Source organism: Scyliorhinus canicula, chromosome 14 (genome assembly GCF_902713615.1).
Source record: "Scyliorhinus canicula chromosome 14, sScyCan1.1, whole genome shotgun sequence".
NCBI classification, from domain to species: domain Eukaryota; kingdom Metazoa; phylum Chordata; class Chondrichthyes; order Carcharhiniformes; family Scyliorhinidae; genus Scyliorhinus; species Scyliorhinus canicula.
This window is the reverse complement of record NC_052159.1, coordinates 83,745,744-83,994,980: the sequence shown is the minus strand read 5'-3', so window position 1 is coordinate 83,994,980 and position 249,237 is coordinate 83,745,744. Positions and strand designations below refer to the sequence as shown.

The following is a 249,237-nucleotide window of genomic DNA, read 5'->3' as shown; positions in this document are numbered from 1 at the left end:
AGTTGTGGATGGATTTAGTGCCTTCTCTGGTTATCATCTCACCGTTACTAAATCTGAGGCTATGCCAGTGGGTGAGTTGAAAGGTACACCTCCTCTCGATAATTTCCCTCTTTGATGGTCCTCCTTGAGATTTAAGTAACTGGATGCTTCAATTACCTCTTCCTTTAGGCAGTCATTAGGGTCAATTTCCCTTGGTTGATTGCATCTATTAGATGGGACATAGCCGGTTGGTCAGCCCTGTTGCTTTCCTGGTTGGGAAGGATCGCCCTGATAAAAATGAACATGTTGCCTAGATTGTTGTATCCTCTGCAGATGCTGTCTGTACTACTGTTGGCTTCAGTTGTGAAGGAATCCAATGGAATGATTTGTTACCTGGAACAGAAAGCTTAGGGAGGTTTGGCTGTCCCGAATATTAAGCTATATCAGCTAGCCTCTCATTTAAAGTTTATAAGGGATTGGGTTAGGAAGGATCCTTTATCTATTTGGCTTGATATTATTTGGCTTGAAGCAGACCACTCAGTTTATCCTCCACAAGTCTTGTTGTTTTATGGTGACTTTAGGCAGGTTCTGCTGAGCGTGACAATCCTATTATTCTTAATACTTAATGGAAATTAGTCCGTCGACTAGAAGGGAAATCTAAATTGACTTCCGCTCTCCTATCCAGAGCAGTAGTGACTTTAAACCCAGTTTAATCAACCATGGATTTGACACTTGGAGAGATAAAGCCATTTGTATGCTGGGACATTTGTTTAGAGATGCTTCCTTGTCGTCCTTTGAGCAGCTATTCAACAATTTGTCTTCCCAAGTCTCTCCCTTTTTAAGTATTTACAACTAAGGGACTTTATCCTTAATAAGACAACTTTGCATCTTGACTGCTCAATTTCCCTGGTGAAAAGAATGCTAAATTCTGTAGAGCCTTAACAATTAATTAGCAAGTTCTATGACACTTTTAATGTTAAATTCTGCGTTAGCACGCTGTGTGCTTTGCAGTTTTGGGAAAAGGGCTTGGCAATCAATACTGACGAGGAGACATGGGGGAATATATGGGACAATGTTGGTAAAATTTCGGTTTGCAATAAAATGGAGACCCGGTTTAAGATATTACACCGTCTGCATATAACGCCTAGTCTTAGACACAGGTTTGATCATGCTATATTATGTATTATGCATCACAAGGGTGATTACATTTAATTTTGCACCTTTCCTTTTAGTTTATAGTTGAATTCTCCATTAGTTGGGTCCCGTTATGAAGAGTGCACTTTTGTTTAATGGGAAGTCCACAATGCCTGCTTGTTGGCTTGTTAGAAAAAGCATGGTGTAGTGCTGTGGTTACAGGAAACCTTGGTACTATGTCCAGTTCTGGTGGCTGAAACAAAGGGAGACATCCAAGTGCTGGAGAAGAGCCAGAAGCTGATCGCTATTACTAATGGTCTAAATTATAAGGAACTACTGGAGAATAACTTGAGCTTCTCAGCCTGAAAGGAGTTATTTGAAAGGTGAATTTGTAGATTAAAATCTTTATTTTTTTATAATATAATCTTTATCATTGTCACAAGTAGGCTTACATTAACACTGCAGTGAAGTTACTGTGAAAAGTCCCTAGTCGACACACGCCAGTGCCTGTTCGGGTACATAGAGGCAGAATTCAGAATGCCCAATTCACCCAACAAGGACGTCTTTCGGGACTTGTGGGAGGACAGCGGAGCACCCGGAGGAAACCCACGCAGACACAGGGAGAACGTGCAGGCTCCCCACAGACAGTGACCCAAGTGGGAATCGAACCTGGGATGTGGCGCTGTTAAGTGAAGCAACATTGCTAACCACTGTGCTACCATAAAATGGAAAAATGAACAATTAAACTGTGAGATTCATCCAGGATTGAGCGGCACACTGGTTAGCACTATTACCTCATAGCGCCAGCGACCCGGATTCAATTCTAGCCTTGGGTGACTGCCTGTGTGGAGTTTGCATATTCTGCCCGTGTCTGCGTGGGTTTTCTCGGGTGCTCTGATTTCCTCCCACAGTCCAAATATGTGCAAATTAGGTGGATTAGCCATGATAAATTGTCCTTAATGTCCAAAGGTTAGGTGGGGTTACGGGAGAGGGCAGGGGAATGGGCCTAGGTAAGATGCACTTTAGGGTCAGTGCGGACTCGATGGACTGAATGGCCTCCTTCTGCACTGCAGGGATTCTATGATTAGCTTGTGAGAGAACAGAGATGGTAGACAGCCCCCTCTGGTGGCCTAGTAGAGAGATTCGTCTCACATACAATTGGAAAATAAACGATCGCTGTTGGAATTTAAAGCTGTCACGACAATAATATACAACAAATAATTTTCAAACTATATGTTGGCGAACCATTTTATGATTAAATATTATTTCCAACAGCAACTGAGCTGCCTACAATTAGAAGCAGACACAAAGCACAGTTAAAACAACTTTGATCTAAGCTAACATTTTGAACAGCTGGATTATGGAGGATTATGACTAGCATTTAATGGAGGTGATGGAAGTCTCGTTCATTAGCTGGAGAGTCAGCAAGAATCCCACTTCATCTCTTTTCGGGAGGACCCACTGCATTAAGTGCCACTCAGGCACTTAACTGGACAGGAGTGGGTCAGCCCCGGGATCAAGTGCTCTGGCGAAGAAGTCCCACCTGTCGAGCCCTGCCAGCCAATCAGCGACCAATAGCTCTATTAGACTGTCTTCCCCAGTTACTTTGGTTACAGACATCACTTCTGTTCAAATAGGTACCTACACGCTTACTTCTGAATGGAAACTTAAAGGTTTTCCACACCATTAACAAAACTGTAGGTTTCTAACAATTGATATTATTGAGTGCTTTTGATGGAAAACGTCTACAGTAAACGGCATGCTTCATTATTGCTTAAAGAGAAGGAGGAGAAGATATGGAACCACTTTTAGGACCTATCACCGGTTCAAAAGCCGAGGAAAAGATAAATAAACAATGGAGTAGTGAAAAATAAACTCCATTCTCAGACTTACTGGGGAGGTCTTAGTACATAAAGCAGGTATGCGTGCTTCCCATCCTCTCCGCCATCCCTTCTCGTCACATTCCATCCATTTGCCTCCATGCAGGCCAAGCATGCCCAGAACAAGAGGGAGAGAAACCAGAATGGATGACGGACGGCTGACTCTCGAAATTCAAGGAGGATGCCTTTGAATTGTCCGGCGAGGGCAGAGATCGCTCCTGTAGGAAAAGCGAGATCGGCCTCTCCCAGCAAGTGAGTACGGATGAGCCCTCCATGACTGCATCATATCCTGACATTCTCAGTGAGTGAGCGGCAATGCTGTATTCAGTCTGTTAATTAACTAAATCTACCTGCTCTTTCTTACAGTCACCAATGGGTCCAGGCACACCACCAGAGCCAACTTAAGCTCCAACTCCCAGCCCGCCTCACAAGAAAATGCTGAGGATTCATATGAAGAAAACCCATCACTCCATTCACCTCCAACTTCCACCAACGCAGAGACACAGGCCCCAGTGGGTCATGGATCTAGATTAGGCTCGCAGTCACATTCTGGGGAACACCTCACAGACATGTCTCCACAGCAGTTAGAGGCAGTAACAGCGCAGGTCTCAGTGCACTCTGAGGACTGCGGGAGATCAGGCACCTAATGAGTCTGAATCAGATGATGATTCTCTGGAAACAACTGTCGCACACATACTGGAGATTAAAAGTCGCAGAAAATCAGGTCAAGTTGTGAGAGGCAGTGAACAGATGAGTCCGTCCACATTCTCGCTGATGTAATGGCTCTGACATGCAAGTGCCTCGAGGTCTCTATTGGAAGGGTGGCGCTGCCTTGTAGACCTTGGTCAACAGGTTCTGCCAGATTGATGCTCAGACCTGCACTCCACTGCTAAAAGCATTAGTGGGATCCATCAGTGGCTAGGCAAGAGGTGTGGGGGGGGGGGGGGGGGGGGGGGGGGGGGAAAGAGGTCGGGGGGGTCCCTCCAGGCACCCCCGCTCCTCAGGGAGTCAGGCAAGGGCCCTCATGTGCTCATAGGAAGGAGGACAGCAGCTGGAGACCCCAGGGCCATCCACCCAGGTGACTCTTGAGTCTTCAGCCAGCTTCAATTCTCTCTGTCTGTGTCCTCATTGTCTCCAGCTGTACAGGCCGAGAGGGTGTACCTGCCCCATAGTCATCACAGCCAACAGGACTTCGCAGTCAGCAAGATGCCACCACCTCTGCTGCGAATATCGGGCATGCATCAAAATTTAGCAGCAGGGTTAGAAAAAGTAAGAAACTTTGACATCCCTTCTGGGTCCCAAATGTTCATTCATTTAAAAAAAAAATCTTTAATCTTTTTATTCTCCACATTTTCATCAAACAAGCAAAAGAAAAACAAACAAAATAACAATTCCAAAGAACAGGCCCCCCAATATACAATCTGATACATCCATCCGTGCATTCCATGTAAAAGTTAACAAAACAGCGAGAAAGGGAACCCCCCCCCCCAGTGTTCAATGGGAACGAGTTCCCTAAAGCAGGCATTGTTGAACTCAGCGGCGCGACCCGCGGGTGAATCGCGGGCGGGTGTTGAGAGGGTCGCAGAGCCGTCCGTCGCGGTGCTCCCGATCGCACAAATCCACGCGCAACAGCCACGGCAACTGGCTTTTATTATTGCCGGCTGCGACGGCCTTTAAAATGGCCAGGAACAGGTTTTTGAAATGGGGCCACACTGCGCATGCGTGCTCGATCAACGGTGTGCATGCGCAAAACTATGCGCAACGCGCACTGATGATCGGGCACGCATGTGCAAAACTATGCGCAACGCGCACCGATGATCGGGCACACATGTGCAGTGCAGCCGCATTTTTATTTATATGGTCGCAGCCTTTTTTTTCCAAATTCGGGGGGCCAAAGGGACCCAAAAACATTTCCTCCATTTTTGTCAGCAACAGACGAGGTAAAAGAAAATGGTGGGTCGCACAGGTTGGCCGGTGTGGATCGCAAAAGTCGGGCGGCGTGGGTCACGAAGTCGGCCGGCGTGGGTCATGAAGGTCGGCCGGGTTGGGTCCCGAAGGTTGGCTGGTTGGTAAAAATGGGTCCCTGGAAAAAAAGTTTGAAAACCACTGCCCTAAAGTGCATGATTATCAGTCCCCATGAATTGTAGAACCCCTCCTTTATCCCCCTTAGCTCAAATGCCACCTTCTCCAGGGTCAAGAATTTAAATAGATCCCCCACCACGCTGAGGCACAAGGTAGAGAAGCTGACCTCCACCCCAACAGGACCCGCCTCTGAAAAATCAGCAAGGCAAAGGCGAAAAATTCTGCCCCGCACCTGCCTGCAGCTCGGGCCAGTCCGACAGCCCGAAAATTACTCCTAAAGGACTCGGTTCCAAATCCACATGTAGTACCCCCGAGATGATGCTCAAGACCACCTTCCAATGCCTCTCAAATTTCGGACAGGACCAACTCATATGTACATGATTTGCAGGTCCCCTCCCACACCACTTACAGATATCCTCCACCCCCTCAAAAAGCTGGCTCATCCTCGCCCTCGTGAGGTGCTATCGAGAAGCTCGGAATCTCCTTCCTTGCAAAATCTTGGAGCTGCAGATACTTAAACCCTGCCCCTTGCCCAAGTCCGTACTTCTCCGCTAACTCTTCCAACCTCACAAAATGTTCCCCCGGGAACCGGTCTTTTATTACCCTGATCCCCCTCTCCACTCATCTCCAAAACCTCCCATCCAACCTTCCCGGCTCAAACCTATGGTTCCCCCTAATCGGCATCTGCCTTGACCCAGCCCCCAACTTAAATTGCTGCCTCAACTGCCTCCAGATTTCAGCGGTGCCACCACCACCGGACTCCCAGAGTACTTGCCCGACGCCATCAGAAGCGGTGCCATTGCCAGTGCCCTGAACCCCAACACCTCGACACAAATCTTCCTCCATCCTAACCCACCGCCACTCCCCCCCCCCCCCCCCCCCCCCCCCCCCCCCCCGAACGAATTCCTCATCTTATCTGCGTTCGCCGCCCAATAGTAATATAGATTTGGGAGGCCCAGCCCGCCTGCCTGCCGCCCTCTCTGCAGGACCACCTTCCTGATTCTGGCTACCTTTCCCCCCCCCCCCAGATGAAAGAGGTGACCACTTTTTCCACTTCCTTAAAAAATGACTTGGGTAAAAAGACTGACAGGCACTGAAACAAAACCAAAAATCGCAGCAATGCATTCATTTTAATGGCCTGCACCCGGCCTGCCAATGACAGAGGGAGATTGTCCCATCTTGTTGAGTCGGCTTTCACCTTCCTCACCAAGCTAGTGAAATTGTACCTATCGGAGCTCCCCCCTCCACCCCCCCTTGCCCTCGCCTCCCCCCAGTCCCACGCTACCTGCACCCCTAGATAGCTGAAGAGGGTTGCCGCCCTGCGAAACGCCAGCCCCCTTACTCCCGCCCCCAATCCTGGCTGGGACACCGTTAAATATTCACTCTTCTTTAAAATGATCCAAACCTTTGGAGAAGTGCCAAAATGTTCCCCACCAGCATACTGGAAAGTAAAAATGGGAAAATATGTAATTTGAAACATGGAAGTCTGGCAAAACCTGACCTGAGGGTATGTGAGAAAATGTAAGGAAAAAATCCCACAAAGGGTTAACAGCAGCTGCAAAAGAAGGTTTTGAAATGCAGATAGCTTTTATCAAACAGGTGTTAAGAAAACAGCTTGCAACAGCTCAAGTGGTAAAACTGATGCCTGTCTTTCAAGTTAAAGCAGATTGAACTTTTAGTTACATGAAGGAAACCGTATTTTGCACCTTATTTGAAGTTAATTATTTTAGTAAGCTGTTATCAAAGAATTGCCAGGATCTTCAGTTGAACTAGGTGACAAGTGCTTAGGTATAAAATCCTGCTGACACCAGGTGAATATGGGAAGCCGGAGACGATGTGTCCACGAGACCACAAGTTAACCCCAAATCGGAGTCAGAGTTCTGACAAGCTAAGGGCACTATTTGGTAATAAAGCAACTTTAGAAGTGACAGGAACTAGATGTAACATCCCTCTAGGATCAAAGCACTTTTGAACATTACAAGGGAAAAAATGTAATCAGAGCTCAATGAGCTAAAGGTATGTTCAACATGTATACATAGTCGTGTTAGAAGTAATTAAGATTAAAGGTACCTTGAACAATCAAGAGTAAAACAAAGTTACTTTACGATAATGTCATATAAACTTAATAACTGCTAGAAGGGAAATATGAACCCTAAATCGATTGCAGCCAGCAGAGTCAGCTCTCATAGCTGCCCTCGGTCGTGGGAAGGATGGAACACAGAAACTGAGCAAAACAGCGAATCCATCAGGAGAAAACCAAAAGCTAAAGAAGAAAGATTGTCAAGGCAGACCTGAAGGTTTAACAACTGACCAGGAGGATCCAAAGAAAAGATTTTTTTTTACCTTTCTGTAAAAACAGTGATTTCATCTTTTAAAAGAAAAAATATAATAATGAAATAACTTCAAGACCTGAAACAGTGGTTATTACAAAATATACTTTACTTACTTAGCAACTCGGGACCCAGGATCGATGCTACTAAGTGGTAAGTGGATGAAATCTTCTATAAAGGTATGGGTTATACCGGGGGATAACATGAAAATATAGATTGACCCAAATAGCACCCACCTAAGTCTGCGTAGGAGTCAGGGAGTGACAATCCCTGTTCACCATTTAGAATGTCTTATTGACCCTTTTTGGTTTAGGGGGAGTTCTAAGAATAGTGGTGAGTTTTTTACTTCAATATTCGGCTCTGAAATATACAGCAGTAAATTGTCCACATGCAAGGATACCCTATGTTCCATACCCCCTTGCACTCTCCCCTTCCACAGTCCCAAACTCCTTAAGGCGATGGACAATGGCTCTATCGCTAATGCAAATAGCAGGGGGGGGGGGACATAGGACACCCCTACCTAGTACCTGGGTGCAGAGCAAAGTTCCCCAAGCACATATTATTTGTTCCCTATCGGTTCCCTATACAATAGCCGTACCCATTCTGTCAACCTCGGCCCAATCCCAAATCTCTCTAGGACCGCCATCAAGTACCCCCACTCTACCCAATCAAACGCCTTTTCCGCATCTAGCGCCAGAACCACTTTCGTCTCCTTTCCCTTGGCCGGCGTCACGAACATTCTGACATTTGAGAATAGCTGCCTTCCTTTCACACACCCTGTCTGGTCCTCCCCTATCACCTTCAGAAGGCACCCCTCCAGCTGAGCCACCAGTACCTTCACCAGTATCTTGGCATCTACATTCAATAATTCTATGGGCCTATATGACCCACGCTACATCAGGTCCTTGTCCTTCTTTAACAACAGGAAGATCGAAGCTTGTCCCAAAGTTTGTGGTAGTACCCCCCTCCCTATTGCCACCTTCAGTGACACCAACATTTCTTTGAACTTCTTATAATGCTTCACTGGGAACCCATCTGGCCCTGCTGCCTGCCCCGATTGCATCTTCCCAATTGCGTCCTTTACTGTTCCTCCACTGATCACTCCAACCTTGCCCTATCTTCTGTCTCCAGCCTCAGATACTCCAACCCATCCAGGAACTTCCTCATCTGTCGGCCCTCTCCCGATGGCTCCGACCTATACAGCTTTTCATAAAACCCCTCAAGCATCTTATTAAACTGTTCCAGAACCACCACCACTTTCCCTGTACTATCCCGCACCTGGGCTATCTCCCTTGCTGCCGCCTCCCTCCGAAGCTGTCCTGCCAACATGCGCCTTCTCCCCATGTTCAGAAACTGCTTCCCTCGCCCGCCTCAGTTGGTGTACCGCCTTTCCCGTAGACAACCGGTCAAACCTATCCTGAAGCTCTTTCCTCTTGTCCAGAAGGGCCGGATCTGCATCCTCTGCATACCCCTTGTCCAACTCCAACATCTCCTCTCCCCCGCTTTGTTGTTCCTCACTCTCCTCTATCCACTTGGCCTTAAACTACATCACCCCCTCTCTCACGACAACCTTCAGGGCCTCCCACACCAACGTCTGCAATTCTTCCCCCCGTACAGTTAAAAGCTACATACCCCTCAATCACTTTCCCGATCTTATCACAGAAGCTTCTGTCCCCCAACAGCCCTGCATCCATTCTCTACCTCGGCCTCTGGGCTGCCCCCTCTCCAGGAGCATATCCATCCAATGCGGCGCATGGTCAGAAATTGCTATTCCCGAATACTCTGAGCCCCTAATCTCAGCCAACAATGCCTTCCCTACTACAAAAAAGTCTGTCCTCGAATCTACTTTGTGAACCGGGGAAAAGAATGAATACTCCCGCTCCCTCGGGTGCAAAATTCTCCACTGGTCCACCTCTCCCATCTCCCTCATAGGCCCAGCCAGCACCTCCCCCCACCTTCTGGGCAAGTGAGCGCAGCTCTGATTTGTCCATCCTTGGCTCTTGCACCATATTCCAATTCCCTCCTACTATTAGTTCATGTGATCCATGTCCGGAATGGACTCCCAGCACCCTTCTCACAAATCCTGCATTATCCCAGTTAGGGCCATTAACACTCACCAGAGCCATAAACCTCCCCTCCACAATTATATTGCTACCCCCCCGTGGTCCAACACCACCTTCTCCATATGGAACCTCACACTCTTGTCCACCAACACTGCTCTTTCCCCCCCCCCCCCCCAAGCCCTACTATTGAACCCCAAATTAAATGCTTGGTTCACCCAGCACTTCCTGAGCCTCACCTGGCCCTTCATCTTCCGGTAAGTCTCTTATAACATGGCTACATCGGTCTTTAAGCTTTTAGATGCACAAACACCCTTGATCTCTTCACTGGTTGCCCACAAACCTCTCACATTCCACATTACTATTCTGACCGCCCCCCCCCCCCCCCCCCCACCCCACCCCCGCCCCCCCCCTCCTATCCTCCATCATCATAACTCCGGGCCCTGCACACTGGGCCTGGCTCGCCCCGGCTCTTTATTACCATCAAACTCCTCCCCCTTCCCAGAATCCTTCCATCCACTTCCTCAGGTAAATACCCCTCCCAGTACCTGTCCAACACCGTTGGTCACAATTAACAACATCAAATAGAACTATATACAATCTTCCACCCCGCTACCCAAACCCAAGTCACATTTCTCATTTCTGCCCCAATCCCTCCTGCCTTCACAAAAGCCTCCGCCGCCTCCACCATCTCAAAGCAAAAGTATTTTGAGTTGTAGGCCACCCTCAACTTCGCGAGATACACAATGACAAACCTCACACCTCTGCTGTACAATGCCGCCTTTTCTCGACCGAAGGCCACCCGTCTTCTTGTCAGCACCAGAGTTAGGCCCTGGTAGATGCATGTATAAGCTCTTGCCCTCTGTACCTCACGCTTCTGTTTTGCCCATCTTAGGACCTTCTCCTTCACATGGTTCTTGTGAAAATTAATTATTACTGCCCTTGGCGGTAATAGGCCTCAACGACTGATAAGCCTGATCCAATTCATACAGGAAAGGATCTTCCCCCTCCCCCAGCAGCTCTGCCAACATCTTGGCAAAGTACTCAGTCGGCCTCAGGTCCTCCACGCCTTCCGGCAGATCCACAATTCTTAAGTTCTGCTGCCTAAACCTATTTGCCAGCCCTATACCTTTGCTCTCAGTCCTTTGTTGGCCTCCACAGCTACTCACGCATCAAGGTGAACTGGGCACTGTGCCGTGACAAAGCCTCTTCCACCCTCTTCAGCTTCTCTCCCTGCTCCGCACCACGGCTGATGTCTTCTACACCGGGACAATCGCCTTCTCCACCTACACCTTCATTGCTGCCATCATTTCCTTCCTCATCACCTCCATGTGTTGAGTGAACTGTTTCTCAACTTCCACGGCCATCACCTTGGCAATCTTCTTTGCTGAACAGCTGCACCCAGTGATCCAGCCCCCTGCCACCGTTCCTGCTGCCAGGCTGACCCATTCACTCGATGGCCTTCACTTGCCCCTTCTTCCCGATGGCTTTCTTCTGGTTTTTAGACACCCCCCTTCTTCTTTATGTCTTTCTGCACCTGTTTGTTTAAGAATTGCCCCTGGGACCGGGCATTAAGTTCTGAAAAATCGAGCCTCGATCAAGAGCTACCCAATGTGCGACTTCCACTTACATGCCACCACTGAAGTTCCCCCCAGGTGCTCATTCATTGTCTGTATCATGCACCTTTGTAAATACATTTGCTGTTCATTAGAATGGTTTTATCATTTGAAAACATTGTGCATAGAACAATACAGCACAGCAACAGGCCCTTTGGCTCTCCAAGCCTGTGCCGACCATGGTTCCTGCCTAAAGTCAAACCGTCTGCACTTACGGAATCCGTATCCTTCCAGTGCCACCCTATTCATATATTTGTCTAGATGTCCCTTAAATGCCACTATTGGACCTGCTCCCACCATCTCCCCAGGCAGAGTGTTCCACATATTTACCACCCTCTGTGTCAAAAGACTTGCCTCGCACATCTGTTCTAAACTTTTCCTCATGCACTTTAAACCTATGTCCCCCTCATTATTGATTCTCCTACACTCTGTCCATGCCACTCATAACCTTGTACAGCTCTATCAGGTCGCCTCTTAACCTCCGTCATTCCATGAGAACAGACATCTAACCTCTCCTCATAGCTAATGCCCTCCATATCAGGCAACATCCTAGTAAACCTCTTCTGTACCCTCTCCAAAGCATCCACAGCCTTCTGGTAGTGTGGCGACCAGACTTGCACACGATATTCCAAATGAGACCTAACTGAGGTCCTGTACAGCTGCAACACAACTTGCCAATTTTTATATTCAATGCCCCGACTGATGAAGGCCAGCATGCCGTATGCCTTCTTGACCACCTTATCCACATGCGTTGCCACTTTCAGTATCGGTGGACATACACGCCAGATCTCCCTGCCTGTCAGTACTCGAAAGAGTTATACCATTTACTGTGTAATTCCTACATGCATTGGACCTTCCAAAGTGCATAACCTCACACTTGTCCGGATTAAACTCCATCTGCCATTTCTCCGCCCAAGACTCTCTGACAATCCTCCTCACTATCCCCAACTCCACCAATTTTTGTGTCATCTGTGAACTTACTAATCAGACCAGCTACATTGTCTTCCAAATCATTTATATACACCACAAACAACAAAGCCCCCAGAACTGATCCCTGTGGAACGCTGCTAGTCACAGCCTTCCATTCAGTAAAGCAATATGCATCCATGTAATCTCTTATCGCGAGGGTGAACCATTCTTCCACTCGGGGTTCGTCTCCCTTTGTGAGCCTCACATTTATGTGATATGCAGCTGACTCGTGATAGTTACTCTACCCTTGTGTTATGTCAGGGAAATGTGTCAAATTCTTCACTGGAAGTGTCTGCAAAATGCTGTTAGTAACATATAGTTCTTACAAGACAAGGTAAGAGGAGAGGTATCTGTATTTTTTTCTCAGAATGAGAAGGCTGTTTCCAATTGTAGCCACCTGGGGTGGCCACTGCCCAACACAAAATGGAAGATTACAAGGAATGCAGGGAAAATGGACATGTTGCAAAAGCAAGCAGTTTGCAAAAGCGCTTGTGTATTCTGGCTACTGCAGAAACCAGTTCTGACTGCTGCAGAAACCAGACAGCACTGTGAAAGAAAACAAGTTAGCATACTAATGAGGCGATACCGGGCGATCCCCAGGTACAATGGAAACAAGTTATCACAAATCGATACATTAAATGGAAGGCCAGACTTCTCGGCGCCAAAGGAAGTCCAAAACAATAAGTCCCAAGAACCGCCCAGTGACCCTGGGGAATTGGGGAATTCAAATCAATCGATTGGGAAGAGACCCAATCGATTGCGAGTGAATAGAGGGTCTGCCCAGACCCTGAGAGAGGTATAAAACAGAGACCCCGACCCCAGCTCTCTCTCTCTGCCAGCCTCTCCTTGACCAGCCAGCCCTCCCAGCAGAACACCGTTGCAGCAGAAGAACCTTGAGGAGGAGAGGTCTGGACAGCAGCCGCCAACAAGTAAGTGTCACAATGCACGCTACAAGAGTAGACACTCCTGACCCCCTTTAGTCCATAACTACTGGAAGCCTGCGGACCCAGGACAAAGCTAGAGGCCGTTGTTCCCTGATCCGGCAGTCCCCTTATCCAGATAAGTATTTGGCCTATTAGTGGTAGAATTAGCCTAGTCTTATAGTTTTATATGCATGATTAGTAGATTACTGTAATATAATAAACGTGTCTTGTTTGAACTTACTAACTGGTGTATGGATTTATTGCTTTGAACTTGAACTTGAAACTTGTGGCGGTATCTTAACGATACCTGGTGACTCCAAAGCTAAGGAACTAAACAGAGCCAAATTGAGTGTTAAGCACACTCACCCAGAACGAGCAACACAATGGAAGTGCCAAAGCACCTGCAGTTACGATGGTCTCTCCAACCATCCGTGCCTCTCAGTGCCTTCTACAAGTTTCTTATTAAGGGGTGACAATTGCATCAAGTTCTTTGATGCAGCGTTTTTACTGTGTTCTTTTATTTGTTCAAGGGACGTGGGCATCGCTGACTGGGGCAGCATTTATTTCCCATCCCTAATTGCCCTTGGAGGACAGTTAAGAGTCAATCACATTGCTGTGGGTCTAGACTCACATGTAGGCCAGACCATTAAGGATATCAGATTTCCTTCCTTAAAGGACAGTAGTGAATCAGGTGGGTTTTTATGACAATAAATACTGGTTTTATGGTATCATTAGACTTTTAATTCCAGATTTTTATTGAATTCAAATTTCACCATCTGCAGTGGAGGGATTTAAATCTGGGCCTCCAGAGCATGAGCTTGGATTTTTGGTTTACTAGTCCAGTGACGATACCACTATGCCACTGTTTCCTTGTATTGTGCCATCTATTACTTTCTAGTGCACAATTATACTGTTATGACACTTTGGGCTTGGGCTAGGAAGTGGTCAGTTCCAGCGCCGCCTTGTCCCGGACTTGCAACACAATTGAATTAACAAAAAAGTCTTTGGCCCTTGACTGCCCAATAATTATAACACGGACATAATGAAATACACAGCAAATACAACACAGCAAATTCAACTGTTTAATAATGATCTTAATTCTAATCTCCCACTTTAACTTGCCCCCCACCCTCCACACACACCACAGATAAACACAGAGGTGAGGAGAGGGGTGAAAATAATAAGTAAAAAGAAAAATAATCTTTGATTCAGGTGATTGTCTTTAAGTACCTTCTTTCAACATAAGCTTTCAGATCCAGGTCTCTGTTTGCAGCCTGTAATGATTTTACTCTAGATTCATTCAGGTTCTCCATAGGTTTAGAAATACATCATCTCACAATGTTTCTATAGAGAGAGAGAAGGTTCTTGTTCCTGGATGTCCAGGTCTCAACTCTGCTTTCCTTAGGTCTCTGAAAATCTTCCCACTCGGGCAGGATCCACTCATCACCTGTTACCTGGCAAAATATGGCATTCTTGGTGTGGTAGTATGACTAGGGGTATTACGGTACCTTAGAAGTGAGTTGCTATTGGTGCAGAGGACTCGCTGCCCATTGGCCCGGGTAAGTCATGTGCCTCTCAGCCGATTGGCTGAAAGGTAGGTAGCTCCGCCTCCAAGGTGGGATATAAGAACCCGTGCTTCCCGGCAGTCGGCCATTCTTCTGTACGTCTGCTGCCGGGCACACATCTTGTGCATTAAAGCCTATTGTTTGGATCTCATCTTCGTCTCGTGTCCAATTGATGGTGCATCAATTTAATGCACAAGTTTTTAAAAGATGGAGCTTCGTATCAAGCCGGAGTGCTTTCGACTCAGCCCGCACACAGCAAATGCAACAGCAGCATTTAAACACTGGCTGGCGTGTTTCAATAGTTACTTGAGCACAGCCGAAAACTGCCCGACGAGAGAACAAAAACTGCATATCCTCCACTCGTGCGTTGGCACCGCCGTGTACACGCTCATAGAGAACACAACAAACTATGACGCAGCTATGGACTTGCTAAAGGGACATTTCATCCGGCCGGTGAACCAGGTCTACGCACGGCACTTGCTGGCCACGAGACAACAATTCCCTGGTGAGTCTTTAGATGAATTCTACCGGGCCCTCCTTGTTCTGGGGAGAAACTGCGCCTGCCCACAAGTTTGTGCGGCCGAACACACCGAACTTTTAATTAGAGACGCTTTTGTTGCGGGTATTCAATCTTCCCAGATCCGCCAGAGACTCTTAGAGAAAGAAACTTTAAGCCTCGCCAAGGCACGGGCCCTCGCCTCCTCTCTAGATGTCGCTAATCGCAACGCCCGCGTGTACGCTCCAGACCGTGCGGCGGCCCCCTGGGCAGCATGGAACGTGACCCTCCTCACCTCCGCAGATTCGGACCCCCCTAAGGCCCACGGGGCCCCGCTGCTACTTTTGCGGCCAGGCCCAGCACCCCCGCCAGCGCTGCCCGACCCGCACCGCAACCTGTAAAAGCTGCGGCAAAAAGGGCCATTTTGCGGCCGTTTGCCAGTCCAAGGCGGTCGCTGCAGTCCCAAGCAGCGACCGCGGGTCCCCCCTCCTGCGCTGCTCATGGGCCCCGCATGGCCTGCGGACCTTGGTGCCCCCACCCCCCCACCGCCACGAGTGATCCCCGGGCGCCGCTATTTAGGGCCCCCGACGCCACGTGCGATCCCCAGGTGCCGCCATTTTGGGCCCCCGACTCCACGTGCGATCCCTGGGCGCCGCCATTTTGTTCACTCCCCACCACGTGCGGCCAACGGGCGGCGCCATCTTGGATCGGCACCGAGGACCCCTCAAGTGACCACTCGCTGCCGGATGACGACTCGGTGTTCCTGCCACGACTCGCCTCAGTAACATTGGACCAGTCACGGCTCCGCATGCTGTCCACGGCAACCACGAAGATCCTTCTCAATGGCCACGAGACGAGCTGCCTGCTGGACTCAGGGAGCACAGAAAGTTTTGTCCACCCCGCCATGGTAAGATGCTGCGCACTTCCCGTTTACCCGGTAAAACAAAGAATCGCTCTGGCCTCCGGTTCACACTCGGTCCAGATAACAGGGTGCTGCATAGCGGACCTCACGGTCCAGGGGAGGGAGTTTAAAAACTATAAACTCTTCGTCCTTCCCCACCTCTGCGCGGCAGCACTCCTGGGGTTAGATTTCCAGTGCAACCTCCAGAGTTTAACGTTCAAATTCGGCGGCCCTATGCCCCCCCTTACTGTCTACAGCCTCGTGTCCCACGAGGTCGATCCCCCATCCTTGTTTGCAAACCTCACCCCGGATTGCAAACCCGTCGCCACTAGGAGCAGATGGTACAGTGCCCAGGACCGGACCTTCATCAGGTCCGAAGTCCAAAGGCTTCTGACGGAAGGGGTTATCGAGGCTAGCAACAGCCCCTGGCGAGCACAAGTTCTGGTGGTTAAGACCGGGGAGAAAAATCGGATGGTCATAGATTACAGTCAGACCATCAACAGGTTTACGCAGCTGGACACGTATCCTCTCCCACGTATCTCCACCCTGGTCAACAGGATCGCGCAGTACAAGGTTTTTTCCACGGTGGACCTTAAGTCCGCCTACCACCAGCTCCCCATCCACACGAGTGACCGAAAGTACACTGCGTTCGAAGCGGATGGGCGACTCTACCACTTTTTAAGGCTTCCTTTTGGTGTCACAAACGTGGTCTCAATCTTCCAAAGGGAGATGGACCGAATGGTCGACCAACACGGTTTATGGGCAACCTTCCCGTATCTCGACAATGTCACCATCTGTGGCCACGACCAGCAGGACCACGACACCAACATCCAAAAAATCCCTCCGTACTGCAAAACTCCTTAACCTGACCTACAATAAGGATAAGTGCGTGTTTAACACCGACCGTCTAGCCATCCTCGGCTACTTAGTGCGTAACGGAGTGATCGGCCCCGACCCGAACGCGTGCGCCCCCTGATGGAGCTTCCCCTCCCCCACTCCCTCAAAGCCCTCAAGCGCTGTCTGGGCTTCTTTTCATATTACGCCCAGTGGGTCCCCAATTACGCTGACAAAGCCCGCCCACTCATCCAGTCGATGGAAACCCACCAGGCCTTTAGCCGCATCAAAGCAGACATTGCAAAGGCCACGATGCGCGCTATCGACGAGTCCCTCCCCTTTCAAGTCGAGAGCGACGCGTCCGATGTAGCTCTGGCGGCCACCCTCAACCAAGCGGGCAGACCCGTGGCCTTCTTCTCCCGTACCCTCCACGCTTCCGAAATCCGCCATTCCTCGGTGGAAAAGGAACCACAGGCCATAGTCGAAGCTGTGCGACATTGGAGGCACTATCTGGCCGGCAGGAGGTTTACCCTCCTCATAGACCAATGGTCAGTGGCTTTCATGTTTGATAATGCACAGAGGGGCAAGATAAAGAACGATAAGATCTTGCGGTGGAGGATCGAGTTGTCCACGTACAACTATGACATCTTGTATCATCCTGGGAAGCTAAACGAGCCTCCCGATGCCCTGTCCCGCGGCACCTGTGCCAATGCACAAGTGGACCTCTGCCACCCGGGGGTCGCCAGCTTTTTCCATTTCATAAAGACCTGCAACCTGCCTTACTCCATCGAGGAGGTCAGGACAGTGACCAGGGAATGCCACATCTGCGCGGAGTGCAAGCCGCACTTCTACCGCCCTGAACAAGCGCGTCTGATAAAGGCTTCCCGCCCCTTTGAACGTCTCAGCATGGACTTCAAAGGTCCCTCCCCTCCAGCAACCACAACACGTACTTCCTCAACGTGATTGACGAGTACTCCCGTTTCCCTTTCGCCATCCCCTGCCCCGACATGACCACAACCACCATTATCAAAGCCCTGCATACCATCTTCTCCCTGTTCGGTTACCCTGCGTACATTCATAGTGATCGGGGGTCCTCCTTTATGAGTGACGAGCTGCGTCAATTCCTGCTCAGCAAGGGCATCGCCTCCAGCAGGACGACCAGTTACAATCCCCGGGCTAACGGACAGGTCGAGAGGGAAAACAGTTTGGTCTGGAAGACCGTCCTGCTGGCCCTATGGTCCAGAAATCTCCCAGTCTCCCACTGGCAAGAGGTCCTCCCAGACACCCTCCACTCAATCCGGTCACTTCTCTATACCGCCACTAACCAAACGCCTCACGAACATCTTCTTGTTTATCCCAGGAAGTCTTCCTCAGGGGCCCCGCTCCCGACCTGGCTGGCTACCCCCAGGCCCATCCTGCTCCGGTGCACAAGTCGGACCCGTTGGTCGAAAAAGTCCAGCTACTCCACGCGAATCCGCAATACGGGTATGTGGAGTATCCCGACGGCCGACAGGACACGGTCTCCCTCTGGGACCTGGCACCCGCCGGATCTCGGCCACACCCCACAACACCAGCACCTCCCCACCCGACCCCCATTGCCCCCAGCACCGACGCCCCCACAGCTCAGTGGACAGGAACCCCCTCCCCCAGCCTGGCCCCCGCTAGCTCCGACCAGGGGTACGGACACAGGAACAAGATCGTCGCTCCCGGAGTCACGGACGACCACCGCTCCGACATCGCCGGGACCGCTGCGCAGGTCAAGCAGGACATCGAAGGCGCCCACTCGACTGATTGAATTGATGTGACCTACTGGTGGACTTCTGCCTGCGGGTGGACTCTTGTGATTTTTCTTTTGTTCTTTACCTGTGTCTCCCCCCCCAACCCCCCACCCTAATTGTGCACACTGTACATAGTTGTTGTTTTTCCTTTTGCACATAAGTTACGGGTCAGTGGGCAGCCATCGATGCAACGGTACAACCTAAACATCTCTAGTCATACTACCAGTCTCACGTACTCACGGGACACCACCCCCCTCATGCCCACATTTCCCCCCCCCCCCCCCGCTTCTTTTTCAACAAGGGGTGAACGTGGTAGTATGACTAGGGGTATTACGGAACTTTAGAAGTGAGCTGCTATTGGTGTAGAGGTCTCGCTGCCCATTGGCCCGGGTAAGTCAAGTGCCTCTCAGCCGATTGGCTTGGCCAATTCACATGGCCAATTCATTGACCACCAGCCAACCAATCGAACTGAGTCCCACCCCATCTCTCAAGTGACAGAGTCTGGGTTATCGAACATAGAACAATACAGCACAGTACAGCCCCTCCGGCCCATGATGTTATGCTGACCATTTATTCTAATCTCAGGTCAACCTAACCTACACCTCTTCAATTTACTGCTGTCCATGTTGCTGTCCAAGAGTCGCTTAAATGTCCCGAATGACTCAGACTCCACCACCTCTGCTGGCAGTGCATTCCATGCACCCACCATTCTCTGTGTAAAAAACCTACCTCTGACATCTCCCCTATACCTTCCTCCAATCCTTAAAACTATGTCCCCTTGTGCAGCCATTTCCGCCCTGGGCAAAAGTCTCTGGCTATCCACTCTATCCATGCCTCTCATCACCTTGTACACCTCTATCAAGTCACCTCTCTTCCTTCTTTTCTCCAGTGAGAAAAGCCCGAGCTCCCTCAATCTTTCTTCATAAGGCATGCCCTCCAGTCCAGGCAGCATCCTGGTAAATCTCCTCAGTACCCTCTTCAAAGCATCCACATCCTTCCTATAATGAGGGGACCAGAACCGCACACAATATTCCAAGTGTGGTCCAACTAGGGTTTTATAAGGCTGCAGCAAAATCTCACAGCTCTTAAACTAAATCCCGCTGTTAATGAAAGCCAACACACCATACACGTTCTTAACAACCCTATCAATCTGGGTGACAACTTTGAGGGATCTATGTACGTGGACCCCAAGATCCCTCTTTCCTCCACACTTCCAAGAATCCTGCCTTTAACCCAGTATTCAGCATTCAAATTCGACCTTCCAAAATGAATTACTTCACATTTATCGAGGTTGAACTCCATCTGCCACTTCTCAGCCTAGCTCTGCATCCTGTCAATGTCCTGTTGTAATCTGCAACAACCCTCAACACTATCTACAACTCCCCCGACCTTTGTGTCATCGGCAAACTTATTAACCCACCCTTCCACTTCCTCATCCAAGTCATTTATAAAAACCACAAAGGGCAGAGGTCCCAGAACAGATCCGTACGGGACACCACTAGCCACTGACCTCCAGGCGTATTACTTTCCATCCACTACCACCCGCTGTCTTCTTTCGGCCAGCCAATTCTGTATTCAGACAGCCAAATTTCCCTGTATCCCATGGCCCCTAACCTTCTGAATGAACCTACCACGGAGAACCTTATCAAATGCCTTACTGAAATCCATATACACCACATCCATTGCCCGACCTTCATCAGTGTGTCTCGTCACATCCTTAAAGAATTCAATGAGGCTTGTGAGGCATGACCTGCCCCTCACAAAGCCATGCTGACTATCTTTAATCAAACTATGTTTTTCTAAATAATCATAACTCCTAGGTGGGTTTCTCCCGAATCGGCGCGATGGCCCGTCGGCGGGCCGACTGGAAGTTGCGGAATTCTCTGCACTTCCGAGGGCTAGGCCGGTGGCGGAGGGGTTGGCGCCGCGCCAGCTGGTGCCGAAGGGACTGCGTAAGTTAGCGCATGCGCAGAACCGCCGGCGTGGTTCAACCCATGCACAGACCGGCTGGCATACTCTGGCGCATGCGCGGGGGGGTGTCTTCTCTGTGCCAGCCATGACGGAGCCCTACAGGGGACGGCGCGGAAGAAAGAAGTGCCCCCACGGCACAGGCCCTCCCACAGATTGGTGGGTCCAGATTGCAGGACAGGCCTCCGTCGGGGCCTCTGCCGGGGTCGGATCTCCTCCCGCCCCCGAGGATCGTACCAACCAACTTACCAGCCAGGTCCCGTCGTGTGGGACCGTGTCCAATCCACGCCGGTGGGACTGGCCAGAAACCGACGGCCGCTTGGCCCATCGGGGCCAGGAGAATTGCCAGGTGGGCCGCTGCCAACGGCCCCCGACCGGCGTAGCGTGATCCCCGCCCCCGCCCAAAAACCGCGCCGGAGAATACAGCAGCCGGCGGCGGGGCGGGATTCACTCCGCCCCCCCCCCCCGGGGATTCTCCGACCTGGTGGGGCGTCGGAGAATCTCGCCTCCTATCTCTCAGAATCCTTTCCAATATTTTGCTCACCACAGACGTAAGACTGATGGGTCATAATTCCCAGGGATTTCCCTATTTTCATTCCCTTTCTTGTTCAGGGGAACAACATTCGCCTCCCTCCAATCACCCGGTACTACTCAAGGGGAGAGTGACAATGCATAGATCATCGCCAACGGTGCAGCAATCTCTTCCCTCGCTTCCCGTAGTAACCTTGGGTATATCCTGTCAGACCCAGGGGACTTATCTTTCCTGATGCTCTTCAAGATTTCCAAATTCTGCTGTCCAAAGCTAGAAGCACTATATGCTATGTTGCAACTTCTTAACTCCTCGTTTTCCCTGCTACTTGACCTGAAGATATATGCTGATTAAGCATCCATGGATCAAAAATGATAGCAGCAAAAAAAAAATTATTTTTGGAAAAGTTTTAATTACATTTTTTAGCATTTTATACAAATTATAAAACATACAAACTGATATACCTTCAATTCACAGTGAGGCAGAGAGAGCGAGTGAACAGTAGGCTTTATTAGTCATGAATTTGCCTAGCCAGAGTCAGTAGTACAGATGAATGACGCCCACAAGAGGCTGGCCTATATATGGCCCCGGTGTGGGCGGAGCCAGAGGCGGAGCCATACGGGGGTTACAGTACAGTACCTGGAAGCAGTTCATATCACCACCTCCAGGTCATAGGTCACAGGTTATGGTATCATGCATGCATTATGGTGAATACATTCACCACACAAACAAAAGCCCTTAACCAAACACAAGTCCCAAACAAATCCCCAACACAATCTTCCAACCCATGAAACACAATAAGAAAGGACCCCCCCCCCACTCACTCATCCCCCCCACCCCCTCACCCCCACCCTCCGTCTAACAGCTAACAGTCAGCAATTCTCTAAAATACAAAATCCACGGCCGCCATATCCAGTAGAACCCTTCAATTGACCCCCTTGCGGTGCATTTGACCTTCTCAAGGTGCAAAAACACCATCAAATCCCCTAGCCAAGCCAAAGCTCTCGGCGGTATTGCCACCCTCTAGCCCAGCACGATACATCTCCACATCCATTCAAAGCTCCGGCAATTCCAAAACCTGAAAAATAGCCACCTAAGGGCAGCTCAATATGTAGAAGCATCGACATGGTGTTGAAAAAGGACCTCCAGAATCCCACCAGCTTAGAACAGGACCAAAACATGTGTGTGTGGTTTGCGTGCCCCCTTGAGCAGTGCTCACACCTATTCTCTACCCCTCAAAAAAAATGACTAATCCTGACCTTTGTGAGGTGTGTTCGAAACACTACCTTTAACTGGACAATCTCAGTCTCGCACACAACAACGTGGTGTTCACCCTCCGCAGCCTTTCACTCCATACCTGTTCCCAATTCCTCCACCCATTTAGCCTTCACTCCTTCCACCGAACTCAACCCTTCCCTTACGATCCATACAAGCCTGACGTACTGCTCTCCTCCGACTGCGAACAGGAGAGAATCCTTTCCAATAAGAATGATGGAGGCACCACCGGGAAATCTGAAAAAAGTTCTTAACAAATCTCCGCACCTGGAGGTACCTAAACATGTCCGAGCCTGACACCCCAAATTTCTCCTGTAGCTCCTTCAGGCGGACAAACCACCTCTCCAAGAATAAATCACCACACTCCCCGGCCCTTTCTCTCTCCGTGAGACTTGCTGGCTCAAACAGGTGGTTAGCACAAATGGGGCCAGCCTCAAATCTACCTTTGACTTGAAATGCTGGCAGAGTTGCCTTTATATTTTTAGTGTGGACACCACCACTAAGTTCACTGAGTAGCCTACCGGTGCCAACAGAAGTGATGTTGTTACCAAAGCCCCCAAACCTGTCCCTATACATGACCCAGGCTCCATCCGAACTCAGAAAGTCCCCGGGTCCTGCACCATCCCAACACCTTCTCTGTGTTGGCTGCCCAATAATAGTACAGAAAATTTAGCAATGCTAGACCCCCAGCCTGTTTCTCCCTGCAAAGGACATCCCTCCGAATCCTCGGGACCTTATCTGCACAAATAAAGCCGAAAATGAGCCACTTGACCCTTCCGGAGACACTGAAATAAAAATAAAAATCTCGGCAAGATGTTTGAGATACCCTCAATTACGACACAGGAGAGAAGATTGGTAATTCAAAGGCTTTAATCATCAGAGAACTGAACAGCAGCCGAGAAGTGTGCTCACCGCATGCTGCCGAGTGAGCCTCAGCTTATATACCGTTTCCTGGGGGCGGAGCCAGAGGCGGAGTACCCCAGGGTTCCAAGCCCAGACTTAAAGGGCCAATGTATTAAAGGTAAGGTACAGTTACAGCAGCTACTGATACAATTCATCACATTCACCCCCTGTTTAACAAAAAACCACATAGTCCGTCGGGATGAAGTGGAGTTATAAGTTCAGTCTTGTGGGTGGTCTGACCGTCCATGCTGACCTTCCCCTCTCCGGTGGTGGTGCCGTGGATACGGTCGGTTTCGATGGTGGTATATCTGGGAGCACGGTTGACTGAGCCTTTGCCCGCCTTGGAGCAGGGGGGGTATCCGGGGTGACTTGGCTGATCGGTGCTGGCGCCGGCTGGGGGGCAGGGGGCACTATGGGGGGGCACTGTCGGGGTCGGCAGTTGGTGTGGGGAGGGGAGCGTCGGTAGGGGGGGGGTGGGTCGGTGGGGAAACCGGCGGGGTCAGTGGGCGAGCCAGCAGGTGCCAGATCTCGCAGGGAGACGGCATCCTGTCTGCCGTCGGGATGCTCGACGTAGGCCTATTGAGGGTTCGTGTGTAGCAGTTGGACCCTCTCGACTATTGGATCTGTTTTATGGCTCCCCACGTGTCTCCGGAGTAGGACTGGTCCCGGAGTCGTCAGCCAACGTGGAAGCAAGGCCCCAGAGGTGGACTTCCTGGGGAAGACAAACAAACGATTGTGAGGGGTCTCTTTCGTGGCCGTACAGAGGAGCGACCTAATGGAATGTAGGGCATCGGGCATCGGGCTCCACACACACATGTTTTGGTCCTGTTCTAAGCTGGTGGGATTCTGGAGGTCCTTTTTCAACACCATGTTGAAGCTTCTACATATTGAACTGCCCTTAGGTGGCTATTTTTCAGGTTTTGGAATTGCCGGAGCTTTGAATGGATGTGGAGATGTAGCGTGCTGGGCTAGAGGGTGGCAATACCGCCGAGAGCTTTGGCTTGGCTAGGGGATTTGATGGTGTTTTTGCACCTTGAGAAGGTCAAATGCACCGCAAGGGGGTCAATTGAAGGGTTCTACTGGATATGGCGGCCGTGGATTTTGTATTTTAGAGAATTCCATCGAGAAGGAAAGCGTGGATTTGATGGAAGGCAAAGTCTCAAAAGGTCTGGTATCGAGTGCGCTGAGTTTAATGAAATTCACAACTTTCACAATTGCTTTCAACACCACTTCATGATCAGGTGGAAGTCCTTTCAATGATTCCAAACAATGTCCTGACCAGCTGTCTGCTTAATTCTTATTATAACTCCGCTGTTTTTCTCAGTCATGTTGGCTGCTCCACTGCTTGTGATTCCTCTGCAGTGAACCCAGTTGAGCGTAACTATTCAATGCTTCAAAATCTTTGTGGCCGTCATGTGCATTGGTAATAGCAGGTAGCACAAATTCTTAACAAATTAATTGTGTCAAACATACCTAATGTAAACTAACAAGGTTGCGCAATCTGAAAAGTTTGTACTTTCATCCAGTTGTTTTGAGAACTACTGAGCTGATTTCAAATGAGAAATAAGCTGGGCTTTTAAATTCTCAGCAATATCACAAATTCGGCGAGCCACTGTGTTATCACTAACTGGGATGCATTTCACTTATTCAGCTCACCTCTCATCTACGACCGTATGAACTATGTCTATTGCTGCAGTGTCATGTGAGAGTACCTTTAAGAAATGGGTGTTTACGAAATATACCTTTAAGAAATTTGTGTTTATCAGTGATGTCAGAGTGTGGGTGGAGCTGGGCTGTCTGTCAGCTTTTTACTTTTGTTTTAGGCTGTTTGCTGCAGGGTGTGTTTTAGTTTCGTTTTCAGAGCTGGATAGCTGCAGTCACAGCCAGAAGGGGTATTAGTATCTCTCTCTGTAATCTAAAAACTGTAAATCAATCCTTTGGTGATTTAAAACTAATAACTGCTCTCAGTAGGGACTTTAACCTGATATGCTTCTGTTAAAAGTTCTTTTTAAAGTCTTATGGATGTTAAAAGGACAGCTTAAGGATTACTTAGTCTTGTATTCTTTGGGGGTTGTATTTAAATTAATGGTTGCTAAGATGTTCACTGTATGTTTTAAAAAGGTTAACTTGAATTCACAGAATAAACATTGTTTTGTTTTAAAAAATACTTTTCCATTTCTGCTGTACCACACCTGTAGAGTGAGCCGTGTGCTCCCCATACCACAATCTATTAAAAGTTGTAGGTCAGATGAACTCCATGATACACTTTGGGGTTCACTAAACCCTGGCCCATAACAGCAGGAAGAATTAATCTCTCTACTACAGTGTGGGCCATTTTCTCTTCAGCTACATGGTAAACTGCCATGTAGGAAGCTTTGTTGTTCAATGAAACATTTCTGCTGAGGACTTCAGCTGATGATTTAAGTCAATGTGGAAAAGTGTGAGGTTATGCATTTTGGAAGGAGGAATGGAGGCAGACTATTTTCTAAATGGGGAAATGCTTAGTAAATTAGAAGCACAAAGGGAGTTGGGAGTCCTTGTTCAAGATTTTTTTATTAATGTGCAGGTTCAGTCGGCAGTTAGGAAGGCAAATACAATGTTAGCATTCATGTTGAGAGGGCTAGAATACAAGAGCAGGGATGTACTTCCAAGGCTGTATAAGGCTCTGGTCAGACCCCATTTGGAGTATTGTGAGCAGTTTTGGGACCCATATCTAAGGAAGGATGTGCTGGCCTTGGAAAGGGTCCAGAGGAGGTTCACAAGAATGATTCCTCGAATGAAGAGCTTGCTGTATGAGGAATGGGTGAGGACTCTGGGTTTGTGCTCATTGGAGTTTAGAAGGATGAGGGGAGATCTTATTGAAACTGATGTTTCCACTTGTAAGAAGAACTAGAACCAGAGGACACAATCTCAATCTAAATAGAAGATCCCTTAAAACAGGGATGAGGAAGAATTTCTTTGGCCAGAGGGTGGTGAATCTGTGGGACTCTTTGCCGCAGTAGGCTGTGGAAACCAAATCACTGAGTATCTTTGAGACAGAGATGGGATAGGTTCTTGATTAATAAGGGGATCAGGGGTTATGGGGAGAAAGCAGGAGAATGGGGATGAGAAAAATATCAGCCATGATTGAATGGCGGAGCAGACTTGATTGGCCGAGTGGCTTAATTCTGCTCCTATGTATTATGGTCTCAGTTCTCGCAGCATCCTTTGAAAAATTCAAGAGGTTGACCCTCAAACTCTCCATGTGAGTCTTCAAATACCTTTGAAGTTTTGAGTTTAAACATTCACCAGAGGCCCAGGAGCTCACACCACCACTGCTTTGTTCGTCTGTGGATTCTCATGAGCCACTCACTCCAGCACGTTTAGTTGTGAGATCCTGGCCTGTTGGTGTTTCTGGCCCTCTCTTCCTTATTACAAAACAATCCATTTTTTAAAAATAAATATTTTTTTATTGGGTTTTTGAACAAGGTATAATTACCGTTCAGGGCTACTTTGCCCTGATATTGTTATGCTTTGGGGCAGCACGGTAGCATGGTGGTTAGCACAATTGCTTCACAGCTCCAGGGTCCCAGGTTCGATTCCGGCTTAGGTCACTGTCTGTGCGGAGTCTGCACATCCTGCCCGTGAGTGCGTGGGTTTCCTCCGGGTGCTCCAGTTTCCTCCCACAGTCCAAAGATGTGCGGTAGCATTGAGGATATAGGCAGCACGGTAGCATTGTGGATATGGGCAGCACGGTAGCATTGTGGATATGGGCAGCACGGTAGCATTGTGAATATGGGCAGCACGGTAGCATTGTGGATATGGGCAACACGGTAGCATTGTGGATATGGGCAACACGGTAGCATTGTGGATATGGGCAGCACGGTAGCATTGTGGATATGGGCAGCACGGTAGCATTGTGGATATGGGCAGCACGGTAGCATTGTGGATATGGGCAGCACGGTAGCATTGTGGATAGCACAATTGCTTCACAGCTCCAGGGTCCCAGGTTCGATTCCGGCTTGGGTCACTGTCTGTGCGGAGTCTGCACAGCCTCCCAGTGTGTGCCTGGGTTTCCTCCGCGTGCTCCGGTTTCCTCCCACAGTCCAAAGATGTGCAGGTTAGGTGGATTGGCCATGCTAAATTGCCCTTAGTGTCTAAAATTGCCCTTAGTGTTGGGAGGGGTTACTGGGTTATGGGGATAGGGTGGAGGTGTTGACCTTGGGTAGGGTGCTCTTTCCAAGAGCTGGTGCAGACTCGGTGGGCCGAATGGCCTCCTTCTGCACTGTAAATTCTATGATCTATGATTACCGTTATGTACACAGAATAAGAAACATACATATATATATATATATATATTCTATACACATATTTAGAAGAGAAGGGCACACCCCAACATAAAATACAATAAAATATGAAATAGAATAACTGGTAGGATATTGTGCACCAGCTCGACAGCGGCAGCTCTGTACACCTGGCAAAATAATTTACACCACGTAAGTAGGCAACTGTTTGCGCGGGGGGGGGGGCAAATATACATACAAAATTGAGGAATTGCAATCGCACCCAAAGCATGTGACGTCAGTGTTCTGGGTGCATGACCTGCTCTCTGCCATCGCTTCAGGCACGAAGACGGCATCGAATTAAAAAAAAAATCTTCTTCTGGGTCAGCGCACTGACATCAGGAGGAGGTGGTCTTTCTCGTTGGGCCTGCACACTGATGAGCGATCATGCATGCGCAGCACAACCGGCATTCTGAAAGCTGGCTGCTGTGACCGTTAGCCATTAATTCCCCGATCAGGAAGGCTGCGATGCATGGCTTCTTCACCCTCCCAACACCTGCCCACGACCCCACTGTGGGTCACAACCCCAACTTTGAAAATGACTGCTATAGACGACCCTGGGTATCTAACATACAGCAGCAAATCATCTGCATATAACAACACCCTATGTTCCACCCCACTATCCTCACACAGCAGACCACGATTATGTGGGGCACCCTCTGAGGAGAGCACTGCAGAGCCCCACCTGAGCCATGAAAACATCAGAAGTGCATCTTCAGGATACCAATCATCTGCTCAATGATGGATCGTGTCAACCTATGTGCTGTATTATACCTCTTCTCCTAATCATTCTGAGGACGAGGCACGTGTGGTATGAACCATCATTTGAGCGAGTACCCCTTGTCCCCAAGCAGCCAGCCTGTAATCACCAAGGCCCTTCCAATATGGGAGGCACCTGGTTGTGAGTCAGGATGTATGAGTCATGCGAACTCCCAGGGTACCTGGCACAAGTGTGCTTCTGATGATTACACACCTGTTGAATGTTCAACGAGTGGAATCTTTTCCTATTAATGAACATCAGGGGTTGCTGCCATAGAGCCCTCAAAGAGCCCTCAAAGCCACATTTGTGCAATCGATTACACCTTGTGTAAGCTTGGGTTAGCCACAAACCTCACAAATCTAGCAGCTTGGCCAGCTTCATTGAGTGCGAACTTCACATAATGATGACCCTTACTACAGAGGGCATCTGCCATTGACTTAATACATGTATGTGCAAACAGTCAGCCAATGTTATGCCATAGAGCCGCATCTGCGTTACTAGTTTTTTGCTGATACAGCCTTGCTGTTGAGGTGCACATCCTCAGTTCTCGGTGACCAAGGTGCCACCATGATAGTTGACATTTCCATCCCACAGAAGTTAGAAGAGTTTTGGACACATTCATGAAATATGCCACCGTATGAACATATAAAGGTATGAACATACAAAATACGAGTAGGCCATTCAGCCCCTCGAGCCAGGTCCACATTCAATAAGTTCATGGCTGATCGGATTGTGCTGAGTTCCACATTCCCCATCTACCAATAACCTTTGATTCCCTTGCATAACAAGAATCGATCTACCTCTACCTTACAAATATTCAGTGTTCCCACTTCCACAGCCTTCTGAGGAAGAGAGTTCCAAAGTCGTTCAACACTCAGAGAGAAAAAAATTCTCCTAATCTCTGTCCAATTAGGGGACCCTAATTTTAAAACAGTGCACCCTGGTTCTACACTCACCCACAAGAGGAAACATCCTTTCAATGTGAACCTTATCAACACGATTCACAATGTTATATACTTCAATCAAGTCCCCTCAATCCTCTAAACTCTAATGGAAACAAATCCATCCTTTCCAACCTATCCTCATAAGACAACCATTCATTCCAGGTATCAATCCAGTTAACACCCTCTGAACTGCCTCCTATACATTTACATCCTTCCTTAAATAAGGAGACCAAAACTGCACACAGTATTTGAGATGCGGTCTCACCAACGTCCTCTATACCTGAAGCATAACATCCTTACTTCTATTTTGAATTCCTCTCGTAATAAAGGGTAGCATTCCATTAGCCTTCTTGATTACATGCTGCACCTGCATACTAACCTTTTGTGACTCACGCATTAAAAACAAAGGCTCTCCTGCAATCTCTGATCTGGTATGCTGATCAAGCTCAATTTGTACTTCATAATTGACTGGGTGCCTTTTGGCTTGTCATCCATGCCATTGGAGATTGCAATTTGGAGGTTTCCATTTATGATCTGGCAGACATGCAGCAGCTGCACATTCCTAATTGTTGCCTACATTTTCATTCTTGCTGACCTCTCTGTTAATTCTCAAATAGAGCGACAATATTGCAAAATCAATTACTCCTGCAGTCTCTTGTTAAAGTGAACCTAAATGCAATGACTCCAATTGCACCTTGTTGAGGAAATCTTCATCTTTTCCCTCTGCGCTTATTCAATTTCAACATTGAAACTCCAAGGAATTTGAGGGTGCCTCCTGAAAGGTCCCACAGTCCAACTGTGGACTCCTCTCTCACTGCCTCAGACACTTTTCTAGTTTTGATTTCTAACCAAGCAACAACTTTCGGTTTTCAAGATGGTGGTGTTGCATTTTTATTTTGAGACCTACTTCAACCCCCCCCCCCCCCCCCCCCCCCTTTCATTGTTCAGGTCCCAACAATCTTTCTGGAACCCCAGGTGGTAGGGTGGCATTGCAGGAGCATAGTGGCACAGTGGTTAACACTGCTGCCTCACAGCGTAGGGTACCTGGGTACGATTCCAGCCTTGGGTCACTGTCTGTGTGGAGTCTGCACGTTCTCCTTGTGTCTGTGTGGGTTTCCTCTGGGTGCTCCGGTTTTCTTCCCCAGTCCAAAGATGTGCAGGTTATGGAGTTATGGGGATAGGATGGTGGAGTGGGCCGAGGTCTTTCAGGGATTGGTTCAGACTCGTTGGGCCAAATGGCCTCCTTCTGCATTGTAGAATTCTATGGATTCTATTTGCAGGTTGACCTCCCTCCGGTTTTTTTCTCAGTCTCTCTCTGTATCCTAGGGAGGACTGGGTTCCGACTGACTCTTCCTTGAGGTTGAGTTTCTACTTTGCGTCTCTCTCTTTATTCCTCTTTGGAGCTATTGGAATGAGTAGAGTCAATAATGGTGCTCCTGAGGTAAGGTTGATTAATCTGTGGTTGTTTTGTTGTGGAGAGGGATTATTCTTGGTATCCTCTCTGTGTTGAAGAATGGCGTGGGGTGGTAGTGCATGGTTCTGGGTCAGTTTGGGCAGACCTCCCTTGGGGTTTTTTCTCTCTTTTTTTTCCTCAACCGGGTGATCCGGTCCGATAGTTTGTGGCAGGTTGCCCTGGTCGTACCGGGTAGGAGAGAATCGGACGTCCCTCCTAGGGCCCCCAATTGTTGGGTGTCTTGATGGCAATTCTTCTCCTCGGAATGGCGTCTCCCTGGTTTGGGCTGGCGTAATTATCCTTTAGTGGGGCTGGTGCATTGCCCCAGATGGGGTGGGAGAGGTATGGGTTTGGCTGGGGTGCAGATTTTGGGGTGGGGTGTGCTGGAGGTTCTTGGGAATAGTTTCCTGTGTGTTGGGATTTACTGGGCTGAGCCAAGTTTGGTGCTAGAACAAAGAACAAAGAAAAGTACAGCACAGTAACAGGCCCTTCGGCCCTCCAAGCCCATGCCAACCATGCTGCCCAACTACACTACAATCTTCCACACTTCCTGGGTCCATATACCTCTATTCCCATCCTATTCATGTATTTATCAAGATGCCCCTTAAATGTCACTATCGTCCCTGCTTCCACCACCTCCTCCGCCAGCAAGTTCCAGGCATCCACTACCCTCTGTGTAAAAAACTTGCCTCATACATCTAAATCTTGCCCCTTGCACCTTAAACCTATGCCCCCTAGTAATTGACCCCTCTACCCTGGGGAAAAGCCTCTGATGATCAACTCTGTCTATGCCCCTCATAATTTTGTAGACCTCTATCAGGTCGCCCCTCAACCTCTGTCATTCCAGTGAGAACAAACCGAGTTTATTCAACCGCTCCTCATAGCTAATGCCCTCCACACCAGTCAACATCCTGGTAAATCTCTTCTGAACCCTCTTTAAATCCTCCACATCCTTCTGGTAGTGTGGCGACCAGAATTGAACACTATACTCCAAGTGTGGCCTAACTAAGGTTCTATACAGCTGCAACATGACTTGCCAATTCTTATACACAATGCCCCGGCCAATGAAGGCAAGCATGCCATATGCCTTCTTGACTACCTTCTCCACCTGTGTTGCCCCTTTCAGTGACCTGTGGACTATACACCTAGATCTCTCTGACGTTCAATACTCTTTAGAGTTCTACCATTCACTGTATATTCCCTACCTGCATTAGACCTTCCAAAATGCATTACCTCACATTTGTCCAGATTAAACTCCATCTGCCATCTCTCCGCCCAAGTCTCCAAACGATCTAAATCCTGCTGTATCCTCTGACAGTCCTCATCGCTATCCGCAATTCCACCAACCTTTGTATCGTCCGCAAACTGACTAATCAGACCAGTTACATTTTCCTCCAAATCATTTATATATACTACGAACAGCAAAGATCCCAGCACTGATCCCTGCGGAACACCACTAGTCACAGCCCTCCAATTAGAAAAGCACCCTTCCATTGCTACTCTCTGCCTTTTATGGCCTAGCCAGTTCTGCATCCACCTTGCCAGCTCACCCCTGATCCTGTGTGACTTCACCTTTTGTACCAGTCCACCATGAGGGACCTTGTCAAAGGCCTTACTGAAGTCCATATAGACAACATCCACTGCCCTACTGCATCAATCATCTTTGTGACCTCTTCGAAAAACTCTGGCAGATTAGTGAGACACGACCTCCTCTTCACAAAACCATGCTGCCTCTCACTAATACGTCCACTTGCTTCCAAATGGGAGTAGATCCTGGCTCGAAGAATTCTCTCCAGTAATTTCCCTACCACTGACGTAAGGCTCACCGCCTGTAGTTCCCTGGATTATCATTGCTACCCTTCTTAAACAAAGGAACAACATTGGCTATTCTCCAGTCCTCCGGGACATCACCTGAAGACAGTGAGGATCCAAAGATTTCCGTCAAGGCCTTAGGAATTTCCTCTCTAGCCTCCTTAAGTATTCTGGGGTAGATCCTATCAGGCCCTGGGGACTTAATCTTTTTCAAGATGCCTAACACCTCGTCTTTTTGGATCTCAATGTGACCCAGGCTATCTACACACCCTTCTCCAGACTTAACATCCACCAATTCCTTCTCTTTGGTGAATACTGATGCAAAGTATTCATTTAGTACCTCACCCATTTCCTCTGGCTCCCCACATAGATTCCCTTGCCTATCCTTCAGTGGGCCAACAGCTTTCCCTGGCTACCCTCTTGCTTTTTATGTACGTGTAAAAAGCCTTGGGATTTTCCTTAGCCCTATTTCCCAATGACTTTTCGCGACCCCTTCTAGCCCTCCTGAATCCTTGCTTAAGTTCCTTCCTACTTTCCTTATATTCCACACAGGCTTCGTCTGTTCCCTGTAGCCTTCTAGCCCTGACGAGGCTTTTTCTTTTTGACGAGGCCTACAATATCTCCTGTTATCCAAGGTTCCTGAAATTTGCCGTATTTATCCTTCTTCCTCACAGGAACATGTCGGTCCTGAATTCCTTTCAATTGACACTTGAAATCCTCCCACATGTCAGGTGTTGATTTACCCTCAAACATCCACCCCCAGTCTAGGTTCTTCAGTTCCTGCCTAATATTGTTATCGTTAGCGTTCCCCCAATTTAGCACATTCACCCTAGGACCACTCTTATCCTTGTCCACCAGCACTTTAAAACTTACTGAATTGTGGTCACTGTTCCCGAAATGCTCCCCTACTGAAACTTCTACCACCTGGCCGGACTCATTCCCCAACACGAGGTCCGGTACAGCCCCTTCCCTAGTTGGACTGTCTACATATTGTTTTAAGAAGCCCTCCTGGATGCTCCTTACAAACTCTGCCCCGTCTAAGCCCCTAGCACTAAGTGAATCCCAGTCAATATTGGGGAAATTGAAGTCTCCCATCACAACAACCCTGTTGTTTTTACTCTTTTCCAAAATCTGTTTACCTATCTGCTCCTCTATCTCCCGCTGGCTGTTGGGAGGCCTGGAGTAAACCCCCAACATTGTGACTGCACCCTTCTTATTCTTGATCTCTACACATGTAGCCTCACTGCCCTCTGAGGTGTCCACCCATAGTACAGCTGTGATATTCTCCCTAACCAGTAGCGCAACTCTGCCACCCCTTTTACATCCCCCTATATCCCGCCTGAAACATCTAAATCCTGGAACGTTTAGCTGCCAATCCTACTCTTCTCTCAACCAGGTCTCTGTAATGGCAACAACATCATAGTTCCAAGTACTAATCCAAGCTCTAAATTCATCTGCCTTACCCGTAATACTTCTTGCATTAAAACATATGCACTTCAGGCCACCAGACATGCTGTTTTCAGCAACATCTCCCTGTCTGCTCTTCCTCAGAGCCATACTGGCCCTATTCCCTAGTTCTCTCTCAATGCTTTCACCTTCTGACCTATTGCTCTGGTACCCACCCCCCCTGCCATACTAGTTTAAACCCTCCCGTGTGACACTAGCAAACCTCGCGGCCAGGATATTTATGCCTCTCCAGTTTAGATGAAACCTGTCCTTCTTATACAGGTCACACCTGCCCTGGAAGAGCTCCCAGTGGTCCAGATAATGGAAACTCACCCTCCTAAACCAGCTGTTTAGCCACGAGTTTAGCTGCTCTATCTTCCTATTTCTAGCCTCACTGGCACGTGTCACAGGGAGTAATCCCGAGATTACAACCCTTGAGGTCCTGTCTTTTAACTTTCTGCCTAGCTCCCTGAACTCCTGCTGCAGGACCTCATGCCCCTTCCTGCCTATGTTGTTAGTACCAATATGTACAACAACCTCTGCCTGTTTGCCCTCCTCCTTCAGGATGCCCGCTACCCGTTCGGAGACATCCTGGACCCTGGCACCAGGGAGGCAACATACCATCCTGGAGTCTCTGTCACATCCACAAAAGCACCTATCTGTGCCCCTGACTATAGAGTCCCCTATGACTATTGCTCTTCTGCGCTTTGACCCTCCCTTCTGAAAATCAGAGCCAGCCGTGGTGCCACTGCTCTGGCTGCTGTTGTTTTCCCCTGATAGGCTATCCCCCCCGACAGTATCCAAAGGGGTAGACCTGTTCGAGAGATGGGGCAACCACAGGGGATTCCTGCACTGACTGCCTGCCCTTTCTGGTGGCCACCCATTTCCCTGCCTGCACCTTGGGTGTGACCACATCTCTATAACTGCTATCTATGACGCTTTCCGCCACCTGCATGCTCCTAAGTGCATCCAACTGCTGCTCCAACCGAACCATGCGGTCTGTGAGGAGCTCTAGTTGGGTGCACTTTCTGCAGACGCAGCCATCTGGGACGCCGGAAGCCTCCCAGACCTGCCACATCTCACAGTCAGAGCACTACACCCCTCTAATTGACATTGCGTCAATTAATTAGTAAATTAAATGTAAAAGTTTTTTAAAAAGTTACTGTTAACTATATGTTTCCTAGCACTAGATTTCTATGATAAATGTGAAAGCTGAATGCAGTACTCTCCAATCTCTGGCTTAGATACCCCTCTAAATTATAATTAAGTAATAAGTAATTATGTTTAATTAGTTTAACAATGCTTAAATTTAAAATTTAGTGTAGCTTCCCAACCAGCCAATCGGGCCACAGCTTTACTGTGATGTCACTTCAGTCCCCCCCCCCCCCCCCGACACACAATTTGAAAAGGTAATAAAAATAAATAAAAATCACTTATCTTCACAGGTTCTCAGATGCTCTGTTTCTCTCCCTGCAGAATAACAGTTACAGGCCAGATGAAAGAGAGAGAACAAAACAGTAGGGGAAAAGCACCTCCTCCCACTCTGCACCGAATTACCTCACTGCACCAAATTACCAACTTCCAAATTCCCACTCTGGATGTGTCTCACTCCGGCTCTGTCTCCTCGACTTGCGCATAGCTGACTGAGTGCGCTTTCTGTCTGTCTTTTACACAGACCTCAGCTAACCAGGGTGACTCACACTACTTAAGCTTCAAAGAGAAGAATACAACGTGCCCCTAAACTGGCCTCAGCTGTGCTAGTATCCTGTTCCCCCGGGGGCTTGAGTCAAAGGCACGTCATAGGGACATCCTGAGAGGTTGGGTTTTGCACCTTCGGTGCTCGAGGGCCTCGGAATGAGCCAAATCCTGTAATTTGGTGGATATCCTGTTGGCCCACTGGATGGTGAGATGTTTTCTTGATTGAATGAGCTACCTGCACTCGGTCTTGGTGGGAACCTGGCGTGAACCAGGAAAATAGGGATCCTGGGTTGTGTCCTAACCCCTTGTTATCCTGTTCTAACACTTTCTTTTATCTTGCTCTTTCATGTGTGGCCCTGAAGGTATGATCATAATCTGAACAAGTTGTTGCCAGTCCTCTCTGCACAATCGTATGGAATGATGTTGGTTCTGCACTGTGGCTGAGATTGGGGTTAAGTTGCGTTGTGTGGTAAGTAAGTAACTGCAGTTAGAATTGGGCTGTATTTTCTTTGTTGTTTTGTAAGGGTGGGCGTGAAGAATCTGTGTTTGTCTCCTGCATGGGTGCAGATGGCTCTGGTATCTGAGGAGAGGAGGCTGTGGTGGGTCGTTGGGGCCTTTGGTGCTGCTGTGTTGGTGTTTTGCGAACCTATCGCAGAAAATCTATCCTGACATTCTCGTGGTAATTGCGAGCTGATGTGGCATGGAGGGTGACTACAATTTTACAATGTTATCATGGCCTCCCATGGCCTCTGGTGGAGCTGTATAGATATCTAGTTATGTCTGATTATATCGAACCAGTTGTGATGTTGCACTACTGTCTCTCTCTGCATTCATGTATGTTGAGGCATTTTTTCCTTGTTTATGGTGATTTATTGTTTTGTAGTTTTATTGTGTCATATTCTGAAATGTAAAACTTTAATAAAAATATCTTTTTCAGTGAAAAAAAAGCTGTCCTTTCAGCTCGACCAATCAGAGGCAGTTTTCACACTGCTTTGGCTTCTGATAGGTGCCTATCAGCAGCCAATGAACTGAGAAGCTGGCCTGATTGGACAAACTGGAAATCCCGGCAAAGTCAATTTAATCTCACAGTCAAGGCCCAGAGTAAAGGCGACCTGATGGTGTAGCAAGGTAGGTCATATCCATGGAGTAGGAAAGATTGAGATTGTGTGGGCCAAAAGAAGCTGGAGTTATGGGGGCGGCTGAGAGAGACTGGCCAATAAGGGTAGAGAGCGAATAACTCAAAGAAACAGTGAGGCATGTAAGTGTATATGTGCGTGTGAGAGAGAGAGAGTGGTGAGTGTGTCTAAGGGGTGAGTGTGCATGTTCATATGAGAGAGGTTAGAGTATGTGTGTGTGAGAGAGAGAGGTTAGTGTGTGTGAGAGAGAGGTTAGTGTGTGTGAGAGAGAGGTTAGTGTGTGTGAGAGAGAGGTAGGTGTGTGTGTGTGTGTGTGAGAGAGAGGTAGGTGTGTGTGTGTGAGAGAGAGGTAGGTGTGTGTGTGTGAGAGAGAGGTAGGTGTGTGTGTGTGAGAGGTGTGTGTGTGTGAGAGAGGTGTGTGTGTGAGAGATGTGTGTGTGTGTGAGGTAGGTGTGTCTGTGTCTGAGAGGTGAGTGTGTGAGAGGTGTGTGTGTGTGAGAGAAGTGTGTTCTGAAATATCCCACAGCAGGTTCCATAGCTGGAAACATTTCCTGGGAAATGCCGCGGGATATTTCTGCACATGAGACACCAAATAAAGGCAAGCAGTTATTGTTGCATCCTTTCTCTTTATGCCACACCAGGCTTTGAGAGACTTTTTGTCCAAACTCAGTGCTGGATGTCTGTTTCTATTTGTTATCATTACGACATAGGGCCAGTGTGATGTGAAGATGTTGTGGACTTACATTGGAAACCTTTCAGAGTGCAGAGGTTGAGTAAGGCCTTGCAGAAAACCAAAGATAACCATTAGAGTATATTGGAATCTTTACAATACTTGCCCACCTTAACTTGAGGCCAGTTTCCGCCTGAGTTTTCTGGTGCAAGGCAAATCTCAAGTTAAAATACAATTATTTACATTGATGTGTCATCCTGATTAATACAGTGAAACTAGAAATTAGAATGTAATCCTATTGGATGTATAACCAAGGAAATTTAAATGAGTATTGCTTTCCTTAAGTAACTATCAAAAAGTCTGATCCGAGGGACAATATTTGTGGTTTTTTTTTGTTGCGTTGAAATTATTTCCACGATCTGTATTTGCGTGCAGTATGAGATAAGCAAATTCCTAAGATAACTATATCTTCACCAAGCCCGGCTTTGTTTTTTTGGAATTCATGGGGCATTCCTGTATGTGCAGTTCTGGTTCGAACACATTTTTGTCTGACCCAACCCTTCAGGTACAACAAGATTCCACTGTACGTTTCAGAGGTAACAAGTACTACTTTTTGTCAGTCTATGGAAGCCAGTGCATTCCTTTGTTTTTGAGCGTAGGGTTTAGAACATTCATGATACAGTTAACATTAAGAAATATGTTTCATTATGTAAGTAGGGCAACAAAAAATTAATGCATGTTATCTCTGAATGTTTTTAAAGTTAATTTTAGATGACTCCTTTTGCAAATTTTTTTTTGTTTTGGCTTGCACTATCTACTTAAGCCACACCTAGAAATGTCAACACATCCAAATACCTTTGAATCAACAAACATACAATTTATGTCAACTTTATACAAGGTGCTAACAAATTGTATCTAACTATAGCATGTTCTAATATTAACAGGTATCGGTTTTGACTTTAATGTATTGCTCCATTGGAATGTTTGCAGGTTTTATGGGGAATTAAATGCATAACTTCCTGTTTGCAAAAACTGTTCATCCTTCCAGGGACTGGCCTGAGGCTAATAATGTGGCACTAGTGCAATGGCAGCAAGTCACCTGCTTTTTGAAACCAGTGCACACCTGTAGTATCTTTAGCATTGTTTAATTATTTAATTATAATTTTTGCACAGGCACATCAGGCCCTTGTCCTCGGCCTGAAGGACGTCAAATATTGCACTGCATATGCGCAACCTGGTCCATGTACGGAATTCCCGAGGCTCGTCAGGACTTGGAGTTCGCTGCCCCACTGGGCAACAAGGTAAGCTTGGCCTTCCTATAGGTTAACCAAGCCTCTAGTCATGCCAATATATTACCGTAAATTCCAAGCGCTTTACCTTGCATATTAACCTTTTGAGTGGCACCTTATCGAAATCCAAATATACTGCATCTACTGCCTTTCTCTTAACTATGCTAGTAGTTACATCTTTAAAAACTCTAATCAATATTTTAAATACGACTTTCCATTAATTTAACTATGTTGGCTTTGCCTGATGATACTATGACTTTCTAAGTACATTGTTAAGACTTCCTTAATAATACATTCCAGCATTTCCCCAATTACTGATGTCAGCTCAACTGGCCAGCAGTTCCCTTTTTTCTCCCTCCCTTCTTTCTTGAATAGTGGTGTTACATTTGTTAACTGCTAATCCACTGGGACAGTTGTAGAATCTTGGGAATTTTAGGAATTTATAACCAGCGCATCTATTTTCGCTACAGCTATCGGCTGTAGTGGCAGCACAGCAGCACAACGGGTAGCACTGTTGCTTCACCATGCCAGGGTCCCAGGTTCGATTCCCGGCTTGGGTCACTGTCTGTACAGAATCTACACGTTCTCCCTGTTGTCATGTGAGAGTGCCTTTAAGAATTGGATGTTTAAGAAATGTATCTTTAAGAAATGAAGCTGATCATATTACTGAAGTAAAAAAATCAATGAATTAAAAAGTAAATTAGGAAAAATGTTTCAATATTTGCATTAGACTTTAAATTCCTCTTTAGGCAATTTCTTCCATGTATGCCCCAGAGAGATCTACACTTACCACAGTTTGGGAACCTCTGGCATAATGGAAGGCTTGCTGACTTGCACCACGTCATCAGGCTAGTGCATAGTGCATGATGCTCTGGGAGTGTACCCATGCAGTTTATCCAGGTCACTGGCAAAGCCCAATATCCATCCTGAAAACAGCACCTGATAATAACCTACATCAAACAGCAACAACAATGCATTCATTCAGGAGGTTCACTGTAGTTGCAGAAGGGTGCAATGGTGAATCACTGAGTGTGACTGAGCAGAAAAAAAGCAAAATTGACAGTTAAGCAGGTGCAACTTGTTTGCCAGAGAACCAGCTCTTCAGCTGCTGAGTGTTTGGACTTCAGACAGGTTGCCTACAAATAACTTCCCATCAATCATTTGATGATATGCCAAGCAGCCTATAAAATATGTGATATATATTGAGGAGTGCACAATGTTAAACTGTGCAAAGGTTCACAATAATCTCACTAGACTACAGAGTCTTCCTGGGCAATCTGCAATGGAGCTTTCTCCTTGTCTGAGACCCTCGGTTCAGGCATAGTTTCCGTAAAGACTCTGACTGGGGTTGCACAGATCATGTGTTCTAATCTACAGCAGCACCATGTTGAGCAATCAGGTTGAAAGAACCATAACACAGAATTTCAACAACCTTATTATTGCCTAGTAGTCCATCCCCTCACAGTACTCTAGCCATACTGAGCCGTTCCTAGCAAAAGGGAGGGCAGAAACTGGGAAAGATGCTGTCTTACAGGGTGGCTCCAAATCTGTGCCACCCATCTGTACCACTGAAATTGCTTTAGAAATCATGCGGGCCCCTGGTAGGCATACAGCAATACCCCAAGTCCCATGTAGTTACAGGGCTATCCACTAACCCAGCACAAGAAATTAATGGACCATTTCAATCCATTAAAGTGGCTATTATGCAACTGCCAACCACATTAATTCCTCCTGCATTAGGGAAGCACTTATATGAAGTACAGAATTAGGAAGTAGAAGACATACCACGTATTATTGTCACGAGAGTCAAATTGAACGGATATGCACCAGTAAATATTATAATAAATAAAATTTGGATTGACTGCCACTTGGAGTTCATTTGAGATGAGAAAGAGTAAGGTGATATTTCAGTGATTTTAATGAACGATTCAGGATAATTGCAGGTATCTAATATTGCAGCAGATGTGCAGGTAACTATTGTGCATTGTATAATTCAGCCACTTGACCAACAGTGCTGCAAAAACAGTGCTGAATAAATGGAATGGCTGTCTAGTTATCGCGTATGGCTCCAATTTGGGATCCTCTTTTGCCAATTTTTTGAGGCTGGCGCTCCTATATTATCTGTTCCATTCTAATACCCATTTCAGGATGAAGTATTGTAAAGTGAAGCTGGCTATAAGAATTTTGGTAATTTGCTAGGGCAAGATTTCCCTCCTGTTGGATCTCTTGCTGTATAGTGGTTAGCTTTATGGCTTCACAGTGCCAGGGTCCCAGGTTCAATTCCTGGGTTGGGTCACTGTCTGTGCGGATGGTCTGCAAGTTCTCCCCGTGTCTGCGTGGGTTTCCTCCGGGTGCTCCAGGTTCCTCCCACAAGTCCCGAAAGACGTGCTATTAGGTGGATTGGGCATTCTGAATTCTCCCTCTGTGTACCCAAATAGGCGCTGGAATGTGGTGACTAGGGGCTTTTGTCAGTAACTTAATTGCAGTGTTAATGTAAGCCTATTTGTGACAATAAAGATTATTATTATTATAATGTACTGTTGCACTAAGAGTCTTGCAATTCTATGTAGCTCATTTTATCTTTCTCAGATGTCGTCCACTGATGCTTTAAAGAAAGAACAGGCCAGAGTTCCAGTGAATAACATTAGTCCACTCGCAGCAATCTGTCCATCCATTCTTCCTGGTCTTTGAAGTAATGGCAGCACCTAAAATATATTGGCAGAAGCTTGAGTATTGGACATTAATTTGGATGATTATGTACCTACAACCACCAATATTTGCACATTCATGGAGTCGAAACATTTTTGATTTTTAACTTACTTTTTCTGAGCTTTTTTTTCCCTCAGAGTAGCAGGAAGTTGGCCGTGGAGAGACCTGGGAAGGTTTATATTTTTTCTTTAAAAGGCACTTACCTCCGAGGTTTTGGCCTCATTCTTCCAGCGGAATGAGCAGAGAGGGGAGCGATTTTTGGAGGGGCGAGCTGGAAGGTAAGCTGAGTTTTTGATTTTTAACTTACTTTTTTGGAGCTTTTTTTTTTCTCAGAGCAGCAGAAAACCGGAAGTCGGCCATGGGAGACCTGGGAAGGTTTGTATTACCGAATACATTTGAACGGTGAGGAAACCCGAGACATTACACGTGTTTTTTTTCTTTTTTACTGGGAGACTAAGTAGACGTGATGGCAGCTAGGGCAGTGGAATGTTCCTCCTGCAGAATGTTCGAGATAAGGGAGACCACAGGTGTCCTTGCTGACTTCACCTGCGGGAAGTGCAGCCATCTCCAGCTCCTCACAGACTGTGTTAGGGAACTGGAGCTGGATGAACTGAGGATCATTCGAGAAGCTGAGAGTGTGATAGAAGATTGAAGCTACAGGGGCATAGTTACACCTGAGAACAAAGGTAGCTGGTGATGAGACAATCAATTCACGCGACACGTGGTTAGAAGTGAAAAGTGGTTTTAATCGTCTTACAACAGAGCCTGCCTGTGATGAGATGAACTCCAGATGAACTGGCAGGCAGGCTCTCAGCATCAACCTTTATACTTCCGGTTAGGGGGAGGAGCCATGGGTGGAGCCATGGGCGGAGCCAAGGGTGGAGCCCAGTACAAGCTCCTCATCTCCCCCTATGGGTAGAGCCGCGCAACTACACGTGATCCAATACAATATACAGGCTGAACACATGTTGTACAATACAGTGAGGATTATTATATTTATAATTCACCACATTTGGGTAACAGCTGTAGGTGGGAAGAGGAGGAAGAGGTCAGTGCAAGGATCCCCTGTGGTCTTTCCTCTCAACAATAAGTATACCGCTTTGGATACTGTTGGGGGGGATTAACTAGCAGGGGTAGGCTGCAGTGACTGGGTCTCTGGCACGAGGTCTGGCTCTGGGGCTTAGAAGGGAAGGGGGGAGATTAGGAGAGCACTAGTTATAGAGGACTCAATAGTTAGCGGTACAGACAGGCGGTTCTGTGGGCACAGGCGAGACTCTCGGATGGTTTGTTGCCTCCTGGGTGCCAGGGTCCATGACGTCTCAGATCGTGATTCAGGATCCTTAAGGGGGAGGGTGAGCAGCCAGATGTTGTGGTGCACATTGGTACCTATGACGTAGATAGGAAAAGGGATGTGGATGTAATAAACGAGTTTAGGGAGTTAGGCTGGAAGTTAAAAGCCAGGACAGACGGATCAGTTCTGGGTCCTCTGCTGTTTGTGATTTTCATTAATGACTTGGATGAGGGAGTTGAAGGGTGGGTCAGTAAATTTGCAGACAATATGAAGATTGGTGGAGTTGTGGATAGTGAGGAGGGCTGTTGTTGGCTGCAAATAGACATCATAGGACGCAGAACTGGGCTGAGAAGTGGCAGATGGGGTTTAACCCTGAAAAGTGTGACGTTGTCCATTTTGGAAGGACAAATATGAATTTGGAACACAGGGTTAACAGTAGGGTTCTTGGCAATGTGGAGGAGCATACATGTCTTGGGATCTATGTTCATAGACCTTTGAAAGTTGCCACTCAAGTGGATAGAGCTGTGAAGAAGGCCTATGGTGTGCTAGCGTTCATTAGCAGAGGGATTGAATTTAAGAGCCATGAGGTGATGATGCAGCTGTACAAAACCTTGGTAAGGTCACATTTGGAGTACTGTGTGCAGTTCTGGTCGCCTCATTTTAGGAAGGATGTGGAAGCTTTGGAAAAGGTGCAAAGGAGATTTACCAGGATGTTGCCTGGAATGGAGAGTAGGTCTTACGAGGAAAGGTTGAGGGTGCTAGGCCTTTTCTCATTAGAGCGGAGAAGGATGAGGGGAGACTTGATAGAGGTTTATAAGATGATCAGGGGAATACATAGACAGTCAGAGACTTTTTTCCCCGGGTAGAACAAACCATTACAAGGGGACATAAATTTAAGGTGAATGGTGGAAGATATAGGGGGGATGCCAGAGGTAGGTTCTTTACCCAGAGAGTAGCGGGGTATGGAATGCACTGCCTGTGGAAGTAGTTGAGTCGGAAACATTAAGGACCTTCATGCGGCTATTGGATAGGTCCATGGATTATGGTAGAATGATGGGCTGTAGATTAATTTGTTCTTAATCTAGGACAAAAGTTCGGCACAACATCGTGGGCCGAAGGGCCTGTTTTTTTTTAAAAATAATTTTTATTGAAGAAATTTTTCAAAATACAAACATTTTAACCCCCCCTACATTTACATTTAAATTATAACAAAACAAAGTCAAACCCCCCTACTTAACAAAAAAAGAGAAAAGTCCCCCCCCCCCCCCTACTCGCGCGTCCCCCCCACCCCCCCCCCCCCCCCCCCCCCCCCCGCCGGTGAACCGACAGTCAGACCAACTTATCATTTCTAGCAGCGTCCTCGGGCAGGCCTTGCCCGTGCCACCACCGCTACCGTACTTCCTTCGTCTTTGCCCCCCCTCCCCCCCCCCCCTCCCCCCCCCCTCCCTCCCGCCCTCCCCTCCCCTCCCGGGTTGCTGCTGTCACGGCCTCAGTTTCTATCTCTGATCCAAGAGGTCTAGGAAGGGTTGCCATCGCCTGAAAAAACCCCTGCACCGACCCTCTCAGGGCGAATTTGATCCTTTCCAATTGGATGAAGTTTGCCATGTCGTTTAACCAGGTGTTAACACTCGGAGGCCTTTCGTCCCTCCACTGAATCAAGATCCTCCTCCGAGCCACCAAGGACGCAAAGGCTAATATTCCAGCCTCCCTCGCCTCCTGTACCCCCGGTTCCACCCCAACCCCGAAGATCGCAAGTCCCCATCCTGGCTTGACCCTGGACCCCACCACTCTCGACACCGTCCCTGCCACCCCCTTCCAGAACTCCTCCAGTGCCGGACATGCCCAAAACATATGTGCATGATTCGCAGGGCTTCCCGAACATCTAATACACCTGTCTTCACCCCCGAAAAACCGACTCATCCTTGTCCCCGTCATGTGGGCTCTATGCAGTACCTTAAATTGAATGAGACTTAGTCTCGCACATGACGACGACGAGTTGACCCTCTCCAGGGCGTCTGCCCATGTCCCGTCCTCTATCTGTTCCCCCAGCTCTAACTCCCACTTATCTTTCAGCTCCACTACTGGTACCTCCTCCACCTCCTGCATAATCTTATAGATGTCCGCGATCTTCCCCTCCCCGACCCAGACCCCTGATAGCACCCTATCACTCACCCCCCCTGTCGGGGAGCGCGGGGAACCCCTCTACCTGTCGTCTGGCAAATGCCTTCACTTGGAGGTACCTGAACGTGTTCCCCGGGGGGAGCCCAAATTTCTCCTCCAGCTCTCCCAGGCTCGCAAACCTCCCCTCTATAAACAAGTCCCTCAGTTGTCTAATACCCGCCCTCTGCCAGCTCTGGAATCCCCCTCCTGTGTTTCCCGGCGCAAATCTGTGGTTCCCTCTTAGTGGTGCCCCTATCAGACCTCCCACTTCCCCCCTGTGTCGCCTCCACTGCCCCCAGATCTTGAGGGTGGCCGCCACCACCGGGCTCGTGGTATACCTCGTGGGAGGGAGCGGCCATGGTGCCGTTACCAGTGCCCCTAAGCTTATGTTGCCGCAGGACGCCCTCTCCATGCGCTTCCAGGCTGCCCCCTCCCCTTCCATCATCCACTTTCGTACCATCGATGTATTTGCCGCCCAGTAATATCCTGAAAGGTTGGGTAACGCCAGCCCTCCACTATCCCTACTCCGCTCCAAAAAGACCCTTCTAACTCTCGGGGTGCCATGTGCCCACACATACCCCATGATACTACTCGTTACCTTCTTGAAAAAGGCCCTGGGGAGGAAGATGGGCAGACACTGGAACAAAAACAAGAACCTCGGGAGGACCGTCATTTTAACTGACTGCACCCTCCCTGCCAGCGACAGCGGCACCATGTCCCACCTCTTAAACTCCTCCTCCATCTGTTCCACGAGTCTGGAAAAGTTCAACTTGTGGAGGGTCCCCCAGTTCTTTGCCACCTGCACCCCCAAATACCTAAAACTTTTAACTGCTCTTTTGAAGGGGAGCCTCCCAATTCCCTCCCCTTGGTCTCCCGGGTGTATTACAAAGACCTCACTTTTCCCCAGATTTAATTTATACCCCGAAAAGTCCCCGAACTCCGCTAGTATCCCCATTACCTCCGGCATTCCCCCCTCCGGGTCTGCCACATACAACAACAAATCATCCGCATAGAGCGAGACCCGATGTTCCTCCCCTCCCCTTGTCAGTCCTCTCCACCCCCCTGAACCCCTCAGTGCCATCGCCAACGGCTCAATCGCTAATGCAAAGAGTAAGGGGGATAGGGGACATCCCTGCCTAGTACCTCGATGGAGCCCAAAATATTCTGACCTCCTCCCGTTTGTTACCACACTTGCCATCGGAGCTGAATAGAGCAGTTTTACCCACTTGATAAATCCCTCCCCAAACCCAAACCTTTCCAACGTCTCCCACAAGTATTCCCACTCCACCCTGTCAAATGCCTTCTCCGCGTCCAACGCTACCACTATCTCCGCCTCCCCTTCCACTGCTGGCATCATAATCACATTTAACAATCTCCGGACATTTGTGTTAAGTTGGCGTCCCTTCACGAACCCCGTCTGGTCTTCATGGACTACCCCTGGCACACAGTCCTCTATCCTGGTTGCCAGGACCTTTGCTAACAGCTTGGCGTCAACATTCAGGAGGGAGATGGGCCTGTAGGACCCGCACTGGACCGGGTCCTTGTCCCGCTTCAAAATCAAGGAGATCAGGGCCTGCGACATTGTTGGGGGCAGAACCCCCCCCTCGCGCGCCTCATTAAAGGCTCGCACCAGCACTGGACCCACCAAGTCCACAAATTTCCTGTAAAACTCCACCGGGAACCCATCCGGCCCCGGCGCCTTCCCCGCCTGCATCTGGCCTATCCCTTTAATTAGCTCCTGCAGCTCTATCGGCGCCCCCAACCCTTCTCCCAGCTCCTCCTGTACCTTTGGGAACCCCAATTTGTCGAGAAAGTTCTTCATTCCCCCTCTCCTCTTCGGCGGTTCAGACCTATACAATTCCCTATAGAAGTCCCTAAAGACCCTATTCACCTCTTGCCCCTTCTGCACTACGTCCCCACCCCTCTCTCTCACTCCCCCAATCTCTCTGGCTGCATCTCGCTTACGAAGCTGGTGTGCCAGCATCCTGCTCGCCTTTTCCCCGTACTCATACGCCGCACCCTGCGCCCTTCTCCACTGCATTTCCGCCTTCCTAGTGGTCAGTAGGTCGAACTTGGCCTGCAAGCTACGCCGCTCCCTTAATAGCCCCTCCTCTGGTGCCGCCGCATATTTCCTATCTACTTCTAGGAGCTCCCCCACCAGCCTCTCCCTCTCCTGCCTCTCCTTCCTCTCTCTGTGTGCCCTTATGGAGATCAGCTCTCCTCTAATCACTGCTTTCAAGGCCTCCCAGACCGTCCCCACCTGCACCTCACCTGTGTCATTCGTACCCAGATAGTTCTCAATGCCCGTTCTCACCCTTCTGCACACCTCTTCGTCCGCCAACAGCCCTACATCCAGGCGCCACAACGGGCGTTGATCCCGCGCCTCCCCCATATCCACGTCCACCCAATGTGGTGCATGGTCCGATATCGCAATGGCCGAGTACTCCGTGTTCTGCACTCTCGGTATCAGCCCCCTGTTCAATACGAAAAAATCGATCCTAGAGTACACTCTGTGGACGTGGGAGAAAAAAGAATACTCCCTCGCCCTAGGCCTACCAAATCTCCATGGGTCTACCCCTCCCATCTGCTCCATGAACCCCCTTAACACCTCTGCCGCTGCCGGCCTCCTATTCGTCCTGGAACTCGATCTATCCAGCCCAGGGTCTAACACCGTATTAAAGTCCCCTCCCATGATCAGGCCCCCTGCCTCCAGTCCCGGGATGAGGCCCAGCAGGCGCCTCATAAAACCCGCGTCGTCCCAGTTCGGGGCATACACATTTACCAGTACCACATTCTCTCCCTGCAACCTACCCCTCACCATCACATACCTGCCCTCCTTGTCTGCCACCACCTCTGCCGCCACAAACGACACCCTCTTTCCCACCAAAATCGCCACCCCCCGGTCCTTGATATCCAAGTCTGAGTGGAACACCTGTCCCACCCACCCCCTTCTCAGGCGGACCTGATCTGCTACCCTCAAATGAGTCTCCTGCAGCATTGCTACATCAGCCTTCAGTCCCTTCAGGTGTGAGAAGACCCTTGATCTTTTGACCGGCCCATTCAGCCCCCTTACGTTCCACGTGATCAATCGGATCGCAGAGCGACCCGTCCCTACTCCCTGTCGATTAGCCATGTCTTGTCCCTTGCTCGCCCCGGGTCATCCCTCCTTTTCTGACCCGCTTCCCATAGCGATGGCCCCCCCCCCCCCCCACCCCCCCGGCTCTCCCCTTCTCGTCCCTGGTCTTTCCAGCAGCAACCCGGTGTCCCCCCCCAGCCCCCCCCCCCCCTCCCCCCCCCCCCCCCCCCCCCTTGGCTAGGACCCCTCCTAGCCGCGATGTACCCAACATCGTGCTCCCGAGAGTCAGCTGGTCTCCGCTGACCCGGCTGCTCCTGCCACATTCCGACTCCTCCCGGTTCACCCCATCTGCGCCCGTGAAAGATCCCCTTAAAACCCCAGAGAAAGACCCGCATAATCAACCCGCTCCCCCCCGTCCCGTCTCCCCAACTTAACGATATAAATACCCAATGGCAACTAAATACATAAATACTTAACTACATACTTAAATAACAAAATAATTAACTAGCTATCAACTAACAGTGTGCCCAACCATCACCCTCCATCAAACAGTATAAATAACCGCAGATAACCATAACCCGAAAAGAAAAAAAGAACACAAAACCCCCCCAAGCACCCAAAGGAAAAGGGTAAAAGGGGTAAATAACTAAGGGAAATTGGAAACGGCAAGAAACACCCCATAAGAAGCCAACGACCCACAATAGAGATTTCAACAGTACAAATATACAGAAACACCCAACAACTCGAAACCTTCAAGATATTCAGAAAAGTCAACCGTTCGAGAAAAAACACCCCAAACAATCCACGAAACTGTTACCCAGTTCCGACCTGGCCTGAAAAAGAAAAGGGCCACTTGCTCAATCAAGAGTCCCCAGGCGGCTACGACCGCCGGTGCTCCCAGGTTTTAGTTCGTGTCCAACTTTTCCTCTTGTACAAAGGTCCAGGCCTCCTCTGGGGACTCGAAATAATGATGTTGGTCCTTGTAGGTGACCCACAAGCGCGCCGGCTGCAGCATTCCAAATTTGATCTTTTTCGCGTGTAGCACCGCCTTTGTCCGGTTGTACCGGGCCCGCCGCTTTGCCACCTCCGCACTCCAGTCCTGGTACAACCCTTACCGTCGAGTTCTGCCACTTGCTGCTTTTCTCCCTTTTTGCCCACCTCAGGACTTTCTCTCGATCACTCAGCCGCTGGAACCGCACCAGCACCGCCCTCGGGGGCTCGTTTGCCCTAGGCCTCCTGGCCATGACCCGGTATGCCTCTTCCAATTCCAGGGGCGCCGGACCGGCCCCTTCCCCCATCAGGGAGCTCAACATCTCCGCCACATATCCCGGGAGATCCGACCCCTCCAGGCCTTCTTCCAGGCCCAGGATCCTCAAATTTTTCCTCCTCATCCGAGTGTCCAGCTCCTCGAAGCGGCTCTGCCACTTCATGTGGAGTGCCTCGTGCACCTCCACCTTTGCCCCGATGACTGTGGCCTCCTCCTCCCTCGCGGTCATCTCCTGCTGCAGCTCTTTAATCGACGCCTCTTGAATCGCCTGGGCTCCCACCAACCTGGTGGCCGTCGCGTTCATGGACTCTAAGAGCTCCACTTTCATCTCCGTGAAAAAACGGAGGAGAGCGGCCTGCTGCTCCTCCGCCCATTTCTTGCACTCCTCCGATGCGCCGCCGGCCGCCATTTTGATTTTCTTCCCCCGCTTTTTTTGGGGAGCTGCTGCCGTTTTTCTTGCCGCTCCACTCCGGGTACCGACCATAAAATCGGTCTAGTTCTCCTCAGGGGACCTTCCCCCACCGGGATTCGTCTTTTCAGCACCGTTGGGGCCCTCCAATTGGCCCAAAAACACCTTTGTCGCAGGAGCTTCCAAATGTGCGGCTTAGCTAGTCATAGCCGCAACCGGAAGTCCCCCGAAGGGCCTGTTCTGTGCTGTATTTTTTATTTTCTCTGAAAGGAAATCATATTATTATAGCAGGCCATATGCAACAGATTAGTAATGCCCTGTACTTTGAGGAATCCAATCTAAAGGTAAAAGTACAAGGTTGCTTCATGTTACCACAGAAGTTACTGAAATCCCAAGGCAAGGCAAACAATCCATTTAGCACGTGCCTAATGCAGCAGGCCATTGCCAATTCTAAGAATGGAAGATATCCCCTGCTGTTGTTTGGAAAGAATCAGTAGCAAAATAAATTCAAGCAGTACTCAACTTGAAAATCGCTGACGGTTCTGCCCCTTTCCATGACGTTCGCCTTCCGGTGCACACCATCCAATCCTGCATTGTGGATGCACGACGCACAGTCTGAGACAAAGCGTCCTCCATCACCACAGTCATTGGAGGATTCTTTGAACTTTGGGGAGGAAAAGGGTATCGTAACCCGCACCGGACTTGCAAAATGGCAATGATGGAACTCCCTGTGAGCCTCGCTGAATATGAGCTTCCCCGTTTATAGGGCATTCTTAATCCATGTGTAGCCAAAGTTCTGTATAAAGTTGGCCAGTTTGGATACCAATATAGAGGAGAGACCCGGCTGGCATATTTTGTGCTGTGTAAATAATAGTTATTGTAATAAACTTTATTTATTTCAGCAATTCGATGTGGACTCCCTTCGTGGTCTACAAAAGTGCCATCGTCCATATTGCCTCTCCCCTGAGTGCCTTTATTATGTCTGCCTTTGCCTGTCCCAGTGTTCCTACATAGTGATACCCTAGTAGATTCAACATAGCTGGTGGAAGCTGCTGACTTTCAGTGGAGGAGCCTGCAATTGGCTTTGGAAAATGACTGAGCAACTCTGACCATCAAGGGCTAGTTACAGACTTCATCATCTCAGCAGTGAGTGATTGACAGGCAACTGCAAGAGCACTGGAAATATGGCAAGGGCGAGAGGACAAAGGCTGTCATCCTGAGAGAGTATGGCAGCTTCATGCTCCATGGAAACTACTACCACTTTCAGGAGTCATTGCTTCAGTAATCCTAGTATTCTACTGGAGGACAAACTTCTGGAATGCTGTGACATTGTGGAAGCTCCTTTGCATATTAGAATCCACAGTTATGGTGGCAGTAACCTGGCAAGTCCGAATAGCAGGCAAACAGGACCACCAGCTGATCACAAAGAAGACAGCAACAGCAAGGTGGGTACTGGACTGGTCAGTTGGCACACTCCAATACTCTCTTTTACAAGTCTTAGTCATTGTGATGGCCCATAATATAGTCCTGCAGAGAAGTGCAGACCTTGAGGATAGTTAGGCCTTGGAGAATGAAAACGCATTGAGAGAGGAGAAGGGAGGAGACAACAGAGATGGAGGAAGTGAAGGTGGAGAGAGATGATGCTGAACAAAGAAATTTGTGACTGCACGGAAAGGTTGCCAGGCATGTTTGTGTTGTGAAGGGCTCATGAGGATGCCATGAATGCCCAGGATCTCTCGATTCAGGGAGGTATTGTGAGACCCTCTGATCCAGGTTCAGGAGGCATGGAAAGGAGTCTGATCTACTTGTGCCAACACATGCGTGGAAAACACAGCCGAGACCATCTACTCATTTACCACCAATAAAAGAAGCAAATATAACCCAGAGATTTTGCCCTCATTGTGGAGGATCCCATTATGTTTTTCACCACCTCATATGACTCGTCTTGCTACAACCGCAGTAAGAGTCAGAGACATTTGACTTAATATATCATCATTTCTAATGTTCAAAGGGAGGAAAATAATGCACAGTAACAGTAAGAAGACTAGTGACACACTCCAATGCTCCATGCGATGCAATGGCCTCCATGCTCAACCATTCCTATGTGTTGCTTCCCTTGTGGCCTCGGAGGGGATGGAGACAGTCTGCTCATTTGTTTCTGTTATTGGTTGAGACGCATGGCTCGATTAGACCAGGAAATAGTCTTCCTGTCAATTAAGGTCTTGTCCTGTGAAAATCGTAACTTTAATCAATTTCCTCCTGGAGGCAGGTTTCTGACCCAAAATCCAACATGGCTCCAGTTTCCCACCTCCATGGCCAAACTTTCCAGACCATAGGATTAGCTTTCACAACCTAAACCAAGCATGACCCTGAACTGATCAATAAGATCATTTGGATTGATACAAGAAATGAAACATACTTTACAAAATATTTTTGGGAACACTACAGGAAGAGAGGGTTGGCAGATGGGGAAGAGGGATAACCATCCCTGCAGATGTTAAACATAGCAGCGAGTAGTTTTTCCTGAGTTGAAATGGTACAAAGACTTCAGGGAAGATGTGAGAACCTTAAAGGATGAAACTGAATATGAGCTTTAAATAGTCAACATATCCAATGCTTATTTCCTTACGGTTGAATTAGGTTAAATAGAAAAGACTCCAGTGGCTTGGCTTTTTGACACTTGACTATCCAACTTAGTTTCCAGCATTTTCTGTTTTAATTTTGAATAAAAATATCAGCCTGTCTCGCACCTTGTGTGGAGAGAGAAATAGAGTTGACATGTCAAGACGACGACTTTTCAGCAAAACTGATGAATCAAGCGAACATAGCTAGACTTGTCTGTGATCTCACTGTTGAATACCTTATTGTCTAGATTTACTCGAATAGAGTGATCACCGGTGTGAGTTACATCCCATGAATCACCACATATTCAGAAAAGAGGTAAGGAAGGGAAAAAACATTATTGGAATCCGGAAGGTTTGTACACAATTATTATTTGCTGTAAATTTTAAAACAGATTGACAAAAAAAAAAACCATTCAAATTCAACGAAGCTACTTCCGGTTCCCCACAAGTAACATGAGTGGGAGACTGGTTGGTTCACAGGGAAATGCCATAAATGGCCATTTTCTCCATTCCCTGCTAATTCTGGGAGTCTCTTGCTGGAGTCCAGTAGTACTTCAGTGGAATCACAGGGCCATTCTTTGATTTTTAGAAAGAGATGATTCATACCCAACTAACCTAAAAGGCTTATCCAGTGAGAACGATGCAGACTAAGAAGGTCCCAGGTTTTATTTCTGTTCTGTGCTGAGTTAGTTCAAGACTGTGGTGAAGTGACTACAATTAATCTTGATTTGCGCCTTCCAGTGAGTGTGATGAAGTGCTCTTCACTTGTCTGATGATTGCCATTTCGACAACTCATAAGAAGCTCAAAAGCATTCAGGACAGTGCAGCTTGCTTAATTGGCATCCCATCCACCACCATAAACATTCATTCCCTTCACCACTGGTGTACCATAACAATGTGTACTAATCACAACACGCACTGCAGCAATTCACTAAGTTTCCTTTGACAGCACTTTGCAAACCTGTGACCTTTGCCACCTGGAAGAACAAGGGCAACAGGCACATGGGAACACCATTACCTGCAAGTTATCCTCTTAGCTCCATACTATCCTGAATTGGAAATAAAGCACCGATCCTTCACTGCTTGTGGTGATTGTTCTTTTTAGGGAAATAAAGCAGAGTAAGGGTCACCAGGTTTGGGTGACCAATTGGGACTCAGTGGGGAATTACCCAAGCGGAAGGAGTTCCCCTTGCAGAGGTACTTTGGAATTAGCTACAAACATGCGGCTCTTGAAGATCACTTTCTTCCACTAATGAAGTCTCTGAGAGTGCATCATTACACTACTGCTGGGTCAAAAACCTGGAACTCCCAACTCCCTTTCCTAACAGTACCTACAGTAGTAGGACTGCAGTGGTTGAAAAAAGTGGCTCACCACCAGCTTCTCAATGGCATTTAGGGATAGGTAATAAATGCTGATCTTGTCAGAAATGGCCACATCCCATGAATGGATTAAAAAAAATCTGATATGGACTTTTCCATGAATTTGCAAATAGCAAAAGTGAAGCTTATATTTCTGAAGAATAGTTTCGTATTAATGGGGAATACAAGTACTGGCAAGTAGAATTAAGTGGCATAATTACAGATTTCATATTACTGAGCGATACTTTCATCTGATTGTTTGTTCTGCATTGCAACCATAACTCATTACGTCTCTGATTGCGGAAGGAGAATGTTTCGCTTTCATTACATTGGGGTGGAGTATATATATACTTCTTTAAGATGTGACATGGGTATCTGCTGATAACAATGCACAATTATAATATGAAGTTATGGTGTTTCTCATTTAATATAAATTAGTACATATTTAATTATTTTTTACATAAAAACTGTTCATGAAAAGCCCTAATAGAAAAATGGTCTTATTTTTCTCCTTTTCTCCGAGGCATTGCTTTTAACTGCCGTACTGTTCATCACAGCTGTTTGTCATCTGCTGTACAAAAGGATCTGGGTGTCCTTGTATATAAATTACAAAAGACAGGATGCAGATACACCAAGTAATTGGAAAGGCAAATTAAATGTTGGGCTTTATTGCAAGGAGTATGGAGTATAAAAGTAGGAAAGTCTTGCCACAACTGTACAGTGCATTGATTGACCAATTTTGGTTGTCTTACATAAAGAGGGACATTCTTGCATTGGAAGCAGTTCAGAGCAGGTTCACTAGGCTGATTCGTGGGATGAGGGCTTGTTTTATGAGGAATGATTGAGCAGGTTGGGACCATATATAAAAGTTTTGAAGAATGAGAGGTGATCTTATTGAAACAAAAGTTGCTAAGGTGTATTGACAGGATGGATACTGTGAGGATGAGCATGATCCTCTGGCCACTCTGTGCCGGAAAAGCAGCTCGCCGCGGCGCAGCTTGGCTGGTGAAAGCCGGAAGACCCCGCTCCTGGGATCTACCCGGCTCGCAATGTTTTGTGAGATTCAATGCAATCTCGTAAGACCTTGCAAGGGGAATCCAGCCCACAATGGGCAGGATCACTTTTTAGCCAATTGCTCCCCCAAACAGGCACCGGATGGAACGGCACTCATGGGGGTCTCTAAGGGGATCGGAGGCCCTCAGCTGCATGCCCTTTGGGAAGGGTGATGCCCTGGCACTGCTGGTGCCACATGGGTGCCAGCCTGGCACTACCATGGTGCCCAGGTGGTACTGCCATCTGGCAAGGGCACTGCCAGTGTGCCAGGTTGGCACTGCCAAGCTGGAATTCTTTGTGCACGGGCGATCGGGCCGGGATTGCCCGGTGTAGGTGTTGAGGGGGTGGGGCATAGGAGGTGTGGAACGTGGAACGGGGAACTCTCCCATGTTGCGTTCGGGCTGCGGGCGAGGTCAGGGATTATTTTCCAGGCCTCAGGGATCGGGTCGAAACTGTTCCGGCAAGCAGAGCTGCTCATTGTAAAAACTAGGGCTATGTGCCTCCTTGGCTGTGCGTTCCCTGTTCAGGCCCCTTATTCAAAGCGAGTCGTGTTGAATAGCCATGTGTTTCTCGACACTACGAATGCCGGGAAACACACGGCTATATCTACTCACTCAGGGATTTTGTTACCTTAGGGAAAGATCCGATGTTTCCTCCCATCAGGAAAATCTAGAACTAAGAGGCACAGTTTAAAAATAAGGCATTTCCCATTTAAGATCGAGATGAGGAAGAACTTCTTCTCTCAGAGTGTCATCAGGGTTTGGAAGTTTCTTCCCCAGTGAACAGTGGTGGCTGGGTCACTGAATACGTTCAAGGCTGATTTTAAAAGAATTTTGGTTGACAAAAGATCATGGGATATGGCAGGCAGGCAGGGAAGTGGAGTAAAGATCACAATCAGATCAGCTATGATCATACTGAGTGGCGGAGCAGGCTTGAGAGACCAAATGGCCGACTCTAACTCCTATTACTTCTGTTCACCTACTGCTACTCTAATTGAAATCAACTAAGAAACCATTGGCTAAAAATTGCAAATGACCCATTCTGGTGTACAGCTCAGTGACATTTCAAATTTTCTCACATTATATAACAATCTGTAGTTTTAGCTACAAAAATTGAGATCAGGTAACATTACAACCCCAAATTCTACCATGCCTGCCCAATACAAATGTTTGTGGTAGCTGTTAAAATTATAGTTTGTCACTAACCATCATGGGAGGGATTCTCCCAGCCCCGTGCTGGGCCGGAAAAACCCCGCGAACAGGCCACGCCACCCCGACGCCGGCACGCGATTCTCCATAGTGCAGAGAATCGGCGCCGACGTGGTTGACGCGGCGCTGGTTGCGGGCTCTTCTACGTGGCCGGCTCACCGATTCTCCGACCCCTATGGGCCGAGCGGCCATAGGAAAGGAGCTGAGTCTCGGCGGCGCCGTTCTAACCTGCTCTGGGCCGGTGGGACCTTGGCGTGTAAGGAACGGGTGGTGGAGGGGGGTCCGACCCCAGGGGGGTCTTCCGATGTGACCTGGCCCGCGATCGGGACCCACCGATCGGCGGGCCGACCTCTGTCGCTGGGGGCCTCCTTTCCTAAGTGTTGGTCCCTGTAGCCCTGCGCCATGTTGCGTTGAGGCCGGCGTGTTGAAGGAGGCCACTGCGCATGCGTGTGTTGGCGCCGGCGCCACTGCGCGGGTCCTCGTTGGCGCCGGCACAACTCCGCATGCACGGATCCTGCAGCGCCCAGTTCGCACCGGCATCTGCAGCTGGAGTGGCACGTTTACGACGGCGTGGACACTCTGCTGCGGGATTGGAGAATCCCGCCCCATGTTCCTACCATGTTTGCAGCCTTGTCATATAAAACATTGGCATATTTCTGGATCCACAGCACAATCTGTGGCCAGAATTTGCCTAGTTTTGTTCAATGTTATTTTAAGGTTTCTTTTTAGGGTCAGTGACATAAGAGTGCTTCCCTCGGCTTCAACCTTGGACACCCTCTGCTTAGGGCTTCCCTCCCTCCACTGACCTTGATGCACAACTACCCCCATCTCCCAGTTACTAATTTTTCCAAAACACGTTTCCTGAGCCCTGCGTTGTACCTATTTCCCACTCTCATCCATCGGCCTCAAAATCATCCCCATCAGCTTTGGGCAAGAGTCAGCGTGAAGATATTTCAAATGAAATTGGAGTGTAACATTCTTCCAGGTTTCTTGCTGGTATTTTCGAAGGCACTTCCCTCTCAACCAGGCTCCTGCATAGTGCCCTCAAGCACTGGTTAAAACTGGGGCTTCAGTATTAGCAAAGAGCATTGGTGCAACTAATTGGGGGTAAGGCATTATATGATGGAATGGAACCAACAATGTTTTGGGTATGAAAGACCATTCCTGTGATGGATTCACTCATTTTTAATTTTTTTTTTACAAAATATTTTATTGAAGCATTTGCAATTTTCACAGTTTATCATATTAATATTTCTTAAACAACCATGTGGGCCAACACATGCAAAACACCTAAGCGAACAAAAAACAGAAAACAACGTCCCCTACTACCCCCGCCTTATTCCTTAATTACCCGTATACTAAGTTCCCTGTCCTTATCTGACATTTCCATGCCTCCTGTTTTCCTTCCCCCCCACCCCTTTTCCCCTCCCCTCTTACTGCTGCCGTCCAATTTTCCTTGAAGACATCGAGGAACGGTTGCCATCTCCGGGCGAACCCCTGAGTTGATCCTCTCAAGGCGAACTTGATTTATTTCCAGGCTGAGAAACCCTGCCACATCGCTGACCCACACACCTGCCTTCGGGGGCTCCGAGTCCCTCCATCCCAGCAAAACCCTGCCACATCGCTGACCCACACACCTGCCTTCGGGGGCTCCGAGTCCCTCCATCCCAGCAAAACCCTGCCACATCGCTGACCCACACTCCTGCCTTCGGGGGCTCCGAGTCCCTCCATCCCAGCAAAACCCTGCCACATCGCTGACCCACACTCCTGCCTTCGGGGACTCCGAGTCCTTCCATCCCAGCAAAACCCTGCCATATCGCTGACCCACACACCTGCCTTCGGGGGCTCCGAGTCCCTCCATCCCAGCAAAACCCTGCCATATCGCTGACCCACACTCCTGCCTTCGGGGACTCCGAGTCCCTCCATCCCAGCAAAACCCTGCCACATCGCTGACCCACACTCCTGCCTTCGGGGACTCCGAGTCCCTCCATCCCAGCAAAACCCTGCCACATCGCTGACCCACACTCCTGCCTTCGGGGACTCCGAGTCCCTCCATCCCAGCAAAACCCTGCCACATCGCTGACCCACACTCCTGCCTTCGGGGACTCCGAGTCCCTCCATCCCAGCAAAACCCTGCCATATCGCTGACCCACACTCCTGCCTTCGGGGACTCCGAGTCCCTCCATCCCAGCAAAACCCTGCCACATCGCTGACCCACACACCTGCCTTCGGGGGCTCCGAGTCCCTCCATCCCAGCAAAACCCTGCCATATCGCTGACCCACACTCCTGCCTTCGGGGGCTCCGAGTCCCTCCATCCCAGCAAAACCCTGCCACATCGCTGACCCACACTCCTGCCTTCGGGGACTCCGAGTCCCTCCATCCCAGCAAAACCCTGCCATATCGCTGACCCACACTCCAGCCTTCGGGGGCTCCGAGTCCTCCATCCTAGCAAAATCCGTCTCCGGGCCACTCAGGAGGAGAAGGCCAGGACATCGGCCTCCCTACCCAGCGCCGGCCCTAGGGTTGCTGGCGCCCCGGGCAAGCTGAACTTCGGCGCCCTTTGGGGGGTGCGGGGCCGAGGGGGGCGGGGGGAGGGGCGAGGGTGGCGGGGCCGAGGGGGGCGGGGGGGCGGACCCGAGGGCGGGGCGGGGGGGCGGACCCGAGGGCGGGGCAGACCCGAGGGCGGGGCGGGGAGGGCGGACCCGAGGGCGGGGCGGGGGGGACCCGAGGGCGGGGCGGGGGGGCGGACCCGAGGGCGGGGCGGGGGGGGGCGGACCCGAGGGCGGGGTGGGGGGGGCGGACCCGAGGGGGGTGAGCGGGGGTGGCGGGGGGAGCGGACCGAGCGGGGGGGGGGGGCGGACCGAGCGGGGGGGGCGGACCGAGGGGGAGGGTGGCCACCGCGCATGCGCTGGTTGGCACCGGCCCAACTGCGCATGCGCGGGACCCTAGTCTCTGGCGCCCCCTAGCACATGGCGCCCCGGGCGACTGCCAGTGTTGCCGGTGCCTTGAGCCGGCCCTGTCCCTACCCCCCTTGGCCCCTGGATCTTCCGATACCCCAAATATTGCCAGTTCTGGACTCGGAGTTATCCTCCCCACCAGGACTTCTGACTTAATGTCCACAAATCCCTGCCGGAATCCCCTCAACTTCGGACATGCCCAGAACATATGTACATGGTTAGCCTCAAAGAACCTGCTCATCCGGGCCGCCGTCATGTGGCCCTGTGGACCATCTTGAACTGGATCAACCTAAGATTCTCTTTCAGGCTTCTTCCCACAGTTCAATTTCCAGCTCTCCTCCCAGCTCCTCTTCCCACTTCCTCTTCACCTTCCTGATAGGGGCCTCTTCCCACTCCATTAACTCCTTGTATATCTCAGAAACCCTCCGCTCTCCAACCCGTTTTTTTGACATCACCTTCTCCTGAAGTCCCCTCAGGGAGAGGCGAGGAAGGCTTGGAACCTGCCTTGGAACCGACAAAGTCCCGTACCTGTAGGTACAGAAACCCGTTCCCAACCGGCAACTCAAACTTCTCTAATGCCTCCAGGCTCAGGAAATCCTCCTGAATGAAGAGATCCTCAAATCTCTCAATCCCTGCCCTCTGCCATTTCTTAAGGCCTCCATCCAGCCCCCCCGGGGAAAACCGGTGGTTGTCACAAATCGGTGATCATACTGACATCCCCTCCATTCACACTCTCTTAACATTAAAACAAAATACTGGAAATCTGAAATATAACCAGAAAATGCTGGAAATACTCAGTCGGTCCGGCAGCATGTGTGTCCAGTCCAGTTTGACGTGCGTGCAAATCCCTTAAATACCGCTATGGCTGCTAACTTGGGAGAGGACAATAATGGCGAGATCTCAGTTTGAGATCTTCCACAACCCCCCCCCCCCCCCCCCCTCCCCCTTCAATGACATAATCAGGGCGTGAATCTGACTTTCACAAATTTAAATGTATTATAATGTCCTCTATGGCTTAATGTATTACTCTCAGGCACGTGAGATGTCCTCCCCATCCCCCCTGTTGTCTTAGGTACACTGGTATAACACTGGCTGCAACTGGATACAGCTTAAATCAAAAAGATACTCCAGACCTTGAAGTTAGTTCAATCGGGTTTATTGAACGAGTAGCACAGTTAGCTCAGTTCTCTGTGAGTTTGACTCTCTGCTAACTTAAGTGTAGTTACTCTGTCTGACTGAACCAGACTAGCTCTTAGCCACGTGGTGGAGGTGTGAGATTGTAATAACACCCTTGACTGACTCTCTAGATGTTCATCAGTGGGAAGAGGCGGAGTGTGAGTGCCTTGTGTCTTTTATAGTCAGATCCCACCCCTGAGTGTCCTGCCTGCTTATTGGTCATGTCCTGTTCTCTGTGTCCATTAGCTGTTTGTCTGTGCCTGCCTGTATATCATTATGTGTGTGTCTGCATATCATGACACCCCCTCGCCCAGCTGGCTGTGTAATCGCCCCTCCTTACTCAGTTGACTGTATAATCACCCCTCCTTCCCCAACTGACTGTGGGCAATCGCCCCTCCTTCCCCAGCTGACTGTGTAATCGCCCCTCCTCCTCCCCAAACTGGCTGTGTAATCTCCCCTCCTTCCCCAACTGACTGTGGGCAATCGCCCCTCCTTCCCCAGCTGGTTGTGTAATCGCCCCTCCTCCTCCCCAAACTGGCTGTGTAATCTCCCCTCCTTCCCCAGCTGCTTGTGTAATCTCCCCTCCTCCCCAAACTGGCTGTGTAATCTCCCCTCCTCATCCCGCTGGCTGTGTAATCGGCCCTCCTCTTCGCCCAGCTGGCTGTGTAATTGTGCCACCTCATCTGAAGGTCCTCCTGCTTCTTGGATGAAGCCCAATTCCTCTGGTGCAAGCGTTGGTCATGGTCAAGATTTGAAGGCCCATTCTGTTGCTAATCTGGATTGTGTCAAATGGTGAGACTGCAGTGGAGAGAGATCCCACTCGGACCAAGGGAAAATAGAGGGGTTACACACCTGAAGGTTACATGGTGTATTGGCAAAGGCTCTGACTGATCTTGAACCTCTCTCCATTGTAAAAACAAGGAAAGAAATTCAGTTTGGGGGTCTTTGTCTGTGGTTTCCTTTACATTTATCTGTGAAAAACGTTGGACTTTTGTTTACAGTAAAGATGTATTCAAGATGCAGACTATTGAGATTGACACTTACTGGTCAAACGAGCTAGGGAGTGCTTGATGCAGCCAATCCTAAAAGTGGAAGTTGAGAGCCCTTGTATTTTAACGATGATGAAAACATTTGGAGGAATACAACAACAGGCCTTCGAGATTCAACGTTTGACTGTGAGATTCAACGTTTGACTGTAACTCGCCGAATTGAACCGTTACAACTCATCGGGGAAGAAAACATCGACGCAAATAATCGTCAGCTTCGATAATCGATGTGAAACAAGTTGTGGGAAAAACTGAAATAGTAATGGGATGTATTACGCGGGGAAGAGTCATTACCAGTCCACTATATAAATGCTGTTTCAGCATCTCCGAACTGTTTATTTACCCGAGTTTGTTTGGGGATCAGGCATTAGGTGGAGAATCCAGGTCAGAATCCATTTCAGTTATTGCATGCGACCGTGCCGAGTTGGGTGTGAGTGTCAGAGGAATGCAGTGTATTAATTAGTCTGTAGGGTGGAGACTGCAGATTGGTCAGCCCTTGCTGAATGCACTAAGATTTGTTTTTGCTTCAACATCCTCTTGACAAGCTCAACGGAGGGTTCTTGTTGCTCGCTGGCTTTGAGAAGGTAAATATTTAGCACAGGCACCAACTTAAACGTTTCTGATGTGTTATCTGTGACTTGCGATGTTTTTCCTTAGACGAAGTTTGTATTGGTGAGTCAAGTGTGCTTGTTTGATCATGAAAAGTGTTAATGTTGGATGGGTAATACTCACGGCATGTTAGTACGCATATAGGTTTACAGATTAACAGTGACGGGAGCAACAACATGTGAAAGTTAGCTTTTGACAAACTTGTTTAAAGGCACATTTATACATGTAACTTGTATGTTTGCAATGCGCACAATCTAATAGTCACTGTTCATCCAGGAAGCAGGAGGACCTACATTAGAAATAACTTTCGGAAAGAACTGCTCCTTTCTACAAGTACTTTTCCCAAACCACCCACATCGTTTTTGCATAAAGTAGGATTGTTAGCTGTGAAACTAACACCCCATTTGAACTTTTTTTTAATGAAAGTGAAATTATTTCATTTTTAACTTAATGCACCAGAGTAAGCTATTTTAGCCATGAATTTAACTATTATCTGTTTCAAATGTTGAATCTGTAATGACATGGCTCACCAATTCTGGAGTACTGTGCGGTATAGGGGAATGTTACATTATTCTGGGTTCCCTTTTAAACTAAGGTCCTTTCTGCCTTTCCAACTAGCTGCTTGCCACTGGGAGTTCTCCAGATTTCCTTGCCTTGACCAAGGCCACCAAAAAAAAATTTTAGAGTACCCAATTATTTTTTCCAATTAAGGGGCAATTTAGCGTGGCCAATCCATCTAACCTGCACATCTTTGGGTTGTGGGGGTAAATCCACACAGACACGGGGAGAATGTGCAAACCCCACACAGACTGACTCAGGGCTGGGATTGAACCCGAGTCCCCAGCGCTGTAGGCAGCAGTGTTAAGCGCTGCACCACCGTGCTGTCCCACCGAAAACAAATCTTGAACTTTTTTATTTGTTCTTGGGTTGTGTATTTCTGGTAAACACTAATTACCCTTGAGAAAGTAGTGGTGAGCTGCCTCCTTGAACTGCTGCAGTCTATCTAGTTTGGGGTCACCCATAGTACTGTTAAGATGGGAGTTCCTAGGTTTTTTTGAGCTACTGACAACGAAGGAAAGACAATATAAGTTGTCTAGGTGGTATGTGGCTTGCAGCAGAATTTGTGTGTGGTGACATTCCCATCTGCCTGCTGCCCTTGCTCTTGTGGAGGTTGTAGGTTTAGAAGGTGCTGTTGAAGGAGACTTGGCAAGTTGCTACAGTGCCTCTTTAGATAACATAGCATGCTTGATTTGATTTATTATTGTACACAGTGAAAAGTATTGTTTCTTGCATGTTATGCAAACAACGCATACTGTACATAGGGAAGAAAGGAGAGACTACAGAATGTATGTTACAGTCATGGCTAGGGTGTAGAGAAAAGATCAACTTAATACGAGGTAGGTCCATTTGAAAGTCTAATGACAACAGGGAAGAAATGTTCTTGAGTCAGTTGGTACGTGACCTCAAACTTTTGTATCTTTTTCCTGACTAAAGAAGGTGGAAGAGAGTATTATCGGGATGCGTATGGTCCTTTATTATGCTGGCTGCCTTTCTGAGGCTGCAGGAATTATAGAGACAGAGTCAATGGATGGGAGGCTGGTTTGCGTGATGGACTGGGCTACATTCACAACCTTTTGTAGTTTCCTGCGGTCTTGGGCAGAGCAGGAACCATACCAAGCTGTAATACAACAAGAAAGAATGCTTTCTGTGGTGCATCTGTAAAAGCTGGTGAGAGTTGTAGCTGACATGCCAAATTTCCTTAGTCTTCTGAGAAAGTAGAGTAGTTGGTGGGCTTTCTTAACGATGGTGTCGGCATGGGAGGACCAGGACAGGTTGTTGGTAATTTGGACACCTAAAAACCTGAAGCCCCCGACCCTTTCTACTTCGTTCCCAATTGATGTAGACAGGGGCATGTTCTCCACTACGCTTCCTGAAGTCGATGACAATCTCCTGCCAATGTGCTAGTGGTGAAAGGAGTAAATGATTTTTATTGTCAACCACTGTGTGGCATGAATGTTACTTCTCACTTAGCAGTTTCAAAATCCCTGAGCTTTGACAAAGGGTCATCTGGTCTCGAAAAGTTACCTCTCTTCTTTCCTTACAGATGCTGCCAGACCTGCTGAGATTTTCCAGCGTTTTATCTTTTGGTTGCAATAATGGAATTATGCTGTGTGCAATTTTGGTCTCTTTACTAAGGAAGGACATACTTGCCTTGGAGGGATTGCAATGCTGGTTTACTAAACTGATTCCTGGGGGTGGGGGGGGGGGGGGGGGTTGAGGGATTCAGCAGTTTAGGCTTGCAGTCTCTCTAGAGTTTAGAATTTGATATCACTGAAACATGCACCATTCTTCAGGAACTTGATGGGGGATGCTTGGGTGTCCAGAACTAGAGATCACAGTCTTTGAGTAAGGGGTCAGCTATTTGGAACTGAGGTGAGAGAAATTTCTTCATTCAAGAGATTGTAAGTCTTTAGATTCTTTATCCTAGAAAACAGTAGGTGCTTAATTGCTGAGTATATTCAAGTCAGAGATTGAAAATTAAGAAACCTAGGTTAAAAAGAATGAAATAGATCAAACGTTGTAGCTTGGGTGTTAAATTGGGGTTTTAAAATCCCTGTAGATTGTGAAATTGCGTGCTTTGAATTGTTATGCACTGAAACTGCAGGTTTCTGTCTGGATTTCCAAACAATTGTATTGTTGCTCGGATGACTAATGCCTTCATCGTACACTGACTCAGTCATATATGCGAGCATGAAAACTAAATTTGCAACTATGTTTCAAGTTATGTAAAACCAATTGAGCCTTAACTAAGATTGCCAAAATCTAGTGTAAGAATCCCTGCTGATGATAGATGCAAGGGTAACCTAGAATGCCAGTTCTTAAGAGTTTTTTCTCCATTTTGGTAAAATGTGAGGACGGATTTGCAAACAAAGGTTTAGTCTTGTTGTAATTTCTAAAATAAAATAAAGTTTATTAACAGTAAAATGCACAACAAGAAAGGTCACAATATAAAACAAAGGTCCACTTAACTAGAATAATGGCTGCACTCACTATAGAACATAGATCAGTACATCACAGAACAGGCCCTTCGGCCCTCGATGTTGTGCCGAGCAATGATCACCCTAATTAAACCCACGTAACCCATATACCCGTAACCCAACAATCCCCCCATTAACCTTACACTACGGGCAATTTATCATGGCCAATCCACCTAACCCACACATCTTTGGACTGTGGGAGGAAACCGGAGCACACGGGGGAAACCCACGCACACACGGGGAGGACGTGCAGACTCCACACAGACAGTGACCCAGCCGGGAATCGAACCTGGGACCCTGGAGCTGTGAAGCATTGATGCTAACCACCATGCTACCGGAATATTCCGGAATTAACCCCATTCCCATCTATCTATGCTCCTGAACTCAAATATCCCTTGCCACAAAGCAATCATCCCATACAGTATGACCTAAATCCAGCAAATAGTTACCACCCACGAGTTATCTTTTACAATTAGGAAGCTGCCTTTGCTTCAGTGTAGTTTGAGGTTTTCAAATGAGCAGCTTTTAGCCTGATTTCTGCTTTCCAGCTGGGTGTGGCAGTGATCACATCTGCTTTTCCAGCTGCTTCTTTCTCCTTTCCACCTCTCCTGCCAGTACAGATTTACACAGCTATGAATGCACCATATTTCCTTGTTGATCTACTCCTATCTAAATAACTTGCTTTAGAAACCAGGTTTTTAGGCGCATACTTGTGAACTGTATCCTCATGTCTCCACTTTGAACACCAAAAATTCTATACTTCTGTTGTTCCCCACTTCACTTGAGTATCTATTTACTTTCTAAGCGAAGTCGCGTATCAATACCCCTTCAGCCAGTTGCACTCTTATCAATGCCTCTTTTTATCCATTCTTCAAACTCTATTTTATCCAAACTTCTTTACTGTATCCCATTCTTAAAACTTTATTTTATTCAAGCTCTTGACATTGTTTCCAGTAGAAACAAGCCATCCAGGTTTGGAACCTGTGCAAAGGTTTGCAGGTTGCAAATTCTGTAGAATATTTATTAGGATCAGTTGAATCATATGGAAGGTATTAACAATTTTAAATGTGAATCATTTAAGGAATATTTGGTTGATTAAATGATACCACTGTCTGTCAAAAAGATGTAATAGATTTAATTATTTCAGTTATTTTTCAAACTTGTATAAGTGATATTTCTGCCCACCCTGTGCCAAACACTTCAATTCATTGTTTTACATGTGTGGCAAAGCATCCTCGAACATATTCTTCAGCAAGAAACACATCAGTACTGAAATTCAGGTCTTGTCAAACTAGATATGTAAATACAAAACAATTTGTTGCCTGGAGCTCAACTACTTTTAATTTTGTGATGGTATGCCTTGAATGAGATCTGAAACCTACTACATTAGGATCATGACCCAATTTGGTGGTGACATTCTGCAACAAAAGTGGAGATGTGCCATTTTCAACTGACTCAATTACCTCAAACACAACAAATGTTCATGGAATACACATGGTAAGGTAAAGTCGCCATAGTCCCGGATGACCATAGGCTGCATTCCCTTTTGAGGCGGAGAGCTGACTGGTGGTGATTTACCATCGCGCCTCAGTCAAGGGGCAAGGTTGAGAAGGTGGGCTTTCATGAATAACCTCAGCCGGTAGATTTAGATTTATTGTCACGTGTACTGAGGTACAGTGACAAGTATTGTTTTGCGTACAGTCCAGGCAGGTCGCTCCATACTGCAAAACAAAGAACATAAGATAAATACATGAGGATACACAATAAAAATACATAAATATAGACAGCAGGTGAAGTATATGGTACCAGATGTGATTGTCTTTTTTGGATTAGACTGAATTTGCTAGATTATCTTCTATCCAAAATCCTGGGGTATTTGTACTTGCTGACAGATGTAATGGATTTTGTTTATTGTCACGTGTACCAAGGTACAAGAATATAGAACATACAATGCAGAAGGAGGTCATTTGGCCCATCGAGTCTGTACCGACCCACTTAAGCCCTCACTTCCACCCTATCCCCGTAACCCAATAACCCCTCCTAACCTTTTTTGGTCACTAAGAGCAATTTATCATGGCCAATCCACCTAACCTGCACTTTGGACTGTGGGAGGAAACCGAAGCACCCAGAGGAAACCCACGCAGACACTGGTAGAGTGTGCAGACTCCGCACAGACAGTGACCCAGCAGGGAATTGAACCTGGGACCCTGGCGCTGTGAAGACACAGTGCTAATCACTTGTGCTGCCCGACCGTATAGTAAAAAGTATTTTTCTGCAAGCAGCTCAACAGATCATTAAGTACATGAAAATAAAATACATAATAGGGCCACACAAGGTACACAATGTAACTTCGTAAACACTGGCATTGGGTGAAGCATACAGGGGTGGAGTGTTAATCGAATCAGTCCATAAGAGGGTCGTTTAGGAGTCTGGTAAATGCAGGGAAGAAACTATTTTTGAGTCTGTTCTCAGACTTTTGTATCTCCTGCCTGACGGAAGAAGTTAGAAGAATGAGTAAGCTGGGTGGGAGGGGTCTATGATTATGCTGCCCGCTTTCCCCAGGCAGCGGGAGGTGTAGATGGAGTCCATGGATGGGAGGCAGGTTTGTGTGATGGACTGGACTGGGCTGTGTTCACGACTCTCTGAAGTTTCTTGCAGTCTTGGGCCGAGCAGTTGCCATACCAGGCTGTGATGCAGACAGATAGGATGCTTTCTATGGTGCATCTGTAAAAGTTGGTAAGAGTTAATGTGGACATGCCGAATTTCCATAGTTTCCTGAATAGGTGCTGTTGTGCTTTCTTGGTGGAAACGTTAACGTGGGTGGACCAGGACAGATTTTTGGAGATGTGTACCCCCAGGAATTTGAAACTGCAACTATCTCCACCTCGACCCCGTTGACATTAGAATTAGAATTAGAACAGTACAGCACAGAACAGGCCCTTCGGCCCTCGATGTTGTGCCGAGCAATGATCACCCTACTCAAGCCCACGTATCTACCCTATACCAGTAACCCAACAACCCCCATTAACCTTATTTTTTAGGACACTAAGGGCAATTTAGCCTGGCCAATCCACCTAACCCGCACATCTTTGGACTGTGGGAGGAAACCGGAGCACCCGGAGGAAACCCACGCACACACGGGGAGGACGTGCAGACTCCGCACAGACAGTGACCCAGCCGGGAATCAAACCTGGGACCCTGGAGCTGTGAAGCATTGATGCTAACCACCATGCTACCGTGCTGCCCCTATATTGACAGGGGTGTGTACAGTACTTGAAGTCAATGACCAGCTCTTTAGTTTTGCTGGCATTGAGGGATAGATTGTTGTTGCTGCACCACTCCATTATGTTCTCTATCTCCCTCCTGTATTCTGACTTGCCGTTATTCGAGATCTGGCCCACTATGGTCGTATCATCAGCAAACTTGAATGTGGAGTTGGAACCAAATTTTGCCACTCAGTTGTGTGTGTACAGGGAGTAGAGTAGGGGGTTAAGTACGCAGTCTTGCGGGGCCCTGGTATTTATGACTATTGTGGAGGAGGTGTTGTTTATTCTTGCTGATTATGGTCTGTGGGTCGAGGATCCAGTTGCAGAGCGAGGAGCCAAGTCCCAGGTTTGGAGCTTTGATATGAGCTTGGCTGGGATCATTGTGTCGAAGGCGGAGCTGTAGTCAATAAATAGGAGTCTGATGTAGGAGTCCTTGTTGTCGAGATGCTCTAGGGATGAGTGTAGGGCCAGGGAGGTGGCCTGGTTGCAGCGGTCTGCTGTGGACTGGTTGTGGCGGTGTGCAAATTGCAGTGGATCAAGGCGGTCTGGGAATATGAACTTCATGACTAACCTTTTGAAGCACTTCATTATGACTGAAGTCAGGGCCACCAGGCGGTAGTCATTGAGGCACGTTGCCTGGTTCTTCTTTGGCACCGATATGATGGTGGTCTTTTTGAAGCAGGTGGGGACTTCGGAGTGGAGTAGGAACAGGTTAAAGATGTCCGCGAACACATCTGCCAGCTGTGTAAACCTATTTTAAAAAGAATTGGGTCAGTGGGGTGGCAGCAATTGAATATTGTTGCATATCTCAACTTTGTGTATCAAAGGATAAATTGAATTATTCTCTGTAATTTCTGCACAGCAGACAAAATGATGAATTAGCAATAAACTAGATAATTGTAGCTTCCTTCCAATTACTCCATCATTCTAGTACAAAAATCAAATACTTGAGTTGTTTAGCATGTTTATGTTCAAGCATTTTGCCGACACACCCTTTTTAAGATGCGCTGTTAAGTACATTCTTGGAGCCGCGTCTCGTAAATGGCTGTCTCTTTGTTGACGACAAGCTGCAAATTCTTGTGTTCACATGGTAGCTGTGAAGCATTTTAAGATTACTTTCAAATGGAACATCCTTTTGAAGTATCAAAAAAATCAAATTAATGCAGGGGGAGAAAACATTGGAAGCGTTGCAAACAGATTAACAAATGCTCTCCTCTTGAAGGCATACAAATACTTGATAGTGTAGAAAAGGTTACTCTGTAAGGCAGCACAGTGGTGCAGTGGTTAGCACTGCTGCCTCACAGCGCTGAGGTCCCAGGTTTGATCCTGGCCCTGGGTCACTGTCCCAATGTTCACACATTCTCCCCATGGTTGCGTGGGCCTCACCCCCACAACCCAAAAGAAGTGCAGGCGAGGTGGATTGGCCACGCTAAATTGCCCCTTAATTGGGGGGGAAAAAAAAATTGAGTACGCTACGTTTATTAAAAAAAAAACACTATTTGAATTTAAAATCATGTTTGGAGGAAAGGAGGCAATGGAACATAGCGGTAAAATGTTAATTAAGGACTGTAGACAGAAAGTGCTTATACAAGATAAGATTAGGAAAGCAAAACTGAATCGCTTGAAGCAGTTGCAAGCTGCGATGAGACCAAATATTTCTATAAAAGGATAACCGAGATGAGCTAAATAACCTCCATTATCTGTACCTGCCTTTGCAATTGCAATATCCCATTGTAGCCAACATATCTCCTTCCCACGTCTGCACAAACTCCTCAATTTTTCAATCTATTGTCCTTTTCTTCCTGATATACATATAGTTTAAAGGTAAAGTCGCCACCATAGTCCCAGAGGACCATAGGTTGCTTCTCCTTTTGAGGGAGAGAGCTAACTGGTAGTGATTTGACCCGCGGTTCAACAGAACCTTCGACGAGGGGCAAGGTTGAGAAGGCGGGACCTTCACGAATAACACCAGCCGGTACGGGAATTAAACCCACGCTGTTGGCCTTGTTCAGCATTGCAGTTGTCCAGCCAACTAAACTAAACCGGTCTTTACTTCCAATGGATTTCTGAACATGCAATGCTTTGAGATGCGCTCTGGTGAAAGATGGCAATGGTTTTTGTAAGCTGGTCTCCTGTGCAGGTCACGTGAGAAATAAATAATTAATTCTTATACAAGGACACTCCAAATGTATGAGTTTAAAAGATGATGAAGCAAAAATGATATGTTGCTGAGAGGCGGAGGGGGGGGGGGGGGGGGAGGGTGTGGTTGTTGGGATTAATTTAAACATGATTCCTCCTCTTGCCACAGTCCATTAACAGAAAGGCATTTGGATTTTCTGTTCTATTTTTGAGTGCTGCTGTGTTTCCCAAACCCTCCATTTTAGTGTGATCCAGATTTTAAAAAATTCATAACCCCACAGCAAACTGGAGAAAGATTAATCAAAGGTTTTGTTTATTTACATACACTCAAAAATGTGGGAGGGGAGGTTGCTGCATAGCCCCCTGGGCACTTGTACAATAAAAGAGGGGTGCAGAGGGAAAGATTTGCCGAGCAAATATCATGGAGCAGGGAATTATTGTTTTGCTTGTGTGTCCAAAGCCCAGAATCAAAATCCAGATCACTAAGGTTCCACACTTAAAACTGGTACTGGACAATTTACTATTCCAGTAGAGTTGACTTCCCACAATGAGATGAATTGGTCTTCTTGGCAATGGTACGGTGGTTCCAGCAGAAAACTGTCCATTGGGTGTAGTAAGTTGCCTGGGCCGAGCCCCTTTTGGAAAATAGCAGATTGAGGTTTCTTAGTAGCATGATGCAATATTGCTGGTTTCACCAGTTAGAGGTTCATGTCACATGACTTCCACCTCCTCCACTCTGGATTTTGGCAAAGGATGTCCATCTCTTATTCTAGGTTACCGACTGTTAATGTTACAACCATTAAGTTTTAAAGGGAGGTTCACACGTTGGGATTTTGACTACATAGTTTAAACTTTCCTTCAAGGAGAGAGATAACAAGAGTGCACATTTACTGGATTTGAATACAACATTGTACCTTATTTCTGTCAGGGATGTAAACTGATTCATAGAATCATAGAATTTACAGTGCAGAAGGAGGCCATTCCGGCCCATCGAGTCTGCACCGGCTCTTGGAAAGAGCACCCTACCCAAGCCCACAACTCCACCCTATCCCCATAACCCAGCAACCTTATCCAACACTTAGGGCAATTTTGGACACAAAGGGCAATTTAGCATGGCCAATCCATCTAACCTGCACATCTTTGGACTGTGGGAGGAAACTGGAGCACCTGGAGGAAACCTACGCACACACTGGGCGAACGTTCAGACCCTGCACAGACAGTGACCCAAACCAGGAATCGAACCTGGGGCCGTCGAGCTGTGAAACAATTGTGCTAACCACTATGCTACCGTGCTGCCCCTGACTGATTGATGTCATTGGATCTCTGGAGCAATATAACAGCTTCTGTTCTCATTTCTATTTACTGATGATCTGTGGATTGGTGAGGGGAAAATGTCCTGGGTAAACAGAGCAATCTATCAGGTTCCTCCTTTTTTAGAACTATCCAAACTCTCACAATGTGTCAGTTGAAGATTGGGTTTGTTGTGTTGCCCATCACAATTATAAAAAAAAAAAATACAATGGGTGGGATTTTCCTCCCCCTCCGCAGTATGTTCTGCAGTGGCAGAAGGCGGCTCGCAGTGGCTGGGTGTGGGATATTCTGGTCCCGCCGCTGTCAACGGGTTTCCCATTGAACTCTCTCCATCCTACTGTGTAACCTGTGGTGGGGATGTGCCATCAGCAGGACCGTAGGATCCTGACAACATGAATGTCGGAAAATCCTGTATTCCTGCATGAAGGTTGGCCACTTGACTAAAGATTCCAGAAGTGTGCTGGTGGGATAGTATGCAAGTTTTCTCTTTTTTTGGAAAACCCCTGCAGCGCAGAAGGAGGCTATTCAGCCCATTGATTCTGCACCAAGCCTCTGAAAGAGCACTCTACCTCGGCCCACTATCCCGCCCTAACCCATAACCCCGCACTGATCATGGCCAATCCACCTAACCTGCACATCTTTGGACTGTGGAAGGAAACGGGGCTGGTTCAGCACACTGGGCTAAATCGCTGGCTTTTAAAGCAGACCAAGGCAGGCCAGCAGCACGGTTCAATTCCCGTACCAGCCTCCCGAACAGGCGCCGGTGTGTGGCGACTAGATGCTTTTCACAGTAACTTCATTGAAGCCTACTCGTGACAATAAGCGATTTTCATTTTTTCTTTCAGAGAAAATCCACGCAGACGCGGGGAGAACGTGCAAACTCCGCACAGCCAGTTAACCAAGACCAGAATTAAACCAGGGTCACTGGTGCTGTGAGGCAACAGTGCTAAGCACTACGCTGCCCCATTTTGATGTTCTTGAAGAGGGCAATTGTTTTACTTGGCTACTAGTAGTCATGCTTTCCTAGTATGCATTCAAAACTGGTACTACCACATGTGCTGTGATCTCATTTAATTCACCCAGCTTTAGCATGAAAAGAATCTCTGACTCGCCTGGTTTTGATACTGGTACAGAGGTCCTTTTGCACCTTGCATGAGTCTGAAAGGTCATCCTGGCATGCTCAGGAAATATCCCATCTGTGTTTTTAACATGCCTTTTAAGTGTGTCACACAGGACAATAAGGATATTATCAAACAGGAAGACCATTTATTTGCATACATTCTTTCTTTCAAAATGCTGCTTTTTTTTGTCCTATGTTTTGATTTTGCACAAAACTTTAAATAGGGGAAATGTTAAATAGCTGAGGTTGTCAATCCTTTTGACTGCCATCAAAGTTGCAAGATGTTTGTGGAGTTGGCAATTTACTAAATCCGAGATGATGAGGTGCCAGCTTTCCATAGGTAAAACATATTGCCAATGGTCAGATCTTTTTTAAAATTTAAATTTCAGTAAAATAATTCAGTGGTTTTATGTATGTTTAGTAATCACAAGGATATTGGGAGTGTGCATTGTATACCAATGCATGTATTTGATCAACTTTGTCTGGTACTTTTTTTGAACTGCCTCAATACTTGTAGTGTAATATTCAATAGTTTTTACGTTTTGTGTCAAGGAGAGGAAAAGTATATTTTATACTGCGGAGGGGGAGCATATTTTGGAGGTAGGAACAGGTACCATTCAGAAAATTGGGTGGAATTCCATTAGCCTTCATAAAATTGGGAGGAATTCCCATGTCCTCACTCTTGACATTTTTAAAAAACCCAGCATGAAGAATGGGCCATTGGTTGGATCCAATCCTTTTGGCTAATGTCATACCAGCCACTCTTGCATTGTATATGAGCAGCCGGGGCTAACTGCCTCTCTAATGTTTTCTGTGTGTATACATCTATTTGTTCCAATAAAGTTTCAGAATTACACTCTACATTTGTACACAAGGTCTAAGTGCCACTTTTGTGGTCTTATAAAGTGGTGAACAGATGTGCCGTCTCCATTCTATGCTGTACCACATTCATGATACTGTTTTCTATTTTTTGGATATCAGTGACACCGGCAAGGCTATATTTATTGCCTGACGCTGAAAATGAGGTGAAATGGTGCTTCTGTGTGTTATTGGGTGTGAAAGTCCACGATTATCAAGCAGTGATGAATAAATGATGTCTGACCTGGAGAGAAATTGAGGTGAGAGTATTCTCCGGGAATGCAGCTCTTGGTCATTATTGCAGGGAAAGAGAGACTGTTGAATGGACTTGAGTTGTTGAAGTGTGTGCAATAAGTCTTAAACACTGCATCTCCCTTGTGTGCTTGTAATGCAGGACTTTCTTGTGGCATCCAGTGGCAGGAGCATCAGTTCAGTGAATTGTTCAATCCTGCATGGCATGTTGAGTGTTGCTTTTGCTTCTTCCATCCAGGTGAATGACGAGTATTCCATTCCTTGATTTTTGAATGGCGTACTTTGTGAGGTCAGGAGGGGAACCTTTTTCATAGATTATCCATTCTCTGCCATGTTCTTGTGGCCAAGGCTCTCATTATGACTGTTCCAGTTAAACATCTGATGACATTGTTTTCAGCGATGTAGGTTTGCCAACCTCTCACTCTTCTTTTAAAGTCCACTTCTTTCATCCCTTTTAAGATATCCTTTTAGGTCAGCATCTATTTTTGATTATGTCTCTGAACTGCCTTGGAATGTCTTTCTACACTACAGGTGATATACAAATGTTTGTTTTATTGAAGGAAGTTTTACATGTGTGAACTGCTGGGGAGAGCGAGTAGAGCTACTGGCAAAGGAGCAAAGTTTATGGCAGGAATTCAGAATTGTTTTAAGAATCTGTAACCCTTTAAAAAATTTTTACAGTACCCAATTACTTTTTTCAATCAACCTAACCTGCACATCTTTGGGTTGTGGGGGTGAAACCCATGCAGACACTGGGAGAATGTGCAAAATCCACATGGACAGTGACCCAGATTCTGGATTTGAAACCGCGTCCTCAGCACCGCAGTTCCAGTGCTAACCACTGTGCCATGTGCCGCCCCAGAATCTGTAACCCTTGCGTGACTTGATAGCATTGAGTCAGGAGAGATTTCGGAAAAGTGAAGTTGACATCGTATCCATGTGGGTGTTAATGTCATGAGACCAAGCCTTGGGCCGAGACTACATTGCTGATGATGCATTGGTGAGATTTGGATAAGGTATGATTAGAACCTGAACTTGGAGCTGTATTGTTGAGGAGGAATGTGTAATCAACTGTATCCAATTAAGCAGAGGAGTTGAGGAAGGCATGAACTTTGTCTCAATACTGTGATTAGGTATATTCTAGGCTGGAGGGATTCAAAAAGGGAATGTAAGAGTTTGATGGAACCCCAAAGACTTTGCAGAGGGCAGTATGTTTTGAAATGGATTGGAGGTTTTACAGCACTGATGGATTTAAGATGACCCTTTTTGAATACAACCAGTTTGTCCAACCTCCTTTCAATCCCTGACAAAAGGAAGCCTTGGCATGGAGGCAAGGAGGGGAAGCAAAGTAATGAGGGGTCAAACGAGAAGGAGCTTTGATGATCAGGATAGAAATGGGAGGAAAACTAAGGGGGGAGGAAAGCTAAGGGGAGAATATGGTGGAGTGAGGGGGGAAAAAGGGTAGAAACAAATGCACAAATGACCCCCATCCTGGAAGCACTCATGGGCTTTTTGTACTTTGTACTTGGATTCTCCAAGCCTTCGCGCCAAATTCGCGATCGGTGCAGGGGTGGAGAATGGGCGTCGATGCCGAAATTCGGCCCAACGCCATTCCCGCGATTCTCCAGTCCCCGGAGAATTGCTGCAAATCGCGCGCGTGCGGTCTATGCACCGCGCGTAGGGGCCCATTGACAGAGGCCCCCACGGCATTCTCCAGGTGTAACTGGCCGAGTTCCCGACGGCGTGGTTCTCACGTGGTTCCACCCGTCGGGAACCCGGTCAGCGGCCGCCCTGGTGGGGAGCGGGGGATCCTTCACCGGGGGGGGGGGGGGGGGAGACCTCGGGGACGGCCAGGCTATTGATCGGGGGCCACAACTTTTTGGTGCCGGTCCGTGGTGTGGGTCCGCCATGTCGCATGGTGCGGCCGATGCAGGCCCTCGCCATGCGCATGCACGGACCTCCGACCGGAAGTGCAGGGCCCCGTATCAGCAGCTGGAGATGCGAGGACTACTCCGATGCCCTGTTTGCCCTCTCCAGGTAGGAGAATAACACTGGACTTTCTTCAGGAAAGTGAGTGATTCGCCCGCGTTTTCAAGCTGGAGTGGGGACATAGCCCCATTATTGGGGAATCTCGCCCAGGGTATAAAGATATGGGTATGGCTGGAGATTGGAGGAAATATTTAGTCAAAGATTGACCATGTGCTCCAGGATAAATCTGAAATATTAGGACTACTGTCCAACACATTTTATGAAGACAATGATTTGGAATTTGTGGTTGGAGGTGAACCAAGAGAGTTTGCAACTGACGTGGAAGAAAGCTGTTGTTGCATGGATTTTACCTTTTCAACGTTGCTTTTATGGCAGAATGCAGCAACAGTGCCATTTAGCAGGCTAAACAGCCAATCACATTGGGGAGGTGATGGTGAGTGGTTTGTTGTAGGTTAGTAATCCAGATACCCAGTGTAATGTTCTGGGAACCTAGATTCCAATCTCCATCATCTCTGTTCCAGGACATCACTGCAGGAGTTCCTCAGGGTAGTGTCTTAGGCCCAACCATCTTCAGCTGTTTCATCAATGACCTTCATTCCATTATAAGGTCAGAAGTGGGCTGTTCACTACTGATTGCACAAAGTTCAGTCGCATTCAAATACAGCCAGACCTGGACAACATCCAGGCTTGGGCTGATGAGGGGCAATTAACATTACTTCCATGCCAATGTCAATCTCTCAGAATCTACCCATCAAACCTTCACATTCAATAGCATTACCAGCACTGAATCTCCCACTATCAACACCCTGGTGGTTGTCATTGACCAGAAAATCAATTATAAATACTGTGATTACAAGTGCAGGTCAGAGGCTCCAAATATTGTGGCAAGTAACTCTCCTCCTGACTCCCCAAAGCCTGTCCATTATTTTCAAAATGCAGGAGTGTGATGCAATACTCCCCTTGCCTGGATGAGTGAAGCCTCGAGGAGTTCAACACCATCCAGGACAAAGCAACCCACTTGATTTGCACCGCATCTACAAACATCCAGTCCCTCTACCACTGACACACAGTAGTAACCGTGTGTGCCATCTATAAGATGCACCTCAGAATCTCACCAAGGCTCCATAGGCAGCACCTTCTAAACCTGCAACCTCTGTCATCTAGAAGGACAAGGGAAGCAGATACATGGAAACTTTGCCACCTGGAAGTTCTCCTCCAAGCCATGCTGTCTTGGAAATATATTGAAGGCAACTCACCACTTCAAGGGCCATTAGGAATGCTGGCCTGGCCAATGAAGCACATGTACCTTCAATGAATTAAAAAAATAAATCCTCAGACTGATACTGAGGAAGTAAATATTCTTTTTCCAAACTGCACAATAAGGTTTGGATCATATCCAAAAGATTAGGGCAGAAGATGAGTTATTATAAACTTTAAAACATAATTGATCAGAGTGGAGAAATTAGTCAGGTCCTAAGTAATTATGAAATTAATACACTGTGAACATACAGTGCAGAAGGAGGCCATTCAGCCCAGCGAGTCTGTACCGGCCCACTTAAGCCCTTCCTTCCACCCTATCCCCATAACCCAATAACCCCTGCAAACCTTTTTGGTCACCAAGGGCAATTTATCGTCACCAATCCACCTAACCTGCACGTCTTTGGACTATAGGAGGAAATCGGAGCACCCGGAGGAAACCCACGCAGGTACGGGGAGAACGTGCAGATTCTGCACAGACAGTGATCCAGCGAGGAATTGAATCTGGGACCCTGGCGCTGTGAAAGCACAGTGCTATCCACTTGTGTTACCATGCTGGCCTATCAGTAAAACCTCAGTTACACCTTGGTCAACAAGACTCCAGTTTTCTTTCCAAAACATTTTATGGTGAGACTAGACCAAAAGTGGAAATATGGATCAATCTGCGATTTCAAAAGATGCTTGCAACAACCTCTCTTGCGGTGCATCGTGGAGAAACAAGTAATCGCTGACTGCATTTAATGGCACATAGGTACCTGAAGGTGCTGTCAGCTTTACAGTTGTGGTGAAGGTGAAAGCTGATAGTTTTGTCTTCTTTGCAATCTCAACATTTGACCCATTTGAGTATAAATAAATGTGGATTTTATTTGTAAAGAGCCATGAAGTGGAGTAATGGACCCTGATTTGATTAAATCCTGTCCAACCTTATGACTGCTAAATTATCTTATTTTTCTCGAGACTAACTTGATTATTTAAGTTAAATTTTAGATAACTGAGTCTTTGACGTAAATAGCCTTTGGTTTATACTTTGTTTATTAAAAGCTTTGAAGCGTTTTTTTCATTTAAGCATCTCAGACTATTAACATTTTGGTACTGCACGCAAAGTTGTTTATCATTTTCCTTCACACAATTTTGCAAAATTTGATCATGAATATTTCTTGTTTCACTGCAATACTTGATGATTCAATTGCTGTCAATGTTTTCTCTTTGGAACATGATAGCTGATCTTGGGTGTTATTGGGTAGGGAGGATAAAATTGGATTGGGTCCTACTTCAGTATGTTGACCAATCAGCCATATCGGAAGGTGAATGAAAATTGAGAACAGCATTTGCGCTCTGCAACAATTGATTTCCTTATTTACAAGTCATTGGCGTTTGCCGTGACACCTAGCTAGTTAAATCCTGGGATCAGAATTTGTGATGTAGAAAGGCTCAAGAAGGATACGTTGGAGAAATAGTAGTGGGCCGAAAGTCAGGGGCATGACACACGGTGTCGCACCAGGCACGGATCCGAGTGGGCCGGTTAGAATGCAGGAGAGTCCAAAATCGGGAACCGTGCCAGGTGCCGATCGGTTTCTGATCCAACTAACCCACTCCTGTTGGCAAGATCTGGATCTTGTCTTAATGTGGGGAGAAACCAATAGCACCTAGTTTCCATCCCATTAAAGGGTAGGATCCCCTATCTAATGGCCTCCCCTGATCTAACCGGCTCCCCAGTGAGCATTCATGCAGATGTTCTTCAGCACACCTATTTAAAAATGTGAAGCTAGCGCAATGGCTGCTGTGGGAATCAGGGGTGAGTAGCCATCTTGAAAATCGGGCAATCAGCCCAGGGCGGGGGGGGGGAGGAAGAAACTGGGGGGGGGGAGGAAGATAATGGGGTGGAGGGGGTTGGGTAACAAGCCTTGTCCGGGGGGGAGAAAGAGCGGTATCGGGCCTGGTTTGGGGGGGGGTCAGCCGCCATCAGATGGGGGGTCACCCCTGGGCTGGGGGTGAGGGGCTCATTGCCCAATGGTCCAACAAGCCCCCTCTCCCATGAATAATGTATACTAATAATGGGGGCAACTCCAGCTGCTGCCTGTCCGCCCCGCCGAACACTGCAGGATAGAGCCCCGTCTGTGGTAACATGGTGAAGGCCACTTTAACTCCCACTGACTGTGGCAGTCAATCGTGAATAGCGTATTGGCAATATTATTAATGTGAGCACTTCACAGCTTCCAAGTGGATTACTGTGGGTAGACATGCATGTCGCAGGCGGGATGCTACTGCCTAGCATTCCAATCAGATCATGAGGTCTGGACACTTCGTATCAACACCACTGAGGCAGCAGCCAGCAAACAAACGCCCAAGAGCTGCGTGGAGGTTGTTTAGCGTTTTGCAGCACTGGGTGGCAGTCGTCCTTGTCACAGCCCGCACTGCCAACTGCTTCTACTACCTCTCAGGCGGTATTGGCTGCCCTGTGGCAGACCCCCTGGGGAACAGGGTATCCCATCTGGGCTCCACCACATCCAACAGCCTGGCCGGGTCGGCATCTCCGAATTGTGGAATGGGTGTGCGTGTCGGCATGGCTACGTTCTGTCTGGGGTTTGCTCTGCAGGATCAGTTTAAGAACTGCTCCCCCTTGTTAGCGTGGAGCTGCCGGGTGGGGTCCCGGCGAATCAGCTAGCGGGACAGTCACTTCTCGCGTGAAGCCAGTGGGGCAATACCAGTAGCAGTCTTGCCGGGTCGGCCATTGGGAAGCACCCGGCAATTCCCGCTCACTGCCATATTTAGAAACTTTTCCATTAGATCGTAACGATGATTACTTATCTATACATGTCCTTGGCATTACTGTCATCATAGATCATAGAATTTACAGTGCAGAAGGAGGCCATTCAGCCCATCGAGTCTGCCCCGCCTCTTGGAAATAGCACCCTACCCAAGGTTAACACCTTCACCCTATCCCCATAACCCAGTAACCCCACCCAACACTAAGGGCAATTTTGGACACAAAGGGAAATTTATCATGGCCAATCCACCTAACCTGCACATCTTTGGACTGTGGGAGGAAACCGGAGCACCCGGAGGAAACCCACGCACACACGGGGAGGATGGACCTTGGAGCTGTGAAGCGATTGTGCTAGCCACAATGCTACTGTGCTGCCCTATCTGGAACAGAGTTGTAACATTTTAAAGAAGCTGTTTTTAACCTGGTCTGAATTATTCTTGGTTTTGTGACGACATAGAATATTTAGAGTCTGCTGAGGTAAGGAAAATGTTAACTTTATTTGGACACCACAGCCTGCAGGCTCTATCATACCACCAGGTCTACAAAGGTGAGCACGAATATTGAAATATTAGCATATCATGTATTACCCCCAAGTCTGACTTTTTCTGTAGACAACTATTGTGATGGTTTCAGAAATGTACCTGAACGTGCTCGCAGGTCCTTTTTTATTCTTTGGAGGCAATTGGTGATTTGAATCCTGTCTGATCTCTTGGGCTCTGCTAGGCAAAAGGAGAATTTGTAGATGACTCTAGTTCACCATCCTGGTTGTCTCTGGTCTGTATTTTACAAAATCTGGAGGACCCAATTATTTTTTCCTAATTTAGGGGCAAATTAGCGTGGCCAATCCACCTCACCTGCACATCTTTGGGCTGTGGGGGTGAAATGCGTGCAGACACCGGGAGAATGTGCAAACTCCACACAGACAGGGGGCTAGGATCGAACCCGGGTCCTCGGTGCCTTAGGCAGCAGTGCTACCCACTACGCCACCTATTTCTGTTCGATTGTGTAGATAACTGGATAAGGTAGGACCCTTGGTATCTATTCAACCACTTGTCCATAGCTGAACTTGGTCTCTGGAACAAACTGGCTGTCCTGATTGGAGGCCTGGTATGTTGCGTACTTTGTGACATCTGGCTGGAATTGTGTGCATGTTGTTTCTGTACGTGTGTGATTGGTGTAGCTCAGAAGTGCAAGTTGGATGTCGTTGTGCTTCTTCAGTAATGCTTTCACTGTATTCACTCACTCATTTGAGGGTTTGTAGTATGAGTAAATCCATAAGATGCCATGAACCCTTTCAACTTTCAGTCTGTTGCGGTGAGAATTGAGCACCACGTGACCTCCCTGAATGAAGCCTCGGCAAACCCTGAGGCACATGACACCCAGGTCAATGAGAACAAAGTGCACAATTTCAGCTGCCTGGGGGCCTTTAAAACTCACAGACTCAGCCTGGACTGAGAGAGGAGTGTGGAGTCATTGTCTGGTAATATGTGTAAATATATGTAGTTTGTAAATAATTCCTGCCTGTAATAACTGTTTGCTGCTGCTTCACCACAGGTGATCACCTGGAGCCCCATTATTACATGGTCTATTATCTGAGATAAGCTCTGGGATTCCATGTGTGCTAAATATCAGCTTCAGTGAAGTATAATCGATGCTTCAGAAGTGTGACCCTGCAGCTTTCATCTATCTTGCCTAGTTGTCTGCCTTTGCATCAAACCTCACCATCCTCCGTCTGAATCATTGTACTTATGGAGGCATTTTTTTGCTAAAACCTTAAGGTGGTCACTGTGTTGTGTCTCCATCTTGAAATAGAGACCAAGAACATAATCTGCAAACTATTCGCAAACCCATTTAACAGCTAATGCTTCTTCCTTGATCTCTGCATATCTCTGTTCATTCTGTCAGTGAATGGGATGTGTAATAAACTGGTCAGCACTTTCTATCCATTGAAATCTCAAAAGACTACAGCTATCAATCCTGTAGAAAATGCACATGCATGTTAGCATCTTGGCCCTCTCCTAGCACCATGTTGACTTTTTGGCTCATTGACAACAGAGTTGGGCAGAAACATCTCACTTGGTTTAGCAAACCCATGAATCACTGGATCTTAAGCACATTCGGAGCAGCTGGTAACTGCTTGATTGATCGTCTTCTGTGGATCTAATCTGACGCTGGATGTATCCGCAATATGCCCAAGAAACATGAGGGTCGGCTCTGAGAATTCACCCTGGCTGTTAGTGTAAGTCCTCCATGAAGGCTTTGCAGCATAGCTCCTGTTACAGTGTTCATGTTCTACCTGAGTGGATCCATGGATCAGGGCATAATTCATGTGACATATGACTCCATTGTCTAGGATACTTGACATCATCCTCTTGAAGATTTTTGATGCTGAGAGGTAATTTGAAACAAAACATTCCAAACTGTGTAATAAAAGTTGCGAGCAATGTAGACTCTGCTACGAGGGGCAGTTGCCAAAAAACACTCTTTGTATCTAGTTTCATCAAGGTTGAACACTTTCCCAATTTTTTCTAAGCTCTTGTCCATAGATTGCACAGTATGAACTTTGCATTCCATTGCTTTGTTGAGTAGTGTAACTCCTACACAAATTCTGATGGAGTAGATGGAGTTTTGGCACTGGGATCATCCCCGAGTACTAGCCTGCTGGTCCTGTTGCGGGTGAAATAACCCCTTGTTTCACCATAGTGAATTGTTGCTTCACCTTTTTTGGCAAGAATGGATGCATAACACTTTTCTGGATGTAAACTGACACACTGGCTTCATTTTCGCACAGAGAGTACACTCCTTTTAAAGTTTTTAGGCAAATATTTATTGACTTTCCAGTTCTCCTATTCTGCAAATCAGGTACAAGTCAGTACAGGATTTCCTGCTTAAAAGAGTGAACAGCTCTGGTTCAGGATTACCTAGGTTTGAAATTTTCTTTCTCTTGAAAGGTTGCATCCCATTGTCCTTTGGCCTTGATTTCCATATCTCCTGACCCATTTAGGTTTTTTCATGATTGCTGAAGAGGACTTTAACTCCAGTCACAGGTCAACATAGCGATGTTCAATTTAACTTGTGTCTTGTTTCCCTCTGCTAGGATCTCAACATTCCAGTAGCTTCTGTATGGTTCCTAAATCACCAGGCATCTCAATAACAACACAAATATCATCTAGTTTTGTGGATCTTGCCTCTTTTTCCTTATTCTATACAGGCTGTTTGCTTTAACATATGGCCTGAAAGTGACCCTTCTTTCTGCACAAATGACGTTCTGTTTCTTTTGAGACATTTCTGGTTTGTTTTGTTTCCCTTGTCACCACACCAATTACTGTTAGCTGGGGTAGTTGACCAATGCATTTCTTTGCTGCCACTCTGCTGCTGGCCATTGGCTTTTTGGAACAGTTCTACTCAATGTGGCCAAAATTCTACTAGTACGTTGATGTTTGTGTGTACTTGGGAATCCAGGGGAATGGAACCTCAGAAGGCAAGATTGAAACCCTCAGGTGTTCTGAAGCTGGAGTTGGAGTGACCTTTGGAGAGAATTTGAAGATGAGCTCTTTAGCGGTGAAGGTGTAACCCTTAAGAAGGGCGTTTGTGAGATTGGTTGACGAGTCAACCGAACATCTGGGTGGGTTGTTGAGAAATCTGTGGAATTTGTTTTGGCCATATTTGTCATTTTATTGTGTCGTATGGTGCATCCAACCTCTAAGCCATAGAACTGTACAGTGCAGAAAAGGCCCTTCGGCCCATCGGGTCTGCACTGACGATAACAACCCCCAGTCTCATGCTAATCCCATTTGCCAGCGCTTGGCCTGTATCCTTGAATGTGATTGTGTTTCAAGTGCTTTTTATAGGTTGAGGTTTCCAGGTTCTCTTCCTTCCCAGGCAATGCATTCCAGATTCTTAGCATTCTCCTCACCACCCTCTTGAGTAAAATTTTTTTTTTCCATTCCCTTCGGAATCTCCTGCCCCTCACCCTAAAACTATGTCCCTTGTGATTGACCCTTCACCCAAGGGAAATGGCTGCTTCCTATTTACCCTGTCGATACACCTCAATCAGATGCCCCCTGAGACTTCTCTACTCTAAAGAAAACAATCCAGGCCTGTCCAGTCTCTACTTATAGCTCAGATGCTCCATCCCAGGCAACATCCTGGTGAGTCTCCTCTGTGCCTCCTCCAGTGCAATCACCTCCTTCTATAGTGAGGTGACCAAAACTGCTCACAGTAATCCAGCTGTAGCTTAAGCAACGTTCTGAACAGCTCCAACGTAACCTCCTTGCTTTTATATTCTATGCCGCAACTGAAAAGGCAAGCGTCCCATATATCTTAACTATTCTATTCACCTGCTCTGCTGCCTTTGTGGGATCTGTGAACAAGTACCCCAATATCCCTCTATTTCTCTGAGCTTCCTAGTGTCCTGCCATTCATTTTTTAAAACAATTAATTTTATTACCAACTTGTATCAAAACAGGTTACAACACACAAACATCCTAGGAAACACTTCCCAGCATTCCTGCCATTCATTACATACTCCCTTGTCCTGTTTCTTCTTCCAAAGTGCATCACCCTTGTACGTATCAGGGTTAAATGCCATTTTCCACTGCTCTGCCCATCTGAGCACCCCAACTATATCTTCCTGTACCCTGCAACCCTTTTCTTCACAGTTAACCACCTACCAATGCCAAGTTTTGGGCATCTCGACAGGTTTCCTTGAATTCCATTCAATTTGGATCTGTTTCCATCTCTTTTCTCTTCCCCCCCCCCCCCCCCCCCCCCCCCCCCCCCCATACACCCACACACCACTGATAATGCTATGAATGCTGGGACAGTTGGAGCTTTGAAGACTTTTTTAAAAATTTAGGCAAGGGAAATGGAGCAAAAAGTTGGAAAAGGAGTTGTCAAACATGATCTAATTCGAGGTGTTCAAAGTGCGAGGGGTGGGTGTCAGGAGCGTCGCACAGCAATCGGTCGCACCATTCCTGCGGTAGTCCTGATCACGGGAGAAGCACGCAACAGTCGCTATGAGCTTTTACTTTCTTTTCCAATAAATTTAGAATGCCAATTTTTCAATTAAGAAGCAATTTAGCGTGGCCAATCCACCTAACCTGCATATCTTTGGGTTGCGGGGGTGAAACTCATGCTGACACAGGGAGACTGTGCAAACTCCACATGGACAGTGACCCGGGGCCAGAATCGAACCCGGGTCCCCGGCGTCATGAGGCAGCAATGCTAGCCACTGTGCTCCCCATGTTTCCAGCTTTTACATCAAGAATGAAGGCCGCTGCTGTCTCGTAGATGGAAATAAATTGGGCTAGAACTGTAGAATTCCAAAATTGCAGAAGGCTAAATTGAGTCTTGAAAGAGCACCCGCCTCAGGCCAAAGTCCCCACCCTATCCTTGTAACCCCACCTTACTACTTCTTCCTCTGAAATGCCTCCAATGCCACCATATCCTTCTTCAAATAGGGAGACAAAAACTGGATACAACACTCCTGAACACCGTATACAATTGCAACAACTTCTCTGTTGATACTCCAGTCCTTTTGCAACAAATGCTAAAATTTCTGTGATTCATGAACAAAGGCACCCAGATCCCTCTGCCCAGATGCATTATGAATCTGCTTTCCACTTAGATAATAATTTGCCTGTCTAGATTTTCAGCAAAAATTTCTGATTTAAAAAAAAAATTAACCGTTTATAGGGTTAAGGGGGAACAGGCAGGGAGGTGGCTCTGAGACCAGGAAGAGATCAGCCATGATCTGATGGAATGGCCGAGCAGGCTTGAAGGGTTGAATTGCTTACTTCTGCTCCTAATTCCTATGTTAATGGATACAACACATCCAATCCAAAATTGTGGCTTTTAATCTTGCTGCTTTCTTAAACAAGCTGATGTAACCAGCATGTTGCCAATGGTCTGTAGCTCTTTGCAAACAGCAAGTGCTAAGTATAAATAAGATGTAGGTAGATGGGGTATTTTTCTGCATTTCATATAGTGAAATTGGGGATGGGGCGGGGGAGGGGTGGAGTGGTGTAATGGGTAATAGACAACAGCAGCTCAGCAGAAGTAACATTCATAATATGCAGCAAAATGCCTCTCAAAATAAAAATGTGTTTATGCAAATGTGTGCAACCTGAGTAATGTTAATAGCCAACTATAGAACTGGAATTTCCACTTAAAGGTCACTAGCTTCATTTGTGTTTGCAAAACACCTACAGCTAGAAGTTATCCCTTTACATGCCAATTCTGCAAGTGCCATTTTTATTGTGAGGATATGCACGTGCTAAGATTATAATTTATACCTTTTGTGTGTTGTGTATAAGCCTTGAGGATAGGGGTCTGATTTTTAGTTGTTATTGGTTAAAAGCCATGAGAATATTTAACTGTCACTCAAGTGTTCTCAATTTGGCAAAAAATTCAGAAATTGTGAATATCTGAAAGTAAATGATATCGTGGCAGGATTTATGCTGTAAAGCCTTTGCACTCAATAGCTAACTCCCATCCAAATGAGAACAAGGCTCTGTCACATCATGAGCACTCAATTTTGGAATTAGCAGTGTAATGAATTTTGACTTGCTTTCTTTATGACTTGGTCTTCTTTGCATCTGCCACTCACTTTGTTTTAAAAAAAAAAATCAGCTAAGGTCCCAGGTTCGAACCCGGCTCTGGGTCACTGTCCGTGCACATTCTCCCCCTGTGTTTGCGTGGGTTTCACCCTCACAACCCAAAGACATGCAGGGTAGGTGTATTGGCCACGCTAAATTGCCCCTTAATTGGAAAAAATGAATTGGGTACTCAAAATTTTTAAAAACAGAAGAAAATCAGGTTATTCATTCAGAAATGGTAAATGGTAGAATTTTTTTAAAATTTGGAATATTGTTTTTCCTGTTTACATTGATTTTCCAGCAGTAACAACAATATTGATTGATTGAGTAATAAGTTTTGAGAAGTCAAAGATCATAATGTAATTTGGCAAATATTTTTGGGATCATGGGCTTTTGTGTTTTATAATTTGAGCCTGCTCAGCTGGGTAGCAATTGATTCTTGAATTTTTAACAAAAGGTGGAGATGCCCCCTCATGGCAAGGTTCTCCCTCTTTTTTATCTCTTCCTTCAATCTATCTCCCCACCTTTTTCCACAATACACCTCCTTTCTCTCTTCTCCATCCTGTCTCCAATTCCTGAAGTTTTTCTTCTGGGCCAAGGCTGAGGTAGTGTTGATTCACCTAGAAAATTGTGGCAGATGGCCCGAGAGGCCATTTGTTTTAGGTGAGGAGGAAAGATACAAAAGGGTCAGAGGGATAATTTTTTCACGGGGGGCGGTGAGTGTCTGGAACGAACTGCCAGAGGCAGTAGTAAAGGCAGGTACAAATTTGTATTTTAAAGAACATTTAGACAGTTATATGAATAAGGTGGGAATAGAGGTATATGGGCCAAATGCGGGCAATTGGGACTCTCATAGTGGGACTAGTTTAAAAACTGGGCGGCATGGAAAAGTTGGGCCAAAGGGCCTGTTTGTCCAAATCAGTGGGGCTATGAATCCACCTTTTTACCAAAGCACCCAGCTCTGATATTTTTGGGCACTGTCTGTCTCTGTTCCCAATCTTCGCAGTGCCTGAAAATTCAGCCCAATATAACTGACAGATTTTAGTAACCATGCTAACTGAGGAAAATAAATCCTGTACAATAGGTGAATAGCCAGCAGAATTGTGACTTTGGGATACGCGTGTATTTCCATCACCTTTTGTGGAGTTTCATTATGATTCCTGACACCTTACCATTGATCACAGGATGTTTGTCCAATTTCCATCCTGCTGTAGTGTTTTCCCCTCCCCCTTTTATGTTCAAATGAAGGAGATAATGGTTCTAGCTCCAACTTCAATGATCATGAAAGAGTAGTGCTTAATTTTCTTCTTTTTGTTTGGATGATAGCATATGGTCCAGAAAGACCTAGAGTTCTTTTTGCATGGGAATTTTTAAAATATAGCATATTTGTGACACTACTTTGAATTGATTTAAGTACATTTGTAAGGAATGTTACTTTTGAAAATCATATATGTTGTTGAATCCACAACTTAATAGCTAAGTGCCTTTTGAGGTTATTTGATCCAAATGAACCATGTTTTCATACCCTATAATTAAACTTGAATTGAATGACAACACTTCTGCCTCTTTTTTTGTTTCAGGTCCTCTTAAATATTATTGAAAATCAAGATGCACGGTCCAACCGAGGGAGAAATATGTCATGAACCTCTGGCCTGAACAAAGGAAGTGAAACTTTCGCGATTTTTTTTGAATAGCAGAGGACAAGAAGTTCACCTTAATTCAAGATTAGCATAACTTTCCTGAAGAGTTCGAAGCCATCCAGTCACCTGGGCAGTATTAATTACTATTAATTTTCAGCTCAACTATTTGAAATGTGAAATTGAAATCCCTCTTTTTCAAAGAATATGCAACTGAATCAATTATTTTGAAGTTAAATTGAGTAACTAATCTGATTTAGCAGACAAGATGATTGATTTAAGCCACCTGACAGAGGAGGAGCAGGTGACCATTATGAGGGTGTTGCAGAGGGATGCAGACCTGCGAAAAGCTGAAGAAAAGAGAGTTCGGTAAGATTTTGTTAAAAAAACACATTCGCTTGTTGGGTTACGGGTATAGGGTGGATATGTGGGTTTGAGTAGGGTGATCATGGCTCGGCACAACATTGAGGGCCGAAGGGCCTGTTCTGTGCTGTACTGTTCTATGTTCACTTGCAGCATACTGTTAAATTAAAATATTTGGGTTTTTTTCAGGAGCAGATTCTTTTAAGCATTTATCGGTACAATAATAACTGAGCATCAATACTAATTCAGTGTGGCTCCAGAAGGAAGAGGGTGTTGTCTGACCAACATTTTTTCCTTTAACTTCTCTCACTTCCTGTAAATAAAAGTGTGGCTATGGATACCTGCATGGAGCCCCGGTTATGCCTGTATTTTTGTGGGGTAATGGAACATTCCTTGTTCCAGTTCTACTCGGGGCCACTCCCCCACACTTCCTCCATTACATCAATCACTATTGGTGCTCTCTCATCTGGACCTGGAAAAATGTATCTTTTTTTTTGCTTTATATTTTCATTCCTCTCACCTTCACATCTACCTCTGACACTTCCTCACCCTTCCTTGACACCTCTGTCTCCATTTCTGGTGAGTGACTGATCACCAATATTAATAAACAAACCCACCAACTCGCATCTCAACTACAACACCTCCAACCTCCCTGAAAGACTGCATCCCATTCTCCCAGTTTCTGTGCCTCCACCCTATCTGTTGATGCCACCTTTGAAAATAGCGCATCTGACATGTCTGCCTTTTTCATCAATCAAGGACGCCCACCCAAACCCCCACTCTGGCTGATAGGGCACTCCACTGTGTCCAACCCATCTGTTGCACCTCTTGCCCTTGCGCCTTCCCCTCCCTCCCATCGTGATGATAGGGTCCTTCTTGTCCTTAATTTTTCAGCCTACCAGCCTCTGCATCAAAGGATCACCCTCCACCATTTCTGCCATCTCAAGCATGATGCCATCACTAAACACATCTTCCCCTCAAACCCCGCTGTCAGCATTCTGCAGGGATCACTACCTCCATGACACCCTAGTCCACTCTTGTATTGCCCTATCCCTTTATCACTTCCCATGGCGCCTTCACTTCACCTCCCCCAATTTGGACTACTATATTTGCTGCTCCCAATGAGATCTCCTCTGCATTGGAGAGACTAAATGCAGACTGGGTGATCACTTTGTGGAACACCTTTGCTCCATCTGCAAGTATGACCCTAACTTTCTGGTTGCTTACCATTTCAACTCGACACCTTTTATGTCATGCCCACATATCCATCCTTGGCCTGCTACAATGCTCCAGTCATGGCCAGTGCAAACGGGCAGACCAACACCTCATCTTCCGATTGAGGCAGCTTCTGAACTCAACATTTGAGTTCAACAACACTTACCCCCCTCAATTCAGGGCCATCTGTCCCTTGTTTTTCTTTCATTGAGTACTGACTTTGTTCTCCTATGAACACATTTTGCTATCTTTATGCCACTACTAGAACTTCCATCCTTAATACCAGCATTAACATCCCTTTGTCTTGTATTTCCGACATGTTTGTGAATTTCTCCTTTGCTTTGTCCTATTCCTGGCCTTCTGTTCTGCTCCGTCCTCTTTCCACCAACATAATTAATTACATCTTTATCCCTCTTCAATTCTGTCGAAGAGTCATATGGACTCAAAACATTAATTCTGCTCTCTTTCCACAGATGGTGCCAGACCTGCTGAGGTTATCCAGCATTTTCTGTTTTAATTTCTAAAAATTATTTTACAGTATGTGGCTGTCACTGGCTCGACCAGCATTTATTGCCTATATCTTGTTGCCCTTGAGTAGGTGATGCTGAGCTGCCTTATTGAACCACTGCAGTCCCTGAGGTGAAGGTATACCGACAGTGCTGTTATGGAGGGAGTTTTAAAGATTTTGACTCGGCAACAGTGAGGGAACGGTGATATATTTCCATGTCAGGATGATTAGTGACTTGGAGGGGATCCTCCAGGTGGTGGTGATCCCAGGTATCTGCCGTCCTTTTCCTTCTAGATGATGGAAATTGTGGGTTTGCAATGTGCTGCCTAATGGACCATTGGCGAGTTCCTGCAGCGCACCTTGTAGATGGTGCACATGGCTGCCACTGTTCGTTGGTGGTGGAGAGATTGAATGTTTATGGAAGGGGGAAACATTCAAGCGAGTTGTTTTGTCCTGGATGGTGTTGAGCTTCTTGTGTGTTGGAGCTGCACCCATCCAGGCAAATAGAGAGTATTCCATTACACGCCTGACTAGTGCCTTGTAAATCATGCATATGCTTTGGGGAGTCGGGAGGTGAGTTAATCGCCGCAGGATTCCAAGCCTCTCACCTGCTTTTGTCGCCACAGTATTTATATGGTTATTCCAGTTCCATTTCTGTGCCAAAAAGTAGCCTACTGATGATAATTCTGACCCATGAATTTCTTATGGATCACATTAGGCCATACTCTGGATAGATGGTGCCATTTGGATTTATGTTTGATCCTTTTTTTTGTCAGGAAGGGAAAGTTCAGGTATTGTACCAATAAATGCTGTGAACAGTTTTGGTTCCCGTCACGGAATAATACATGTGGAAAAGGATCTTCAGCCCATCGGGTCTGCTCTGACGCATGAAAGACATCTGACATGCCTAGCTAATCCCATTTGCCAGTACTTGGCCAATAGCCTTCACCCTTATTCTAAGGAAAGACATACTGGCATTGGAGGCAGTCCAGAGAAGGTTCATCAGTTCACTAAATATGGAGAGATTTTCTTATGAGGATAGATTGAGTAGATTGGGCCTATACTCATTGGAGTTATGAAGAATGCGAGGTCACCACAGTGGCACACTGCTGCCTCACAGCACCATAGTCCACCAGGTCCAATTACAGCCTTTGGGTGACTGTGTGGAGTTTGCACATTCTCCCATTTGAGCGAAGGGTTTCGTCCCAAAGTCGAAAGATGTGCAGATGTGGATTGGCCCTTTGTGTTCAGGTTAGGTGGGGCTAAAGGGATAGGGCAGGGGTGTGAGCATAGTTAGGGTGCTGTTACGGAGTGCCGGTGCAAACTCGATAGGCCGGATGGCCTCCTGCACTGTATGGATTCTATGATTCTATGACCTTAGTGCGACATGTAGGATTCTCAGGGGCTTGACAGGGTAGATGCTGAGAGGATGTGGGAGAGTCGAGGACATAATCAAAGAATAAGGGGTTGTCTGTTAGCGATGAGGAGGCATTTCTTACCTGAGGGTAATAAATCTGTAGAATTCTTTCCTGCACAGGGCTGTCGAGGCTGGGCTGTTAAGTGTGTTCAAGGCTGTTGAGGGTTATGGGGAAAAGGCGGGATAGTGGAGTTGAGGATTATCATCAGATCAGTCATAATCTTGAAATGGTGGAACAGATTTGATGGGCGGAATAACCCACTTCTGCTTGTGCGTCTTATGGTCTAATCTCTGAAATTTGCCTGATGTAAGGAATGTAAAAAGAAAAATTTACTTGATTTTCATTCCGTTCAATTAAAAAATTATCAAAAGCAGTGAACAGGACAGCAATTGTTGCATAGTCTTTATTATGTTGATGACTTTCATGAAAGCCATGGACTCAGTTATTATGTGACCTCCTCATGATTTGGCCAAATTGAATTGAGAGGAATGAACAGTATTATTACATTACAACCCATGACCATGTTTTTATTGTATATTAATGTTAACTAACACTCCCATGTTACACAGTATATTTTCCTCACTTAATTTTCTAATTCTCTGCTGACAACCAATTTTATTCTCTTACCTGAAAAATGACTCTATCGAGCACCCTAGAGTTCCGTTTGTATGCAAGAGTCATAGAATCATAGAATTTGAAGTACGGATGGAGGCCATTCGGCCCATCGAGTTTCCACCGGCCCTTGGAAAGAGCACCCTACTTAAGCCCTTGCCTTCACCCTATTCCCGTAACCCAATAACCCCACCTACCATTTTGGACACTTCAGGGGAAATTTAGCATGGTCAATCCACCTAACCTGCACATCTTTGGACTGTGGGAGGAAACCGGAGCACCCGGAGGAAACCCAAGCAGACACTGGGAGAAAGTGCAAACTCCGCACAGCCAGTGACCCAAGACCGGAATTGAACTCTGGTCCCTGGAGCTGTGAGGCAGTATTGCTAGCCACTGTGCCGTCCTGCCATGAGCATTAGCAAGATAATGAGGAAAACTAAACCCGAACTTTGTTTGTCGTCTTTTTCCACCTTTAGCTCCGTGATGGTTCACTGCTGCATCATAAGGCCTTGGGTTCATGTACCTGTGGAGATTTGATCACACAATTTCACATTTTTATCACTTTTTACTTTGGCAAACAAAATTATCAACACAACAGGAGACAACTTAATGAACTAAATTACAGAAGAAAGTCTCCCCTCCCTCAGCCTGCCGTAACTTTCTAACATGACTGAAAATCCTACACCCTGTTTATATGTTACACCACTCTCTGCAGAATTGTCGTTTTTACAGAAACAAGTCCAAAGTTATTTACTTGCTTCCAACAGGCTTGCTTATTCCCATTTCACTTGAGCCATAACATTCGGGGTCCTTTAAAACTTAGTTTCCTTCGGTTTGGTGATTCTCAGAAGACTGACCTAGGAGTCACTGCTGACACCTCCTGGCCATGCCAAGTCAAATCTTCCAGTGCCCCGAAATCGCAAAGATCCTGTCTCTTAAATCAGAGAATGCACTCCCACTTACCATTCTGCCTGGTGCATCTTGTTCTCTGCGAAGGCCACCCCCCCCCCTCTTCTGCTGACGGTTAATTTTCTGCAAAGAAGCTGACAAACGGCTGCCACCTCCGGGCGAACCCTAACATTGACTCTCGCAGGCGAACTTGATTTTCTCCAAGCAGAGAAAGCTAGCCATGTCAGACAGCCAGGTCTCCAACTTCGGGGGCTCTGAGTCCCTCCAAGTTAATAATATCTATCTCCGTCTACAAGGGAAGCAAAGGCCAGAAACTCTGCCTCTTTATCCTCCTGGATTCCCGGATCTTCTGACACTTCGAAAATTGCCGCCCCTGGACTCGGTGCCACCCTTGTTTTTAACACCGTGGACATGACATCCACAAACTCCTGCCAGAATCCCCTCCGCTTTGGGCATGTCCAGAACATGTGGACATGATTCGTTGGCCCTCCCGCACACCTTGCGCACCTATCTTCTACCCCAAAGAACCTGCTCACCCGGCCACTGTCATGTGAGCCTGGTGAATGACCTTGAATTGTATCAGGCTGAGCTGGCACATGTTGTGGATGCGTTGATTCTACTCGATGCGTCCGCCCAGAGACCATCCTCCTCTCTCCTGCCAAATCCTCTTCCCACTTACGCTTCTGCTCCTCAGTCTGTGTCTCCTCTGACCTGATGAGTTCCTTGTAAATGTCAGAGACCCTCCCTTCTCCCACCCACACTCTAGAAACTACTCTGTCCTGTATCCCCCTTGGTAGTAGGAGCGGGAAGGTTGAAACCTGCCTGCGTAGGAAGTCCCACACCTTCAGGTACCTAAATCCATTTCCCCTCGCCAATCCAAATTTCTCCTGCAGCTCGCTTAGGCTAGGAAAGCTTACCTGTATAAACATATCTCTCATCCTCTCAAACCCTGCTCTCCGCCAACTCCAAAACCCTCCATCCATCCTTCCCGGGCAAACCAGTGATTATTATAGATTGGAGACCACACCGATGCCCCCTCTGCTCCCACGTGCCTCCTCCACTGCCTCCAGACCCTCAGGGCCGTCACCACCACGGGGCTGGTGGAGTACTGTGCCAGCGGGAACGCCAGAGGCGCTGTTATCAACGCCCCCAAGCTGGTGCGCTTGCACGAAGCCGCCTTCACACACGTCCATACCGCCCCCCCCCCCCCCCCCCCCCACCACCACCACCCACTTCCTGATCATAGCTACATTCGCCGCCCAATAATAGTTACTGAAGTTTGGCAGTGCCAGCCCTTCCTCTCTCCGGCTCCGCTCAAGCATCCCCTTTTTTACTCGCGGGGTCTTACCCACCCATACAAAGCCAGTGATTACCTTATTGACCCGTTTAAAAAAGGACCGCGGAATAAAGATGGGGAGACACTGAAACACAAAAAAGAATCTTGGGAGGATCGTCATTTTCACTGTCTGCACCCTTCCAGCTAGTGACAACAGGAGTGCATCCCATCTCCGAAAATCATTCTTCATTTGATGATCTAGTCATGCCAGATTTAGCTTGTGCAGCCGTCCCCATTCCCATGCCACCTGGATACTTAGGTACCGAAACATTCCCCCTACCACTCTAAATGGCAGGCAATTGCCAGTGGCTCTGTGGCTAACGCGGACAACAGTGGGGAGGGGGGGCATCCCTGTCTCTTCCCCCGATGCAGCCGCAAATAGTCCGATGTTGTCCTATTTATCCGTATGCTCGCAACAGGAGCCTCGTACAACAACCTGACCCAGTCAATAAAGTCTCGCTCAAATCCGAACCGTCCCAGTACCTCCCACAGATATTCCCATTCTCCCCGATCGAAGCCTTCTCTGCATCCATTGCGACCACTACCTCCACCTCCCTACCTTCCGGGGGCATCATGATCACATTTAACAACCTTCTAACATTGGCCGCCAACTGCCTTCCCTTAACAAACCCCGTGTGGTCCTCCCCAATAACGTCCGGAACCCAATCCTCAATCCTAGGGGACAAGATTTTGGCGTCCACATTCACAAATAAAATGCCAGTGACTGATGGAAATGAGGCTATGACAGGTGAGGACCTTGAGATGACTGTTATCACTAAAGAGGTACTGATGGGCAAGCTAATGGGGCTAAAGGTAGACAAGTCTCCTGGCCCTGATGGAATGCATCCCAGAGTGCTAAAAGAGATGGCTAGGGAAATTGCAAATGCACTAGTGATAATTTACTAAAATTTACTAGACTCTGGGGTGGTCCTGGCGGATTGGAAATGAGCAAACATGACACCACGGTTTAAACAGGAGGTAGGCAGAAAGCGGGTAATTATAGGCCAGTTAGCTTAACTTCGGTAGTAGGGAAGATGCTGGAATCTATCATCAAGGAAGAAATAGCAAGGCATTTGGATGGAAATTGTCCCATTGGGCAGAAGCAGCATGGGTTCATAAAGGGCAGGTCGTGCCTAACTAATTTAGTGGAATTTGTTGAGGACATTACCAGTGTGGTAGGTAATGGGGAGCCAATGTATGTGGTATATCTGGATTTCCAGAAAGCTTTTGACATGGTGCCACACATAAGGTTGCTGCATAAGATAAAGATGCATGGCATTAAGGGTAAAGTAGTAGCATGGATAGAGGATTGGTTAATTAATAGAAAACAAGGAATGGGGATTAATGTGATTTTCTCTGGTTGGCAATCAGTAGCTAGTGGTGTCCGTCAGGGATCAGTGTTGGGCCCACAATTGTTCACAATTTACATCGATGATTTGGAGTTGGGGACCAAGGGCAGTGTGTCCAGGTTTGCAGACGACAATAAGATGAGTGGTAAAGCAAAAAGTGCAGAGGATACTGGAAGTCTGCAGAGGGATTGGATAGGTTAAGTGAATGGGCTAGAGTCTCGCAGATGGAATACAATGTGGAAAATGTGAGGTTATCCATTTTGGTAGGAATAACAGCAAAACGGATTATCATTTAAATGATAAAATATTAAAACATGCTGCTGTGCAGAGAGACCTGGGTGTGTTAGTGCATGAGTCGCAAAAATTTGGTTTACAGGTGCAACAGGTGATTAAGAAGGCAAATGGAGTTTTGCCCTTCAATGCTGGAGGGATGGAGTTTAAGACTAGGGATGTTGTGCTGCAATTGTATAAGGTGTTAGTGAGGCCACAACTGGAGTATTGTGTTCAGTTTTGTTCTCCTTACCTGAGAAAGGACATTTGGCGCTGGAGTGTGTGCAGAGGAGTTTCACTAGGTTCATCCCAGAGCTGAAGGGGTTCGAGGAGAGGTTGAGTAGACTGGGACTGTACTCTTTGGAATTTAGAAGGATTCGGGGGAATCTTACAGAAACATATAAAATTATGAAGGGAATAGATAGGATAGATGCAGGCAGGTTGTTTCCACTGGCGGGTGGAAGCAGAACTAGGAGGCATAGCCTCAAAATAAGGGGAAGTAGATTTTGGACTGAGCTTAGGAGGAATTTCTTCACCCGAAGGGTTGTGAATCTATGGAATTCCTTGTCCAGTGAAGCAGTGGAGGCTCTTTCATCAGCTGGTTTTAAGATAACGATAGATAGTTTTTTTTGAAGGATTAAGGGTTATGGTGTTCAGGCCGGAAAGTGGAGCTGAGTCCACAAAAGATCAGCCATGATCTCATTGAATGGCGGATTAGGCGCGAGGGGCCAGATGGCCTACTCCTGCTCCTAGTTCTTATGTTCTCATGTTCTAACACAGATATTGGCCTATAGAACCCACACAGCTCCGAGCCCTTGTCCCGCTTCAGGATCAATAAGATTGTGGCCTGTTACATCGTCGGGGGAAGCACCCCACGCTCCCTTGCCTCATTTAATGTCCTCATCAACAGCAGCCTCAATATCCCAGAGAACTTTTTATAGAACTCCACTGGGTACCCGTCCAGCCCAGGGCTTTACCCGACTGCATGGCCTTCAGACCCTCCGCTATCTCTTCCAACACGATTGGATCCCCCATCCCTTCTACCAAACCCCCCGTCCACCTTGGGAAATTCAGCCCCACTAAGAAGTGCCTCATCTCCTTTGGCCCCGCTGGGGGTTCCGACCCATACAGCCTACTGTAGAACTCCTTGAGCGCCTTATTCACCCCTGCTGAGTCTCCCACTAGGTTCCTGCCCCCGTCCTTTACTTTCCCTACCTCCCTGGCTGCCTCCCTCTTTCTAAGCTGCTGTGCAAGCACTCTTGTGGTAGCAAGTTCCACATTCCAACCACTCTTGAGGTTTCTCCTTGGTTGCTTATTGGATTTGTCCTGTTTATAATACATCTTTATTATTGTCACAAGTAGGTTTATATTAACATGACAATGAAGTTACTGTGAAAATCATGGCTTCTGATTTTGATTCTACCGCAGCTAGAAATACTTTTTAGATTGGTTTCTGTCTGAGGACCAAGGTGAGCTGTAATAAATAATTGGAATTGATCAAGTAAACACTTCGGAGTTGGGGCAGGGTCAAGGGAAATGCTGATTCGGGGGAACCACAGATTTGAGCCAGGGAAGTGGGACGGAAATTTTCGGAAATAGAAGGAGAAGGGGATTAAGACACTTAAAGATTTGTTTCTTGGGGGTCGGTTTGCAGGATTGCAAGGAGCTGGGAGCAAAGTATGGGCTGGAGCAGGAGGAAATGTGTAGATACACACAGGTTCGAAATTTTGCCAGGAAGGAGATACAGATGTTATGGGTCAGGGTTTAGAGAACCCCAATGTGTATCATTGGTGTTCACCAGACCCACAACTTTTAATAGATTCTTGTTATGGGGAGCACAAGGGCCTACTTTACAGGTGTAATGCAACAGAGATCTAAAGTACTTTAAAATTAAAACAATGTTTATTTATGAATCCAGTTAACACTGTAAACCCACAGTAAACATCTTAACAACTATCAACACCAGTAATCCCCAAGATACAATATTCTATAAGTAACCCCTCATAACTTTCCTAAGAACATCCATATATTAAACATTTTTCAAAGACCGCAGGTTTAAATTCTGTACAGAAATGGTTATTATTTTGAAATCCTCAAATAAGCTGAAGACAGTCTGTAGCTTGTAGAGAGTGATCATCATACAGCTGTTTGCTTTGCCTGCAGCTATCCAGCTCCAAAAACTAAACTAAAACACACTAGCTGCCTGCTCAAAAACGAAAGTGAAAGACAGACAGCCCAGCTCCACCCAAACTCTGACATCACAGCAGCTATTTGATAAACACTCATTTCTTAAAGGTACATCCACTACAGCTATTTGATAGCACCCAGTTCTTAAAGGTACTCTTGCATGACAGAGCTTCCCGGTGGAGCCAGCCTCCGCATTGCTGGAGGAGGTGCCGACGACGACAGGGGGACTGGAGAAGGGGGCAGTGTCAGCAGTTTATGGGGCTATTTTGGAACAGGAGAAGGCACCACAGGAAGGGATCCAAGCAAAGTTGGAGGAATGGTTGGGGCAGGGTATGGAGTAGGGGTTCTGGTGTGAGATGCTGCGGAGAGTGAACGCCTTCACCTCGTGCGCATTCCCAACATTTACTGACAAATACCTTGTTCGCGTTGCCACCCGTAGCGAGGCGCGCTCGCAGGCTCTCTAACAATGGAGAATCCCAGCCAACGGCTTGCATTGTGGTGGTCAGCAGCATGGTGTGGCTCAGGAGTCCTACTCTGGCAAGGCAGTCTCTGCCACATTTGTTGATAGGTACTCTATTTGCTGGCCTCCTTCTTCTTCATTTCCCTCCTCTCGGCCAACTGATCATTTTGTTTCTGATCTCCTCTTCCATTGCCCTTCCAAACAGTCAGCCTCCAGAGGCTGTCTCCCAGTTGGCATTGTCCACCATCTTCATATCTCGCTTGTAGGTGTCTTGTAGTTGAGGGTTGGGTGTTACAGGGATTGTGACCCAGTGGCCAGTTTACTAAAGATGTCTTTGGGTCTATGGCCGACCCAGTGAACATTGCCAAGCAGTGCAGACGTCATTGGCTTAGCAGTGAGTGTATGCTGACAGAATTGATATGCTCCAGGATCTGAGAACTGATTGCTCACTGGGCTAAATCGCTGGCTTTTAAAGCAGACCAAGCAGGCTTGCAGCACGGTTCGATTCCCGTACCAGCCTTCCCGGACAGGTGCCGGAATGTGGCGACTCGGGACTTTTCACAGTAACTTCATTGAAGCCTACTCGTGACAATAAGCAATTTTCATTTTCATTTCTTATTATGCCAAGGATATGTCTGGGACAATGAAGGTGGGAATTGTTCAACATTTTCTCTTGACTGCATAACATGTGTTGTCCAGGTCTTGCGAGTGTAGTGTGTTGAGGATGCAGGCTTGGTAGACTCGAAGCTTGGCTTTCAATCAGGGTGCTATTATTCCACGTTCTCTTACTCGGCTTGGAAAGAACAATATCATATATATATATATATATATATAGATAAAGCCAAAGATGCAAGACGATACTTTGAATGAGTGTCTTTGCAGGTAATTAAGTCCAGAGAGAGGGATAATCAGTGGTTAAGAGGTGTGAATTCTCTCAAGCCAGGACAGTTGGTAGGATTTCGCAAGCCCAGTCCAGGCCAGATGGTTGGTGGTGGGGGGGGGGGGGGGGGGGGGGTGTTAATGTAATGCAACATGAATCCCAGATCCCGTACTTGTGTGCGGAACATGGCTATAAGTTTCTGCTCGCCGATTCTGCGTTGTCGCGTGTCCTGAAGGCTGCCTTGGAGAATGCTTACCCGAAGATCAGAGGCTGAATGCCTTTGACTACTGAAGTGTTCCCCGACTGGAAGGGAACCTCCCTGCCTGCCAATTGTCGCAGTGGCAGAGTCAGAATGTCGTTGCTGATATATGGCATTAGAATAACATTGTGGATCATGACATTTTGTTTTCCTGGTGGTCAAAGCAAGCTTTTGCAGGCATGAGGGAGTCTGTTGAGTTTCCTCCCATGTGTCATTTTAGTGTAGCATCATCAACAGCAAGCAACTCTGATGACTTTGTGTACCCTTGTCAAGGATCTAAGGCAAGCAAGACTGAACAGATTTCCATTAATTCTGATTTGTAAGCAATCACCCTCTGTAGATGACCTGAAGGCATATGGCAGCAGCAAATAGAATAATATGGCAATGGGTGTTGGTGCCAGAATACAATCCTGTTTGACTCTTTTGTGGATCTCTGAGGGCACAGTGATAGCTGACTGTACCTGTCATATTGGCATGGGAAGGGAACACATTGCACAACTCTGGTAGGCAGCCAAGATTCTCCCAACAGCTTGAATAGATTTCTGACATGGGTGAAAACCCTGGTAAGATCAATTTGAAGACAATATATCATGGTCTCATTTGTTTTTGACATTTCTCTTGTTACTGCTGGACTGAGAAAACCTCGTCAATTGTCGATCTTCTATTTCTCAGGCCTCAGCACTTGAAGCCAGGCTGCTGCTGAGATCAGTTGACTGCACCTCACCAATGAGGAAGGGATATTCCCCAAAAGATAGTGTTACAACATTTCCCCCTTGCTGTCCTGTCAGTGCAGGTATTGTAATGTTAGAGTTCGGCATTGCTACAAGTTCTACACAGACCAGTAAGAAATTAAAACTCCCAGTTATTAACTAGAAGAGTTATGCTGCAAGACTTAATGTTGGGCAGCACGGTAGCAAAAGTGGATAGCACTGTGGCTTCACAGCGCCAGGGTCCCAGGTTCGATTCCCCGTTGGGTCACTATCTGTGTGGAGACTGCATCTTCTTCCCGTGTCTGCATGGGTTTCCTCCCGGGTGCTCCGGTTTCCTCCCACAGTCCAAAGACGTGCAGGCTAAGTGGATTGGCCACGATAAAATTGCCATCGGTGACCACAAATATTAGGAGGTGTTATTGGGTTACGGGGATAGGGTGGAAGTGAGGGCTTAAGTAGGTCGGTGCAGACTCAATGGGCTGAATGGCCTCCTGCACTATATGTATGTTCTAAGAAGAAATCTTAACTTTATTTCCTAAACACTGCAATACTATGGGCTCGATTCAGCAATTGCGTTGCGCCTGGTGAATCCCAGGAGAGCCCCCAATCGGGCTCCACTCTGGGCCGATCACTAGTCATGCGACTTGCTCCGCCTGGCATGATCTGGACCTCTGGCTGCGATCCAGATCTGCATATTTAAGTGAGCCATTAGGCTCTGGCACTCCCCCTGGCAGGGCTCTCTCTTTGTATGACAGTCCCGTCATCCCAGGAATCAGCCTGGTAAACCGTTGCTGCACACTCTCCATTATCAAGAACGTCCTTCCTCAGATAAGGGCATCAAAACTGAGCACAATACTTCAGATGTGGCCTCACCAATGCCCTATACAATTGCAGTAAAACATCTCTACTTCTATACTCAAATCCTCTCGCTATGAAGGGCAACATACCATTGCATTCTTTACTGCCCGCTGTACCTGCGCACTTATTTTCAGTGACTAATGCACAAGGACACCAAGGTCTCACTGAGTATCTACCTCTCAATTTACACCCATTGAAATAATAATCTGTCTCCCTATTTTTGCTACCGAAATGGATCACCTCTCATTTATCTACATTATACCGCATATGTGCACTCACTCGGCCTGTCCAAATCCCACTGAAGCATCTCTGCATCCTCCTCCCAGCTCACCCTCCTACCCAACTTTGTATTATCTGAAAATTTGGAGATAATACATTTAGTTCCCTCGTCCAAATCATTACTATATAATGTGAACAATTGGGGTCCTAATACAGATCCCTGCGGTACCCCACTACTCACATCTGCCAATCAGAAAAAGACCCATTTATTCCAACTTTTTTGCTTCCTGCTTGCTAACCAGCTTTCTATCCGTCTCGAGACACTACCCATTATCCCATGGGCTTTAACTTTACATAATTATCTGCTACGTTAGACTTTGTCGAAAGCCTTCTGAAAGTCTAAACAAATTTCATCCACCAGGTATCCCTGGTCAACTCAACTAGTTACATCTTCAAAAGAATTCTAGTAGATTTATCGAGCATGATTTTCCTTTCACAAATCCATGATGACTTTGCCTGATTACACCACTGCTTTCCAAATGCTGTAATCCTTGATAATGGACTCTAGCGACTTCCATACTCCTATGTTGGGCTTGCTGGTCTATAGTTTCCTGCTTTCTCTCCACCTCCCTTTTTGAATAGCTGGATGATATTAGCTACCCTCCAATCCATAGGAACCATTCCAGAGTCCAAAGAATTTTGGAAAATGACCGCCAATGGATCTACTATTTCTAGGGTCACTTCCTTAAGTACTCTGGGATGAAGATTCGGGACCTGGAGATTTGCCTGCCTTCAATCCCATTAATTTCCCCAAAAACTATTTCTTTACAATTACAAATTTCCTTCATCACCTCCCTAAAACTTGTTTCTCTGAACTTTCGGTACATTATTTATGTCTTCCTTTGTGAATTTAGTTCCTCAGCCATTTTTTTGTTCCCTGTTATGAATTCTCCTGTTTCTGACTGTACATTACTTTTTATCTCTTTACATACCTATAGAAACTTTTATAATCAGTTTTTATGCTCCTCGCGAGTTTGCTTTCAAATTGTATTTTCCCCTTTTTAATCAATCCCTTTGTCCATCTTTGCTGAATTTTAAACCGTTCCTAATCCTCAGGTCTATTTCGTTTTCTTACTAATTTGTATGCCTCTTCATTGAATCTAATACTATCTCTAATTTCCCTTGTAAGCCATGATTCCCTTTATACTATTGCGCCAAATAGGAATAAACAACTTTTGGAGTTCACCTATTCATTCCTTGAATGCCTACCATTGCCTGTCCACTGTCCTTCCTTTAAGTAATGTTTCCAAGTTTGTCATAACTAGCTCATGCCTCATACCGGCATAGTTACCTTTATTGAAGTTCAGGACCCTGGTCTCAGAATCAACTAAGTCACTATCCACCTTGATAAAGAATTCTATCGTATTGTGATCACTCATCCCCAAGGGTTCTCTCTCAATTAGATTGGCAACTAATCTTTTCTCATTGGACAGCACCTAGTCCAAGATGGCCTGTTCTTTGGTTTCTCAACATATTGGTCCAGAAAACCATCCCTATGCACTCCAGAAATTCCTGCTCTATTTGTACTGTGACTAATTTGACTCCCCCAATCTATATGCAGATTAAAGTCACAGGTATTGGTTTGTCACATGCATCTCTGATTTCCTGTCTAATGCTATTCCCAACACTACCACTGCAGTTTGGTGGTCTGTACACAACCCTATGAATGTTTATTTCCCCATGATGTTTCTTTACTTGATCCAGACAGATTCACATCATCTGCACTAATATCGTTCTTCAATATTGTATCAATATCTTCTTTAATCAACAATATAGCTCCACCAACTTTTCCTTTCTGTCTGTCCTTCCTAAAAACTGAATAGCCCTCCATGTTTAGTTTGCATCCTTGGCACCTAAGAGCCTGTGATCACCTTTGAGCCAAGTCCCCATAATCCCAACTACATCATACCCCTTTACATCTATCTGCGTAACTAATGCAACCATTTTATTTTGAATGCCCCACGCGTTCAGGTCCCACGTTTTCAGGTACAAAACTTTATAGTCCTTTTTACGTTCCTTTCCCGTCCCTCCTACTTTTTTACAGTCTCATTATCTGATACAGGCCCTTGATGTCTCTGCCTATCACTTTTCTTATTCTCCTTGCTGTCTTTTCCTCTTTTATTTGATTTCCCCCCCGCTCTGAATCCTTACATCGGTACTCAACTCCCTGTCTTATTAGTTTAAATCCTCCCCAACCACTCCAAGTTCACCCCCCCCCCCCCCCCCCCCCCCCCCCCCTCCCCCGGACATTCGTCCTGGTCCTGCCCAGGTGTAACTTGTCCAGTTTGTACAGGTCCCACATGCTCCAGGAATGTTAAACCCTCACACCATCTCTTCAGACATTTGTTCATCCGATATATCCTGCTATTTCTATTCTGACTAGCATGTGGCACTGGTAGTAATCCTGAAATCACTGCCTTTTGAGGTCCGGCTTCTCAACTTTCTTCCTAACTCCCTATATTCTGCTTTCAGGACCTCGTCCCTTTTTACCAATGTGTACCACAATCACTTACTGTAACCACTCCGAGACACACTTGACCCTAGCATCAGGGACGCAATGTACCATCCTGGAGTCTCATTTGCAGCCCCAGAAACACCTATCTATTCCCCTTACATTAGTGCATTCCCACACTTTTTGCTCCTTCCTCTGCAGCAGAATCAATCATGGTGCAACAAATCTGGTTGTTGTTGCTTTCCCCTGAGAAGTCATTCCCCTCAACAGTTTCCAAATGGTATATCTGTTTATAGTATTCAGCCAGAAAAAAAATATCTTTTAAGCACCTTTACATTTGTGGACATACCAACTGAAGCATAAACTTCACTTGTTTCTTGCTCAATGATTGCAAAATCAGAACATCCTGTTTTCTGATGGCCTTTTTTGCTACTGGTCTATGTTGCTTCCAAGCACCCATTTTTGGCATGTTTTCTAACTTTCACCTATGCCTGTGAGAAAAAGAATACATTGATAAATCCACAAGGCAAAAGGTTATCTCCCTGGCAACATATTCCTGTAGCAAGTGGCATCCCTTGGATGTCCCAGATGGAGATTCAAACCCATCGATAACAATTCCCAAACCTGTCCTTTGAATGTGAAAAATATATAGATAATTTAACGACTTGTTTCCCAGATGGTCTTAGCCATTCTTTGATCTGCAAATTACACAAATAGTTCACATCTCGAATGAAGAGCAATTCTCCTTCAATTTACTGTCTTTACATCTGCAGCTAAACAGGCACATCTAACATTTTGTGGCTATCCAGAAGTAATCAGTTACCACCACTTGTGGCAAATCTATTGTCATTCCCTTTGGGTAAAAGACATTTCCAAAGCAGATTGCTCTGAGGGACAGGATACCTGATTGCATGGCATCAGTTAGTCAGGATGAGCACAATAAGGACTGTGAAGTGATACCATGCCAGCAGCTGATTGACCACATCCTTTTGAAGGTCTACAGCACCTCTTTGAGGTAGCAGAAGCAGATATCCAGGAAGGAGAAGTAATTGACCATCTATCTCATTTTAGAAATAAGGGGGAGGTGGATGGAGAACCCTTTATTGGCTCTGCAACCACAGGATGCTGACAAAACACAAACCGTTCTTAAGGCTCAGTGACGTACCGCACTCCGATTCTGAAAGTGGTAGTGCAGGCGATGGTTACGGGTGCTCCGATAAGGAAGTAATGTTATCACCCCAGGAATAGTGCCTCTCGAGTCAACCAACCCTGAGAGGACCCTCAGCAGCTCTTGTTGCTGAAGATGGCCTTGTGAAGGCCTAGAGAAATTGTAAAGCTGGTGGGCTTGCAAAGTGTCTATTCGTCACAAGTAAACCCAACACTTCCCTCAACATTGACAATCCTACTGGTAGTCTTGTTGTAAGAAACCCTCCAGATTTGAGTAAACTTTCATTAGCCAGTTAAGAAGGACTGTTAGTGTTACATGCGGGACAGAAAAGGCTGGTATAGTGAGGGTACCAAAGGAGCGTAGAGAAAATTGTAGGGAAGCACCAGGAAGCACTCTTGTTAACCACCTGTGGTGCGGTCCTCCAAAACCACCTCCATCACGACTAAAACCCCAGAGACCGGCTGAATTAGAGACTGAGAAACAATTCATGTTGGACATGTTGCAGAAACAGGCCAAAACGGTTGCAGTCCACGGAATTCACAGTAAATTCATTGCAGCATTAATGTAAACCTACTTGTGACACTAATAAAGATTATTATTGTGTCTGAGAAGTTGACGGCCATGTTGGAGGATGAATCTGTGCTGGCAGCCCCAGATTTTTGTTTGCAGTTCTGTGAAATCCTCAGATGTAGCACCAATCCAGTTTGGGGAAGTAATCTCTGTCTTAAATGCCTCCAGCCATGTCGATGAAAGTGTAAAAACTCCGTTTGAAAGGCCTGGCAATTTAAATGCCTCTAGCCAGCCTTTGAAAATGGCGTCTGAGAGAGGCTGTGGGCAAGTCGAGATTTCTGTCCTGATAAAGAACTGTGAAGCCAGTGCTCCAACTCCTCTCTCCCCTGTTGAATTCTTTCCGAGGGTTCAGAGCAAGAAGACGGGCTGTTTAAAACGCCACGTAAAGCCCTTGTGCTGAGAACTGTAGTTTTAACTCGGTGAGGTTGATGGTCCATCTGCTGGATGCAGGCCAGAATTGCACAGACCTTCAATGGAGAATTCTCAGTGTGAAGCCCCCGATTGTTAAAAGTAGAAGTGACTTACCAAGAGCATTCTGCAGCCTGTGGTTTCTGGTTGAAGACCACCATCAAAAGATCATTGGCTACAAAGTCCGCTACCTTGGCAGCAAAGAACCATCTCCTACCTCTTAATCCCTGTTATTTTTGAATCTTTCCTACCCTCTCCACTGTGTGTCTGTCTTGTGTGTGTCTGGGTGGAGTGTGGGGTGGGGTTTTGGGAATAATTAGACTAGTAGACCATTGTTCCTTTATGTCTATTTTATATTCATCTTTTACTCGTTCTAAATAAACAGTTTTTAAATGTTTTCCTTGTAAATCTGGTGACTGTAAATCATTGGAGCAGTCAAGTGTTGAAGATCTCAGGAAAATACACATTATTGGTTGATTCACTTGTGTTGGGAATCTGGGGTCGGTGGGGCTGGAATTTGACCACGCACTAGCCCGAGGTGGCGTAACAACGACTTCCTCCATTGAGAGGTTGGCATCTCTAATAGACAGCCAGATCCAGCAGACCACTTGGTGTATGCCAGGGATAGTCACAGCCCTGCATAACAACACTTTGTCGATTGAGTGCAAAGCAGCAGTGCCAAAGTAAAAGGAGGATGAGGCACCCACAGTCTCCAAGTTCCCATCCCTCTCCAGTAAGTAGGGAGGCAAAAGTGTCTTGCAAATTAGGCATGACTACCTTCTGCACCTGGGGAGGGCTCTTCACAGGGTGCTTAGTGTCATCAGTGGCTTCCCAGCCCCTCTGTCAGTGACCTTCTCATCTCCTTTAGCCATAGTGCTTGAGGAGGGTCTCACACCCATGAAGATGGTCCTCAGCGAATCGAGAACCTTCAGACCTCAGGTAGCCAGAGAATGGCCACCAACCCAAGCCACAAGGCGCCAAGGGCAGCAGCCTGCCTTCCTTCCAGATGTAAGGACAGTGGAGGCACCTCATTGAAACACTCATAACAGCACTTGGATGCACCAGGGGTTGTTTTTAGACTTGGCACATGCTGAGTTTCGATACGAATGCTGCAATAAATCCTATTTTAAAATTGACAATTGTTTATGCCTCTGCTGCTGCCTTAGCAGATGTCACTTACACCCTTACTCCCTCAATGGACACCTGGTGTAGGGGTAGGCTGAGTTTTATCATTCCTCAGCTGTGTCAGTGCTCTTGGTGCAGCTGGATGCTAGGCCATGATGTGTGATAGGAAGGAGGTGATACCTGGTCTAACATAAAGCATTGAAAGGGTGTCATGGTTGCAAGCAAGTAGGTGTGAATGGGATTTAGAGACACTGGGGAGGTTTCAGACAATGCCCATTCCCTTCAGTGCAAGGGCCTCATCATCTTATGGGCCGGCTAAAGCTCCTGCAAGAAGAAGGATGTGGAGGAGGAAGATTGGTGATCAACCATATCCTTCTGATGTAAGGCCTCCCTCCTTAAGCACCAGATTGTGCAAAGTATAGCAGATTACCACAATATAGGAATGTAGGAAACACTCTTTAGGGCTCAACTAGATCTTGGCAACAGAATCTTCTCTTTCATCATGCGAGTGGATGAGTGGCAGGTATTGTACCTCTCCTATACTGCAGTACAATGGTTTCTCTCAGGTGTGAGTAGCCATGAATTCAGTGGCTAATCCAGTCCTGAACATGTGGGGGCCAGAAGAGCTCTGGCACCTAGGCATCAAAGTATATAGATATTGTGAGAACTAGGCACGCATCTGCAGGATGCACTTTTCAGATTGCACAGATCAGTTGAACCTTGGTGGAATGAAATCCTTCCTGTTTATGAAGGCCACTGGCTGGGAGCCTTGGTGGTCACATGCGTGCAGTTGATGACACTTTACACCTGGGGGAATCTAGTGATGGCCCTTTCTGCCATAGTCTCCAGCCCTCTTCGACAAGGCATCAGTTACCTCCTTGATGAAGTGATGGGCTGCTCCCTAGGAGACCCCACACATATCCCCAGTTGATGTCTGGAAAGAGTCAGATGGTTCAATGTGATGCTATTAGGGCCACGGACATTGGGTATCTACGGAAGCTCCCTCAACTCCTGTAACATGACACAAGTTGGTGATGACCACTCTTGACAGCTGCAGTCTTAATTGAGAAAATCGCTCACACATCTGTAGACAATTTGGCGGTACAGTCTCAGCCACGTGTGGGTACTTGGCAAATCAATTTGCTGCTGGTGTCTGTGACATTATGTATAATGTTAGCACATTAAGGGTTAATGTAATACTCTTACCGACCACTAGATGGAGCTGGGGTGCATCCCAAAAAGAGGAATGCCTCTCCGGCTTCTGGGAGAGTGTAGAGAGCTCCAGAGAATAGAAGCAGAGAACAATTTAAGATTGCATGAAACAGATGTTAGTATAGTTTGGTTGTAGTTTAGTTATAATATTGCTTGTTTGAACAATAGTGATCGAACTGTATAATAAGTAACGTGATAAATTTAGCTTTGTTTATTAGATTTAATTTTTTGTGGTCTTTGTACTGCTGTTACTCAGGATGGATTTCGTAATGTACACAAAATGTCTCTCACACTTCAACAGTATGCCCAGCCAGAGGCTGTCCCTCTTGCTGCTGCAGTGGTGCTTTTGGCATCTGGTCCTTCCTTTCCCCTGCACCATTGTCCCCTATACAGGATTCCAGGAAGCCTAGGTATACAAATCTCATAGCTGTTGGTGTCTCCCTCTCCTATCTGTGCACTGCCCTTTGGAAAGTTGGCCTCCCCTGGGACCATTCTCTTGTTATGATCTCTTGAACCAGCAGCAATGGCCCGCTTCATCCCTTGCTGAGCATTCACCATCACAATCTGCTCTCCCTGCGTCTGAGAGCCCAACAGCAGACTGATGTGCCCCCACCTTTAGAGGTCTGCCACTGCAGTCTAGCAATGGCTTCCTCCCTTCTCTCCTCCAACGTCAGAGACAAATGTAGGAACTCTCAATCTCAATATGGCTGAATTCCACAACTAGTACTGAGGCGCAGAATCATTCATTAGAACCCATAACCAATTTTGCTGACAACCTTCTGTGATACTTCCTCTGTATCTTGATGAAATCTAATGCATTTTACTGTTCCACTCCTCTCTGACAGCATTGATATTTGTTTCATGACTATTCCACAGCGTGGGTATCTGATGGTTCATAACCCCCACGTGTCACTTGTTAAATCATAAACTCTACTCAAAATTGCAGATTTGTTGCGTTTGTGAGTCTAAAATACCTGCTCAACGAGCTCCGTTGTCTTTCCACCACATTGTAGCTGCGTGGAACATTCCTGCTGCTGTTAGAATGCAGAACTGAAGCCTGAGTCCTCGTCCAGCATGTTCACCCACCCTCCCGAGGGCCCCATTGTACTTTGCACTTAGTGACCAGTACTGGATATTATCTTGGGAAATGGTCCGTCCAGTATTGTGGTTACAACTTCCTGGGACTAATGTTGTCGTGTCTCTGCAATTCAGTTGTTTCTGATTCTTGCTGTGTATTGACTGGACACGATTAATGGTGAATCGACTGAGATTCCCAAATCTCTTTTGACTTCATCTTTGGTTGTTGCAAAACTATTCATGGAGAATGTCAGCCATTTTTTCCTCCATTTGTACAACACTTTAATTCGTCTGACATTAAATGGCACTAATCATTGTTCTACCCACTTCCATTTTTAATTCTCTTTCATTTCATGGCTCTTCTAAAACCCCTGCTCCTCGTAGTTTATAAAGTACTTTGCACTGATTTTCTGAATCTAGGTCATTTAAATTAGAAACCATTGTAGTCTGCCCAGAGTCCGCTGGCACAATTCAGTGCTCGTCCTTTCTCTTCCCTGCCCCTCCCAACAAATCTTTTAATACAACTTTTTTTTTTAAAGTAGCCATTGTTTCCAGCTCTTCAACCAGTTTCAGCCTGAACCCCTCAATAGCCTTTTGTAAGATACCGTGACTAAAACTTTGTATCACAATGGAATTTTCCACAGTCCACTTGGATTGTCATCTCTCCAAATTACTGGCATCCAAGCAACATCTTTCTCCATTATGTTAACATACTCTCCTGATAATTAATTGCATTATTTCACATGGAATGGAAGTAATACTAATAGATCTGTCATTGCTTATGTCTATTTTATAATTCATTTTGAATATTGTATACTAGGTTAATCAGTTTCCAATTTACTGCTAGAGTATCCTCATAATAATTGTTAGTTTCTTGATTTCTTCAGGAGAATTGGGAGGTCAGCAAGGGGGAGGGGGTTAAGGGACCTAAAATGGGGATGGTGAGACATGGCGGGGCGGGGGGTTGGAGGTTTGTGGTTGTTTTTTGGGTTGATGTGTCGTTCTTCTGATATTCTGTGTATATACGTTAAATGCTTTGAATAACAATTTTTTAAAAAATCATTAGTTTCTCTGAATTCTCTCCCAAGTCTCTTGACTTTCCAGGGTAAATATTTTAATTGTTTAGACCCCTTTCATCTTTCTAAGGCTTCCATTTCTTTTCAATGAAAGCCATTGATTTTACTTGGGCCATCTTTGGGAAAGCACATGCGTTGCTTTACAAATACTTTGAGGAAGTAATTATTCATGATGGGTATTATATTGCACTTTTATGGTTTGGGACTGTTCACATTCATTTAGTTCCACTCGTTCTTTGGCTGCTCTTATATTGTTAAGCTATTGGTTGTTTGTTTATGCTTTTTTTTTGTAGTGGTCTTTTTGCCTTCTGATCAGCCTTGTGTTTCTTGCATATTGCTGGTGAATATCTTCTTCTTTAACCCCCGACAAGATTTGAGGAGGTTGTTCTGATCTTTCAGTCTCGCTGTTTTAAAATGTGATTCTTCTTTCAATTAGGGACATGTTTGTTCAGTCTTAGCTTGTTGATTTTTATTATGTATTTTGCATGTTTAGCATTATCCTTTTAAAGATGTTCAACAGCATTTTAGTGGAAGACAATAGTAGAACATTTCCTCATTTATTTGTTTTTGTTATTTCCTAATTTTATTGAATTCGGCTTGTACCTATTAATTCCTGAAATGGCACTTGACCTGGAGACACAGGAAATATAGGGAAAAATTAAAAAGGATTTCATAACCTTTAAAATAATAATGAGTTCTTCCCCATTTTATTTCTCTAGACATTTGCAAGAATCAGTTGAAAATGAAATTCGACGCAAGAATATGACTGGCGAGTGGTTTTATAATGCCAAGGCAAAGAGGCATAAAGACACACTGCATGGGTCTGAGCTAATCCAAGCATCAATGCGGAAGAAGAAACCCTTGACTATCTGTAGGTTTCCTTGATTTGCTGCAGAGTATCTTGCCTGTTAAGGCGCCCATGTCCTGTAAAGAAATTCTACCAAACCCCCTTGAGAATTCATTCAATGAATGTAATAAGGTTCCCAAATGTGATATGAATTTGCCATAGTAATTCACTTTTCGACTTACTGGGGCAAGAAAATCTGAGCCTGTTTCAGTCAAAAATATCACCCTTTTCTTCCACTGCCTGATGACATCTGAATGACCAGTTATCAGGATCATTGGGAATGTTGTTAACAATGAAAAAGATGCTCCAGGTAGGAACAAAACACTCGACCATGGCTATACGCCAAACAATTGCCAATAATATCTGTTGATGGAAGCATTTTTTGAAAGACCGTTCACCCACTTGTACAAACAGCCTAAGATTTGATTTTTAAGCCTATTTGTCAGCAAAAAAACAAAACCTCTCCATTCCTCTGCTGGTTTGCTGGAAACTTCTCCAGCCAAATTTGTTCAGCTGGAGAATTCACAATTCTAAGCTTGTTGCTAAACTTGTGATATCTTGCAGGATAAACAGTATCCCACATGGCAGTCAAATACCCAACTAAACTGGTTTATTCTAGTTTGCCTAAATACATACACGCATGAATGGATACTGGGGTGTTATTACAACAGGGCTTCTCATTCAGGAGCTTGGGCTGACTGACTAGAATTTACGCTTTTTATGTTGACTTTTTTGGGGGAGGGGGGAAAGGGCTGCTCCTAGCAGGCGCAGAGTTCCAGACCATAACCATTTTTAAAAAGTTCTTCCTCAGACCACCTCTTGACCAAGGAAAGCTAAAAACATACATTTAAAAAAAATACATGATGAAAGATTATTAAAAGTTAGAGTAAATGGTTATTGTGTGTTGAAGTGCTATTGTGTGAAAACAGCCAGGTAACAATATAACAATGTAATGAAAGGCCATTTGATGAAATCATTTAATTACTAGTGCTATTCCTCATATGGTACTTGATAGTCAATATTAGGCTGGATTCTCTGGTTCCCCAGCCACATGTTTCTCGGCCGCAAGCTGTTTGCTGGCAGCAAGTTTCTGTCTTCCTGCCGCTTGTCAATGGGATTTCCCATTGTAACCACCCCATGCCGCCGGGAAAACCCGTGGATGGGGGTGTGCTGCTGCTGGCGAAAATGAATCGCTATGACCGGAAAAATCCCGCACTTTTTGGACACTCTCATTGCTTTATCTCACTCCATCCACTTCCCCTCCAATAATATTTTTTCAATGATTGGGAAGGATTCATTTGGGTTATGGCACAGTCAACATTCACAGCGCAGTTCAAATATTTGCTCGTCCTGGCCTACAAAAACAAGTTGTTTATTTTTCTTTGCCCCTGAGAAAAGTTACAATTACTAATTGGCCAGGATCAAGTATTCACCATGTAGAGAACAAAAGTTAAAGGAGGAAATCATGCCCTTCCCCAGCTAATTACTTAAATGGAAATTACTTCATGACAAGGAATTGTAAATTACATTGTCTAAAAATAATAACAGCTGTTTTGGGGCCATGGTTAGTAAAGTGCTGTACATGTCTGTACGGGCAGCACGGTAGCATAGTGGATAGCACTATGGCTTCATAGTGCCAGGGTCCCAGGTTCAATTCCCGGCTTGGGTCACTATGTGCGGAGTCTGCACATTCTCCCCGTGTCTGCATGGGTTTCCTCCGGGTGCTCTGGTTTCCTCCCACAAGTCCCGAAAGACATGCTATTAGATAATTTGGACATTCTGTATTGTACCTCAGTGTACCCGAACAGGTGCCGGAATGTGGGGATTAGGGGCTGTTCACAGTAACTTCCTTGCCGTGTTAATGTAAGCCTACTTGTGACAATAAATATGATGATGATGATTGATTATTATTATTATTGTGACTCCATTTAAGATCAATATAGTTTTGCTTCTATTGGAGGAATAGTTAAATATGGATACTGACTTTTAGAATACATGGAGTAATTGTTTTCCCGTGTTAAATGAATGACCTCCAGTTGCTGGCTGTTTTAATGCTGAATTTTGTTTCATGATTTAATTTTAGTATGAAAGGTTTATTATAATTCAGCCAAATTTATATTTTAAAGATCAAAATATTTTGTATTGCATTTAATGTCCGGCATCTTTCCATCTTTGAAACATTATGGACATGTAGAAAGTTTATCCATTTCGGGTGAGGTATCTTCATATGGCACACCCTTGCTGGTGACTGAAGAGGCCAATCTTTGAGAGGCAGACAAGTGCCGCACATGAAGCTGCCTAGTGTTATTTCTGGCATTGGTGTCTGTTGCCAAAGCCTTGTAGCCTCTGGTCATTGTGGTAGTGTACACCAGCCCACAGAAGGTATTGCCATTTTTCTCAGTCGCAGCTAGTGACTCCCAAGTACAATAATTGATGTTTGGGGCCTTCTCATCATGCTTGCAAGCATTCTTGAAGTGGAAATTTGGACGTCTTACTGGTTGTCTGGCTCCAGCTACCTCTCTGCACAAAGTCCTTGGGTATGCAACTATCTCTAAGAATGTAATATTTTGACCATAGTCCAGATTTTGAAGCAGCCACTGCTGCTACTGTAGTCACATTGTCTGATAATATATAGTGAAACAGCGGAGATAAATCTAATGTATTTCACATGTGCAGGTGCAGAAACCAAGTAGATGGCAGGTGGCTTGAAAAAATAAAACAAAAATATTAAGAATAAATTCAGTTTGCAAGGTGGCATGTTCTGTTCAACTGTGCAACTTAGTGCCCTTTAAAAATTTCTCTGACCAAGCAATAAAATAGTTGCTTACACCACTGGAAACCAAATATCATTATTTCACATTACCGTGGGCTTTTGGAGTTTAAACATCAGTATGTGCTGTATGGATAGCAAGTGCCAAAAGGAAAGGGTCCCACTACTGACTAGCATGGCATGCCATCAGCGGACCTAGGTAAACTTATTAATTACTGAAGCAAAATCTACTAGAAGGAACTATCCCTACTTCTTTCTTGTGTGCGACAGTTGGCACATGACATCAATTAACAAAGTAGATGATCCCTTGTCTCTAATCCACTGAAATGAACTGAAAACCCACATGATTCTTTCTTTATGCTTCTGAATTCTAAATAGTCCAATGGGAGAGAGATAAATGAACGTAAATTTGCAAAGTACCTTTCATGACTTCTCCTCTGTGCTTACAACATATTTCTTTCAAAGCATGTACTGTAATTATGGAGACAAATATAGTAGTCAATAAGGTGCCAAAAAGTGGAGTAATTTCATGAAATAAATTTAGCCCAACCATCTGTTCTAATTGATTTATGAACAGTCGTGTACATGAATGGAGGGAGGCGGGGGGGAGGAAAGGTGAAGAAAAATGCAACCTTCAATTTTTAGTTTAAAAGTCTGCAATCTATGTTTTGAGTATGTTCTGCTTGATTTTGTTACAGATGTCAAAATGTTTTCAGAGCAGGTTGTTGGAGGTGGATTGTCCTGGATCCTCCTCAATGAGATGGAAGCTCTTAATAAAGATTTATGGTTTCACCTTTGTAGATAGAGCATCAAACTGGCAGGAAATGGCCTCCATTTTGAGCTGCATAATTGTTCACTTGATGATGTTTATCCTGAGCTGACTACTTAACCAAGCCAAGCTGTCATTATATTTCACTTAATAAATGCTAATCTTCATTTGCAGATGAACGTCTCCAGACTAAGGAGTCAAAGGAGAAATCCAAGAACCTCGCAAATAATATTTATGTATCTCCTGAGCTTTCTGTTTTCCTCGAAGACCCAAAGGTGGAAGAACCTGAGACGAGGTATTGTCACAATTTGATGCAAACTAACTTATCTGGAGGTGATGGACTTGTGCAGATGTAGAGATGCACTGTTGTGAACTTTCAATTCCTAAATTATTTTTCATTGCTTTTCCTTACGATGTAGAAATGACGGGTATTGTTTTTGAACAAAAAGTACACTTGCAAACTTAAATCTCAACCCTCTTGTGGTCCATCATTGTGGAAGACTTAATAGTTGTGAGGAGAGGGGAATAGTTGATGGTGTGTATTGAGAACAGCAGGCCAGGATTAAATTATAAAATGTGGGACGAGGGATATTCTTGGTTTGCATCTGGGATTTAAAAAAAGTTAAGCAATTAGTCAATTTATGTGTGTGGGCATGATACACTTATTGTCTAAAAGTTCATATCGGCTCGTGATGATTTCACATCGGCATTCATGGGTAATATTTCCAATTTGCCCGTCAACCACCTGGAAATCCACACCTCTGAATTTACTCTTACACTGAGTAAAAATGAAATCGTGAGTCAAATCAGTTACCTTTTAAGTAGAATTGAGCAGCCCATAGTCGGGAAGAAATTGTCTGAAAAATTTGGTATTCAAAACTAAAATTTGGAAAATGCCCATTTGCACAGAAATAGTCTTAATGCTGCAAGTTGGGAACATGTTGAAATTCTTATGATATGGAGCGTGACTTTTCAGGTCCATTCGATGTGCATACAAATTATGGCCGCTAAATTGCGTTGGCAAGATCTGTTTGAAATCTTCCCTGCCCTCTGCCGGTGATGTGATCAGGTTCATGCCCCAAAAAGTATGCACCTGATTTAAATTTAAATATAAGTAAATAGCTTTATGCCATAGCTTCTAACCCTGTGATATTGTCTCTTCTCCCCACCCCCCCTACACACTCACACACACACACACACACACACACACACACACACACACCATGTCATCGCGCCGGCCTGATTTGCTACTGGTTTTTTGAAATCAAATCTGTCTTGATGTCCATGCCGAGAGTGCAGTGGTGCCTGGCAGCCCTAGGGTTTAGGGCAGAGGCTGGGACAGTACCAAGAAGCAGTGACTTCTCCAAAGGAAGAGGAGGGGCCGAGAGGGCCCGTCCCCTAATATTTCTGTGGTGGTGGGGGCGATCTCCGGAAGCTTGTGGGCGGCGGGGGTGGTGTTGGGTAGGAGTAGTTGGGTAGTTTTCTATCTGATCAGGGTGATCTTTAAAATTGGTATCCCGATCTCTATGTAGCCAGGCTTGCTGGCTTTGATGCTTTGCCCCACCAGAGTCATGGCGCAAAATGTACCCACCAATGTTTTTTCTCTGACAAAAGTGTCAGACGATCTCGATAGAAAACCTGGCTGTGTTTCCAGGAGAAACATGCTGGTTTTCAGTAGGAACCCGAAATTTTTTCAGAAAATTCTACCCGAAACAGACTTTTAATAAAAACTTAAATTTCAAGTGAATTGCAGTGGGTTAAATGAACATTTCAACTTGAGGTTTTTATTATTGAAGCAGAATGTTGTTGTTTATGTTGGGTGGTAGCTGAAATCAATCAGCAGCTGACGCCTAAGCCTATATAGAAATCAGTATCACAAGATGTTTGACAGATTTTGGGTTGGGTTTATTAAGACCGGAACAAGCTGCTATGTTTGAGTAAAAGTGGGTGTATTGTATGGGTCAAATACTGAAGGTATACAGCGCACACATTTTGAAGTAAGTGAATATGCAAAGTAATGGGCAAAATGTAAATATTTTATGAATAGGAACTAGGAGAGGGAAGCAGAGGTATGTGGAGTCCAGACTTGAACATAATATTCTAGTTGGTCTAGCCAAAATAATTTTGCATAATTTCCTTCCTGATGTACCTGATATATTTAGTTATAAAGCCACGGGTCCTTAAACATTTTCTTTTAACTGCCTCTCAACTTCAAAGATTTGTGAATGTGAACCCCCAGGTCTATCTGTTTTTGCACCCCCTTTAAACTTGTAGCATTCACTTCATATTACCTTTTCCCATTCTTGCTACCACAATGAATCACTTCGCTGTCTCCTGTCTATCCATTTTACCAGTGTGGTGTCCTTTGTGCTGCTATTACTCGAGATGGATTTCGTAGTGTACGCAAAGATCAGAAAAAGCGAAGTCTAATAAACAAAGCCAAATTTATTACACTACTAATTATACAGTTTGATCACTATTCTGAAAACAAGCAATATTATAACTAAAGTACAATCTGCACTATACTAACATATGACTCCTGCAATTTTAAATTGTTCTCTGCTCTGCTCCTATTCTTTCTAGCTCTCTCTATTTCTCTCTCTCACTCCCAGAAGTCTGAGAGGCATTCCTTTTTATAGGTCTGCTTCAAAGCTCCATTTAGTGGTTGGTTAGAGTATCACATTAGCCCTTAATGTGCTAGACATTATACATAATGTCACATCCCTGTTTCATTGAAACATGTTCAATCATTTAATACAAGTAGGGGAATATGCATTTAGCAAATACAATGTGAAGTCAATGAGTATGATATAACAAACATAGTAGGGGTTTATAACAAATTGAAACAATTTGGCTTTTTCATCCTTGTCGATCTTAATGCTGTCTTTTAACTGTCCATGTGTCAATGTGACATGAATATTGTAGGAAATTTAACTTTACAAAACATGGAGTTTGGTTGTGTTGGAGGTAGGTCTGAAGTATGAATTGCATTCTTGATTTTGAGTAGAGCTCGTTGATTTCTTCCATACATTGTTCCTATTTTTGTTTGGACAACGTATGAACGTGGTGCAACTTCACTCAGAACCTTTGCAGTTTTTGACCACCAACATCAGGATTTGGTAGAGGAACAATGTCTCCTGGTCTGAGTAGAGGTAGTTCTTTTGCATTATGATTGTAGTATGAACTTTGTTCTTGTGTTGACGCATCTTTTCATCTGTTCATCCGAGATTTGGAAATGTTTTTCCTGACCGAGGCGTTCGTAGCTTTTTCCCCATCAACAGCTGGGCTGGCGACAAACCTGACGCCAAAGGTGTAGTTCTAACTCAAACAGTGCCAAAGAGAAGTTCTGTTGGTCATCATCTGCTTTTTTGAATAGGTTCTTAACTATTCCGACACCTTTTTCGGCTTTTCCATTTGACTGTGGGTACAATCAACTTGATGTGATGTGCTGGAAGTTATAGCAGTTGGCAAACTTGGACCACTCCCATAAACTAAAACAGGGACCATTATCCATCATGACCTTTAGGGGTATGCCATGTCGTGCGAACATGAATTTCATGGCTGATGACTGATTGAACAGTCGAATCTTTGAGAGTGACTACTTCCGTACAATTTGAATAGTAGTCAATTATAATCAGGTAATCTTTTCCACAACAATAGAATAGGTCTATTCCGACTTTTGACCATGGGATAGTGATATGTTCACGAGATGTGAAAGTTTTTTTCCCGTGACGACTGATGCTTCCGGCAGTCATTACAATCCTGTACAAAATGTTCCGCATGATGATTTATACCTGGCCAATAGACCGATTGCCTTGGACTTCGTTTGCATTTTTCCATACCTTGATGTCCTTCATGGATCTGAGCTAATATCCGTCTTCTCATGGATGATGGAATGACAATTCTGTCATTTTTCAGTAGAAAACAATTCACAATAAGGTCATCTTTTACACGTCGAAAACTGTTGCGGCTGTCATTGGGCCATCCTTCCGTCCGGCTGTCATTGGGCCATCCTTCCGTCAAGTGACTCATCACACACTGAAGGATTCCATCTTTTGTTGTTTCTTCGCGTATTAGAACATCTGCTATGAACTTGGCTTGAGCTTCCAGATTTAAAATAATCTCTGATGTTGTCTCATAAGTGTTACTAATGGCACTTGACAGAGAATCTGCCACAACAAGATCTTTGATTGGAGTATGCGATACAGTAAAATCATATCTACAAAGTTTCATCATTATTCTTTGTAAACGTGGCGACATGTCGTTTAGATCTTTGCTAATTATGTTCATTAAAGGATGATGATCGGTTTTCAACTGTGAAATGCGGCAGTCCAAACACTTAATAATGGAACTTGGTTGTGCCCATAATCTCACTGCGAGACATTCCTTCTCTATTAGTGTGTATCTCTGTTCGTTGGAGTCATTGCACGAGAAGCATATGCTATAGGTTTCCATATGTTGTCCTCTGTTTTCTGCAGTAATACAGCTCCATTCTGTTGCACCAATGGAAATCTTAATTTCTTTGGTGGAATAAAAAACACTAATACCGGGGTTGGAGTCAATGACTACTTAATGTCGTGCCATTCAGCTTCATGCTGAGATGTGCACATGAATGATACATTCTTCTTGATCAGCTTTCTTAAGGCTGTTGTTCTGGTCGATTAAATTGGGAATGAATTTGCCCATAAAATTCACAACACCAAGCATTCTTAGAATCGCTTTTTTTTATCTTTTAGAATTGGCATTTGACCAATTGCAGTTATTTTATCTTGATCCGGTTGTACGCCTTTTGAAATTACAAAACCAAGAAACTTCAGTCTCACTATACCAAATCGGCATTTGACTTTGTTTAATTTTGGGCCATACGACTGAACTTTTGTCATTACTTGCATTAGTCTCGAACAGTGTTCTTCAGGTGTAATGGACCAGATGATCACATCATCAACATAGACTCGAACACCAGGTATCCCTTCAGTTATTATCTCCAACTCCCGCAGAGATTATCCCAAAAGTTAGCCTGTTAAAACAGTACCTTCCAAACGGTGTGTTGAAAGTGCACAGCTTTCTGCTTTGTCTATCCAACTGAAGATGCCAAAATCCTTTTGTGGCATCCAGTTTCGTAAAGTATTTGGGATTGGCCATCTCTGCAGTGATTTCTTCTCTCTTCGAGTTCGGGTGGTGTTCCCTTTTGATATTATTATTGAGATCTTTTGGATCAATGCATATGCATAAGTGACCATTTGGTTTGTGAACACAAACCATTGAGCTCAACCAGTCAGTTGGTTCAGTTACTTTGGATATGATCTTACACTGCAACAGCCTGTCCAGTTCATCTATCAGACAGTCTCGTAAAAGTACTGGCACTCTGTGAGGTGGATGTATTACCGGTTTAGCGTCATTCTTCAGCTGAATGCTATAAGTGAATGGTAACGTGACTTCCATTGAACACATCCAGGAATTTGCTCAGAATCTCTTCTATCTCATCACTGCGAGAACCATTGAATATAAAGGCAGTATGGATTCTCTGCACTAGATTTAGTTGGATACAAGTATCCACACCTATTAATGATGATTTTGTTGAGTCAACTACTTCAAGCTCCAAGGAAATGATAATCTCATGGTTCTTTACTGTGATGCAGCGTGAACCTCTTGTGATTTTGTTTCAGTTGGAGTCATTTAGACAGCATTTGGACAATTTGATCTTTGGAGATTTCTTTTTTCATTTCAGATCAGCATCTGTAATTAGGATAGCATGAGCACCTGTTTCAAGCTTAAAAGAAAACATCTGAACCATTTACATTCAAAGGAACAGTCCAGTCCTTCTGATCTGTAATTCAACATTTTTCATTTTTATCAGTGTTCAATTTATTAGCCCTTGTACCGCATCAACCAAAGAAGTGTTTTGTACAGTATACTTGGGTGCATCTAAATTTGAAATCAAAATTTTTTCTTCAGCATTTTTGTTTTGCACACTCTGTACTTTCTCATTGAATTTGTACAATTTTTTAGAGTCATTCACTGGTTTCACTGATGTTGAACAGCATACGGAGGCAAATTATTCGATTTACCGCATTGAGAGCATTTTATTTTTCCAAGTGCAGGGCAATTTTCTTTCTAAAATGGGCGTGTCCACAATGCATACACATCATCATCACTCTGCTTGTCACATTCAAAATGGCTGCCTGCAGTGGCACACTGACTTCTGAATTGCGACACCGAGTTAATGGCTTTGGCCACGTTTTCTGTTTTCGCGTCCTTTTCCCGAGCCTTAAACTCTGCGTATTAATTTGTAGCTTGTTCGCTAGCTGTAGAGATTTATTGCTTCATCTTAGGACAGAATTGCACGATGTAGTAAATGTCCCCACAACTTCTCATCATTAATGCCAAAAACAATTTGATCACGGATCATTGAATCTGTTACTGACGAAATATTAAACGTTTGAGATCGGCATCTGAGACTAGTAATAAATTAATCAATCGATTTGCCTTGTAGCTGCCTCCTTTTCTTATGCATGTAGTGCTCATAAGTTTCATTTACTTGTGCATCAAATTTTCTCATTACTTACCAGCTCAAATTTGTTTTTATCATCACTGTCTTCAAATTGAAAAGAATTATACAGCTCAATTGCTTGCGGTCCAGCTAAAGTTAGAAGTGAAATTTTACGCTGATTCTAGCACACAGGCAGATAAATATAATTCAAACTGTTGTTTGAAGATAGGCTAATCTGAGTAGCCAATTTGAGTTTACCAGTCGTCTTGAAGTGCCACTGCTTTTGTAGACCTTCCATCTTGCAGACTGGAGTTTAGTGCTGACTACGAGATCTGGTTAGTAGTGTGATGGCGGTTCTTATCTTTTAAACTAATCTCACTTGCTAAACTATTTGCTATGCTTTTAAGAACCAGACCTGGTACCATGTGGTGTTCTTTGTGCTGCTAATGCTGAGGATAGATTTTGACCACATGTTTTCTCCCACTCCACCTACCCTTTACCTTTCTGATCTCTCTCGCCTCCTACTGCTTCCTCAATTGATGCGGCAACATCCTACTTGCCTTTTCCCCCCATACTTCTAGAAAGCCCCTTTAGCTCTCCTCAATTGCCCTACCGCCGTATCTGTGGATATCAGCCGAAACGTGGCGGCCGAGACTTCACCCGTGTCATTCAGCTCCACATATCCCCGAATTGACCAATGACCACCAAAAGCTAAGTTTAATAAACAAAGCTCAATTTATTACACCACTAATTATACAGTTTGATCAATATTCTTAAAACAAACAATATTATAATTAAACTACAATCTACACTATACTGACGTCTGTCTCATGCACTCTATCTTAAATTGTTCTCTGCTCTGCTCCTATTCTCTCTAGCTCTCTACATTCTCCTCACACCCATAAGCCTGAGAGGCATCCTTTTCATAGGTGCCACCTGAAATATTCGAACTCTCCCGGCCTGTTTCGTACAATCACTACTGGCGTCCGGAACAACAACCGGACCCAATCCATAAATCCCTGCCCAGCCCCAACACCTCCTACAGATAATCCCACTTCACCCGGTTGAAGGCTTTCTCTGCATCCATGGCGACCACCAACGTCACACTTTGTCCCTCTGGGGGCATCATTATAACATTTAGCAACTGCCTGATGTTGACCGACAAGTGCCTCCCCTTACCAAACTCTGTCTGCTCCTCCCCTATCACCCCCAGTGCACAGTCCTCAATCCTTGAGGCCAAGATCTTGGCCAGCAAATTGGCGTCCACAATTAAAAGTAGAATTGGCCTATGGGACCCACACTGCTCCGGTTCCTTATCCCTTATTAAACTTAAGGCGATTGCGATAACGTTGGGGGCGGGGATCACCCCCTGCTCCCTCGCCTCATTAAATGCCCTTACCAGTTGGGGCCCCACGTCCCAGAAAACCTTTTGTAGAATTCCACCGGTAACCCGCCCTGGGACCTTCCCCTCCTGCATCGCCCCAATACCTTCCACCAACCCAATGGGGGCTCCCAATCCATCCAACAGGTCCTCCTCCACCCTAGGAAACTCCAACCTCTCAAAAATGCCTCATCCCTTCATACCTGCCAAGGACACTGACTCGCGCAATCTCTTATAAAAGACCACGAGCACCCCATTCTCCCCCACCGAATCCAAGACAGTGTTTTCCCCCACTCCCCCTACACTTTACCTTTCTGATCTCTCTCGCCTCCTACTGCTTCCTCAATTGATTCAGCAACATCCTACTTGCCTTTTCCCCCATACTCCTAGAAAGCCCCTTTAGCTCTCCTCAATTGCCCTACCACCTTATCTGTGGATATCAGCCCAAACGTGGCGGCCGGGACCTCACCCGTGTCATTCAGCTCCACATATCCCCGAATAGCAGCCTTCCCCCTCTCAAACCTCCTCATCCTCCAAATGCCCCATATCCAACCTCCACTGTGGGCGCTGTCCCCCCCACTACGATTCACCTGCAAGTGCACCCAATGCGACGCATGGTCTCAAACCACAATTGCCGAATACTCCGAACCGACCACACCCGCCAACAATGTCCTGTGCAACACTAAATAGTCGATTCGGGAGTACACCCTATGCACACGGGAGAAAAATGAGAATTCCTCCATCCTCGGCCTACTAAACCTCCATGGGGCCACCCCCCACCATGCGCTCCATAAACCCCCTCAGTTCCTTCACCACCCCTGATACTCTCCCTGACCTCGGACTCGACCGATCCAACTTTGTCTCCAGAACAGTGTTAAAATTCCCTCCCATCATCAACCGGTGCAAGTCCAGGTCCAGGATCTTCTTCGGCACCCACCTCAAACTCTACATCGCCCCAGTTCGAGGCATCAACATCCAACAATACCACCAGCATCTCCTCCAATTTCCCACTCGCCATAACAAACCTCCCCCCAGAGTCCGCCACAATGCTCCCCACTTCAAAAGCTACCAGTTTAGGCATTAAGACCGCCACCCTCCTCATCTTCAAATCCAGCCCCGAATGGAAGACTTGCCCTACCCACCCTTTCCTAAGCCTCGTCTGATCCATGAACATCAAGTGCGTTTCCTGTAAAATTGCCACATCCACCTTTAAACTTCTCAAATGCGTGAACACGCGGGACCTCTTGACCGGCCCATTCAGCCTTCTCACATTCCATGGGATCAGCCTGGTCGGGACCCCCCTCCCCCCACCCACGTCCCCGCCGATTATGCATAGCCCCTCCTGGGCCAGCCTCCAGCCCGCATCCCGCACCTCCTCAGGCCTGCCCTCATATGTCCACCGTCATCGTACCCCCTCATACCATATTTCAAAAACCCCTTCCCTGTCAGCAGTCTCTTTCCCCCCCCCCACAAAGTAACAATCCCAACCCCATCAACGTTCTAATCACCTACTCACCCCCCACTGCGCTTCTGTGAACTAGCCCACCCTGCTACCCTGGCAGCCCCCACCCATGACGCCTAGCATCCTACCCCCACTGATTTCTGCCCCCCCTGCACCAGCATTCTCTTCTGGTGCAAACAGCAACTTCAACATTCAAAAGACCAAAAGAGACCAGAACAACCCTTCAACTTCCACAGAAGAACAAAGGGCAATGGCCTCAGAGAGGAAAAACCCACCTTCTCAAGTTCAATGTCCTCCTTCTTCTGCTAGAATTTTGGTCAGTTTTATGTGAATCTTTCAAGCTTCTACCTCTCCAGGAAAAGGAACTCTCTGAAGTATCAAAACCTGCCCTAATGAATATCAGTATCCTCAAATAGAAATAGACCACAATGATGGCCAAAAATAGTATCTATAGGCTTCAGTATGATGTGAAATTTTCAGGGTAAAAAACATTGGTCTGAGTCAACTGTAGCATAATTGAATTTTCTTGGAAGTTCATTATTCCAACAAATCTGAAATATGATTCTGTGGTTCAAAACTATAGCTTCCTAAGCTGCTGTAGAAATGGTGTCCAATTTGCAATTAATTGTTTCTATCTGTGATACGTCATTCGTGAACAGGCACTTTCCAGTGTGAACCAATTGGCTTTTATCAAAATTAAAAAATTATCTTTGTGGCTTTGCTGCAGCCTATCATGGTGCAGTGCAGAGTGTAACTGATTAATATGTATATTTGAGACTAGAATATATAATTACATGTCTTTTGAGGTCGGAAGTTGCACCCGTGTTTTTAATGGGCATGCCGGTTGCACCCGTGTTTTTAATGGGCATGCCATTTTGCATGGGAAGGATTTGTGGCCACATTAATTCTTTTATTTTTTCTGTGACCTTTCACATTGATGCATAGATCTTGGAAATGACAGCCTGTGAGCTTTAAGTTTGGTTGGACCATAATTGCAACTCCTTGGTTAAATAATGTTTGCTTGCTTTCCCTGATAATACCAAACACGTTACATGAGCTAATTGCTCATATTGAATATGATCTCATGACTCCGTATTTGAACAGAACTCCCAGTAAACACGTTGTTATTGGCCAAATGCAAATGAGAAATGATATCAATCACTGCTTCATTATCTTTGTGTTTTATTGATCTTTAAAGCATAAGTAATAAGTACATTGTGGGAATTGGCTCGTGATTTTCTTTCCTTTCCTAATCTTGTCCTCAGTACCTCATTTGTTGAATAATAGGGTGAAATTCTCTGGTTTTGCCATGGCGTGTTGCTCGCCGGCGGGGCGGGGCTTGCCTTTGGCTGGTGGTGAGGTATTCTGGTCTCGCCACTGTCAATGAGATTTCCTATTGAATCCGCTCCATGGCACTGGAAACTTGCAATGGGGGTGCACCATTGCTGTCCATAATGTCATCACTGATGAAAAGTGGCTGTCTGCTGGGGATTGGATCCAGCTTTGCCGTAAAAGTCCAAAGACGTGCAGGTTAGGTGGATTGGCCATGATAAATTGCCCTTGGTGACCAAAAAGGTTAGGAGGGGTTATTGGGTTCCAGGGATAGGGTGGAAGTGATGGCTTAAGTGGGTCGGTGCAGACTCAATGGGCTGAATGGCCTCCTTCTGCACTGTATGTTCTATGTAAATGACTGAATATCCTAATGACATTGTTTGATTATGTACGTTCAGAACAATTGCTATTTGGAGATGATATTAGGTGTCCATGAAACTATACTCTAGCAGAAATCACTGACTGAAAGTGAGAAGAATTGAGAGGAGTAAATGTGGTAAATAGTTTTTTTTTGGATAAGGAATTGAGAGGAGGAAATGGGGTAAATAGCTCTCTTTTTTTGGATAAGGTCTAGAACTGAATCGTGGTGTTCAATTTGGAGTTGGGTCTTTGCGGACTGATTTTTGGTAATACATTAACATTTTCCTTTGCAGTACAACTTCACAAAAAAATAACCGAGCTCCTGAACAGCAACGGACACGAAGGCCGAACACGCTTTCACCGGGAAAGGTATGTTTGATGAAAATGGCTAAGACTCACTTTGTTGCTTCAAATTTGGTATGTGGGGGGAAAAAAGGCATCCACTTCATGGAACACTATTGCAACTCATCTGTAAAAAAAAAAAACAGCATTACATTGAATTTGAATAGCAGACATTCAACATTTCAACACCATCATTCTTTTGCTTAATAAATACAGATACTCGGACTTTAAATTACGGACAATATTCGCTGAACTTCATGTAATACTATAATAATTGAAAGGATGAAATTTCTGTCAACCAAAGGAGGAGAAAAATATATTTTCCTTTTGAATTGAATAACCCACAAATGAAATTGAGTGCATTTCTGGCTTTCGAACTTGTGTTTCTGGGAATGTTATTTTTAGTAGCAGTGAACCAGGCCAAAAGCTTTCTAACCATACTGACAACTTATTGAGTGCTACTGGAAAAGGGATTCATGAAGTAGGGAAAATGTGGCTATTCGTTAGATTATGATATTTTTCCTTAAAAGAAACAGCAAAAGCTGGAATTCTGAAATAGAAATGAAAATAGTTGAATATCCATTGTGAATTGTGAGTATTAATGTTTGGAACTAGGAAACAGTATCCCCAGGATTATGATATAAAGTCACACCGAAGTAGTGGAGGATAGCAGTGATACTCGTAGAAGTCAACATATATGTGTGCATATGCATGTGCAAACCGTTATTATTCAACCCAACAAGCCACTACACCTAGTCATGAGAGAATATAAAACCTTGTGTAATGGTGGCAGCAGGTGAAAGACCCTAAAATTCCTTAAGGAGGAAGAAAATGAAGTGTAACCCGAGGAGAAGTGTGTAAAATTTGAAGACCTTGAATATGCAGCTTAATATTGCCTCAGAAGCTCCATTACGGGTATGGAGCCTGAAGGGCAGAAGGAAGATTCACTATGGAGTTTAAAAAGATTCCATCAGAGCACGTAGAGGCCTGTTGGGAGATCGGATTGAAAGCAGAGTCAAACAACCTATCCAGCTTGCAAAAGGATGAGCAAACTCCAAAGGAAAAGGCTGAGATAAGCCTTTAAATTTTACACACTCATTCGGCACTGGCAGAGTAATTGTTTTAATGAGTGCGGCTTGAAAATGCTACAGCTTCGATCCAGTGTTTGTGCCTTATGACATGGGTAGCACGGTAGCACAGTGGTTAGCACAGTTGCTTCACAGCTCCAGGGTCCCAGGATCGATTCCCAGCTTGGGTTACTGTTAGTGCGGAGTCTGCACGTTCTCCCCGTCTCTGTGTGGGTTTTCTCCGGGTGCTCCGGTTTCCTCCCACAGTCCAAAGATGTGCAGGTTAGGTGGATTGGCCATGCTAAATTGCCCTTAATGTCCAAAAAGGTTAGGTGGGCTTACTGGGTTATGAGGGATAGGTTGGAAGTATGGGCTTTCCAAGGGCCGGTGCAGCCTTGATGGGCTGCATGGCCTCCTTCTGTACTGTAAATTCTATGAGTCCACGAACTGTATGCAAATAGAAAAATAAATTAGAGGAGTGAGAGCAAAAAAGTCAGCTTCAAATTGATTCACCAAGCATGGGAAAACAACTAGCTGGTCAAAACTATTCATTCAAAAGGTTTCTGCAGGATTGCTGTTCAAAACGGCTCTGTAACTGCAACAGGAGCCCACTAATTCCTTGCCAGCATGGGAGGAAAATAAATTGCTTCACTGCCATTTAAAAAAATTAAAGCAGATTCCCCTATATTGAAAATAGCCATGGATGATAAATAAAAATTGCCAGACCCATTAAGGCAGATGGATGAGCCAGACCAGGTGCAAAATTGGGTGTTATGGAAAAGAAGATGTTGAAAAATATATGATAGTATCAGATTTGAATAGGAAAACAAAAGCTGAATAAACTCTTATATTGAATCGGTCTAATAATTGACAACATAAGGAGGGAATGAATCTTCCAAGGTCATGAAGTCCTTTGACACCGGCTTTAACCTAAGAAGCAATTAAACCTTGGAGGGAGCAAAATTTAGTTCAAAACCCTGGGGAACTCGTACTCTTTCATAAATTAGTGATACGTATTGGCTGAAGGCTGTGACTATGGTTATCCTAGTTGGATCTCGGAATACGAGTGGAACTGGCTGATGATATACTCCAATCTAAAGATCTGACTTTGGAAAGAGCCAATGAAATCCCCATACAATTGGAAGCCCACCAGTAAAACTGATCCATTTGAGTGGCAAAGTTGGACAGTCACACAAAGCAACCCCAACAGTCCAGCTCATAAAGCAATTATAGGGCAAAGAGAATCCAGGGCGGGGAAAGCAATACCCAAACAAAGCACAGGATGGGGGCAGACCATGTCAGGGCTGTGACACCAAAAGACCTCACCAGCTCGAGCAGTGTCCAGCAATTATGGTGCAGTGTTGCAACCTCCTGGGACACTTTGCAAAGATATGTGGTCCGACACTTCCAAGACATTCGGCAGATACCAAATAACTCCATGAGATAGATGAGCCACACCAAAAAGAAGTCCACTAATGCTTCTTGGGAGAAATTCAGAATCCCAAATTTGTATTTTGGAATGTTGACCTATCTGCAGATGGATATACCAGGAATTTCAAGTTGGATGCAGGAGACAGTGTGATGATCCTTTTGGATCAAGAACTGTCACAGAAAGACCTCTGACTACGGAGGACCAACACCTACAGAGGACCAACACCGCTGTATTGTCGTGGAGGAATTCAACAACTGGTCGTGAGGCATGATTCATGAAACACTCCACTATTGCACATAATTGAAGTTCTGCTGCCATCAACGATCAACCTTTTCCTCTCAGGAGCTGCGTTGCCCCCAATCTCCTCAAAAATGGCAGTAGGAGAGAAGCGAACACCAACTCACCAAGCCAAATCTCGGAGACACGAGTGCATATGAAGAATCCAAGCGTAGCATTAGAAACCAAACAGGAGGTTGAGCTCCAATGTAGCAGAGTGGTTAGCACTGTTGCTTCACAAGTCCTGAAAGATGTGATTACACTGAAGGGGTTGCATGCAGAGATGATTCACCAAGATGTTGCCTGAGACAGAACATTTAAGTTAAGAAGAGAGGAGGCTGGATAGACTTGGGTTGTTTTCACTGCAGCACAGAAGATTGAGGGATGACCTGAGCGAGGTGTCCAAGATTGAGGGGCATGGATAAGATGAATAGGGAGAAACTGGGTCCCTTTGTTGAAGGGTCAGTTACGAGGGGACACAAGTTCAAGGTCAGAGGCAGGAGGCTTAGGGGGGGATTTGAGGAAAAAAGTCTCCAGAGGGTGGTAATGGCCTGGAATTCACTGCTTGGGAGGTTGGTAGATGTGGGTTGCCTCACCTCATAGAATTTACAGTGCAGAAGGAGGCCATTTGGCCCATCGAGTGTTCACCGGGTCTTGGAAAGAGCATCCTACCCAAGCCCACATCTCCACCCTATCCCCATAACCCAGTAACCCCACCCGACACGAAGGGCAATTTTTGGACACTTGAGGGCAATTTAGTCCACCAGTCCGCCTAATCTGCATATCTTTCGACTGGTGGGAGGAAACAGGAGCACCCGGAGGAAACCCATGCACACATGGGGAGAACGTGCAGACTCCGCACAGACAGTGACCCAAGCCAGGAATCGAACCTGGGGACCCTGGAGCTGTGAAACAATTGTGTTAACCACTATGCTACCGTGCTGCCCTTTTAAAAAGTATCTGGACGAGTACTTGGCAAGTCATAACATTCAAGGCTATGGGCCAAGTGCTGGCACATGGGATTAGGTAGATGGGTCAGGTGTTTTTCATGTGTCTGTGCAGACATGATGAGTCGAAGGGCCTCGCCTGTGCTGTATTATTCTGTAATTCTGATTCCGTGATTCAGATATTGACACCAAGTACTGAAACTTCAATTCCAGACCAACAAAGCCAGTCCAAAGCAGGTGAGACTACCACTGAAAACCAGAAAATAATGAGAACTGGAAAAGTTGTACAGCCTCTAGACCATCAAAATCTGTGAAGTTGGAGACTTGGACCCCCCCCCCCCCCCCCCCCCCCCCCCCCAACCCACCCAGATGTATCTGCTATTGTAAATACATTTGGCTAAAACCAGCAGGAGGTGTAGAATTGGTGTGTTCAAGACTGTAAGATTTGGTGTGGGACTGAGGAAACAATACTGCTCGCATTATGATGCAATACTACTCATGTTATGATACGAGAGTCGCATGGGAACAGTAGAGGGTTGCAGTGTCTCTGGTAGAGGTCAGCATGGAAATACCACCTGGTCCATACTGTATCCTATATGTATAAAGTTGTTTATTAATAAACAGTTATTGTTCAACCATACTAGCCTCTAGACACCTTCAGAAGTCAACATACAACCTTGCAACAGATTGATCACAATCTGAAACATACAAATGTTGCCATGTTCTAGATTAAACCTTTGAATACCAACATTACAAATGCGGTATAGTTTTAAGTGGGTTCAATTTAATGTTTCTGTACCTGGAAGGGTGAAATGGATTCATGCTGAACAAAGGTGTTATGTGTGGGGGTTGGTTCAATTCCAACGGTTCTTCTAACAAATAAAAGGCACCAGACACCAGTATGTGTTGTTTAGCAACAGGAGGCCACTTTGGGGGTGGGGTTTGCTTTCCGTCTTTGTTTTAACTGGAAGCCAGGACAGTTGGAGACCGGACATTGGGGAGCGAACAACTCTTGAATCTGTCAGGAGAAGCTGGACAGGAAAAGGGATTTGCAAAGATCCAAGCTTCCCAAGGAACAAGATACAATCTAGATTACCAGAAAAATGTTCAATATGACTAGAGTTAAGTGAACAGAGACCAAGGTATTGTTCAGAAAGAATGCAAGAAATCAAGCACCTACAGCTATCTAGATTAGAAAGTTATCCTGATTGCTGCCTGAAAATTTCCCCAGTTCCAGATTCACCTATAAGGAGAAATATCCTCTCTCAACCTACCCTGTCCAGTTCCTGAAAACTCTTATGTTTGAGATCATCTCTCTTCCTTCTAAACTTTGGTGAGAACATGCCTCAACCCCGCACAACATTTATTTTTCATAATACAATCCCTTCAACCTATGCATTAATCTAGTGAATCTTCTCTGAACTGCCTCCAATGCAAGTATATTTTTCCTTTAAAGGAGATCAAAATCGTATGCAGTATTCCAGGTGTGGTCTCACCTCCTTTTAAAAAGTACCTGGATGAGCACTTGGCATTCCATAACAATGATAAATTTGTGGCAAGCTTTCCCTACTTTTGATAACTGATCTCCTTTACCCTAAAGGCCAATAATTGCTTACTGTATTTGCATGCTAACCATTTGTTTTATGTACGAAGATGCACAGATGCTTCTTTATTACAGCATAATGTTCAGCTTCCTGCCAAAGAGGGTAATCTTACATTTGTACACATTCTAATTCATCATTACATTATTTTGGACTTGAATGGGGAGGTCAAGCCGAAGACCCTGATGTTTGGGAAGCCCAGGGTCTCCATAACTTTTGCCCATACGGGCACCCTGAAGAGGTCAGTCCAGTTTTACTGCAGAACATTTTTTTATATATTTTTTTTAAAATTTAGATTAGCCAATTATTTTTTCCAATTAAGGGGCAATTTAGCGTGGCCAATCCACCTACTCTGCACATTTTTGGGTTGTGGGGGCGAAACCCACGCAGACACGGGGAGAATGTGCAAACTCCACACAGACAGTGACCCAGAGCCGGGATCGAACCTGGGACCTCAGCGCCGTGAGGCGGTTGTGCTAACCACTAGGCCACCGTGCTGCCCTTTACTGCAGAACATTAACACTATAACCAGTACATATCACCTGTCTGGTTATCTATTGCATTTAACTAATTGGGCTTTCAAATATCTCCATTCTTATAACTTTTTAAAAATCGAGGCATTAACTTTGTTTAATTTATGAAATTTGGGTATATGCTTTAAGTCTTCTCTATAACTTGCCTAATGACATGCCAGGGTAACTGGTTTTCCTTTTCTGTTTTCTGTCGTCCTCATTTCTTGAATTGAGCTTTTATATTTATGTTTTTCCAATCTGCTGGGAGCTTTCCAGAATCTGGGCAATTTTGGGAGATCACAACCAATGTGCCCTCTGCAACCAATTTTAAGACACTAGGAGGCAGGACATCAAGTCAGCCTTCAGTCCCATGAGTTTTCCTAGTACATTTCCTCTTGTGAATGTGATTTGTTTTGAATTATTCTTCCTTTTGCCCCTTGATTTTCTACTTCACTTGGATTTTTTTTGTCTTCTCTTGTGAAGATGGAGTAAAACAATACATGTTCAAAATCTCTGTCATTTTCACATTTCCCATTGTTAATTTTCCAGCCTCATCCCCAACTGGACTATGTTTACTTAGCTGCTACTATTTTTATATACTTCTGAAAGCTCTAATTTTGTGTTGCTTGCTAAGTTTTTCTCTATCACTCCAAATTATCTCTTCTGAACCAAGATTATTTCTCATTGGAGCTATCAAACCTTTTTTTCTTATCTGCCTATCTTTCCAAAATGTCAAATACCCTTAAAGTTCCCAGCCTTTGTCACCTTGCAACCATGGGCAAGATTTTTCTGCAGGCTTATGCGCCCCACAATTGGAGGTCAGAAGTCTGTACTTGTGCAAAATGGTCACACTTCTTTTGATTTTTTTTGCCTTTTAAGTAGCTAAATGATGGCCGCAAAGTGAGCTTGCTGACCAGTTAAGCTTGTTAGGAGGGACTTGCTAAGCTAGATGCCAACAGAGGCTCATCAGCTTTAAAGCAGCAGTAAGATACTATGGCAGTTAATTGGGAGGAATTGGAGGTACCCTCCCCAAGCTTTTAAGTTCAATTTTTAAAAAATCAGCAGCCTGTCCACCATTGTCAGGAGGCAGGCTCTACAGCTGCTGCTGAATCCAAGGTAAGGAGGGCCTCCAAGGCTGCATGGTGAACTGACTTCCAGGTCTTCTGCTGACTGGCTGCCTCCAGACAGTTAAATTATCCCCTGCCAGCCTCCAACAATTTGCCTTATGTGGCCATTAATTGCTGAATCGACAACTTGCTGCTTTCTGCCGTACCTAACCACCTTTTGTTCGTGGCCCTGGTATGGCCTCAAAATCCTTCCCCTTGTTCCTGTAATGGCTCAGGTCAGGCTAATTTACTTCTAATTGTGCCATCAATTTGTTTATCCTGGTGTGTGCATTCAAATACAAAATCTTAAATTTTAACGTAATTCATTTTTCCCTATTGTGACTATTTGCTTGGTCTTAAGATCTGTCACGCTCTGGTCATTGTTGTCCATATTACAAACCTGCACTATTGGCTTGTCCTTTTCCTTTAATGCTTATTTTTCCTTCCCTGGAACCTTTCTCCTGACTATTGTCCTGTATATTTGATTTGTCAGGACACTGTTCCCAGCATGATTCACAGCTGTCCCAATGGAACAGCTCTTTTCCGAGTTCTGGTGCCATGCCTCTCAATTTGAATTCTCCCACACCAATCTTTTGAGCCACACATTGACTGATTTAATTGATCCTATGCTAATTAGTTTATATCTCTGAGTAATCCATAGATTATTACTTTTGCTGTTCGTTTTAATTTAGCCCCTAGCTGCTGATGCTCCCTCTCCAGAACCTCTTGTTGGGACTTATGTAGACCGCAACAACTGGATCTTCTCCTCTCACTCCAGCCCCATGAAGATGTCCCCAACTCTGGAACTGGGCATGCAATATAGCCTTTGAAAGTCCTCCTCTTGGGTGCAGGAAACAGTATCGACCCCCTTAACTATACCATTCCATTTCACTCTCTGTGCCATGGTGTTGCGATCAATTTGCTTATCCGCCCCGTAGATCCTTCTCATATCTACACAGGCAGCAAGAACCTTGCACCTGTTTGACAAATGCATGGGCTGAGGCTCCTCCAATGCTATCTACGGGATCCCCATATCTGCCCCGCTCGTGGTCACAATCTCCAATCCCTGACTGTGGATCAAATCTGAAGAAATTAACCTGGAACACAGGTTATTCCTCCCTGCTGCATACGGTGTCTGAAGCTTGGGTTCCAGCTCATCAAGTCGGAGCTGAAGCTCCTCTATGTGCAGACACTAAAGATGTAGTTGTTCTGGATGACACTCGTGCCCTACCAGCTCTCTCACACTATAACCAGTACATATCACCTGTCCTGTTATCTGTTGCATTTTATTTAACTAATTGGGCTTTCAAATATCTCCATTCTTATAACTTTAAAAAAAAATCAAGGTAACAACTTTGTTTAATTTATGAAATTTGGGTATATGTTTAAGTCTTCTCTATAACTTACACTAAAATCATGGTTAATTTGTCTATTTGTTTTTGTCTATATCTCGAGCAGTACCTTTGAGCTCCACCATATCAATTTCACGCACTCCCTAAATTCCCTTGGATCTGGTAAAATTTGTGTTTGGGTGAAGCTTCTCTGCATTAATACTTAATTTCTGGGGCGACATGGTGGCACAGCGGTTAGCATTGCTGCCTCACGGCGCTGAAGTCCTGGATTCGATCCCAACCCCGGGTCACTGTCCGTGTGGATCCGCACATTCACCCATTATCTGTATGTGCAAGGTAGGTGGATTGGCCACGCTAAATTGCCCCTTAATAAAAAAAATAATTGGGCACTCTAAATTTAAAAGCACAAGAAAAACAAACTTAATTTCTTTACAGTTTTACTGCACTGAAATGTTTAATTTCCCAGCTTGTTTAACTTCTATGCACTAGTTCAGAGAAAGGAAAAAAAAACTATGGGCGAAATTCTCCGACCCCCACGACGGGTCGGAGAATAGCGGGAGGGCCTTCCCGACATTTTTCCCGCCCTCCCGCTAGTCCTCTCCCCCCCCCCCCCCCCCCCCCCCTCCCCCCCGCCCAACTCCCGACACGAATCGCTGCCGCCGTTTTTTTACGGCCGGCAGCGATTCACAGCTGTTCGATGGGCTGAAGTCCCAGCCCTTTACGCTGTTTTTACGAACGGCAAACAGACCTGGTCTGGCCGTTCGTAAAAACGGCGGGAACAACTCGCTTTTTATAACCATGGCACCGATTGGCACGGCAGTACCACGGCCGTGCCAAGGGTGCCATGGGCCCGCGATCGGTGGGCACCGATCGCGGGCAGCGGGCCCGATGCCCGCGCACTATTTGTCCTTCCGCCGCCCCGCAGTATCCATTCGCGGGGCGGCTGAGGGGCATCCCGGCCCGCGCATGCGCGGGTTTCGCGCAAATACGCGATGACGTCATCCGCGCATGCGCGGGTTGGAGTCTTCCAATCCGCGCATGCGCGGCTGACGTCATATGACGCGTCAGCCGGCGCTAACTCCGGCAAGCGGGCTTAACGAAATTCGTTAAGCCCGTGATGCCGGAGCTTGCGGCGTTGGGCTGCTAGCCCCGACCGGGGACCAGAATCGGTTCCCGGTCGGGAAGGGGCGCGCTGGCGTCAAACCCGCCCGGGTTTGACGCCAGCCTTACGATTTCTCCCGTTTTGGAGAATCGCGCCCTATACTCTTTAACCAACCACTTAGCTGCTGGTAGGGATATTCATTTTGAACCATTTTATCAAATCTCTCTCGCTCTCACGGACAAGTAAGCCATCAGACTCTGTAATGGGCTCATGGTTGGTCAGACAGGTGTGTCCTGCAGGACAATGGATCTAGGGCATCCTGTGTATTTCCACTAACGGATTTTAAGTCTGACTGGGACAATGCAACTCAGCCAGGTGTGGGCATATCATTCTGACTCTGCGCCAGCAGGTTTTCTCCCCTCCCCTCAGTCTGTTCGATACCTAAATTGCCTGCCAAATCGGGGTCTCATTTCTGGACCCAATTTCCTCACACGATAGCAAAAGTGATAGCACACTTTTTTCACAGTTTTATTGAAGTCTTGATTTGAATGTGGTCCAACTGAGCTCTTTTTATATCCTAATCCTGTTCTCCTCAACTCTCACTCCTCCTTATCTCGGGTTTCCTCTCATTATATTCTCTACCGCTCTTGCTTAGCTCCTGCCCCCTCGGTCTGTCATCCTCGCACAAAATTCCCAAGTAAAATATCTCCTCTAGCTAATTTGGAATGAATTCATTTTCTTAAGTGTTGAGATATTTTGTCAGTCTAAGCAGACAGGGTGGGAGAAAAAAATACTTCCTTGTGAGATCCGATTAGCAGACTTTGTGTTTTTATTTAAAATCTTTCCTGTTTCCTTGTTAGTGCATTATAAAACATAAAAGCAGTGTTCCCCTGATAGTTTAAATGGATGAACAAGGAACACTTTAGAATAATCATTAAACAAACATTCCATTTTATTAAAGATTGAATTTTCTGTGGAGAATTTCTTGTGCACTCTGTTACTGTTCAGCACAATTTGTTCCTCTGACTTAATGATTTATGAGAGTATTGCTTTTATCCAGATGCTTTTATATGGTGTCAGTTTTTGCTCAATCATTGCAATCTTGCCTCGGAGGTATTTGGGCTGTGGGTTCAAGCTCATGGCCTAAACTACATGCCTAAATTAGCTAACACTTTAATGCAGTAGTGAAGGAATGACAAAGTGTCAGAGGAGCTATATGTCTTGAAATGTTAAACCAAGGCCCCCTCTGAAATTAAATAAGAAGGATTGCGACTTTTGATTGCGACCATGGAGTGAGTAGTCGCACATAAACTGGCTCCTCCCTGGCAATGGACAATTTGGCCCTTTCTGCCCATTTTACGGTAGTGTTGAAGAAAGTATGCCCAGTACAGAGCAAGATATTCTACTTTGGGTGATGTCAAGGACTTGTCAAACAAGGAGTGTGTCAAATAAGGGGAACTTTTCGGACCAAGAGGACACGCATGGCACAGCAGAGGGAAAGATGGAGTGACCTAGGCGCGCTGCCCACACAGTTGTCAACAGAGCAGTTGGTCGAATTTGAGAAAAAGAGGCTGGTGGCCTCAGATGATTTGGTGAGAGTGGTGGATCCTGAGGTGGGCAAAGGAGGCTCGCAAATGTACTTGGGAACGGCATACGGTCCACATCTACCCAGACTTTGATACGGAGCTGGCGAAGAGAAAGGCCGAGTTTAACCAGGTCAAGGCAGCTCTCTTCAGGGGCCAGGTGCAATTTGAGATTATAGATCATAAAATTTACAGTGCAGAAGGAGGCCACTCAGCCCATTGAGTCTGCACCGGCTCTTGGAAAGAGCACCACACTTAAGCCCACAACTCCACCCTATCCCCGTAACCCCACCTAACCTAAGGGCAATTTAGCATGGTCAAGCCACCTAACCTGCACATCTTTGGATTGTGGGAGGAAACCGGAGCACCCGGAGCAAACCCACGCAGACACTGGGAGAACGTGCAGACTCCACACAGGCAGTGACACAAGCCGGGCATTGAACCTGGGACCCTGGAGCTGTGAAGCAACTGTGCTAGCCACTGTGCTATCGTGCCTCTTGGCTCACTTGCAGGTCAAGCATCGCGGAAAGCAATTCTACGTCGACACATCGGACCAGGTGAATGGCTTTTTAAAAAAAAAAAATTTTTATTGAAATTTTTACAAAATATAAACATCACAACAATATTAACAAAACAACCGCGGTAACAACCCAAAAACAACACCCACCCAGCTTCAAAAGCAACTACAAACAAAAGAAAAAACAAAAGAACACCCAAACAACAAAAGGGAAAGAGATAACACCCGCCACATCCCACAAACCCATGTACACAGTTCTCCCTCCCACCGAACCAAACCCCCCCCCCGTGGATTGCTGCTGCTGCCGGCCTATTTCCCTACCGTTCCGCCAGGAAGTCCGGGAAAGGCTGCCACCGCTTAAAGAACCCAGGTGAATGGCTTTTTAAGGGACCATGGACTGGCGGGCGTTTGAGGATGGTTTTTTTATGGGGTGGGGGGGGAGCGATAAGGGGGTTTTGGTACAAGGCTCTTGGCCTCTGGTGAGGGCCACCTGGCTAGCGCTTGGCTGCTTGGATGAGGAAGGGTTCTTCTGGTTTTACTAGTTTCTTTGTTTTTTATGTGGGTTGGGAATGTGAGCCTGCGGCAGTGGAGTTTTCCTTGTTTGGTTTGTGGGAAGGGATGTGGTGGGGGTGGGGGGGGGGGGTGGCTTGCGGAAATAGAAGGTTTCTTTATGGAGTAGTTGGATAAGTGGGGAGGTGGTGGCAGTGGCTAACTTGGGGAGGGCACGGGATGAGGGCAAGATGGGGGCCTGCTGGAGTCCATTCACACTTGGATATGGTTGAACAGGGGGGGTGGGAGGCAGGGTGGGATAGAGGTGGTGCGGATTTTATGCAGCAGACTCCACTGAGCGTTAAAGATCAGAAGCTGATGAAAGGGTGCGTGGGACATGTGTTCCATTTGGGGTTGGACATGAAGGCGAGTGGGGAAATGGTGCTGATTAGTAAGAGGGTGGCTTTCTTGGCGAGTAACATAGGGGGCCAAGGGAGTAGACATATGATGGTTAGGGGCCAAGGGAGTAGATATATGATGGTTAAAGGGTGCGCCCGTGGTTTTGGAACTAGGACAACGTGGGCTTCATGATGAACGTCATAGCAAGGATACCGGATTTGGATACGGACTGGTTAATTATGATTTAGTTTTATTGTCATGTGTACCGAGGTACAGTAAAAAGTATTGTTCTGCTTACAGTTCAGACCTATCGTTCCATACATGAAAAACATAGGACATATGACGTATGATAAACGCACAGTGTAAATACATAGACATCGGGTGAAGCATATGGAGTGTAGTGCTACACAGTAGAGAAAATGCATGGAGACATCAATTCAGTCCATAAGAGGGTCATTAATGTATCTGGTAACTGCAAGGAAGAAGCTGTTTTTCAAGCTGTTAGTGCATACTTGCGTGTTATCAGACTTTTTTATCTTCTGCCCGATGGAAGAGGCAGGGAGAGAGAATAACCCAGGTTGAGGGGGGTCTTTGATTATGCTGCTCGCTTTTCCAAGGCAGCGGGAGGTGTAGACAGTCAATGGATGGAAGGCAGGTTTGCATGATGGACTGGGCTGTGTTCACATCTTTCTGTAGTTTCTTATGGTCCTGGGCCGAGCAGTTGCCATACCAGGCTGTGATCCAGCCAGCTAGAATGCTTTCCATGGTGCATCTGTAAAAATTGGTAGGAGTCTATGTTGACATGCCGAATTTTCTTCGTTTCCTGAGGAAGTATAGATGCTGTTGTGCTTCCTTGGTTGTAGTGTCGACTTGGACCAAGACAGATTGTTGGTGATGTGTACACCTAAGAATTAGAAGCTGTCAACCATCTCCACCTTGGCCCCTGATGCAGATAGGTGTGTAAAATACTTTGCTTCCTGCCACATCGTCTCTGTTTAGGGAGTATAGTAGGGGGCTAAGTACAGCCTTGAGGGGTCCTCGTATTGAGGTCTATTGTGGAGAATGCATTGAGTTCATTGGGGAGGGGTGCTCTGTTAGCAAACATTCTACTCTGCTTTGCTTTGTAGCCCGTTATATTGTTTAAACCTTTCCACAACTGATGAGAGTCTGTGTCTTTAGTCTGTGACTCTAGCTTAGACTGGCATTGTCTCTTGGCGTCCCGATAGTTTTGCGGAGGTAATACCTAGATTTCTTGTATAGGTCAGGGCCACCTGCCTTAATCGTCTCAGACTTGGCCTTCAACAGGGAGTCGATCTCCCAGTTAAACCATGGTTTCCAGTTGGGAACGCATGTACTCCCTTCTTTAGAACTCAATTTTCTCCACACTTACTGACGAAGTCTGTAACGGTAGTGACATAATCATTTGGGCTGGCTGCTGAGTTCTTGAATATGGACCAGTGCACTGACTCCAAGCACTTGTGTAGGAGCTGTGGTTGGGGATGGAACAGTAGGCATCCTTGATGTTTGTATAGCAGTGGTCCAGGATGTTGGGGCCCCTGGTGGGACAGGGGATGTGTTGGTGGAATTTTGGCAGTATACACTTCAGGTTGGACTGGTTGAAGTCCCCAGCCTCGATGAACAATGCCCCTGCAAATTCTGTTTCATTGTTATTTCTAGCGGTTACAACTAATCATGCGCTGCCTTCATTCCGCCTGGAGTGGGCTGTAGACCGCCATGATGAGGGCAGAAATGAATTCCCATGGAAGGTAGTATGGGCGGCACTCCATAGTCAGGTATTCCAGGTCTGGGGAGTAGTAGGTCACCAAGTCTGAGCACAAGGAGGAGTTGATGAGGAGGCAAAACCCTCCACCCTTCACTTTGCCCGATGATTCTGTTCGGTCCATCCAGTCTATTGAGAACCCGTCCGGTTGTATGGCACAGTCTGGTGAGGCAGGAATGAGCCATGTATCTGTGAAACAGAGCACACAGCAGTCACTTACTTCGCTTTGAGAGGTAAATCTAACGTTAAGCTCGTCCAGCTCATTTTCGATCGCTTTGACGTTTGCCAGGAGTATGCCGGGGAGAGGAGACATGAAGCAGCGATGTTTAAGTCTTCCCTGCAGACCGCCGCATTTCCCTTGCTTCTGGATGGTCTCACATTCCGATGGGAGATGTCTGACCTTGCGGAAGGTAAGTGGTAGCATCTGGTGGGGCCCTGGGTGCTGGTTAAGATTTTGGGGTCTCCGGGGGGTGGGGGGCATGTTCATGTCCAGTCGGGTCCCGGGATTTTTTGAGGACTGGTCTACCTTTTGGTGTGTTCGGGTCCTTATGTAGGGTGTTTGCTGTTTTGGGGGTGCTCAGCTCAGTCTGGATTTAGGTTGCTGGCGCGTCTTTCTGGGTCAGGTTTGGCCGGGTCGCATGTTTGGTTCCAGTGTTGGTGGTCGGGTCAGGAGTTCCTGAGATCGGGCCTCCATGTCAGTTATCTTCTCCATCTTTTGGTTGGTCAGGCCTCTCCGTGTCGGGTCTTGTGGTCAGGGGATGGGGCACTTCCTAGGCCGGGTCAGGCGCTCTGGGAGCCGGGTCGATTTCTATGCGGGGTTGGGACTCTTACGCTTCCTGGTTGACGTCATGGTAGGGTCGCTGGAGGGTCTTGCCAGGTTGGGTCTTGTTGGCGCACATGGGCCGGTCCATGGAGGTCGGAAGATGTCCAGACCTGGTAAGTAAACATAAAAGAAAGTGGTTAGAGGTAATCTTGGGCGTTAGAATTAATTTTTCAAAGGTTAGATTGTAGATGTAGGAAGATAATCTGCAGGGGAGAGCTCACAGAGAGTAGCCACGCTGCTTCGCCATCTTGCTTTGTGGGGGGAGATTTTAACACTGTTCTCGATCTTCGATTGGATTAGTCGTGCTCCAAGTCCTTGAGGGTGTCGGGAGTGGCAAAGGAATTGCACTGGCGTTCGTGGAGAGAATGAGGGTTTGGGCACCTGGGGGGCACAGGGATTTTCTTCATTTTTGTAAGTACATTGCGTGTAGTCCCATATTGGCTTTTTAGTTATGGACAACGCGTTGCTGGTGGGTGTGGTGGGTTCGGAGGATTCGGCGATTTGTTGTCGGATCATGTGCCGCTTTTTGTGGACTTGTGTGCGGAGAAGGGCTCCCAGCAGCTGCAATGGAGATTGGACATGGGGCTCTTGGCGGACAAGGTGGCGGATTAGAAGGTATGTGAGAGATTGGGGGCAGCGATAGGTACCCTATGCTGAGCTTATTAAGAGTGAGGAGCTCTCTCCAATGGTGTTTTGAAAGTATTTGAAGGTGGTAATCAGGAGGGAGGTCATTTTGATTAAGGTGCGGAGGGACAAGGAAGGTCGATTGGAGAGGCAAAGGTTGGTGGAGGCCATTTTAGCAATGGATGAGCGGTACTTGACAGCCCCTGGAGAGGGGTTGTTGAAGGAAGAAACTCCAGATGAAGTTTGATCTTGTGTCAACAGAGACAGTGGTGGGGCAGCTACTCCGGGTTAGGGGGGGAGTTCTTTGAGCATGGGGAGAAGACCAGTAGTTTATTTTTTTAAATATTCATTTACGGCATGTCGGTGTCAATGTTTAGGCCAGCATTTATTGCTCATCCCTAGTTGCCCTTCAGCAGGTGGTGGTGAGTTGTTTTCTTGACCAACTGCAGTCCTTGAGGTGTAGGTACACCCAGTGTGCTGATAAGGAGGGAGTTCCAGGATGTTGCCGCAGCGACTGAAGGAACGACGATATATTTCCAAGTCAGGGTGGTGAGTGACTTGGAGGGGAACCTCCAGGTGGTGGTGTTACCAGGTATCTGCTGCTTTAGATGATAACGGTTGTGGGTTTGGAAGGTGCTGTCGAAGGAACCTTGGTGAGTTACTGCAGCGCATCTTGTAGATGGTACACACGGCTCCCACTGTCTGTCGGTGGTGGAGGGTTTGAATGTTTGTGGAAGGGGAAGCAATCAAGCGGGCAGCTTTGTCCTAGAAGGTGTTGAGCTTCTTGAGTGTTGTTGGAGCTGCACTTATCCAGGCAAGTGGAGACTATTCCATCTCACTCCTGACTTGTACCTGGTAGATGGTGGACAGGCTTTTCGGGGGGGGGGGGGGGGGGGGGGGGGGGGGGGGGGGGGGGGGGGGGGGGGCATGGTAAGGAGGTGAGTTACTCACCGTAGGATTCCTTGCCTTTGATCTGCCCTGGTAGCCACAGCATTAATATGGCTAGTCCAGCTCAGTTTCTGGTCAGTGGTAACCCTCAGGATGTTGATTGTTGGAGATTCAGTAATGGTCATGCCATTGAATGTCAGGGAGCGATGGTTAGATCCTCTCTCTTGTAGGAGATGGTCATTGTGTTCCGTGAATGTAACTTGAAACTTGTCAGCCCAAGCCTGGATATTGTCCAGGTCTATGCAGCATTTGGTCATGGACTGTTTCATTCTCTGAGTTGTGAATGGTGCTGAACACTGTACAGTCATCTGCGAACATCCTCACTTCTGACCTTCATTCCCGAGATCACTCTTGTGAACCTCTTCTGGACCCCTCCCAAGGCCAACACATCCTTCCTTCGAGATGGGGCCCAAAACTGCTCTCTATATCCAAATGGGATCTGAACAGAGCCTTGTACATTCTCAGCAGTGCATCCCTGCTCGTGTTCTAGTCCTGTCGAAATGAATGCGTTTATCTTCCTAACTGCCGACTGAACCTGCACGTTACCTTAAGATAATCCTGAACTAGGATTCCTAAATCCCTTTGTGCTTCAGATTTCCAAAGCCTTTCCCCATTTATAAAATCGATGCCTCTATTCTTCCCACCAAGATGCATAACCTCTCACTTCTCCACAGTCTTTCCCAAAGCTGCAATGTGCTAACGCATAATTTACATAAAATTTGCTCTTGCTCTCTCTCCCTCCCACTGGCATAGCTTCCGACTTTGTGAAATTAATCTTGGAACAGAGAAGGCAGTTGGTAGTTGGGGGGGGCCCTTATGGGCAGCGGTCGGGTGTAGTAGATTGAGAGGCGTGGGGCAGATCATTGAGACATTTGTTGGTCCAGTTACACCGGCTGAGTCTGTCATCGCGTTCGGTGCAGCCGCTACAATCCGCCACCGTGCGATGCGCGGACTCTCAACCAGAAGTCCGGGGTCCGTATCGGCAGCCGAAGCTGCGAGAAACATTCCCAAGGCCCTGCCAGCCCCCTGCAGGTGGGTGAATAAGGAAAGTCTGGCATGAAATGCCAACGGTTATACGCCAGCGTGGGACATAGCCCCATTTTTGGAGATCCCAGCCTCATTAGTTTCAGTGCGACTATCATTTTGTAGTTTGAATTAATATATTCTCAGCTGAAACTGATGGAAGCCATTTAAAAAAAAAATAAACATTGAGGTATTTTTTGGTATTATAACAACACAATAAACAATGTACTTGAAACTATAAACATAGTGCAAAAGCCGTCTCCCTCCCTTACAGGTCCCACCTTTATTAACCCCTGCCCTTCTGCTGACGATTAATTTTCCGCGAAGAAGTCGACGAACGGTTGCCACCTCCAGGTGAACCCTAACATTGACCCTCTTAAGGCAAGCTTGATTTTCTGCAAACAAAGAGAGCTAGCCATGTCCGATAGCCAGGTCTCCGACTTCGGGGGCTTTGCGTCCTTCCAAGCTAATAGTATCCGTCTCCGGGCTACCATTGAAGGAAAGGCCAGAATGTCTGCCTCTTTGTCCTCCTGGATTCCCGGGTCTTCTGACACCCTGAAAATCGCCACCTCTGGACTCAGCGCCACCCTTGTATTTAACACCATGGACATGACATCTGCAAACCCCTGCCAGAAATCCCTAAGCTTCGGATATGCCCAGAACATGTGGACATGGTTCGCTGGCCCTCCCGCACATTTTGCACATCTGTCTTCCACCCCAAAGAATCTGCTCATCTGGGCCACTGTCATGTGAGCCCGGTGAACGACCTTAAATTGTATCAGGCTGAGCCTGGCACATGTTGCGGACGTGTTGACTCAACTCAAAGCGTCCGCCCATAGACCATCCTCTATCTGTCCTCCCAGCTTCTCCTCCCACTTGCTCCTCTGTCTGCGTCTCCTCTGACCTCATAAGTTCCTTGTAAATGTCCGAGACGCTCCCTTCTCCTACCCACCCTCTGGAAACTACCGCGAATCCCCTTAGTGGTAGGAGCAGAAAGGTTGACACCTGTTTACGTAGGAAGTCCCGCACCTGCAGGTCCCTGAATTTGTTCCCCCCCCCGCCCCCGCCAACCCAGACTTCTCCTCCAGCGCCCTTATACTCCGAAAGCTCCACTTTATAAACATATCCCCAACCTCATAATCCCTGCTCTCTGCCATATGCCGAACTTCCCATCCATACTCCCCATGGTAAACCAGTGATTATTCCAGATTGGGGACCAGACCGATGCTCCCTCTGCTCCCACATGTCTCCTCCATTGCCCCCAGACTCTCACGGGGCTGGTGGAGTACCGTGCCGGCAGGAACGGCAGAGGCGTAGCTACCAACACCCCCAAACTGGTGCCCTTGCATGAAGTCGCCTCTATACGCTCCCATGCTGACCCTATCCCCCCCCGACCATCCACTTCCTGATCATGGCTATATTCGCCGCCCAGTAATAGTTACTGAAATTTGGCAGTGCCAGCCCGCCCTCTCCCCGACTCCACTCGAGCATTACCTTCCTTACCCGCGGGGTCTTGCCCTCCCAAACAAAGATAGAGATCACTCTGTTGACCTGTTTAAAAAGGGACCACGGAATAAAGATGGGGAGACATTGAAAGATGAACGGGAATCTCGGGAGGACCTTCATCGTCACCGTCTGCACCCTCCCAGATAATGACAATGGAAGCACGTCCCATCTCCGAAAATCGTCCTTCATTTGGTCTACTAGTTGGGCCAGATTTAATTTATGCTGCCGGTCCCATTCCCACGCCACTTGAATGCCTAGGTACCTAAAGCTTCCCCCTACTAATCTAAATGACAGCTCTCCCAATTGCCTCTCGTGTCCCCTCGACTGGACCGCAAACATCTCGCTTCCCCATATTTAGCTTATACCCCGAAAACCGGCCAAATTCCCCTAGAGTTCTCATGATTTCTTCCATCCCCTCTAATGGGTCCGATACGTATAGAAGCAGGCCATCTGCATAGAGCGAGACTCTGTGCTCCACTACCAGCCCCTCCAGCCCCTTGAGGCTCTCGAGAGCAATTGTCAATGGCTCTATAGCTAGGTGGAAAAACAATGGGGAGGGGGCATCCCTGTCATGTCCCCCCAGTGCAGTCCAAAATAGTCTGATGATGTCCTATTTGTCCGTACACTTGCCACAGGAGCCTGATACAGCAACCTGACCCAGTCAATAAAGCCCGCCCAAATCCGAACCGTCCCAGTACCTCCCACAGATAATCCCATTCTACTCGATCAAAAGTCTTTTCTGCATCCATTGCGATCACCACCTCCACCTCCCTATCTTCCAGGGGCATCATGATCACATTTAATAGCCTCCTTACATTGGCCACCAACTGCCGACCCTTAACAAACCCCATCTGGTCCTCCCTAATAACGTCCGGAACATAATCATCAATCCTGAAGGACAAAATTTTGGCCAGCAGTTTGGCATCCACATTCAACCAGGATATCGGCCTGTAGGACTCGCACAGCTCCGGGTTCTTGTCCCGCTTCAGAATCAGCGAAATCGTGGCCTGTGACATCGTCGGGGGCAGCACCCCTCTTTCCCTTGCCTGATTGAACATCAACACCGGCCCCAATATTCCAGAGAACATTTCATAAACACTGGGTACCCGTCCGGCCCCGGGGCTTTACCCGCCTGCATGGCCTTCAGACCCTCCACTATCTCTTCAACCCGGTCGGGGCCCCCAGCCCTTCCACCAGCTCCCCGTCCACCTTTGGGAAATTCAGCCCCCCCTCAAGAAGTGCCTCATCCCCTCCGGCCCGTAGGGGGTTCCGACCTATACAGACTACTATAGAAATCCCTAAAGTTCTTATTTACCCCTGCTGAATCTCCAACCAGGTTCCCATCTCTGTCATTTACTTTTCCTATCTCCCTGGCTGCCGCCCTCTTTCTAAGCTGCTGTGCAAGCATTCTGCTGGCCTTCTCTCCATACTCGTAGATCGCCACCCTCTCCTTTCTCAGCTGCTCCACCGCCCTCCCTGTGGTTAACAAGCCGAACTATGCCTGTAGCCTCCGCCGTTCCCTTAAAAGCCCTTGCCTCTGGGGTCTCTGCATACCTCCTATTGATCAGTAGTATCTCCTTAACCAGTCGTTCCATCTCTGCCCAGTCTTCCTTCTCCCTGTGGGCCAGTATTGAGATCAGCTCCCCTCTAACCACCGCCTTCAGTACTTCCCAGACCATCGCTGTTGAAATTTCTCCTGTGTCGTTGACCTGCAGGTAGTTCTGAATACATTTCCTCAGCCGCTCGCACACCTCTTCGTCAGCCAAAAGTCCCACATCTAACCTCCGGTGTGGGCACTATTTACTGTCTTTACTAACCTGCAGGTCAACCCAGTGCGGAGCATAGCCTGAGATTGTGATTGCCGAGTACCCCGTGTCCACCACCCCTGCCAGTAAGGCCCTGCTCAAAATGAAGAAATCTATCCGGGAGTACACTTTATGCACGTCTGAGTAGAAGGAGAACTCCTTCACCCTCGGCTGCTCAAATCTCCATGGATCCACCCCCTCATCTGCTCCATGAATCCTTTTAGTTCCTTTGCCATTGCTGGCACCCTGCCCATTTTCGAGCTTGACCGGATCAAGCCAGGGTCAATAACTGTGTTGAAGTCCCCACCCATGACCAACCTGTGTGAGTCCAGGTCCTGTATCTTTCCCAGCATCCTCTTTATAAACTCCACATCATCTCAATTTGGTGCATGGCACATACACATTTACTCCTACCATCTGCACCCCCTCCAGTTTCCCACTGGCCATAATGTACCGAACCCCCACATTCGAAACTATTCTACCCGTCTCAAACACCACCCGCTTATTGATCAGGATCGCGACCCCTCTAGTCTTTGAATCCAGTCCCGAGTGAAAGACCTGACTGACCCAGCCATTCCTCAATCTAATCTGGTCAGTTACTCTAAGGTGCAACGTTACCACGTCCGCCTTCAGTCTTCTAAGATGCGCGAACACGTGCCCTCTTGACCGGTCCATTTAACCCTCGAACATTCCAGGTGATTAGCCTAGTTGGGGGGCTCATTTACCCCCCCCCCCCCCCCCCCCCCCCCCCCCCCCCCCCCCTTCACCGATCAGCCATCTCCTTTTTTGGACCTGCCTCCAGCCCCAAGTTCCGTGCCTCCACTGGCCAGCCCCCAGGCAGCCTCTGCCCCCAACCTCCTCTCTGTCCGTTGGCCCAAGTCCCTCCCTTGTCAGCAGAACAAATGCACACCCCCCACTGCGCTTCCGTGAGCTAGCTCGCCCAGCTAGCTTGGTGGCCTCATCTCTGCTGCCGGATAGTCTCCCACCTGTTCCCTCCCACCCCCCGCTCATACAAACATACTCCAATGACAAACAATCCCCACACAATTGCCCGACAGAAAAAACACTAAAATCTAAGCAAACACACCTCCATCCCCCAACAGTGCAAATTAAAACCTTCCCCCAACAGTGCAAATGAAAACCTTAACTCACTCAGCTCTGCCACTGGTCCAAAATCAATACAGAAGGCATTACAAACAGCTTCCACAAAACGAAAAACGAGAAACTTTTGTTTAAAGAACAGAGAAACGAAAAGAAAAAAAAAACATGAATGTTGCAGCAAAGTTCAAAAGTTCTCAGTCCACCACCAGTCCTTTCCTTAGTCCAGCGTGTCCTCGGGCGACTCAAAATAAAAGTGCTGTTCCTCGTATGTGAGCCAGAGGTGGGCTGGATGCAACAGTCCGAATTTCACCTTTTTCTCAAAAAGGATCGATCTAATCTAGTTGAAGCCTGCCCTTCTCCTGGCCACCTCCACACTCAGGCCTTGGTAGACCCACAGGATACTATTGTCCCACTTACAGCTCCGTGTCTGCTTGGCCCACTGTAGAATGTGCTCCTTATCCAAGCACCTGTGGAATCCCACCACCATTGCTCTTTTATCGGGTCCAAGCAGTCCCGTTTCTGCTTAGCAAAGCCTTCCTGAATAACTTGCATCAGCTGCTCTGTTGACCGCTGGGTTGACAAACCAGAGGTCTGGTCCTCCGCCATGCTGTCTCCCGCTGCAGCTTCAGCCCAAGCCTTCTCTGTCTTTCTGTTTCTGCCTTTACGAGCACTTCTAGTCCTACTTGCCATGCACCGATGTGGGAATTCAGTACACAATTGCCTCTGTCTTTGTTTTATAGTTCAAGTCTGGTAGAAAATCAGTGGAAAAGGTCCAAAAGTCCGACCCAAGTGGGAGCCACGAAATGTGGGACTTACTCCCTCATAGCCGCCCATGGAAGCCATTTTCATACTAACTAACTAAACAGCATTAATCGGAACCAAGAAGAATAGTTAAGTAGACAGCCTTAATTGTGAGGCAATTGAAGTATGTATACTCTATTAATAGATATGTTGGGCTGGAAATATAATTTGGAGCACAATGTTTGACTTTTGTGATTATATGTATGTTAACACTTGATCATTAGTGCTGTGAAAGAAAAGATTAATGCGTGCTCCTCATGGCACAGAATAAAGAGATAACATGAATGTTAACCATGACTAGCAGGACTAAATAGGCCCTTGTCTCAGGGACCAAAACTCTGGATGACAGACAGCTATGTTGACCAATTATTGGTCGAGACCCAGGCCTGCCTCAAGATAAGAGATATAGTGAAAAGCATTGTCTTAAAACTAAGGCATATGTGAAATTAACCGGAACCCAGTAAGCTAATTCCTGTTTTATTATTGACTTTATAGACCATTTGGCTATTTTTTGCAACAATTGTCTACACTGGACTTGCAATATTTTAAGGTTTAACGGTCCCGAGAATCAATTTTGGGGAGTTCGGATGGACAGGGTCAGAGAGAAGAGAGTGATGTTTCTTGTAAGGACCCTTCCTGTTGATTCCCTTTTTCTCCTTCCTTTATTTTTGCTGTTATTATTTTGATCCACGGATACCTAATGGACTTAAGTCGAGCAGGGGAAGAAAGATTTTCGGCACCCCAGAGATCAATGGGATTCTATTGAATTGGTTGGTTGGTGGCCAATGAATTGGCCAAAAGGCCACATTTTGCCTGAGAACAGGCGGTGATTGTGTCCTGTCTCCGAGTGGGCTGATTTTTAGAGAGCCAGGGGAAGTTCAGTTGGAGTCCTGGATACTCGGAAAAGAAACTGCTCTCCCTCTTGTTTACTCCAGAAAAGGTGCATAGCTGTACAGAGACCTGAATGAATCTCCAGTGAAAACCTCGAACTGAAAGCTTAATTTGAAGGGATGTGCTATAAGACAACCATCTGAAAAAAATACTTTTATCCGTTTTACTTGTTATTTTACCCTCCTCCCCTGTGTGTGTGTGCACATGCGTGCAGTTATCGGGCAGCCAAGTTCCAATGATGCTGTTTTTTCTTTTCAAAAATCAGTTATTAATTTTGATTGTGTTGCGACGCAGGGTCAAGTTGGGCTGTAACATTATGGAGAGGTGCAGAGAGCTGTTTTCAATATTTTCGGAGTTGTTACTTTGATCTGGTCTGAGAGGGTGGTGTGATGTCTGTTCAATTGTTCACTTAACTTGTTCACTTTCTCCACTTAACAGAAATTAAGAGTAATTAGCATTGATATTTTGCTTTTTATCTGACTCGTTGCCTTTCTATTGCTTAATAAATTGTCAATACATTTAAAGTGCTTTTCTTGCCATATTATTAAGTTACTAGAACCTGATGTGAGTTGCGATAGGAGAGGTTATTGCAACATTAGATAAACCCATAAATCTGACTTTGTAAAATTAACCTCATAACCAGGGAATGTGCTAATTCAGTCCACAAGAGGGCCATACAGGAGTCTGGTAACAGCAGGGAAGAAGGTGTTTTTGAATCTATCGGTGCGTGTTATAAGAATTTTGTATCTTTTGCCCAATAGAAGAGGTTGGAAGAGAGAATAACCCGGGTGGGAGGGGTCTTTGATTATGCGGCCCGCTTTCCCAAGGCAGCAGGAGGTGTAGACAGAGTCAATGGATGGGAGACAGGATTTGTGTGATGGCCTGGGCTGTGTTCACAACTCTGTAGTTTCTTACAGTCTAGGGCTGAGCAGTTGCTATACCAGGCTGTGATGCAACCAGATAGGATGCTTTCGATGGTGCATCTGTAAAAATTGGTAAGAGTCAATGCGGACATGCCAAATTTCCTTAGTTTCCTGAGGAAGTATAGGCGCTGCTGTGCATTCTTGGTCGTAGTGTCGATGTAGGTGGGCAAGGACAGTTTGTTGGTGATGTGTACACCTAGGAATTTGAACCTGTCAACCAACCTCTGCACCATTGATGCAGACAGGGGTGTGTATGACACTTTGCTTCCTGGAGTTGACGGCCAGCTCCTTAGTTTTGTTGACATTGAGAGATTGTTATTGTTGCACCATGCCAGCAGGTTCTCTATCTCCCTCCTAGTTATTGGGAGCTTTTCCATCAAAGGATGCAGATGACAGTCTCTGCCCACAAAAGAATTGGCCGAAGGCAACTCTACAAAGTCCATATAGATTTTAGTGACAAACTCCAAGGTGTAATTCAGTGGGCCATACACATTCATCATCGTGACAGATTTCCTATGTACAAACCCCTTAATAATCACCTATTTACTCCCTATTGTTGCTCGTTTTCTATCCCAACAGCGTCGCCAATACTGTTGCTCATATTAATGATAATGTTGGTGAACCTCAAGCCCTCCCTTATAGCGATCAAATGACCACACAACCAGTTAGTTAGTTCAAAAGATGGTTTATTTACATACAGAAGAGTTACCTCCACATGCAAACACAATATCTACTACGAGTTAAACTACACCTATCAGCTACAATAACCTATACTTAACTTCAGGGTGACTAGCACTGTGCAAATGGATAAGGCCTTTATCTGGATTTCACTTGGCTGGTTCGAAGAAAGTGGCTCTGTCTCTGCTGGGCTCATCCATCAGGTAGCGATCGTTGGTCTTGAACTTGGCTGGCTGTTCTTGCTACAGTTGGGCTGGCACAGGCCGGATCCAAAAGAGACAGAACACATGGCTGTGGCTGTGCTCCCTTTTATCCCTCTGGGATTTTGCGCTCTTTGGGGTGGTCTTTAACCTTGGAGCCAATAGTTCAACAGGGCTCTGATCACACTCTTCGATTTCGATTTCGGCCAATTTCTTTAGCGGTCATTGACCTTGGCAGTTGGGCTCTTTGAATAAAGGGAGTGGCGCCGATCAGTCTGTGGCTGTACCGGTTTCTTGATTGCCGTTCTATTGTCCTGGGAAAATGGGCCATTGAAATGCAAATGAGCAAGGGTTTCAATCAGGATTGGTTACCTGTGTTTCAGATACACATAAGCTCTGTATCTGTCCGAGCCCTGGGTTGGCCGTAATTCCCATGGTCCTTTGTAGGTGGCCATCTTAGATGGCTGCATTATATCCTTTGCACAATTTTCCCCCTTAAAGGAAACATTTTTGTTGACCAAAATTGCTACCCCCCTGCTGCTCATGGAAAGCGAGGCAAAAAAGACTTGGCCCACCCATTCCCGCTTTAACATTTAACTGCTCTTCGTCACCCAAAAAAGCCTACTGTAACAAGGCTCTCTCCGCCTACTAATTCTGAAGAAAAAAATATTTGGCATCCTTGTTGTGTCCGACTTGGTGTCGGGACGAAGCAGTTGAATCTTGCAAGAGGCCTCTCGCGAGATTTGCGATGCTCAAAGCCTCACAGGATTTAACAAAACCTTGCGTGATGTTGCAGTCTGGATCTCTTCCTCACTGGGCGAGACCCAAATCTGCATAGATAAATGAGCCATTAGGCCCCTAACGGCCGCACATGGGCGACCTTGCCAGGGTGCTGCTTAGTACTGGTTTCCACAAACCAGTCATAATGGCACCTGGCAGGGAACCCCAGGTGGTCGGGTGTTTTGCAGCGTGGCACTGTGGCACTCCCTTTGGCACAAAGACACCTTGGAACTGCCAGACTAACACCCAGGCAATGCCACTTTCCAGGTAGTTACTGCCAGGTTGGCAGTGCCAGGGTGTCTGGGTGGCAGGTTGGTGCTGCCAGGGGGCTTTACAAGGCTGGGGGGAGTGAGGGGCCGTAAGGGGGTGTTCCCAAAGGCCTCCCCAAGGTGTAGGGGGGGGGGGAAGAAAGATTGGTGCAGCCAGTGGAGAGAAGCTCTCTGAGCCCCCCAAAAATGGCAGTGTCATTGAATAGCGGGCTGTTTCTTGGCATTGCAGGCTCTGAGAAACTCCCCATTAAATGCACCCAGAACCGGACATAGAGTTTTTTCTGTTGAATCGCGCCCAGGATCTTTTTCCCTTTGATAGGATGATGATGAAATGCCTGCACATTCCAGGAACATAGTTTAAAATTAGTCATTGCCATTGCACAGATCAAATTACACCAAAGGCAGTTGAATATCCCCAAAGCGTCTTGTCTCGGACAAAAGTCTAGCAATAAAGGATTTGGTCAACAACATACAACCCCCAACACTTCAACAATACAAAAGAATCATGACCACACAAGTTCCAAGGGGACATTCAGCAACGTAGGTGAGGGCCCATAAGGCTAATCCTCCGGCCGTACTATCATTATCATCGGATGACGAGCTCTTAAACAGGGAGGAGAAGAAAAAGCCAACAAGAGAATGAGAGCCAAATGCCCCTCCCACATTTTGAACTCGCCCATGAAGATCCAGGCTTCCACCCACCTCCTGACAATGATGCCACTCGATTCTGTAATGATTAAAGAGAGGTTACCATCAGTATTACCAGTCAGTATTACCATCATAAAAATATGGACAAGAAGTAAAAAAAAGACAACTGGTAATTAACATGAGCCACAGCTACCATGAATGAAAGTCCCTGAGGATTCTTGGGAACAAATGTTAACACCTCTGAATAAACAGCACATATGATGATATAAAATCAGACAAAGAAGCAATATGACGGGGAAAGTTCAAATTTCAATGAGCTGCAGACTCAATCCAAGTCATTGGCTTCTATGCACTTAACTAATGGAAACCAAGGCACTAGTCGTATTATCAAGATTTAAAGGAGTCTTCAAGTATCACCCTTGGGGTCGCAGGATGAAACAGGGCATAATTCATTCCAGTTGCCTTGAGCTGTTTTGAACATCATCAAAGCCTCAACGCTTCAGGTGTGTCAATGCTGACAAGTCCTGGAAAAAGGAGATTTTTGTCCCTTCATGCAGCCAGGTCCCACCCCATCGCACCACCTCCCAAAAACCTCTGGTGATTTTGAAAGTTCTGAATCAAATGATTGTGGACCTGGGATATTGTTTGTCCCAAGGCCTCAAAGACAATTTGGTGCCCCCTTTCTAACTTGAAAATCCAGCTGAAGGAAACGTGGTAGCCAGCTCGAGTTTTACCCTCCACTCCTTATGGCAAGCAGGCTGACGACCTGGACATTTCTCTCTCCAGCCTTGGTTCTCCAAATCTTCCAGGATTTTTGACATGCCATCGAGCTGGTTTTCCAAGGATTGAATGAGAACTTTCGCTGAGGAAGCAACATTTTCAATGTTCAGGATTCTTACATCAAGCTTTTCATTCGTATTCTGCAGCTTGGTCTAATAAGAACTCAATTTTGCATCAACAAGCCGAGTCTTCCAACTATTATTCTGATAATGTTCTTGGGCGTCATTTTCAGAAGCTTCAAAAGCGTTGGGTCGTGAAACCGCTCGAGGATCCAGTCGCCATATTGAAAAGGCGGCTCCTCGCCATTGGATCTGACTGCTCCCTTTTTATCACCAGATTTTTTTGAATTCCTGAGCATTTTCTCTCCAAAATCTTCTAGGGACATTAATTCTCAGCAAGCATATGCCATGCAAACAGGATGAAAGAAGAATAATCAAGAGAGTGATGCCAGAGTCTAGAGAGAAACTGCTATTCCTACTCCCGCATTATATGGTCCCACCCCATCCACTTCTAAGAATTGAACTGATACAATTTGGCCCTCTGGATATTTGCAAATAGTTTATCTGTAAGCACACTGAATTTCTGCTGCTGTCAGCACCATTTGATACCTTGCGTGTTTTTGTTGTGTCACTTATGACTCGTTTAACACTCTTAAATTTGTTACAATTATGTTCCAGCAAAGAGAAAACCCTTTCAACAAATCATATTTGGAAGATATTCCCAATGCAGGAGAAAGACCACTGCTATCTGCTGGAACAGAGTCAACGTCTCCGACTCCTGTGGCAGGTAATTACCAATAAATATTTATGCTGTTGAGTACGTATTCTCTTTCAAATTGCAATGTGTTATCTTTGGATAGACCTTGGGTAGGTATTTTGCAATTTGGTAGCAGTATTTTCTCTGAATTAGATGCTTGACATCCATATTTAATGATGTGAGCTGGGCGACAAACCTTGGCAGATATTCTATAAATGGCAGTCGTAGAGCCATTAATATCAGGGTCTTTTAAATATAGTAACATTACTTGGAGTGAATATGATTCCCTTTTACATTTTGCATTTTAAGTAAGAAACCACCCATCTCTTTTGTTTGGTTTTCAAATTTCCCTCAAATGTTTCTTCATAGAATCATAGGAAATAGGAGCAGGAATCGGCCAATTCAATAAGATCAGGCCTGATCTGATTGTCGTCTTAACGCTTTCATGCCTGCGCCATGATTCCCTTTTGTTTAAATATCTGTCCAACACAATCTTGAATGTATTCAACAATCCAGCCTCCACTGCGCTCTGGGGTGGAGAATGGTAAAGACTTGTGACTCTGAGAGAAGAAATTCCTCCTCATCTCCATCTTAAATGGGATAACTCTTATTTTAAAATGGTGCTCCCTAGTTCTAGATTTCCCCCATGAGGGGAAACATCCTCTCAGAATCTACCTTGTCAGGCCCCCTCAGAATCATTAGTGGGATTCTCCGTTTTGCCGGTGCCCAGGGGTTTCCCGATGGCGTGGGGCTGCCCCACAATGGGACACCCCATTGACCGGCCAGCGTAACGGAGAATCCCGCCCGCGGGTCGGGGCAGAAAAGTGGCCTGGCGGGGCGGAGAATCACGCCCTATATGTTTCAATAAGATAACCCATCATTCTTCTAAACTCAAATGGGTATAGGTCCAACCTCCTCCAGCTTTCCTCATCAGATGTCCATGCATCCTCTGAATCAATCTAGTGAATCGTCTCTAAAGTCCATCCAATGTAAGTTTATCCTTCCTTAAGTAAAAGCTGCAAACAGCACTGTGGGTGTGGTCTTACTAGTTGCAGCAAGAATCCTACTTTAATAGGGGAGAAGGTGTGTATGCTACAGGACTGATAATCCAGAGGCCCAGGCTAATATTCTGGTAGCTGATAAAATTTAAATCCAAATAATAACCTGGAATTGAAAAGTTAGTGACCAAAGCAGTAACGATTGTCAATTGCACCCATCTGTCCTTTTAATGAAGGAAATCTGCCCTCCTTTCATGGTCCAACCTATGTGTGATCCCTGACCCACAGCAATGTGGTTGACTTTTAAGTGCCCCCTGAAAGCGATGGACCACAAATTCTGGCTTTGCCAGCAACACCCATATCCAATGAAAGGATAAATTAAAACAAATTCCATTGCCCTTGCAAGAAGGACCGTTATATTGAATGTTCAATGGGCTAACTAAAAGATGACCAGTTTTTCAAAATGTAATTCCCAATCTTACTTTTATTTCAAAGTGATCCAATAAATTCTCCTACAATAGGGGGTTACTGCCTACCACATGACATGGAAAGTTTTAGCCCTATTTAAACACAATCTTTTAACTATTCTGATCGAAGGGTTTGCTTAAGTGAGTTCTATTTTCCTTCCGCACTTTCAAACAATAACTTGCAATAGATGTAGGATTTGGATTTGCATTTGGATTTCCAAAGAAAATGTGACATGGTTCACTCACCAAGAAGAATGGAAAATGAGAATAATATATATATTTTTTTCTTCTTTTTTTTTTATAAATTTAGAATATCCAATTCATTTTTTCCAATTAATGGGCAATTTAACGTGGCCAATCCACTTAACCTGCACATCTTTGGGTTGTGGGGGTGAAACCCACGCAAACACGGGGAGAATGTGCAAACTCCTCACAGACAGTGACCCAGGGCCGGGATTTGAACCCGGGTGCTCAGCGCCGTAGGCAGAAATGCTAACCACTGTGCCACCGTGCCGCCCGAAAATGAGACTAATATTTAAATAGAGAGATTGCATAATGCTGTGATACAGGGGGATCTGGGTGCCCAAGTACATGAATCACAAAAATTAGCATGCAGGTATGCCAAGTAATCAGGATGCATTTTACATTTGGTTTTATTGCAAGACGGTGGAGCAGAAAAATAAGGAACTCTTGCTACAATAGCAGAGCAGTCGAGCATTTTTGAGACTTCATTTGGAATACTGTATACTTGTTTTGGACTTGCTTAAGGAGATATATTTGCATTGGAAGCAGTTCAGAGAAGGATCAGCAGGATGATTCCTGGGATAAAGAGGTTGTCTTGTGAGGAAAGCTAGAGCAGGTTGGGTCCATACTCATTGGAATTTGGAGTGAGGTAATCTTATTGAAAAATATTCTGAGGGGACACAGGAGAGATGCTTAAAAACTGTTTCCCCTTGTGGTAGAATCTAGAATTAGCGGGCACAGTTTCAAAAAAGAGGTCTCTCATACAAGTTAGGATAGGAAGGAATTTATTTTTTCAGAGGGTATTTAATCTTTGGCATTCTCTTCCATAGACAGCCGTGAAGGCTGTGTCATTGAATGTATTCAAGGCTAAGTTCGACTGATTTTAGGTGACAAAGGAGTGGGGTTATGAGTGCTGGCATGAAAGTGAAGTTAAGGCTACAATCAGGTTGGTTTTTGGTGGCACGGTAGCACAGTGGTTATCACTGTTGCTTCACAGCTCCACGGACCCGGGTTTGTTTCCCGTCTTGGGTCACTGTCTGCGCGGAGTCTGCACATTCTCCCCGTGTCTGTGTGGGTTTCCTCTGGGTGCTCCGGTTTCTTCCCACAAGTCCCGAAAGACTTGCTTCTTGGTGATTTGGACATTCTGAATTCTCCCTCCGTGTGCCTGAACAGGCGCATGTGGTGACTAGGGGCTTTTCACAGTAACTTCATTGCTGTGTTAATATATGTCTACTTGTGACACTAATAAAGATTATTATTGAATGGCAGTTCAGGCTTGAAGGGCTGACTGGCTTATTCCTGCTCCTATTGCTTATGATTCTTGTGATCCTACCTTGAGGGCAAAAGGTTAATGAAAACTATTCCCTCAATTCAGCGACCATATTCATTGGGATGAAGCTTTATGGGGAGGTGCTTTATATGTAACAAAAAGTGGAGTGGATTAGTTTCAAAACTTGGAATAATTTTTGTGCATAAAGTTTCTGAGCAATGAAAGTTTAAAAAAATATTTTTGATATGTTTTGCACTTACCAGGATGTAGAATATTCCTATTGAGGAATGGAATGCTTTTAAATATTTTAAATAATAATAATAATAATCGCTAATTGTCCAATTTGGGGGCTGGTTTAGCACAGTGGGCTAATAGCTGGCTTGTAAAGCAGACCAAGGCCAGCAGCGCAGGTTCAATTCCGGTACCAGCCTCCCTGAACAGGCGCCCTAATGTGGCAACTAGGGGCTTTTTACAGAACTTCATTTGAAGCCAACTTGTGACAATAAGTATTTTCATTTCCATATCCCAATATTTTAAACTTTAAACAAGATACATGCATAAAAATGAATCCAAGTTTTTTTAAAAAATGCCCACTCTTCTTTTCAAAGAATGTCACATAATTGTCCATATTAAATGCATCGAAGCCTGGTCTAGCAGAATTCGATGCAGAGTAAGCTCCCTCTTAAATAATGAATGATATCTTCTCCCAAGTGAACTCAAATGGACATCCCTTAACAATCATCATAAAAACACACTCCTTCTCAGCAGTAACGATTGCTGAATGAATCAACCAAAAAACAGATTCTTATCCACAAGTAATATTTGATTTTATATAGGCCCAAAGATTTTTGGGCTGTAATTCCTGACAGTTCCATCAGGATCATTCCTGCTGATGCCTTTTAGCATTAGCCCTGGTGGAGAATCCAGATTATCTGAGGGCATCCTGTGCCTGTGCAAGTGTGGGTGCATTTTGAGCACCTGCTTTTTCCATGTTCCTGTTTATGATAAAGCTAATGAAGAATTATTAAACTGAGAGAAGAACATAACTAAAGTAAAATTGACCTTTTTTTAAAAAAAAAGAACACTGATCACACATTATAAATGTACCCAGTCGAAAAAAGTCGATACTTTTACAAAAATAGGAAGTCTGTCTTATGCTCTTAACGCATGTCAGAACATAAATCTGCTGAGTTAGTTGGTAAGATGATTTGAGCCAGAAGGCCTCAAATTTCAGCTACAGGGCTGGCTGCTATTCAGATATTTCAGCCATGCTTAGAATTTGCTAACTTGTGCCTTATCAAGCGCTTTACTAAAATCCATGTATATGACATCAACTGCTCTATCTTCATCTACACACTTAGTTACCTCCTCAAAGTATTCAATCAAATTTGTGAGGCAAGACTTACCCTTCACGAATCCATGTTGACTATCCTGGATTGAGCTGCATCTTTCCAAATGGTCATAAATCCTATCCTACAGGACATTTTCCATTAACTTACCGACCACTGAAGTAAGACTAACTGGCCTATAATTACCAGGGTCATTCCTATTCCCTTTCTTGAACAGAGGAACAACATTTGCCACTTTCCAGTCTTCTGGCACTATCTCCGTGAACAGTGAGGACCCAAAGATCAAAGCTAAAGGCTCTCCAATCTCATCCCATGCCTCCCAAAGAATCCTTGGATATATCCCATCTGGCCCAGGGGACTTGTCAACCCTCAGGTTTTTCAACATTGCTAATACCAGTTGTAGATGTGCCGAGCGGACACTGTCTAGGAAGTTTAAACCCAAAATGATCTCCTGCGGTGTTGAGGCGGCGGAATGCTCTTTGGTAGGAGCAACTTGATGCATCTCCATTAGTAATTTGTGTCCCAGGCCGGTGCTGGAATGCTGGCAGTAGTAAGGCCCAATGTTGCACCCTGAGGCGATAGGCAGTATGAGCGTATCTTTCCTTAAAAGATCCAGCAATGGTTATGTTGAACTGTCAATCATACACATATTGGTGCAATTTCTTCACACCGTATGTAACCGTTAAGCCCTCCTTCTCAATCTGGCCATTGTTTCATTCTGCTTCTGAAAGGGCCCTTGAGACAAAGGTGATGTGGTTCTCTGAACCATCTCCCATTTTGTGGCCTAAAACTGCCTCTATATTGTATGGGAACGCATCATACGTAAACATGATTGGTGGGCAGCACGGTGGCATAGTGGTTAGCTCTGCTGCCTCACGGCGCTGAGGTCTCAGGACACATCCTGGCTCTGGGTCACTGTCCGTGTGGAGTTTGCACATTCTCCCCGTGTTAGCGTGGGTTTCGCTTCCACGTCCCAAAGATGAGCAAGGTAGGTGGATTGGCCATGCTAAACTGCCCCTTAATTGGAAAAAATGTATTGGGTACTCTAACTTTCTAAAACAAAAGAAAGCAGGTCAAAATGCAATAAGAGATTTGAAGACTGTAATGCTTGCTTCACAAGTGGGAATGCTCCCACTTGGGGATCTCTCCATTGTCATTGCTAATTCTTCCTTAATAGCTGGTTTAATGATGCCAATGTTGTGGCTAAATTTGAAACACTATCCATCAGAGTCGGCATGGTTTTAGGAAGGGTAAATCATGTTTGACTAATTTGCTTAGAGTTCTTTGAAGATGTAACAAGCAAAGTGGATAATGGGGATCCTGTAGAAGTAGTATATCTGGACTTCCAGAAGGAGTTTGATAAGGTGCCTCAAAAGGAGGTTAATTCACGGTTACATCACATGGGATTAGGGGTAATTTATTAGCTTGGATAGAAGACTGGCTGACAGGCAAAAGACGATGTCGGGGTAAATGGGTCTTGTTCTGGATGGCAAGATGTTAATAGTGGGGTGCCACAGGGTTCAGTCCTTGGGCCCCAGCTATTTACAATCTATTTTAACGACTTGGATACAGGGATAGAAGGTTCCATAGCCAAATTTGCAGACAACACAACAGCTGCAACAGTAAGTTGCAATGAGGAAATGAGAACCTTATAAATGGATGTAGATAGGTTAGGAGAGTGAGCCAAAATGTGGCAGATGGAGTTCAACGTGAATAAATGTGTGGTCATGCGCTTTGGTCAGACAAATGGGAAGGCAACATATTACCTAATTGGGAGGACAATTTGGAGTGTTCAGTTGCAGAGGGATCTGCGGGTCTTCGTTCATGAGTCTCTGAAAACTAGCATGCAGGTGCAGCAGATAATAAAGAAAGTGAATGGAATGTTGGCATTTATAGCTAAAGGAATAGAGTGTAAAGGTAAGGAAGTGTTGTTGCATCTGTACAAGGCACTGGTGAGACCACACCTGGAGTATTGTGCGCCGTTTTGGTCCCCTTTATTTCAGGAAAGATGTAGGGGCATTTGAGGCAGTTCAGAGGAGGTTCACTTGGTTGATTCCAGAGATGAGGGGTTTGTCATATGAAGAGAGATTCAACAATTTTGGCCTTTACTGTCCAGAATTTAGAAGACTGGAGGAGATCAAATTGTGGTATATAAGATGATGAAAGATATGGATAAAGTAGACGTAGAGCGGATGCTTTCTCTTATGGGGCAGTCTAGAACGAGAGGTCATAGTCTTAGGATAAGAGGTAGCAAATTTAAAATGGAGTTGAGGAGAAACTACTTTTCACCGAGTTGTGAGTGTGTGGCATTCTCTACCCCAGAATGGGTGGATGTTGGGACAGTGAGTAAATTTAAGGAGGAGTTAGACAGATTTTTAATTAGTAATGGGTTGAAGGGTTATGGAGAACAGGCTGGAATGGTGGAGTTAAGGCCAGGATGAGATCAGCCATGATCGAATAGTGGAGCAAACTCGATGGGCCAAATGGCCTAATTCTTCTTCTATATCTTATGAACTTATGAAATGAGCCTTTCATAATAGTTGAACATACCAAGGAAGGACTTAATCTCGCTGCCATTTTTGGGTGTGAGGATATCTTGTATGGCGTGGGTTTTTCTTCGGTGGTGCAACCCGCCGCATAAACGCAGAATCCTAGATATGTCAATTCTGAGGCATGAAAGGTACATTTTCACGTTTTAGGCACAGCCCTGCATCCTGAAACTTCTTTAATATTTCCTCTAGGCTGGCCATGTGACCTACGGGTGTAGTGCCAGTGAGTAGCATGTCATCAAGGTAAACCATCTCCTGAGAATTCTCCATGAAAAGAGATTTTTCATCGTCCACTGGAAAATAGTGCAGGCTGAAGCGAAGTAGAACGGCAGTCTGGTATACTGGAAGACGCCTTTTTGGCTATTGATTGTAGCAAACCTCAGACTCCTCGTCCAACTCTAGTTGCTGGTAGGCGTGGCAGAGGTCCAGTTTTGATTGGATAAGGCCGCCCGCCAGCTTAGAGTAGAGGTATTCGATTAGGGGAATCAGATACCGATCGACCTGGGCAGCCTGATTCATGGTCAGCTGATAGTCCCTGTCCTTAGACCCCAGATCATTTGATGGATTTGTGAGGACTATCAGTGCCGCCCACTCTGAAAAATGTACCGAATTGATTATTCCCGGCTCTTTCAATCTCTTTGGCTCTGTTTCAACTTTCTGTTGCAATGTGTATGGCACCAGTCGAGCTCGCTGAACTTGGACGTCAAATCCAGATTGACACATATCTTGACTTTGACGCCTATAATCCGGCCCAGTTCCTTAAGGAAGATTCATACGTCCTTGGCGTGGATATTTTGAAGATTTTCAGCGAGTTGAGCAGAATCTCCTGTCACTTCCCATCAGATTAGATCCAGGCCATGCCATGACAACCAAAGGCAGAATGGCCTCCTGACCTATGCAGGTCACTGGGGTATTAGCTGTCCTGAGGATGTTCAAACATTGTTGAAAGCTTGGCTGTAGTACTCTTCAAGCTTAAATATAGCATTCCCGCAAAAAGGTATTGGAAAGTCTGCTCCCCACTACAGTTACTGAAGCCCCTGTGGCAACTTCCATTTTAAGGTGTTTACGATTTACCCTTAAGACAATTTCAAATGGGGCCATCTTATTCAATTGGACTGAATTCAACCGATATATTGCTTGCTCTTCAGAGCTGTTCTCCAATATGTTCAGAGGTGCTGTGGACTACTGCGGCTGCTGTTCCTTCTTCATTGGCTGCTGTTCTTTTTCATTGGCACACTTTGCCTTGCATGGCAATGTGCTTGAATCTGCCCCTTCAGTTGCATTGAAAGCAAATGAGAAACATGACATGGCTCCAGGGAATGGTATCCCCCTGTAACGCTCCACCTTGGACTTGGGTTGACGCGGTGACGTCCTCCAAATGGTTGGGTTCCAGTCGAGTGCCGAAGACCATGTCTGGTTCTCTGCTTGTTGACCCTGCCACTCCAAATGTGGTTAACATCACCTTCAGCCATGCTTTACAGCTCAGTGGCACCTTTTTTGGCACACTCCAATACCTGAGCTATCTCTAGTGCCTTTTCCAATGTCATTGTGGTCTTCACCAGAGGCTTCTTCTGGATATTAAGGTTATAGATCCCATAAACGTGACGATCGGGCAACGTGTCACTCCCAAACTCTGTGCTCGAAGCCCTGGCTATGAAGGCTGCGATAGACTCTTCATGGTCCCTGACAGCACATTTAAATTTAAAACATTGGAGGATAATTGAAGGCAATCATTGAAACATTCTTTAACAGATTTCACCATCTAGTCAAAGATTTTCAAGTCGGGTGCCTTTGGGGACATGAGGGGCGGAATTCTCCGACCCCCCGGAGGGTTGGAGAATCGCCCGGGGCCGGCGTCAATCCCGCCCCCGCCGTGTCCCGAATTCTCCGCCTCCTGAGATTCGGCGGGGGCGGGAATCGCGCCGCGCCGGTCGACAGGCCCCCCGCGGTGATTCTCCGGCCTGCGATGGCCCGAAGTCCCCCCGCTGACAGGCCTCTCCCGCCGGCGAGGTTTAAACTACCTACCTGACTGGCGGGATTGGCGGCGTGGGCGGGCTCCGGGGTCCTGGGGGGGCGCGGGGCGATCTGACCCCAGGGGGTGCCCCCACGGTGGCCTGGCCCGCGATCGGGGCCCACCGATCGGCGGGCGGGCCTGTGCCGTGGGGGCACTCTTTTTCTTCTGCCCCCGCCATGGCCTTCACCATGGCAGAGGCGGAAGAGACGCCCTCCCCTGCGCATGCGCTGACACTCTGGCGCATGCGCGGACTTACGCCAGCCAGCGAAGTCCTTTCGGCCCCGTCTGGCGTGGCGCCAAAGGCTGTTCACGCCAGCCAGCGGAATGGGAACCACTCCGGCGCGGGCCTAGCCCCTCAATGTGAGGGCTTGGCCCCTAAATGTGCGGAGAATTCCGCACCTTTGGGACAGCCTGACGCCGGAGTGGTTCATGCCACTCCGACACGCCCGGACCCCCCGCCCCGCCGGGTAGGGGAGAATCCCGGCCGAGGTTTCTAATCAAATTATACATTTGGGGCCCGCAAACGGTTAGAAGTATCACCTTATGCATGTCTTCGCCTGTAATCCCGTTCACAATAAAGAAATAGCGGAGCCGTTTTATTCACTGACTCCAACCCACAGCCCCTTGGTCAAACGGATCTAGATTCCTGATCATAGGCATTTTCAATCACCAATTAAATGATTCTGACTCTTACTGGAGCGTCTCTTTTTTTTTAGCTGTTCCTTCTTTCCTGCCTCAATTCACGACGATAATCAGCTGTGATCAATAACTTTTACCTCATCACCAATGTGGTGGCTCAAGACATTCACTGGAGACTTCCAGTAGTTAACAAAGGTGTTTATTGATGAAAGGCAAAGGCAGTCAAGTAACAGGCACAGAACACAACACTTCGACTCCCTGGTCCACCCTTCCTGGGGTCCTGGTTCCAGAACCCCGTGCAAACTCTCTCGTTTGTGGTTCACGCATTCCCGTGGATTGGCCCCAAGCCGATCATGTCTTCTGTGGAACCCAAGGATGTTCAATGGTTTCAGTCCCGCTGCTGGCCATGAGCCAAGCAATTGTCACTTCCAGTACTGTCATTTCCAGATGGTGCCTGCAACCGCATGTTGTGCATCACCTTATGCTGCAAGAGTGGGAAGTGTGGATGTGTACCACTGAATGTCTTCTAATTTATTTGACTGATCTAGCTGACATAGTTGAATAGCTAGCATTACATTCGTGCTCTGACATGTGGATGTTTGCATAAATTTCAAGAATGAAAATTCAGTGCAGCACATGTCAAATATGAGTCATGATTGAAAAGGATTGTTGGTAGGTAAGTGAAGCGGGTGCAGTGAATTTAACTATTTCAGTCAATGGGTGCAGAGTAATTAGGTATCACTCCTTGCACCTATTTTTTCAGGGCTATCCAAGATGCCTTAAAGTGTTTCACTTTATAACCCCAATGTTTTATTTTCCTAGTTTTCATACAGGTATTGTCTATTTTATAAATGAGCCACTTTTAAGTGTGCAATTTAATTGATCTTATTTGTGTAAATGTCTATTGGTCATTCAAGTAACTGAAGTTTTGAAATGGAAATTAGACAATATTTCATGAAATTTTCCATTTTCAAATACTAATTCATTGTTGCGTTTCCCACAGACATAATAGTTGGAGGTAATGTATGATTAGGGAGAATAATTTCATTTCTTTATGTAGCTGCTGTAACGTTTTACATTTTGTTTTACATTATCTGCATGGTTTTAATTGATTGCCATTGATTAAATTGGACTGACATCATTCATCCCTTCTAGCTGAATTTTGGATTGTGGAAAATTCTGTTTTACGATGTAAATTTTTTTTTTCAAGCATGTGAATTTTAAATGTACATATTAACCTTGATGTACAATTGTTTAATCTCTTAAAATTATAGCCATTTGGATGTAACTTAGTTTCTATACTGTAGTTGTTGAAATTGTTTTATCCTTGCCCTTGTATACCCTTGTTTTCTTCCAGAGAAGTTATCTCATCCAAAGGATAATGTTTCCAGATTACATTCTCCCTCAAATGAATTTCTTGAAATTAAGAAACCATCTTCTGCAGAGGATAATAATCGTTCAGAAAGACAGAAAGTGCCATCGCAAAGGACTAATTCATCCAAACTGCAAGAGTCTGTAACGAAAAGTGATCAACTTCGTACTGCATCAGGTCGGAAAGATTGGAATGGTTTTAATGGCAACTCCACAACCCCTAAAAGCATCTTGAAACGTAGCCCAAGTTCAAGCTCCAATGACTCTGAAATTCTACACATCAGTGTTCAGGATTCAAAGAGCAAGATACCTGTCTCTCCGCAAACCATTCCAGAAGGACCAACCGAGATGAATACAGCTGTGAAAAATGAAGATTTCTTTACACCCAATAGTCTTGAAAGGTCGAAGCAAGTCAGATTCTCTACAAATGTGGATGAAAAGATGATATCACAGTCACTAGAGCCTCATAAAGCAAATGGAGCTTCCAAAATTAGAGACTCTTTTCCAGACACTGATTATTTAGAAGAAACAGATGAAGAAAATGCAGGCAGAATGAGCAATGCAGAAGGAGATGAAAATCCACATAAGGCCAATGTGTTTTCTGATTTGCATCATTTGTCTTCTCCTTTGCAAACAAACCCATTATACCTGAACCAAGGTGATGATAACATTATGTCCAACTTGGACTTTCAGTCCATCCCAGCAACAAAATCAGATTCAATAAATGATACAAATAGTCATTTATCAAGTAACGGCTCTGGTTTGCTTACTAACCAAGTCCATGAAATGGGCACAGGTGAGATACTAATGGAAAAGGAAGCCAACAGAAGATTGAATCCTGCACCAAATCCATCCTTTCACAATGTTGGTAAGATGGCTATTAAGGAAAGAAAATATTGCCAATCAGAATTGTACCAATCATTCTGTTTTCTACTGGTGGTATGATTACATATTGATTTTTATCTGTTCAAACTACAACTTCCTTCTTTTAACTTCACCACATCTAATATTCTAGGTAATTGTTCTGCAATCATTTTTTTTTGGGGGGGGGGGGGGGGGGGGGGGTCACACAAAATATGGCCATTGCAACTTATTTCTTTGAGGACAGTGAGAATACCATGATCGTTTCTAAATAAACTCCTCTATTAGGATATCCTGCATAAACATTTAATCACTTGACCAATAATCTTTGTTTGCTAATCACTAGTTATTTAGGCTACATTTAAAAAGAAATAGACAGTGGAGCTTGAAGGAAATTAATCTTAAAATAGACATAAGAAGGAAGTTAATGTTAAATCACTTAATCTCCATCTTTTGCTCATATTTAAACAGAATTTGCATATGAATTGGAAAGGTTCAGTATTTATGGAACAGTATGATAGACCAGGCAGAAATAAGTCATAGGACTTGGGGGGCCCCCCCCCAAAGATTGCATTTCTTATCTGGAAACTGACTTTTGGGAGCAGCAATGAAATACATTCTGCATGCACCTTCAATCTGAGATGAAACCTTTGTCTTGCTAGGGTCAAGCTGAATGGCAGACGTTGCATGTAAAGCTAATCTTGTCCATGTTTTATATCCAGTTAAATGAGAGACTTAGTTTATCACTGGCTATAGAACTATAGTGAATAATGAGGCAATATGCTGGAGTTGGGGAAATTTCAATACAGATTTAAATGGAAGCTTGTAGTTTCATGGACACCTTAAAACACTTTTTTTTTGTTTTATGTACTATATGCAGAGGGCAGGATTCTCTACGCAATATGCAGCAGAGGAGGCAGCCCACCATTGGCTGACGGAGTGGTCTTCTGGTCCCCTCATTGTCATTTCCCATTGAATGCAGCCCTTCCCACTGGGAAACCCGCGGTGGGGGTGTGCCGCGGGACTGGAAGATCCCAACAGCGTAAATGGGCAGAAAACCCCAGCCTATCCTTTTCATGTTTATTTTTAAATTAATTTCTCCAGTTTAGATTCTTGCATTTGCCTCTAGCAGCAACTTTCAGCAATAACCCTGACATTGTTCTTTTTCTTAGGAAAAATTCTAGATTGCTAAAACCTTGCTGCCTGAAACCTGATTCAAGTGGCTGCAGGTGCATATTGCAGAGCTGCTACCATTATATTATTACAATTAGTTGAGCCCTGGTGCGACAACAATTCATCTCAGATTAACACTGAAGATCAGTTGAATCTTTCTGCTTTTTCTCATTCAGCTCGGCATCTATCAGTTAAAGTTCAGATGGAAATACTTCAAACAAACTACTTTAAATGGTTTTGGAAGTTTCGTATTTGGCAACATCTTTATATTGATGATACAAAACTTTGTTAAGCCGCTGTTCCTCTTTATCAGAATGCGCACCTGGAAATAATATAAAATACTTATATTACAAATTGTTTGCTCATGGCCATGTGACACAAAGGACACCTTTGGTTTTTCTCTTCTCCAAACAGAAAAGGATTGTTGGACAGCTTTTCCTTTTTTGGTCAAGATGGCGTTTCTCTAAAATGTAAATTCTCCTCCCCAACAACTTTCATTTTGTCCATTATCTGGCAGCACAAGTGCTTTCTTAATTACAGTTGCCAAATAGTGAACTATAGTTGATAGCTAGTCTCAAATGGTTTCTTGTAACAGTGCTAACCAAATGTAGTTATCTTGAGGTAATAATCCTGGCATATAATTATTTACAATAATGAAATTATGTTACAACTTGAAGAAATCCAAATAAAGCAATCCTTTTATGTTAACCTGAGGTGATTCTTAAGCACATGAAAGTGTTTAATTTCTTGATCAATATTTCAGGTGTAACCTTTTGATATTTTTAAGTCATATACTTCAACAATAACCTCAAATTAACCTTTTTTTTTAAGTAGCTCAGAATCCGCATTGAGAGACTTTTATTCCAATTAGTTTTGGTCATTTCTGATGTCTGTTATTTAGCATGTTTTGTAGTTTATTAAAATTGAACAACAGATACTCAATAATATAAACCACAAATTTAGAAAGTTATATGTTGTCCTATAATTTAATATAAATACAAGTTAGTTGGTCTATTTAGAAGAACTGTTTTAGAAAACTGCACCAATCGAATGGTAGCTAACAATATATAAACCGATGAATGCTTAACTCCTGCTTGTTGTTTTACCAAAGATTTTTACCCATTTAAAGTAAATAGGTCATTGTCTCAGAATGGATAGATGATTACCAACATGTTGAGCATTCATCTGCTAGAAGCAAATTTAATCTTTAGCCTCATGCTAGGTAATTGGACGTGTCACCATTTGAAATGCAATTATTTGGTTTCCAACCTCGCGAGGAAGAATAAACAATGTATTTCTATTTATTTCATTACAGATGAGAGGATACTTCACACTGACTTTGAGTCTCCTCAGGTGTCTAACCAGCAGCCTACAAAAATATCCCAAGGTAAGCACGTTAACTTTGCGGTGCCTCTCTTCAAGACTGCACCAACAGAACAAAGACATGAAGCTCATTCTTCACAGTCCCAAATGCTTGATAAATATACTGCTGAACACATGAAGGCAGCTGATGAATCCATATCAAAGGTGTTAGATTGGTTCACCAGAAGTGAAGCTGTGTCATCGGTAAATACAAAGGAAATGAAAACTTCACCTGGCCCAATAGTGGAGTGCAAGCCTAAAGCTGTGCTAACAGTAAATTCAAAGCCAGATGCTGAGTTTTCACACAGTGAAGCTGATATATTTACAAAAAAAAACCCAAAAGCTGCCAAACGTGAACCATGAAATCCAAGCACAAGGAGAACAAGAAATCCAATTGCAGGAAGTTCAGACTCCGATAAAAGAGAATATTTTTGATAAATCTTCAATTCCAGAACCAATACTACTGGAGGAGAAAAATAGAACTAGAACAAAAAATGATTCTGAGATTACTTATCCACTTTCTAAGAACATATTCCAACCTTCGAATGATGAACAGCAGCACATCAAACTGGAGCAAGATGAAGAGTCAAAACAAGAACCATCGGTTTTAAAATACTTCCCTGAGAATGGGAGAGCTGGAGCAAATGAACAATCAAATAGAGAACCAGAAAGCGCTCAAACAATTTCAGAAGATACTGACGTTTTCCTTGCTACTGATAAGAATAGTGCGCAAGAAACTAAATCAGGACCAGAAAGTACTGGTTGGAATGTAGAAGAATTTAAAACTTTACCAACAATTAGTACCAGAAGTACCACAGAGCAAGCACTTCCCACTTTCCAAAAACATTCACCAAACCACACAACTTCAAGCCAAGAAAATGCTTTTGCAAATATGGTATTTGGAAAGTCAGCCAAAAGGGAAAATGCCATTGATATTGAATCATCTAATTACAAGTTGGAAAACAAAGGAACTAATTTAGTTACTACTGAAAGTTTGCATCCTGTATTCCTCAACAATGAAGTAGTACAAGACTTGGACAACACCAAAATCAAAAAAGAGCCACATAATGATGAAATAAGCCAACTAGAGAGAAATGGAAAATGTCGTGTAACTGCAACATGTGAGAAGCCTTTCTCGGAAAAAGTAATGCAACGAGCAAAAGAAAATTTGCATGCACCTGCATATGATCAGTCAGCTACAACAGAAAACATAGCTTTTAGCAAAATGGATTCAAAGAGTCTGTTTCCCAAGCAGAATGAACAAGAAATCAATGCTTTACAAGGAAAAAGATATATTGATGTCCTAGATTTGGGACAGACATTGAGTAATGAGGAAAATAAAACCGAGGTGGATTTCCACTTGGAGAACAAAACGGATGCATTTCCTGTAAATGCAAAGCTGGAACAAACATTGAATGATAAGGAAAATAAAACTGAGATGGATCTCCAGTTGAAGAAGAATGACACAAATGCAATTCCTGTGAAAGACCAGCCTTTCACTATAGTTTCAATCAAGAAAAGAATATGTAACATACCAGATAATCCTTCTATCAATGAAACAGAATTCAGAAACTTGAGAAACTTTTGGGATAAGGGAACTAAAATAGATGTTGGTGATGATGCTCAATCGGTGCTTGCAAACACGCCAGATGGCAAACGCCGAATGATTACGAAAATGCCAACAAGCACTGAACCAGAAATGTTACTGGAAGCAAAACATTTGGTGACAAAGAAACCTGTACTTATCCAGAGAGTTCAAACTCCTTCAAACTCTCATACACCTGATGAACTCTCCGAAAATGAAAGTAAGAAAGCCCAGCTATATAGTGGACCAAGTGTCCAAGAAAGAATGCAACAAATACGTCAACAGAGAGAAACTCAAACTGAGAAGAAAAAATTGAACACCAAATATTTCCCCAAAGTTCTCCCTACAGAACCTGAAGAAATCATAAAATTTAAGAAAGCAACTAATGAGTCAAATGAAAATAAACTTCAGTCCAGTGATTTCCAGAATCACTCCTCTGAAGTAGAGCTTAGTGACCATGAACCGGTTGATAGAAGAATAGTCAATTCACAAGAAGACATAAACCTAAGAAACTCAGCAAGTAGACCAAGCACTTCTGACAAAATCGGAAATAATGACGTGGAAAATATTCCAGAAAAGAGATTTCACAGCCGAATCCCGAGTGTTTTAAAACCAGCTGGTATATCTTATCAGGATAAAATTTCATCAGTTGGGCAAAGTTCCTCCAGGGAAGTGAGCAATAATGAAGAAAATCTTACTTTGTTTGCAGGACATTCTCTGGTTGTAAAAGAAAATGACATCCTCCAGAAGAAACTGAGCAAATATGAGCCATTGGACAATGCGATCCAGCGTAGTCTGAAGTCGGATGACTTAGGTTTTGAAGAAGAAGAAAACCTATCACCTGTTAAAACTGATAAACTCTCCAAGTATGATGAAGATCTAGGAGTAGCTTTAGATAAGGATCGGAGAGGTTTTGACTTGGAAGATGAATTCAAATCTGATTTGAATCTTCCACCTGGAATTACCAAGAAGAGTAACTTCAAGGAAATTTACGCTAGTCCCATCAAAAAATCCGGAGAAAGGTTCAAGTCAGATATACCTTATAATCCATATCAAGATGTTTCACCTAAAAATGTATTGTCAAACTATTCAGGAGGAAATGACCACTTGCGTGCTGAATCCCAAAGGCGATCCCTCAGTGAGCATCAGCGTTAATTTATTTTTGCTGGCATAGTGGGTTATTCTGATCCTTTTTTCTCTTGTTGATTGGTTTCCATTTTCTATCCACTTTTGATCTTGAATGTAGTTGATTATACATTTCCACCAATCATCTTCTTGATTTTTGTATAGATACTGGATTTAACTATGGGTGTTGTGTGTGGCAATATCAAACTTCAAAAACACTTCCATGCTGGCCTGCTTGCAGATTCTGAATAATCAGACTTTCTTGATGGTTTTCCATGGTGGTACAGGAGTTCAATTGTTTGCTTCTGTTAAGTGGGTGCGAAGTACTTCTACTACAAATGATGCTGGTTCTGAAAAATATTAACTTTTTTTTCTACAATTGTTGCAGCCAGAGTGTTGGTGCACGGGACTGACTCACTCAGTACTACTTTTGCACCTGGATGAGAAGGTTGCAGGGTCAAGCCTATTCCCAAGACTTGACCTCTTAATCTAGGATGGCACTGCAGTGCAGAACTTGGGTGATACTCTTCAGGTGTTGCCCTCATACAAGATGATAAACTGAATACCTATCTTACTTGTATCTCATAGAATCCGTACAGTGCAGGAGGCCATTCGGCCCATTGAGTCTGCACTGACCTTCCAGAAAACCACCACACCCAGGTCCATAATCCCACCTAACATTTTGGACACTAAGGGGCAATTTAGCATGGCCAATCCACATTTTTGGACTGTGGCAGGAAACTGGAGTTTCCGGAGGGAATCCACACAGACACGGGGAGAAAGTGCAAACTCCACATAGACAGTCACCCAAGGTCAGAATTGAACCAGGGTCGCTGGCGCTGTGAGGCAGCAGGTCTAACCATTGTGCCACCGTTCCTCCATTGTTTAAAGTAGACTTTAAAAATCCCATGGCAGTATTTGTAGCTAACCTGGTTTGAAGGAACAATCATTCATTTAAAAAATCAGCTTACCATTATCACACTTTCTAATGGGATATTGATATTGCAGATGTAAAACAACAGTGCACTCCAAAATATTTGTCTTTGAGGCACTTAATTGAGATATTTGAGAATGTCGAAGTGTTGGAGAAATGCAAGTATTTTCTTGAGGTTTGTTCAGTAAAAAACATTTTAATGCTGCATTTCTTTTAAGACCTGTGCATGGGAATATTGTGAAGGAGTGGCAGTGTGTTAGCTGCTTAACATACAGTTACAATCATGCTGCATTTGCAATAATGGTTTCAAGTATCAGAGGTAGGAAATCTGATTTCAGCATATTTGTGGATGGTATGGCAACTTTTTGACCAAGCTCATAGATATTTTTCCATATTTTCATACTATAAAACACATTTTGGAAAATGAGAAAGTAAATATGAAAAACTGTGTGTATGTAGACATACAACACTAACCTTGCCCTAGTATCCTTGGGCTACCATGAAAATAATTTAGGGATCCCTGGCTTTTTTTGTTAAACATCATCTACTTGGAACTAAGAGTCACAAGTACAATGGGTAAATTTGCAGATGATAATATAGGTGGTAAACTTTAAAATAAACAGGATAAGCTATAAGAAGATTTGTGTGTTCCTGGGAATTGGGCAGACAGATGGGAGATGAAATTCAGTGTGGAGAAATGCAAAATGCAACTTGTGGGAGCAAAAGATCAAGAAAGCATCTATTGATTAAATGGAAAGAAAATTGTGATTAAAATTGATCTGGGGGTCCTGATTGGCAATAAATGGAAGCTTTCAGAGCAGTGCTTGGCAACGGTGAGTAAAGCAGATGAGTTCTTGAGATGCACTAAAAGGCCAATATTGAATTGAAATAGTGAGGTGTTTTTGCCATTTCATGGCCCAGATTTTGGGTTGCTAATGACCGTAAAATTCAGTGTTCACCATTACTCTTGTGACATCGTCAGCAACCTGTGGAGTCCATACCATTGTTATGGGCGAGGTATTTTCAGAACCCCAAAATTTATCATAGAGTCCAACCAACCAGCCCCCCTTTAATGGATTGTTGCTTTTGAAGCACATGGCTTGTTCCCTAGGTGTGGTATTACAATTATGGACACGTGGTTTTTAAAAAAAAACAATGTTTATTCCATGAACTCAACTTAACCTTTTAAAATAAACATTGGATCTTTTAACACCCCTTACTTCAAAGATAACCCCAAAAATAATACAACACTACCCAATCCTGCAAACTGTTCTTTTAAACCTCCAAAAGACTTCAACCCTTCAAAAATAGGAGCCCAACAGGTTACATTCAATATATTTATAGTCTTTGGATTTGCAGAAATCACCAGACCAGCTCTTTTCCTTCCTGCAGCTCTCAGCAAACCAGCCAGGCACTTTTCAGCTGCTCTCTCAAACTGAAACTAAAAACTTCAAAATGGCTGAGCTAAAAGCCCAGCTCCACCCACACTCTGACATCACTGCATTTCTTAAAGGTACATTGCATAAATATCCATGTCTTAAAGGCACTCTCACATGACACCATAAACGGTGAGACGTGGAAATCCAGAAGTTGCTGCCGGTGATTTGATGCTGCTGGGGACCCCACAAAATATCATCAATTAGCATCATTGAACTGAGGAGAATGTCCACTATTATATTATTAGACTCCTTGAAAGGGCTGCACCTTGTTGACTGAGGTGTAACTGGATTTTTAACAGCATTCTAATTACTGCTGAAAAACCTCCACTCTGAGAATTTAATTTGTTCAGTCTCAAATTTCTCCATTTATAATCAGCTGTCACTAAATTTTGCTGTATAGCACTTTTAGTGTTGCAAGTGCCATTTTGGTACTGAAATGACATCTGCTGTGCACACTCACTTGGGCGAGGCCTGCATCAAACACCATTTGAGTGCAGGTGTTCTGAGCATGCACCTGAAGTATGCAGAGTAGGCAGATCATGAAGTCATGCTGATTTAATACCAGCATTGTCATTTTGTCACTCTAGATAATCCGTTTTCTTAAATATGCATTAAAATATAGGAAGAATCTTCCATCATTGCTACTTAATTGTATTGTCAATAACCTGTAAGTTAGTTGCTGATTACTTTCTATTGATCCAGTTTGGTTTTTTGGAAGAGCTGGGTGTTTTGAGGAGCTTGTTCCAATTGAAGGGTTTGGTGCCACTTGTGAGGAAGGGGTTATTTGAAACTGCTCGGACTCTGGGCATGTCACTTGCTCCCAGTCATTAATGTATTAGTTGCAATTCAGTCATGGGCGCCATGGTGGCACATTGGATAGCACTGCTACCTCACAGCTCCAGGGCCCCGGGTTCAATTCCATCCTCGGGAGACTGGCTGTGTGGAGTTTGCACTTTGCGTGGGTTTCTCTGGGTTCTCCGATTTGCTCCTACAGTCCAAAGATGTGCAGGTTAAGTGGATTGGCCATGCTAAATTGCCCCTTAGAGTCCAAAGGTTAGGTGGGGTTACTGGGCTTAAGCAGGGTGTTCTTTCAAGGGCTGGTGTAGACTCGATGGGCCAAATGGCCTCCTTCTGCACTGTAAATTCTATGCCCAATCCCCATTGGGCTGTAGTTAAGATGGAACTAGCAATAGCAGGGCAACAAATTAGAGGACAAGCTGATCCGAAGAGGATTCTCAGCTTGAAGCCTCACTCACTTAGGGTCTTCCAGGAGTACTTCTGTTACTTCGACTTAATGCAGGAGCAGTGTGTGCATCATCTGAACCTTACTACAGAGGTGCTCACAGAACTCTGCCAGCTCCTGGAAACAAACATTCAATCTTACAGGAGGGCAAAACAGCCCGGCCACTGGCTGTAATTTCTTTGTGTTGGAAACCTCCCAGGATTCAACCGGCAGCATTGTTAACATCTCCCAGTTCACTATCCACTGATGCATCAGAGATGGAAGACTCTTGAAGCCAGGTTCAAGCTCAGTACAGTCGTATGATATTATAAACTTAAAGTAAATACTCTCTGCAAATAATGTGATTTTTGGCATTTGGACGATGGACAGTATCTGGGTAAATATGAACATTGTTGAGGGTACTGCACAGCTTTTTGTGGCATTCACACTTCCCATTGTTTAAGGATGGGCCAACACCTGAAGAATATGGTGTTTCCAGACTACTTGCCTACAAACTAAAAGGAAGATTGAAACTCAGTGGTCACTATCAACTTTCCATTGCATCATGATAGCCTCCCCCAACCAAATAGACTGGGTGGACTATCCAGTCTCCCCACTGAAAGTCCTCATTTGTGGTCTCGGCTCCATTGCTGGTTATACCCTCAGTCAAGGCCATTCCAATTGTAGTGATAACAACATGGAGGTGACGTCAGACAGTGTGCTGGATCACACCAGTTAGCTGCTGCCTCTGGTTGTGTGCCATCTTGATGTGCAAAGGAGAAAAAAATGTGTTTTGCTGATGTGGCTGCCATTGCTGAATAGCTTGCCGTGTGTGCACACTGTGATTGAGAGGCTTGCAACAATACTAGTTGTGTGAGGATGAGGTGAAGTCATGAGCATTGTTTTTTTTTTTATAAATTTAGATTACCCAATTATATTTTCCAATTAAGGGGCAATTTAGCGTGGCCAATCCACCTAGAACATAGAACATAGAACGATACAGCGTAGTACAGGCCCTTCGGCCCTCGATGTTGCACCGACATGGAAAACATCTAAAGGCCATCTAACCTACACTATGCCCTTATCATCCATATGCTTATCCAATAAATTTTTAAATGCCCTCAATGTTGGCATGTTCACTACTGTTGCAGGTAGGGCATTCCACGGCCTCACCACTCTTTGCGTAAAAAACCCACCTCTGACCTCTGTCCTATATCTATTACCCCTCAATTTAAGGCTATGTCCCCTCGTGCTAGCCACCTCCATCCGCGGGAGAAGGCTCTCGCTGTCCACCCTATCTAACCCTCTGATCATTTTGTATGCCTCTATTAAGTCACCTCTTAACCTTCTTCTCTCTAACGAAAACAACCTCAAGTCCATCAGCCTTTCCTCATAAGATTTTCCCTCCATACCAGGCAACATCCTGGTAAATCTCCTCTGCACCCGTTCCAAAGCTTCCACGTCCTTCCTATAATGAGGCGACCAGAACTGTACGCAATACTCCAAATGCGGCCGTACTAGAGTTTTGTACAACTGCAACATGACCTCATGGCTCCGGAACTCAATCCCTCTACCAATAAAGGCCAATACACCATAGGCCTTCTTCACAACCCTATCAACCTGGGTGGCAACTTTCAGGGATCTATGTACATGGACACCGAGATCCCTCTGCTCATCCACACTACCAAGAATTTTACCATTAGCCAAATATTCCGCATTTCTGTTATTCTTTCCAAAGTGAATCACCTCACACTTCTCCACATTAAACTCCATTTGCCACCTCTCAGCCCAGCTCTGCAGCTTATCTATGTCCCTCTGTAACCTGCAACATCCTTCCGCACTGTCTACAACTCCACCGACTTTAGTGTCGTCTGCAAATTTACTCACCCATCCTTCTGCGCCCTCCTCTAGGTCATTTATAAAAATGACAAACAGCAACGGCCCCAGAACAGATCCTTGTGGTACGCCACTCGTAACTGAACTCCATTCTGAACATTTCCCATCAACTACCACTCTCTGTCTTCTTTCAACTAGCCAATTTCTGATCCACATCTCTAAATCACCCTCAATCCCCAGCCTCCGTATTTTCTGCAATAGACGACCGTGGGGAACCTTATCAAACGCTTTACTGAAATCCATATACACCACATCAACTGCTCTACCCTCGTCTACCTGTTCAGTCACCTTCTCAAAGAACTCGATAAGGTTTGTGAGGCATGACCTACCCTTCACAAAACCATGCTGACTGTCCCTAATCATATTATTCCTATCTAGATGATTATAAATCGTATCTTTTATAATCCTCTCCAAGACTTTACCCACCACAGACGTTAGGCTCACCGGCCTATAGTTACCGGGGTTATCTCTACTCCCCTTCTTGAACAAAGGGACCACATTTGCTATCCTCCAATCCTCTGGCACTATTCCTGTAGCCAATGATGACCTAAAAATCAAAGCCAAAGGCTCAGCAATCTCTTCCCTGGCTTCCCAGAGAATCCTAGGATAAATCCCATCCGGCCCCGGGGACTTATCTATTTTCACCTTGTCCAGAATTGCCAACACTTCTTCCCTACGCACCTCAATGCCATCTATTCTAATAGCCTGGGTCTCAGCATTCTCCTCCACAATATTATCTTTTTCTTGAGTGAATACTGACGAAAAGTATTCATTTAGTATCTCGCTTATCTCCTCAGCCTCCACACACAACTTCCCACCACTGTCCTTGACTGGCCCTACTCTTACCCTAGTCATTCTTTTATTCCTGACATACCTATAGAAAGCTTTTGGGTTTTCCTTGATCCTACCTGCCAAAGACTTCTCATGTCCCTGGACATGCACTCTGCACATTTTTGGGTTGTGGGGGCGAAACCCACGCAGACACGGGGAGAATGTGCAAACTCCACACGGACAGTGACCCAGAATCGAACCTGGGACCTCAGCGCCGTGAGGCGGTTGTGCTAACCACTAGGCCACCGTGCTGCCCATGAGCATTGTTTTTAGTTGTTGGTAGGTGATAAATATAGTCATGGTGCATTGGGCTAGTGATTAGAAATATAGTCATGGTGCATTGGGCTAGTGATTAGAAATATAGTCATGGTGCATTGGGCTAGTGATTAGAAATATAGTCATGGTGCATTGGGCTAGTGATTAGAAATATAGTCATGGTGCATTGGGCTAGTGATTAGAAATATAGTCATGGTGCATTGGGCTAGTGATTCAATTGTAAAGATATGGGCCTGACTTTCCCTTTTGAGGTGAGAATCATGAGTCAGGAATTTCCTTTTTTTTTAAAAATCGCCTCCTGCACTCTCGGCTCCACTGCAACCCCAAATATTGCGAGTCCCCAGCCTGGCTTGACCCTGGATCCTACCACCCTCGACAACGTGCTTGCTACCCCCTTCCAAAATTCCCCCAGCGCTGGGCATGCCCAGAACATATGGGCATGGTTCGCTGGGCTCCTCGAGCACCTAATACACCTGTCTTCGCCCCCAAAGAACCTACTCATCCTCGTCCCGGTCATATGAGCCCTATGCAGCATCTTGAACTGTATGAGGCTAAGCCTCGCACATGAAGAGGAGGAGTTCACTCTTTCCAGAGCATCCGCCCACGTCCCCTCCACAATCTCCTCACCCAGCTCCTCTTCCCATTTACCCTTCAGCTCCTCCACCAAGGCCTCGTCTACCTCCTGCATCACTTGGTATATGTCCGAAATCCTCCCCCCTCCAACCCACACCCCCGAAAGCACCCTGTCCTGGACCCCACATGGGGGCAATAGAGGGAACCCCACCACGTGCCGCCTGGCAAATGCCCTTACCTGCATATACCTATAAATGTTCCCCGGGGGGAGCCCAAACTTCTCCTCTAACTCACCTAGGCTCGCAAACTTCCCATCTACAAACAGGTCCCTTAACCTCCTAACACCTGCCCTGTGCCAACTCAGGAACCCGCCATCGATTCTCCCTGGAACAAACCGGTGGTTTTCCCCGTATCAGGGACCCCATCGAGACCCCCACCTCCCCCCTGTGCCATCTCCATTGCCCCCAAATTTTGAGGGGAGCCGCCACCACCGGGCTCGTGGTATACCTCGTTGGAGGGAGCGGCAACGGCGCCGTTACCAGCGCCTTCAAGCTCGTGTCCACACAGGACGCCATCTCCATCCTCTTCCATGCTGCCCCTTCCCCGTCCATTACCCACTTACGCACCATCGCTGCGTTGGCAGCCCAATAGTACCCACAGAGGTTGGGCAGCGCCAGACCCCCCTATCCCTGCCCCGTTCCAAAAACACCCTTCTCACCCTCGGGGTCCCGTGCGCCCATACAAATCCCGTAATTCTCCTGTTGACCCTCCTAAAAAAGGCCTTCGGGATAAGGATGGGGAGGCACTGGAACAGGAACAAAAACCTCGGGAGCACCGTCATCTTGACTTACTGCACCCTGCCCTTCAGCGACAGCAACATGTCCCATCTTTTAAACTCCTCTCCTCCATTTGCTCCACCAGCCTTGTAAGATTAAGTCTGTGTAGGGCCCCCCAGCTCCTGGCCACCTGGACTCCCAGGTACCTAAAGCTCCTCTCCGCCCTTTTTAGTGGGAGCCTACCAATCCCCATCTCCTGGTCCCCCGGGTGCATGACGAACAGCTCGCTCTTACCCAGGTTGAGCTTATACCCTGAGAAGTCCCCAAAGTCCCTGAGAACCTTCATCACCTCCGGCATTCCCCCCACTGGGTCCGCCACATATAGCAATAAGTCATCTGCATAAAGCGACATTCGGTGCTCCTCCCCACCCCGCACCAGTCCCCTCCAGTTCCTCGACTCCCTCAACGCCATGGCCAGGGGTTCGATCCCCAACGCAAAGAGCAAGGGGGACAAGGGACACCCCTATCTCGTCCCTCGGTATAACCAAAAGTACTCCGATCTCCTATTCGTGGCCACGCTCGCCATCGGGGCCTCGTATAACAACCTCACCCATCTGACAAACCGCTCCCCAAACCCAAACCTTTCCAGCACCTCCCACAAGTACCTCCACTCAACCCTATCAAAGGCCTTCTCCGCGTCTAGCGCCACCACTATCTCCGCTTCCCCCGCTACCGTACCAGCCTCCCCGGACAGGCGCCGGAATGTGGCGACTAGGGGCTTTTCACAGTAACTTCATTGAAGCCTACTCGTGACAGTAAGCAATTTTCATTTCATTTCATACCGCCGGCATCATAATGACATTCAAGAGCCTCCGTTTGTTGGTGTTCCGCTGTCTTCCCTTCACGAACCCTGTCTGGTCCTTGTGGATGACCCACGGCACACAGTCCTCTATCCTTGTGGCCAAGATCTTCGCCAACAGCCTGGCGTCTACATTTAACAGCGCGATCGGCCTGTATGATCCACACTGCAGGGGGTCCTTGTCCCGCTTAAGGATCAAGGAAATTAGCGCCCGGGACATAGTCGGGGGCAAAGCTCCCTCGCCTCGTTAAAGGTCCTAACCAACAGGGGACCCAGCAGGTCTGCATACATTTTATAGAATTCGACCGGGAACCCATCCGGCCCCGGCGCTTTCCCCGACTGCATGCTCCCTATCCCTTTGACCAGCTCAATCTGCACCCCCAGTCCCTCCACCTGCCCCTCCTCCACCTTTGGGAATCTCAGCTGGTCCAAGAAGCGCCCCATTCCCCCCCCCTCCGCTGGGGGTTCAGACCGATACAATTCCCCGTAAAAGTCCCCAAAGACCCCATTGATGTCTACCCCCCTTCGCACCACATTCCCTCCCCTATCCTTAACTCCACCAATCTCCCTGGCCGCATCCCGCTTACGGAGCTGATGCGCCAGCATCCTACTCGCCTTCTCCCCATATTCATAAACCGTTCCCTGTGCCTTCCACCACTGAGCTTCCGCCTTTCTGGTGGTCAGTAAGTTGAACTTGGCCTGAAGACTACGCCGCTCCCCCAGCAATCCCTCCTCCGGAGCCTCCGCGTATCTCCTATCCACCCTCACCAACTCCCCCACCAGCCTCTCCCTCTCTCTCTGCTCTCTCCTCTCCCTATGGGCTCGGATGGAGATCAACTCCCCTCTAATCACCGCCTTCAATGCCTCCCAGACCGTCCCCACTTGAACCTCCCCATTATCATTGGTCTCCAGGTACCTCTTGATATATCCTCGAACCCGCCCGCCCACCTCCTCATCTGCCAGCAGCCCCACCTCCAAGCGCCAGAGTGGGCGCTGGTCTCTCTCCTCCCCCAGCTCGAGGTCCACCCAGTGGGGGGCATGATCCGAAATGACTATCGCCGAATATTCGGCATCCTCCACCCTCGAAACCAGCCCCCTGCTCATAATAAAAAAATTGATCCGGGAATAGGCCTTCTGCACATGGGAGAAGAATGAAAACTCCCTGGCCCTCGGCCTCGCAAACCTCCAAGGATCCACCCCTCCCATCTGGTCCATAAACCCCCTCAACACCTTAGCCGCCGCTGGCCTCCTGGACCTGGATCGATCCAATGGGGGATCCAGCACTGTATTGAAGTCCCCCCCCCCATTATCAGGCCCCCCGTCTCCAGATCTGGAATGCGGCCCAACATGCGCCACATAAAACGCGCATTGTCCCAGTTCGGGGCGTATACGTTCACCAGCACCACCCGCTCCCCCTGCAGCTTGCCACTCACCATCACATACCTCCTGCCGCTGTCCGCCACCACATTTGACGCCTCAAATGACACTCTCTTTCCCACCAGGATCGCCACCCCCCATTTTTTTGCATCCAGCCCCGAATGAAACACTTGGCCTACCCATCCCTTCCCCAGTCTAACCTGGCCCGCCACCTTCAGGTGCGTTTCCTGGAGCATAGCCACGTCCGCCTTCAGCCACTTCAGGTGCGTAAACACACGGGCCCGTTTGACCGGCCCATTCAGCCCCCTCACATTCCAAGTTATCAGCCGGATCAGGGGGCTCCCTGCCCCCCTCCCCCGCCGACTAGCTATAGCCCTTCCCCTGCCCGCCACTGGCCAGCGCCCCCCGCTCGGCCCTTCCCCACGGCGGCAACCCCCCATCCCGACCCCCCCTGCATACGCCAGCTCCTTCCTGACCATTCCAGCAGTAACCCGGTACCCCCCCAAAGCTAGGACCCCTCCTAGCCACGTTACTTCCTCCATAATACTTCCGTAAGTCAGCTGACTCCACCTGACCCCGGCAACTCCCGCCACTCCTCCGACCCCTACCAGCGTGGGGCTACCCCTCCTCCCCAGTGCCCACCAGCAGGCTCTCCTCTCCCCCCCCCCCCCCCCCCCCCCCCCCCCCCAGCTCTCACACAGGAAAAAAAGTAAAAAAAGCCAGCGCTTCTCAGCTCCAACCCCGCCCCCATCCACCCTCAGCGCGGGAAAAAGCCCGCGCGTTCCACCTGCCCGGCCCCGCCTCCTCTAAGGCAGCTCCCATTGTTGGCCCAAGCCCCTCGCGGGGCCCCAGCCCCCTTCCCACCATCAGCTCCCCACACTACAAATCTACCCCCCCACCTCGAGCCCATCCACCGAACCCACGCAAAAAGACAGTGCCCCGCCCGCCCTGAAATCCACACACAACCAGCATTTAACAGAAAGCCCCCCCTCAGAAAATAACACAGTTACGTACAGACCCCCGCACCCAACCCTCAGTTTGAGTCCAACTTCCGGCCTGCACAAAGGCCCACGCCTCCTCCGGGGACTCGAAGTAAAAGTGTCGGTCCTTGTAGGTGACCCACGAATGCGGCGGCTGCAACATGCCAAACTTCACTCCTTTGCTGTGTAGCACCGCCTTCGTCCGGTTGTACCCGGCCCTCCGCTTAGCCGCCTCCGCATTCCAGTCCTGGTAGATCAGCACCACCGCGTTCTCCCACCTGCTACTCCGCTCCTTCTTGGCCCACCTGAGCACACACTCCCGGTCAACGAACCGGTGGAACCGCACCAGCACCGCCCGTGGCTGCTCATTCGGTGTGGGCCCCCTCCAGCTCCAGGGGCCCCTGGAAGGACCCAGCTCCCATCAGCGAATTCAGCAGGATGACCACGTAGGCTCCCTAGTCCGACCCCTCCAGCCCCTCCGGGAGGCCCAGGATCCGCAAATTGTTCCGCCTCGACCGATTCTCCATCTCCTCGAACCGCTCCTGCCACTTTTTGTGGAGCGCCTCATGCATCTCCACCTTTACCGCGAGGGCTGAGGCCTCATCCTCTCTTTCAGAGGCCTGTTGTCGGATCTCCCAGATTGCCACCTCCTGGGCTGTCTTGAGTCTCCAGTAGCTTGTCAATGGAAGCCTTCAACGGCTCTAGCAGCTCCACTTTGAGCTCCCGAAAGCAGCGCTGGAGAGTCTCCTGCTGCTCTTGCGTGCACTGCCTCCATTCCTCTAGGTCTCCGCCGGCAGCCATCTTGTGCTTCTTCCCTCACTTTTTCTTAGGTGCTGCCACCACTCTCTTGCTTGCCCCACTCCTGGTCCAGGCCATACACCGATGGGGAACTGCTGCTGACTCCTTCCCACATCGGGAATCATCGAAAAAGTGCCGCTGGGGGCCCTAAAAAGAGCCCAAAAGTCCGTTCCTGGCGGGAGCTGCCGAACGTGCAGCTTAGCTCCGCATAGCCACAACCGGAAGTCAGTCAGGAATTTCCTGATGTTGCGATCCCGCCTCCTGTCCAGCAGTACCTGCCTATGCTTTTTTCATAGTAGGGTGTGGGGACAGGCTGGGGTTGGAGCCACCATCTCCTGAAACGGAACCGTGGTGGGAACAGAGATAGATGGATGCCAAGGCAGGCAAGTTGGTGACCCACCTCTTATTTAGAAGTCGGCGATAGAAGGACCTTGGCCTCTCACACCACCCCAGGAGTTTCATCTGATTACTATTAAGTACAACTGAGATGACCTCTTAATGTACATTCTCAAACAAGTTCCTACCAGGGCACTGCACCAAAAGACCACTCTGGGATCCAATATGGATTTGGGGCACTTTAAGGGCTTCCTAGTGGTTGTAGTTGTAGCTCCAGGGGTTGAGGTTAATGGGCTCATGTGGGTGGTTGAGGAAGGGTATTTGGGACATGCTCGCCATCTGCCTTGCTCCATCCATATCTGCACCGTATTATTCCCGGACACCTTTCCCAGCTCATTTGATTGATCTTGGGGAATCTGAGGTGGTGTTGTCAGTTATTACGCCTGATGTATATACAATATCAAACATTCATTCCTGACCCTTGATGTGCCGCCATGAAAGGTCAGGAACCAACGATTTTCTTCCATCCCCTTTACTCAAGGTACTTTGCGTGGTTTGTTATCCCATTTCCAACTCTCCTGGGCTACATCTTGGGCATGCCAATTTGTTAACATGATATTTAAGCATTCCTGATCACAGTGGGCATTGCTCACGCTCTGGTAGAATGGGCCTGGTGTCAACCCCTGAGGAAAAAAATATCTCTCCTCATCTCTGTCTTAAATGGTGATCCCTTATTTTTAAATAGTGAGTTTCTAGTTTCTCTCCCGAAAGGAAACATCCTTTTCTGCATCCATCCTGTCAAGACCCCACATGATCTTGAATCTTTCAATCAAGTTGTCACTTACTCTTCCAAATTCCAGTAGGTACAAGCCTTGCCTATTCAACTCTTCCTCATAAGACAACCCTCCCATTGTGGCTATTGATCTTCTCTGAATTGCTTCCAATGCATCATTCCTTAAATGAGGAAACTAATATTGTACACAGTACTCCAGATGTGGCCTCTCTAAAGCCCTTATAATTGAAGCATAACTCCTTACTTTTGTATTCCATTCACCTTACAATACACAGTAAACATTCTATTAGTTTTCCTAATTATTTGCTGTACAATGATACTAACATTTAACTATTCATGCACTGGGACATCCAGATCCCTCTGCATCTTGGAGCTGTACAATCTCTCGCCATTAATTCTTCCTGTCAAAATGGACAAATTCACATTTTACCACATTATGCTCCCATTTGCCAGATCTTTACCCACTCAATCTATCTATATATTTTTGCAGCCTTATTATGTCCTCCTTCTCAATTACTTTCCTACATATCTTTGTGTCATCCAACAATCCTTCTGACCCTTCATCCAAGTCATTTAAATTTTAAAAAGTTGAGGCCCCACATCAGATCACTACTGGTTCCATCTTGTTAACCAGAAAATTACCCATTTATACCTACTCTCGGTTTCCTGTTAGCAAGCCAATCATCTGTCCATGCTAATATGTTACCCCCGATATCCTGACCTTTTATTTTCTGCAATAATCTTTGGTTCAACACCTTACAAATGCCTTCTGGAAATCTTGGTACAGGGCACCCTTTAGCCACAGAAAATGCTACTTCAAAGAACTCTAATTTGGTCAAACATGATTTCCAAATGAATAACCTTTGCATGCAAATTCCACCTTTTGTGAATTACTGCTAGTAGTTGCTAGCCAAGTGACAAGAGTAGAAACTTTGGGAGAATCAGAAGGGCAAGTAAAGTTTAAAAAATCTTTTGTACTCTGAAACCAAATAATATTGTACCTGACCAAGCAGTGCCATTCTGTCCAAAGTGGCAAATGTTTTGTCACAGCGTACAGAAATTCCAATATGGCGACAAAGTCATATCTTGATTATTCTTAATTAGGCACTGATTAAGGGACTCTTTAAATATCGTATTTTTCAATTGTCAAGATGTTCCCTTTCCAGCAGGTGAGGAAGAAGAGATGTCTGCTTCGGCTTTGAAAAGAAACTCGCGTTTAAATGAAACTTACAAAAGTCTACAGGATATCAATGCCACCTCCTCAAGTGAGTACATGAATTAATCAACTGCCTTATCCTTACTTTCGAAGCCATAAGTACATTAATCCAATCTTTCTCTAATCTTATCAGGAGCAGGTAAATGGCATCCATGATGTAATTTAGCTTGTGACACAAAGCTGAAAATGTAATGCAGACCGTTAAATACGTTTCATTTAATTGTATATGCTTTATCGAATGTATATATTTCACTCTTTGGACTGAGGCGAGTTTTCCTGTTTCTACTTTCCCTTGTAGCAAATTTTAGAAACATTTTAGTTGGGAAGTGGGAGCAAATTAATTTCCAAAATATGCATGTTTAATTTAATTTGTAACCATGAATTTTTATTGTTTATAAAAAAGGGAAAACAAAGTATTTTTAATGTGAGATTCTGTGATCCTCAGTGATAATTGTGCTAGAACGGGAAGATAGAATTGTAACTAAATATAGCAACACTCCAAATGTCTGTTCCATTGAGTTTGGTTCCTGCTGAAAGAATAAAGTCACTGGAACATGTTAACATTTTTTGCTTTTGTCACTTTAACATCACAAAGTGGTGGAGATTGGAGGTGAGGCAGTGAGCAGAGCCGAGGTATTACCTGTCACAGTACCAGTTACTGAAAACCTGTTCAATATCCTCAATGCAAATTCTATTTTAAAATAAGATTTGTGTGGGCGGTGCTACCTAGAACTGGAAACTAGAAGTACATTTCAGTAAAAGGGGTTCTTCTGCATAAACATATTAAAGTAAATGTCTCCCGCATCGGCTGATGAAATAGGATAATTTTTATGAGGGCCGAGAACCGTTATTCATTCTGTTGCTTTAAGTTTTAATGATTTTGTTTAACTTGCCTTCATTACATTGTTACAAATATCAGTGACTTAAATACAGTATCCTTTTATTTTTGTCAAACAGTGTCAGATACTTTGGATTCTGCAAACAAAGAAATGATCCTCAGTGCTGACAATGGTAAATATATTTGGTGGAGTCTGAAACGTATTTCTTCTCGGTGTCAGATTCAGATTGAAAACTAGTGTGTAGCTTTCCACTTGCACACATCAGTTTTCTCTCCAGGTGTTGAGCTTCTTCAAAGGAAAACGATGAATGGGTGTGTTTTATGCTGTCACTCTGGCAGGGCGAAGCCTGAGAGATCGGGGAATCATTGGAATCATCTTTAAAGGGTGCCACGATCAGAACTCAGTGTTAATTGTTATGTATCTGGGAATACGTTCTTGATGGATCTGCATCAAGTGATGTGTAGTGATGCCAGCAGAGTGTTTGCGCAGGCTTTGAGCAGATCAACATCCTGATTGTATTGAGTGACATCCTTAAGCAAACTCTCATCGTTTTTTTGCAAGAATCCAGAGTACGGGTACCTCCATACCTTCTTTCTCCCCCCCCCCCCCCCCCAATCCCAATGTGGGCGGGCACTCGTATGGAGCTGCAATCCCTTGCCGGACAATTGGCGCGGGATCCACCTCCCGGGACATCCGTTGGGGGATCCTCCAGCTTCGGCAGGTACTGCTGGAGAGAATCTCTCTTCAGTGTTTGCCTGTGTCGCCGTTCTGTCTGACGGTGATCAAGGGCTGAAAATCAAGGTTTTTGTTCATATATTTTTGTAATAACATGTTGACATGACAGACTTTTACTATTAAACTAATGTATTCACTAAGTTATCCATAAGGAACATCAGTGTATTTTCAGACTTTGACTTCTTTAATACTTAAATCTAAGTATTTAAAATCAGAATTAGAATAAGTGCTTGAAGTGGTGCCAAGTGTTATGGGCAGAAATTTAAATGTATTTTAAACAGCCCCGATTTCTCCCCTCACCACCCATCCGTAAACAAAAGTGTTATAAATGGTAATGTATTCTCCCTCCATTTTGATGTGGTCCAACTTTGGTTAGAAAAACCCACAGCAAACTTGAGATGGGATTAATTTATTTGCACACATTCAAATTCAGGAAGTAGGAGGGTTTGTTGCCTCATAATTCCTGGTAAATTTGCATAATAAAAGAGGGATAGAAAAAAAAGGTACAGGGCAAAGACCACAGAATAAATAATTATTGTTTCACACGAGACCAGAATGAAAAATCCAGTGGTGTATTTTTTCCACACGAGTTGGCTAGCTGCACACTAATGCTGGACATTTCACTTTCTTGACGAGATTATGTTCACGCAGAGATGGGCACATAGAGATGAATTAGTCTTGTAGGCCCTGATTCAGAAGTTCCAGTAGATAGTGTCGACAGGGGTCAGACATTCACTTGGACCAAGCTCTTGTTCGGAGTTGCTGTATGGTTGATCAAGATGTTTGTCTGAGTTTTTCAGTCCACAAGGCAGATTAACTGGTTTTAGCAGTGGACAAAGGATGTGTGTTCCTTTGTCTGGGTTCATGAGATGGATTGAACATTGATAATTTCAAAAGAGGTTTCAGGGAAATCTATCAGACTTGTTATCTCCATTGGCCAGGCCTTAGCCGTAGAAATGTAAATGGTCTTTAGACAGTACTCATGGATTTGATCTCTCTAGTCACAGGGGTTACTGGCATCACTTCGGAGGTAACTAGATAGAGGTAACTATGCCGAATGCCAGGAGGTTTATTTTGTTTTGAGTCAAAGCCAGCAATGACTTTAATCATTTTGAAGCCTTTGCCCAGTTTTTCAAATTTATTAATCAATATGTATAAATTAGCCACCTTGATTATATTTTTAGAAAAATTATATACGAGTGAGACCTTGGCTCTGAGACAAAAAGGAATTTGGATTTGCAGAAGCAGAGGTTACATGGAGATCAACAGGGCTGGAATGGATTACAGGAGTAACGACTGCTGCCTCTAAGCAATCGGAACCTCCTTCACTGTAGTTTAATCAATTATATTTGTATGCTGTAGAATCTATTAATGGTGAAATTATTTTGTACGTTGTTGCATTAAATAAATTTTCTTCAGTATTTTTGACCAAAAAGTTATGTTTATGTTTGTTTAGTTTACACTATTCCAATATCACCAGAAAATACATCTTTACAGTCGAAAAGAATGAAACGATTGAGTAAATCGGTACCTGCATTTCCAGAGGTAAGGAAAACATGGTTCAGAACGTCAGTATTTTTATTGAGTCATTTGACTTCCATGAATCTGAATTATATAAACTTTTTATCTGACATTCTACCACAACTGTTGATGTAGTCATGTACAGTAAAGTTCTTATGAATTGTTATGTAGGTCCAATGACCTGTACACAGGCCGGTGCCTCAGTATTACACATCAGCCTCATCACAACAGGTGGGAAGGATTAAAGTGTTGCTTTACAGCTCCAGGGTCCCAGGTTCGATTCCTGGCTTGGGTCACTGTCTGTGTGGGGTCTGCACTTTCTCCATGTGTCTGCTTGAGTCTTCTCCAGGTGCTCCAGTTTCTTCCTACAAGTCCTGACAGACGTGCTGTTAGGTAATTTGGACATTCTGAATTCACTCTGTGTACCCGAACAGGCGAAGGAATGTGGTGACTTGGGGATTTTCACTGTAACTTCATTGCAGTGTTAATGTAAACCTACTTGTGACAATAAAGATTATTAAAGCTATGATAATTTCTCCTAACCAGGGCTGGGAGTGTGGAGTATTTCCTATTGCAGAGACCGGTGGGAAATCATGCCATATCTTCCGGCCCCGATCTCATTGATTATGCAGCTGGGTGTTTTGTGCCATATTGCCCACTGGCACAGCAGGCATGATGGCGCATAGTCCATCATTGTCTCCATATTGAAAAGATGCCCAACATCACTGACCCACTCGTGAAGAAAGAAGAGCGACCTTCTGAAAATGAGGATGGATCTCGGGGGACAATCTGATGGACCACAATGACACTGACTCTGGAAGATCCACCTGTAGATGCTTCCCCCACCCACTGTTGTAGGTCTCAGGGTCCAGGATTGCTGGTGGCCTCCGTTCCAAACTCCGGAGATAGTCCCAGATATCATTCAGTCTTGACATCTGCATGCCACTTTATTTCAGATGTGTTTTGGAAAGGCATGTTTTCCTACTGGCACCACGGTGAATCAGACATGAGTGGAAGATTCTGGTCAGACCTTCATCTGTATCCAATTAGTGTGATGCAAATCAGTTTCATTTCAGCTGCCCCTGGGGGAGGTATGTAGGGGGTGAGGGAGGGGGCACGGTTGAGGGAAAGTGATACGGCCCCATCAGGAATTGGGAACTGTCTGACACTTGTGACACATTAAACACACTTGAGCACAACCAGTGTGATGCCTCTGCCACTTTCTTCCATAATGCGGGCCGACCTCCGAACCTTTGGCCCATCTCTCCAGGCAGCTTCCCCTGCCCGTAGCACTCATCCACCCTCTGGCTGTGGACATGTCCCTGGAGCTGTGTCCCATCCCCTGGGTGTTCGGATGTTGGCTGCTGCGTGTATGGTGTTGCCTCCCGCAGTGTTCAGGTACACTGTCCATCCATATTGAAAATGTGCCCAACATCACTGAGCCACTAGTGAAGAAAGTAGAGCGACCTTCTGAAAATGAGGATGGATCTCTGGGTACAACGTAGATAGAAATGGCTGCCTCAAGACTTGCATAAGAAACAATTACAACAGGAATTTACTTCCAGAGCTACAGCACATAATTTTTAGATTTGATTTTGTATCAAGTCCTCCAACAGGAGATGAAGATGGAATTAGGTTGCTGTTGATTGTCACAGCCTGCATCAGTTCACACTTGGTAACAAATAACTTCTCAACTCCATACGTTTCATGACCTGTGTCCAACTTGTTTTTTGTTTAATTCATTTTCAGATGTTTTAAAACTTTCAAGTTTGGAACCTGGCATTGATTTTCAACTAAATCTCCCTTGCAATTGGAGATTGAATTGGATATCCTTCCAAAAGCAAGATCACAAGGCAATGACTCCCACAAGCTACATGGCCGGCCCACCCACGGGAATACACATGAGTTGTGTGAAGTGCTCACTTAAACACGATTGCCAATTCCCTATTCGCAATAGCCTTCAGCCGCATGGCCAGATGCCTCAGCAGTCTGTGGGGTTATGGGTAGTCGGTGGGGCAGACGGGCAGGGGCTAGTGTTGTCCCCAGAATGGATACACACGATCCAGGGGTTGGCATGGCGCTGCCTCATGCGGTTGTCCTCCCAGCGCCTCTCCCACCCATCTCCCCCATGGCGGCCCACCCCTCAGGAGGATGGTCCCCCGCCAAGCATGGGAGTGGCAAGCCCAGCACTGGGTTCATTGCCTGTGAGCAAAGATGGCTACTCACCACCTCTGCTGCCTGCAGAAGCCCTTCCGCCAGGTTCACGTTTTTCAAAAGGAGTACTAATCGGCACCAGCGTGACCACTTGTTGGGGAGGCCGTTGGAAATGGGGTGGTTCCTGTTTATTGTTAATTGTATGGAAATAGGGCTAAGTGGTGATAATTGGTTTCTCGCCACACTCCCGATTTCGCTTGCGGGAGAGCATGCCGGTTTCATCGCAAACTGTTTCAACTAAATCTCCCTTGCAAATGTAGACTGAATTGGATATCCTTCCAAAAGCAAGATGACAAGACAAAAAAAAGTTTGCTGACATCATGTACAGTGTACAAAATCAATAACTATTTCCTTCTTTTGAAGCCAATTTGTGCACCCCCTCCCCATCCCAAAGTTGCAAGGGCGGTCTCTCCACATGGTGCCATTCCCTCCTATAATTAATAAAATGTTAATGAAGGTGGGAAGTGGTCCTTCATTGGCCATTTAATTGGTTTCTTGCTGAAGTTCCCATCACTGAGAATATTTTATGTTGGTGGGAAGATGCTGGGCTCCTCTTCTGAGGCCTACTGCCACCATTTTGAGGCCTTTTGCCTTTCAGCCCATTTCCAGAAGCTGGTAAAATCTAGCCTGAGATGTTTAGAAGTGCTGGAATCTGCAGGGCTATGGGTTGTGTGCAGGAAGATGGAATTAAAAAGGGCACCTTTGGGTAAGTCTGAACAAGATAGGCCGAATGGCCCCCTTCTGTGCTGTATCACTTCTCTGGTTCTAAGTGAAATACTAAACTTGCACAATTAAAGTGAGAGCTATTGTTGTAAATTAATGACCTGAAGTTAATGAAAATTATATATGTGCATGGGCAATGTTGTTTTATTTTAATGTATATTTGAATATAATGATATCTTTGATTCTTGAAAATTCATGGGATGAATCTGTGCTTAGTTCTGAGCACTCCAGTGTCAAATAATGTCCTCTGGGAATGAAATGCAGGTAGTCAGAAGGGTTTTACAAATAGTGAGGATATGGCTCTTTTTAAAAATAACCTTCCAATTAGCTTGAATAGTACTAATTATTTATGTAATTAATGTAATAATCATTTATAATTTTTAGTTTATAATATATGATTTTTCCATACTGAGATTAAACAAAAACATATTTGGAACTTCAGCATTGTTGTTCAGAAATACAGAACAAAATCTGGTAGCATATTTGGCACATTACTGATGATGTTGCTATTAAAAAGCAATTGACAACACGTGATTTATTATGGCGTTCTATAGAATGATGATGCAGACTCCATGTCGGAGAGCAGTTTCCAGATGGACAGGCGTGGGACAATTGCAAGTTCTCTAACAAACATTAGCAGCTCTTCTGGCATGGCATCAAGATCCTCTGTATGTAAAACATTTTTGTTACTCCATTGTAACGCTTTTACTAACCTCATCTCAACAATGTTATTTGTATGTTCGTCCCAATCTTGCCCTCCCTCCCCATTCATATAAATTGATAGCACTGTTGGTTGTTGTCTGCATGAACTGCATTTCAAACTAAACATTGAGCGGAAGTTAATGTAGTCCGTTGGAGTGGGCATGATGGCAGTGGGGCTGGGACAATTAGTTGGGCGTTCTGTATTGGATTCCTGGCATCAGGAAACCTGGCAATTAAGTTGGGGACAGGATGAAATTGACATAGGGATCCCACCTGCTGATGGCAGGATGTCAATTAGGCCCATTAATGAACCTCCAACGTTTGTGGTGGTTTAGGGATTTAATGAGACTCTCGGGGATCTCCCAAAAGCTGCCCAGCAAGCTCTGATTGGTTTGCCTATGGCCTCGTGGGAAGGGATCAATCTAATTACATGTTTTGATAAAGTAACAAGAGAAAATTGATCTTGTCTGTATGATTTTAAGAGAGAATTTCATGAAGTACCATATCGAAGGCTGGTTAACAAATTGAGGCTCATGGAATAGGAGGTTCGTATCAGCGTGGATAAAAAATTGTCTTAAGGCCACGAGCTGTAGTAGATGATTGTTTTTCAGATTAGAGGAAGGTAGACGGTGGTGCTTCCAAAGGGTTAGTGTTAGGACCATTGATATTTGTATACATAAAACGACTTGGATACTGGAATACAGAACAACATTTCAAAAGTTACTGATGCTATCAATCTTAGAGATGTGGCAAAATAAGTGAGAATGATATCAATTGACAGCAAAGGTCATAGAAGAGAATGAGCAGACAAATGGCAGATGGAATTTAATACAGAAAAATGTGATGGAACATAACAGAAAATACAGTGCAGAAGAAGGCCATTCGGCCCATCGAGTCTGCACCGACCCACTTAAGCCCTCACTTCCACCCTGTCCCCCTAACCCAATAACCCCTCCTAACCTTTTTGGTCACCAAGGGCAATTTATCATGGCCAATCCACCAAACCTGCAGGTCTTTGGACTGTGGGAGGAAACTGGAGCACCCGGAGGAAACCCACGCAGACACGGGGAGAACGTACAGACGGTGACCCAGCGGGGAATCAAACCTGGGACCCTGGTGCTGTGAAGCCACAGTGCTAGCCACTTGTGCTACCATGCTGATGTGATGTATTTTGACAGAAGGAACAGAAAGAAGCAATATAAACATAATAGCACTGTTCTGAAATGTGTGGTGAGATAGAGAAACCTGAGGAGTTCATGTGCATAGATCTTTTTTTTTTAATAAATAATTTTATTGAGGTAGTTTTTGGCTTTGTAAACAGTTACAACAGACATCAACAGAAAGAAAGCAAAAAAGGCAAAAATGTGCAAACATCCATGTACATTCAATACTTCAATCGTAACATACTGCACAAGCCTGCTCCTCTCCCACCGGTACTACCCGCCATTTTATCCCCTCTACTCTACTCTTAACCTCTTAACGCCCCCCCCCCCCCCCCCCCCCCCCCCGAACCCCTGTACAGATCCCCTCAAGGCGAACGTAATTTTTTCCATACCCAGAAAACTCGACATGTCCGCAAGCCACAACTCAGTCTTCGGGGGCTTTGAGTCCCTCCACGCCAATAGTATTCGTCGCCGGGCTATCAGGGAAGCAAAGGCCAAAACATCGGCCTCTTTCTCCACCTGGACTCCCGGGTCTTCCGAAACCCCAATAAATGCCACCCCTGGACCCATCACCACCCTTGTTTTTAGTACCCATAACATGATGCCCGCAAATCCCTCCCAGTACCCCCTCAGCTTAGGGCATTCCCAAAACATGTGAACGTGGTTCGCTGGTCCTCCCGCGCACCTAGCGCATTTGTCCTCTATCCCAAAGAATTTGCTCATCCGAGCCACCGTTATGTAGGCTCGGTGAACGACCTTAAATTGAATCAGCCTGAGCCTGGCACATGTCGCGGTCAAATCTACCCTACTCAGGGCCTCTGCCCACAGCCTGTCCTCCATTTCCCCGCCTAGCTCCTCCTCCCATTTAAGTTTCAGTTCCTCCGTCTGGGACCCTTCCTTCCTCATGAGCACCTTATAAATATCAGAGACTCTACCCTCCCCTTCTTCCCCTCTAGAGACTATTCTGTCTTGGATCCCCCTTGGCGGGAGGCGTGGGAAAGATGGGACCTGTCTACGAACAAAGTCCCGCAACTGTCGGTACCTAAAATCATTTCCCCTTACCAGCCCAAATTTCTCCTCCAAGCTCCTCAAACTCGCAAAGCTCCCTTCCAGGAACATATCGCCCACCCTTCCCACCCCCGCCCGCCGCCATGCTCGAAACCCCCCTTCCATACTCCCGGGGGCAAACCGATGGTTGTCGCAGATTGGCACCCAAACCGACGCCCCCATCTCCCCTACATGCCCCCTCCACTGGCCCCATATCCGCATGGTCGCCACCACTACCGGGCTGGTGGAGTACCTAGCCGGCGGCAGCGGTGGAAGAGCCGTGACCAGGGCTGCCAAGCTGGAGCCCCTGCACGAAGCCGCCTCCACCCGCTCCCAGATAGACCCCGTACCCACCATCCACTTCCTTATCATAGCGATGTTGGCCGCCCAGTAATAATTAATCAGACTCAGCAAAGCCAGCCCTCCCTCGCTGCGGTTCCTCTCCAGCATCGCCTTCTTCACCCGCGTGGATTTTCCCGCCCAGACAAAGCTCATGATCATCCTGTTAACTCTTTTGAAGAAGGACTGTGGGACAAAGATCGGGAGGCACTGAAAAACAAACGAAAATCTAGGGAGGATTGTCATCTTTACAGTCTGCACCCTCCCTGCCAGCGACAGCGGGAGGAACTTAATAAGTACTTTGCGTCAGTCTTCACAGTAGAAGACATGAGTAATATCCCAACAATTCAGGAAAGTCAGGGGGCAGAGTTGAATATGGTTGCCATCACAAAGGAGAAGGTGCTAGAGAAACTAAAAGGTCTGAAAATTGATAAATCTCCGGGCCCAGATGGGCTACATCCTAGAGTTCTAAAGGAGATAGCTGAAGAAATAGTGGAGGCGTTAGTTATGATCTTTCAAAAGTCACTGGAATCAGGGAAAGTCCCAGAGGATTGTAAAATCGCTGTTGTAACCCCCCTGTTCAAGAAGGGAACAAGAAAAAAGATGGAAAATTATAGGCCAATTAGCCTAACCTCGGTTGTTGGCAAAATTCTAGAATCCATCGTTAAGGATGAGATTTCTAAATTCTTGGAGGTGCAGGGTCGGTTTAGGACAAGTCAGCATGGATTTAGTAAGGGGAGGTCGTGCCTGACAAACCTGTTAGAGTTCTTTGAAGAGATAACTAATAGGTTAGACCAAGGAGAGCCAATGGATGTTATCTATCTTGACTTCCAAAAGGCCTTTGACAAGGTGCCTCACGGGAGACTGCTGAGTAAAATAAGGGCCCATGGTATTCGAGGCAAGGTACTAACATGGATTGACGATTGGCTGTCAGACAGAAGGCAGCGAGTTGGGATAAAAGGTTATTTTTCGGAATGGCAACCGGTGACAAGTGGTGTCCCGCAGGGTTCAGTGTTGGGGCCACAGCTGTTCTCTTTATATATTAACGATCTAGATGACGGGACTGGGGGCATTCTGGCCAAGTTTGCCGATGATACAAAGATAGGTGGAGGGGCAGGTAGTATTGAGGAGGTGGGGAGGCTGCAGAAAGATTTAGACAGTTTAGGAGAATGGTCCAAGAAGTGGCTGATGAAATTCAACGTGGGCAAGTGCGAGGTCTTTCACTTTGGAAAAAAGAATAGAGGCATGGACTACTTTCTAAACGGTGACAAAATTCATAATGCTAAAGTGCAAAGGGACTTGGGAGTCCTAGTCCAGGATTCTCTAAAGGTAAACTTGCAGGTTGAGTCCGTAATTAAGAAAGCAAATGTAATGTTGTCACAAATGTAATGTTGTCATTTATCTCAAGAGGCTTGGAATATAAAAGCAGGGATGTACTTCTGAGGCTTTATAAAGCACTAGTTAGGCCCCATTTAGAATACTGTGAGCAATTTTGGGCCCCATACCTCAGGAAGGACATACTGGCACTGGAGCGGGTCCAGCGGAGATTCACACGGATGATCCCAGGAATGGTAGGCCTAACATACGATGAACGTCTGAGGATCGTGGGATTATATTCATTGGAGTTTAGGAGGTTGAGGGGAGATCTAATAGAAACGTACAAGATAATGAATGGCTTGGATAGGATGGACGTAGGGAAGTTGTTTCCATTAGCAGGGGAGACTAGGACGCGGGGGCACAGCCTTAGAATAAAAGGGAGTCACTTTAGAACAGAGATGAGGAGAAATTTCTTCAGCCAGAGAGTGGTAGGTCTGTGGAATTCATTGCCACAGAGGGCGGTGGAGGCCGGGACATTGAGTGTCTTTAAGACAGAAATTGATAAATTCTTGATTTCTCGAGGAATTAAGGGCTATGGGGAGAGAGCGGGTAAATGGAGTTGAAATCAACCATGATTGAATGGTGGAGTGGACTCGATGGGCCGAATGGCCTTACTTCCATTCCTATGTCTTATGGTCTTATGTATCCCATCTCCGAAACTCTCCATTTGCTCCACCACCCTGGCCAAATGTAACTTGTGCAGCCTGCCCCAGTCTCGTGCCACCTGGATTCTCAAATACCGGAAATTTTCCTCAACCAGCCTAAACGGTAGCCCTCTCAATCTGTTCTCCCGGCCCCTTGCCTGTACCACAAACATTTCACTCTTGGCCATATTTAATTTGTATCCTGTAAACTGGCCGAACTTCCTCAACATTCCCAGTATACTTCCCATCCTGGCCACTGGGTCCGACACGTACAGGAGCAGGTCGTCTGCGCAAAGAGAGACCCTCTGTTCTACCCCGCCCCTCACCATCCCCTTCTATCCCTCTGCGGCACTCAGCGCAATCGCCAGTGGCTCTATGGCCATCGCAAACAGCAGCGGGGAGAGCGGGCAGCCCTGTCTGGTCCCTCGGTACAGCCTAAAGTACTCCGACACTTCTCTGTTAGTCCTGACGCTGGCCTTCGGGGCCTGATATAATAATTTGATCCAATTCACCAGTCCCTCCCCGAACCCAAACCGTCCGTGCACCTCCCATAGATAGTCCCACTCCACCCGGTCAAAGGCCTTCTCGGCGTCCATTGCCACCACTACCTCCACCTCCCTGCCCGCCGGGAGCATCATTATCACATTAAGTAATCTTCTCAGGTTGGCCGCCAGCTGCCTACCTTTCACGAACCCAGTTTGGTCCTCCCCAATCACCTCCGGTACGCAGTCCTCCATTCTAACCGCCAGTACCTTTGCCAGGAGCTTGGCGTCAACATTAATCAGGGAGATTGGCCTGTAGGACCCGCACACCTCTGGGTCTTTACCCCGCTTCAATATCAGTGATATAGTGGCTTGCGACATTGTCGGCGGCAGGGTCCCTCTGTCCCTTGCCTCATTGAAAACCCTCGCCAAGACCGGGCCCACCAGCTCAGAAAACTTCCTATAGAACTCTACTGGGTATCCATCCGGCCCTGGGGCTTTCCCCGACTGCATAGTCTTTAGGCCCCCCAATACCTCCTCCACTCTAATCGGGTCCCCCAGCTCATCCACTCGCCCCCCACCTACTGTTGGGAATGTTAACCCGTCCAGAAACCTTTTCATCTACTCCGGTTTTTCCGGCGGCTCCGAAGTATACAGCTTGCGATAGAAGTCCCGGAATACCTTATTCAATCCTGCCGGGTCCTCCACTTTGCGCCCCTCCCCATCCATTGCTCTACTTATTTCCCTGGCCGCCTCCCTCTTCCTGAGTTGCTGCGCTAACAGTCTGCTAGCCGTTTCCCCATGCTCATACACCACGCCACTCGCCTTCCTGAGCTGTTCCATGGCCCTACTCGTGGATAGTGCCCCCAGTTCCGCCTGTAGTCTCTGCCTCTCCCAGAGTAAAACCTCCCCTGGGGACTCCGCGTGCTCTTCATCTATCCGACCCATTTCCCTGACCAATCTATCCATCTCTGCCCTGTCTGCCTTGGCTCTGTGGGCCCCAATTGAAATCAGCTCCCCCTGCACTACTGCCTTTAGCGCCTCCCACAGGGTCGCCGCTGAGACCTCCCCCGTGTCATTCACCTGCAAGTAATTTTGCATACACCTGCGAAGCCTCTCAGATCCCCTCCTCCGACAGCAGTCCCACGTCTAGCCTCCATTGCGGGCGTTGATAGCTCGCCCCCCCGATCTGCAGGTCTACCCAGTGCGGGGCATGGTCTGAGATAGTAATTGCCGATTATTCCGTGTTCTTTACCCCCCCCTATACAATCTCTGCTTAGTACGAAGAAATCTATCCTAGAATATACTTTATGGACGTGTGAGTAAAACGAGTAGCCCCTTCCTATCGGCTGTCTGGCTCTCCAGGGGTCCACTGCCCCCATTTGCTCCATAAACCCTTTCAGCTCCCTTGCCATTGCTGGGAGTCTACCTGTTCTGGGACACGACCGATCTAAAGCCGGCTCAAGGACAATGTTAAAGCCCCCCCCCCCCCCATTATTAGCCTGCGAGAGTCCAGGTCCGGGATCTTCCCCAGCACTCTTTTAATGAAGTCCACGTCATCCCAGTTCAGGGCATATATATTCACCAGCACCACTCTTCTCCCCTCCAGTCTGCCCCTTACCATCAGGTATCTGCCCCCCCTGTCTGTGGCTATGCCCTCCGCCTCAAATTGCACCCGCTTGTTGATCATGATTGCGATCCCCCTGGACTTCGAGTCCAAGTCTGAGTGGAAGACCTGGCTAATCCAGCTCTTCCTTAGCCTGGTCTGGTCAGACACTTTCAGATGTGTCTCCTGCAACATAATTACATCTGCCCGCAAGTGCGCGAACACCCGCGCCCTCTTAACCGGCCCATTCAGTCCCCTGACGTTCCAGGTGATCAGCCTGGTCGGGGGGAACAACCCCCCCCCCCCCCCCCCCCCCCCCCCCAACGCTGGTCAGCCATAGCCTTTCTCGGACCGGCCCCCGGCCCGTGCGTCGCGCCATTCCTGGCCCGCCTATTCGCTGCCTCCACCCTCGACCTCCTTTCAAGTGCCTATTTCAAGTCCCTCCCACGTCAGCAGAACAACCCCCCCCCCCCCCCCCCCCCCCCCTCCACAACATCCCCCGGTACCCCCACCTCTGCCATCCACTGGCTGTGATCTCCCCCCCCCCCCCCCCCACCTGACTCCCTTGACTAGCCAATCTGCTAGCCCGGTGACTCAACACTCCGGCGCCCTCCTGTCTCATTCCCATTATCTCCCCGTCCTCCTCCCCACTCCCCGGTGCCCCATCCCCCTCTCCAACCCACTGGAGCAAACTCACTGGCACAGGAAGGCATGGACATCAACAAAACAAAAAAAACCCCAACCGACGTCCTTGGCCCCCCTTGCTGACCGGCCCCCCTTCGTTACCGTGCCGGCTCCAGTGTCCTCCGTGAGCTGCACAAAAAGTACAAATCCGCCCAAAAAGGAAAAAACAGAAAAAAGAGGAAACATAAGAGAAAGAAAAAAAAAAACAAAAAAAAACCCCCAAACCAATGTCCATGAACAAAGGAAAGAGTCCCAAATGTTCCGCTTGGCACCTTTGACCCAGCAAACCGTTGAACAGCAGTCCAGGCCCATTCGGCGTACCTTCCCACGGTAGTCCTCGTGCCCTAATTCGCGTCCGTGGGGCCTCCTTTCGGGACCAGCCCCTGATCCGTCGCAAAGTCCATCACTTCTTCAGGCTCGGAGAAGTAGTGGTGCTGACCCTGGTGCGTGGCCCATAAACGAGCCGGGAACAGCAGACTAAACTTCACGTGCTTCTTGAACAGCACCTCCTTGACATTCTTAAAGGCCACTCACCGCCGAGCCACCTCCTGGCTTAGGTCCTGGTAAATGCGGAGGACACTGTTGTTCCACGCGCTACTCCTGGCGCTCTTTGCTCACCGCAGCACCCGCTCCTTGTCCATGAACCTGTGGAACCTAATCACCATTGGGCAGGGGGGTCCGCCCAGCCGCCCCTGCCTCGCCTGCTCTCTGTATGCTCCATCCAGCTCCGGCGGTCGCGGAAAGGCTTCGGCCCCCATCAGCTGCATCAATAGGTCTACTACAAACGCTGCGGCATCAGCTCCCTCAGCCCCCTCCGGGAGGCCGACCATCCTCGGGTTGTTCCTGCAGGCTCTATTCTCCAGCTCCTCCACTCTGTCTAGCAGTCTTCTCTGCCGCTCCTTCAGCCCGTCAACTTCTAGCGCCGCAACCATCTGCGCATCCGCCTGCTCCTCCAACGCCTCTCCCAGCTCCTTAACTTTAACATCTTGCGCATCATCCAGCCTCTGGTTCAGCTGATCCACCGCTTTCTGGATTGGGTCCAAGCTGTCCCGCTTCAGCGCTTCAAAACTGGATTTAATTACCTGGAGCATGTTATCCAGCACCTGCTGGATTGCTGAGTCCGGGGTCCGTGTGTCCGCCATCTTAGGTTCCAGGTAAGTTTCTTCAGCTCCTTGTCTCTGTCCCTTTTTCTCTCTCTTCTTCTGCCTCCTGGACTCCCGCTGTTCCATGTGCCGCAGCCCGCTCCTCAGCACTTTCTCCGCCGCCTTCCTTCAGCTCTGTGGTCCTGCTATCGCGGGGAATCAGCCCCTAAATGACCGCCGGAGTGAGAGCCCGCCGAATGTGTGGCTCACTCGGACATCGCCGCCACCGGAAGTCATGCATAGATCTTTTGAAGGTGGTAGGACATATTGAGGGAATTAGCAAAGAATATTGGATCCTGTGTTTCATAAATAGCGGTATTGACTGTAAAAGCAGAGAATTCATGCCAAAGCTTTATATTGCTCTGGTTAGGGTACAACTGAAGGATTGTGCCCTGTTCTCCATAGAATCTCTGCAGTGCAGAAGCAAGCCATTCAGCTCATCATGTCTGCACTGACCCTCTGAAAGAGCATTCTTACCTAGGTCTACTCCCCCGCCCACTCCCGAAACCAAACCTGCACATCCCTGGACACTAAGGGACAATTTATCAGGGAAAATCCACCTAACCCACACGTCTGTGGACTGTGGGCAGAAACCGGAGCACCCAGACGAAACCCACACAGACACTGGGAGAACTTGCAAACTCCACACGGTCAACCAAGGCCATAATTGAGCCCATGTCTCTGACCCTGTGAAGCAGCAGTACTAACCACTGTGCCACCATGCTACCATTTGGCACATTGAATATGCACCGACCCTCTGAAAGAGCACTATACCTATACCCTCTTCCCCCACCCTATCCCCATAACCCCACCTGGTCACTGCATTTTAGGAAAGATGTGAGGATACTTGAGCGGGTGCAGAGGAGATTTACTAGGGCTGGGATTTTAGCTACGAGGTTAAGTTGGAGAAGCTGAAGTTGTTCTCCGTGGAGAAAAGGAGATTGAGGTGAGATTTCTTATATGAATTTATGAAGATTCGATAGAGATGTATAGGATTATGACCAATTTAGATACGGCACACCAGGAAAAATATTCCTATTAGTTGTGAGTACAAGGATTAGCAGAAACAGATTTCAAGTTTTGAGCAAGATAGGCAGAGTGGATGTAAGGAAGAACCTGTTTTAGCTCTGTCGGAGACAGCGATTTTGAGGTGGAAACCAAGACAATTAATGATTTCAAAAGATTATTGGATGGCTATTTGAGGGAAGTAAACTTGCAGGGTAACAGGTTAAAGCACGTGAATGGGAATGACTGGATGATTCTACAGAGCTGGTATTGATTGGATGGGTCAAATCCCCCCCCTCCTGTGCATAATGACTCTGACTCATCCTTTCATTTATGGGTTTTTCTTTAGTTTTAATTTTGCCCATGCCACTATCTTCATTATTTTGTCATCATTGACTAGAGTGATATTTTTAGTGGAATATATTTCTCCTGAACTGTTTTGATCCTTGTTTTAAATAGTTCCCACCACTATACTATGTCTTCGCTTGTCAGATTTCTTGTTTCCATTCCTTGTAATTTCCTTAGTATAATTTTCATTGTCCCAAAACTTAGTTTTCCTGCAGTACATTACTTTGATCTTTGTCTTGATTATGCCTTTCTCAATTATTTTGTTATGTTATGATCACAGTGCCAAGTTTTCCTTTCATGATTATTTCCCTTATCACGTACAGGAAACAGGCCTTCTTTCAGTATTCAGTCCGAGTACTGGTGTCGGTGTTCCCACATTGAGCCCCTGATTTCCCCTCCGTCTTTTAGCCCTGCATTCATTTTCCTGATCTATCCCTGTTAGCCCAATTATCATGACTTGAGTTGTTAATCTTGAGATTGCAACCCATGCTGTTTTTTTTAATGATTCTTAGCTGTTGATATTCCCTCAGAAGGACTACCATCCATTCTACCCTATACCATTGACCCCAACGTGGATCATGACAACGGGATCTTTCCCACCTATTCCAAGTTCTTCTCTAGTTGCTCCAGAATACTCTTCACCCTTGCGCCATTGTTGCAGAAGGACATTGGCAGAAATCTGCTTGTTTGCTTGTTGGAATTTGGGGAGAGGTGGGTGAAGGGTGCTATGTGGTAAAAGAGATCTAGTTGCCAGAACAAAAAATTATTTATATTTAGTATATCAAATTTGTAACTCTTTAATTCTTTCATACCCGGAATAGTTTTATTCTACGGATATGAAGATTTTCTCCCACCAGTCCTGAACCATTGATTATGCATTAGAGATTGAGGCTTCCAGGCCCCACTCAATGCATCTTTCAACTGGCCAGTAGGAGGCATATGACACTGGATCATACATGTCTAGTCATCTGATTCTCTTTTATGTCTTCCCCTTAACACTTAGCAGCAATAATTTGGCGGCATGGAGGATTAAACTTGCAGTTTTGTATGCCATTTGCACTTTGTGCAATAACAAATGGCACTGTCAAGAGGTCTTTCTGACTTTTAAATATTTTTTTAACCTACTCTGCACATTTTTGTGTTGTGGGGGTGACACCCATGCAGACACGGGGCTTCTGACAGTGTTGCAACTATTTGCATGAACTTCTTGTGTGCTGCATCTCATTTGCAGTTGTTGTTACTAACCATGCAGGACAACTGCTGTCATGCTTTGCATAAGATCACCAAAAGAAGGGGAAAAATGAACAGATAGTGCATTAAAGTCACATGAAGGGTTGCGAGATTTAATCAATGAATGACAGTGGTAAAACATAATAACACACTAAATAAATTCCTTGCGTAGCTTTGCTTCAGAGATGAGAGTTTCAAGAAGTTGCATTCCTTTAAGTTAATATGGTCAAACAAAAAACTCCGCAATGCAGCACATTGTTTTTTTTTTTAAATCAATACACCGAACTGGAGGAATTTAAGTCCGATTCTTCCACATTTAAATCAGTCAGCCCCTTTCCCTAATGGAATTTTAAAAAATAATTAATTCATGGGATATGGACATTGCTACCTGATTGACTTTCAAATCTAGGAATTAAATGTAAATGTTCTGTAATTGGAATTTGGAGTGAAGGAGTGGAGTAAGGGAACTACAAATTGATTTTCTAAAGGAACAAACAGAATTGATTTCCTGCTGCCCTGTTAAGAGCTTGAATTTGAAACTAATTTTAAAAAAACTCCGCAATGCAGCCTATTGTTTAAAAAAAAATCACTGCTCAGAGCAGCGCAGTATACTATTTGGAAAGTAAAGTCAGACTCTGGATGGAAAGGGAGGCATTTTAGCCTCGTGGCAATCAGTTTCAAATTCAAGCTCTTACAGGGCAGCAGGAAAACAATTCTGTTTGTTCCTTTAGAAAATCAATTTGTAGTTCCCTTACTCCACTCCTTCACTCCAAATTCCAATTACAGAACATTTACATTTAATTCCTAGTCAATCCGGTAGCAATGTCCATATCCCATGAACTAATTATTTTTTAAAATTCCATTAGGGAAAGGGGCCGACTGATCTAAATGTGGAAGAATTGGACTTAAATTCCTCCAGTTCTGTGTATTTTTTTTTTCCTGGCAGAATGGCATTATCTTCTCTTGTATATAAAAAAACCTTTTTTTTGTCAACTGTTCCAGATTGTAATTTGCCTTAAACTTATTTGACATGTATTTTACAGCTTGCCAATCCTGTTGTGCTTTCCCTGGTGGTACTGGTAGCAGTGATTCAGAAGCCACACTTTGGAGCATTTTTTCTGCTCTCCACATAATTATTGAATCTCTCTTAATTTCAAGATCGAGTAAAATAGATTATGTCCGCTGATCAGTCATTCAGCATTTCTTGAGCAACTCTAAAGGCAGCTGAATCTGAAAGAAATATTTGAAGAAAAACTGAAGTTGCAGCAAAATTGTAAATTGGCACTGCTCCAGGAATAATGGGTGAATGATCTGAAAAAATGTATTCAGCAATCTAAATAACCAATTTTCTTGATGCATATTGTACAGATATTTAATTTTTGAACTATTTGAATGCTCATAGATTAGTGGAAGTACAATGAGCATCTACAGTGGTGACTTTGGAAATATTGATGTCCGAGGGAAGATGCAGTTTTCATTGGATTATGTTGACAAGTTGAAGGAGTTCCATATTTTTGTGGTGCGCTGCTCAGACCTAGCTGCTGCTGAAAAGAAAAATCGATCTGATCCGTGAGTAAATTTAAAAAAAACATATTATTTAATCTTCACAGTATCTATTTTTGTATGCGTGGATCTTATTTCTAACATAGTGCTCAGCCTCCATGATAGTCTATTGATATTATCCAGTATGTAGTTGACCTATACAGACAAAGAACTCTGGTTCGACCGAAGATCTGTACTGCGTTAACTGACCTTGAGTGAGTTCAGCAAGGAAACCATTTCAAGAATTTGAAGAAATCACTATTCCAAGTCTTGGTGCATGACTGGCTGACCACAAATATGATCGTCTGGAGTCTGCCAGTTTGCTTGCAGTGTTTGGTGACTAGTGGGGATTGAGGACATCTCCTTATTGACGGTGATAAATAAACTGTTGCTTAATTTATACACACATGCTTTATTTGAATGGACTACTCATGGGGCTGGTTTAGCTCACAAGGCTAAATCGCTGGCTTTTAAAGCAGACCAAGCAGGCCAGCAGCACGGTTCGATTCCCGTACCAGCCTCCCCGGACAGGCGCCGGAATGTGGCGACTAGGGGCTTTTCACAGTAACTTCATTGAAGCCTACTCGTGACAATAAGCGATTTTCATTTCATTTCATTTTCATTTTCATGTATTAGTCATGCATTTATTCTAGAATGAGGGAGCGTTCATGATTTGTCCTTTGGATTCTCAATGTTCGCTGAAAGCAGATCTAAGTTAGTCAAATAAATATTAGTGATGCAGAAACTATTAAAATCCAGTAATATTATCCAAGGCATAAGTGCCGTTGCTTTAATAAGCGTAAACCACACGACTGCTCAAACTCTAATCCCCTCTGCTGTAGCAATACAAGAAACTTCAGAACAAGCCTGCCTTTTGCAGCTCAAGACATTTTTGGTTTGACTGGATGACTGATTCAAACTTCAACTCCCAGCCCTGAACTGTTTCCATCAGGATGTGTTTCCTGGACAGCCAACAGCAAATCAGCTTAACCTTATCCTTTCCCCCCTTTCATCTTCGATTCCATTGTTCTCAGTACTAGTTTGAACATGTCTGTCCTATTGCCCACACTTTTGGGATCAAATAAAATTTAATAACCTTCCATTATTTACTTATCTAACCTTTGCAAGCTGTAAAACCCTTTTACTCCCCGCACCCCTGTGAAATTAACAGCTGAAAAAACTAAATCCCCCCTCTATCTCCTAATTCAACTTTTTAAACTTTGTTTATTTACTTATAGAAACACTTGTCTGTATCTTCAGTATTAATGCATGCATTAATTCACTCATTTCATCCCTCAACTCTTCTGGACAAATGAACTCCATTAAATGTTCCCCAGTTTAATTTAAAAACACCACGTTGGCTCCCATCCTCTTTAAATGTACAAAAGCCCTTGCCCTCTTTACTGGTCACCCCAGGCCTCGTACATTCCAGTTGACTAACCTTGTCGGGGACAATCCCAGCATGCTTGCCATGCTCCACTTTCCCTCCAATTACCATATCAATCCACCCTTTTTACCATCTCCAATGACCCTATCCTCAAGAAAAATCCACCCGCTGACCTCCATTGACACCAACATGACACACTATATTGCAATATTTGTAACCAACCCGACCTGACTTTCACATACAAAATCCCACAAGCACTCCTCAAGCCATCCAAGTCCTTTATCCTTGATGAAGGCCTCCCTCTGCTACGGCATGTCAAAGTAGTGGTCCTTTGTGACTGGTCGCTGGATACACTACCCTGAACCACACATCCATGTTGTACAACACCGCTTTTGCCTTATTAGAGGCCGTTTCGCCAGCTCGGTGTCGACGTCCTAATAGATCGCGCAGTGTGCCCGTCCCAATCAATGTGCCGATTCTTTGTTGTCCGTTCCAGGACTTGCTCCTTCCTCTGAAAACTGTGAAAGCGGACGATCACCACCCGTGGTGGTTCATTCGGCCGTGGCTTCCAATTCCGAAGTGGAGAACACATTATCCCCTCCCACCAATCAAGAGAACCGCTCTGCAAAATACTTAGTTAGTCTCAGGACCTCCACTCCCTCCGGCAAGCCCACCACTCTTGAGATTCATCTGCCGCGACCTGTTCTCCAGGTCCTCAACTTTGGCCTTCTGGCTCTTAGTTCCTCTCCACCACGAGCAGCATTTTAACTTCCAATGAGGTGAGCTGGCCTTCATGCCTCAATAAGGCCTCCTCCACGCCCTTCAGTGTCTCCCCTTGTACCTTCACAGCTTTAGTCATATTGCCCAGCTGCTCTCGTATCGAGCCCAACGTCTCCTCGATGGTGTCTTTAAATGACTCTTTAATCTCCTTTCCTTGCCACTCAAATTGCCGTCCACCTGCCTTCCAAAAGTCCCCAGCTCCTGCGCAATCACCCACGCCAGCGTCTCGAATGTGATGGGTGCAGCACCCCCGCCATCTTTTCTCCCCCAGATTCCTTTGACGAGCTACCAGGGGTTTCTTTCCTGTGGCCTTTTTCGGCAAAGTTTTTGACATTCCTCTGTCAACTATCCATTCTCCACCCTAATCTGCTGGGTTGGAACACAAAAATCCCCGAAAAAGCTGACAAAAGGGTTCAAATACAAGGACCCTGGCAGGAGCCACCTTTTGTGTGACTTGCTCTCATGTTGCCACCTGAAGCCAGCCACACACCATTTCCTTTACAGAATAGCACAACATTCCCCCAAAATATTTTTAAAAATCATCCATCTTTATTACTTTGAAGATAGCGAAAATTCACCCCTTCAATAATACCTCATATGTCTTCTGTTTTTAGGTATGTGAAAAGTTACCTGCTTCCAGATAAAATTAAAATGGGTAAAAGGAAAACATCAGTGAAAAAGAAATCATTGAATCCAGTCTACAATGAAATACTAAGGGTAAGAGAGCTCATCGTTTTCTTTCCATACTCTATTGAGTTTAGCTGTGAATAACGTTTTGCCAGTCTTTTTTAATATTTGATTTTCAAATGTAAGTCAATAAATAATGAATTTAAGATTAAATTTTCAAATTCAACTTTATTAGTCTACTTACTGGTGAATGGCCCTCTATTGAAAACTTTCCAGCCTCCTGAATTAATCAATTTATTTTACTACTGAAATAATCTGAGTAAGTATCATTGTGTTACAATAGTGATAGGACACCTTATAGACATCGCACTCCAAGAAAGATACTTTGGCCTTGACAAGGTATAGTACAGCACAGTCACCAAAATGGTACCTGTCTTGAAGTTAAATTATGAGGACAGCTTGCATGAATTGTTTGTATTTGTGAGGTACTAAAAAATTATGAAGGGATGTGAAAGAGTAAATACAGAAAAACTGTTGGTAGAGTAGGCAATTAGGAAGGCAAATGGTGTGTTCCAAACGTGTCGCAGTACCAGAGTAAGAAAGTCTTTCTGCAACTATATAGGGATTTAGTAAGACCACCCTGGAATATTGTGTGGAGTTTTAATGTCCTTGCCCAAAGGAGAATTACTTGCCCTTTGAGGGGATTCAATTACGGTTCATTAGATTAATTTGTTTTTTGAGGAGAGATGTTGAGAGGTGTTGAGAAGAATGAGAGGCAAATTACACGTTTCAATAACTTTCCGAGAGGGCCTGACCGGCTCAATGCTGAAAGGTTGTTTAGGGCCAGCACGTCACACAGTGGGTAGCACTGTTGCTTCACAGCTCCAGGGTCCCAGTTTGATTCCTGGCTTGGGTCACTGTCTGTGTGGAGTCTGCACATTCTCCCCGTGTCTGCGTGGGTTTCCTCTGGGTGCTCCGGTTTCCTCCTACAAGTCCCGAAAGTTGTGCTTGTTAGGTGAATTGGACATTCTGAATTCTCCCTCTATGTACCCGAACAGGCACCGGAATGTGGTGACTAGGGGTTTTTCACAGTAACTTCATGGCAGTGTTAATGTAAGCCTACTTGTGAAAATAAAGATTATTACTATTAAGGTGGACTGAAGAGTTTTAAGAAATAGAGGACATATCCTATATTGTCAAACCCTTATCCAGAGACTGAGACCCTCTTAATTAGAGGGTTGTGAACTTTGGAATTCTCTACCTCAGTCATTGAGTATATTTAAGACTGAAGTTGAATTATTTTACACTGAAGGATATGGGGATAGGGCAGTGAATGTTAAAGTTCAGTCATAATCGTATTGAATGGCGGAGCATGCTTGAGGTGCTGTGTGGCTATGTTCATTCCCTATGCTCTTCAGCTATTTCCTCTGTTGGGTGAATTCAGACTAATCTTCAAATAAAAGCTAATTTAGTTAGGAGCGCAGTTCGGAAGCATTTTCTTCTGATGAAGGGAAGTGGAAATGGGGAGTAATTTCCCTCAAAAGGCTGTGGATGTTGTGTTCATTGAAATTTTCAAGATTGAATATCAGTGAAGCTTTGCTAGGTAAAACTATCAAGGTATATGGAACAAAGGCAGGTGCATTAAGTTGAGATACAGATCAGCCATGACCTAATAAAAACATGGACCAGGATTTAGGGACTGAATTGATATTTTGTTCCTACGGAGAATTCTACAAAGCTATTGCAAACCAGCTGTGAAGAATTAATAAGGGAGAGGAGATAAAAAGATCACCAAGAGTGCTGTTGGCACAAATACTAGTGGTCTCTGATCCCAGCTGAAATTCCAATAACAGTTCAATGTCTGATGCCTCCAGGCCAGAACCAAGATCACCCCAAAATATGTCATTGAGCTGCAGTACGCAGATGATGATGTGTGCACAGTATGCAGATGATGATGTGTGCACAGTATGCAGATGATGATGTGTGCACATACTCAGAGGCCAAGCTACAGACGGCTGTTGATGCATTCACAGAGGCATATGAGAGAATGGGCCTCAGATTAAACATCCAGAAAATAAAGGTTCACTACCAGCCCGCTCCTGCCACGCTCCCCGACCATCAAGATTCATGGTGATCCCCTGGACAATATGGATCATTTCCCATAGCTTGGGAGCCTCTTCGCAGTGTAAGCAGACATCGAAGATGCTTAAGTAAGGCGCCCTTTCCAACCAATCTGCCTTGCAGATTCAATGGGCCGAATGTCCTCCTTCTGCACTGTAAATCTATGATTACCTTAGTTCCTGCTTCCATCTGGAAATACCAAGAGAAAGAGCTGAAGTTCCTGACAAAGTTGTGCTAAGGCTTGGATCAAGGCAGAGTCTTGCACTAATCTCCTTTTCAATTTGGCCCCCTTAGTTGCTGTTGTAGGTTTCAGTCTTTGGGACTCTTTCACCCTTCAAGTGCAGTGGCAAAGGTTTTCTGGTATTGCAGCGGTATCACTACTGTCTAACTGCTTGATTTCACTCTGTTTCAGTGACAGGTTCTCTCTTTAAGTGACGGTGTCTTATCTTGACCCTGCCCTGTATGACGACTTAACCCCCACTCAGGAAAACAGGAGGGGTAGGGTTAGTGAGACTGGCAGAAGTCCTGCTCTGCTGCTACCTCTCCAAAAAGGGCAAAATCCAGCCCTTTATGTCTATTGTTCATGAAACTTCAAGGATATAGAAACAATATAAATAATCTTTTTAAATTATTATTTTTCTATGGAGCATTTTGGTCCATTATTTCTGTCATTAAGAAATATGTTATGTTATATTACGTGCTTGCCTTTTTTCTGAATTCCTGATCATCATCCGCAAATGAATTATTTTGGCTTCAGAATTGCAAATTTGAGTTACATAGGTTTGACCTAATTGGCAGGAAACGTGTAAATAGAGAAATATGAGAATGCTTCATGTTTAGCTGAATGAAACATGATTAAGTGCCTGACTAATGTCTACAAATGATCCCTCAGGAAACATACACTATAGTGATCATATGTTTATCTTTTTTTGTTTCTAATCCTTCATCTCTTGTTCCGCAGTATAAAATTGAAAAAGCGACCCTCCTGGCTCAGACCCTGAACCTTTCTGTCTGGCACAACGATACATTTGGGCGGAACAGTTTTTTAGGTGAAGTGGAAATAGAGTTGAAAAATTGGGATTGGAGCAACAAGAAAATGGACTGGTTCAACCTAAAACCAAGGGTAATTTCTAGTGAGAGCTACTGTATTAAATAGCATAAATTAAAAGGAAAACAATTGTTGGAAATTTGAAATATTAACACAGAATGCTGAAATTGCCCAATGTCTCTGTCACTGACTGTGAAGAAAAGGAAGGTAAAGTTAACATTTTGGGTATATACACCTCATTAGAAATGATGAGTAAGATGATTAAACATTTAATAAGCCAAAGAAAAGAGATAGAAAGGAACAGCTTAACTTACTCCACTCACTGAGAGGGAATAAATGTTTTGTTTGACCTGCAAAATCCTCAATGGAAAAGCTATTAAATGATACAGAAGATGAACTCGAGGAGGCAATGGAACTGTATTAAAAGAACAGAAGAATAACAAAAGAAATTACTGAACAGAATGTTCAGACCAGAACACTACAGAGTTACCAGGGAAAGTGATGAGATACTGTTTATGAATTGCTGAGAGCAGTTTTGGAGGCCATAGATGGAATGATGATGATGGGAATGGGTGGAGCTGTTAATGTGCTGACCACAAGAAGCACAGTGTTGCACTTTGGGCAGATTGAGAACGCCATAGGATTGTTCATCCAACGTGCTCAGCTTTCGCCAATGTTGAGGAAACTGCATCTGAATAAAAAAATTCTGTTTGGAACATTGAACAAAAATTTTAATGGATGGAATGTTTTGGGCTTAAACAGTGGTGCAGAACAAGGTAATGCGTTGGTCTTGTGTTGTTTAATCCATCTGAGAAATATATGCTTCATCCATTTTACAGGACACCCCAATATCCCCATCCTTAATCTTTCCTCTTCCCCACCCCATCACCAAACCCCTGGAAGAGGGGAAAAAAGGTGTTTGCCAGTTAGGGCTAGATTAAACTTCTGTCAAAAATTCCTCTCCCAACCCGCAAAGATGATCAAACAGCTTGCAGAGACACCATCCCAAATGTTTGTTATCTAATATCTTCCTTTCCTTCATCTGTGATCTTGTAGTTTTCCAGAATTGTGTTATAACATCATCTTGAAAGGCTGCAAGGATTTGATCCTTACTATTGTGTTCGGAATGACAAGGTGGTCGTCTTCCATAAGAAATAAAGTTTCAACTTATCCAGTTTCACTGTCTGCCTCAAATGGATAACCCCATCAGCTCAAAACATATCTCCATCTGCATGATGCCTTTAATGTTAAGTCTTTACCTCTCCAGAGAATCCAAACCCAAGGCACAAAGCTCATTTCTGTAGCTCAGTGTACTTATGCTGCCAGTCATCGATATTGCCCTTCCCTGTATCTTCTCCAGAGTCAAAATATTGTTAATATGGGGTCAACAGGGTACACAATACTTTAGCTGAGATCTTCGAAATACCAGTTATATTAATTTTATATTGAACACTCTAACTCAAACAATACAATCCAGGATGTGGAGATGCCAGCATTGGACTGTGGTGAGCACAGTAACAAGTCTCACAACACCAGGTTAAAGTCCAACAGGTTTGTTTCAAACACTAGCTTTCGGAGCACTGCTCCTTCTTCAGGTGAATGTTCCTCATTCACCTGAAGAAGCGGTGCTCCGAAAGCTAGTGTTTAAAACAAACCTGTTGGACTTTAATCTGGTGTTGTGAGACTTCTTACAATACAATCCAGGACTATGTTCACTTTAGCTGCAGACATTTAACTTGAGTGTTTCCTAGATTTCAACACGTGGCCACCTTTTTTTTTAACCCCATCATTTTGTACTTTCCCATACCTGGATCTGTCCCTTCTCTATGTGTTTGTTGCCGTCACATGAATGAGCGGCTATAAATAGGGGAAACAGAGTTGGGGAGGAATTGATTTGATTGGCAATAAGCCTGCATTGTAGATGACAGAAGCTGACGAGGCAAAGCTGAAGACAATTGGAACCTTGATAATTTTTAGAGAGTGAAGGAGGAGTAAGAGAAATGGGCAGATATGGTGTACGTAGAGAAATCCAGAAAGTGAAAAGCCAAAGGTACCAAAGTGAGGGATGGGTGGAAATTGGAAGGATAATTAAGGAAATTCTCGAGAATAAATGTATAAAAAGGAAGCAGAACTTATGTTATTCCTATTGTAACAGAAAGAAATCTAGAAGGGGACTTAACTTCTATAAGATCAGAGTGTCACACCTTCTGATGAAACTATTTGCATGCATAGTAGGTTTTAATAAATTAGATGCTTATTAAAATAAACAGATTTGCTATGTTATGGCAAAAATATTGCCAACAAAGCATTCACTAAATGATTTTTCTTGCTCGTAACCTTTTGCAGACACTTAGAGTTAACAGACTGGAAGACAAAGGTAGCTTAAAAGTGGCGATCCGCTACATTCCTCAGGGACACGGAGGTATTTTTTCCTTCATATTTAGTCATAATTTCTGGTTATTTCATGTTGTACCATCATGCTAATTGATATTTCTCCACACAGGAAAAAAAACAGGAGAAGTTCACATTTGGGTGAAGGAAGCCAGTAATTTACCACAGATTAGGCCAAATCGTTTGGATTCATTTGTTAAATGGTAATAGGATTACGTTACTACTTTACTCCACACACAACTTGATATACATTTCCATGTTATACTTCACTATGAGTAGAATCTCCCAAATATGGCAAAGTGACGAGTTCGGACTTCAAACCTGCATGTTACTCTCCAAAAACAGTCAAGTTTTCTGACTAGATCTCCTGACACTCCTAACAAAATAAAATCGGGGGGAGGGGGGGATTGCTCCGACACTCTTGCAGGGCCTGATGGAGCTGGCAAACCTGGCTCCACAGAGGTCGGACAACATCTTTAAAGAGCACCCCATTCTGCAAGAAAGATCACCCCCCCCCCCCCCCCCCCCCCCCCACAGCCATGGGGACCCCATCCCCCACGGATGTTTTGGGGCACTCTAGTTCTTTACCTGTTACATCACTTTACAATTCTTTCAAAACCTACCACTCTGTCCATGCATGATGTAATTTCCTGTAACCCTTCTCCAAACTCCAGTCTCTTTCACACATACTTTGCTACATTAGAGATTCTCTGCAAATACCAGTTGATTGTCTAGTAAAACCCCTTTCCTAATAATAATATTCTCAGGTTTGTCCAAGACACAGTAGTTGCAGTAATGGTTAAAGTACTCTTAACTATTGAGCTGGCAGATCAGCTGTGCAATGCCAGCATCATTTGGTAACATGAGGACTGTAAACTAAACAAAACATTATAATGTCTTTTCATGTGGGCCTTGCATTATTTTCCGAAATCCTTGCCAATAATTGAAAGTGTAAGTAATTCAGAATCCAGCAATATTTTGTGTTGAGTTCTCCAATTTTTGTATTAAATATTTACTATTTTCAATTTTATTTTATCTTTATTTCTTTAACTATTTAGCAGCAGTATCTTACCCCTGAACCACATAAATAATATTTAATGCTTAATGTTCTGACTTGGTAACAACAAAGTTGAAGTTCTTGTCCGTGTCCTAGGGGACACATGTGGCAAAGTCAATTATTTTCTTTTCAGTGAACTTAGGTTTTTGAGATTGGAGAAACTTTTTTGAGTCTGCTATAAATGCATCTGTTTCTTTCTCCTGCAAGCTTCATTCTTCCAGACACGAGCAGAAAAAGTCGTCAGTCGACTCGCGTTGTTAAGAAGAACAGAAATCCCGTATTTAATCACACCATGGTTTATGACGGCTTCAGGCCTGAAGATCTTAAGGATGCATGTGTTGAACTTTCAGTCTGGGACCGTGACAAACTGCGGCACCATTTTCTTGGAGGACTAAGGATCGGCCTTGGCACAGGTAATAAATAGCCTCTGAGACAAAACAGCTGAAAATAAAAGATTGAATTTCACTGTAATCTACTGCAGTTTTTTAAAAAAATAATTTTTATTCAAATTTTCAACAAATTTTAACCAACAACACTGGGGGGAAAAAAGAGAAAAAACAGTAACCCCCACCCCCCCAAATACAGAAGCAATAAATTACCAAAAATAATAGTTAAATAACATGGAAACAAATACACATACCCAGTAAAGAACCCACCCCCCGCCCCCCGGGTTGCTGCTGAAATTGACCACCCCCTAATGCTCCGCCAGGAAGTCTAGAAACGGCTGCCACCGCCGGAAGAACCCTTGCACTGACCCCCTTAGGGCAAACTTGACCCCCTCCAGTTTGATAAACCCAGCCATATCATTGATCCAGGATTCTGCGCTCGGGGGCTTTGCATCCTTCCACTGCAAAAGAATCCTGCACCGGGCTACCAGGGACGCAAAGGCCAGAATACCGACCTCTTTTGCCTCCTGCACTCCTGGCTCCGATGCCACCCCAAAAATAGTGGACCCGCAGCTCGGTTCCACCCTGGAACCAACCACCCTTGACAACGTCTCCGCGACGCCCCTCCAAAAGCCCTCCAGTGCAGGGCACACCCAAAACATATGGGTGTGGTTTGCCGGGCTCCCCAAACACCTGACACACCTGTCCTCTCCCCCAAAGAGCCGGCTCAGCTTTGTCCCTGACATGAGCATAGGCGGTGTGAAAAATTGGGGGGGGGGGGGGGGGGGGGTCATACCGGGTGAGGTGTATGCAAGAGGTGTTTTCAAGGATGGTAGGGTGCAGTCTGGGAGGGGGAGAGGGGTTTCATGGCAACAGTGGGATGGGGGGGGGGGGGGGGGGGGGGGGGGCAAGCCCAGAAGGCAGGGCCTGAAGTTGTGATGATGGCAGATAGGAGGGGCGGGGTTGCGATGAGAGACCACTGGTCAGGATAGTTACGTGGAACACGAGGGGTTTGGGGGGGCCAGAGAAGAGGTCATGGGTGTTTGCGCACCTAAAAAGCTTAAAGGCTGATGTTGTTATGCTGAAGAGCACTCATCGGAGTGTGAAAGATCAGGTGAGGCTCGGGAAGTGCTGGACAAGCCAAGCATTTCATTCAGGGTTTGACAGCAAGTAGTGGTTTTGGTTGGTAAGAGAGTGAGGTTCCAGATGGAGAAGGTGGCGGCCGAACAGTGGGGTAGATATGCGATAGTAACAGGGGCATTGGAGGCGAGGTCGGTGGCATTGTGAAGTGTGTATGGCCCAAACTAGGATGATGCAGGGTTTGTGAGAAAGGTTCTTTGCCATTCTGGACTTGGATTCACATGAACTAATAGTGGGATGGGATTGGAACTTGGTGCAATAGACACGGTTGGATAGGTCACAGCCGCGCTCGCTCGCCCAGTTGGGGTGGGGGAGGGCGAAGGTGCTGACTGGGTTTATGAGAGAGATGCGAGGGGTGGACCCATGGATCTCCTTGTTGTTAAAGAAAGATGAGGACCCAACGGAGTGTGGGTTGTACAGGCCTACATCGCTACTGAATGTTGATGCAAAGAACTTGGCGGCTAGGTTGGAGGGGTACCTCCCGAGGGTGATGGGGGAGGGTTACACGGGGTTTGTGAAAGGAAGGCAGCTATTCTCAAATATTAGGACGGTATTAAATGTAATTATGACGCGGCTGAGGGAAAGGAGACAGAGGTAGGTAGTGGTTGCGTTGGACGCAGAAAAGCATTTGATCGAGTGGAGTTGGAAGTATTTGATTTGTAGCTCTTGAGGTTTGGGATGAGGCCAAGATTCACGGAGTGGTTACGGCTATTATATAAGGAACCTACGGTGAGTGTCCGCACAAACAATATGCGTTAGGGGTACTTGGTTCTGGAAGGGGTGTCCTTTGCCCCCTTTGTTACTTGCATTAGTGATCGAGCCTTTGGCCATCGCTTTAAGGAGCTCGGGACTGTGGAAGGAATAGTACGAGGGGAGGGGAGGCTGTGGAACATAGGGTGTCTCTGTACTCAGACAATTTATTGTTTTATATATATATATCAGAGCTGAGTGCGTTGATGGGAACATAATGGAACTTCTCCGAACTTTTGGGTCTTTTTTCAGGATATAAGTTAAACCTCAAAGAGTGAATACTTTGTGGTTCCCAACCGGGAATGGGGGTGGGAGTGGGAGGGTTGTCATTCCACAGGGTGGCAACCCACTTCAGGTAGTTGGGGGTGCAGGTGCACAGGACTGGAGGGGAGGCGGGCTCCGTAAGTACAATTTTATTAGCTTGGCTGGGAGGATGAAAGCAGATTTAGCAAGGTGGGATAGCCTCCCTCTGTCACTGGCAGGTCGGATGCAGGCGATTAAAATGAATGTGCTGCCACGAATTTTGATTCTATTTCAGTGCCCTCTGGTCTTTTTGTCAAAGGCTTTTTTTTAAGGAAGTGGACAAACTGATCACCTCATTTATTTGGGGGAAAGATAGCCAGGGCTAGAAGGCGGTCCTGAAGAGAGGACTGCAGGCAGAGGGACTGGGCTTTCCGAATTTATTATATTACTATTGGGTGGCAAATGCCAAAAAAGTGAGGATTTGGGTGTGGGGGGAGGGGAGGGATGGAGAGTCCCTGTGGGTTAGAATGGAGGAGGGTGTGTGCAGGGGGTCGGGTTGAGGGCATTGATAACAGCACCGCTCCCAATGGCCCTGGGTCAGTACTCTGGAAGTCCGGTGGTGGTGGATTTGGAGGCAGTTGAGGCAGCACTTTAACCTGGGGGCTGGGTCAGGGGAGATGCTGATTAGGGGGAACCATAGATTGAGCCAGGGAAGCTGGACGGGAGGTTTTGGTGATGGGAAGAGAGGGGGCTCAGGTATTAAAAGACCTGTTCTTTGGGGAAAGTTTTGCAAGGTTGGAAGAGTTGGGGGAGAAATATGGACTGGGGCAGGGGGAAGGGTTTAGGTACCTGCAGCTCCATGACTTTGCTCAGAAGAAGGTTCAGAACTTCCCGATAGTGCCAACCCCCTTATTGTTGGAAGAGGTATTGATGGCAGGGGGAAGGGGGTGAAGTCAGCCATCTTTCTGAGGATTTTGGTGGATGACGGGGTGTCCGTGGAGGTGATCAAAGCCAAGTGGGAGGAAGAGTTGGGGGAGGTTATGGAAGATGGGCTGTGGTGTGAGGTGCTCCGGGGGGATGAATGCCTCCACCTCGTGCGCGAGGTTGGAGCTGATATAGCTGAAGGTTGTGCATAGGGCGCACCTGGCGATTGGTGAGGATGAGCCGACTCTTTCAGAGAGTGGAGGATGTATGTGAGCGCTGTGGAAGGAGCCCCGCAAACCATGTATGTTTTGGTCCAGTCTGAAGCTGGAGAAGTGTTGGAGGGAGGTTTTCAGTGTCATCTCCGGGTTAGTGGACGTGAATCTGGAACCAGGGCCCCTGGAAGCCATTTTCGGGGTGTCAGACCAGCCCGGGCAGGTGAGGGGTAGATGTTTTAGCCTTCGCCTCGCTGATTGTCCGCAGGCGTGTCCAGTTGGGGTGGAGGTCAGCTTCTCTGCCCTGTGCCTTAGCTTGGCGGGGGGAATGTACTGGAATTTCTGACTCTCGTGAAGATGAAGTTTGAGCTGAGGGGGATGAAGGATGGAAGGGTTCTACAATTCCTGGGGACAGTTTATTATGCATTTTCGAGAATTGGTTGCCATCGAACATTGTGTTGGGTGGGGGGGAAGATTGTTGTTCTTGATTACACTGTTTACTAATTGACTTAATTTTCTTTTCTCCTTGGAATGGGGGATATTTTGGTCTGTATACTGAATGGGATGCTGTTTGGGGGATTGGTATTATTTGTTTTTGTTTGGTTTCTTTTGTTGTTTATTTAATGAAAATTAGGAAAACAAGATGACACCAAGACTGTATTAATAAATTATATTGGCACTAAGGACCAAAATGTTGAATCGATCTGGGTGGAAATAAAAAACAAGGGAAAAAACTCGTTGGTAGGAGTAATTTGCAGGCCCCAAGCAATACTTCCAATGTGGGGCATAGTATAAATGAAGAAATAATGAGGGCTTGTGAGAAGGGCACAACAGTAATCATGGGTGATGTTAACATGCACATTGGCTAGATTAATCAAATTGGCACGGTCGGCTTGAGGGGGATTTCAGAGAGTGTATGAGGGATTGTTTCTTGGAGCAATATGTTGTGGAGCCAACCAGGAAGTAGGCTATTTTAGATTTAGTATTATGTCATGAAGAAGGGTTGATCAATAGTCTTGGCATTAAGGATCCTCTTTGAAGGAGTGATCACACCATGCTAGAATTTCAAATTCCGATTGAGCGAGAGAAGACAGTGTACCATACTAGAGGTTTAGCGTTGGGCAGAGGCAATTATACAGGCCTGAGGGAGTTGGCCTAAGTCGGCTGGGTATAGATAATTGAGGGTAGGACAGTTGAGGAACAATGGCGGATGTTCAGGAAGATATTAAATACATCTCAATTAAAGTATATTCATGAGATGAAGAGGAATTGTAAAAGGGCTAAACTTGTAAAAAGAAGTCAAGGAAGACATAAAGACAAAAACTAGGGCATACCATACAGCAAAAGCTAGTGGTAAGCTGGAGGATTGGGAGAACTTTAAGGTTCAACAAAAGGCGATGAAAAATAAAATCAAGAGCAAAGGTGAACTATGAAAGGAAACTAGCAGAAACATGAACACTGATACCAAAAACATTTAGAAGTATGTAAAGAGAATAGGTAAAGTAAATGTTGGTCCTTTAGAGGACGATACTGGTGAGGGAAGAAATGGGGGAACACAGATGGCAGACACATTCAACCAATATTTTGTCTCTGTCTTCACGATAGAGGATAACAAAAATGTTTAAAAATCTGAAGTTAATGCAGAGGAACGTGGATGCAATAACCATCACTAGGGAGACGGTATTGAATAAACTAATGGGATTAAAGGCAGATAAGTCTCCAGGACCTGATGGCCTGCATCCTGGGTTATAAAGGGAGGTGGCAGTGGAGATAGTAGATGCATTGGTGATAATATTTCAAAATTCCCTGTATTCTGGAAGCGTCCCGGTGGATTGGAAACCCACTAATGTGACGCCCCTATTCAAAAGGGGAGAGAGGCAAAAAGTAAGAAACTATAGACTGGTTAGCTTGACCTCTGGTAAAGAAGTTGCTGGAATCAATCATTAAGGATGTGATGACTGAACATTTGGAAAGATAAAGCTCAATCAGCCATTGTCAGCATAGGTTTTTGAAGGATAAGTCATGCTTGACAAACTTGCTTGAGTTCTTTGAGGACCAGCGAGGTGGATAATGGGGAACTAGACTTCTAGAAGGCGTTTGACAAGGTGCCGCATAAAAGACTGATCCCGAAGGCGAGGTCGAAGGGGACTGGCAGTAGAGTAGTAGCTTGGATTGACGATTGGCTGACTGACCGAAAGCAGAGGGTCAGGATAAATGGATCCTTCTCTGGATGACGAACCTTAACCAGCGGGCTGCCGCAGGGGTCAGTCCTCGGACCTGAACTTTTTACAATCTATCTAAATGACTTGTAAGCAGGGACAGGATGTAAAATAGCAAAATTTGGGGATGATACTAAAATAGGTGGGAAAGCAGGCAGTGAAGAGGACGTTTTACAGACCGATATAGATAGACTAGGAGATTGGGCGGGCCAGAATTTGGCAGATGGAATTTATGTGGATAAGTGTGAGGTTATCCATTTTGGCAGAAAAAATAGAAAGGCAAATTATTATCTAAATGAAAAGCAGATCCAAAATGCGTCTGGGCAGAGGGATCTGGGTGACTTTGTTCATGAGTCACAGAAATGCCGGTACAGCATGTAATTAAAAAGGTAAATGGAATGTTAGCGTTTATTGTAAAAGGACTGGAGTATAAAAGTAGAGAAGTGTTCTTACAGTTGTATAGGGTGTTGGTGAGACCACATTTGGAATGTTGTGTCCAGTTTTGCTCTCCTTATTTGAGGAAGGATTGGAGGTAGTTCAGAGGAGGTTCACCAGATTGATTCTCGAATGAAAGGGTTGACGTATGAGGAGAGATTGAACAGTTTGGACTTGTACTCACTAGAGTTGAGAAGGATGAGAGGGGATCTGATCAGGTATATAAAATACTAAAAGGGACTCATAAAGTAAACGTAGGCCAAATGTTCCCCCTTGTGGGACAATCCAAAATGAGAGGTCACAGATATACGGCACGATTCAACTAATTGGGAATGAAGTCCCATCGCGAGTGCCGAGAAACATCGAGGCTTTTCATCGAGGCTCACGTTGCATAAGGAGCCTTAGCTGGGAATATGTGGCTAAGGCCCCACATAGTCCCGTTTTGTACACTTGAGGAGCTCTGCTCGCTGGAACTCCCCAGTGTAGCGGGAGACGGAACGCCATTTTAAATGGCTGGCTGATCTCTTGAGGCCCCTGAAGTGACCCCTCCTCCCCCCCCGAAGACACAGAGGGTCCCCGATCATATGCACGCACAAAATGCCAGCTGTGCACCTTGGTCAGGGTGCCAGGATGTGTGCTGGGCTCGCGCTGCCAGGGTGCCCAAGTGGCACAAGAAGTACCAGGACACTGCCCTGCCAAAAGGGCATGCAGATGGGGCCCCCGATCTCCTGGGAGACCACCACATATGCTGTTCCATCTGGTCCCCCTTTGTGGAGGTCCCGGCGTTGTGAGCTGGATAATCCCGGGAGCGAGGTCTCGGCGATGCTGTGCCACAGTGAGCTGACTTTCGGGCGCAGAGTGGCAATTGGATCGTGCCTATAGGTTGAGGGGTGGTAGATTTAAAACTGAGATGAGGAGGAACGACTTCTTGCAGAGGGTAGTGAATTTGTGGAACTACCTGTCCCATAGTGCGGCGATGTCTGAGTCATTAAATGGTTTTAAGAAGGAGATGGATGTATTTTTGATTTTCAAAAAAATAGGTTAAAGGGATACGGGGAATGGGTAGATAGATGGATTTGAGACCAGGAAGAGATCAGCCATGATCTGATTGAATGGCAGAGCAGCCTACATCTGCTCCTTGTTCTTCTGTTCCTGTTTGGTTGTGTAATGAACACATTGCCCTTGGATACCAACTCCTAGGGTGAGATTCAAACCACTGCTTCTGACTCAGAGGCAGGGACGTTACCATTGCACCATGAGACCTCCATGAGACTTGCATTTGTATAGCACTTTTCACCAACACTGTAGAGCCAATGAAGTAATTTTGAAGTACGGTCACTGCTGTAATGTAGTAAACACAACAGCCAGGTGTTGCGTAGTAAACTCCTACAAACAGATGGTGTTTCTTTCGTGAGGTTGAATGATGGATAAATAATGGTCAAGACACCAGGGATAATTTTTCTGCTCTTCAAAATAGGGCTATTCAATCTTTTCCATCACCTAAGCAGGCACATGGAGCCTCGGTTTAACATCTACTTGGAAGGACTCTACTCTGTATTCCCTCAGTACTGCATTGGAGTGTCCGCCTTGCTTTTTGTGCTCAAGTCCTAGAATGGGTTTTGAAACCAGACCAACTGTGACCTGGCTAACCCTGAATGTTTCCATTCTATCTTGTCCCTTGTTCAGCCACCATAATCATCTATTCTGAAGTTGTTTATCTTGTCATGTCTCTCCCAACTCAAATTTTGTGCATCCCACTATAATAATCTTAATTTTCTCCTTCCGGTGACATTTGCTTCTATTTATTTCATGTAAAGTCTCAACGGGAGGAGTTCTATGAAAGTGCTGTATCATTGTTGTCCCAATAAGTGGGGCAATCCTATTTTAGTCGTGTCATTAATATGAAGTGTGTTTTTAAACAAAGTTAAACTATAATATCCCATTAACCATTATTTTTATTGTATAGGTAAGAGTTATGGACTGGCAGTAGACTGGATGGATTCTACAGAAGAAGAAGTATCTGTATGGGATAAAATGATTACCCATCCAACTGTTTGGATCGAGAATGTGCTTCCTCTGAGAATGTTAATGCTAAGCAAAATGTCAGCAAACTAAATGAACATTTTATACGATTGACAAGAGTAGTTTTATAAATTGGTACATCAAAAATCTTACTATTTCTGGTAATGTGTATTTTTTTTGTGGCCAGTTATTTACCAAATGCAGTTTATTAAAGGAAAAGCCAAAGCTCTATGTTGCTATCTGAAATTAAAATTTTCAATACTGGGATATAATATTTCAGTTTGAATGGACTTTAAAATTGAAGATTCAAATTAACTTCTTCGGTCAGATGCCACTTTATTATATTGATGCTGCAAAACATTTAGCTACTAACAAACCAATCTTTATTTTGTTTATATACACAATGGGGGGGGGGGGGGGGATCTATGTTTACTTTGTTTATATACTATGTGAACCTAAATATCAACGGGGAGGAAATCTATGCAGTGATTGTTTTCTAAGTGATACAATATAAAAGTGTCTTGAACAATTCTCAAATTGATTATGAAGTTAGGAAAGTATTAATAGCAAATGAAGAAAAGTTTTAAACCTTCTTCATGAACTGTTGCAAATGCATCACTGCAGACTGAACCATGTAACAATGTAATAATAAAGACAGAAACAATTGTTGATTTATTATTTAAGTGAGCATTACATATGAACTGATTGTCAAATGGTGGTAATGCATGTGGCTTTTTTAATCGTTCAGGAGACGTGAGCGTCGCAGGCTGCCCATCTCTAATTGCCCTTGATGGGGCAGAATCAACCACATTTCTGTGGGTCTGGAGTCACATGTAGTCTAGACCTGGTAAGGGCAGCATATTTCCTTCCCTAAAGGACATTAGTGAACCATATCGGTTTTTATGACAATCGTTTCATGGTCACCATTAGACTTCTAATTCCAGATTTTCATTGAATTCAAATTTCACCAACTGCAGTGCGATTTGAACCTGGGTCCCCAGAGCGTTACTCTGGGTCTCTGGTTTATTAGTCCAGTGACAATACCACTACACCACCGCCTCCCCATAAGTGCTCATGCAACAGATGCAGTTCATCTATATTATGGAAGCTTTCATCTGTAATTCTCATGCAAGGCATGTTTGCAATTTCTGTTTTTTTTCTCTCTCTCTCCTGTCTTCTCTTTCTTCTTCTGTTCTCTCTCTCTTGTCTTCTTTCTTCTTCTGTTCTCTTTCTCTCTTTCTCATCCCCACCCCCACGTTTCCCAATGTCAGGAACGTCATGATAAATTTGCATACCCTGGAATCCTACCCTCCTGTCATATTTAACTCCCATGATGATATCATGCACAACTGGAATCAATAAGTGTGCACCTTGTGAGCAGAACTCTGAGGGAAGCTCGGAGGTGAGTGTACTTGAGCTGGAGCAGCACCATGTCTTGTGGGTGGAGCAGAGTTACAGACAACTCTACACACCAGTTTTTTCATTACTGCCTTGTGGTGCTGGGATGTGAATTTCAGTGAGGGACTGAAGAGCGTGAAGGGAAGGGAACCCCAGGGCAGTATGCTTCTTAGGTTTGAATGTTTTGACTTGCTGTGTGCAGGGGCGGCTTTTAAAAATGGCACCTGGATTATTCAGGCGCTGAGATGATGGGGTGGGTGAATCAGAAACCACCCACCCAGCGATACGACATGAAACCTACAACGTGAAACCTGTGCCTCTGCTTAATAGAATAGCATTTCCTGTATCTACATCATGCATAATTACTTTTGTACTTCCCAATTTGTTTCCACATTAAACTCTGACTATAATTCGGATTTTCCTCCAGAGGGTAATTCAATAATTTATCCTAATTTTTTAATACTTCCTCATTCAATTTAATTTGAGGAATATCAAATTTAGAATCATCTTCTCCCTGAGTTACAATGACTAACACTTCTTTCCTTCTCTATCAAAATACCTTTTGAGCATATTAACATGACAGAGTTTTCCTTCCTTCGGTCTGGTGTCCCTATCAAATAATTCACCTCCCTCAATTTCCTTTCAATTTGATGAGGCCCACTATATCTTACTTTTAATTTTTCACCTATCATTGGTAATACTAGTGTTTTCTCCCACCAACACAAATAGGAATTTTTGATCTCTTATCTGCCTCCTTTCAAATTTCTGACAATTTTCAATGTTTCCTAACCAACTCCCCAGCCCTAGTTAGTCTTTCCCTAAAATTTGATACATTGTTCAACAGCAAAGTCTTCGACAGCTGTCTCACCAATTTTTCTTTGATCAGTTTAAGTGGTCCTCTCCCCTCATGACCAAAAATGAAATCAAATGGACTGAATTTAGTTGATTCGTCAGGTGTAAATAGTACAAATGGATTTCCTTTATCCCAATCCTCTGGATAATCTTGAGTAATAGGTCCTCAACATGGTTTTTAGAGTTTAATGCCATCCTTCTAATGTCTTTTGTGATTCTAGATGATATGTCGTTGAGTTAACATTCTTATTCCCAAGCTATCCATAACTTCCTGTGCTGTACTTTTCTTTGTTCCTTGAATAATTTTGACATAAAATTGGATCCCTGATCTGATTGAACTTCGTTTGGTAGTGCATATCTGGTAAAAAAAAAAAAATTGGTTAACTCCTCTGATAATCATAAAGAGAAAGAAAATACTCGAAGGGTTTAAATCCTTTGAAGTTGATAAGCCGCCAGGGCCAGATAGATTGTTTTCAAGGCTACTGAAGGAGGTCAGGGAGGAGATAGCAGAAGCTGAGGATGATTTTCCAATCCCCACTAGATACAGAGGAGATACTGGAGGATTGGAGAAATACACACAAGGTTCCATTGTTTAAAAAGGATCAAAGGAAATGCCAAACAATTATAGACCTGTTCAGTCTTATGTCAGTGGTGGGGAAATTAGTAGAATCAATCCAGAGAGATTAACTGTCACATAGAAAGGCATGGGCTAGTCGGGGATAATCAACATGGATTTGTTAAAGGAAAGTCTTGCCCCTCAAATTTGATTGAACTTTTGAGGAAATGACAAGAGGTTTGATGAAGGTAGTGGAGTGGATGTTGTGTACAAGGCGTATGACAAAGTACCACATGGCAGATTGTCCAAGAAAGTGAAAGCCCGTGGGGGCCCTGGTCAGGATTGAAGAGGTATTGGGGGGGCCTGAAGGTCGTGCAGTCGGGCAAAGCCCCGGGGCCGGACGGGTATCCGGTGGAATTTTACAAAAAATTTGCTGGGATAGTGGGACCGGTGCTGGTCAGGGTCTTTAACAAGGCAAGAGACAGAGGGAGTTTGCCCCCGACGATGTCGCAGGACACCATCTCACTTATTCTGGAACAGGATAAGGGCCCGGAGGCTTGTGGGTCAGACAGGCCGATCTCTTTGATCAACGTAGATGCCAAGTTACTGGCCAAGATTTTGACGACCAGAATTCAGGACTGTGTGTTTGTGTGATGTGATTGTGGAGGACAAAACCGGGTTTGTAAAGGGGAGGCAGCTGGCAGCCAACCTAAGAAGGCTGGTCAATGTGATTATGATGCCCCCGGAGAGTAGGGAGGTAGAGATAGCGGTAGCCATGGATGCTGAAAAAGCTTTTGACTGGGTCGAGTGGGATTATCTGTGGGAGGTACTAGAACGTTTCAGGTTCGGGGTGGGGTTCATCGACTGGGTTAGGCTATTATATCAGGCCCCAGAGGCGAATGTAAGGATGAACAGGACAACCTTGGATACTTTAGACTGCACCGTGGGACAAGACAGGGCTGCCCTTTCTCCCCTCTGCTGTTGCAATGGCTATAGAGCCGCTGGCAATTGCACTGAGAGCTTCCAGGGGCTGGAAAGGGCTGGTCCGGCGGGGGAATGGAACATAGAGTCTCGTTATACGCAGACCATCTGCTGTTCTATATATCGGACCCAATGGTGGGGATGGACGGTATGGAAATCCTGAGGGAATTTGGCCGGTTCTCAGAATGTAAATTGAACGAGTTGTTTGTAATTCAGGAGAGTAGGCTGAAGGGGTTGCCGTTCAGGTTAGTGGGGGAGAGTTTCCGATATTTGGGGATTCAGGTGGCACGGGACTGGGGCAAGTTGCATAAGCTCAACCTGTCCCGACTGGTAGAACGAGTGAGGGAGGAGGTCCGGAGGTGGGATGCGCTCCTGCTCTCATTGGTGGGGAGGTTGCAGACTGTTAAGATGATGATTCTCCCGCGGTTCTTGTTTGTTTTTCAGTGTCTCCCCATCTTTATCCTGCGGTCCTTCTTTAAGAAGCTGAATAAAATTATTCTGGGATTTGTATGGGCAGGGAAGTTCCCGCGGGTGAAGAGGGTGATGCTTGAAAGGAACAGAGAAGGGGTGGCTGGCGTTGCCGAACTTCAGGAACTATTATTGGGCGGCAAACATAGCGATGATAGGGAAATGGGTTTGGGAGCGGATGGAGGCTGCTTCGGACAGGGGCACTAGCTTAGCAGCCCTGATCGCGGGACCTCTGCCGCTTCCGCCGGCACGGTACTTCATCAGCCCGATAGTGGTGGCGGCTCTTCAGATCTGGGGCCAGTGGAGGAGGCATGTAGGGGAGGTAAGAGCATCGGTGTGGACCCCAATCAGTGGCAACCACCGATTTGCCCCGGGGAACATGGACGGGGGGTATCGACTGTGGAGGAGGGCGGGGATTGTGAGGATGGGGGATCTGTTCCTGGAAGGGAGCTTTCCGAGCATGAGGGCACTGGAGGAGAAGTTTGGGTTGGCGAGAAGGAACGACTGACAGGTGCGGGATTTTGTAGCAGACTGGTGCCGTCCTTTCCATGTCTCCCGCCGAAGGGGAGGCAGGACAGGGTAGTTTCTAGGGGAGAGGTGAGAGAGGGTAGAGTCTCAGATGTCTACAAGGAACTAATGGGAGCTGAGGATACGCACAGAGGACCTGAAGCTTAAGTGGGATGAGGAGCTCTGGGGTGGGGAGGTGGGGGGGAGATAGAGAACGTTATCTGGACAGAAGCCCTGTGCAGAGTGAACATGACCACAACATGCGCCGGGCTCAGCCTGATCCAGTTTAAGGTTGTGCACCGGGCCCACATGACGGTGGCCCGGATGAGCCGATTCTTCAGGCTGGAGGACAAGTGTGCTAGATGCGCTGGAGGGCTGGCTAACCATGTACACATGTTCTAGTCATGCCCTAAACTCGGGGTTTTGGCAGGGATTCGCAGATGTCATGTCCCGGGTATTGAAAACTGGGGTGGTAATGAGCCCGGAGGTGGCAATCTTTGGGGTTTCAGACGACCCGGGAGTCTAGGAAGAGAGAGAGGCCAACGTTCTGGCCTTTGTTTCCCTGGTAGCCCGGCGAGGAATATTGTTAGCATGGAGGGACACAAAGCCCCCGAGGGCTGAGGTATGGCTATTGGAGAGGGCGAGCCCTCCGGGGGCTGAGGTATGGCTATCGGACATGGCGAGCTTTCTTGGCCTGGAGAAAGTCAAGTTCGCCTTGAGAGGTTCGCTATTGGGGTTCGCCCGAAGGTGGCAGCCATTTATTCACTTCTTTGCAGAGGAGTAAGTGTCAGCGGGGGGGGGGAGGGGGAGGGGGAGAGGGGTCAACAGAGGGGATGGGGGGGGAGAGGGGTCAACAGAGGGGATGGGGGGGAGAGGGGTCAACAGAGGGGATGGGGGGGGAGAGGGGTCAACAGAGGGGATGGGGGGGAGAGGGGTCAACAGAGGGGATGGGGGGGAGAGGGGTCAACAGCGGGGATGGGGGGGGGCTAGGGTAGAGTAGGGGGATATTGAGGCAGGTCCGTGTGTGAACAGAGCCGTGGTTTGCACTATGTTTAATTTGTGTCTTGACTTTATTTTTTGTACTGTACAATGTCAATTTTTCTATATGCCTAAAATACCTCAATAAAATTGTTTGTGACATGGGGTGAAAAGTTGGCTGAGGAACAGGAAACAAAGGGTAATGGTTGATGACTGCCCTTCCAATTTAAAAGCTGTTTCAAGTGGTGTTACACAGGGGTTGGTGTTGGGGCCCTTACTGTCTGTGTTATATATTAATGATTTTGACATACACATGGGAGCACCAATTGGGAAATTTGCAGATATCAAAAGATTGGCTGAGTGGTGGACAGTGTAGAGGATAGCTACAATCTCCAAAATGATGTAGATGAGTTGGTGGACTGGGCAGAAAAGTGGCAGATGGAATTTGACAGAAGTTTGAGGTCATGCATTTAGGGAGGTCAAACAATTATAGGAAGTACACAATAAATGGGAATATATTAAGAGTGGTGGATGAAGGAAGCGATCTTGGTGTACGAGTAGACAGGTTCTTAAAGGCAGCAGTTCAAGGAGACAAGGTTGTAAAGAAAGCATATGGAATGCTCCCCTTCATTGGCACCGATATAGAATATGAAAGTGAGGATATAATGTTGGAATTGTATAAAACACTGGTGAGGCCACAACTGGAGTATTGTGTGCAGTTCTGGTCATCACATTACAGGAAGGACATAATTGCTTTGGAGAGAATGTTGCCAGGGCTAGAAACGCATAGCTATGAGGAGAGATTGGATAGGTTGGGGTTATTTTCCTTGGAACAAAGAAGGCTGAGGGGTGACTTAATTGAGTTTACAGAATTGAGGGGAAGAGATAGTTGACAAATGTGAGTTTATCCATTTTGGTAGGAATAACAGCAAACGGGATTATTATTTAAACAATAAAATATTAAAGCATGCCGCTGTTCAGAGAGACTTGGGTGTGCTAGTGCATGAGTCACAGAAGGTTGGTTTACAAGTGCAACAGGTGATTAAGAAGGCAAATGGAATTTTGTCCTTCATTGCTAGAGGGATGGAGTTTAAGACTAGGGAGGTTATGTTGCAATTGTATAAGGTGTTAGTGCGGCCACACCTGGAGTATTGTGTTCAGTTTTGGTCTCCTTACTTGAGAAAGGACGTACTGGCGCTGGAGGGTGTGCAGAGGAGATTCACTAGGTTAATCCCAGAGCTGAAGGGGTTGGATTATGAGGAGAGGTTGAGTAGACTGGGACTGTACTCGTTGGAATTTAGAAGGATGAGGGGGGATCTTATAGAAACATTTAAAATTATGAAGGGAATAGATAGGATAGATGCGGGCAGGTTGTTTCCACTGGCGGGTGACAGCAGAACTAGGGGACATAGCCTCAAAATAAGGGGAAGTAGATTAAGGACTGAGTTTAGGAGGAACTTCTTCACCCAAAGGGTTGTGAATCTATGGAATTCCTTGCCCAGTGAAGCAGTTGAGGCTCCTTCATTACATGTTTTTAAGGTAAAGATAGTTTTTTGAAGAATAAAGGGATTAAGGGTTATGGTGTTCGGGCTGGAAAGTGGAGCTGAGTCCACAAAAGATCAGCCATGATCTAATTGAATGGCGGAGCAGGCTCGAGGGGCCAGATGGCCTACTCCTGCTCCTAGTTCTTATATTCTTATGTTCTTATTGCCAGGATAAAATGATTTCTCTTGGTGAAGAATGCTAGAGCCAAGGGACATAGATTTAAGATATGTGGCAGAAGGTGTAGAGGGGGCATGAGGAAGAACTTTTTTATGCAGAGGGTAGTGGGAGTCTGAAATTCGCTGCCCGAGTTGGTGGTGGAGGCAGAGACCAAAAGAACCTGGATCTGCACCTTAAGTGCTGTAAGTGACTTATTCCTGTATCCCTTAAGATCTTAATCTCCTTACCTACTCCACCTTGTATACACAAGTAAACCTCACCCTCACAAATAAAATCCTTACAAAGTTCACGTGCCTGCTTATCTACTGACCTCTGAAAAGTTTGTACATTCTGTTGCACCTCTTCCACTGGGATAATGGTTTTTCCTCCCACTTCAATGAGCTCCAATGGCTTATCCTGTTTTACCGAGTCAGTCTTCGCAGTACTTTCCTTTAGTCACGAACACTACAACTTCACATGCCCAACTTTATTCCAATGAAAACACTTTTTAGTTCTATATAGAATCATAGAATTTACAGTGCCGAAGGAGGCCATTCGGCCCATCAAGTCTGTACCGGCTCTTGGAAAGAGCACCCTACTTCAGCCCACACCTCCGCCCTATCTCCGTAACCCAAGCTAACATTTTTTTTGGACACGGAGGGAAATTTAGCATGGCCAATCCACCTAACCTGCAAATCTTTGGACTGTGGGAGAAAACTAGAGCACCTGGAGGAAACCCACGCAGACACGGGGAGAGCGTGCAGACTCCGCACAGACAGTGACCCAAGTTGGGAATAGAACCTGGGACTCTGGAGCTTTGAAGCAACTGTGCTAATCACTGTGCTACCGTGCTTTACACCTCTCTTTACCAGTATCGTAGGTTTCCTTTTCACTCCGAGGCATACTCTCCTTAACATCAACTAAACCTCCCTTGCATTGATCACCTGTGAATTTCTCATTTCCCCAGTTTCTATTCTTCACAGATTAAAATTGAAGTCAAAGCCAAACTTTGTTTTATGAACCAATTCAAAATCATTGGCCATTTCTGCAGCCTGTGTAGCAGTTTTAACTCATTGCTCTTCCACATGGGTTCTTGCTACTGTGGGAAGTGACTCTATAAATCCCCGCAAAAAAGTTGGGCGGGATTTTCTGATCCTGACGCTAAGTGTTGATGCCGTCGGAAACGCCATCGTGTTTCTTGACGGTGTCAACATGGCCCCAGGAACAGCGATTCTGGCTCCTACAGATGGGCAGCAGGGCGCTGGAGTGGTTCACGCCGCTCCAGCTGCTGATCCGGCCGTGGAATGGGCGCTGGGGGATGCGCGCATGCGCAGTGGATCTGGCGCGAACCCGCACATGCGCAGTCCCACCGGCGCGGTTTCCACACATGCGTGGTGTCTCCCTTGTCCGCACTGGCCCCAACCCAACATGGCGCAGGAGTACAGGTGCCAGCGCGAAGAAAGGAGGCCGGGAAACAGAGAGGCCGGCCCGCCGATCAGCGGGTCCCGATAGCTGGCCAGGCCACATCGGAGGCCCCCCTGGGGTTGGACCCCCCTCCCCCATCCTCACAGGCAGCCCCGGATCCTTCAACGCCGAGGTCCTGCCGACTCAGAGCACGTTAGAACGGCACCGGTGGGACTGGGTTTTTTTCTTTACGGCCTCTCGGCCCATTCGGGCCGGAGAATCACGGCGGGGGGTGGTGGGTGGGCAGGGTGGCCCGAAGAGCGGCTCCCGACCCGGGGGGGGGGGGGGGGGGGGGTGGCCCGTAGAGCGGCTCCCGACCGGCGCCGCGCCAACCACGCCGACCCCAATGGCGCCGATTCTCCGCTCTGTGGAGGATCGCGTCCCAGCATAGGGGCTGCGTGGCTCGATTCGCACGGCCCGCCGGCGATTCTCCAACCCGGCGCGGGGTCAGAGAATGCTGCCCGTTATTTCATGACAATGTTGTATGTTTGATATATTTTTAATGCTCTTATCTGCTGTAGTCGGTGTCTACCAAGGAATCTACAGAACTGCTGGTGGCTTGTCCAAACCACAATTTTTATTAAATCACACATGGTAAGGTAACAATCAGATACAGAGCAAGTTATCATAGAGTTTCATTAGACTCCCCTGGCACTACCTCAATGCACAACTGTCCTCACGTCGTCTTAAAATCTTCTGAGGATCACCGGGTCTGCGCTGACTTATATCTGATGCTACCTGCTGGTGGGAGGCCCCTCTGCTACATACATGGCCACCTGCTGGTGGTAGGTCACTCTGCTGCATACGTGAAATATTATCTCCAGGCATATCACCACATTATCCACCTATCAAAATGATTTTGCTTATTTTTTTCAAATTCTATATATGTCTGACCTGATTCTTTCCGTAGATTTCTAAACTTCTGCCTGTAGGCTTCTGGAACTAGTTCATATGCACTTAATATGGTTTTCCTCACCTCATCATAATTCCTAGATACCTCCTCTGATAGTGATGCAAACATTTCACTAGCTCTACCTTCCAACTTTGTTTGAACCAACACTACCCACATGGTCTTTGGTCAATTCAATTGTTTAGCCACTTTCTTCAATGAGATGAAAAAGGCTCCCACATGATGTGGGATCAAATCTTCCCAATGCTTGAATATATTTAAGCATATCCCTTACGTTTTTGATGATGTGGAGATGCTGGCCTTGGACTGGGGTGAGCACAGTAAGAAGTCTTCAAACACCAAGTTAAAGTCCAACAGGTTGTTTAGAATCACTAGCTTTCGGAGCACAGCTCCATCCTCAGGTGAATGAAGAGTTGGCTTCCAGAAACATATATATAGTCAAAGATGCAAGATGATACTTTGGATGTGAGACTTTGCAGGTGATTAAGTCTTTACAGGTCCAGACAGAGCAACTGGAGAGAGGGATAATCACAGGTTAAAGAGGTGTGAATTGTCTCAAGCCAGGACAGTTGGTAGGATTATGCAAACCCAGGCCAGAAGGTGGGGGGGGGGAGGTGAATGTAATGCAACATGAATCCAAGGTCCCGGTCGAGGCCGCACTCCTATGTGCGGAACGTGGCTATAAGTTTCTGCTCGGCGGTTCTGCATTGTCGCGTGTCCTGAAGGCCGCCTAACAAGGGTGGGGTAGTGTGCCTTGATAGGGCACTGTTTCGGAGGGTTGGTGCATACTCAATGGGTTGAAATTTAAGCAACAACAAGCGGGCAGCACGGTAGCATGGTGGTTAGCGTCAATGCTTCACAGCTCCAGGGTCCCAGGTTGTTTGTGGCTGGGTCACTGTCTGTGCGGAGTCTGCACATCCTCCCCGTGTGTGCGTGGGTTTCCTCCGGGTGCTCCGGTTTCCTCCCACAGTCCAAAGATGTGCGGGTTAGGTGGATTGGTCATGGTAAATTGCCCGTAGTGTCCTAAAAAGTAAGGTTAAGGGGGGGTTGTTGGGTTACGGGTATAGGGTAGATACGTGGGTTTGAGTAGGGTGATCATTGCTCGGCACAACATCGAGCGCCGAAGGGCCTGTTCTGTGCTGTACTGTTCTATGTTAACTGTGTACATGTTTTAAAAAAAGGTATATGCATGTACCACTTTTTGTAAACAACAGAGTTGTTTGGTGAACTATCTCTATTAGTGCCTGAATAAATGATTATAAACCTGCTCTGAGACCCCTGTCCTTTAAGGAAGGGAATCTGTAGTCCTTACCTGGTCTGGTCTACCTGTGAATTCAGGCCCATGTGGTTGATCTTAAATGCTCACAGGGATGGGCAATAAATGCTGGCCCAGCCAGCGATGCTCACAACCCATGAAGAATAAAGAAAGCCTTGCTAATTGCATTTGAATACATGCATATTAGGTGTTTGCATGTTCCCCCTGTTGCGGGGCGGGAAGTACATTATGACCGGCAGTGAGAGGCCAGAGACTCAGGATCGGCCTACCGCCTGGTGCCATTCCCATTTGTGTGTTGATGCGGGAGTCTCCGCCTGATCAGAATTCCTGGGGATTCCTCAGAGAGAGGCCATGTCTTGGGTGCAAAGAAAAAACTGGATTTCTGGACAATCAGAGGGATTGCCATGGGACCTACTCCATCTTTCTTTATTCTTAAATCTCTATGTGATTTGAAAGACCCACCAGAGGCCCTCAGTGCTGCAAGCTGAGAGTTCTTAAAGAAGAATTCTGAATGAACACCATTGACTTCAGTGAAATTCTCCAGACTAGCAGCTATCGTGGACCAGTGCCTTCGACTGTGAACAAGCATCTGGACACTGTGAATGTTGTTTTCTGACTTTACTTGTTACTTAGCCACGTTTAATATCTGATACTTCACAGAGTTTTCCTTTTTTGCATGCTTGGGGGATTGTATGAGTGTTGCTTTTGCATTTGATTTTACTTGGACATATTTGAACTTTCTAAACCTTTTTTATTAATCATTTCTGCATATTTACCTGAGTGAGTTTTAGCAATCAAACTACCTACTTTTTAACTTAAGGAACCTGGCTGGTTTATTTCTTGCAGCAAGCCATACACATTTAAATATATATTAAATTGGCAATATCACCTCCCTTTTAAAATCAAACCTATTATAATAACTCAGGAATGGGACAAAGAGAGGAGTCTGATCACCCTATTAAACTTGTCAAAACAATAGCCTGCTCCTTATTCTTGTTCTTGGCATGACATATTGATTTAGAAATTGTTATATCCCTGAGTGCTGCAAAGAGAAAAGATATGGAGGCTTCACACACTTGAATTTCTTACAAACACGATGAAAGGTTTTATTAGGAGATGTTGCTCATACAATCTAAAATGGAGAACTGAAGCCCGCGCAAAACACTTTCTGCTGATGTCACTACAGATCATGTGATGTCCCATCAGCAGGGATATATCCTCTGATACATAACAGAAATCTATTTCCATGTTATTAATACAAATTTGGTTTGCCAGTCCATATGAAAATTAGTGTTTCCTACGATTACTGTGTTACCATTAGAACATGTACCTCTAATCTGATTTATACTGTGTCCAACACTAATGTTAGGGAGCCAATAAATAACTTCCATCACCACTTTCTGCCCCATGGTGATTCTTAGTTTCACCCACCCTCATTCTAATTTTTTTTCTTCTTTTTTTTAAATTTAGAGTACCATTTTTTTCCAATTTACAGGGCAATTTAGCGTGGCCAATCCACCTAGTCTGCACATCTTTGGGTTGTGGGGGTGAAACCCACACAAACACGGGGAGAATGTGCAAGCTCCACACGGACAGTGACCCAGAGCCCGGATCGAACCTGGGACCTCAGCGCCGTGAGGCCACAGGGCTAACCCACTGCGCCACCGTGCTGCCCTCTCATTCTAATTCTTGATTTTTTTTCGATGCTTTCTCTCTCTTGTCTTTATGCCATTCTTTATTCAGAGCTACCTCCTTTTTCTATTTCTATTATGAGAGGTATGGACAGCGTGCATAGCAACAAGCTTTTTCCAAGAGTGGGGGTGTCAATTACAAAGGGTCATGATTTCAAGGTGAAAGGGGGAAAGTTTAAAGGAGATGTGCGTGAAAAGTTTTTTACGCAGAGGTAGGTGGGTGCCTGGAACGATTTGTCAGCGCAGGTTGTAGAGGCGGGCACAATAGCATCATTTAAGATGCATCTAGACAGATATATGAACGGGCGGGGAACAGAGGGAATTAGATCCTTGGAAAATAGGCGACAAGTTTAGATAAAGGATCTGGATCGCGCAGGCTGGGAGGGCTGACGGGCCTGTTCCTGTGCTGTAATTTTCTTTGTTCTTTGTTCTTGTTCTAAAAGTCATGCGTGCCAGGGAATATTTAGTTCCATTCCTTGGTCACTTTGCAACCGTTTCTCTATAATGACTATTAGATAAAACCTATTCATTCCCATCTACATCATTAATGCATCAAATTTGTCGCAAATGTTTCATGCATTCAGATTTGGTGCCTTTAGCTTTTGAATGGAATAGAATGGTTTTTGAATTTCGCTTTTCTGAATTGTCCCACCCTACTTCATTACTTTAAAACCCTGTTCATTGCCCTAGTTATTAAATTCTCCAGGACTGGTCCCAGCCCGGTTTACGTGGAGAATTCTGTATTTTTCCGGTATTGATGCTAGTGGCCAATGAACTGAAATCCCTGCTTCCCACTCTGTCAGCCACACATTTAACCTTTTGATCTGTTTTCCCTATGCCCATTGGTGCATGGCTCATGTTACAATACAGTTTTAAAAAATTTGGATAATTACTTCTCGAGCTCGCTCAGCTGAACATAATTTCTAGTTCTATCTCTAGGTTTCTGGTTCCAATGTGGACCAACACAACTGGACCCTCCCTCTTCTTTTCCAGCTGTAAGGAAATAGCTTTACCCTTGTAGCAGGTAAGCAATGCAGGCTTTAGAATTTCCAGAGGAGAGGACTTCCAGTGGTGGCTATGAGTGAGTAAGTCGCACATTTGGTGGCTCTCGCTCCGGTCAGACTTTAAGACCTTTTTCCCCGACTTTTTTGAACTTTTGAGCGGTGGAGTGAAAAACAATAGCACTCTAGATCTGAACCCATACAGTGTTGTATGGACTTAAGGAGCAGAAGGGAGCGAAAACAGGCGAAGAAGGGGCTGAACAAAGGTGGTGTGGAAGCTCAAGTGGGAGGAAAGATGGCCGATGAATGGACCACGGAAAGGACGGTCCAGACAGCACTGGACAACATGCTGTAGGTCATGAAAGAGAGCTTTGCAGCACTGAAGCAGGATAATTTGGAACCGCTCCAGAAAGCGGTGGAGCGACTTGACCAGAGGCTGGATGCTCAGGATAAGAAGATCCAGGCACTGGAGAAGACAGTGGAAGAGCAGGCGGATTTCCAAACGGTAGCGGACGTGGAAATTAGTAAGTTGAAGGAGCAGCAATCAAGGCTGATGGACAAGCTTGAGGACCTGGAGAACAGGTTGCGCCGGCAGAATCTGAGAATCATTGGGCTCCCGGAGGGGGCCAAGGGAGTGGATGCCACGGCATATGTGGCAGACATGCTGCAGAAGCTGGTGAGGGATGATTTCTTCCCGCGTCCGTTGGAGCTGGACAGGGCACACAGAGTGCAAGCGAGGCAGCCACGAAGGGGGGGGGGCGGGAGATGGTGGTCAGGTTCCGTAGGTTCGTGGACAAGGAGCGAGTTCTACAGTGGGCCAAGAGCACGAAGAGCTGCTCATGAAACAACAGTGTCCTGCGCATCTACCAGGATCTGAGCCAGGAGGTGGCCAGAAGGAGGGCAGCCTACAGGCAAATTAAAGAGATTTTGTTTAAAAAGGTCAAGTTCGGGCTACTTTTCCCGGCATGGCTTTGGGTCACATACCGGGAACAGCAACATTATTTTGACGACCCAGAGGAAGCAATGGACTTCACTAAGGGGCATGGACTGGTGCCGAACTGAGGACCCATGGACTCAAGTTAGACTGTATTAAGGGATGTTTGCATTTGTTCGCAGATTGCCCTTCGTGTTAGCGATGTCATTCGGCGTGCTCTTTTACTTAAAATTGGGGGTGTTCTTGTGTTTGTGTTTGCCTGTTTGAAAGTTTTAAAGTTAAAGCCAAAGTTAAAGTTTAAGTTTAAGTTGTTGGGTGCTGGGGGGCTCTTTGGGTTCTCTTTGCTTTCTTTTTCTTCTTCTGGGAATGTTGGGAGGGGGTGGGTGGTAGCGCCCACCTCATTACACAGTTTGAATTGCACTATGGTGGGGGCGAGCTATGTTCTTTGTTGGTTTTCTCTCTGTCTTGGTCCCAGAGCGATTGCTTGAACAGGGCTGTTCTGGGAAGGTGGTGTTGATGGGCGGGGGGGAGGGGAGCGGGGGGACAATAGGTGTGAGACATGGTGGCGCCGGAGTTCAGAGCCACCCACCAGGCTAGCTGCTTTGAGCTAGTCAATGGTAGCGAGGTGGGGGGTGTGTATACAGTCAGTATATGTCAGGGGTTAGGTTACAAGGGGTTGTTGCTGGGGGGGCGAGGGGGGGGAAGATGATCTGCTGACGAGGGAGGGAACTGAACCAGGTAACAGGGAAGGGGTCGGGGGTGGGAGCTGCCAAGAGGCGGACCAGGGGAGGCGCGGCACATGGGCAGGGGGTGGGCCCAAGAAGAGGGATGGCTGATCGGCGGGGGGGGGGGGCGGGGGCAGGGTGCCCTCCAACCAGGCTGATCACCTGGAATGTTAGAGGATTAAACGGGCCGGTCAAGAGGACACGTGTGTTTGCGCATTTACGGGCTCTGAAGGCGGATGTAATGTTGCTGCAGGAGACGCATTTGAAAGTGGCGAACCAGATTAGATTACGGAAGGGCTGGGTTAGCCTGGTCTTCCATTCGGGGCTTGACGCTAAGACCAGAGGGGTCACGATCATGATTAACAAACGGGTTAAATTTGAGGCGGAAAGCACAGTTGCAGATGGGGGTGGTAGATTTCTCATGGTCCGGGGCAAGCTTGAGGGGGTGAAGGTGGTCCTAGTGAATGTTTACGCTCCAAACTGGGATGATGTAGATTTCATCAAAAGGCTGCTGGGGAAAATCCCTGACTTGGATTCGCACAAGTTGATTATGGGTGGGGACTTTAATACAGTCCTCGACCCCGACCTGGACCGGTCGTGCTCCAGAATGGGCAAGGTCCCGGCAATGGCAAGAGAACTGAGAGGGTTCATGGAACAAATGGGGGGGGGTAGACCCCTGGAGAATCAGCCGGCCGACGGGGAGGAGTTCTCGTTCTATTCACATGTTCACAAGGTTTATTCTCGTATTGACTTCTTTATTATGAGTAGAGACTTTTTGGAGGGGGTGAGGGATACAGAATACTCGGCGATCACAATTTCGGACCATGCTCCACATTGGGTCGACCTGCTGGTCTGCAAAGAAAGTTACCAGCGCCCACAATGGAGGTTTAAGGTGGGATTGTTGGCAGAGGAGAGGGTGTGTGAGAGAGTGGAGATATGCATGCAGGACTACCTGCAGGTCAACGATACAGGGGAAGTCTCAGCAGCAGTGCTCTGGGAGGCGCTGAAGACGGTGGTGATAGGGGAACTAATTTCAATCCGAGCCCATAATGACAGAACGGATAGGGCAGAGATGGACAGACTGGTGCAGGAGATGACACGGACGGACAGGGAATATGCGGACTCCCCGAAGGAGAGCTACTTAGGGAACGACAGAGACTGCAGGCGGAGCTGGGAGCGTTATCCACTGGGAAGGCCGTAGAGCAGCTCAGAAAGGCCAGGGGCGTGGTGTATGAGTATGGGGAGAAAGCCAGCAGAATGCTTGCACAGCAACTTAGGAAGAGGGAGGCGGCCAGGGAGATAGGGACGGTAGTGGATGGGGCAGGGAACCGGGTGGGAGACCCGGCAGGATTGAACAGGGTATTCAGGGACTTTTACAGTAAGCTGTATACCTCGGAACCCCCCACGGGCCGGAGGGGATGCGGCACTTCTTAGATGGGATGACTTTCCCCAAAGGTGGGCAGGGGAATGGTAGAGGAGCTGGGGGCCCCGATTAGAGCTGAAGAAGTAATGGGGGGCCTGAAGGCCATGCAGTCGGGTAAAGCCCCGGGGCCGGGTGGGTATCCAGTGGAGTTCTACAAAAAGTTTGCGGGTATACTGGGGCTGGTTAGGGTGTTTAACGAGGCGAGGGACAAGGGGGTGCTACCCCCAACAATGTCGCAAGCCACCATCTCGCTGATATTAAAACGGGATAAGGATCCAGAGGTTTGTGGGTCCTATAGGCCAATCTCCCTGATTAATGTAAACGCTAAACTGCTGGCCAAGATCCTGGCGTCCAGAATCGAGGACTGTGTACCGGACGTGATTGTGGAGGATCAAACGGGGTTTGTTAAGGGCAGGCAGCTGGTAGCCAATCTAAGAAGGCTACTCAATGTGATTATGATGGAGGGCAGAGAGGTGGAGGTAGTGGTGGCAATGGATGCCGAAAAGGCTTTTGACTGGGTGGAGTGGGACTATTTATGGGAGGTGCTGGGACGGTTTGGGTTTGGAGAGGGCTTTGTGGACTGGGTTAAACTGCTATATCAGGCACCGGAGGCTAGTGTAAGGACGAATAGGACGACATCTGAATATTTTAGACTACACCGCGGGACAAGACAGGGATGCCCCCTCTCTCCACTGCTGTTTGCGTTGGCCATAGAACTGCTGGCAATTGCTCTGAGAGTGGCAAGGGGATGGAAGGGAATGGTCAGGGGGTGGGGGGGGGATAGAACATAAAGTCTCGCTCTACGTGGACTACCTGCTTCTGTATGTGTCAGATCCAGCGGCAGGGATGGACGGGATTATGGAAATCCTAGGGGAATTTGGCCGGTTTTCGGGCTACAAGTTGAACATGGCAAAAAGTGAGATGTTTGTGGTGCAGGTGAGGGGTCAGGAGAATAGGCTGAGGGAGCTACCATTTAGGCTGGTTGGGGAATGTTTTAGGTATCTAGGGATACAAGTGGCGCGCGACTGGGGTAAGTTGAACGTGTCCAGGCTGGTGGAGCAGATGAGGAGCGCGTTACGGAGGTGGGATGCTCTCCCGCTGTCACTAGCGGGGAGAGTACAGACGGTGAAGATGACGATCCTCCCGAGATTCCTGTTTATTTTTCAGTGTCTCCCTATTTCCATTCCGCGGTCCTTCTTTAAAAGAATCAATAAAATCATCCTGGGATTTGTTTGGGCGGGGAAGTCCCCGCGGGTAAAGTGGGGGATGCTGGAACGGAACCGTAGCAAGGGGGGACTGGCGTTGCTGAACCTCAGCAACTACTACTGGGTGGCTAACATAGCCATGATAAGGAAATAGATGGTGGGTACGGGGTCGGTTTGGGAGCAGGTGGAGGCTGCTTCGTGCAGGGGCACCAGCTTAGCAGCCCTGGTCACGGCTCCCCTGCTGCTCCCGCCAGCCAGGTACTCCACCAGCCCTATAGCTTTGCGGATTTGGGGCCAATGGAGGAAGCATGCGGGGGAAGTGGGAGCGTCGGTCTGATCCCCAATATGTGACAACCACCGATTTGTCCCGGGGAAGTTGGATGGCGGGTTTCAAGTGTGGCGGAGGGCGGGGATGGGAAGGATGGGCGACTTGTTCCTGGAAGGGAGCTTCGCGAACATGAGGGCGCTGGAGGAGAAGTTCGGGCTGGCGAGGGGGAATGACTTTCGGTACTTGTAGGTGCGGGATTTCGTACGTAGACAGGTCCCATCCTTTCCACGCCTTCCACCAAGGGGGATCCAGGACAGGGTAGTTTCCAGGGGTGAGGTAGGAGCGGGGAGAGTTTTGGATATTTATAAGGAGCTTATGGGAGCGGAGAACACAGGGACCGAGGAACTGAAACTTAGTGGGAGGGGGAGCTTGGTGGGGAGTTGGAGGGAGGCGTATGGGCAGACGCTCTGAGGAGGGTAAATGCAACCGCAACATGTGCCAGACTCGGCCTGATTCAGTTCAAGGTGGTTCACCGGGCCCACATGACGGTGGCCCGGATGAGCAAATTCTTTGGGCTGGAGGACAAGTGTGCTAGATGTGGGGGAGGACCAGCGAACCATGTCCACATGTTCTGGGCGTGTCCAAAACTCAGGGGATACTGGCAGGTATTTCCGGACATCATATCCCGGGTACTGAAAACAAGGGTGGCGAAGAGTCCAGAGGTGGCGATTTTTGAGGTGTTGGAAGACCCGAGAGTCCAAAGACGTTGTGGCCTTTGCTTCCCTGATAGCCTGGCGACAAATACTGTTGGCCTGGAGAGACTCAAAGCCCCTAAGGACCGCAGTATGGCTGTCGGACATGGCAAGCTTTCTCGGCTTGGAAAAAAATCAAGTTCACCTTACGAGGATCACTATTGGGGTTCGCCCGGAGGTAGCAACCATTCATCGACTTCTTTGCGGTGAACGAATCGTCAGCGGGTGGGGTGGGGGTTAGATTAGTGTAGAGTAGGGGGGAAGAATAGGCGGGTCTATTTGCGAGAGTGGTACTGTTATTTGCACTATGTTTTTTGTAATTGGTATCTGCACACTAATGTATATTGTTACTGTTTACAACGCCAAAAATACCTCAATAAAATTGTCTGTTAAAGAAAAAGAATTTCCAGAGGAATGGTAGCACAGTGGCAAGGTTACTTGCCTAGCAAGCCAGGGGCTGGAACCAATGTTCTAGAGACGGGAGTTCAAATCCCACCACAGCAGCTGGAGTAAATCAAACTCAATTAATTAATAAATCTAGACAAATCATGAAATGCCCAGATTGCATCTAATTCACTAACATCCATCAGGGAAGGACATCTGCCTACATGCGATTCCAGACTTATAACAATGTGATCATTCTTAACTGTCTTCTGAAATGGCCTGGCAAGCCATTCACTTGTATCAAACTGCTACAGAGAAGTCAAATAAGAATAAAACTGGATTGATCAGCTAGGCACTGGAAGAGACATGGGACCTTCCCCAGTCAACCCTGCAAAACCCTCCTCACCAACATCCGGGGACTTACGCCAAAATTAGGAGAACTGCCCCACAGGCTAGTCAAGCCATGGCCATTCCCACTGAATCATACCTGATAGTCAATGTCACATACTCTTCCATCAGCATTTCTGGCTCTGAACTGTCCCCACAGAAGAACAGATCCACCAGAGCTTGTGGCGGCACAGTGGTATACAGTCAGGAGATAGTAGCCCTGGGAGTCCTCAACATTGACAATGAACCATTTAAGTCTCATAGCATCAGGTCAAACGTGAGCAAAGAAGCCACTTCAGCTGATGCACCATCACATTGAACACCATTTGGAAAAAACACTGAGGGTTACAAGGGCACAGAAAATACTCCAAATGGGGAACTTCAATGTCCATCGACAAGATGGCTTGATAGCGCCAATACTGACCAGGCAGGCAAATATCTGCAAATCTGGGCCTGTAGTAAGCGATGAGGGAACCAACATGAGGGAAGAACCTATTTGGCCCTGTCCTTTCAAACCTACTTGTTGTAGGTGTCTCTGTTGATGACAGTATTTGTAGGAGTGATCACTGCACAATCCTTGTGGAAACAAAGTCTTGTGAACCTCTTCCATCATGTACGGCCATTCTAAATGTGAAAGACTCAGAACAGATCTAGCAGCTCAAAACTGGGCATCCATGAGAGGGGTGGGCCATCAGCAGTGGAAGAATTGTAGTCAGCTACAATCTGTAACCTCATGACCCAGCCTATCCCACGCTCTACCATTACCACCAACCTGGGGGACCAAACTTGATTTAATGAGGAATATGGGTGAGTATGCCAGGAGCAGCATCAGGCATGTCAAAAACTCAGGTGTTAACTTGATGAAGCTACAGCACAGGGTAATGGAGGCATCAGTGATCTTCCCTTCAGCATAAAGTCAGGATGGCGATGTTCACTTATGATTACATTGTGGGGCGGCATGTGGCACAGTGGATAGCACTGGGACTGCGGCACTGAGGACCCGGGTTTGAATCCCGGCCCTGGGTCAGTGTCCGTGTGAAGTTTGCACATTCTCCCCATGTCTGCGTGGGTTTCACCCCAATGACCCAAAGATGTGCAGGTTAGGTGGATTGGCCACGCTAAATTGCCCCCTAATTGGGAAAAAAATAAATAATAAATAAATAATTGGGTACTCTAAATTTAAAAAAAATGATTGCATTGTGTTCAGTATCATTTGTAATTCCATAGATAATTAAATAGTCCGCGCCTGCATGCAGCAAGATCCCTGGCCAACATTCAGTCCTGAGTTGTTAATTCAGAAGTAATACTTTTGCCTCACAAGTGCCAAGCAATGACTATCTCCAACAAGACAAAATCTAACCATCTCCCGATGACATTTGGGCCCATAACTTCTGTTGAATTTTCTGGTGCCCGGAGATCGTATGCCGCACTTGTGGGACTACGTGGAAGTCCTGACATGTGGGCATGCATGCTGAATGTTCAACCTTTCTGTGTTTTTGAAGTCCTTTGCTGCAAGTACTGTGCTGAAGCGGCGAACTTAGCCTGCTTGCCCAAGTGTGTTTATTTGCACATTTTCCTGTCCTGAGTCAGCGAGCAGAGACAGGAGATATTAGAGAAGATTTTTTAGGTGGGTGTAATAATAGTGTTTTTAAATATGTTTAAAATGCTTCCCCATTTTTGCGTGGGTCTTACCCCCACAACCCAAAGATGCGCAGGGTAAGTAAATTGCCCACGCTAACTTGCCCCATAATTGGAAAAAACATTTGGGGACTTAAACTTTATTTTTTTTAAATGCACATTTTAAAAAACTTTTGTTTGTCACAAGGCTGTTAATTCCATTAAGAAGTACATTAATGTATAAAGTGAGTTTGGAGTCACAGAAAGTGAAAGAAAGATTTTTTAAACTTGGGTTTGTCGTGAGGACATTAATTCCATTAAAGAAACAATAATGGATAGAGTGGGTTTGGTGTGTGTATAATAATGTTCATTTTGATTTTGCAACATATTTTAAGCTGTGTTATTTAAGAGTCTCCCTGCTGTAATGTTGATCCTTACAAGCTTCAATGGTTATTTCAAATGCTTTAGCAAAGTTTAATGCCTTACCTGACATCTCAACAAAGAAAAGTACAGCACAGGAACAGGCCCTTCAGCCCTCCAGGCCTGCGCCGACCATGCTGCCCGTCTAAACTAAAATCTTCTACACTGCCGAGATCCGTATCCCTCTATTCCCATCCTATTCATGTATTTGTCAAGATGCCCATTACACGTCACTATCGTCCCTGCTTCCACCACCTCCTCCAGCAGCGGGTTCCACACCCACTACCCTCTGTGTAAAAAACTTGCCTCGTACATCTCCTCTAAACCTTGTCCCTCGCACCTTAAACCTATGCCCCCTAGTAATTGACCCCTCTACCCTGGGAGAAAGTCTCTGACTATCCACTCTGTCTATGCCACTCATAATTTTGTAGACCTCTATCAGTTCACCCCTCAACCTCCTGCGTTCCAGTGAGAACAAAGCAAGTTTATTCAACCTCTCCTCATAGCTAATGCCCTCCATACCAAGCAACAGCCTGGTAAATCTCTTCTGAACCCTCTCTAAAGCCCCCACATCCTTCTGGTAGTGTGGCAACCAGAATTGAACACAATACTCCAAGTGTGGCCGAACTAAGGTTCTATACAGCTGCAACATGACTTGCCAATTTTTATACTCAATGCCCTGGCCAATGAAGGCAAGCATGCCGTATGCCTTCTTGACTACCTTCTCCACCTGTGTTGTCCCTTTCAGTGACCTGTACACCAAGATCTCTCTGACTGTCAATACTCTTGAGGGTTCTACCATTCACTGTATATTCCCTACCTGTATTAGACCTTCCAAAATGCATTACCTCACATTTGTCCAGATTAAGCTCCATCTGCCATCTCGCCGCCCAAGTCTCCAAACGACCTAAATCCTGCTGTATCCTCGGACAGTCCTCATCGCTATTCGCAATTCCACCAACCTTTGTGTCGTCCGCAAACTTACTAATCAGACCAGTTACATTTTCCTCCAAATCATTGATATATACTATGAACAGCAAAGGTCCCAGCACTGATCCTTGCGGAACACCACTAGTCACAGCCCTCCAATCAGAAAAGCACCCTTCCATTGCTACTCTCTGCCTTCTATGACCTAGTCAGTTCTGTATCCATCTTGCCAGCTCACCTCTGATCCTGTGAGACTTCACCTTTTGTACCAGTCTGCCATGACCTTGTCAAAGGTCTTACTGAAGTCCAGATAGACAACATCCACTGCCCTACCTGCATCAATCATCTTTGTGACCTCCTCGAAAAACTCTATCAAGTTAGTAAGATATGACCTCCCCTTCAGAAAACCGTGCTGCCTCTTGCTAATACGACCCCTTACTTCCAAATGGAAGTAGATCCTGTCTCGAAGAATTCTCTCCAGTAATTTCCCTACCACTGACGTATGGCTCATCGGTTTGTAGTTCCCTGGATTATCCTTGCTACACTTCTTAAACAAAGGAACAACATTGGCTATTCTCCAATCCTCCGGGACATCACCTGAAGACAGTGAGGATCCAAAGATTTCTGTCAAGCCTCAGCAATTTCCTCTCTTGCCTCGTTCAGTATTCTAGTGTAGATCCCATCAGGCCCTGGGGACTTTTCCACTGTAATATTTTTCATGACGCCCAACACATCGTGTTTTTGGATCTCAATGTGACCCAGGCTATCTACACACCCATCTCCAGACTCAACATCCACCAATCAAGCCTCCTAAAAGCTAATATGAACTATCGCTCTGACAGGTATTGAAGAATCCAGTGCAGATTCAAAATCTGGAACCATGTTCCACCACCGCTGGTACATCACACTTTTAGCTTGGCTTCTTAAAATTACTGAAGTTCTTTTGAGGCTTTGATGTAGATGCAGGGATCATGAGAGAAGAATCAGGCTACATGCCCGCCTGGTGAGGAAACAAATTAATTACCAACCACAGAGTGTACAGGCAAAGGACATCATATGAAATGATGCCAGAGGAGATGTGTTCCAGGAGATTGCACTTGAGCAACGAAGCAATGGGATGCCTTTGTGAAATGTTGAAGGAAGACCTGAAGCCAAACAAACTGCCCCATTACCTTAACAGTGAAGATGAAACTTACAACTGTTGTGTATTCTGCATTGCACAATTTTGCCCTTCACATGGACTGTGGCATCTGCCAGGGTATCTCGAACTTCGCTTGCATCGCCTGAAACCTGGGTTTCCTTACCTGCTGCAAGAGATATGTCCACATCAGGCTCCATATTGCCCTCCTCCAGCGCCACCATTGAACCCTCCATTCCTCCCCACCCCTCCCTTCCACCTCCCAGCTCCCCCTCCCCTATTTATAAAATGACAAAGAACCATTATGTTGAAGTAACAATGTATATTTTATTGATTGCTGTGTTAAAGTAAAAACCTGTATATTTTATTACAAGAAATTTGGAAAGGTTGGGGTAGTTATTAAACCAAATGTCAGATTGCAGCTAAAATGTTAACATGGTATCAAAGTTTTGTGTGTATAAGATTCTATTTGTTAATAAATGTTTTCCATTAAACTTTACAAACTTCTGTAAATGTCTCATTCAAACGTCAAAATACAACATTTAAATATTAGATAATTATAACTGAATAGCATATTTGAAGTAAACAAGACAGAAAATACTAATGGTAAACATCAATCAACAAGAAAAAAAATCAGAAGTTTCAAAACACATTTTACATTAAGTCAGTGGCCACCTGCTCAGAACAATTATAAAAGGTGCATGCATGAGAAAAGGGGGTGGTATGCCAGACCCATCCAGTCAGTGAACGCTCCTGGCATTATGGGACTGTTTTGCCTGCAGAAAGAAATGGAAATGTCAAGCACAGAGATAGCCGAAAGCTTGTGCCTTTGGGGACTTTTTCCATTATAACACTTACAACCAGGTCAGAACCATCTCCAAGAGAGCAGCATTTTATGACATCTCAGAACGTTTGCAAGGTGAGAGTCATATTTATACTGGATGGCATCATTCATAGCATAACCAATGTTACTGCATTTTTGACACCTTCAGAAAGTTAGCAGTCATCAAACAGATATCATTGTGAGGGTTCAAGATTGCATTTGATACATCAAAAACGGAGTAGGCAGAACAATCTGTATTCCCTTTCTTAACTTTTACAGTCAGAAACTAGGATTTTATGTTTTAGCAAAAACTTTATTTAATAAGATATATACATACCGTGTATCCAACACATTGAAGGTCTGACTTCTCTTCTTCACGACTAAATTTTGAGTTGCCATATTGTAAATTAAAACATATAATTATTTTTAAGCATGCCACACATAAAGTTAGATAATATATTGCCAATTTATAGTAAAACCTGCATTCACTTATAAATATTGAATAATGATCTTTGATTATAAAAATTAAAAACTACATTTTAAATGAGCCAATAACCATAGCATTAATTGTTCAAAAGAAATTTTAAAAAGATTTAAAACCTTCAACATACCTTAATAATAGCAGGGAATCCTTTGGCTGTCTCTGTCTTCACTTTGAAACTGCTCTTTCACAGCATACCCTCAATAGGCGTTCCCTATCTGGCCCAGTCATAAGGGGACATGGCTAGACTACTCCTGGGCCACTCTGGGGCCTGCAAAGTTCCATCAGGGTTTTTCAACGGAAGTAAGTATGCAATGAATCCTTCTATTTTCGGTGGCCCATGGCTTTCCACTGCTAGGTGGAAGTTACAAACCTTTACATCTTACTATTGCTGAATTCCCCACCAACAGAATCCAAGGGCATAACCATTGCCTGGCAACTTAACTGGAACAGTCATATAAATACTCTTG

General features: G+C 45.9%; 1 protein-coding gene and 1 long non-coding RNA gene across 16 annotated transcripts in view; one reads left to right on the top strand and one right to left on the bottom strand.

The window, feature by feature from the left end:
* The first annotated feature begins 61,544 nt into the window (after positions 1–61,544).
* sytl2a (synaptotagmin-like 2a) lies at positions 61,545–224,178 on the top strand. Of its 14 annotated transcripts, XM_038818127.1 has the most exons (21): positions 61,554–61,672; positions 73,553–73,689; positions 87,874–88,299; positions 111,351–111,502; positions 115,192–115,312; positions 126,336–126,411; positions 155,025–155,133; positions 165,990–166,871; positions 169,353–169,424; positions 171,694–172,122; positions 186,366–186,464; positions 187,373–187,426; positions 189,446–189,534; positions 193,002–193,115; positions 205,619–205,785; positions 208,540–208,642; positions 211,635–211,796; positions 214,068–214,143; positions 214,225–214,315; positions 215,377–215,582; positions 223,445–224,178. In XM_038818127.1, exons 3-21 carry the CDS (start codon positions 88,199–88,201, stop codon positions 223,591–223,593), a joined length of 3,252 nt encoding a protein of 1,083 aa, XP_038674055.1. In that variant the 5' UTR covers positions 61,554–61,672; positions 73,553–73,689; positions 87,874–88,198; the 3' UTR covers positions 223,594–224,178. The 14 variants fall into 14 exon arrangements, 13 of the variants coding, with proteins under 13 accessions (XP_038674057.1, XP_038674054.1, XP_038674060.1 ...); XM_038818129.1 differs by lacking the exon at positions 73,553–73,689 and having other exon boundaries at positions 61,545–61,672; positions 172,078–172,122; XM_038818126.1 differs by lacking the exon at positions 73,553–73,689 and having other exon boundaries at positions 61,545–61,672.
* A 23,592-nt stretch (positions 224,179–247,770) lies between these two features.
* LOC119977300 overlaps positions 247,771–249,237 on the bottom strand; it is a 2,988-nt gene continuing 1,521 nt past the window's right edge. Inside the window, exons 1-3 of one of the 2 annotated variants that reach the window (XR_005463160.1) lie at positions 248,898–249,237; positions 248,624–248,666; positions 247,771–248,239 (exon numbers count right to left, since the gene is read on the bottom strand). The exon at positions 248,898–249,237 is cut by the window's right edge and continues 1,521 nt beyond it. This is a non-coding gene — a long non-coding RNA (uncharacterized LOC119977300). Of the gene's footprint in view, positions 248,667–248,897 lie in introns of both variants that reach the window. The other variant, XR_005463159.1, reaches the window with a different exon arrangement.

What these genes read in the sequence shown, in the direction of transcription:
- sytl2a (XM_038818122.1), top strand. Translation starts at nt 169,689, where the DNA reads ATGCTGAGTTTTCACACAGTGAAGCTGATATATTTACAAAAAAAAACC. An exon ending in TATCAATGCCACCTCCTCAA is followed by an intron (nt 186,465 to 187,372) that starts GTGAGTACATGA and finishes TTTGTCAAACAG; the next exon opens with TGTCAGATACTTTGGATTCT. An exon ending in CGGTACCTGCATTTCCAGAG is followed by an intron (nt 189,535 to 193,001) that starts GTAAGGAAAACA and finishes GGCGTTCTATAG; the next exon opens with AATGATGATGCAGACTCCAT.